This window comes from Anastrepha ludens, chromosome 5 (assembly GCF_028408465.1).
Source record: "Anastrepha ludens isolate Willacy chromosome 5, idAnaLude1.1, whole genome shotgun sequence".
Taxonomy (NCBI): domain Eukaryota; kingdom Metazoa; phylum Arthropoda; class Insecta; order Diptera; family Tephritidae; genus Anastrepha; species Anastrepha ludens.
The window spans coordinates 73702072-73979719 of NC_071501.1; the positions used below are offsets into that span (position 1 = coordinate 73702072).

Below are 277648 nucleotides of genomic sequence, written 5' to 3' on the forward strand. Positions count from 1 at the left end.
GCCCTGAACCTGTGAGCTCGTAGAACGCTTGGACTGTGGGATTTCTTGATTAACATGCCTGCCTTGGCAAATAACCGAAAATAAATCACTCTTCGTCGAGCTGATTTTTCTTGTTTTTATGCCAAAAACTTGATATGGAATTTCTTAAAATAAACCAAGCAAATTAAAGAAAGCAAAGCGGCATTTCAAAAACAAGCACTAAGTTTTATGCTGTATATTAAATTTGAACTAGGCAAGAGCATATGAGTAATATACTTTTTTTTGTAAAAATTTATTTTGCTGCTTGCCTATTTGCACACTCTTTCCACTTCACTTCATCGCTTATACAATTTGTACTTTGATTTGTTTAAAAATAGCAAAATTGATTTTCAGATTTACCCATCCCTCAGTCTAGCATTCCTCCGAGCGAACGCCCAGTCTTTTGATAGACTTGCGCCTGATTTTTTAGCAATTTCAATAATTAAGACATCGCTAAAAGCAAATGAGCAGCAAAAAATATTTTTGGAACAACAAAGAAGACGAAGGTGGAATGAAGCAGTGGTGTTGATAATGGGTTTGTTTGGGCTTTCTAAATTGATTGATGTCATTATAGGCCGTAGAGTAAAGAGGGGAAGGCCGGACAGTCGCTTGTGAGACTTTTTTAATAGCTACACAATGCAATAAATATTTATTGATCTAAGCACACAGACACCTGGTTTTTTTGCTTGGCTAGCTGTTAAATGGATCTCAAAATAGATATATGCAGTCATACACCTGCACAGCAGATTGCATTAGCAGTTAATTTTCCTTATTCGTGCAGCTCTTCTTTTCGGTTGTTTTATTCTTCCCTTCAACACGTTTACGGTTTAATATGAGAATGACACCACCTACCGGCTGCCAACTGGCTGGTGAATGTCATTAATTTGTCAGTATAGATTTTTGTGTATCCACATTAGACTCTCTTTATTTGGGTGTGTGTGTGTGCTTGTGTGGGTTATTATGAGATTGTCTCGATGCATATCTACTATAGTATTAACCCACTGAACTAATCGCGCGTGCTCTAACATTTTCTTATGGACGTTTAGTGGTGCTAGTGGCGCCAATTTCGGCACGGAGCAACACCAGCAACAGCAATGAACGCGCACGTTTCTCAGTATATATCGGTCATCTAATCGAAGTGTTCGAAGTGCGATAAACGTAGTTTATAATTAGTGCTTTTTTCTCGGTTTTTTTTTTTTACTTATTTGTTGTGCGCAATAATTTAACGCCAAATATAAACAGGCAGCACCAACACACATACATAGGTACATGTGTGCGCGTTTATAGTGGGTAAAAAAGTGCAAAAATACGAATGAATAGCAGCTAATTGTATTGAAACTCTAAGTGAAGCAGAAGCGGCTACACTTGTTGCTTAGGCCTCTACTGCTTGTTCTACAAACGGACATACATATTCGCATATATGCGTAGGTACTAGTTGTGTGTGTGTTTTGTTTTTTTTCTTGTTGAGCGTCAAAAAATCGTGTAAATAAATTTTGAGAAGCCTGGCACAGCGCATAAATAAAGTTACTCGCTCTACACCTGGTCTATATTAAAGATCCATCCATATTATGTGTATTTGTTTGTTTGTGTGTGTGTGAAATTACATCTTGTGTTGAAAACAAATTTTCTGCTTTGTTTATTATTAAGATTTTCGCTAAGCAATCGATGCTGCCGCCGCTGGTATCCCTCCGTTCACCCGCACTTAGCCAATTCCATTTGCTTTTACCATAAAAATGTTTTCGTGCACGATTTAAATATTCATGCCGAAAGTAGACAGCGAATTTTAATTTTTAGTTCGATTCTTGGCGGCGTGTAGTAGAAGACATAATTTTCTTAACAGTTTCGTTTATAATTTTCGTAATAAAATCAATCGGCTTTCATTAAGAGGAGGCAAATAATCGGTAAAATAAATATGAAAAAAATTGCATATTCCTGTATAAGATCGGAAATATTATATGAAAAAGTAAAATATGTCTATACGTATAACTACAATCTGCTAAAATAAACAAAAGTGTTAATAATTTCAATTCAAGGCAGGTCAAAATCTTAATGGCTCCAGTGTGCACAAATTATATAAAAAAGGCAAAACAAATATATGGAAAAAACACTTAAAATTCCCGCGCAGGCACTCAAGTGAAGCTTTCAATAACCAGATTCACTAAAAACAAAAAAATTGAAAAAAAATCTCATATATTGTATCTGAACAAAATTGCCACAAACTAAAGTGCCAATCTAAAAATAACTGCACTTGAACCACACAAAGTCGATTTTTATTTAGTTGGCATTGCGCGCTTATATCGGATGCCATTTTCAGCAATACTACACCTGCCGGAGTGCAAAAAAAAAAAAATACAACGATTGAAAATAACTACAATTGCCTACGAACGGCGAAAAATAGTTGGCAACAAGTGTGCACTTACAAAAATATATGTAGCCAGCAAGACAGTCACTGTAATGCGAATCTGCCTACATACCTACCACCGTGGTGGTCATTGCTTCTAATACAATCGAAACGTTCATAATAAAACATCAGACCATCAAGTTAGGTGGCAGCTGAGCAAGGAGAAAGTGGAAAGGGATATCGTCATTTCAAAAGCCCTGCAGGCAGTTGAATCAGCGGCTGCTAACTATTCATTATATTTCTATTATTGCATTACTTTTTCACTTCGTACGAGCTTTCTTCACCTGTTGTTGTGCCCCTCTATTCAACTGGCTTCGCCTCCATCCCTCCTCACCTACCGTCTCTCCAGCAATCTGTCAGCATGATGAAATATCCGCGCACCACTTCAACCACTTCGTCGGGGTTTTTCGAGGATGATGAGCCTATGATGAATTTGGCATATCAAACGCCTCCACATTCACCGGCAAACAGTACACCAGAGGTATTGCAACGTCACATGGTGCGCATGTTCAGCACTGAAGAGTGAGTGTTTCTTTTTATCAAATAATTTTATGATACGTTTTGCAGCATTTTGTTAAACTATCATCAATAGCACTTGATAACTAGTTATGTACATAAAACATTTGTAGTACTAAAAGTAGGTGTCGGTAGGTGTAACGGCATATATATGTATAGGGTGTTTTTTTTAGCTGCGTGAAAACTATCGATATCGATAACTATGGTTTAACAGCTGAGAATGACAAGCTGTGTTGACATTTCTATTCAGTAGAGTTTGGCGAGTCATCGCGAATCGTATAACGCCAGAACAACGCTTCCAAATTGTGGAAATTTAATTAAAAAAATGGTACCATCGGTCCTTATTTCCTTCGAAATAATAAAGGTAAATGTCGTTACGGTGAATGGAGAGCACTATCGAGCCATGCAGATTGATGCTTCTAAAAATTAATGCCTTCGCCTCAATTGAAATGATGTTTTTTAGGTGTTTCTTTATAAGCGTGTAAAACGGTTCAGTAGAACGGGCTATATCTGTGTCCATTGTCCATGTGAAGACAATTTTTTGAAGGCTGAAAACTTTTTGAACGAACCTCGTGCGGCCAAAAATAAATAATTTATTTTTTAACAATGAATCAGAAAATAAAATGATGAAAACAAAAATAAAAAATCTTTTTTCGTTTCCGTTTTAAACGCTTTTAAAGAAACCCGCGAAGTCACCATTTCAAATGAAGCAAGGACCTCAATGAGTGAAGCATCAGCGACATTTGGTTCCAACAAGACGACACAACTTGCCATACAGCGCTCTTAACAATCGATCTATTGCCTTTTATACTATTCAAGCCACTATTGACGTTATGCGGCCAAATTTATTACAGAAAATAGTCAAAAATAGTACTGATCGAATGTAACTCGTAGCCGCGACGGACATAAGCCGGATATCATTTTCAAAAAATAAATGTCTTGAAATTAGCTAACCGATTATGAAAAAAGAATTATTCCAACAATATTCCTGTTTTGTATTATGAATTAAGTTCGCAAGCTCTTAAAAAACACCCGATATATGGGTATGTATTATAGGTATTGCTAAGTAAAGAGTTTCTTTTTATACCCACGCGCGCGCCTATGCCCAAAGGTGTTGTAATTTTGGTGAAATCGCCCAATAACCACGCCCATCTCTAATATAACGGTAATTGAAAAAAGTTATATCTCGGTTTTAAATGATGACAAATTGTTCAAATTTTGATATATATGATGAACCCAAGAAAAGAAAAAGGACACATTTATAAATCACTTCCCAATTTCTCTTCGAATTACGTGATTCGCAATACCAAATTTTGAGAGCGAATCACATCGTGGAAAAACATAGGTGGGCACACTGCATTATAAATTTACTGCATTACAAATAGCAGTAAGCAGTAAAATTTTACTGATTACTGAAAAAAATTTGCATTACCAGTACACTTTTACTGATTACTGAAAAAAATTGCAGTAAAAATATTTTTTTACTGATTACTGAAAAAAATTGCAGTAAAAATATTTTTTTACTGATTACTGAAAAAAATTTGCAGTAAAAATATTTTTTTACTGATTACTGAAAAAATTGCAGTAAAAATATTTTTTTACTGATTACTGAAAAAAATTTGAAGTAAAAATATTTTTTTACTGATTACTGAAAAAAATTTGCAGTAAAAATATTTTTTTACTGATTACTGAAAAAAATTGCAGTAAAAATATTTTTTTACTGATTACTGAAAAAATTGCAGTAAAATTACTGATAATATCATTTGATTTGCATTATCAGTATAATATTTACTGTTTATGGGAAGTCAAAATGTAATACACTCTCATCACGAGATTCAATCATTTATGTACTCAATAATTCTCTCTTTTTTTTTGGTTTCTCTTATTTTCCTAAATAACAAAATAATAACCCCATAACTGTAACTGTCGTACAATCCAAACAAAAGAATTGGATGAAGATGCACTGAAAAAAATAGGCCAATAAATATGTATTGCACCCTACACACATCTATACAACATAGAAAGAGTAGAGGTTAAAGATATATTATTTTTACATAAATTATCAGCTTCTTTGTCAGAATCGATTAATCTACGTTCTTTCGTTTGTCAAATCAAGTTTACTTCAATATAATATAATAATAAGTACTCTTTAAGTACTCCAGATTCGATGACAAACAAAGGCAAAAAATCCTTCAATTTAATTGAAATTTTTTATATTTACATATTTTCTTACTGCACAGATGCACACAACTTTGGAATAAATGCAATAGACCGAAATCTGCAGAAGTAGTTAATGGAGTAATAAATGCGAATTTAATAACTCCATGCATAACAAGGTGGAACTCGCTTTATGATTCCGTAAATAAGTTACTGGAGCACAAAACCAATTTAGCAGAATTGTGTTTCCGTTTAAAAATTCCTACCATTCTCAGTGGTGAGCTTGAGTACTTAGAGGAATACGTAAAGCTTATGAGACCTATTGCAGAAGTAATCGATTTCCTTCAGGGTGAAAAGACCATGTATTTTGGTTATTTCATACCCACTATAGCGTCCTTAAGTATAAAAATGCGTCGTTTGGAGCCTAAAAGTTTGAAGTAATATATTTAACCGAAAGTAGCAAAAAAAATGCATGAAGCTTTGCTTAAAAGATTTGAAAAGTACTTCCTGATTCAGCCTGACGCTTGGGATGCTGTTATTGCCGCTATTTCTGTCCCTGACATTAAGTTGCGATTTGTGAAAGCTCTTTTAGAAACAGCTAAAACGCAAACAGAAGAGGAAGTTAAAAAAATGTTCAACACTTATGTGGTCAAGTATGGAAAAGTAGCCTGTGCCAAAACTCGTATTCTACCTCAACCACCTCAAAAAACATTTTTTGACTTCGGGGATGAAAGTAATGGTAAACTGTTTACACTTGGTTTTCAATTAAATATTTGTTTTATGCATATATTTACTTAAATAGATATTAGCATACAATGTGGTTCCACTGACTCGGAAAATTATCTGCAAGAAACGCTATTATACCTGGCCGAACGAGAAGAAACAACAAGTTGCCTAAATAAATATCAGGCTATTAAAAACGTATTTTTAAAATATAATACCCCATTACCGTCATCTGCACCTGTAGAACGGTTGTTTTCATTCGCTGGAATTGTAAATCAGTCTAGAAGGCAAAAACTCAGCGATGCAAATTTTGAAATGCTTGTGTTAAGAAAGGCTAATAGCTAATAGCAAATAAAATTATATTAACAGTAATTTTACTGCAATTTTTTCAGTAATCAGTAAAAAAATATTTTTACTGCAAATTTTTTTCAGTAATCAGTAAAAAAATATTTTTACTGCAATTTTTTCAGTAATCAGTAAAAAAATATTTTTACTGCAAATTTTTTTCAGTAATCAGTAAAAAAATATTTTTACTGCAATTTTTTTCAGTAATCAGTAAAAAAATATTTTTACTGCAATTTTTTTCAGTAATCAGTAAAAAAATATTTTTACTGCAAATTTTTTTCAGTAATCAGTAAAAGTGTACTGGTAATGGAAATTTTTTTCAGTAATCAGTAAAAGTTTACTGGTAATGAAAATTAAATTGCAATATCAGTAAAATATTATATTTACTGCATTCTTACTGTTACTGCAAAGTGCCCACCTATGTGGAAAAATTATTGTGTCGAGAAGGTTGCTAAACACCTCAGGTATTGTGGAAGTGACAATTGTCTTCTGAGGAACTGTTCCACCTCCATAAGAAGTAGTTACAGCTTTGAAGTAACTGCATCTTTCAGGAACTGTGAAGTGATCATTAAAATCTGAAAGCTTAACCTGCAAGAAAAGTTTATATAAATTTGCATATATTTTAGAATCTAACTCAGTCCTACTGTGAGATAATTTGCAAATCTGAGCTCGCAGATGAACTTTCTTTTAAAAATAATTTTATAAATTTTGTGAATTATAATATGAAGTAAGAGTTTAGTTTTGTCTTTTTTTATCATCGATATATATATATATATAAATAATAAAATAATAAATAATATTATAATAAGAGATCAAAAAGCCGAACTGCCAAAGTGAATTACGAATGAGCCGTGGAATCAGGAATTCGCGAAATATATATATATATATATATAATTGGCGCATACACCCTTTTTGGGTGTTTGGCCGAGCTCCTCCTCCTATTTGTGGTGTGCGACTTGATGTTGTTCCACAAATGGAGGGACCTACAGTTTTAAGCCGACTCCGAACGGCAGATATTTTTATGAGGAGCTTTTTCATGGCAGAAATACACTCGGAGGTTTGTCATTGTGTGCCGAGGGGCGACCGCTATAAGAAAAATGTTTTTCTTAATTTTGGTGTTTCTCCGAGACTCGAACCGACGTTCTCTCTGTGAATTGCGAATGGTAGTCACGCACCGACCCATTCGGCTACGGCGGCCGCGAAATACTAAGCGAATTTTTTAGAGAGCGAATTAAGTGGCATGGGAATAAAGCATAAAAGCGGGCATTTGGATAACGCCTTAAGAAAACCCAACCAAACTTGTTCCATGTATTACTTCCCTCCTCATTTAGGTTTGATCCAACTGGTTGACTTACAGTCATGTATAGAGTGGTTCGGCAAATAGCGATACCAGATGGAGTTCATGTTGTTCTGATGAAGTTTCAAGTTATGCGTTTTAAAGTAGTCCACCCTTATGGCGCCTATTTCTATTGCGAATTTAAGGAGACATTTCCAACCCACTACTGAGATATCTTCTAATCCATTAAACTGTGGTACCCTCGGATATTTCAATAGTGTTTAGAATAACGCAGAACATACGCAAAGTATATGCTCTACAGTTTCTCCTGAGCTCCTAAATTTCCGGCATTCCGCGCTGGTCCAGACTCCTATCTCATAAGCATACGCCGCTACTCCACCCATTTAGATCCGACATAAATATTATGGAGCTCGTATAAAAATACGCTCACTTTTTATATGTTAAGTCTAAATTTCCGTCGTCCATCTACCGTTACAACCTTTAACTATCATTGTCTATGATTGTTTCCAGAATTAACTAAAATGTGCCGGGTATATTAAAATTATTCTTATTCTTATTATTTCTTAACATTCTACTTTTATTCTCTTCGCTTATCTCTTATATATATTTTTTTTTCTTATTTATTTGTATTTCGTTTTAAGTATATTTAGATATTTATATTTAAATTTATTATCATCAAACCAAAAATTTGCATTTATTTGCTAATTAATTTGTTTATTTGCTCTGTTGATTCAATAAATAATTCAATGATTTTTTCAAAATAGTTTTGACATAGTAGAAGCTATGCCTAGCAGAAGTCAAAATGAATTCATTTTCCCTCGAAAATCGCATTAAATGAATAAAAATTCACTATTAACATAAAATGACGAAGCGATAAAAGTTACTTATTATAAAATTTGTAATATTTTCAGTCAACTTAATCCTTCTCCGGAGATTAACAATTAAGAATTTGATGGATGAATTTTAGTCGGTTAACTAGGTATATACAGGGTCCGGCACTCGAAGTTTAACCCACTAAAAAGGCCATAAATTTAGTTTGGAAAATTACTTTTATTCAATTTAAAGTAAAAAATGTGTGAAAATAATACAAAATTAAGAATCAATTTACATTTGCTCGATATCACCACTTTTTGCCTTGACTTTGGCCTTGAGACGGTCCAGAAACTAGTCGCGAGCTGCCCGAATGTGACTTGCAGGTATTTTGGCCCACTCGCAGACCATGACTTTTTCAGCGCATCGAGACTGGTGAATCTTTTAGTTCGGACCTTGCTCTCCACAATGGCCCAAAGAGAATAATACATTGGATTCGCGTATTCGTGAATTTCAGAGCCATTGTGTGGACGTTATGAAGTTCGGAATGTTGTTTTTTTAGCCATTCCTGGTTCACTCGAGCTTTTTGAGACAGTGCCGAGTCTTGTTGAAACGTCCATTGTCTGCCACCAAAATCTTTGACTTACCTTGACGCCAGGCTCGATGAAAACGCCCAAACCATTACCTGTGGCGGCTGCTGCCTCCTGGTGGCCAATCGATTACTCAAAATCTCGTATGAACGGTCGGTAAAATAAATGCTATCGTTTTGAGAGTTTACGAGTTGCTCAATTTGAAAAATTTTTTCGTCAGAAAACACAATGTTCGGACATTGACCGCTTTCGGCCAAGCGAAGCTACTCCTTCGGTCTCTCAAGTCTGACTTGTTGCTGCTTTCATGTGAGATCATGCGCTTTTTTGATCTTGTAAGGCTTGGCTTTGAGATCATTTTGCAGTATGCGGCGGATGCCACGGTCAGATCTTTTCAGTTTTTTTGCCATTTGATTGACACTTCGTCGGGGACTTCAAGTCATCTTCACTTTTTAAACCATTTCACGTGACATTGCAGTCTTTTGATGACCACCTCCATGACATTTCGCGATGCTACCTGTATTATTGTAAGGAGTAATGGTGCGATAAACGAAAGCTTTATTTACTTTAATTTGCTCGAGCTCACGAACAATCGCTGATTATTTTCCAGCCAAATATAATGCAATTACACTACTACGTTCGAAATCCATTACTGCTTTATTTTTTTCGCGTTTACTCGAGGCAAAATGCTTCCGCGCGCTTGTAAAAAATGCTCTGGGCTGTCATTTAGCCAACTAACAGATAGGTGATGCCCGGCCTCCAAGATCATGCGTCTCGACCTCAATAGACTCCTTTTTTATGGGGTTTGCATAAGTCACAAGCGTATGCCCATAAGTATCTTTGCGAAGACACCTTCAAAGTCAACATAGCACCTGCTTTTCCTCAATCTGAGCTGGATCTTTGTGATAGAATTATTGGAAATTGGCCTAGATCCCTCATCCACAAAGTACTGCATCAAAATGTTACTAAATGAGTTGGTTAACTAGATTCTAAGTATTCTCAATATTCTTTCTTTTGAAACTATAAGAAATGTTACATTTTCTTCATTAAAATGGCATACATAAGTAAATTATAAATTTAATTTATTTTTGATTCTGTTGTTCAGCATTAATCTGTTTTTCATTGGCTGTATGAAGTACTGTATTTTTAGATGATCAAATGAATAAATTAGACCTTTCAGATCCCTGTTGCACAAAGAGTTGAACAATATGGCATTATTCTTACACAAGATGGCGCAAAATTAGTGACCCTATCGAAAGATTTACTATTTTAGTAAAGAGCTTTTTATTCATACAAAGCTGGACAAGCAATGGAGCGCATAAAAATCCAAATATAGATTTTCATCACTCAAAATTTTTTTTTTATTTAGTAAAAAAGGTCGGTCGCCGTAGCCGAATCGTTTGTGCGTGACTGCCATTCGGAATTCTGAGAGATGCTAGGTTCGAATCTCCGTGAAACATCAGAGTGAAGAAAACGTTTTTTCTAAAAGTGGTCGCCCCTCGGCAGGCAATGGCAAATCTGCGCGTGTATAGCTGCCATGAAAAAGCTCCTCATTAAAGGACCATTTGCCGGTCGGAGTCAACTTAAAAGTGTGGGCCCTTCCATTTGTGAAACAACATCAAGACGCACACCACAGCTCGGCCAAACGCCCAAAAAGGGTGTAAGCGCCAATTATAAATATACGAGTATATAAGAAGTTACTTCTAAAATACCAATACCACAAACGGCCTCCCAAATAAATGAAGTTTCGTTTGTACCTTGCACACAGTTGTGTTATTCCTGTACAACATTTTGTTTACATTTCTAGTGAATCACTTCAAAAAACACAAGAAAAAAACTTAAATGTGTAATCTCAATGCCAAACAACACCGATAAGCGCTTGACTTAGGCAAACCTGTTCCACTATAATTGAAAATTACCATAAAACTCTAATGACAACTCTAATTTGCAACAAAAGCGCAGCTAAGAAAAAGAGAAAATAAAAGGAAGAAGTGACTTGAACTGCCCACTAAGGTACGAGTGAAACAGTTATCGCACAGTGAGCGGCGGCTTGCGAGTTTGTAATATGAGCGTTCTGAACATTGTGTGTTTTATTCCCTCTTTTGTTGGACTTATTTGTCTTTTAATCTAACACTTTTTTTCTGAAACCATTATTTTTGTTCTTTTTACTGCCTTTCTTGCACAACAGTTGGAAAAAAATGTCACAAACTTGTATTTATAATTGTTGTTATTTTTGTTAGCGTGCATTTGAGTAACGTCAAATTGAAAGGCTTCCTCTCCGCTTGTTCATTCGCTCCTCTCTACCGACCTTTTTCCTTCTTTTTACGCAGCAAAACCGCATTAACGCAGGTTAATGCACTAAACAATAATACTTTGACCTTAAGTAAACTAAAATACAATGTAAGTAGAAAGAAAACGAAATGCAAAAAAATTGTAGAGAAATGCAAGAAAATAGTGCATTTACATGCGTTTAGGTATTTGAGTGCAGAAAATTTTTAACATACCCTGCAGGAAAATCTGCTGGTGTTAAATTGATATGTATTGTATTAAATTTAGACCCTTGGTTAGTTTACGTTGCATATTTCTCTCTATAAACACCTCTCGAGTTTTGCACGTCGCAAAGTGTGACAGTAAGTAGTAAGTATACTGCGGTTTTCAGAAATTTTGTTTATGATCTAGTCTCACTTGAGAAAGAAGAATTATGAAACATGGGAGAGCAAGTGATGGAAGACTAAGTATATGCAGAGTTGATTACATAAAAAATAAAGAAAGTTTCAGCAAATACGTGCGTATACAAGGTGGCTCAAAATCAATGGAAATCTTTATTTACTATTTACTTTGCAAGTGTCAAATATGATTGGTACGACGCTATTTACGCCTTCCGATGGGTTGATACATTTGGCGCCACCTTGTATGTACATTTTACATTACATGCATACAAAAACAGTTGGGGCCGTTTTCCCAACGGAATTATAAAATTTATTATATTTTAAAACTTCCTCCAAAATATTTCGAAAAAATCTTAATATTTATGCATTTCCAAAAATCGAATTTTCATGATTAAAAATAGTTTTTAAAAATATTCTTTTTTTCGTTTTTAAACTTTTTTTTCTAAAAAATCATTTCAGAAGAGTTGAGGTTTAAAAGGTCTGCTTCATAAATAAAACAAATTTCTAAAGGCAGCTTACAAAATAACTCATTTTTTAACTTTTAGATTGAAGGGGAGAAATTGTGAAAGAGCTTCCCATTTAATTAGAGTATTTGTCATCGGTGCGTAACAAAATACTACTAGCTACTACTTTCGTTACACTGTGCTCTGCTTCCTAGAAAGTATAAATTGTCTCGCACTACATACTTACATACTCGATATTTTTCGAAATTAGTTTTAAATTCTTCAAATGAAATTTATCTGGATCTGGTCTCGAATCTCGGTGAAACACCAAAAAAGCAATGAAGAAAAAGTTTGTTTCTAATAGCGGTCGCCCCTCGGAAGGCAAACCTCCGAGTATAATTCTGCCATGAGAAAACTCTTCATAAAAAATATCTGCCGTTCGGAGTCGGCTTAAAACTGTTAGTCCCTCGATTTGTGGAACAACATCAAGACGCACGCCGTAAATAGGCGGAGGCGCTAGGCCAAACACTCAAAAAGGGTGTACGCGCCAAATATATATACATATATATTTTTTTTATTTTTTATTTTATTTTATTTTATAAACGTTTACATAACAATAAAATTATTATACAATCGAATATATATATAATTCTCTGTTTCGATGTTCTGAACCAGAGTCAACTATGACTGATTATAGTTGCTTAAAAAGGAATGGAAGTATATAATTCTAACTTACTCGGAAATTTTTTAATAGCAATTTAATTAAAGTGGCACAATAATACTGAACTACTAAATCCTCATCAATACTTCAGTCCTCTTTGAAGAGCCAATACATTTATGATCAAGATATTTTTTCACTGGTTAACGTTTTTTTACAGGGTCAATGCCACAAAGCTCACATTACACACATCCACACAAATACATATCTATTGATTAATTGCCTCGCTTGCGTTGACGTATATTTTCTTTGTCATTTCATTAGACTTTCTTTCGAAAGTAATTCGATATGAGTGGCTAATCGCGCTTTAATCGATTTGAAGGCAAATAAGCAGTTTTATAAGGTTTGCCCAAACCAATAAAAAGGTGACGTTTTTCTCGAAAGATATATATTTATTCATAAATACCAATATTCCGGGAGCCAGAGGCTAATTTTTTTTTTATTCTACTAAATGTCAACAATACACAAAAAAATTTCAGCCGGTATTAAATTAGTTGTTAAAAAAATTTTTTTTGACACGTTTCGCAGCATCCCACGCACGTACCCACCGCTACTGGACCAGCTGACGGTTGGTTTCGTCATCCATTGGATGGCGTCTGCCTTCAGTATTACAATCAGTCGGCGTGAAATGATGAGGTCAGAATGGTCCCTGGCTCCCGGACTAATATGCATCATACATATATTATGTTTGTATGGATGTACATTTTTTACAAGTTCACCTATTCAGCTGACGTGTTTTCCCCCCTCTACCGCGCAGCTGACTATTTTTTTTATTCTACTAAATGTCGTGCTAAAACTCCATTCTTTCGTGGGTATTTTGAGTTTTGAGAACAGGAATAAATTATCAAGGGGCTGAATATGATGACTGAGACCTGATTAATATGAAAGTACCTCCAAAAATTTCATATCCATATAAGAAAACAATGTCTTTTCGTTAGAAAAGGCGCAACACATTCCGGGGGGAAAATATTAAAATATACAAGTATTTTAAGCTACTTCAAATTTGCACTTTATTGTACCAGAATTCAATGTAGCTAATTCTTTTTTAATTCTGATTAAGTGTTTTGAAATTTTTATGAAAGTTCGTTAAATTTTTATAATATAAATCTTGCACAAAGTCTGAAACATAGACTATTATGGTGCTTGTTATAGAGAAAAATTACTAAAATTTAAAAATAACTAAGTAAATAGTCTGTACTTGCCAATATGTGTTGCCTTTGTAATAATTTCAGGGAGTGTAACATACCAAAAACACATATAAAAATAGAGTCGAAATTCTAGTACAATTTTTTTAGCAAGCCTCGTATATAAGTATGCACATATGTCTGTAACTCGATTCGAAAGGTGACTCTATTCGAATTTATTATTAAACTCGAATTTGCCTATGCATTGGTAAAAGTTCGAATCGAGTTATTAGTTTTGCGAACGTTGTACCACTATGTTGTAAGAGTATTGGAATGTTAAACGTCAAAATACATAAAAGTTTTTCAGCCTTCCTCAATAAATTCGGCCAAAAATCTCGATCCTTTCAAGACATCCTCCAGTTTTTCAGCCTTCCTTAATAAATTCGACCAAGAATCTTGACTTTTTGCAGATTTTTTTTTTTTATTTTTTATTTTTTTTACTACAAACATTTAACAATATATAGGTATGCAATGTTTGTTGACACTACAACTAGTTTAAAGGAAACTAACAAGCAGTATGATTTTAACAATTATGTGGGGTTTTTATGAAGAGAATTTTAAAATCTCTTCTTTACATTAACTACCGATAAGATCATATGGTTTTTTCGCTGGAGTCGTCGGGTTAGGCCTGCGGTGTTGAGAATTTTGCTGGCTTCCTCGTTAATGTGCCTCTGGAGCCTCTTAGAGTGGGCTTCTGCTTGTATTTTAATAACTTCAGCGACCGTAGGAATGCAGAGGTCACGATGAATATCTGCAGTGCGAACGTGCCAAGGTGCGTTGACAATATTTTTGATAATTTTATTTTGAAATCGTTGAATTATGTTAATATTACTTTGACTGGCACAGCCCCAAATTTGAGCGCCGTAAGACCACACGGGTTTGATAATTTGATTGTATATCATTATTTTGTTATATATGGAGAGTTTTGAATTCCGTCCAATAAGCCAGTTCATTTTTAATATTTTCAAATTAAGTTCGCTTCGTTTTATTTTTATATGCTCCTTCCAATGTAGCTTAGCATCGAGGATTATACCAAGATATTTGGCAGTATTTGCGTATGGAATTGGAGCGCCTAGTAGCATTATTGGGTGATGGTTTACTTTTTTATTGGTAAAGGTCACATGAATTGATTTGTTACTATTTAATTTTATTCGCCAAATTTTCGTCCATTTTTCTACTGCGTCTATAGCGGTTTGCGTCGGCGGTTTTTCCTGTTGCGAGGATTGCTGTGTCGTCAGCAAAGGTGGAGATCATAGTGCTTGGAGGTATTGGTATATCTTTCGTATATATAAGGTAAAGAAGGGGTCCAAGAATACTTCCTTGCGGCACGCCAGCATTTATTTTCTGCAATTTGGAATACTCATTCCCTTGTTTTACGCGAAAATACCGTTCAGTTATATACGATTTCATAAATGCACTGTATTGAAGTGGCAGGCATGACTTCAATTTGTTGATAAGGCCTTCATGCCAAACCTTGTCAAATGCTTGCGCGACGTCCAGGAAGACTGCTGAGCATATGTTTTTCTCTTCGAACGGTTTTTCTATTTCAGCTGTAATTCTGTACACCTGATCTATGGTGGAGTGTTTACAGCGGAATCCAAACTGGTGTGAAGGTATCAGGTTGCGAAATTCAATTATTGGTTTTAAGGTATTTAGAATGAGCTTTTCTAGTAGTTTTGAAATTTGTGGCAACAAGGAGATTGGGCGGTATGAAGAAACAATATCTGGATCCTTTCCTGGTTTGGCAATCATAATCATCTCTGCAATTTTCCACAGGCTTGGAACATACTGGAGTCGGATCGACGAATTGAATCGATTGGCTAATTTTACTAGACTTTTGTTGGGTAGTTGCTTTAATACTTCCGCTGTGATTAAATCAAATCCAGGTGCCTTTTTGTCTTTTAGTTGCTTGATTTCTCTTTTCAGTTCGCTCACAGTTATATGTGGGATTAGAGTTGTTTCTTGATCTAAGGAGGGATATAAGTCATCGGATTGACTCTTGTTCGGCTTTTTGCAGATATCATCCAGTTTTTCAGCCTTACTAATGAATAAATTCGACCAAAAATCTCGACCCCTTGCAGACATCCTCCAGTTTTTCAGTTCAAAGAATTTGTGGCAATCTAGGTTTTTCTTGGGCGACCGCTTTCGTTTGCGTCCATCCTCAGATGTCCAGCACACTTAAGATGCTGAAGCTTAATGTAGTCGGCAATTTGGAAGTCGATAGCTTAGCTAGGCATTCTTCACTATAACATAGGCGCTAGTTGACGTGATCTATCCACCGTTCCAAAGATGCGAAGTAGGATTTTTCGCTCAAGTATGTAAAGCTTTTTTTCATCTGCCTTACGTATCTCCCAAGCTTCAGAAATACGAACAATGCAAAGCTTAATTATAGTTTTATAGAGTTTCAGCTTTGTTCGCTTAGAAAGAAACGCGGAATCTAGTGCTTTGTATGCCGAAAAGAAGACCACGCTCCCTATTTGGAGTCTCGCATTCACTTCTTGTTGGATATTGCGTCCGCAGAGATGATAGATTCAAGATGCATGTATATGACTGGGTATAAACTTGTTATTGTTTATGCTTTCGAAGCTATAGCTTCATATAAAATTTTAGGCTTTCCGAGGAAGGCCTTAATTAACTCCTCCTCCTTAACTCCAACCGCAGTAAAACTTACTGCTACTCTAAAATTCCTTTGGAGGCTATCAACATCAAATAGGGCAAGACCGGTTTGCAGCGCTGGCATAATCGCACCAAAGGTTACCCTTTCCCATAATGTTACATCCCGCGAGGGTTCTCCATTTAACTCTTCAGTTAATCACTCCCACAAATTTGTACATGTTTGCTTAGCATTAGCGCACTTTATATAGTATTTGACCAAATTTGGATACGATTCTATAAATAACACCATAATTCCAAATTGGCTTCATGTTTAAACTTGTCATATTTAATAAAAAATGGTTAAATTACTAGCATTTTTCATATTGCTTTCCCGTTCTATAGCTAAAAGCTAAATTCGGCATAAAAATTCGAGTAGCATAGTTGCCAATTTTCGTTTTTCGAATAAACTATTCGCAATGCGAAAATAGATTTACCAAGTACAAAAATTCGGCATTCGCGTGAACTGATTTTCGAATCGAGTTACAGAATAAGTCCCCAGTTATTTTGGAAATTCGAAATGTATGCCATCTACACAAAATGAGTGCCTGGTAACGTGAAGAATATTTGCAAATTGTTAAACAAAAAAGTGCTAGACGCTGCCAAAAAATGTGTAAATATTTGACATAAAACAATTAAGCAAACGTGCTACTTGTTTTTGTGTTTGCACAACACGTCTTTCACGGTCAACTTGATTTGTATTCGCATACGAAATCGATTACCGTTTCGCCAGTTGCAAATTTCCAGCTGAAGTACACAGCTTATTTCACATGCGAGAGGTTTTAGGGCGGGATGAGCGAACGAAACAATGGATTTTAAATATTGACATAAAACACACGAGTCGACAAAGGCAAATAAGCTGCCGAAAATAATTGTTTACTGTTTTTATTAGTGTTTTTTATTTGTTTATCTTTTGGAATACCATGGCAAGACTTGATAATGAATGAGTTCATTAATCACAAATGGCTATTAACATGATTTCCCAAATTTTTTTAGGTGATTTGTGTTACAACACACGTACATATATATGTATATGTTTCTACTGTTTTTTTTTTTTTTGTTTTTTGGCGTTTTTTGTGCTGAATTTTTGACTCCCACGAAAACTTGGCAAACATTTGAAAAGCACAACGCCAACACGTGTCGCTAATCACCAGCTGGTAAAGCAAAAAAAAAAAAAAAAAACAAATATAATATTAAAATGCATAGAGTTCACATATTGCTTCGTCTTTGCATATTGAAGCTGGAAAAATCAAGCTTTCACATGCTAATACTCGCGCAAATAGTTTATTGATATAAACTGCATGCTCAGCCTCAGCCTACCAGTGTAATTGGAAACCAGTTCAAATTAATTTTGAAATATATGCAAAAGTAGCGCACAATTAAAGCAATTACGAGTATTCTGGGATATATATAGATAAATATTATTGAGAAAATTAAAACAATCTAACCTATTTGTGTTACCACAAGGAAATGTGGAAGGTTAATATTCAGAACAAGTTCAGCTTGAGCAAATACATGCGATATGTATTAAATATGTATGTGCATTAGGGTGCAGGAACTATAAAATATTTCTGCATAATATTAAAATTTTTATGAGCTGGATCGATTTGAAAGGCCCTCCAGAAATCGAGTTTGCTTTATAAATAAAATTAATTTGTCAACATATTTTTAAGCACGAAAGGTCAGCTTAAACATGTTTAAACATTTTCTCTACGGAATCTATGTAATGCTTTTTTTTTTTTGGAAAAAAATCGGGACGTAATGGGTTAATTTTCCAAAAACTTGAGGAAAGTAAGTGCTGAGGCCGAGGTATTTAAGTTTCCTTTAAATTTGTCTGCCAAAAACAGTCAAAAATAGCATAACACATGAATTATTTTGACTTGTTTGATACAATTTTTGAACATTTAAGTGCGCCTTTGGATCGGAAGCTTTGTTTTTGGAAAAAATAGTTTCAGAAACAAATTTTATTAATAAAACAACCTCGATTTTGTGGGTATTTTCAATTCATTCTAACTCTTAATATTTTCCCGAAATATTTTGGCGAAATTTTTAAAATATGTACCCCAAATTTTATAATTCTGTGAAAAAAATGCAAGGTTTTTTGATGAGGCACCCTATGTATATGCTTACGCTCTCACAAGGTGGCGTAAAATTATCACCCTCTCGGAAGATTTATAATTTTTGCAAATGGCAGTCTTATTCGAAACTTGTAAACTAGACAGATGCAATATAGCAACAGACAAGCAATGTAACAAAATAAAAGTTTCCATCATTCAAACTCTCTTTTTTTATGTAGTAAAAAAGCTACCCAAAACCAAAATTGGGTGAATAATTTTTCCAACCTTGTGTAATATCTACATTAAAGTGAACGGGTGGAAAAACGACTAATCATGCTGGCGTCAGTCGACAACTATCTTGGCGTCAGTCTTGACAAAACGCTTACTTGGAATTCCCATATTGAGTGAGTTACTTCAAAAGCCGCAAGGGCATTCTTTGCCTGCCCAAGGCTTTTTGGTAAGACATGGGGACTAAACCCTAGAATGACATTCTGGACATTCACCACAGTTGTGAAACCCATAGTCACTTATGCATCCTTAGCATGGTGGCCCAAGGTCAAGCAAAGAAAGGCAGCAAAAGAATTAAACAAACTGCATCGCCTGATATGTGTTGGTATTACAGGGGCTATGAAAACATGCCCCACGGATGCATTGGGTGTGCTCCTGAACCACCGAATGAATACCACCGCTTCCAATTCTAATTGAAAGAGAAGCTCGCTCGAGTGCCTTAAGATTAAAAGGTATATCTGAAATTAAAAGTGGGGTTATGAAAGGACATTTAAAGATATTGGAAGACTTCCTACATAGTCCCATTCTTCATAGGGATGATATACTATCACCCAAACCAATACTCTTCAGGAACTTCCAAGTTATAATTAATGAACGAACAGACTGGAGAACTAACTCTATCACTTCCAAACCTGGCTCCCAGCTATGATTTACTGATGGGTCCAAATTGGAAAATGGTAGAACAGGGGCAGGAATCAATGGGCCTAAATTCAAAAAATCGATTCCGATGGGATTCTACCCAACAATATTCCAGCCAGAAATACATGCCATCAAAATATGTGTGAGAGAATGCCTTAGCAGGAAAATGAGAGGTACTCACATCTACATACTTTCAGATAGCCAAGCGGTTCTTCTTCTTTCTGTGGACTCACAAAAGGCCACATTAATGAATTCCTTAGGAAATGGGAAGAAAGAAAGCTTGCTGCACACTGGCTAAACTGTGCCGGTCAGCGTCAAGCCAAACTATTCCTAAGTCCCAACAAAGGAATATCTGACAAACTTCTCTCACTAAACAGAGTAGATCTGCGTCTTTTAACAGGATATCTTACAGGCCCCTGCAGCCTGAGGTATCAACTAAATAATATTGGTCTATCTGAGACCAATGTCTGTCGCTTTTGCGAAATGGACATAGAAAGCTCAGAACATGTGCTTTGTGAATGTCCTGCGTTGGGCAGACAAAAACTTCATCACCTTGGTGGTATCGTAGTATCTCCATGCAATCTTTGGAACAACAAACCCAAAATTGTGCTAAAATTTTTAAAATGCCTTAAACTCTAGGGTTACAAAATAGGCCTTTCACAATAGATCAGCTCTGGTCGCAGTGCGTAATGGCCTTCTAATGATAATAATAATAATCATGCTGTGCTTTTTTAAACGTAGTATTACCGCTTGGAAACACCTTGCTTAAAAATTTGCTACATACACCTTTCCTGTGGGGTTCCGCAATAGCTATTGCCTTTTCTCATATAAAATGTGTAGGGAACTTAGGTACTAAGTGATTATACAGGTATATCCCCGATTTTCACTTGAAAAAATAAACACAGGATTATAATGACCGCCTACATACTCGTATAGTAAGCTGCATAGAAGTGATCTTGCAATCCCATGAATTTGTACTCCGCCTTCGATCAAAAAGTTCCCGGAACAAGCGCCAAGTGTCACCACAATTTTTTTTTTTAATTTATTGCACACCTTGAATTTTTGTCAGAAAATCAGACAGTTAATAAGGACTACTTTTTGGTCATTATGAGATGGAATAATTGCATTGCAGTTGATGGCGAGTACTTTGAAGCCGATAATATCACTTTTAAACAATGAAATTGTAATTTGAATTTTCTGTATATATTGCGGGAACTTTTTTATCAAGTTGATTTGTGTTTGAACAGTAAAGATCTGGCCATTATAAGTGTTATTAAGCCATATTTCTTTATAACTTAACAACCATGCTAGTGTTCATAATTACTTATAGATGCAGTAATAAAAAATGTTTATAATGAAAATAATTGATGGTTTTCATGATTTGCCAATTACACAAATAATTATATAGTTTCATTCCGAGGCAATATTGTGACATATGTATGTATATAGTATACAATTACAAATCCAATTTTAACCCCATTTTTTAATTAATAATTAAATAATAATGATATATTTCTTTCTTGACGTGTTTTCTTTCTTTTTATTGTATCATTTCAGGTAAGTCGTGGAAATACTTTAATGTGCATTTTATCATAAAAGAGAGCCAAATATCGTGAGTAAACTCTTAAAACGCATGAACGATTCCATGTCAAGTGATCCCAGTATTTTCAGCATTGTGAATTTTGTTGAAAATTTATTGGTTTACGCTGAAAAATTTTTGAAAAAAAAATATTAAATTTTCATATTTATTGAGTGTTGAAAATTTTAGAATTGGTATTTTTTAAATTGGAGAATATGTTTTTTTTTAGTTTTATTTTTTAATAAGAAAAATACTTAAAACAAATTCCTTTTGGAAAATTAAATTTTTTTGCTAAATTTGTTTTGTTTTGGAAAAAAATTGGAATATCTGGTTTATTTTTATTTGAATATTAAGTTTTCTAGGTTTCTTGGTGTGAAAAATACTTTTTTACTTTTACATTTTTTTTTTGTTTTTTTTAATGAAAATTTGATTTTTTACAAATTTTTTTTTTTTTGGAAAAAAATTAAAATTTCAATTTCGTTTTTGAAAATTAATTTTTTTTTATTTTGGAAATTTATTTTTTTTTATTTTGAAAATTTATTTTTTTTTATTTTGGTTTACGCTGAAAAATTTTTGAAAAAAAAATATTAAATTTTCATATTTATTGAGTGTTGAAAATTTTAGAATTGGTATTTTTTAAATTGGAGAATATGTTTTTTTTTAGTTTTATTTTTTAATAAGAAAAATACTTAAAACAAATTCCTTTTGGAAAATTAAATTTTTTTGCTAAATTTGTTTTGTTTTGGAAAAAAATTGGAATATCTGGTTTATTTTTATTTGAATATTAAGTTTTCTAGGTTTCTTGGTGTGAAAAATACTTTTTTACTTTTACATTTTTTTTTTGTTTTTTTTTAATGAAAATTTGATTTTTTACAAATTTTTTTTTTTTGGAAAAAAATTAAAATTTCAATTTCGTTTTTGAAAATTAATTTTTTTTTATTTTGGAAATTTATTTTTTTTTATTTTGAAAATTTATTTTTTTTTTATTTTGAAAATTTATTTTTTTTTGTAAATTTTTTTTTGTAAAATTTAATTTTTTTCGTAAATTTGTTTTTTATATCGTCTTTTTTTGTTTTGAAAAAAAATTTTATTGTTTTACAAAAAATTTTGGCGAGTAAATTTTCTATTTCTCATTTTTGAAAAGCAATAGATTTTTTTTATTATTAGCTAAGTTTATGCTAGCAATCCCTGAAAGCTTATTAGTAGGATTTGCATAACTTTTCGAGTTTTATTCAATAACGTACGTACAGTGAACCAGTGAAGAAACCGTGCAAAATGCGGCTCTAACGTAGCGCTAGCAGCCTCGTATATTACATCCATTTGCAAATCGATCGAAGCGACGATATGGGCATCAGTATAATACTTATCACACCAGACAAGCTTTATGTATTCTAGTATACAATTGGATTCAATAAATGTTCTCTATGCCACGCCGTAATATTCGAGTTTAGGACCCTTAATTCACATGTTAATGAGTTTTGCGTAAAGGGCCAGGCCTAGACTCTTACAAAATCAGATTAACTGAAGAAGTGAAACCTGTTAATTATTTGAAGCTTCGAGGCTGAGTAGGCTTCGGTAAAGCTATACAAAACTAAAATGATAATTTATTATCCGTATAGTTAAGATCCTATTGATCCAATTGAGCTACAGTAGCCCAAAACCTCCGAACTCATATTCAACAAATGCCTATATTGCTTCGGTAATTACCAACAGGTAACTCAGTTGGAGTTATCCGCGATTTTTTGTTTTTTCTTTTCTGAATAAAAATTTTATTTTTCATCCGCCAACCGAGCGCTCAGTCTAAATTTAGAAATTTACTCATTCATTATAGCTTTTGCTTGCAAAAACATGCCCGACGTGTTTGGATTTATTCTATTTTAGTATTTTTAATTATCAGTTAGTAGTCATGTAGAAATTAGTTACTGTTGTTCCTGTAATACAATGCCGTAATAATTATTTCTCAATTTTAACATACCTATGCAAATAATAGCAAAAAAATATCATTTATTTCAGCCAGAAAAACTAGCAAAACAAAATGCAACATTAAATGATTCTGATTTTATCCACTCTTATTAAATGTCAGATTCTGGTGGGGAATGATGATCAGGCGATTGTATCATCACACACACAAGTGTGTGTGTATAGTGTTAGCGCTACACAAAGTCCGCAAGCTGTGTCAAGGTCGGTTAGATTTAATGAGTTTTGCAGCAATCCGCAGCCACACCTCGTATATACTCATTGCAGTGAAATGGCTGATTTTATTGAATACCAGCTAATACTTGGCGAGCTTTGCGAAGCCTCATAAGAAAACGATTAAGTTAGTTTTTCCTTGTGCGAGTGAATAAATACTGTTAGAAGTCAAGCGTGTGAAATTTCATTAAGATTAGGGCGAAAACAAAAATTAAGTAGGCGTGTACAAAGAAGACAATATTGTCATTTTCAAGTGATTATAGAAAGTTTCATTCAAGTTGGCTTGCAAATAAAAACCATAGTTCAAAACTTCAAAATCTCATTTATGTTATCCCCATGCACTAGATGTACGTACATATATAATTAGAGATTCCATCGTTGTCTCATTATTCCTTCTTCATACATTTTAATCTCAACGTCAAATGTGAAAACAAATCAGCGGCGTTTGAGGTAATTTTATAAAGTTTTCACTCAGTCTTTCGAAATATTTCAATTCCAGCGTCGTGTTGCCGAAGTATACCTTTTCATACCAATTATTTGGTACGTACGTACACCTGTGTTCGAATAAATAGTAGTGCGACAAATGTCCACGTTTTAATAATTTTTTAATTTTTTTATTTAATTTTTGTTATGTTTTTTATAAACCAAAAATCAACGAGAAGTGTGAAATATGCACTTTGTTGCACTAATATTGAATGCATACCCGATGCAGAAATTCTGAATGAGGCTGTGGCGATCGTATCGTTGTTTATTATTGGGTAGTTACACGGGTGTCAAATGTCACCACGTCAAGTTGCACGAATGAGCAGCACCTAGAAGTGATAAGGCTTTATTATGAACGATTTGAAAAATATTGAAAACGTAGTTAATTTAGATATAGGACAGCCATTTTGAACGTCATTTTTCTTACCATATTTAAAAATCGGAGTAATTGAACCCAATTTCCCACTATCCATCGAAACTCCCGAGGGGTAGATTGATGATGCAACATAAAGGCTTAGCAGGTGATGAACTACATTTCTTAACAAAACAAAATTAGAGTCTCTCAAGATCACTTTTCAAAGATCACTTCAGGTAAGAGATACCGATTAGACATTTCATTCTGTGACATACATCGACATCAATTTTTTTTTTTTCACAGGATAAAATTAGATTGAATGAAAACTGCGCCAAATTTTTTACTGAACGATTTCATGTTGCATATACAAGGTGGCGCAAAATTAATAATCCAACTTTGTTTCTGAATAACTTGTTTTACTAAATAAAAATAAAATTATTTTGAGTGATGAAAATCTTTATTTTGAGTTTATAATAGCACACATTGGGCTTCTACAAAAACAAACCTTAATATCACACACACAGCTTTTTTATAACAATTCAACTCGTCTTTATTGGAAAGCCCTATATTTTTATGTATGGCATAAGAGATAAAAAAATGCGGCTATAGGTTCTAAAAACCCCTCCACCTAGCAATGCAAGTGCGGCCAAAATCGGTTCAACCGTTTCGGTGATTACACCAGATAAACAGAGAGACAGGCGGACAGGCAAAAACTAAAATTTGTTTTGGTTTCATTCCAGTAAGCCTATAAACCCTAAAAAAGCCTTTATTTAAAACACTGCAATTATATATATGTGAATGTATGGGTTAATTTTTCTCCTCTTTTCGACAGGCAGTCACGCGTGCTATGATACTTTTTGCCGTCAAATTATATTACATTTTTATTTTGCTATTTTTGCAAATTTTTTCCCCCAGCGGACCCGTTCGCGTTTGCTCTGATCATTTTTCTAATTGATTTAATTGCTTTCGCTATTGTTGGTAATTAAATTTATTGCAAATTCAAGCAATGTTAGCTGTGAGGAAGCAGTTTCTTTAATGCATCAATCACGTAGCGTGAAAATTTAGAAAATATATTGCAGAATAGAAATTTCTGGCATTTTTCGGAATTTAAAATACACACTGAAATGTGCAGCAAAGATCATTTTCTATTTCTTTTCTATTTTATATACCTACTATTTTAAGCTGCTAGATTTGTATCTTTTTCTGTTTGTTGGAAGTTTTTGATTTCGCTTCTTTGGCTGTGGCAGTAAATAATTTATATGCATTGTCGCTGCTCAGACTTTCTGATAATTTATTAAAGCCGACTTGATTGTTGTTGTGTCTCAAACCTGTTTTCAGCAGTTTTAAACTCCGCCTTCAAGTCATGATGCAATTTAGCTCCCGCGTCCCTCTTCATCTTTCGAATTATTGACTGTTAATTAATTTCTTTGCTACATTAAAAATGGCTCAACATCTAAGGTGAATCTCTCTGTCAATTTGGCTTCTCGCTTTTGCGCGAAACGACAAATAAAAATGATTTATTCATCTTCATTATTTTATTCAGCTTCCTTCGAGTATGTGTGCACACGTAAATTATGCATAAATTTCATTGAAACTTGTCTCCTCTGCCCACGGTGTTATGTGTGCGTTTTGTTTCTATGTCTATTTGTAATTTTCTCTCCTTGTTGAATATTTTCAACAATTAAAGCGCGAAATTTGCATACAATCGTTCGAGTAGAATCTTTGCAAACCGAAATCGCGTTGGATCGAATTTCATAAGCAGTTAAACTGTTTTCTACCGCCCTACCTCACTGGAACAGTTCTCAGATACTGATGAGCACAAAACAGATGCCGAAATGTGGTTAAATTGAAGATTTTTACTTTACTTTCTAAATCTGAAACTCTACACCAAACTGTCACTTGGCTGAATAGCCACAACATCTAGAACGCGTGATGGGACAGTTTAAGCTGAAAGCCTATTTTATATGCGCGAGCAGAATCCACTTCTCCGAATCTAAACTCACAAAAGCCACAGCACGTCAGTTTTCCAATTTAAGTGCAGAAATTAAAATTTTAGGATATATAAATAGTACTAAGTGACATCATGAGATGTTTTTGATATGTTAGCAATATCTCAAAGCATTAACCTACACCTTCTAAACTTAATTTAAAATGTAAAAAAAATGTATATGTCTCTTTGAGATATCGTCTATTGTATTTACAGTATTGAATTCGAGTAAAGAGACTGACAAAAAAAGAAATCAAGTGACAAAAAGTAAATAAGGTTAGGCTAAGTTAGTTTTTAGCGGGCACTCAGACTCATACTCCTTCATAATCCCGCATAGGAACTTGACTCGATGCCTTTAAAACTAATGTGAGCTTTTCAAAAACTTTAGAAGATCTCTGATCTCTCTGCTTAGTGATCTCTCTCTACAGCGCTGATATCTTCTAACTTGTTAAAGGATTTTCTACGTTATGTGGTGAATCTTCGTCTAGATATACCATAGCTTAGAAGGTGCGAAGGTGACCCTTACCCTTCCTCATCTAGATAACATCTGAAGAAATCATGTCACTACTAGGCTAGCCACGAGGAGTTTCTGCCTATAAGATGGTGAGGGTTATGTAATATTTTAATTGTGAACAAATCTATAGAAGTTATTTGACATAAGGCGTTCAGAGTTCAATTAAGCTAAGACAAAATATTTATAACCATCAAAACCTTACGACTTAACCATTTCAGCAATATAATGCGCTCCTCACTTTTCTATTACACATAAACAATTTAAAGAAATTTTCAGTACTTTTTTTAGTACAACAATTTTTAGCAGGTGGTGTTTTTAATGTAAAACGTATGTGTAAGTACATCCATGCCTCATAAATCCAAAAGATCGACAGTCTTACAATACTATAATCGATAGATAAATCTGTCAACTTATTGACTGTCTGAGCTTAAAAAATTCCAGATTTGATTGATTTTACGATAATGTTTTTACACTAATAGAAATTTCACCACCGCTGAAGCGTGTGCCAATCTGTTATCAGATCACTCACCACTGCAATCCAAAGTGAAATTGTGAGCGTCAAAAATTGAGCGAGTAACTCCGGCTGCTACGTCACTGGGGAGTCGCCAGCAGAACTTTCCCCGCTCATTTCACCGTATTAACACACTCGTCTAATCAGTCGTTGTTCAGACGGCAACTAAGCAACATAAGTGCTGACTGTTGATTTTTTTTTTTTGTATATCATCAGCACAATTTCAGGTTTTTATGAACAAACCGTTGTCATGAACCCGATTACATCAGCCAATCAGCTGATTCTTTCAACATTTCAGGGAGAATGGCAAACCTTCAGATCTCCTGTCGCAATGCTTGAATTAAAAAAATTATATGAGAAGAATTACATAATTTTAATGTCTACCATGAGTACAACTTCAAGTAGAATTCGCCAAACAGTCGATTCATGAATGCCTAATTATTGAGAACGTCGAGATATTGAAGTTCAAGGTTGTTCAACAACACTTTGCGGTGCTACATCAGAAATATTCCAACATCCAGTTTTTGGTCTTCCAGACCCTTTTCTGTCCTCGGAAGAACCAGTACCTAGAAATTTTTTCACCAACCTTTCAATTGTCGACTCATTCGGACGTTTATTTCCACCAAACAAAAATCACGAATTTTACGACTTGTTGCTTCTAAAAATCGACCGTTTTCACAATAAGTGTCAATAAGTTTAAAAGGAACCGATTTCCTAACATCTAGACATCAAAAGACCCTTTACTGTTTAAATAACCCAATTTCACTATTTTTCTTACCACAAAACTGTACGAAAATTTGCATATTTTCGCAAAGTATGGAAAACCGTCGTCATTTAGACCAGTCAGTTTACTGTTTTGCCCTTCGAAACTTTTTGAAAAGCTACTTCTATCTAAACTTCCTCAATAGTTATGACGTCATACCAACATATCAGTTGGATTTCGTGAGAAACCCGGAACTGTAATAAAGGTTCATCGCTTTACCAATGAGATAAGAAATACATTTGAATAAAAAGTGTACGGCTCGGCAATCTGTATTTGCCCAAGCATTAACAATGATTGTCATAAAAAGCTTTTACACAAAATTAGCAAATTACCACCTTCCAATCTCGAAAGGATCTTCAAGGCGCACCTCTGAAAACGTGTAATAACAGCACTTTGTTGTATGGACACAAATCTCGTCCACTTCAATGAAGTGCAAGTCTGGAAAATGTATGACCTTATCATCTACATAGCCCATCATAATCGTTTTAATTCAAAACCAGTTTAATGTGTAAATAATGACGCACTTTCCACTTTGTTTTTTGTTGCCACAATCAACACCCCGTTGCTAACAGTACTAATTTTTTACTCATTACTGAAACATTGCCGACAAGACCTTTAATTTGCTTTATGACTCAATGCAAATGATTTGTGTATTCCACAAACATTTATTTAAGGTTTATGTGGATATCTACTTATACATACATCGGTATGTATCTTTACAAAAATATGTTTCGCAAATATTTAACTTTACATCATCACCAGAGTTAATGTTGAAAGCTGACGTCACTGAAGTAAGAAGAAAAAAGGCACTGAAGTAAATGCTGCCATGGCATTAGTGACGTTGTCGGAGTTCAGTCACTTGCTTGTGTCTGCATTTACTCATTCGCACACACCTAATCTAATTTACAAGCGGAAGTGAAAATTTGCTTTCTTGACTGCCAATGTAATGTGCCCGTGCCTGGCTTCATTTATTAAATTAGCTATACTTTGAACTACTTAAATTATCACTGCAGATACTCGTAATAAATTGTATAGGGCAGCAAAAGTTATTGACTGTCAAGGCGATTGATGTTGGCAGACGCTGGCGCGAAGGAGGTTAGTAAAAAAAAAGCAAAATATATGACTTTTAGAGGTAATAATTTTCCAAGGGCACACCTGATCACTTTCCACGTTTTCCAACGATTTTCTGCTGCTCCTTTTGTTCGCGGTATTTCCTTGCCTACTGGTCCTGCTGCCGGCCCTCAATATCATGGCAGCAATTAAAACTGACGATTGTGCAAATACATAAAATAAACGCCTATATGGCTTGCAACAGTAAAGGGAGAAAAATACGAGCTTTTTTTGCTGATTGGCGGTTACTGTAAACAACTAAATAATGCGAGCATCTGGTAGCGCCAAGGTGGCCTACTATATAGCACGGCGCTCCTCCTTATATACCTATGTATATAACTATACATGCGCAAATACATATATTTTATTATAATCTACTTAGCAACTGGTCAGTTGTAATTTTTTTTCAATATGCTTAATAAACTTAGTAATATTTATCTCGTACCGCTCTACACTCAATCTCCTCTGCCCCATCGTCTTGCTCTGGCTGCACTGTAAATGCTTCTCAGTCTACCCCTTTGAATAGTCGGCCGATTCAAAATCCAGTTCACTGCTTGTCAGCCGTCTATCACGTGTCTACTTGACCAACACATATGAATGTGTGTCTGTATCTATGAGTATTTGTACGCATTGTCCTTCAGTTGTGTGGCTTGCAATGGCACTTCGTTGCTTATTTTTTGTAAAATTTATAGCATGTTTTTGTTTTTTTGCCCATAAAAGGAGGTTATCAATTTTATTGAAAGTTTTCCATAAGTACTCGTCTGAAGGAGTACAATGTCAGAAGCTTTCATGAGAAATGAAGTCGTTTCAATTAGTCAACCGAAATTTTTCAAACTCGAAAACAGCATTCAGATGTGTAATGACAGAATACGTAAAACAGATATATAGACGTAGATTATGCGCCTCTCATTGTTTTTGTTATTGTTTTTTGTAATTTTTAATTAGATGTTTAACGAAAATGCTATTGAAATCTCGCGTTACACAAAATCTATAGTCAGATTTCCTTGACACTTTTATGAGCTTTCTAGTATTATGGCAATCTGGCATGGGCAAGTGATAATCTTCCTTTTAACACCAATCGACACATCATCCAAGTAAGGCAATCCTATGCTCTGCCACATGACACTTTGTCAGTCTTGACTTAGCAATGTGGTTTCTGCGTTCTTCCTCTCATCTGTCTCCACGTTCTTGTTGTTATTGGGAGGCACGTAATTAGCGTCTAATGCCGTTGTTTTAGTGGTTGAGTTTTCAAGGTACCTATTTCCACTGGTACCTATGACCACTTCGTTGTGTCTAGGAAGAAAAGAAGACACCTAAATTTTAAGCCTGCGATTTCGTCCATGTTGCTGAGGAATAATTTCCCAAAAGCTTCTAATCTTGCACTTGATAAACCCGGACAATTTGCAAAGATAGTGAACAGGAGCTTACTTCTCCCCCGCTTCTCTATAACCGCGACATAAATTGGTGTGTGCTATGTTTAACATCGCCGCGAGCTTCCCTATATTTCACTGCCCTGTGAGAGCCGCGGTTAGTCATAAGCTGTTGGGTCGTTCTTACCCAACCATTTTTGTGCTCTGTAATACGTTTTTTGTCTTACGAGGTCTTGCTAGACTAGACATGATACAGATAGGTACTCCATGCCATCGTCTAGAGAGGCTCCACTTCAACCCTAGTCTGGCTGAAGGCAGTTTCTGGTGGTTCCCCTTCGGGTAATAATAAAGGGGATCCTAGTAAGCTTATCCGCTACCTTCAATGTTCCTGTAGCCTGATTCCCATTCTAGAGTGATATCGACCCATTGACTGCGCGAACTGAGTTCCTCTATACACTGCATTAGAAGTTTTGATAATATATTGTTGGAGCTTACCGCCCCTATAGCAGCCTGACTAACCGTGAAGATAGCTATCTACGCTACAACTTGCGTGGTGCCGCTGATAGCTTTGCAGCCTTCCCTGATCGTTAGCCTGGAATACACTAGCATTTTGTTAAAAGCATATCCGCCTCCATAAAGTAACTAGGCCATATAAACCTGTACATGTTTTTGGAGTTAATTCAGAAATGCTCAAAATTGCGGGCAACAATAAGCTGCAAGGAGTCTGTCAAACTTCGGGGAGCAATTTGTGGAATACTTATGCTGTCACAACAACAACAATATTTTATTATTTAAAGGAGTTCCTCAAGTCCCTCAGGCTGAGTCTAAAAAACAAAATTGCGACTTTCCAGCTCATTTGCTATCCTCCGTCTGTCGCAACACCTTTAGTCTTCTTCTTTCTTAGCATGACAGTCTTGAGTATGCCACTGCTTGCACAACACATTTCAGCTTCGTAAAATAATTCAGCTATTGCATTCAGTGGCTCATAAAGCAACTTAGAAGTATAATAACTAAAGAGTCAGGAAATATACAATAGTAACTATAAAAATTTAAAATCGTTATTAGTTTCCTCTTTAAAAGGGTTGACATTTGCGCTTTCTCAATTGCATTGGCAATTTTCTTCATGTGTTTTGCTCCGCTACCTATACTGTATTTGTTTACACGTTCTCAATCCGCTTTGCATCATACATTTGCATTATGATTTTCTATTATTGTAGAACATTTGCGATAAGACTCGCTTATTTAATTCCAATTATAATTGGAATTGCTATTGTCGTAGTTATGGTTCGTTTCAACGCAGTGACGCGTTGTTGTTCTTTGTTTGCATGGCGCCAAAGTTCCTCTTATCAGCAAATACTCACCACCAACCGAACTCCATATCAATTACAAGCCAATATTTTCATATTTCATTTCTTTTTTTTTTGCAAAAACCATTGCTATAAATTCCTTACCATTAAACAGCACTGCTCTTGGCAGAATTCTTTGTTTTTTCTGCTTTCCTTGTACGTGACTATACAAAATACGGCATATGTCACGTCCACAGAAGGAAACCCACAATGCAAAATTGCACTTACTGTGAATTTCTAGTGGGTGTTAATTTTCAAATTTTGAATTCAAAACATTATAAGAGCATGAAGAAGATTTTTAACAAGAAATTTCGTATGCTGCTTTTGCGTTTTCTCTGTTTGTTTTTTTTTTTTTGAGCGCATCAAAACACTTGAATGGATTATTATTATTTTAGTACCTTTAGAGGGATCTGAAATGACTACCCTTTTTAATATGCAGCCTAAATTCTAAATGGTTAAATTATTAAAAAATTGTACATAGACTCTATTTATAACGAGGCACACGCAGAAATTTCTGAAAAGCTCGCTTTGCTATGTTTATTGTTTTGTAAATATTGTTCAATATTTAGCCATACCCATATAAACCAGGCTTTCAACCTTTATACAAAGTTTAGAAAATTCAATAAACTTTCATCTAAATTTTGTACTCAATCGAATACGCAGTCACATGTCCCATGCAATTTTGGTAGAAAAAGCACAAGTTTTAAGCGGCTCACAAATCAGTTGGATTTTTAATACTTTTTTTTTTTTGACGGATTTTTATACTTCATTCCATATTAAAATAATTTTTTTGTTGAAGAAATGGCACAACATCGCTAAAAAAAATTAGAAAGATTCAATTCAAGTTTATGTAGATTACACCTGTTATATGAAAAAAAAACTACGGTCCCCAAAAAAAAAATTTTTATATTCACGCCACTTTTTAGCCTCAAAATCGCGCAAAGAGCAAATCTAAAGCTATTTTTTTATACGAAAATTCAACGGGCTATTCTTTTATAATACAGGGTGGCTGATGAATTTTGCTACATTAAGAAACTCAAATAACTTTTTTTTTTAGTGTATGGAATTCATTTATTTTTTTTCAAGTTGAAGGTCATTAAATTTTATTAAATGTAGCTTAACTAGTTTTAAAAATAATTGAATTTAAATGCCCCCCATGCTCGTTGACACAAGTGCGGCATCTTAGTAAAAAGTTGTTCATTGCTGCTTTGAGAGTTGCGACAGGAATAGCCGCAATTGTTGCCCGAATGGATTGTTTCATCCAAATTTGTTGGCTTTGTTTTATAAACTTCTTGTTTACATAAACCCCACACGAAAAAGTCAGGTGCAGTAAGGTCAGGCGACCTGGGGGGCCAACGAAATTCGGAGTTTCTTGAAATCAGTTTATTGGGAAATTTTCGTCGCACTCTGTCATAACAGTCTGGGCTATGTGAGACGTTGCCCCATCTTGTTGAAACCACACAGAGTTGAAAGGAATTCTCTTTCGGCGTAGTTCTGGATAGAAAAATTCTTTCAGCATTTTCAAATAACGGTCTCCAGTAACCGTAACGGTGTGACCATTTTCTTCAAAAAAATAAGGCCCGACAATACAGCGTGAAGAAACCGCACACCACACTGTCACGCGAAGAGGATGCAATTCCGTCTCGTGGAGTATCTGTGGGTTAGAAGTACTCCATATTCGACAATTTTGTTTGTTCACATTGCCGTTTAAATCGAAATGAGCATCATCAGACATGAAAAGGCAGTTTAACATGTTTTGGTCTTCTTCCACCATTTGCAGGATCTTCTGGCAAAATTCCAAGCGAATCGGCAAGTCTGCTGCATTCAGTTTGTTAACCATTTGAATTTTGTAGGGAAATAAGTCTAAATCTTTGTGCATTATTGTTTGCAAAGACTGTCGGCTGACACCAAGTTGAGCAGATAAGCTTCTTGTTGAAACCCTTGGATTGCTTTGTATAGCTGCAGCTACAGCAGCGATCGTTTCCTCCGTCCGAACTGGTGGGTTTCGATGATAAGGGCTTCTTGCGACTGTTCCTTGCTCAGAAAAATTATTCACCAGTCTCATTATGGTCCATCTGCTCGGGGAATCGCCGCCAAACATCCGCCTGTACTCTCTCTGTACCAAAACTACGGACTCCAGTGCGTGATAGCGGCGGACTATCCAAATTCTTGTTTGCGTGTCCCAGTTATCCATTTTAATAAATTTTAAAGATCAATCTGCAAATTAAAACAAAAATGGAACAGATAACTTAAAAAGAAAAAAAGTTATTCAATTTTTTTTTGGTAGCGGCTTTCATCAGCCACCCTGTATATTAATGGAAATTAAAAAAAGAAAACTAATCATAATCATCGAGATTTCTTTCTTTGGAGCTACTTGAAATCGGGGCCTTATGCCACAAAGCCTCAGACAATTGTAGTCCTTCAGGGAAATATTCGACAGGAATTTGAACAGTTATCAGCGGAAATCTTGCAGAAAGTCGTTGAAAATGCGATAAAACGGGCACAAGTGTGTATCAACACTGGCGAGACAGCGACTTGATGGATATCATTTTTTCCACTTAATAGAAAAATTGTAAAGTTTCACAAAAGGATTTCCATCACTCAAAATTACTTTCCTTTGTTTAGTCAAAAACTTATTCAACAACCGAAGTGGATGCTTAATTTTGTAATCATATCTGTGTGAGATTCTGAATTTTGTATATGTAAAGACGTTATTCTAAATGTTATGGCAATTAGCATCTCTAAAAATTTACTTTTTAGATAAATCCCATCATTTGTTCGAGTTTAGACCTTAGCATAGCTGCTAAGGTAAAAATACTTGATGCCGGCTGTGATAAAAATACTTGATGGCATAAGAATACAGATTGACCAAGGGGACCTATCTCTTCTTAGACTTCTGGATTTCTTTGAGGCTTTTGTTGCGGCAAATCATTTTTGATAACTCTGTCAAATTTATGAACAGCCATCTTTCAGGAAGAATTCAAAAGGTACTCTACCAGACTGGTACCTCCACGGCTTGTTTTGTTGAATCCAATATGCCCCAAGTTTCTGTCCCTGGTCCACTTTTGTTTAGTTTTTTTCGGAATGATATATTCTCTGTGTATCAGAATGTCAATGTCCATCGAAAATGAACTTTCTGTATTGGCATTGGCGAAAAAACTACATTCGCTTCGCCAATACCGGCAAAATTTGGCTACTGTTTATTCTGTTCGAATTGAATAAATGGAAAGGGCGTAAGTGCACTTTAATCTTATGTAAAGAATATACATAAATATACTGGATAAATGTCTGCTACTTGTTTGTTGCTCCTATTCTTCGGACATTTCTCTTGATAAGTACTGCAAATTTCGCTTTTCTCCTTTAAAATAATTGAAACTTTGAGTTGAGCATGACCCGATTGAAATTCATTCCCCACAGTTGTTCGTAACTATCATGTGCATAAAATCTTAGGGCACAACACAATTTTGACATTGGCATTATGGATGATGATTGGTGGCACTGAAACGAAAAACAAAAATTTTTGTAACAAAAAATAGAAATTCAGGGTTAACATTAAAATGGCAGCTCCAACGCATTCTAACAAAGTTTATAAAAAAATTAAATAAAAACTGCATTGACAAACTTTGCAAATAAAAAGTTGTAACTAATATTTAGTTGATTTTCCCAATTTTTGTACTACGGCAGCACATTGAGTCCACCATTTGCTCACAATTTCCCAAAGTTATTGATTGTTACTCGGTTTGGCATTGGGCACAGCTCTCTTTTGGTCCCCCAATAGATTTTCTATAGGAATGAGGTCAAGGGGATTAAGCGGGCTCTTCTATAACCTCAATTTTATTTGCGCGAAACCAATCATTGGCCTTCCGACTCGTATGTCTAGGATCATTATCTTGCTAGTAGACCCATTTTATTAGTATTTCCTCTGTGCAATACAGCAAAATAACATTCTGTATTATTTCCACATAAATATTGGTGTCCATTATGTCATCAATTTTGTGTATGGGGCCTGCGCCATAATATGAGAAACATCCCCGCACCATTATTTTTCAGCCACCAAGTTTAATGGTTTTTAGAGTGTATTGTGGCTGATTTTCAGTGCCCGGTGGACTTCTAACTTATGGTCGTGATCCTTTGCCGCCTTACAAATATATTTTAAACTCGTCAGCCCATAAAATAATACGCCACATGTTCATTGCATGTTTTCTTGCAAATTCCAAACGTCTTGCCTTATGTTTTGGTGTCAGGAGTGGCTTTTTTCGTGGACTGCGAACTGCGTGTCCAGCTTCCCGCACTCTTCTGCATGCAGACATGTCATAAACATTTAAGGTCTCCTCTTTTTTTAATTTCTATGGCTGTTTTCTTGGGATTATCATTGGAGCTACTCACAATTCTGCAATCGTCTTGCAGGGAAGTTTTTCCTCCTCTTTTTCCCAGCTTTTCCATAAATTTCATTGTATTTGAAATCATTTTTGCTAAGCATGAAAGAATATTTTGCATTTCTGTGTAGGATCTTCCATCTGCTCTCAATTTTAGAATCTGCTTTCGTTTTTTTGTGGTGCAGTGTTTCGCTCGACCCACTATAGTAAAAATATAAGAAATATATGCATAACACTCACCAAAATTTAAAAAATATATATAAATAAAAATTAGAAAAACGTAATTTCGTTTAAATCTGTGCAAAACTTAAAAAAACTGAATTTTGCAACTCTCAACCATTTGCTGTATTGAAACAGTCTAACAGATACAGCCTCATTTTTAGTAATAAAATAATATAATATAAATAAATAAACAAAGTCTTTAGTGTTTGCGTGCAATTTTTACTTGTACATATATTTTTATGTATATTTACATGTGCATGAAAAATTTTGCTGCTGTAATTTGCTACCATTTAAAATTAAATTAATTAATTAAAATGAAAAATCGTTAGTTACACTCCACTGAAAATGTCCGGGTTTGGGAGCTAGAAGACTAAGGTCACTGGGAGCTCCTTTCTTCGACAGCCTGGGGCAGTGCGCCAACCTAAATCCAATCAATCTTCTCCATTATATCAACAGCTCTGATTGCCTGTTGGAGGTCTCATAATGGGATCAAAACAGCGCTTTAGTGCTACTTAAGGGGGAAGCCTGGTTTATAAAGTCAAAAAAATCAATTTTTTTTTTCGTTCTAAGCGATTCCTAATATATTTCAGAATATTCACACAAAGTTACAGAGCCTAATTCTCAATATATCCGTAGATACAAAGCCAAAGGTAGGCGAGCGTTAGGTAGTTACGCTGTGACCGGACAGATATAGTACAAACTTTATCTTCTTTTCTCGACTTTTCATTTTTATGATTTCTTTGAATTGGCGTACATGAATGAAAAAAAGCTAATGAACCTTTTGAAATGAATCATAGCTTGTTCCCTTCAGTATTAAATTCTATTCTATTTGAACTAACAAAATATATAAAAAAAAAAATGTTGAAGATTTTTATACCAAGTTGAACTGAATTTTTGTTTTTATAGAAAGGCATTTTTTTTTCTTTAAAACCTCCAAAAAGTTGAAATTTTGGAATTTCTCTCAGTTGTCTTAGCTCATCTAGAATAAAAAATCATGATAATTAGAAATCCATTTGAATTTTTTGCTAGATAATAATTACGAGCTGTATCTTGTACGCCAGTTGGAAACTCCAGCGTTGCAGCGCTCTACTAATTTCTATGTTAAACATTTTTTTCAACTTATTTTAACCAGTACACAAATTTTGTATACCTTTTAAATGTTCACTAAAAGATAGAAAAAACTTTGCAGTGCTAAATTAATTTTTTCCTTAAAAAAAAATCGCAAAGAGATGCAATTTTTAGACCTCATAAACCAGGCTCCCCCCTTAAGGAGTGCCAGGTGTACTTCAACCATTTCACCTACCTACCTACCTACACACCATCCATGACACGACTATTAAATTGCAATAGAAAGTAAACCCACTCTCGATGAAGTTTTGTTTGTGGTTGTTTCCTTAACCCAAATCCCAAATACAAATGTGATCGCCTTTTGATTTTATTTTCTCTAATTTCCCCAATCTTTTTTTATTAGTTTCCATTATTTTTTATATTCTCTATTAATTGCACTAATGTTTATGGCCAACAACTTGACAACAAACGACGTCACCGGTTTCGTTCCACGCGCTTACATACCAAATGCGCTTACTAGCAAAGGCACAGCAGCAGCAACATCAGCTAGTCTCGAATTTGGCTCGGGCAGTTAGTGGCGGCTGATTGTGTAATACTTTTGAATAGTCGTAGAGATAAAACGACAAACAGCTCGCTTTTGGCATTTATGCATCTGCGGGTTGCTATTTTCATAACAATTTTGAATTTTTGGTTTTTTCAGTTGTATTGTGGTAAAAATTAATTCAACCACAGGTGCCATGTGTATACAGAAGTTCGCTCATAAATAGTCGAATTTGTTTGCTGCTGAATTGAAAATTGTCCAGCGCAACCTGAGGCAAATGCAACCTACTTTGTCTGCCTAACAAAGTGTAATTCTCTATTTTCTTATTATTTTTTTGTTCATTTCCCCCGCGCTGGCTGCGCTTTGACAGCTATTTCCAGGAGGGAGTACCGCCGCAATTTCGATTGTCTTACGACGCCGCACTGGCACTGGTATTGTCTTTGTTCACAAGCATTGTTCGCCGATTTGTTTCCTATTACCACAAAATATGTAAGTGGCTGGCAAATGAATGTGCATATTTTTTATTTCTTACCATTAGCAGCTGTTGCCAGTTTGTTAGCGGCAACAATATGGCAACTGAGTAGTGTGAGCAGCAGCAGGCTTGTTAATTCCGTCAGCGCGTTTATCTCTCAACAAATGGTTGTCGCGATTACTTATCTACAACATTATTTTCTGTTGCTGTTGCAATTATTTTTATTGCAGATATCAGGTGCTGCTGCTTGCTATTGGAATTGCCATTAATTGTAAATTTCAAACACTCAGTACGACGCTTTGCATCAAGCCGCGCTCGGCGATTGTGTAAACGTGCGCATATAATTGCAATGAATTATTTTTATAGCTGTTTGTTTTTTTTTTCTTTTATGCACTAACATATGTTACTGCCAATAGGTGGACTAAAAACAAAAGTCAAATGGCTGACAATACAGGTAACCTCTTTGAACCAAGTGAAATTTATTTTTTCAACTTTTCATTTTTCAAATAAAAGCAATTATTATTTTAACGCTTGAAAAATAAATTTCGTAAATTCAAATCACTTTTCTACAACGTTTCACAGTATTTCCTATCGAAAAGTGCACAAATTATTTCTTACGCGAAATTTAAAACTTTGTGATTTTTTTATACCACTTAATTGAGGTTGGATATGTGCATATGTACATGTGTTTAAAAATATATGCGACAATACTATCAATCAGGATTGCTGATGTTTTTAAACAATAATTTAATATAAAAATAGTTAAACATTTAAAGAGGGCCGTTAAATTTTAACCAGTCGTTTTGCGAAATACCGAGAAATTTGTATAGGTATGTATGCAGAATGTCCATATCAGATTACCTGTGGTGTCTCTAGACATTGCAGGCAAAGCTGCGGCTACACATGCCTCAATCAGACTGAGAGACTCAGGCTACAAGCTTGATCTCAATCGTGAAGGTTAATATCTACTCCGAAAGTCAAACGGCAATCAGAGCCCTTGCCTTGACGATAGGGCTCTCGAATTTGGTTGGGAATGCCTGACTTCACTTTCGATTGCATCCGAATTCTTCAAAATAAATCTAATTTGGGTACCTGGTCATAGTGGCATCGTAAGAAACTGCGGGGCAGATAAGTTGGCTACACAGGGGACCTGTGAGATAGTTACCACGCGAAACGAGAGGATTGGAATCCCATTAACTACCTGCGGTTTGGTCCTGTAGAAGTGGGCTTGGCGGTAACTTAGCGCGCGCTAAGCAAGTACACAAACTTGTAGGGTCGCGAAACCTTTCTGGCCATGAGTGGATTGTAGCCGCTCGAGAGATCTCTTGAGGTAACAAAATCTTAGCTCTCGACTTTCGTGGATGCTCTTACAGGACATTGGCCGTATGGTATTCATGCTGTGAGGCTCGGCACTACTTCGAGTCCTTTTTGCGTTAGTTGCATGGCGGATGAGATGGAATCATCTCAGTACTTTTTTTTAAGATTTAAGCATATTGGCTCTCATCTTCTCATCTCCTTGCCAAGCCTGTTGATATAGCAGGCATTGATATTAAAAACCTGATGTATTTCATCAGTAGTACGAAGCGGTTAACATCACCGTAAATCAGTCATCGTTCGGTTGTCTTCAACAAATACACATCCTCCCTCCTCTTCCCTACTTTCTTCCCAGCCTTCTTATGTCTTTTAGAATAATGTCTCTCACTATGGGTAACCATTTCAAGCTAATCTAACCTAACTATACCAGGTGCCGCCCGATAAGTTTACTCCCGATTATCTCAATACGGATGGAAATCTTATTTCTTAAAAGATTATCTCTCTTAAGTGACCAAAGTTTGTTGATTCCCAAACATCAACCAATGAACCGATGAAGTAACCAATATCCACACAATAAATGCTAAGGTGCCTCAAGGCTCCATCCTTCCCATATTATTCCTATTATTCACGCTTGCTCTGCCTGCCTCATCAGGTGCCCTAATCGGACCAGTTGCTGCTGATACAGCTGCCCTGGTTGTAGAAAAGTCGCGAACAAAGCGTCTCTAAAACTGCAAACATGTCTCCCAATCTATAACATTGAAGAATTAAAGCGAATGAGACTAAATCGGTTTAAGTAACATTTACAGTCCGACGTAAGCACTGCCTTTCAGTATAGCTCAATGGCAATCAAAGGAAACGTAAGTATTCAGGCATTCATATGGACTCAAAACTCACTTGGAAAACTCACATCCTCACTGAAAGAAAGTTTTTGTGTTTAAGACTTTAAAACGAAAACTATGTTTGAAATCGCTATTTTGCTGGAGAGTCAAAGAAACCGGGGATATTCTTATTTCTAATTCAGTGTTATGTTGTTTCAAAATTTCCGTATGCATAATTCCAGTAGTATTGCTTTGAATTTATGCGAGGATCCATTGAAAAGTCCGTGCAAAGCCCGAGAGATGACACTACTGACGCGTATCGAGGTTATGTTTACTTAGTAGCATCTCTTGGAAGAACACACACCAAGTTTCAGCCAGGTCGGTTTTTTCATATGTTTGGCATTCGTTTTAATCCAGGAAGTCGAGTGATTTTCCTTTTCCATCACGACAACGCACCGCCTAGCTCACGCCTCAGCAGTTGGGGTCGCAAAATTAATGGAAATAGGGTTCCAAATCTTTTCATTGATTTTCAAAGCTTAGAAATTTTATTCAAATGTTACCAGACAACAACCATTTTGCATTTCTTTTTCGTACATTTGATTTGCATCAAACTATTAACTAATCATAAAAAAAAATTTCCTGAAGTTGCCTTCGAACAGGTTGGGCCATATTTGGGCCACCATAATTTGCTTCGATTTGTGCTCTGATTTCAGTCGAGATAGAAAAATTGTCTGCCTTATTCAACCTGACCAATTTTCCGTCATCATCCGAATACAACGGCTTGCTCATACTTCGCGCTAGTACTCGAAAGTTCTGTTATTTGCAGATTTTGGAGTTAATCCCGTATGATCTGCCTTTCCTCCTGCTCTTTTCCATGGATTAATAATTAAAAAATATTACTGCATGTGCCATAAAATCGCTAAAGATAATTAATTAAAGCTAAAAATATAAGTGCAAATCACCAAATTACGGTTTTCAAATAAGATGACTTAATTATGTGAGCACAAACTTCTTGATCTTTTACGAAACAAACTGACTTAACCACAAAGCATGAAATGAACTTTGACAAAGGCGAGCCAAGAAGCACCGAGAGATTGGTAACTCCTGAAACCCGCGGCTAAAAAGCCCATTGTATTCGAAGCTATGGAAGGTAAAGGGGTATGATAGGCCAGGAGGAGAGGAGGGAAGTGCCAGAGATAGAATAGAGATAGAGACAGAGATAGCTAGCCCTTTGAGAATTCTCCATATTCTTTGGCAAATCTGAAAATCTCCTCCAGTTTGAGAGAACCAATTTTACTTATTCTCATGACATCGGAACCCAAAATTCGTAGTCTTGCTGCAGCAAAGGCAGGACACTCACAGAGAAAATGTTCAGAACTATCCGGCTCCTCTAAGCAAGACAAGCAAATCGGGCCCTGAATGATTCCAATGGTGATCCTATGCTGACTCCATGAGGTGAGTCTTGTAAAGAAGAAAGTTCGAGAGTTTTCTATTCTGGCTTGTCACAAAACTCTTTGCAGTTCTGCAGCGTTCTAGAATGAACCATCGCACTTTACGTACATTGCATAAATAATCGCTGATCCAATTCGAAATTCCTGTGGAACTGATTCTGGTTATTGGCTCACATCCCTGTGGGGGAGCCTCAGTGAGCCAATCCATTAGCAATTTCATTTCGTTGAACACCGCTGTGTGCTGGAACCCGAACAAGTATCAAACAAGCTTATTCCGTCTTGCAACAGAATTAAGCTTCTTCTTACACAAAGCATAGAAAATAGTAAATTTTTGGCGTGCAGTATTGAGCTTTGCGAATCTGTTAATAAAAGTTAATTAAAATTGTTCCTTGACGTCAAGATTACTATGCTAGTTTTGATTTTTTTTTTTCAATTTCACGTCCTCGGGCTTCCTTCGAAGCCCTGTCCGCGTATAATCGCTGTGAGTTTATGGTACAGCATTTTTAATAATTTTTAATGTTTTCTTTGCTCGTTGCACTTTTAAGAAATTATTGATTGATTAAACAGTAGAAAAAACCTCCTATTGGTTATATTTATACTCAACTTCACCGCTAAATCATTAAATTAATAAAGCACGCGTAAAGTTTAATGTTGCTCATATGCAAATACAACAAGACAACATCAAACCAATGTCTCAATTTCACTTTAATTCGCTAATAAAAAGTTGTATCAACAACTGCGAAAAATTACTAAAAATAATCGCAAACGTGTGTGTGTGTATTGCGCGTGCATGCAAGTATTTTATGTGAGCATGTGCATGTGTATGTGTGTGCTAAAAATAACATTAATGTGGATGACAATGCACAACAATTTGCTTCAATTTTATTGTTTGCCTACAATTCAATTAAATTTATTGAAACAAATTTTGCTTAGCCATTCAGCAAACAGGCCGCGCAAAGCTGCCTTGTAATTCTTCAAATCGCAAATTTTTTTACATAATATTTTTTACTATTTACCAGGGCTGCCTTTTATATTTTGCGTCCAATAATGAAAATGGATTTTATAGTTTCTTTTTTCAAAATATTCTCTTTGAAAATCAAAACAATTCTACATTTACTTGAACTAATTTTCAAAGCACTTTTGCCACTCAGAAAATCGCCAAAACTAGCTGTTTAAAGGCTTCAACAGCTTCTTCTTGTTGACCTCGAATTTTATTCTTGATGTTCGGAATCAAAAAGAAATAATTAGTTTATTAATTTTATATTTTAAGTGCTCTCTTGTGTGACCCGATACTTGAGAGCTCGCATTATCTTGATGATGGAATCATTAGGTGCCAAATCGGGGCTGTAAGACGGATGATCCATTAATTCAATATTTTGAGTGCTCAAAAACTCTTTTGTGAGCCGCTATGTGACAGCTCGCATTGTCTTGATGAAGGAATTAATGACCCTTTAATTCGATCTTTTGAGTGCTCAAAAACTCTTTTGTAAGCCGGTATGTACGAGCTCGTATTGGTTTGGTGAAAGATGATTCGTCTTCGGCAGTTGGATTTCCTTAATTCTCCGAAAGCTTATGGCAAACAAATGGCTGTTTATCCCTCAGAATTGACTGTTTTAAGTGGCGCAGTTGCGACATGACTAGATTTTCCGAAAAAAGACTTTGCCATTTGCATTGAGGCGCTTCTGCCACGCGCAACTTTTGTTGGATTAAGCTCTTCTTGGAATACTCATACAGTCGATGGCTCATTGGCTTCCGGTTCAAATGCATATAGATCCAATTTTCGTGGTTCGAACCACCGCGGCTGAAATTGGCCAACATTTCTTTACAGCAACCGGCACGAGTCCTTTTTTGGGCAATTGTCAAATAATGCGGTATGAGGAATCTTCTTGAGAACTAAATGTTCAAGCAATATTGAATGTATGCTTGGCACAATAATACACGAGAATGCCTCTGTCTTGCGATACGTCACATTACGATCTTGCGTTATTAGTAGACGTACAGCATCGATTCTCTCTGGCACAACAGCCGTTTGGGACCTTTTCGGCCTTCACGAAATGCATCGTCCGGCTTCCACCGTGTACCAACGTAGGGTTTTGCAGTAGCTAAGTTTGGTGCTTCAACACCAAAAATCGAAGTAAGTTGATCAAAGCACTGCTGTCTCGATAATCCATGTCGAAAATCGTGATAAATCATCGCATGAAAATTGTTACGAATCAATTCAATCTTTTGGGCGAGATGAATTTTTGAACTTACTGGAAAAAGAACAAATAATGCTGGCAAGTGAATGCTTTACATGTAAGTTTATGCTAAAAATATCAAACTTTTCGATAAAAAATATCAACTTACAGCTCATCACACTAGTTTTGCAAAGATGCTAAATATAAAAGGCAACCCTCGTAGCATATTTTAGCTTACATTTGAAGAGCGTATTAAAATTGAAATAATAAAAATGTTACACACGTTTTTTGACGATTGTTATATTTCTTTAAATGGTGTATGCAGAGACTCAAAAATTAAAAAAAATCAAATTCTGAGTAAAAAGTTTGAAAATTTTACGAACTTTTACGAATTTCGAAACTTTATATGGTTATTATTGTTGTATAAACTATATTTTTATAAAATAATAATTGAAATTGCAAAATAAATAAGTAGTTAAAACTTATCAGTTTGGGGTGCACACTTTCTTTTGACGTTGTCTGTACAGATATACGAACGCGTATGGGTTTTAAGCTCTCTTCGAGGTTAAGAATACATTTTCTTTAATACTAAAAACTATATTTTAATTTAGAACAAACAGAACTTCGATTTTAGCGTTTGAAACGTCTCCTTCGATTAAACGCCCTGCACTTCCTTAATTCCGTGCCGTTTATATTTGTTGCTCGCTCAGAATTTGGACACAAAATTTTAGTCTGTTCACTCACTAATTCGCTTACTCGGCTACTGGATTGGCTTCCATAGCAAAAAGTTCTTATTCCAGTTATCTAACTCTTTTGAACTGAGCCTGATTTGTTCAAATTATTCACACGTTTCCATTGTATCTTTTGAACGGTGATACATAATTTTTCAGCTCCGTGGACTTTTCATAACGTGAATGCAATTTGCAAAAATTTACTTGCCTGACATAAAGCAGGACTAGGAAAAAAAAACTTACAACTCTTTGCAATAATTATTTAATATAAATTTCTTTTTTATTATCCATACATTTATTAAAAAAAACACAGGTTTTTACTAGTTTGCCTGATAATATTTGCCATTTCATGTTGAGCAGCAGCAAAAAGTTTTTCGGTTAGTATTGCAAACCAATTTGCCTAAGTCGAGAATTTTATGTCGGACTTAGACTTGCAGCAACTACAAATTTCACGCTTTCTAGAAGTACCAAATAAATCGAATTAGAAATAGCATTATTTGAAAGGGCCACTAAGACTATGGATTTGTTCGTATTTCCGTCAGTAAGTGTAAGAAAGTACGTGTAAGAACTCCTTCTGAAGTAATCTATTCCATTTGATGATGATTGACTTAGCCGAGAAAGGTGCTAGTTGCCGCAAAACTTATCAAAATAAAACTGTAAACATCTGATATGTATATTTGCAAGATAGATTTATTACGCGTTTTGCAGTGTATCAGGCAATTAATTCATCAGCAGTGCCTACGCCTGCTAACAGAGACGAAGCATAGAAATTATAGCATATATCTTGTTGAATTGTAACAACTAAAAATTGTAAGTATTTTCTTCCATCCACTCTTTTCAGCATTTGAATTTTATTTTATTTTTTTTTTTTAATTGGGGTGTTTTTTAGTTTTTTTTATATTTTTTTTTATTCATTTCCTAAAATGTGTTTGAGTGCTTCTTCAAACACTGTTTACTTTCATTTAATATTTTGCTTATTTAATTACCAATAATGCTTTTGTTCTGTTAGTAATCGAGTTCAACAACTGCCAAACTATTTCCCCACCTTGCCTAGCGTAGTGGAATTGTCAGTCAGAGAAAAGTCAGCTGTTACAAAGCCAGTTCGTTTTCGATCATTCCTGGATAGCAACGCATAGCAGTTTACAATTGAAGTTTAGGTATCTGCTATCTGCAGGATATATGGTGCTCACCTGTTCAACTCCATCTACCACACATACATCCATAAGTATGCTGCTAAAAGTGTACCGCCATTAACGACAAGGCATTGTCGCCGACACTTTTACGATAGCACAACCAACAATCCGTAACAACAACAATTTTAATAATTCCCTTACTCCGTTTCCAACATAACGCATACTCTCGCTCTCACTTAACAGCGCTCACTTGACCACCAACCAGCAGTATGGGCATCATCTTGCACAATATTGCATTGCAGTCACTCTCATCTATGTTACAGCAGATTTCGCATTTCTTAACCTTATGTGTACATATTTCCGTCACTTGCCAGCACACATGCTGCTCAAAAGTGATTTCTAGGGTTTCTTTAGCATATTGTGTTTACAGCCTCACTTTTATGGAAGTTTGTATGTGTTTGTGCGTGCGCGCTCTTCAGCACATTGAATGGACGCTGAATTGCTGACATAGTTTTCATATCGGCCATATTGTTTTGAGTGAAATTTCATTTAACTTTACCTCCCGTGAAAGACGAAAATTACCTTTGGCTGCTATGTCAACCCATTGGAACGTGTGTTGTTGACTCGAACCGTCTCGCATGTTTATTCGTTGTTTACAGTTAAACGGCGATGATTTCCCTTTCTTCAAGTACATAAGCATAGCGAATGCGTTTCGCCTTGCCTTGATTTTATATTTTATGCGCTTGTTTACATTTTAACATTTACAATCAATAATCCCATTTTCAAGTCAGCTCTTCCGCAGAACTGACTGAAAATCGTTAATTGTTAAACTTTTCATCTCTCTGTACGTTGAAAATTTAATGCTTTCATATTTGTTAGCTTTTTGCTATGAATCTAGTAAATGTTGGGCTAATATGACGATTCTCCTTCTGAGAGTCTATGGATACATGTATGCGACTTTGATTGCTATGTTCAGATTATCATAATAATCAAAATGTATTCCGCGCATGAATTTAAATTTGTGAACTTGTTTATTTATTCTAAATATGCCTTTGATTAATTTCAAAAAATGCCAATGTCGACCAGTTGTAACACCTTTTAAACAACGTTATTTCTACGAAAATATGCATATACGTATGTATGTATGGATGTGTACATATTTATATACATATGCACTTCTTATTCCAAAATATCAAAATATCCCTTTTAAAGATTTCAATTTTCTATCGACTTTAAGTGAAAATAAATACACGTTTTCTTCTAATCAGTTGCTCATATCTCTTTGAAATTTTTAGGCAGCATAAAGTAATAAAACGGGGCAAATGTACATATGTGTGTATGTAAGAATTGGAAATATAATACATTTATGTACATATATTCATATAAATGTAATTTACTTCTAAAAGATTTAAACTTAAAGTAGCGATGTATTTGCATTTATGTTTCAAAGTGGCTAATCCAAGTATTTGTAGCTGTAAACTCTACCCCACGCAAGTGCACATACATACGCATGTGTATGTATTGTAAACCTGATGGTCTTTTAACGATCAAATATTTCTGAAGCGCTTTTATAGTAAAAAATCTGATATCCGGTGAACTAATACCACCTTGAGCTAAAAGTTCCCGGAATATATTTAGAAAATTCAAAACAATTCAAAATCCTCAAAAGTGTTATTATTGGCTTCAAAGTACTCGCCATCTACTGCAACGCACTTATGCCAGCGTTAGATCCAGTTTTTTTTTTGTCTTTGTCCATTCGGGGCTCTCCGCTCACTCTCCTGATTGCGTGTCGTACTCATAAACCCACTTTCGCCTTCAATAATGATGCGTTTGATGAAAGGTGGGTCGAATTCAGTCTTGGATCCGATGCAAATCATATCTATGGCGATATCAACGCAGTCCCTTTTTTTGCATGAAATTCAGGTGCTTTGGGACAAGCTGAGCAGCAACATGGTACGGCCCCAAATCATTAGAACCTGAATAGAACCATAAGCAATGCTTAAGTCCTCTATTAGCTCTCTGTTGGTTAATTTGCGGTTATTGAACAACTTTTCTTTCACTTTATTGGAGTTTTCATCAGTTTTCGATGTCAAGGGCCTGCCACTAATTTGGCGGGCGCATTTTAACCACAGATATGGGATCCTAACAAAAAATAGAACTCAAATCAATTAACTTAGAGCGTCACCTGCCGGTTTTTCCGGGAACTTTTTGATCAAAGTGGTATATACCAGCTTAGATTAAATGATTAAATAAATACACATGCACATGTATCTTACTGAAATCTATCGGCACTGATATAACGAACACTTGTTGAGCTGTGGAATAAATAGGTGCATATTTGTTTATTCAACTTCGAAGAGTTACACAAAATCCCCAGAATTTCAACAACAATCTTCACTGCCTCATAGACAAGGATTGCAGAGTTCTCTGCCAGAAACTTTGGCTATTATTGTCTGAAGATAGTGTTGCTATTACTTTGTTTTCGAATCGAACGATTGCTGCACAAAGAAAAATTTTCTATAATCCAAATAAGAGGCAAGGCTTCTTCTTCCTTTTCCTGATTAACACACTTTCTTTTCCGGACGCCAATGAATATAGAGAGTGTTTTTAACAGTTGACTCTCATAAGCGAAGGATTTTATTTATTTATTCGCATGAAATATAATTACAAATAATAAATAATTATATCGCAGAATTAAGCTAACTAGCAACAAAGGCTATTGGCCCGATTATATTTTCCCCCTTTTTACCTACATAGTTCCCCACTTGCCTTGACTTGAGTGAGCTTCATTCCTTCGCTCTCTTCACTGCTCAACCAACTGTAAGTGGACTATTTACATACATATGAAATCGTCATTGATGTCGCAAGTAATGACAATCAAGCTTCCAGTAAGCCACAGCAAGTGACAAGTTTTTTAAAAACAAGAATACTAAGCCAATATGGCGAGTGGTCGTAGTAAAAATTATCGCAGCTAAATTTCAACTCATTTCAGCTATGGTAAATAGCGTTTGTTAGATATAAAATGTTATTAAGCATAGTTGCAGTTTTTTCGTACATGCATACCTACCTATGTATGCACATACAAACGTAGTATACATATATTGAATTTTTGTTTAAGCAATCATAGTCCGTTACATCCATATAAACGTCATTCTAAAAAGGTAAGTTAAGCTGAACTAGTACTCCCGATGACAGGAATAGGTGATGAATAAAGTACAACCACTTGTAATTCTTGCAAAGCAAAGGTGTTGGGAACATCAAATCTCGAATATGAATATTTTAATGCTGTTTAGGCTTCATAAATCGTACCTAATCTGCTTTCAGCTGGGTGTAATGTACTTATGCCTTTGTGTATGGAGGATTGTGGGAATGGCCCGATAGTAAAGCAAATTGTAATTATTCGTACAAGTATATATATTTTTTTTTAAATAATTTTTTAATATTTTTTATTATTTTTTTTTTTACTTTCATTGTTTCTATAAGTTAATTTTTTCACCCGAGTTGGAGTTGAAATCGCAGTGCTTTAGTTGTGGTTGCAACAGTATATACCCACAACAACTATGTCTTCATGGTAGCTGGTCAATATGTCTATATGTGTATGTTCATACATATGCAGTACATAATGTATCCCCCTCAGCTCTCCTATTACTAGCTGTTGCTTCTTACATGCGATGTGTTTTTTATTGTTGTAGCTATGTTGTGCATTGCTGGTGTATGAGACGATTGGGAAGTGAGTTTTAAAATTTTTTTAACAGCACACCAAATGTCATGCATAAGCAGCGAAAAAATTCAGTTATGGTGAAGTGCTCTTGGGCTTCAAACACAGAGTCGGTTGGTTGGTTGTATGCATAAAAGGTTTTACTTTGTGGCTTCTAGTGTTTTTTGTTGTTGTTGTTTTGTGAACATTTGTGAGGTTTCGCTGAACAAAAGAAGGGAAAAAAATCCAAGTTTTCTAAGTATTTAAGGTTTGTGTTTTGTTGCAAAAAGTATAAGTTTGATGTGCTGAAATTAAAATTTGGCATATATTTTGAAAAAAAAGAAATACAAATTAAGACTACGTTTAACGTGGAACAAGCGCGCATTTAACATATTAAAAAGTGAATTTGCTTGAAACACTAATATCAAAAAAAAAAAAAAGATTTATATGTGAAAGTGTATAATATTTTGGCTAATAATTTTGTCAATAGCAACAGTGTTAAAAAATATGTATCACAGCTTCTACAAAAAATTAATATCTACATCCACATGTATATTTCGAAATCAACGCTTTAACCGTTCATTTTAGTAGCTGCTTAATTTGCCACTAGTCGAGTGGTAGTTAAACGCTCTCAGCACACACATGCAAACGCAAATAAACGTTCTTGATCAACTTAAATTATTGGGCATGCGCGCGCTCTCATCGCTGGCACTGTATTCAGCGCTGCTTGGTGTAGCTGAATCGTAAGCGCTCAACATATTTTGAGTACAACTAAATTCACTGAAAAGCACATATACAGCACACAGTTACATTTTCATAACCAATACATACTAGAAAAACGTCAAAGTGCAAATTTACGGTGTGCATTAAGAGGCAAGAGCGAGCATATCAAGAGAGGGAATTGAAAATAAGAAAACTGAAACGCGTTTTGTGCGATACAGACGAAAAAGAAGAGGAAGCACTAGCAATAGCAACAGAAAGGCAGCACCCAACCAACCAGCGGAGTTTATATAGCTCAATTTTTTTACTGACAAATATTATCTAAGAAAAAATATTTATGTTGCATTAAAAATTTCATAAAAATCAAGAAAAAGTAGAACTGCATAAAAAAGTGTAAAGTGCTAAGTTATTTTATCAGAAAACGTAAAAATAAGCTCACCAACGAGCAGACACAGTGAGAAGTATGCGTGGAAAAAGCGAGAACGTTGCGTGGCAAATTTGAGAAAAAAGAGAAAAAGTTACGAATTAATTGTGAAATCTTTGCAAATAAATTTGTTATAAATAAAATAGCAATTCTACAAACAAACGAAAGAATCAGAATTTATGTAAATAGTTAGAGTTACAAATTTTGCTCAAATAAACTTGAGGAAAGCTTCACAGTCTCACATATCAACTATTTAATAGAAATAAAAAGGCTGCAGCACATTTTTGCATCCCTTGCAATTCTAAACAAATGAAAGAAACTCTTCAAATATAAAGCCTAACATCGAAGTCGAGCGCACTTACCAAACATTTTTATACGCAAATAACGCCCGCTTTAAAACAATACCAAAAACAAAAAACTCAAAAAATCCGGAAGTAAATAAGGCAAAAAGCACGAAAAAATCAAGTGTGTATCCGAAAGCCAACACAGCCAACAGACAAATACCAAATACCACCCATTAACGAAGAAGAAGAGGTGAGAACTTTGGCGCTCGCACAAGGTAAAGTGGTGCGGAGCGTGGGCGCATCTTGAGCACCGTTAACTTTGGCGCTTTTTCACACACACGAAATCTACATTCCGAAAAGCAACACCAACATCTCCTACTGAAGCCACCAACTGTTAGCTTCGTCTGCGGCTACCATCCACCTACCCCACAAATTGCGCCACCCCAAAGTAACATTAACAAGGCAAAAGACAAATGTCCCCTTCCGTCACTTGAACAAACAGCAGTGTCATACAGTTCGGCACATTTCCTTGTCTGCAACACGACCTCCCTCAATACACATACTCCTTGTATAACCCCACCAGACGTTAGCTACGACCAAGAGTTATACATACACACAAATTTATGCTGAGTTTTTTGCGCATGCAGGAAACGTAAAAACAAGAGTCGCATAGAAATTGAAGTGAACAAGCAAAAAATAAAGTATAAAAAACAAAAGAGAAAAACAATTAAATAATTTTTTACGCTCCATTAAAAGCGATGAAATCCGAGTCAACAACCAGCAAAAAAATGGCGTTCGAAATGTATCCAAGTATTTCGGGGAAACAGGATCCCGTGCGTGAAGTGGTGATGAAATATATTGACTATTTCTTGCCAGAGTAAGTAGTGAAATTATGAATGTGATTATGAGAGGCGAGTGAGGAGGAATCGTTGAAATTCAAAAAATCGAGCACTAAAAAATAGAAAAAAAAATTTCCGGTTAACTTAAACATAAAAATTTGCGTTGTCGATTCGTGGTAGTGTCATTCAGGGTTAATCTAAATTGCTTCCCATTCCATGCACATCCATGTAAAGCTAGCCAGTTTAAATCTTTACTACTAGATTAAATCTTTACTACACTCGCTTTTTTTCAAAGGAGTTAAAGACAAGGGTGAAATCAAAAACATGTTACTTGTTTTGAAATCTTATTATTCAGGTGAAGACTTTTTAAATCTTGGGATAATTATTCCTGAAGGTTTAATATTTGTGCCAAAGCAAGCTGAATATTATTAAAAAAAAAAAGAAATTTTAATAAAAGGGGAGAGCCTTAAGAAGCTTTCATATAGCGTTGCTCTATGCTTTATATTTATTTATGTTTATATAAATCGATTTTTTTGTTTGTGTTTTGCTTTGCACACCACAAATAGAAGGAGTAGCTCGGCCAAACATCCAAAAAGGATGTAGGCTCCAATTATTTGTTTATTATTTTTTATATATAGATTTCTTCCTTTTGGCACTTAAGCTTGAAATTTACAAAAATATTTTTTTTTCTTAAAAGTTCTAACACCTTAGGAATTGCATAAAAAATGATTAAGTTAGGAAAAATATTTATCTACATTCCTATTCCCATTTTTCCTGCTACATTTTTCTCGATATTTTTTTGTAAAATGATAATTCATTGTATAACAAAACCCTAATCAATCACACTTCGAAACTTTGTACGAAATTCATGAAAATTTAGCAAATTTCAAAACATTATCGAAATTTCCAAATTTTTAATTGGGGTTTTTATTTTCAGAAAACTTCTGGGCCTGCAGTTTTATAAACCATTAAATTAGCGAATGAAAAAAATTATTGTAGTAACCATGATTTTTGATAAGTTTTTGTTTTGCATGCGATGCCGAGTATTTTCTGCCATATAAAACACTTCAAAATTTCAACCAATTTTAATCAGAACTTCTAATTTTTTAGGCAGCATTTTTAGAAATATTCCGAGTATGCAATTTTGTTGTTGTTCTGTTACAAAAATAGTAGAGCGGCATATTGCAAAGTTTTCAATATTTATTTATTTTCTGTTAATTTTTATTTTTTTACTTTTTTATAAGAAGTAACAAAACAAACAACATATGACTTAAAATTTCAAATTTTGTAAAAAAGTGAAAAGAATTTTAACAAATTTTCATCAAAACTTCTAACTATTTAGTCACAATTTTTAGAAAACTTGCGACTTCTTCAGTTCTTTGGTATAACAAAGAGAGTTTAAAGTTTCTCGAAAATTGCATGAATTTTTGAGAATTTTTTTTCATACGAGGTTGCGCATTTTCTGCAACATAAAAAAATAAAATATTCGAGACTTAAAAAACGTTTTAACGTTTTAGTCAGAATTCCGGGTACGCAGTTTTCTTGACCATTCAATTTTGGTACCATAAAATACTACTTAAGGAGTCAAAATTCGTGTTGATTTTTGATATTTTTGTGGTTTTGTACGCATTTTCTTCCACACAACGAATGCTCGAGTTTTTTTATTTATTTTTGAATACCTACACTTGATTTGAAAAAACAGTGATTAGTTGCAAGAGTGTCTAGAAGTGACTTGTAAACCGCTAATAGATGCTAGGGGCGGATATCTAAATATCAAAGTTATTCCCCTTGACATCTACAGTACACATAAATGCTCACTTCAACTCGCACACAGAACGACTTGATCAAGTTGATTATAGTTTCATAATACCCAGATGGCTATTCACTTATATATATATCTCATTATGGGTACTAAGGTAAGTAAACGGTCCATGAGTAAGCAGACAAAGTTGACGTTCATATCTTCAATTTTCTCTATTCACGAAAAGTTCTTGTAGCCCGAGGCTGGTTACTCGCGCGAGGTGTGCACGACTTAAAAATATTGCTGCATTTTTTGCCTAATTATGTCTAGATCGCGCCTGTTCTAGTAACTGAGTGTATTGCGGGGGAAGAACGCTTGCAAATTTTGCTCTGGTATATAAGAAAATTTATTTTTTAGCTCGAAGTGCCATAGGCACCCCTCTTTTTAAGCCAGGCGCGTGAATAGGGTGCTTAGTGAAATTATGATTCATATATATGTAAATATTTCTACCGAAATCGTATGAGAGTGCTACAGTTGCGACTTCTTTTGTTTTTCATTTCTACTTTTACACCGACTTGAGAAACTCATCTCTAATCGCATAGCCAACTTTGCTTAGCAGTCTGCTTACAGTCGTCTCATAAGCTCGCATTTTATTTGCACAATTAGATACTTTATCTATTTATGTAATTTGTATAAATTCGCTGGAAAGGAGCTATTGAGATATGCGCCTGTTGCTTGCTTTATGCAATACACACACACATGTACTTACGTACTAAATATTTGCCACCAATTGGCGCAATTACCAAGTTCTAAATATAGATTCCATTCCCTTGTAATGTGATAAGCGACCGTCATGCAAGCAAAGTGGGCCACACAACAGCCAACAAATCAACTTGTTGACTGACACTTTCTCGATCATTTTGCGGACTGCGAAATCAATAAAACAAAATACAAAACGCATAAAATGAAAAGTGTTTTTGTGGCGCTGCAATGTAACGCAAAGATCAAATGTCGATGAGGCGATATTATGCGATTGAAAGTGTAAACAACACTAAAGTGAGCTTTTGTTTTATTTGCTTTTAGGCTTCTTGCAACAGAAATTGGAAATTGAAATTTTTTTGAAAACTAAAACTCCAAATATTTTCCGTTAAAAAATTAACTCTTCTAAATCGCCGAATCGTATATATAATATTTGTACTTTATCAGCACTTCAACGATATGGGAAGTGCTTTAAATTGAAAGTACTAATAACTGAGCAAAAAAATATACATATACATATATATATTTCACTTGGCGCATGAGAACAAAGTAGCTATTTACTTTGTTTCGTTTGCTTGTTGCCACTTCACTTCAAGTAAAATAAATATTTTCACCACTCAACATTCCTTAGCGTTTTCCCTTCAGTTACTCACTCACTCAACCGAAGTGTCTTTATCGTTGTTGTTGCTGTTGTTGTAATTCTTTGTGTCAACAAGGTGAGCAAAAAAACAACGCTTTGTTTAATTCACAAAAGCCTCAGCAGATGGCAATGAGATAGAAATAAAGAAAGCTACAAAGGAAATGCGGCAAGCTGAAAAAAATCATAAATTGACAAAAGCGATCATTAAAATAAGTATAGCGCATTGAAGTACATACTTTTGCAATGTCTTTTACATATATTTTATTATTTATTATATTAAAAACTTTTCATGTTAAATTTTGCTTTTTTGAGGCTGTGTGTACTGTTAGGTGCTTAAGCTGGTCTTTTCGAAAAGCATCATCACAAAAGCTCTAAGTGTTCCTACATTCATTATATTATTTTATATATTTATATATGAGAAGAAGCTGCCAGTTTCTTAACAATGCACAAATTACTATTATTCGGCGTTGAACGCAGGGTTTAATTTCTAACGCCTACCAAGCAACTTAAAGCAAACCCAATGACTCCAATTATTTTAGTACGGCTTCCACTTGAAGATTTTAAACCCAATTTATTTGTTGGCTTACTATAAGATCACAATAAACCCACGAACGAGCCTTTAGTTCCTTCTCTGATTAATATTTAATTTGAAAAACTTTTTCTACCGACTGCATTATTTTTCTGCGAAGACGGGTTTACTCTAAGAACGCAGTTTGATTCGTCAAAGAGAACTTCAGTGGGTTTTGTGTTAGTAAAGATGTCAGTTTCCAGATATTACTATTCCCGTGATTTTAGGAATCCTATTATGTAGTACCGAAATCCCGGGACCATCCAGAAATGAAGAGGTTTTTGATGAGAGGAATAGCGGGGCGAAATGTTGCAAAATTTTGATAAATTATTTTTTTTTTTTTTTGATTTATTTACAGTTTTTTCTTAAATTTTTAAAATTTTTTTTTGTTTTTTTTTTATTTTTTTTATTTTTTTTTTATTTTTAATTTTTCTTTATTATTTGATATTTTTTTTATTTTTATTCATTTATTTATTTTTTTTAACTTAGTTATTCATTTAATTTATTTTTTTATGAATTTTTTTTTGTATTAAATAATACTACAACGAAAACCATATAGTTTAAAGTTGCAAACTTCGTATAAAAATTTAAAAACTTCAACAAACTCATGAAAATTTCAAAAATTTTATTTCGATGTTTTGTAAACAATTTCAAACATTCTAATTAGAATTTTTGCAAAAATTCTGGGTATGCAGTTTCATAGCACATTGAATTTTAGTGTGGATTTAGTTAACTGCAAGTTCAAAGTGAGTCAAAATCGCGTTGGTTTTTTCTTTCATTGCCTTCGATGTGACGAATGCTCGATCTCTTTTTATGATGGATAAGACCGCTAGAGCCTTATACAAAAATTTTTAGCATACCGTACAAGAAAAAAATTATTAAAAATCAACTTGAGTTCTGAGACATTTTAAACTGGCACATCACTACACCAAAATTTAATGAATTAAAAAACTGCATACAAGGAAATTTTTTGAAACTTCTGACTGCAAAATTTGAAAAATGTTGATGAAAATTTGTTGAATTTTTTAAATTTTGTACAAAGTGTGAAATTTAGAGTTACATGGTTTTTGTTGTAGTATGAATAATATTTTCATTACAAAATGAAAAAAAATAAATAGTCAAAACTATCAAACAAATTTATTGATATCGCCACTATTAGAGGATCGATCATTTTAGGTGCTATTTGTTTTCACTCTAAAAACTCAATTCTTCCAAATAATATAAACTCTGCTATAAGCTCTTACAGCTTAAAGCTCAACCAAAATTGCAAATGAAGCTTTCCTCAAAAATGGGTATATTCGTAAAGAAAATTTTCCTAAACTCGTCTGATGTAAAAAAAGTAAGCTCAACTCGCAGTCTGTGGATTTGAATTGAATTTTCCAAATTAAAAAAATGTCGGGATTGTCATCCCCAGTTGCAATGTATTTATGTATATGAATATGTACATCTACTTATGCAGGTCTCATTCAGGAAACTTTGGGTAAATTGCTAAGAATAAAGTTCGAAGACTTAAGGTATTATAAAGTTGAAATTTAATAATATTAATGATATTTTTAAGGATTTTTACATGATTTATTATTTCTCTTCTTCTTCATTGGCGCGATTTTGGCCGAGTTTAACAAAGCGCGCGCGCCAATCGTTTTATTTTTTTGAAGTACTTGTTTAGGTCGCCGCTTTAGCCATTGGCGCGTGACTAACATTGAGAAGGGCACTGGTTCGAAAACCCAAGGATAAAACTCCAATTGATACAAAAAGTGTTTTCTAATAACGGACAATGGCAAAAAAAGCCATGAAAAAACTTCTCATAAAAAATCAAGTGCCGTACGTAGCCGGGGTAAAACTGTAGGTCCCTCCATTTGTGGAAAAACATGAAGACGCACACCACAAATAGGAGAAGGAATTCAGCCAAACACCCAAAATAATTGGGTGACATGAGAATTCTATGCTCTTCTTGTCTATTATATCTCTAAAAGTCGACCCAAAGAGTTCTACAATTCACCTGATTGCTCAGGTTTTGATTCTTGTACTTGTATACGAGTATAATACGTAAGTATGTATGTATGTGCATATGTTCGTCTGGAATCAGTTCTAATTCCAAATTAAATATCACCAGTTCAGTTGCGCTGCTATTTGTGTTTTTTCTGTTTTTTATTTTTTATTTGGCCGCTAAATACTTGTGTCTGTTGCAAGTATCTATTTGGTTAGTAAAACAGTTGCAGTTTGTGGAGGAAAACCAGGTCATGAACAGCAGTGCCTTAAACAAAACAAGTTTATGTTGTGTAGTTGAACAAACTTTTACTGTGTTTTATTGCTGCAGTTGTGCGCGCAAACTAGGCAGCCGACAAGCGATAACCGACAACCGACAGCAACAGCAACAGTGCCAGCCGATAGTCGCTATGCAGTAAAAGCTTGCAATATACTGCAGGCATGCATACATACATATTTAACAGCCTTGTATTTATTTTCTCTGAGATTGTTTGTACACTCGTGCACATCCATCCATCCATAAATACATACACACATGCACAGGTATGTAGGTGCATTCAATTTGTAGTTAAAGCTGATGTTTTACGAGGCGATACTTTCTTCTTTGTTTCACCTTTTTAATTGAATGTAAAATTTATGGAAGCTGCTGCTAAGTAGAATGTTGACGTTGTTGTTGTAAGAGAAATGCGCATAAATATTTTAATTATAAAAGTGAGCTGCAAGTGTAACTCCTCTTTTAAAGGCTGTTGTTGCCTACATTCTTGAAATACTTACTCACACACACTTACATCCATATACAAATATATATACATATGCATGTATGTGTGAGTGTATTGTATATTTCCTTGTTTACAATCGTGTAAGCATTAAAATGAGCTGCTCCACACTTACTTTCAGTTCTGGCCTTCTTGTCTTGCAGCTTTGTCTGCTTTTTTTCGGAAACCAAGTGATGTGAAAAATTATTCTCACCCACGTAAAGAAGATAATTGCAAAAACGTGAATGCATAGCAACAGTTGCAATGCAAAGCAAAAATGTATGTATGTATGCATTTAATGTTGCCTTACATACTTGGAAGCATATATATGGATATGTTTTTGTGCATTTATAAATATTTGCATGTGCATGTGTGCCAATAATGTATTTTTTGGAAGAGTATAACGCCTTCCTCGGTTAATATTCGTTTTTTCTCCTAGCTGCATTTGCAATAAAATTAATTCGGCTTACATTTCGCTTAATCCCCACTTCTTGGCATTCCGCGCTTAAAGTCCTGCAAATTCTTAGTTATTCCACATATCGCTATAACAGTGAAGTTCCACCATTCTTTATTATTATTTTTTTTTTTTTTTGCTGAGTTTGCAGTTGTTGTGTGTACTCGAATGCCACCTAAGCGTCAAACCGACGCTGTTAGCTCTACTGCAGTGGCTTTTCATCATTTCACGTAACCGCCACTTTATTGCTTGCCATTGCGAAATTCTTTATATTCGACTTTTAAACAATTTTTTTTTAAGTTTTTATTTTTTATTTTTTTTTATTTTTGTGTTTTGTAAGTTTTCATTTATGTGTTTTGAATTTTATTTTTATAAATTTTTTTTTCAAGTTTTATTTTTTTTTAACATTTTTTTTTTGTTTTTCTCTGCCCCATTGCGTAATGAAGTCAGCTTAAAAATTATTACTGCTTGATTTTTCATATTATGTCGCAATGTTGCAATATTTCTGCGGCTGTTGCAGATCAACAAAGTCTTTGTTTATTTTCTTGCGCACTGTTTATTTTTTTTTTTGTCTACTTTGTCTTTCTGGTATTCGCTGATTAATGCTTTCCGCACCGGAAGCGTTCAGTTCGACGTTGGTAGCTTAAATTACCGCTTAACAATTGAAGCAGAAATGATTAATCGGAAGAATTTCTTCAGACATTGTTTAAGTGAATAATGAGGTGATTATAGTGTAGCGAACAGGCGGCGATTTTTTTTTGTTTTTTAGATGCGTTTCGCAGAATATTGCTCTGCTCGCCTGCCGTAGTTCGTAAGAAAATATATTGTAAACACTCGTCAGGTCTCGAGAGGGGAATTGGTGAAATAAAAAATCTCCACACTGGGGCTACTTTGCAGCATGTAAACTTAAAAAATGAATTTTATTTTGATATTCCAAAAAGATTTTATCAATTGATTAATGTACGAATTAGAGTCATGTGAAAATGAGCGCTTATCCTTTTAGGCAGTCAGCTAGCATAATTCTAGATTTATTTCTTCAAGTAAATTTTGTAAATTTGTCTCTTTATTATTTTTTTTTCTCAGCAAATCAGTTTAAACTGAGAAGTGTAGTATGCTACTGAATAACTTCTTGAATCTAAAACACCTATAAGAATAGGCTGGCGGCCTATATGTTATCTCTATTTCACATAATTTATGAGGAAGCCACCACACTGCATTACAAAATGGTCTTGAACTGGAATCCGCAATAGAGCAGAGGGCGTGGTTAGCCGAAAAACACCTGAATCATTTAAATTCAATCAACATTTATAGGTACTACACATATTCCGCAAATATTTGAAATATTCATTGAGTGATAATTTGAAACTATTTTTAAATATCGATAAACCAAAGCTAAAGAACTTGAAATCTGGTTAAACTCATTCAATGTTTTAAGTAAAGGTGCTTCCGGGGCATAAACCGTTTTGACCCGATCTAAAAAGAATAAATCATTACTCTGAAGAAATGAAAATGAATGCGCTCTAATAAGAGTAAAGGCGAGTCAACTGTCATAATGGCGAGTCAACCATTCATAATACAAAAACAAAGTAGAGTGAAATTATACTTCTTCCACTTTGTAACGATTTTAAATTTGGTAACGCATACCTTCTATTGTATGAAGGAATCAGATAAGTGAGGTTTAAAGATCTGAGTGCAAAACGAAGAAATTGCTTTTGATTGCGTTCAAGTCAATTGATGTGGCATTGATGATAAGGCTTCTAAATAAAGACGACATACTCCAGCTTAGGTCGTACGGGCGGCTACACTACAATCGGCTTGTTGAGATGATGTTGTAAATACACGTTGGAGATTTGGTAAAGCTGTTTCATATCAAATGCATCTCACGTTGGTATCAGACAAAAGGGTTTGCTGGGTATGTACATAAACATTTAAATACATAGGTCAGAACTTTCTATGGAAGACAACATATAGTAAAATGCGTTTTTACACTCCAGAAAAAATATGCAGCAGCTCTTGTATTTAATCCATTTCACATTTTTTGGCTTTAAATGAAACAACAATTGACAAAATTAATATTAATGTCTTCCCCAAAAACTTGGATCGATTTTAAATGTTTCCAACAACTTTTGAAATTGATATAATTGCAAGCATGCACACTATCAAATTTTCAACTTTTGTATGTATGTATGTACGAGTATGTATGTATGCATAGCTAATAATTGTCGGCTATTTTTAGCTTACTTCATTTTATGCGGCTATGCTTTTATTAGACTCCAATTAAAAGGTTCAATTGATGTGCGGGTATATACATACATACATACGTACATAAGCTCCTCAAATGCAGTAACTCGCTTGTAAGATCAAAATTTCTAATTTAAAAGTTACAGGCATTTTGACGATTGATGTTCTTTTCCAGCGCTCACCCAATTGCCCAGCTTTTAACCGATTTTTATTGTCCAATCGACCAACCGACAATCATGGAGACCCACATTTTACTCGGTTTTCCACATTTACGTACGAGTATTTGACGACTCTCAATGCGTAATTAGCACACATGTCAATTGTCAATCGATGGCTTATAATTCACTCTGGTGGCAAACACCAGGCGCCACAACAAATCGTATCCGTATGTTATGTTGTTTGCTGGTTTTGTTGTTATTGTTTTTCTTGTAAATCGATTTACTAAACACTGTCTGACTTTCAACGGTTCGTTGTGTTGCTCTCGTTTTTTTGGTTCAGTTGGTTTTAAGGCTGCATTTTCAGATTGCCTTTTTTATTGCGCCCGTCATGGTTGCAATTGAATTTTCCTTTCTTGTTTGTTTAATGAGTTTTTTTTTATATTTTTCATTTGCTTTCTTCACACAAACACGCACTGTTATTGCTAAAGTTTTACGGCCGTTGGTTGTCACTTATTTGTCAGTTTAAAACTACCTGACCGACAACGTCGTCGTGTGATTTGTTTGTTTTCATTCGCAATTTCCAATCGCTGGCGTTTGCGTGCCAAGGGGATCAGCTGGTAGTCGCCAGTGCATAGTTGAAAATAAGCACCAGTGTCAATTTATCGGGACTACTACCGGTTTATTGATAGTTTCGTGTCTGTTTGATGAGTTCAAATTTGTGCGATTATTAACGAAATGATGGATTGTGAAAGGATGACCTAAATTTATTGACAGCTGGGATGAGAATTAGCAATTGAATTTAATTTGTAAATGCTTTGAAGTAGCGGCAGTGGCGATTCATTTCGTTTTTAATATTAGAAATGCGCATAGTTTGGTGTTTGTTGACTTTACATTGGTTTTGTTTAAAGTGCAATTCCATTGAAAGGCGGGCTTGTTTAATTGGCAATGCAGCGCAAGAGGTTCTTATATATATATAATTGGCGCGTACACCCTTTTTGGGTGTTTGGCCGAGCTCCTCCTCCTATTTGTGGTGTGAGTCTTGATGTTGTTCCACAAATGGAGGGACCTACAGTTTCTAGCCGACTCCGAACGGCAGATATTTTTATGAGGAGCTTTTTCATGGCAGAAATACACTCGGAGGTTTGCCATTGCCTGCCGAGGGGCGACCGCTATTAAAAAAATGGTTTTCTTAATATTGGTGTTTCACCGAGATTCGAACCTACGTTCTATCTGTGAATTCCGAATGGTAGTCACGCACCAACCCATTCGGCTAGGGCGGCCGAATACTGTCTTAAAAAATCTACAAAATTGCAACTGCTGTTTGGTAATAACGTTTACAACAATGCCAAACTTAAAAAAAAAAATAGTTTGTTTAATATAAAGGGTCTTCCCAAAGACGCGCCTGGATGTTATTTTAAAATAAAAAATGTAAAAATTAAGATTCTTTCAGGTTTCACTATTTTTATTCAAAATACGGCTCTTAACAATTAAATGGTATATGAAAAATGACATCATTTAAATGTCCACCATGAGCCACGTCTAAAACTAATATAATATCCGCCAAAAAGTCGATTCATGAATGCCTAATTGCTGAGAACGTCGAGATATCGAATTTCGATGTTGAAGGTTGTTCAGCAACACTTTGCGCTACAGCAGAACGTCCCGTTTTTGGTCTGCCAGTCTTTTACCTATCCTCGACAGAACCAGTTTCTTGAAATTTTTGAAGTGAACCTTCTTAGGCGTCGATGGACGAGCGAGAATGGAGAGTAAAATTTCAAGGCCAGGCAACGGAGGAGAGAGGGAGCTATACCAGGAGAGAGAGCTATACCTTATATATAGCTTAGATACACTTTAGGCTATTCACGTCTTCCTTTTGTGCGGTCCTCCGTCTTTTCTCCCACTCCTACGCTAAGGCTCTAGTCTAAGTCTTACGACGTTACTCGTATTGTAGTTTGTAAATTTTGTCAATTTGTATTCTCAGCAAATGTTGTGAATTTATTTAGTAATATATTCTTTCTCTCTCTCTCTCATTCTCTCTCGGGTCTCTCCCTCTTTCTTTGTCTGCCTTGAAAGTTTCACTTCTACGCTACACGCACTTTTTTTCACAAACCTTTGAACTGTCAATTATTTCCACCAAAAAAACCACAAATCTTGCGATATGTTGTTCTTGAATATCGACTATGTTCGTAATAAGATTCAATATTTTTATCGCTTTGTTCTATCGGATGAATTGTACATCTGTCTGCTTGACAAACGTCAAAGATAATATAGAAAAAAATTAAGAAATTTTCGTTTCCTCTCTTATGACTTCATTTCCTACTCAATCTAGACGAGTTTTTCCTGCGATGGATAGTAAAATTTGCATTTCTGTACTGCGTAGGATTTGTTTTGTTTTGGCATTTTCAGCTCACGTCAGAATAGGCCTTGTCATAGATTTTACTTATTTACGTACATTAATTTTAAATATTTTTTTACTAAAGCCCCAATTTCCATCTTCGAAAACCCATATCTCGATTTTGGAAGCTAACTTCGAAAATTGGAAATAAACTTTTATGCTTATAACTCAATTTCTTGAAAATATTGGTTTGGTCTATTACCTAGAAAAAAGGTTGATTTTGCGGAAAGGATGAAAGGAAAATGAATATAGTTTTTAACTTAAATTATGTCTCCGGAAGGGAGCGGTATAATAAGTTTAAGGTTAGGTTAGATTAGGTTGAAGCGGTTGTCCACTGTCGGGACACACTCAGGCTCATGGACCATTGTGATGCCGCGTAGAGAACTTGCCCTTATCCCTCCTAAAACCATTGTGTACTTTTCAAAAAATAATTAGTTCAAACAATAACTTGATAGTCTTAAATATAGTCCTACTGCCACATACTCTTTGTTTGTATTAAGGGATAAAAATATTTTAATAATATTTTCACGCCTGGTACTGTCCTATTAACCGGTATATGTTGGGGTGTTATGCCACCCTCAAATGGCAAATGGTTGCTATTTAAGAAATGCACTAGGCAAAATATTTTTTCTAGCATAAAAAGGATTTTAGAAGGATCAGACAAGTTAGTCATATAGAGTAGGTATCACATGTTCTATTTCTTTTTATCTCGAAATTTGAAAGTTAAAGAAACACCTGTCGTTGAGGGAGTTTGGTGGTTGGTTTTCAAATTTCTCAATGATCTCATCATTTGATGAAAAACGCTTTTCACGCATAAATTTTTTTAGGTCTGAAAACAGATGGAAGTCGTTAGAAGCCAAATCTGGTGAATACAATGGATGCTCCAACAATTGGAGCTTTAATTCATGGGGTTTAGCCATTGTCGAGATGTTCCTGATGGAAAAGAATTGTTTTCTCTTGCAAACAGTATATTTTTCACGGTTTTTTTTCTTCAGCTGGTCTAAACGGTTACAATAATATTCAGATTTTATTGTTTTACTAGTTTGCAAGTAATTCACAAACAAAATTCCCTTCGCATCCCAAAAACTGATGCTAAAATTTGCTTGGCCAATTTCTGGGCATGAACTCAATTTCGGAGCCGAAGAATCAGGTTCACACCACTCTTTAGTCTCTCATCCGTAGAGATGAATCGGCGAATAAAACCCACTTTATGCAATAAATGTTGCTGAGAAAGTCGCATTCAAATATGTTTTTGTTCCATTGTTACCGAATGCGGTACCCACTGCGCACACAGCTTTTGAAACCCAACTCTGCTAAATCTCTTTTAGTCACTCGACGATTTTTCCATACGATATCCTGTATATCTTCTACGATTTCCGGTGTTGTTGCTGTTTTTGGACGTCCTTGGCATGGATTGTCTTCACGGCTTGTACGACCACATTTAAATTCAGTAACCCATCTTTCTACTGCACTAATTGAAGGCGAAAATTCCTTGTACACTTTCAATATTCGTTCATTAATTTCCTTTGCTTTTAAACCTTCCAAAAATTTAAATTCAATCACTGAACGATACTTGATTTTTTCCATTGTACGTAGAAAACAAAAAATGAATTCACAGATTGAAATGTAACTTAAAATTTAGGTTAGGAGCAACGTCCTCGCTTATCGAGCAGGAAAACTTATTGGAAAACCTACTGTATACATATAGGTACATTGACGAGCTTTGACTACTTATTTTTTGTAACATCTCTTTATACAAATATAAAAAGTACTATAATAATCCAAGTTTTCAAAAGTTTTCAAAAGTTTTCCAAACTTTATACAGGATTCATAAAAATTCGACAAATTTTAATTAAAATTGAAAAACTTCAAATCAGATTTTTTTTACTTCAGTTTGCCAGCAAAACATTATCTTCCCGTTTTCTATTAATACGAGTATTTTATGAAGTACGTGCTTGCCCATTTGGTGGATGTGCGGCTTATTGAGGTTTGCGTTCCATACTCATTTACGAGAAAGAAGCAGATGTCATGAACCCTAGCCTCCTAAACACTCCTGTCAATGTGCCTAGCATTGGTAAATATTTACCGCAAAACGAAATTCCATAAAAGGTGTGAATTAATGTAAAGGTGATAAAAACATAAACAAACTCATACATGTAAGGGAGATGTTTTTTTGAATAGACGAGCTTCCTACTTCACATCACCAGTCTCAGGTTGTTGACAAAAATTTCTAAGCCAGTCTAAAGATGTACAATTTTTTCACCATCAATTTAAAAATCTACTTGTTTATGCAATGCTACGCCAGAAAGCAGATTTATGAATTTTTGATCTTATTTTGTAAACATAATATTTTGCCTTATCTCTTGCGATCACGTCATCATCGAGTGTTGTGAAATCAGATGGTGTAGTGAAATGGCTGAACTCCCTGAAAGTTGATTCTGATAAGGGAATAGAAAACCTGTTTTAAAATATACAGACTACACAAAGTAAACACCTCGAAGCGCATTAAAAAGTAGCAAAAAAAAAAAAAACATTTCGAACGCTAGAATATTGTTTTAAGGAAGTACCAAACCTATTTGTGGTATAAATTATGCAGAACTTATATAATAGGTCTATTTATAAGTTCGTGCGGTTTTACAACAGATGGCGTAACTTGATTATTATTCCATCGATCCACATTTCCAAACATTCATTGGAGAGCTACTGTCGTAAGGCACAAACGTCAGTATAAGTTTTTTATTTGAAGCGTAAACAACAATATTTTTACCGCACTTGAAAATGTCGAATTTCGTGCCAAATAATGTGTTTTTGCGGGGAATTCTTCTTCATTATTTTAATATGAAGAAAAAAGCAGCCGAAAGTCATCGTATCTTGGTGGAAGTTTATGGTGAGCATGCTCTATCTGAGCGAACGTGCCAGAAGTGGTTTGCACGCTTTAAAAGTGGTGATTTTGGCTTGGAAGACGAAGAACGCGAGGGTGCGCCGCCAAAGTTCATGGATACCGAATTGGAGGAATTGCTCGATCAAGATCCGGCTCAAACGCAAGAAGAGGTTGCAAAAACTTTGGGAGTTGATCAATCAACCATTTCCAAACGTTTAAAAGCCATGGGAATGATCCGAAAGGTAGGCCATTGGGTGCCGTATGAATTGAAGCCAAGAGACGTTGAACGCCGTTTTATGGCATGCGAACAACTGCTTCAACGGCACAAAAGAAAGGGTTTTTTGCATCGAATTGTGACTGGCGATGAAAAGTGGGTCCATTACGACAATCCAAAACGTCGGGCAACGTATGGATACCCTGGCCATGCTTCAACATCGTCGTCGGCGCAGAATATTCATGGCCTGAAGGTTATGCTGTGTATCTGGTGGGACCAGCTGGGTGTTGTGTATTATGAGCTACTGAAACCGAATGAAACGATTACGGGGGATGTCTACCGACGACAATTGATGCGTTTGAGCCGAGCACTGCGAGAAAAACGGCCGCAATACGCCGATAGACACGACAAAGTTATTTTGCAACATGACAATGCTCGGCCACATGTTGCACAAGTGGTCAAAACATACTTAGAAACGCTCAAATGGGATGTCCTACCCCACCCGCCGTATAGTCCAGACCTTGCGCCATCCGATTACTATCTCTTCCGATCGATGCAACATGGCCTGGCTGACCAGCACTTCCGTAATTACGATGAAGTCAAAAAATGGATCGATTCGTGGATTGCGGCAAAACCGACCGAATTTTTCACAAAGGGAATCCGTGAATTGCCAGAAAGATGGGAAAAAGTAGTAGTAAGCGATGGACAATATTTTGAATATTAAATTTGTAACCATTTTACGTCAATAAAGTTTCAAATTTCGAAAAAAACCGCACGAACTTATTCATAGTCCTATTAATTATCAGCTTATATGCGCACATATAATGATTTTCACCTTTAACTTTCAAAAAATAAAATAAAATAAAATCTGAAGTAAACAAAGCGTAACATTAAAGAGAAATGAAATACACAATTCCCAAACCAAAACAAGCGTTACGCGCCGTGCTATGTTGTCTTCGTTTAGGTTTTAGGTGCTCGGCTGCTTGGCTGGGCTCTGACTGTCTGACATCATTGCTAATTTTGCCGGATTTCGTTGAACTTTAGTAAACTGAGCAGCATTCGCTCGCTTCGTGCTTTTGCTAATATACATACAAACAAGCAAATGGGCACACATACATGTCGCTTAATAACGATAATAATAATCAGCAACGTCAGTCAATTAACGCGACAGTAATTTGAGTTTTCATACAATCGTACGAGTATAGCCAAATATGGTTCGAAAGTACAGCTGTCATAGTCGTAAACAAACATTAGGGTAATAATTAACGCCACTCGAAATTTTATTGTATTTTTGGTTTTTTGTTTACGAACTACAATTTGTTAAAAAAAAGGACTATTGATGTTTGGTTTTGCTCTTTTTTGTTTTGTGCTTACTGATAGACGTTTTCTTTATTTTGACGTGAAATCTAAAGAGGGAAAACAATTAAATCATATTATTTATACTAGAGTTAATAAGTGTATGTAGATAAGAAATGAATGAGTGTTTGAGATAAGGTAATCGGAAATTAGATTAGCCTAGAATCTGCTTCTTAAATTAAGGTCGTAGACACTCCTACGTGAATTTCGCTGAGATTAATTTTATTTAATATTTTATGCTACAAAATACCTCGTCAATGTTTATTTTGGCATCTTCCAATTGATTGCAACGAATTTGGATTTTATATACTTTTTTATTATATTTTTTAGGTGCCATGCGAAACCACATTATTTATCAGGAATTTTGAAATGTATCAAATAAATAACAAAAAACAGAGAATAAACCAAAAAAAATTTAGAGCACGGTTTAGTAAGGTAGCCAACAATCGAAAGCAAAAAAAATGTTTTTTTCATTTTCGTTTTTTGTTTCATATTAAATTAAAACATTTTTTTCTTGTTTACTAAAATTTAACCCTCCGTTGGACACCTTTTTTAAAACCTTCGGTTAGGCACCCGGGCCTGGCCTTTTTTCGTCTTGTTCGAGGATCCTTTTCAAAAGTTTATATCCATAAACCGATAGAAAATTAACTTTTAGGGAGCTGGAAGCTCAAGTCGGTAGCTATAATAGAAATATGTCAAATTTACGTCCAAAGTCGCAAAAGTCTGGGCAGACCTGGGTGCCTAACGGAGGGTTAACCAAATTTTTTTTTCAGTAAAAAAAAAAATAAAAAAAATAGTAGTTAACATAAAAAATAAAACCAAACAACATTTTTTTTAAGTTTTATTTGTTTTTTTTTTTTCTTTTTTTTTGTTTACTACTGTTTTTTAATTTGTGTTTTTTTTACTCACTACTGATTTCTATTTGTTTTTTTTACTGAAGAAAAATCTCGACACATTTAAGCTAAGCAAATAGACGGACCATAGGCCAGCCAAACTGGTCAACAAGTTTTGCGATGTTTTGGTTTTTGCCGAAATCGCAGTAAAGAAATCAACAGCAGAGAACAAAAAATATAAAAAAAAGCAAAAAAATTAATAAAAAAATGTGTAGTAGTTTTTTGTTTTTGTTACTGGAAAAAAATTATTTGTTTTTGTTTTGGTTTTCTTTTTTGTTTGTTTAATCAAAAAAATTGTTATGCCTTTGTTTTTTACTGAAAAAAATTGTGTTTGTTTATTTGTTTTTGTCTGGGCTTTCTTTTTTATACTGTTTACTAAAAAAAATTGTTATGTGTTTTTTTTATTCTCATTTTTTTACCGTGTACTGCTGTTGATTACTTCACTGCGATTTTGGTAAAAACGAAAACATCGCAAAATTTGTTGACCATTTTGGCTGGCCTGTGGTCTATCTATTTGCTTAACTTAAATGCTACTTTTACGACTTCCACTTCCAATTTCGACGTAGTTTGTTTATTACACACTTGATTACTTTACGCCTTCCCTTCAATAAGCCATCCATATATTAAGTGCTTTGAAGTGATTTCCTGTAGAAAAGATAAAAGGAAGAAATATATACAAATAGTATTTACATACATACATACATAGATACACATGCAGGCATGCATATTTTTACTATAAATTAAAGAATTTGTGCCAATTAAATTTATTCTCTATTGGCATAAAGTATTTTGTTTGCTTTTATTTTGATAATCAAAATTGTCGCAACGTCATTTTATAAGGTGCCAAAAAGTTTCAACGCAAACAAACCATAAAAATTAGGAATTCCAAGAACCGTGCTTTAAAAATGCTGAAAAACAAAACTTGGAAAAATACGAACACAAACAAAAATATAATCTAAAGCAACGATGAAAGAAAAAACAAATAGTAAACAAAGAAACCAAAAAACAAATAAAAGTGGCGAGGAGAACGAAAATAAAATCAAAATTATTTAAATGAGCCAAAACAAACGCACACAAAATATGAAAACAAATTTACGTAACTTGGAATTTATAAAGTTCAAAAAGAAAGAAATTGCTAAGCTAAGCTTTTCAATATTCAAAGTGTATCACTCAGCGTTGTTTAAGCACAAACGAAGTGTAATTTATATTTTAATTTCTACAAAGACTTTTTAAGCAAAAATTAATAATTTTTCGCTATATATAGGTAGCTGATAAAGTGATTTGATGAATGGAATGAATGAATTTGATGATGGAATGGTGATGATAATGGAAAAGATATATTAATGAGTTCCTTTTAGTGCCAGGTAGACTGTGTTTTTGAACAATAAACTCGTCAGACCTAACATGGCACAGTGGAACAAATTGCAACTTGTTTTTTTTTCCTCACACATGAGCAAAATCGCTTTGCGCGCGAAACTACAAGGTGGCGCAAAAGTAATCATCCAATTTTGCATTTGAAAAACGTTTTTCCTAATTATTGTATTTTATCTGAAATCGTATAAAACTTTTATATTCATATGTTTTTAAGGGGGAACACCACTGTGATTTTTCAAAAAAAATTGATTTTTTTTTTCCTTTTTTTAAAGTAGATATATTCAAAAATATGTAAAAAATTGTAAAAAAAAAAATGTTAACTTAAAATCTTGAAAATTGACGAGTAATACCCAATGCAATAAGTGCAGGTAGTGAGTTACAACGGCCAATGAAAACTTGAAACGCGTTTTTCTCAAAACGACTTTTCTAAACACGGTGGCCTCGATTTCTCAAAGACTTATGAAGCGATTTTAATTGTGTTTTTTTTTTTTTAATTTTTGTACATGTAGGGGCTACAGTTATACATAGCCGTTTTTAAAAATTCCAAAACTTTATATTTTTTTAAGCCTTTCGAAAATAAAAAAAGGGGTAAAAACGCAAACTCATTTTTCAAACCGGCACCATTCTCTCAAAAAAAAAAAAATAAAATTTATAAAAAAACCGCCACGTACGACGATAGCCGTTGATGTATAGGTTAAGAATTTTTTTGGTTTTTTGCTTTCAGATGATTTTTCACCACCACCAGGATGCATCAGTTTTTTTTTGACGTCATTGCATTAATATTAATAACAATTGTAATTTTTATTATTTCAAAAAAAAAATTGTGTCAGTATAGTTGAATATATATTAAATAAATTATAAGTTGTCCGATCCTCAAGTAATCATCCCTACTTATAAAAAAATTTCATGAAAATCACTTAATTTTCACGCATTCACAGTGGTGTTCCCCTTAAGAATATTCACAAACACTGAGTCAAAAAAGTTGTGGCAGTAATTTTCTCTACAATATTCGCAATGTTTTCTTACGTTTGTTATTTTTGTATGCAAATATAGTTTTTATTAGAACAAAAGCAACATATTTTAAGGTTTCAAACTTTATGCAACATTAAAGAAATTGAACACAATTTCGAACTTTTTACTCCGAATTTTCAGTTTTGCTAATTTTATATCCCATTTGATTTTAGTGTAACAAAATGGATGTTTTAAGTTGCTGGAAATTCCTCTTGACATCTAATATATTTTTGTTTTGTTTTTGCTTGTACGTTTAAAGAGAAGGAAGTGAGCAGAAAAATTATCAAAAATCAACGAGAATTTTCAGTAAGTTCGAAATTCCACTTAATTCAACTAGAAATGAATGATCTCCCAAATTTATTGCCAGAAAAGAGTTTTAAAAGTCTTAGAAAAAGATTTGAAATTCTGATGAAAATTTCTTGCTTTTTCTTTTTGTTTTTAGATTCTAGGCAATGCTTTATATGTAGTGTTTCAATTTATATGACCTTTATTATACCAAAAACCGTATTCTCATTCGAAATAATGAAAAAAATGTAGCATGAAAAACATTTTAAATATTGTAAAAAATATTAGTATACCAAAACTGTGATAAACTGCTACAATAACAACATCTGTGCCAAAAATTGTTCACATAAATATCAACTCAATATATCTACATAAATATACATCTTTTTTTAAATTCCGATTTATTTTAAATTCATATTTATTTTTATCTCCAACGGAAAAACTCCTCATCGTTGCATTAATGCAAGATATCAATTCTTTCATGTAAATAATGCAATAATAAATAAAAAATTAAGGTATTTAAATAACAAACAAAAACGGCGGTGACGCCAATAATTTCCTTTCGTTACTTTATGATAAAGCGAAAGTGTCTTGGGTGGGTTTTTGTGGTCAGCTGTTGATTGACGATTTTTGACCGCACCAAAAAGAACAAAAAACAACTAAGAAACGAGGTTAAGGGAAGGGGCAGACGGCTGAGTTTAGTTTTATAGCTGCTGAAACCTGCCTTGACTTGACAATGCCGATGGCCACCCGGTCCCAAACGCGTTGATGCAGCAGATCGGGTCAGTAACCGATGCCAGCCATCATACGAACGTGCATGAAGTATGCATATGGGAATATGTATGCATAGCTGATTGTGTATTAATATGAAGGACGCGCACGTCATCGTAAAGAGAAATGCATCGAAAGCCCACAACAGATATTGTTTATATGGTTTAATTTGCATGTAATATTTTTATTATTATTATTTTTTTTTGTGTACAGCTCGCGAGATTTATAAGCGAGCGAACAGCTGTTTTCTGACATTCACTGTCACTTTCCGTTAATTGAATTGGATAATATTTTTTATTTCATTTTATTTTATTTTTTTATCTTATAGCAAAATTTTACAATTTTCCCATCTTTTTGCGGTATATGAAACATAATTTATCACTAAGCTGCAAGCATATGACATACGACAGCAGCCGTAGTCATCCCGCTTGATTACTCAGTCGCAAGTTAAAATGCGCTGTCCTTCAGCGAAAAATTTCTCTAGCATTAAGCAAAAGTTCGTTTTTAACACCAAGAACGCAAAATTGAAATATTAAAAATGTTCACTCATACACACACGCATGTAAACAATATTTGCTGGTGTAGACTTTTATGTGAGCGCATTTAAAAAATGTAAGCTTATTTTCACTTTTATCATTGCATTTATGAGTTCTGAGTTTACTTAAATTTAATTGCTTACTCGTCATTTGCTGGTTGTTCTGTTTTGTGGCGGAAGTTGTAAACTGAAAATTACGTTTTAAAATGCACCAACGCATAATAAATGTTTATAAACCTCTGGTGAGGTGGAGCATCTGCCATTTATGTACCTATGTATATTTTTGTATGTATGTATCTTTGAAGAAAGGTAGTTTTTGTCAAATTTAGTTCACACCTGAAGTAAATATTTGTTTACGTTTTAAATTTAGAATATTTTTATCATATCATTGGTGGATTTTTCGGGCGAAAATTTGTTTTATCTAACGAATAATTCGAATAATCGAAGAAATATGTACATCGTTTATGTTTGAAATCTTAATTATACAATAAATGTATATATATTTTTTTTGCTTGCGTCATCGTTCCCAGAAGGTTCAGATTCCTCATAACATTAGAAAAAGGCATAGATAGAGCTTACCTCTTAAGTCAATTTTGTGACCCCAAAATTTTAAAAGAATCTGCAGTACTGGGCTAAAGAAATCCAAATTCTTTTGGGGTAAAAGAAATCAATTATTTTTGCGTAAAATTTTTGCGCAAATGGCTGAAAACTGTTTTAATTATGGTCGATCTACGACTACCCGGTCAACTGCGATTATTTCTATGTCTATTTTAAAAGAATCTGCAGTCCTGGGCTAAAGAAATCCAAATTCTTTTAGGGTAAAAGAAATCAATTATTTTTGCGTAAAATTTTTGCGCAAATGGCTGAAAACTGTTTTAATTATGGTCGATCTACGACTACCCGGTCAACTGCGATTATTTCTATGTTTTCGGTATCGGCACCATAAACACCATTCAAAATTTCTGTGGTTTGCAATTTCGTCTCTATCAAAGAAACACTGTAAAATGTGACGAATTTTCTCTATGTTGAATTCCATTGTTCACACCTTGTAACTCACAACTGAATGAAATAAGCAAAAAGTAGCAAAAGAATTTGTTTAATATTAAATTGATATTAAATATTTCTCATTATTTTTTATAAAAAGATAGTTCATTCAATGACATGAACTATATAAATCGAAGTTTAAAAATTCTAAAATATTAAGCCGGCGGGCCAATTAGATGTCCTAAATTCAGTAGTTTTCGCCAAGTGTTGTAGGATGAGAAAAAAAAACAATTAGCCAAATGAAGTTTTGGGGATAGTTTAATATATATTTGAACTAAAAAAAAAAAGTTGAACAATCTCCAACAATATATTGTAAGCCGAGTTATCAATAGATTCCCAGAGCGCCTTGCCACTGAAGTATCCAACTTCTGTACAAGATACAACTTGCAATTTTCATCTGAAAACAAAAGAAAATTGGGAGAAACACGTAAAATTCGTATTTTTGGGGAAGGTAGAAAAAAAAGTGGTTTTTCAAGGAAAAAAAAACTCTTCAACTGGGTAAAAAAGTCGCTTAAAAAAAGTTGTTGGATGTTTTTTTTAGTTCACATAGAAGAGAAAACAATACTGAAGATAACGCATTTTGAATGAAATGGATAGCTCGTTTAGTTTTTTTGCAATCGTGTACATAAATTAGGTAAAATCGTGAAAATGAAAAGCCGAGAAAACGCGCTTCAAAGTCAACAATAAGCGCACGGTTGCTCGACGCCGCACTACGCTCGGCTCTGTAGCTCTGCAAATACTTGGAATTTAACTCTGAAAATTTGTGTCTCATGTTCTTGAATATCTAAGCTATTGATTTCAGGAAAAAAAAAAAATCGATTTTTTTGACCTTTTAATTGGCCCGCCGGCCTTAAAGAAAATTCAAAAAATGTTAATCATAATTGTAAACTTTCTAGTTAGAAATTTTTCGGGTACGCAATTTCGTAGCTCATGCAATTTCAGTACAATAAAGTGCAAATATGAACTCACTCGGAAGTCGCATTGATTTTTGGTAATTTTTCCGCATTTTCATATAAAAACCGTTGTTATATAATATAATATGATCGAAAATGCGAAAGACCATTACCAAAAAACAAAAAATATCAAAAATCAACTCAAACTTCACTTCAAACATGCACCCTATTATACTGAAATTAAATGAACTACAAAACTGCATGCCGTAAAAGTTTCTAAAAGTATGGATCAAAAAGCTTAAAATGTTGATGAAATTTTTTATAAGTTTTGTTTTGGTGTTGATCACCTCTCTCTCTCTTTATCTTTCTCCCCCACGACTTAACAGCCGAAGTTACTCTTACAATTTTGCTTCGGATGGCCAAACTTTGTAATCTAGTATCCTTGAGTTTATGCCAAAATTTTTCTTATTCTTATTCCGAATCAATCTCTGAGCTAAGAATTTTCACTTATACTTAAGAGAAGTTTGAGTATTGAACGTTGCAAACCGCAGCTCAAAATGGGAATATGATTATGCGTGAGATACGCTCTTGAACAATGGACTCAGTCGAAATTAATTTAACATTTTCAACTTTGGACTTCGAGTGACTGATTTTACATACATATACTCGTATGTATGCATGTTGTCATCGCTCCATTATCATGTAAAATTTTCATGAACAATCTTTGGTGCTTTTTAAAATGTGTGTCATGACTTAATTCTACTATACACGCTGTAAAAAGCCTTGAAATTTGTTAAGTGACGTGTTTTGTCGTTTTTTTTTTTTGGTTTAATTTGATAACGCATCACTATTTGTAGTTTTGACTATTGTTCTTTTTTTCTATGCTTATGTTGTTGCTTTTTTATTTTTTTCATATACTTATATAATGAATTTTCGTGATTGGAAGGAAGATACTCTTTATTTTCATCTAAATATATTTTTATCACGATAATTTTTGAAGATTTTAAAACGCCGCGCAATCAACGAAATCCTGTTTATATTTCACTGGTTTCTTTATATTGAGGCTTGAATATTGTATGTCTGCCTTCCATTTAAAATCCAAATTTGAGAATGCTGTGAGTTCTACGAAAAAGTGAATGTTAATGCAGACATAAAATTCTCATACATTTAAATAGCTTTTTCATATTTTTTGTGGCATTAAACGGTCGCTCAGTCAAGGTTGTCTGTACAACAGACCGACTTTTTAGAATTCAACTTGATTTGCTTCTAGTACTCGTACAGCTAGCGATTTTTAAGTATTTTCTTATTTTTGTTATCTCAGCACATTATGCTGCCATTAAAATGGTTTCATAGCTGAGCTTCTAATAAAATTATAAGTGTAGGTACTCGCTTTAAGAATGGCCAACGCTTACTCTTTGATTGTGGCAATACGAATGAATGTAGTTTCGTGTGTATGTATGCATGTAAACGATTCAGCTACACTTAGTAAAATGCACATAAATTAGCATATTTGAGTTATTGAGTTGCCGCTGCTCGGCATGCAAAGAAGAGTAATGACTTTAGCAGTCTTTGTACAACGATTGTACATATTTACCTGCATTAAGAATTTTTAGATTTTCAATTTTTTCAATTTTCTACATTCTCATTCTTCATAGGCTGTAAATAGGTAATGCTTTGCGTTTTTAAATAAAATGAATGTTTGCTATAATAGGTTTCGCATAACCGGTTTCACCGGTCAAGTTTAAAACTTATCAAATTTTAAATTTTACGTACGATTCCAAAACGAAACTTTTGCTATAAAGTATTTCATAAAACATATGAAAAATTATTGATTTTGAATGTTGTAACTTTCAGCAGTTGATGTACTTTGAAAGACTAAACAGTTTTTAATTTACATACAGCATTTTTTTCAATAAAAATACATACAATAAATGAATGCGAATAAGTAGCATTAAACCTACCAAAGGGCAAAACACGTCAAGTATATCGACCTATCATTCCTTCGATTTTAGTGAAATTTTGTGAATTCGAATTTCGAAATGTAAGTGAAATAATTATCGGAAGAGAAAGCAAAATAAAAGTATTTCTTCATAAAAAATTAAAAAAAAAAGTTGGCAAAATTTTTGATAAATTTTTTTTTAAATATTTTAAATTTTCGACATTTTCAATTACTTTTAATTAAAATCCAAACAAAAGTTTGAAATTTTTTCTTCCTATGATTGAAATTGAAATTTAGAAATGCCGATACTTAAATGCTTATGAAGAGGTAAAATATCATGGCTGAGTTTTGATCTTGACTGCGCTCGTTATTGCGAGAATGCGTGCAGAGGCTTGAACAAATAAATAAATTTGCAACACACAACTTGGTAATATCGAGTTTCAAGTCTAAAAATCTTAAGTCTACTCTCGTGAGCGAAAGTAACTTGTCAGAAATTCCTCTGTCCGTCATTAGGAATTGTTTCTCTTGTCACTGATCCATAGAATTTCGCCAGTGTTCAACGAATTTCTTCTCCTCCCAGTTTCTGAGAAATTCCTTAATGTGACCTTTGTAAGTCCACAGAAAGGTTCAGAGCCAATTCGAGACATATTTGCCCTTTTCTTAGCTTACTTACTTAACTCGAAATCGTTGCTGTGCTCCTCCACTTGTTCAATATTTTTTCGCAGATTTGCTGCAGTGCTCCATCCCTGTAATTATTCGAAAACACGTCTTCAGACTCACAGTTATTATCACGGGTCAATTGGTGAGCTCAGAAGAGTATTTCCGAGAGCTCCCTTTTTTATTTTAGAGCAGTTTTTGAAGGGGGTTTCCGCATAAAAGCTTCTGAAAAGTTCACTTCAGTTAACTAACAGATTTTCTGGTGTTGTCAAAAAAATTGTTAGCTCTCCTTTGCCTTGGAAACACGCAATGCGCGCGCGGGAGCTTCTGTGCACTTAGTAATTCTAATTACCTTTTCGACGTTTCCAGCACCAAACAAAAGGAACAAAGAATGATATCAAATTAATTTAAGATAATTTGGCAAACCTTCGCACACTTCGCCTCTCATTCCCTTGAACCAAATAATGCACCGTTAGTTAAGGTGAAATTCAAACGGTGTGCCATTTTTACTGTTATTTTTTCCCTCCTTTTATAAATTTATATATTTTTTTTATCCAATTTGCGCTCTCAATGCCACATCTCACGCTTCAGCTGCCAATTTATATTTGTATCTTAATTTCAAAAGCTATAATTTTCATAATTATAAAATCACAAGAAACTTTCGCAACAAATCACTAAGAACCGCTTGTGAATTACTCGTTTTTGACAAATTGAACATTTTGCCAAAAATTTTACGCCACTGCGAATGAGTGATGGGATGCGATTGTATCTCATTGCCATACAAACACGAAATCGCATGATTGGATTTAATGGTCGGCAATTAAAGCGATTGAAATGTGCTGCGAAATTTGTTAGTTGTCTGCTAGGAAACAAATTTAGTTGACCTTAATGCTGGATTTATCATTATTTATTTTTGTTAATTATTATATATCTGTATATTTATATTTTTTTGTTGTATTTCAATGATGAATTTATTACAATAGTTAGTGGCTAGTGGCAAGGTGTACAAATTTTTGAATTGGCAACAAGCAAAACATGCTTGAGGAAATATTGGCGAACATATGTGGAGATGAGGATTTGGGAAACTATATACATATAATGTGAGCATTAAAATGTTTAATGGATATAAATTTTCGTTGGATTAAAAAACGACTATCCTATGAAAAGGCAACAAACCAGTTAAGCAATGCCATTATTTACGTCATTCCAAACATCGACCGCTGTCAGTAAATTTTTTATAAAGGGAAATTATTTATATAAGTATATATAAAGTGGACCTTACCGAAAAAAAAGTTCGCATGGACCCATTAATCTAAAGTATATTTGCAAGGCATCGTGCAACCCGAATTTTTTTTTTAATATTTCGCCAAATCTTTGGTATTTTAATAGTCGGATCTGTGACATATCGATTTCGTTTTTTGTCTCGAGGAGAACTGTTTTTTTAGTTACAAAGTTCATTAAACCGTACTATAAACTGGTTTTGCACTTACCCATCAGATGTCAATTCCTACCACCCTAACGTACCATCCTAATGTCAGTAGATTAAAACTTGCGAAAAATCATTACATTTTTGGCTGTGGGTGTTTTCGAATCGAATGCAATTTCATTTGATTCTTTTTTATTTTGGCCGAACCAAAGATCGTCTTTGCATTTATTTATTTTTAGTTTTTAGATATTTCGTCATGTCTTCGGTATTTATAATCGGACCTTAAAGTGTGATATTTAGATTTTTTTGTCGCGAGGAGAAAATTTTTTCTGTTCCCAAGTTCATTGGCCTATAGTACCCCACTTTAGTACTAACTCTCAACCAGATCTCAATTCTCACCGCTCTGTCGTACCATTTTAACATGAATAAACTAAAGTTCGCTAAAAGTCGTTCAACTTTAAGGAAGTATTTCCTTTCAAATGCAATTTTATTTAATTCTTTTATGTGGCTGGAAGTAGGCGTTGCCTATTTATTTTTTAATTTTTTTAGATACTTCGCCATATTTTCGGCATTTATATTCGTATGTGAAAGTGTGATCGATGTTCGTGTCGCGAGGAGAATATTTTTTTTTTCCAAAGTTCATTCACCTCAACTACCTTATTCTTGTATTCACACACCCTATCTCAGTGTAACCCTTTCGCACCAGTTGCTAAACCTGTTAGCAAAAAAACTGTACATATTTTCCTTATAAATTAACCTCAAGTTTTTAGACTCCTTACGTCTAGAAAGTTGCTCCGAAGCAATTTTTATAAAAAAAAAATTATAATCTTAGCAGTGAAATATATTTAAATTTCTGTATACTCTAACAGTTTCGATATTTTTTCTTTACCCCATATCTACACTTTCTACTAAATGTGTCATAACATCCGTCAAATTTCTCTTTTGACTTTGTCCTATTTCCTCATGTAGGTACCTAATGACATCAAGCGAATCGGATCGCTGTATTGGCTCAATCATATGGCGTATTGAAATGGAAATTGAGTTGTTAAAATACAAAATGACAGCAGATGTTAAGGCACCGATGGTAAGATAGAGATGTTTTAAGGGGTTAGAGGTAGTCAGAGGGCCGAAAAAATTATGATTTTCAATAATTTTTTTTACTAGTCAATTGCTTTATTTTACAAAAATAAAAACATAGTATTAATACATCATGTGTCGACTTAACTTTAGCATAATTAAAAAAAAACTAATAATTGTAAAAGTTATCGCTGTTTAATAGAAAATCTTGTGCCTGATCGAAGCTTTTTTTTCAAAATTAACACAATAGTTTTAAGATATTATACTAAAAAAAATCCCATATTTTGAAAATTCTGACTACCCCTAAACCCTTAACAGGAACTTGCGGCCTCCGCCTGACATTTCAGATTGAACATGATCTAAGAATTTGGAGATGGGGGGTTACATAAAAATGCGCGACAACGAAAAAAAGTGTCAAAAATCAACGCGAAATTTAGACCATTTGAAATTTGCACTTTGTTATACTAGAATTGAATGAGCTATAAAACTGCGTACAAAGATTTTCTAAAACTTTGGAAAAAATTTGTATTTCTTATTGAAAATATGCCACATTTTTATAATTCGCGAATTTTGAAACTTTGCTCTGACTGGTTTTTTGTAGTATATAAAATATTTAAGAATGAAAAAAAAAGAAATAATAATAAAAAAATTAAAAGTAAAAAAATAAGTAAAAAATAAGCAAAACTTGTTAATGTGTTAAGCAATCTATTATAGCCGCTTTTTAGATTTTAAATATCATTTTTGAAATATTATATTTCAACCTCAACTAATAAAATTTTTTGATCATTTTCTATTTACAGTGCATCTGGAACAAGTGCAGTTGCGATCGATAACAAGATCGAACAAGCTATGGTAAGTGGAAATGCAAGTTTTCCTAAATAAAAAATAAGTACAATTCGATTACGATTTTTCTAAATATATAATATAAATAAAATAATATTTTGAGTGTAGCGGCCGAAAAATAGCTCTCTAATTTTGAAAAGGTTTAATTTTGACTACGCTTTTGTTTACGAATGAGGCGATATTTGAAAACAAAATTTTTGTTTAAATCCCCATACTTCCGCTTCTTCTTAAGTCCCATCTGTTTTGCTCACTACAGAATTGTTTTTCAGTTAGCCACATTTTTTTGATTAGCTACTTATAGCAATTTAGTAATTTTGTTCTTATTATTTTTTTAAATTTTTATTTCTTTTTAGAATTTCCTCATAATTTAGTATGCAAATAGTTTTAATTTTACACCTAAAGAGCCAAAACATGTTTTTGTTTTCTTTCGCATGTTGCTCTATTTTCATTTTCATTCTTCAGCCACATTAGTTTTTTTACAAAGAAATTTCCACTGAAGCAATCACAAAAGGCAAATAAAAGAAGTGCCGAAGAAATATGTCTTCCTATTAAAAATTTATTGTATACAACTTGAAAAGAATGAGTGGCCGTAAAGATTTTGCGTATTCGAATTTGACATTATGTGCCTTACTATTTCACATATCCACATGTGTATATATGTACACATTAAGCAAACGGTAAATAAGAATGAATAATACTCGAACAAAGGTGAGCTGGGCTGTGGCTGTGCCTGGTGGCCTACCTAGCATAAATTATAAAAACAAATACACGAACACATAAGCACACGTGCACGTAGTATGTGTGATCTATTGTGTAACGCAACATATATTAATTTGAGTCAAAACAACACTACGAGTACTTGTACATAGACTCACCCGACTCCCAACTGATGAGCCGCCTGCTGACAATCACACCTTCTGTGCAATATAAAATGTTGACAATGCGACATTTTGATCGTTCGATTGTCATAATAAGTGACAATGACAATAGCAACAACAACAGGTATCGTAAATATGTGCATTAAAAGTGCAGCCGGGAATAATAAATACACATACATTCATGCATACCTGTGTATGTGGCGATGCTTGTGCAGGTTCAATTTCATAGTGGCTTTAGGGATTTGTCACGTTGCAAAACGATTTGCAAATGAGTTAATTTATTGAATTTTGACATTCACTGAGAGTTGTAATTGAATAAAAAAATAAATAAATAAAATGTTGGTACGAGGGTTGATATTAACATTTCTGGCCTAAAAAAGAAAAAGTGAAAATTGGCGGTTGAATCCGATTTTTTTTTTTTTTTTTTTTTTGCAAAATATTCTCCAAGATGATCTATGCACTTGAACCAATATTCGAAGTACTTTATGCAGTCGCATTTCCAGGGCGTTTTCTAAATTGTGTAGGATCCACCGCGAACACGGATTTTTTCAAATTTTTTTATAGGTAATCATGTGCAATGCTATTGATGCTCGTCATACTGATGTCCAAGGATGCCTTAAACTCTGTTCTTGTTCAAGCATTTCGTGCACAGCATCGATATTTTCCAGCACAAATACCGATATTGGGCAACCTTAATGGAATTCGTGCACCAAAAAAAAAAAAATTACTTTGATAAAGAATGGTGCTTGCTCGCTATATAATGACTTTAGTTCATTGATGAAAATGTTTTCTTAATCCACGTCGAACATTATGAAAATTCACATTTTTACGGTTTACACGCGGTTTTTTTGCTGAGTTTAATTTTTCAAAGCCACTGTAAAACAACACTAATATGGCTAACACATTAAAATGTTCTGAGTGCGTTTATGGTAAAATGTGTCAAACTTTCCAATGAGCGCTGACAGATGGCGCTTGACAAGACTAGAAGTGCCCAGCGCCAGAAATATTATATAAATATCAACCCTCGTATTTGATTTATTTGGTTTTTACTGGTTAAATCGATCGACTGGTTAAATCCTCTGTGCAGCTGGGGTTGATGATTGCTACGCACAAATAAAGTACTGGCATTAAAATTATGTTATCGACGTGCAAACTTAAGACCATCATAAAATCCCTGTGACTTTACGAAGCGATGCAATTCTGGTATACTGTGGAAAGAAATATTTCGCGAAAAACCCAAAAAAAATGTTTACGAAATACTCCTCAAAGATTCAAATAATGGGAGATTTACACTGCGATCTATAGATTTTTGGGGCCCTCTACTCATCGGAATGTCTCATCCAAATCCAGTTTCTTGAATTAACCTGAGATAGAGCTGTATGTGCCTTTCTTCTGATCGCCCCAAAGCGGGAGTCTACTTCTTCTTCCCGCTATGGGATCGCATTCGGGAAGAAGCTGTTTGGGAGTTTCCGAGGATTGGTCGCAAAAACGGCAGCAATCGGTGAACTATATCCCTAACCTATTCCTACTTTAGATTAGGCTTTAAAGCTGGAGTCAAAAGTTTGCACCCACGGCAATCTGTTCTACGTCACCCGAAAGAGCCGAATTTTATGCGACCACTTCAGCAGCGTCCATCAAGCATTTTCGGAGAGTGTTTATGATGTCGTAATAACAACAACAACCCAGTCAACTAAGTAGCTTGATCGGCGTCTTAAATAATTACCCACTAGAGCCAATTTTTGATCAAGAATGAGATTAAATCAGAAATCGGTACAGAACGTGATGATTAACGAACCTAAAACTGATTTCGATTGCTTCTTCGTGTCCTTCTTGGATATTAAGGATCAGTATTTTGTTAAAATCTAAATGCTACGCCTACATTTCTTCCATTATCGTGGCATTACTACGAACCAGTTAGTAATCTATGTATATACTATAACAAATTAACCTAACCCACCATAACAAACTTAAGTACACTTTTTTCTTTCCTCTAACACTCTCCCTATGAAACTTCTAGAACAACTGAGCCTGAGCGGTTCTCAATCGTCCATAACTGCTGCTTTCTGCCACTTTTTCATCAATTAATACGCGCCATTTAATTTATCACTTCAGCATTTCGCATACAAATCAATTATAAACACATACTAATGCATACTTATATTATACTTACATACGAATACGAATGCGTTCAGTGTCTTTTATGAACTGAAAGCTCACAACTATACCTACATTTGTATGTACGTACGTCGTGCATACTCGTATGTGCTGACCACAAGCACCTAAAGTCCGTGATACGTTGCATTGTCAATCGAGGTTTTCCTTTCTTTTGCTGGCTGCACTTTTGGATTGCAGCCGGCGGCGTTGACTCAATTCCTCCACACAACTGCTGTTGTTGACTCGCGCGGCACTATTCATTGCTGCGGCCACAGCCGCAGAAGTTGTTATATTGGTGTGTTTGATGTGGTGTGCTTGCGGCGTTGAAAGCGTTACCGCTAAAAATAGCTGCAATGAATTCGCAATCGCAATTTAATTTAGTTCATTGGCTTAAGTTGAGTATCTGTGTCGCCAACATCAACACCGATTGCAATTCGCCAACATTGTCGACTCATGGAACATTCAACCGTCGTCCATCCATCCATCCAACCATCGGTTGGTCGATTGATTGTTGGCAGATAGGTTTGCTGCTTAGTTGGTTGGGCGGCCAGCAGGCCATTGACGGCGCTGGTGATCTCCACGTCATGGCGCATTCGACTCATTCATATCGCCTATCTTTTTTTTGTGATGTATCGCATTCTGTCTTTCATTTTCATCCAACTTGTTCTGTAAATCTTACTTTTAAATTTATGATTTCATGTTTATTAGTTGATGCGAACAAGCAGCTGCTTGCTGCTGGCTAGTTGTCTGGCTGGCTGGCTGACTGTCTTCATCGTGACATGCTGCCTAGTTTGCGCTAAATCATCTGTTAGCTACCATTCAGTTTTCCGCAATTAAATGAATGACAGCCAAGCACCACCCATGTTTATTCGTTATTGAGAAAACAAAAGCACCAAAAAGTCTAAAACGAAGAGAAAAATCGAATTGTGCGACAGAACTTTCTCAACTTGCGAGTACATACTTTAAGACACAAGCACATAGGTATAAATATGCATACATACACATATGCGCAACTTCATACGCGTATTTATATTTGCTGCTGCGAAAATAAATGATTCTAGTCATATTCGTATGTATTTCATCTGGGACTATTCAGTGCGCCGCTTCGGTAGCTTATTTTTCAAACATTTGTAGTTTTTATATGGCATACGTTTTATATGGGATATGTTTTTATATGGGCGTAAGGTTTTTATTTATTTTATTTTGTTTCTATACGAGTGCTACTATATTTTGATTTTAATTTCTGCAATTATTTGCGTCGCTTCTCAAACTTGTTGTAAGCGGACTTGAGTGTCACAAATTAATAAGAGAATTGCTGAATGCTGAAAATATTTACCAAAACGAAAGGTGTAACAGGAAAAAAATGCAAGGTATTTTTTTTGTCTATTTTATTATTATTTTTTTAGTTTCTTAAAAATCGAATTATTATTTTTAAAAATCTTAATAAGTAAAAATAATAACTCAGCATTTCGTTCATTGCTTTTGTGGTTTGTAGTTCGAAATGCACCCGTCGGAAAAAAGCGCATGCACCCCATGAGATTACGAATTTGGACATTTAATTTTTTAAATTTAATTGTAACGGATTTTCAATCAAAATATATCTCAGACTTTAACAAAACCCATATGAATCAAAATTCTAAAGTTTGTTTATATATCAGCAAAATTTCCAACCAAGTTTAGTTATAATCATTAGAAATTTTTTGTTATCGGTTTCCCTTACATTTTAGTAAAATAAAAGGAAAATTGCCTCGAAAGTTTTTTATTGATTTTTAGCAATTTTTTTTTTTTTGTTGATGGTACTACGCATTTTTTGTGTGGAGAAAAAGTTCCACTTCGTAAGCACTTCATAAAAATTTGGAAATTTGAATGAAAATTTAATGATTTTTTCTGAATTTTATACTAAAGAAAGGTGGAATATTGATGCGTTTGGCTTTTGCTAAAGAACGTACTATATTTTGATCAAAATTTAATTAAAATTAAATCAGATAAATTAAATGTCTGTGTCTGAAGTAACGCAGAAATTTGCCATAGCTCAAAAACAGCGACTTAAAAATCATGTCAAAGATGCAGCATTCAGCTTCATTTGGCAGAATCTTTCTCAAAGATGATTAACACGCACAACGTGAGGAGCCCTTATGGAGAGCGAGTAGCAATTATTTTGTAAAATGCTTCTGAAAAGAAGTTAAATTATTGTATCAAATGAGAATCACTTTTAAGTATCCTTTTAGACAAAAAAAAAATTAATAAAAATCGTTAAAAATAAAAAAAATAATAATAAAAAAAGTAAAAATAAATAAAAACAATTTAATCGCAAAGACTGCCTAGGTTGTTCAAGATTTAAAAAATTGATAGATAAGAAATAAAAAAAAAGTTGTAAATAATTTTCAATCAAGAGAGTGCCCGGGGATGTTATTTTTCTAAAAAATAGATAAGAAATTAAAAAAAATCAAAATTCTTAATCACAGATTGTCTGGCTATTCTTTTTCCAAAAAAGGATAATAAATTAAAAAAAAAAAAAAAAATTATATAAATTTTTAATCACACAGAGTGCCTGAGTTTTTTTCGACGAGTGCACATAAGCAGAAAATTAGTGCAAAATCGAATTAAAAAAAATATATATTTGTTGTCTAGTGTAATTTCATATATGTATATACCTATATATTCGACGCTAACACTCTTTATTGGATATTTGGCCGAGCTCCTTCTGCAATTTGTGGTGTGCGTCTTGATGTTGTACAAAAAAAGGAGGAACCTACAGTTAGATTTTTCAGGAGTTTTTGCATAGTATATTACAAATACACTCGAAGGTTTGGCATTGCCTGCCGAGGGACGACCGCTATTAGAAAACAGTTCTAACATTTTGTTATTCATGCAGTTGCTGGTGTTCTCAGTTTTTAACCAATGGTTTCAAATCATTGGAATAATTGCAAACTATAAAGTGGCATCGAACAAAATTGCGAATTAAAAGCCTCTAAAAGCCTTGAAGACAGGTATTTTTTTTAATTCATTTGGTTGCACACTTAAAAGTCAAACATTTTTATAGCTTTAAAGTTGCCAGTGCAAGTCCAAAATCTTTTAGGGCTTTTTCAAGTACCATAATTAATTAAAATTCTCATAGCATCTCAGCATATATATTTTTTTTTAATTTCTACATACATTTTCATAGTAAATAATGAATTTTTCGCATTTTTGCCTTTTGCATTTCATATGCGGCCTAAACCTGTTGATGCTGCATATACCTATGTTTTGCTGCTGCTCTTCTTGTAATGCTTTGAACAAGAAACAATAAATTTTTGTTTGATTCTTTCTTACATGCTTTGTTTAGTTTTCACTTCTTGTCGCACAGCTTTTGCTTTTCGAAAGTTAGCCGCAGAATTTTGATGCACCCAGCAATGCTGTTTTACCTTATTAAGTTGAAGCAGACTTGATGCTAGCATTCCTTTTTCACAATTTTCAGTTACATGCATATTTATGTGACATATAAACGTCTTCGCGAATCAGTTGTGCATCAAATGTAATTTTTTTCTTAGTGAATGTATTTTGTGTTTATTTTCATTTGTCTTTCTAACAGGATGCGCGCGGGTTGCTACTTTCACATCTACGAGTTGCTACTTTTCATACATTCCATATACTTAAGCATACGGCTCTGGCCAACTTATTGACAGCTTAAGAGTATGGGGACTTTATTTACGAATAACTCAAGATTTATATTGGATATTAATCGCATATTTTGACTTTATCCATTATCCGCACAATTCAATAGGGACTACTTTAACCTCGCCGTCGTGTAATTAACAACTTTTAGTGAAAAAAATAAATATGTTTTGTTTTATTCTTCTAGAGCAAATATTTTGTATGCTGCTCTTTGCCTATGTAAAAATGCATTCGTGCTGATCCCTACGATCATCAATTTGTGTTACCGACTCAATTCGGCACATTGAAATATCATTAAAGAGCTTAATTTTGCAGTCGTGCATCGTCGGCTGCACCATAGGAAGGCTATATTTTGTGTCCTACGCTTTCGTTGAGCGTATGGCAACAAATGTATGATTTTACTTCCGACGTAAGTCTGTTTATTTTCGTTTTATCTGAAGTAATCAGTTGAGAACTCAACGGATTTTTTGCAACTCCATTCTTAAAACAGATTCCTCTTGCGCAAAATTTTACCACATAATTCTTATCTACTTCACAATCCCCGACCTTAACTTCAAGAAAGATTTTACGGTGGGTTTTCTACCAAGAGTCGAATGGAGGAAAAGGGAGGTGATTGGTAGACTTGATGTCGAAATCTATGCTGACGGTTCTAAGATGAACTGTGGTGTCCGAGCTGATCTCTATTCGGAGCCGCTTTACTTATCCAAATCAATCCGACTTCCTGACTATGCCAGCGTGTTCCAGGCAGAACTTTTTGCTATGAAAGAAGCATGCAAATCACTAAAGCACTACAAAGAAATTAAAGCAAGAGTGGCTATCTTTTCAGGCAGTCAAGCAGCTATCAAAGCCTTTAATTCCAATTGCTTTTTATCCAAACTAGTTTTACAGTGTAGTGAGGAATTAGAATTGCTTGGCCATTGGCTTAAGCATTACTCTGATATGGGCTCCCGGTCATAGGAATATAGAGGGTAATGAAATAGTAGACGAGTTAGCAGGAACAGGTTCGGCCTAGACATAACAGAGGCGGTAGTAGTTCCTATCCCATTCTACACAATAAAAACATCCATTGTTTCACACTACGATGCTTTAGCCGAAAGAAGCTGGAAGAAATTAAGTGGATGTCTACAACAAGAAAAACAGGGCCTTCGTACAACATCCAGTGAACGTATTACCTGTTAGAATGCTCTCGCCTAAGTATCTCACGTATCACTGCAACCTTTACAGGTCACTGAAAGGTAGGGGATCGTGCAAGTCTTTTCAACTATATCCAGGTCTAACTAGAGCAAGACTCTGCTCTTTCGGTAAGCCTCTCTTACAGCAAATTAATGAAATCTCAGGCATAGAGATAAAAAGTTTGTTGCTATACGAAATGGATCTGACTCCAAAAAAAAAAGCAACAACAAGGCATCACTCAAGAACATTCCTAATCTAACATTCTTTTCCCTCTGGAATCTCCCTGTGGAAACAATATTTCTCTTGGGCCTACCATTAAATAAAATTGACCATGGCGACCATGATTTCATTTCATCATTTTTCTTCTCATTATTATTTAATTTTATTTTTGTGCAAAATTTGAAACTCTCTCTTGTATTATAAAGAGTTTTTTTATAAAAAAGTAAAAAAAAAAAAACAAAAAAAAAATGGTCATGTGGGTAATGTGAATTTGGAGTTCAAGTTTTACATATATAATATTTAGATTCTTGTTTTACTCAACAAGGCATCACTTCCTAGATATTTCTAGTTAATTCTTTTTTGTATCGCTGTGTAATTAACCAGTTACCAAAAACTACACAAATATCCGATTGGGAAGGAATAAATGCCATAATATTGCTGGTCAAGCTTTTTCTCGAATTTGGTTTTTGCAGCTTGGTTTTCGCATGCAGCAAATGGAGGCAACTATGTTTTTTTGTTCCTATGTTTTTAGAGGCCTTATGCTCCAATGAGATATAAAGGAAGCGAGGTTATGATGATGTTTTTCTGCCGCATCTGACCGTCAGATTGGGTTTATAACAACTTTTTATGGCCGATAAACAATCGAATAAGTAACAATTATTAGAAAAATAAACTCTTTTGTATATGAAGTAAGCACACACAAACCAATTCAGCTTGGGTGGCTACAGAATTATAAATAAATATTTTGGTACTTAAACTAATAAATACTTTACATAAATTGATTCCTTTGAAATGTGTAGATAATGACCGCACATCGTCTTTTAAAGTCGAAACGAACATTTTCAAGAGTCCAATAGCTTATCAGCATTTTCGCCTTGCTAGCTGGATGGAGATTTCTAAAGGTATAGAGCTATAACATGCAGCACTGAACAATTACTCACTACACACAACGCAAATGATGGCTCTCAAAACAATATTCAAAAAATTTGAAAACTAAACAAGAGAAAATTTTATAAAATTTTTGTAAAAAAAATTGTAAGAAATTTTGAGCCAAAGCTGTTTTTTTTTTTTGGCGAGCTGAACCAAAGCCGAACTAAACTCTTGTGGCCGAATATAGTCGAAGCCGAAGTTCGTTCGGTCGTTCTCTAGAAATTGGGCTGCATTATTAGTAAAACTTTACCTTATAATAACAGAGAGCTGCTATAAATGTTGTCAATTAGTTGAAGCTGCATTTATTGCCATATTTATTGCCATATGGCTCAGATTTGTGACTACTTGTGTTTTCTCAGTAAGAGTTGACACTTAGATTTTATTTTTCATTTTCGTGCTATCAAATTTGATGATCCCATTGTAAAATCGCATCAATAAACTCAGCTCTTATCGGCTCTTCACATTGAGTATTTACTGGCCTTTATCAGCAACGAAAACCTTAGCAGCCAATCAAATGACTGATTGAGCTCAACAATAAATTCTATTGTTTTGCTTTTGGCTGGTATTGAAATGAAATTTATTATTTTACAGCTTTATTTGTTGTAAATAAATTTGTATATAAAATTATTATATGTACTCGTAGTAATCAATTTGATTAGAACACTCGTTATTTTTTTTGTGTTTGTGCTCTAATCTGCTCAATTAAGGCCAAATGAATACAAATAAGTGCTATGAGTTTCTAAAGTGTTTGAAGCATTCTTAAAAAAAAAATGTGGATGCGAGGGTTGCCTAATAAAGGAAAAATTAATATTTGTAATTGAAAATAGTTTTATTGCTTTTGAAAATATTTTCCATGATGATCAATGCACTTTAACATGCGTTTCAATCAATTTTCTAGGCACTTTGTCCAGTTCGATTGCAATAAAACTAAGACATGCATTTTGGTTCTTTTGGAGACGAGAATCTTTGTGGCTTATTCTTTACATGAGGGCACAAACAGAAATCATTGGGTGCCAAATCAGTATTGTGCGGCGAATGGTCTATCAATTCGAGGTTTTCGTTTGATCAAAAATTATTTGGCAACGTCGACTTATGAGAACTCGTATTGTCTGGTCTGGGGTGAAGAATGCTTGAGAACTCTTTTTGTTCTTTTTGCGAATCTCGCCAAACACTTGTGGGAAAAAAAGGAGTTTTAAAGCTTTCAGAACTGGCCGCTTTACGTTGTTTTTATGCCATCTTAGTTACATGACAAGTAATAACGAAAATACAGGCATCCATTTGCTTTGCCGTGCTTTTGCGAGCTAATAGTTTTTGCTTGAATCTGGTTCATTTTGAAAACACTCAAATAGTTGATTGTTGTTTAGTTTCAGGCTCGTATGCATAAATCCAAGATTGGTCACCTGTGTAGATGTTATCTTCAACTTTTGGTACAGCATCATTGCGTAATTTCATATACTAATCGACACGAGCTTCTTTTTGGACGCCACCTTGCGCGATACTTTCTGGCACAGCAACTGATTATGAAGGCAAGGCCATTAATTCGTCGGTGAGCGAAGAGGGAAAACGCGATGATCCATTGTACTAGTTTTTTACGGTGCTAAAGGGTGATGCCTTTGCTCGCCGTATATTGATTTTAGTTTGTGGATGCATTTATTCTTATTAATCCACGTCGAAAATTGTGAGAAATAATCGCACGAAAATGTTTACATTTTGTTTCCATTTTTTTGCCGCGATGAATTTGCGTTTATGGTAAAATGTGTCAAACTTTCCATCAAATATCAGATGGTGCATGACATCAGATGGTGCCTGCCCAAAAGCAGAAATATAAATAGCAACTCTCGTATTACAGGAGATTACTGAACTTGTATGAAGCATTTTAAACTATAAGGAGTTGGTTTTTATTTCAATCCATTATAATCACTTCTTCTAGAAAGATCTGCGTAAGAATATTTAATTTTAACCACCTGTGAAATACTTTGTGTTTCTTCAATCATCTCTTGTGTTACAAAAAAGTTTTAAAATAACATCTTATAATTTTTTTATTATTTCTAAATAAAAATTAAAATAAGAATTTTTCCAAATCTTCAAGAAAAAAATATCAAAGTCTCCAAATATTCGGCCTAAAACTGTCAATCAAGTTGTTCTTGCCTTTTTTCGTTTTCGTTTTATCAAGGCAATGTTCTTTTACAAAATTTATATGACTTGTGTTGCCTTACAATTTGTTCAACTGTTATCGTCAACAAATTATCAACGACACGCAAATGCGTAAAAATCACCAACAACGACACCGATAAATAAGCCAAATAAGGAGGCACGACCATAACTACAAAGTATCATATGTTCGTATGTGTGCTTACTAGATTTTTTATTTACACATTGTGTATACTTTTTTTTATTTTTTTATTATTTTCATTATTTTTATTTTAATGATTTGTGTATTATATTGTATGTTTACATACATATAAGTACTTATAAGGGCTACTATTTTTACACACCCACTTTTGTGCTCGTTGCGCACTTTGTTGTAACCGTTGAGTGCCGCATGGAAACCACTAGTGTAAGTACGAGTACATACATTTATATACACATGTATGTAAATAATAGGTCTATTTATAAGTTCGTGCGGTTTTACAACAGATGGCGTAACTTGATTATTATTCCATCGATCCACATTTCCAAACATTCATTGGAGAGCTACTGTCGTAAGGCACAAACGTCAGTATAAGTTTTTTATTTGAAGCGTAAACAACAATATTTTTACCACACTTGAAAATGTCGAATTTCGTGCCAAATAATGTGTTTTTGCGGGGAATTCTTCTTCATTATTTTAATATGAAGAAAAAAGCAGCCGAAAGTCATCGTATCTTGGTGGAAGTTTATGGTGAGCATGCTCTATCTGAGCGAACGTGCCAGAAGTGGTTTGCACGCTTTAAAAGTGGTGATTTTGGCTTGGAAGACGAAGAACGCGAGGGTGCGCCGCCAAAGTTCATGGATACCGAATTGGAGGAATTGCTCGATCAAGATCCGGCTCAAACGCAAGAAGAGGTTGCAAAAACTTTGGGAGTTGATCAATCAACCATTTCCAAACGTTTAAAAGCCATGGGAATGATCCGAAAGGTAGGCCATTGGGTGCCGTATGAATTGAAGCCAAGAGACGTTGAACGCCGTTTTATGGCATGCGAACAACTGCTTCAACGGCACAAAAGAAAGGGTTTTTTGCATCGAATTGTGACTGGCGATGAAAAGTGGGTCCATTACGACAATCCAAAACGTCGGGCAACGTATGGATACCCTGGCCATGCTTCAACATCGACGTCGGCGCAGAATATTCATGGCCTGAAGGTTATGCTGTGTATCTGGTGGGACCAGCTGGGTGTTGTGTATTATGAGCTACTGAAACCGAATGAAACGATTACGGGGGATGTCTACCGACGACAATTGATGCGTTTGAGCCGAGCACTGCGAGAAAAACGGCCGCAATACGCCGATAGACACGACAAAGTTATTTTGCAACATGACAATGCTCGGCCACATGTTGCACAAGTGGTCAAAACATACTTAGAAACGCTCAAATGGGATGTCCTACCCCACCCGCCGTATAGTCCAGACCTTGCGCCATCCGATTACTATCTCTTCCGATCGATGCAACATGGCCTGGCTGACCAGCACTTCCGTAATTACGATGAAGTCAAAAAATGGATCCATTCGTGGATTGCGGCAAAACCGACCGAATTTTTCACAAAGGGAATCCGTGAATTGCCAGAAAGATGGGAAAAAGTAGTAGTAAGCGATGGACAATATTTTGAATATTAAATTTGTAACCATTTTACGTCAATAAAGTTTCAAATTTCGAAAAAAACCGCACGAACTTATTCATAGTCCTATTATTTAATAATAATCTTATTGTGGCTCAGTTATTATCTTAACGGCTGTAGGCTAAGCTCCATACTCGAATCTGCGGTTTATACCATATACGTCTTTTGCATTCCTCATACAGATATTGTGAAATTTTCTGCTTATCGCCGACTTTGAAAGATGATTTTGTATAGGACTTTTTCGTTGTAGAGATTTTGTTGATTGGCTGTTGGAAAAGCAAGGTATCTTTTACATGCTGCTACTCGTATAAAGAAACCGGATTGCGAAGATAGAATTGTGATAAGCCGTGGCGTGCACCGGAACAAATTTATATGCATGATAGATTCTTGAAAATATAATAATGCCTTGCTTTGTTTTATAAATGTTCCATTTATAAGAACACTTACATAGATATGTATTGTATTTTTAATTCAAACCTGCTAATTATGAAGGTAATTCAATAAGTCTTAAGAAAATCGTCGATAGAAAGCTGTGAAAGTTTCAGTTATTTGCAAGAAGTACTCGTATATATTGCATTCTGTGCATCGTGGTTACATCTAGAGAACAACTGAACATAGATTTTGAAGGCTGAACTGAACCGCGCCTAACTAATTTAAAATCAAGTAAAAGTTCAGTATTTTCAATAATAAAAAAGCCAAGGGCGGTGCCTGCTTTCTATCCCATTGATTCCAGTTCCTAACTTATAGTAAGCTTAGTAATCATTTAACGCCAACAGCTGAATAATTTTATATTTTAACATAAAAACAAGAGCCTATCGGCATTTTCACTTACAAGTGGCGTCAAATCTGATCTACACCACTCATTGGAGGATCAAATAAATATTTTAAAGAAATTTTTTTCAGCAAAACATCTGTGTTTTGATGCCAGTATTCAAAAATATTACAATTTCTTGACAGTAATAGATATTCATTAAGGGTCCAATTTAATATTTAATGAAAATTATTTTTTTTTTAATATTATTATTATTTTTTCAATATTATTATTTGTTTCAATAGTATTTTTTTAATATTTTTTTTAATAATATTATTATTTTTTTCAATATTATTTATTTTTTGTTTTATCAATATTATTGTTATTTTTTTAATGTTATTGTTTCTTTTCTCAATATTATGTTTTTTTTAATACTATTTTTTGTTTTTTTAAGTATTTTTTTATTTTTATTTTTTAATATAATTTTTTTGTTTGTGTATTGTTTTTTACAGTATTATTCCTTCTTTTTAATATTATTATTTTTTGTTGAAGGTTATTGTTTTTTTTTTCAATATTGTTTTTTCGTTTTTGTTTTATATATTACATATATTTTCTTTCACTATTATAATTATTTTCGTTTTGTTTTCCATATATTTTATTTTCAATATTATTATATTTTATTTGATTGATATTTTTTGAATATAATTATTTTTCTCAAAAACTATTGTTTTTTCAATCTTTTTGTTTTTATTTTTTTCAATATTATTATTATTTTTATTTATCAATATTATTATTTTTCAATTTTAAAATTTGTTGGTTTTCAATATTATTATAATATTATTTTTTTGTTGCAATATTACAATTATTGGTTTTTTTTTAATTTCAATATCTTGGGTTTTTTTCAATATTATTATTATTGCGTTTCGGCTCCACTTAATATTTTTTATTCATTATTATTATTATTATTTTTCGATTTCTTCTTTTTTCAATATTATTATTTTTATTTCTTTCAATATTTTCTTTCGCACTGCAAATCATATGGCTATATTCTAAAGCTGTTTTAAATTAATATCTTCGGCCAAGCTCGGTTTTTGTGTTTAACCGAAGTTGAATTGGAACTGAACTGAAACTGTTTTTTTTGGCCAAACATGGTCCAGGTCACAGTTCCACCATCCCCGAATTATATCCATCAATACGTTTAAGCTCATGGCACATCTGCTTTCATAGTTGGGACTCGTTAAAATTTTGTAAATGAATTTATGCGTGCCCATACATTCTCACAATAGATGAACATCGTTCCGGACGCCTAAGCCAAGTAATTACTTCCGAAATGAGTGACTAAATGCACTAAAATGTTTTCAATAATCGACAAACTAAAGTGTGCGAAACAGTTGAGGCCAGGGTCATATTTTATAGTACAGTGTTATCAGCAATAAAAAAAAATTATAAAAACCTACCTAAAAAATTTATTTTTGTAGCTTTTCCTAAAAACTTATTGAACAACCTTCGTCTTACATATGGTTCTCTCAATATATAACTTATTTGTAAATTATTCCCTCATTGGGTAAATTATACAACGGTTGTTCAAATGTCACTTTTATTTACACTAAAATTGTAGTGCTAAATCTCAAAGCTTTGTCATAAAGTATATAATCATTTTTTCATCTCTTGTCTTATCTGCAAAATATTCCGTCTGTATACCCCTTTGACATCGCTAATCTGCGCCTTTAATGAATATTTGATTAAATTGTAATTCTTTTTGTTTTATTTCCGCAAATATTTGTTATATTTCGTTTGTTGGTTGTCAGCTTGTTCGTAAATCAGCAGACTGCTTGACTAGCTAATAAAAAGGGGCATCAAAATTGCAGCCACAGTGAGCTCCAATTAGCTAATGCAGCTCTTATCGAATTTAAGCTGTCAGCTGTTAAGTGGCAAAGTGTATGACTGTTTGAGTCGTAAAAGCACTGAAACACTTGCAGTTTTAAGTAATTTAATAAATTTCTTTTATAATATGACCCTTTGCTTGATTGACTGCAAGGTTCGTTTAAAGAAATGTAAGCGAATAAATTATTTTAAGTGCGGCTTTCGTTTTCAACAATGCTTTGCTTTCAAATTTAAAAACAAAAAATAAAAATTTGTGTATGAAAAAAAAAATCATCAGAGTAACCTTGTATATTTCTGTAAGAACGATTTACCGCTTGACAATTTTTGCTGAACGAAGTTATAGTCCAGTGCGTCTGAATTTCGTTATTTGCAATCAAAATTTAAGAAGATCATAAAAGGCTTTATAACGTATGTGTAAAATCTTACTGGACCTAACATTTCAATATCTGGGAAAAAGTGATTTCTTACAAGCACTTCGACCCGCCATCCTCCCTTCACCCGTTTGTCCCTTCATCCGCTAAATTTTTTAAGATTTCCGTGAATTTTTTTAATACATTTGATGACGCCTTTGGCAATTTTTGTTCTTGCTTAAAATAGGAATGTAAGCAACATCAGAGGCTTTCGAAAAGTTCTTATCCAAACAAGAAATTAAGAAAAGCTACAACCTTTCAAAAATTTCAAATAGGCATTTTTCTTGAATTTGTTTAAAGTATCTTTTTGTTGTGATACATTTTTGTGGTGTATATACAAGGTGCTTTGTTACCGACCTCCTAGACTATGAGGCAAATATCTGTGAAATGGCGGTCAATTTATTCATATATACAGCATTTCTGAGTCAAAACAAATCATTTTTTCTGATAAAAAAAACTTGTCTCGAATACTCATGCGGCCGTCTCGGTGATAAGATATGTAAATACGGTTCTCATTGTCTTCTATTTGTTCAAGTGATTTTGCAGTTTTTGTTTTTTTTTCTGGTTTTTGAAAAACAAAGCTGGTAAGGAATTTAGAGTTAGGCAGAGAGGTGTTGAGAAAAATGGCTCACAACTGTTTATTGCACCACTTGGGTAATTCCATCATGTATTTAAATTAGTTAAACGCAAATAAAATGTGTATTGCTTTGCCAATAGATATTTTACAATGTTTGGTTCCCCTTTCCCTGTGTTTTCGCGATTATATATTAGCTCACAGTAATTATTCATTGTCTTATGCTTGTTTTTTTTTTGACATTTTTTGTCTGGGTTTTGCAGGTGACATAAATTGTAAAATTTTGTTTCTTTACTTAATTAAAAAACAAAGCCCGATTTTCAACTTGTCTTCAATTCCTGAACAATGGAATAGGTGCACACGCGCCGCTCCGACTTGACGATTTTCATAATTGTATCAAAATTTTTGGCGATTGGTCTAACTTCAATGAATTTGAGAGAATCGACAACTGTCTATAGCATTCAATACTGCGTTAGGTCCATAATCAGCATACATTTTTTATTGTTTTTCCTTCTCTTCAAATTTCGTAATTATGGACGAAAATTTTAAAGGAGAACGAGCCCACCCAAAATATCGATTTCACTAGCCCATATTTTTTACTGAAAAGCTCTTGCGTAGTATAGTGTTAATAATAATAAAAGTCAATAGTTAGGAAATACCATTGACTTAAAATTCCAGTTTTTACACCCACAAAAAAAAAATATCAACTAAATATATATTATTTTAAAAAGCAATTCAAGTCATGAACATTAAAACGTGATTTCCATACCTTTTGCTGTTGACGCATTTTAGTAGCTGAGCCATGCACTTTATGGCCTCTATGCCTTTGGAAATTTTAATAATGAATAAAATTGTAATATTTATTTAATAACAATAAATAATAATTGCTTTCAACCGAGTAAAACCCATAACTAATATTATAATTAAGTCTAAGCGTAAGCTTTAAAGAGAAAATGTTGAGAGGCAAGCAGGTGTTGAATGCCAGAGTTCAATTATCATAAATATGCACATAAAAATGCATTGGAAATGTGCTTACTTTCTGTACAGTGGCTGCATTGATTAACATTTGGTTGGTTTCGGGTTCGGTGCACACCTTAAACATGAAATATTTAGAACAAGCATTTTCTCTCGCCACGCAATGGCAGACCTCCGCGAATGCATTTCCGCAATTAAAAGTTAAGCGTAAAGCTCTTCTGTCATTCGAAGGTGGCAGAAAACTGCGAGTCCGCAAGGATAATAAATTGCAAGGTTTGTCTATTCCAAGCAAAGTTATGACAGTAAATGCGGTTGCTAGGTCATAGGGGATTCAAAAGATCATAGATTTAGCAAGTTTGACCAATAATAGCGAAAAACAAAATTGTGCGAGCAACTTTGGCTGGTGCATCACATGGGACTCTGCCAAGAATGATAGATTATCAGGTTTGCCATCGGAGTAACTTCAGCTGCCATATCATAGGGGTTTCCATGGATGATAGATTATCCCTGAACGAGTAACTTCGGCTGCCACGACATAGGGGATTAGGCATCAGAATTCTGCCCGCTCATTTCATACGTATTCACACACTCGTTCATTAGTCGTTGTTCGTATATCACCAATACAATCTCAATTTTTTCATAAATAAGACACTGTAATGACCCCTGTTAGGTCAGCCAACCTGCTGATTCTTACAAATTCGCTGAGAGTCGGTTAACGGTCTGATGCTGGCCACATCGTCTGTATAATGAACAACTTAATAACAAATCAGCAGATACGGTACAAATTACAGAGCATACATTTTTTACCACTGCTTCACCTGCTTATGTGAATTTTTTGAAACAAGAAAAAGGTTTCTTTTGTTTTCAATAATTTTAATCGTAGCAGAAAATAACAAAATAGAAAAAAAATAATAGAAAAAAAAGTTTATTAATGCAAAATGACAGTAAGCATTTCAAAGTTGTATAGCAAAAAGTCAGTACTGAAATTGATCGTGTCATTTCTGATTTGTTGCAGTTTGAAAATAATGTTTGTGATTTTCCAACACATTTTGGCTTGTACCTAGACATGGCGCTTTTGAAGGTTGGTGCAATTAATGTCGAAAACAACTTCGCAGGAGAGATAAGCTTCGTAATACAAATGAGCACATGCAAATTGGTGCAATCTGTACATCTGTTAGCGAACATACTTATTTTGTGATTTTATTCCATAAGATGTAGAAGTTCAACAGCTGTTATAGCGGCTATCTTTTTTTATAACTCTGACAATTGTCGAACCGGTTCTAACTTTTCAGATGTGAAACATCAAAATAAGACAAAATAAATTGTTTCTAATTACGGTCAACTCTCGCAGACAAGTGGAAAAGCTTTGAGCGCAATGATGCCAAGAAAAACTTCTCATAAAAACCTTCGTGGGAACATTTTACGGTTTATAGGAAAAATCAAAACTCAAACCACAGATTCGAAGAGAAAGCTCAACATAAACTTATCAAGGCTATAAGCGGCAAATGCAAACGAAGCAAAAACTATACGAGTACTTTATTTATTCGCCAACCGGGGGTTTATTTATGGTTTTTGTTTTTTTTAATTAAATCTTGCTAATAATCAATTGCCGTTTGCCAAATTTACAATGCAACGAAATCAAAAAAAAAAAAAAAAAAAAAATACGAAAATAAAAAACCATTTCTAAATTCATTTTTATGGCGTACTAAAAATGTTGGACGAGATTTTGTGCAACGATTCAAAGAGGAAAACCATGCAATGCCATTCTTAATGAAATACTTTAAAACGGAACTAGTGTTTAACATTTTCTCGTTATTTATTCTATTACTAGCACCGACGTCATTTGGCAATGTATTAGTGAATAAAATAAAAATTAAGTAAAAAGCAAAAACAGTTTCTTGTTTCTAAAGTAATCATTGGTTCGTTTTCCGCTGATTAATATTATATTTGCCCTTCCGCTTTGTTTGATGACTTTTCTCAATGCCACTCAGGTCTAAGCAGCCGCCTTGTTTTATTGTTGCTTGGCAACGACGTTTTTACAGCACGACTAATCGCGTTCTTCGTGTGGAGGGCACACGAATATAATATACATACATAAATGACAGCCACCAATTCGTCCATGCCCTTTTTTATTTGAATTAAGCAGTAAAAAGACGGCGACGAGCATGTCGATAATTAAAAAAAAAAAAAAAAACACATGTCTGCGAATTGGCGGAGGCGGTCATTTGACAGCTAGGCACTTGTCATTTGTCGTCAACATTGACGTCAATACAATTTCCTACTTGGCTGCGTGGCTAATGGCAAAGTCAAAGTCACCAAATATCAATTGCCATGCGCTGCACGTAAGATTATTTACATACAAACTTGCATACATACATATTTATGGGCACTTGTCTAAAGCTTTTAGTGTCACCGACAGCCCGCTGTGTTCAAAGGGCGTCACAAAGAGCCCAAGCCTGAGCACGCTTTTTGGTAGGCTGTCAAATCACTTGAAATCGCATTTATGGCTGATATATGCATACATACATACTTACGTGCATATGTACGGCAATTTTACTTGGTTTGTTTGTTATATTGCGTTTTTTAAAAAGCAGTTTTAGGACTTAGTCAATAATTGAGAAAAAAAAACAAAGAAAATACCGCAGCCAATCTGTACAAATATCGGTTTTTATGCCGCGAGAAAAACTGTTTTTGTTTATTAATTAGTCTACCAACATTGAATTCCAAGAAAGTAATTATAAGTACTTACTATTTTTTTAACACTTTATTTGCACAACTTAATTTCGAAAAAGTTTTACTGCTATTTGTAGAGTGGCGCAGAAAAACAACTCATTTAAAGCCATTATACCTATACATATGTATATAAAAAATAATAACACAAGGTGCCGCAAAATTAATAATTAAATTTTTGTTTTTGAATAACATTTTTACTAAAAAATAAAACCATGATTTTGAGTGATGGAAATTTTTTGTAAGTATTTAGATAAAATAAATTTAAAATGAATTGCTTAATTTAAGTTATTCAAAGATATCAGGTAATATTATAACATCATTATATAAAAGGTTGTCAAAAAAGTCTTGCGGTATTTCCGCAAGCTTGTCTTTGCAAGCGCGTAGTTCTAGTTGTATTCGTCGCATCGGTTCACGCTAGAGCTTTTTGCTCGTGCTAACGTGCTAACACGAGTTTGATTAATTGTTGTTTGCTTTTAGTCGTTCGTGAGTTATAGCGTCGCAAACATGGACCAAAATAAAGAGAAAATACGGCATATTTTACAGTACTACTACGATAAAGGCAAAAATGCATCTCATGCTGCCAATAAAATTTGTGCAGTTTATGGGCCCGATACAGTTTCCATTTCCACCGCACAACGATGGTTTCAACGTTTTCGTTCTGGTGCAGAGGTGATCGAAGATGCGCCACGGTCCGGAAGGCCTGTCGTCAAAAATTGCGATAAAATCGCTGAATTGATCGAAAGAGACCGGCATAGTAGCAGCCGTAGCATCGGCCAAGAGCTGGGCATGAGTCATCAAACCGTTATAAACCATTTGAAGAAGCTTGGATTCAAAAAGAAGCTCGATGTATGGGTGCCACACGACTTGACGCAAAAAAACATTTTTGACCGTATGGATGCATGCGAATCGCTTCTGAATCGCAACAAAATCGACCCGTTTTTGAAGCGGATGGTGACTGGCGATGAAAAGTGGGTCACTTATGACAACGTGAAGCGCAAACGGTCGTGGTCGAAAAGCGGTGAAGCTGCCCAGACGGTGGCCAAGCCTGGATTGACGGCCAGGAAAGTTCTTCTGTGTGTTTGGTGGGATTGGCAGGGAATCATCCACTATGAGCTGCTCCCCTATGGCCATACGCTCAATTCGGACCTGTACTGTCAACAACTGGACCGCTTGAATGCAGCACTCATGCAAAAGAGGCCATCTTTGATCAACAGAGGCCGAATTGTCTTCCATCAGGACAACGCCAGGCCACACACATCTTTGGTGACGCGCCAGAAGCTCCGGGAGCTCGGATGGGAGTTTCTTTTGCATCCACCATATAGTCCGGATCTCGCACCAAGTGATTACCACCTATTTCTGTCCATGGCGAACGAGCTTGGTAGTCGGAAGTTGTCCATAAGAGAGTCCTGTGAAAATTGGCTCTCCGAGTTTTTTGACAATAGGGAAGCGAGCTTCTATAAGAGGGGCATTATGAAGTTGGCATCTCGTTGGGAACTCGTCATCGAACAAAACGGCGCATATTTGACTTAAATCGCATTATTATAACCAATTTTATGAACAATTGAAAGTTCAATAAAAATACCGCAAGACTTTTTTAACAACCTTATATATATATAATAAATATATAACCATCATTATTATATTTTCATATGTGTCCAAAACTATGTAAAAAAATTTCAATCGGCATAAAGTAGTTTTACTTTTTAATTTATTTTAAAAGTTCGCCTGTTCAGCTGACGTATTTCCCCCCTCAACGGCGCAGCTGACTATTTTTTTTTATTCTACTAAATGTCAACAATACATGAAACAAATTTCAGCCGGTATAAAATGAGTTGGTAGAAATTTTTTTTCGACACGTTTCGTACCTTCCCACAATCACACCCACCGCGGGTGCACTAGCTGACGTTCACTTTCGTTATTCATGAAAGCTAAATCACAAGTATAGTCAAGAATTTAACGGTGTAAAAACGCAGTCCAAAACGACCCCTGGCTCCCGGACTATTAGGACATGCCTGTTTTTCTTTACACAATTTTTTAGATACAAAATTTTATAACTATCATATAGTGAATGTTCTATTACTTACTGAACTAAATATTTAAATACATAATTGATATTCGTTTCTATTGAAGTTCATATCCAGCTTTGCGCCCATCTTTTCGGCGATTTTCCCGCAATCTTAATTTAACGATTTCGTGATAAGGAGTAAAGATAAGATAATCCAAAAAGTATATAACTTTTAGAGGACTTTATTAAGAAAATCTATCTTTTTATCTGCTATAAAAAACATCTTTCTGCAGGTACTATCACTCCCAGTCGAAGTATAGGGCAGAGCATAAATATAAAGTATAAAAACTCAATGAGATTTTTCTACCAACTTCAAACTTGCACCGGCATCTTATTGTACTAAAATTTTCTACAAATTTTATTTAAAAACCTTTGATCTGCTATGAATAGTTTACGGAATTTTTCCAAAATTTTAAAATTTGGATGTACGCAGTTTGGTTGGCCAATGAAGCTTTACTTGTAAAGAAAAGAAAAATACTAAGCATTAAAAAAAATCTCAAAACAAATGGCTCAAAAATTAGTCAAAACATTGAGAGGCTATAGTTTTTTCGCATGCTGTATTACCCTGAAATGAGGCAAGATCAGAATTAATTCGATTTTATGCATCATTTATAAAGAATCCCAAATTTTTATATTCCTATTGTGGGCATTTCTACAAGCAGCTATTTCACATTGCCAAGTTACGTACAAAAGTATATGCATGTATGTATATATGTATGTAGTAAGCATGCTACTGGTTGAAGGCCGCCATTTCATGCGAAAATTGACACATCAAACAAAGTGGATAACTCGTAAATTTTACTTTTCTTCCGAACCTCTAAAATTACCCATCAAAGTGGCGAAATTTTTGTCATAAAACGCGCCCACACACAAACAACTGCAAATGTTGGCAGACTGAGTGGGAAATGCAACGTATTAAGTAAATGCAAACAAAGAAATTCGTCAAAATCAACAACCTTGAAGTGAAAATGAAAATTCGCCTTACACGACAATAAAATCATTCTCTTCGATTCTTTGCATTGTCTGTTTGCATTTTTGTCTTCTAGTGAATTGCAATAGAAAATCACTTTTACAACCTGAGCAAGCGGACAATTAAAATTAAAAGTTAGGCGTGCTAGAAAAAAATTAGAAAACAACAATTCTACATAGCACTATAAAAATTTGCATAAGCGCAAAAAAAGGAAAACACAAATGATGTAAGCAAAAGGTGATTGGTAAGGGTAGCGCGCATTTCGCTATTGCACAATTGCAGGCAGAGAGCAGTCACTGGCTGCCAAAGCACGCCCACATTTCGAGCTTAATTTCTACGAAATAGGTAGCATGCTATGCTCGCGTAGTTCTGACTTGGTTGTAAGCACTATTATTTAATGCTGTTGTAGGTAATATTTACTTACCGCACAGAGAACACTCACCAGCTCTTGTTATGACTACCTATGCTCGCATGTCTTGCCGTGACGTATACGCAACTTTTTTACGGTACTACCAACTGAGTCAGCCATTTGCGCACATGTATACATATTTATATGACAGACAATATTTAATAAATGGAGATACATACAAAAAATTTATATACGTATGATGTAATCCAATTGTCTTGTTATTACATAAAAGTTTTAGAAATTAATAAAAAAATCTTGATTTTTTTCCCATATTTAAAAAGGCTGAATGTATGTATTATTTAACAGAAATGTCTTCCGAACAACTTCGTCACTTAGTTTTTAGAAAAATAGCTATTGTGGCTACGTTCTGACTGACTCCACACCTTCTTGTGTGGCTCATGCATATATAACTCAATTTCATCTGCAATCTGAGACTTTGCATTGCACGCTGACTTAGTTTTACAGCACCAGCTCAAGTCATTGACTGACGTAAATCACAAGACGCCCCACGCTCTGCTACACTTCAATTTTAAGTTCTAAACACTTAAATTGCAAATGTTTTGCTAATTTTACAATTGCAATAAATTAATTAGCTTTTTATGCGGAAATATAATACGTTTTATATGGTAAGAATCTTCGAAGTATGCGTCGCAGCTCATAAATTAGAAATGAAGTATAAAGTTGTTTAATTCCAAAAGTTTGTAAAGTGACCCATTCGTGTGCATGGAATAAGCCCTAAAAAGAAAAAAACGCAAAAAAACTTAGACTGAATAGTTGTTGGCTTAAAACTTGAAATCTATTTAATAAGAGGTATTGACACTTGTGAACTAGACTGCTGCAGTTTACATCATCCACCACTTAAAATGATTTTTTTTTTTGTATTTTGTAAAAAAGCTAATCAAAAATAAAATCGAATGGTTAATTTTGTGCTACTTTTTTTACTCTTTCTAAACTCGAGTTGATAATTTTAAATTTTTTGTTGCAAAGTGCACAATTTTCTTCCACAACAAATTCGTTCTTATATGGAATAAAATACAAAACGGCGTCAGAAAAAAAACGTATTAAAAGTTCAAGTGGTTTTTTAACCCCTTGAAATTCGCACTTACCATACTTTACTAAATATTCATGAGCCATGTTAGAGCGCCTCAGAAAGTTTTTTAAAAGATGCAGAAATGCTTTAAAAGTGTAAAATTTATATCAAAACTGGTTAAATTTTTCCAAGTTTTGTATAAAGTTTGAATGTTTAATTTATATGGCTTTGGCTAGAGAATGAACAATAATACCAAAAAAAAAAAAATTAAAATAAAACAAAAAAACAAACAATTTCAAAATGTTCGATTCTTTTGGACTTTTTTTTATGACATTCAGACATACTTCGGCAATTTCTCTCCAAATATTATCTTCAAAAGCTTCTGTCTTTGTACCTAAACTCTATTTTTGAAATGGTTTGACAAAAGGTAGTAATTAGACTTCTCGTAAATTTTGTTAGTAATTGGCACATCTATTACTTTGGTTAACACAGCCATTCCCATGAGAGTCGGTTCTATGTTATAGAAATTACCCCGATTTTATATCCATCCAACGATTGTCACTCCAGCAGCATTCCCCTAACATTTATCAGGAATGCTTATATTGTTACAACAACAACCCGAATTTTTTGGGTCTAGCTTCAGGATGTCAAATTTTGGTTTCTTTTACGGTACGGGTTAACAAATACATTTTTAGATTAAAGTTTTCCTTTGTAAAAGAAGCCACAAGAATTTTTAAAATTTTTAAGAAAAATTCCTAAATTTTTTAGAATTTTTCTAGTATTAATTGGAATCGGGAAACTTTTTGCTGAAAATCAGAGGCCTTTAAATTCAAAATTCGTTATACAAGTTTTAAATAACAAAAAGTCAAGTAGAAAAAGTGAATATTCGGGTAGATAAGTTGCTTTTCGATGCCTTGCATCAGAATTTGTGCATTAAAACAGTAATTCAGCGAAATGTAAAAGATTCTCGACCTGTGTTATTGATTATTGATTATTGTTCTCGATCGGCTACAATTAAGGGGAAGATCTTTTAACTAATTATTTATGCATAACACATGGGCTGAAAAGTCCCGAGTGTAACCAGGAACACTCGTGTTGTTTCAAAATTAGCTTTATTCGTCAACGTAATTTCTACCAAGAACAACGACGCTGTAACATTTCAATACCACTTTTGTAGAACGATTTATCTTTTACCTCATAGGCCTGCATAGGCCTGCATAGGCCTCAGTTCCAGCGATAACCTCTTCATTCGAGCGAAATTATTTTACTTACCGGCGAGCATTTCTTTTATTAGGTCTGCGAACTGTCAGTAGTCGCTGGGAGCAAAATCTGGCGAATACGATGGATGTGGGAGCAATTCGAAGTTCAATTCATGTAGTTTTGTCATTGTTTTCATTGACTTACGACACCGTACGTTGGTGTCTTTTGGTCAACAGTGAGCATACGCCGCGGCACCCTCTTTGAGCAGAGCTTTTTCATAGTCAAAAGCTCATGCACTATAAAGTCAACACATTCTTTTGATATCTTTTCGATGTCAGCTAACTCACGCAGCTTCACTTTTTGCTCGTTCAAAATGATTTTGTGGATTTTTTTAATGTTTTCTGGTGTTACTGTTGCATTTGGACGTCCACTGCGTTGTGCATCATCGTCTCTACGACCACTTTTGAGGTCAGCAAACCATCGTTTTATTGCTGTTTCTGGTGGAGTGGAGTCCCCATAACACTTTTCAAGCCATTCCCACGCTTGAACGGTATTTTTTCCCATCAAAAGCAGTGTAAAATTAAAACACGAAATTCTCTTTGACCCACTGTTTTGAAAATAAAAGTAAGCGTCGCTCTTAGCGCGAACTAATGAACAGAATATCATAAAATTTTAACAGCTATCTTTTTATGGTTAGTAGTAACTGAAAAAGAGGTGAATGCAATAAAACCAGTGCCATCTTCGTGTTAGTTGCGGAACTATTCATTTTCAGTCCATGTGTTAAGTCTTTATATTTGCGCTTCTTTTCTTAGTCAGTTTCTTAAAACTATATTCAATCTTCTTCTAGTTCGTTCTAACAGACACTTCTGGACTACTGCAGCGGATTTTAAGGTTTAGAATAAGATTAGCAAAATTGTAGTTTTATGTTATATCTTTACTGAAATCAATATCAACTATCGAGAGATAAGGATTATCATTTTAATAATTTTACGAAAATGCATCTAATGAAATGAAATTCTACGGAGCTGGCCAGAGATTTTGTTTTCAACTATTATTCCAAGGTAAAAGCTCGGTGGAAGTAGAAAAGCTGAAAAATCCCGCCACTATTAACAAAATTCTGCAATTATTATTACCCACACGTTTTTTGTTTTTTGCTTCTTTGCTGATTTTGTCAGCACAGATCACCTACATTGGTCATGAAATTAGCGGGTGACCCACATTGTTGGGAATACTGTTAATACGTATAGATGTACCTACACATACATATATGCGTTTGTGAGTATAAACTCACGTACCATTTGCGCACAATATTGCTTTGTCACTTTGCTTCGCGTAACGACATTTTAAAGTCAAGTTTTCATTTCGCTTGTTGCCAAGCGCATGAATTATGGCCCACTATTGCAATTAAACTTGTTCTCATTGTAGGCATAGTGGTGCTTAAAATTTAATTTTAGTTCATAAAGATACACACACATAAGTCACTCTGCAGTTTATGCGATAGCTGAATTTACTAAAAAGCGTACAAGTTTTAAAAAATCACATTTGCAAACGCATTATAGGCCGTATTTTAATTGCTTGTGCGAACATTTACGCAACATGTTTAATAGTGCAGTAATTTACGATGGCTGCCAATACCGGGTGATGCAAATACAGGTATCTTTTACTAATCCTGTGTCATTTTAACAGTAACAGTTTATTCTCCAATTAAAATCCGTTTATGAGAAAATGAAAATAATGCAACACTCAGAAGGTTTGCACAAATAGCTCACTAGACTGGCCTAATGGTGCGTACCGATGGGGCTATGACTGTTGAGGTTGAGAGTGTGCCTTCTTAATTGAGTAACCTCCTTATTTTTTGTTGTACAAGTAACACCCTGAGGTGAAAAATGATCCCACGTTTAGGGTTATAGAAATGGGACATAAAGGTTAGGTTAAGTTAGGTTATGGTGGTTGCCACTCTCCACAGCAGTATAGAGTGGGTCACTTATTCCTGGAGAGCCATTGTGATGCCACTAGATTGAACTCAACCTCTAATTCCTCAAAGAGGGAGAAAAAACTTCGTCTCTCAGATAAGCGATAAAATACCGTGAGATGCTGCCGGTTCTAAGTCTGCTAGACATCCGAGAAAGAGTTAAAATAGCGATAGCAACAAGAGCGCTACACTGGCAGAAGAAATATTTAACGCTCACACCTCCTCCTCCTTCCTGCAACTGCGACAGAACTCATTTGAGAGAAACCCAATACGTGTCGCATGTGTGCCCATTAGGCAGTGCCCGGTGTTGATACCAACCACCGCACTGTTATGTGCTCATTCCTTCTGGATCAAACCTGTCTAGTAATCTCACAAGTCGACTCCGTTTTGCCTTACGATGTTGACCGACCTGATCCAGAGCTTCTATGAGGGTGAAGAGATGCTCACATATTGGGTAGAATTGACTGATTTAGAATCAAAAGGGATAGCTGAAGAAAGATAATAAAATTAATATTTTTAGTTCTTATGTGTCTTATTTAAAAACAAAATCAATGTTGTAATCTGCGAATCCTCTTTAGAAAAGATGCTGCTATTATGGCTTGAAGGGTATATTTAGGTTTTTGTGCCACAGAAATTGCTTAATGGTTAACAAATTGACGCAGTGGACACACAAAGATCTCAAATTATCCGCTTACATGGCTCCACTGACTCGGAAGTTGAGAACAAATGAAGTAGTCAATTTCTCCAAAAACGTAGTTGGAGGTTGTGCGAGTAGAAATGAGATATAAGCTCGCATATTCTTAGGTTTCAGCAGGATGTCGCATGAGGTCACTCTGGTGATCACATCACAAATTTAATCTTTCGCCCACTAACGTCAGTAATTGTGTTATTAACAATCTTGGTGGCCGCCTAGAACTGGGATTTGACACGGTTAAATTGTTTTGCAAGCTATCCATAAAGCGTGGTGCTATTCGTGTAATCCAGAAATGGTTCGTACCCTTAATTGAGCGAATATCTCCAAGCCGTTCGGGACATGGAGCTAGGCACTATTAAAAATGTAATTAGCAAGAACGTGGCACTTATTTTTAAAAAAAGTGTTCCGCAAGTAATGTAAACGTTTTTTTTTTTTCATTCTAATGAAAAAAGAGATATTTATATTTGAATCATCCTGTACATTCATACGTATGTATGCAGGTTGTTACCTACGTACATAAGCATATATATTTATGCTATTGGTTTTATTGTGTATCATTTATTATTTATGTTTGCTGCGTCCTTGCACTGTTCCCTCGTCTGCTGCACGCGCTCGTTTGGTCGCACACTCACTTGTTAGTTTGGGTTGTAAAAATGGCAATGACGGAGCACTGAAAACAACTTTGTTTTTAGCAAGAAAAAATGCTATGTGCCCAAGTGATACAATAACACCACAAGGCAAGCCATGCGACCGCTAGAGAGATGCTGCCAGATGTTTTTAGTAACAATTTCAACTTTTTACAATTTAGTTTCGTGATTAATGCGAAACAAATTCACTCTCCCAAAAAATGGAAAGTCTTAGTATTTTTGTTTTTGCACTTTAATTGTAAACTCATTTTGAGTTTGGATGTTCAGACTTTGGAAATTCAATATGTAGCTCGGCTCTATTGAAAGATTGTCAAAAAATTCTATTTGAAAGTTATCACAGTTGTTCTGTTCATAAATTCAATTCCTCGCTGTCCTCAGTGAGCTTAAAAAATAATATTCATTGCTTTTTTATTTTTTTTTTTTTTTTTTGTTTTTGTTTTTGTTTTTTTGTAGTTGAGTTGAGCTGGGGCTAGGTGAGGTCTGCCGTTTTAAGTTTTGCAAAAGTATATTAATAAAGTGTGCTAGTTTCGCATGACGCTCTTCTTCGCTTCTGACAGAAAAAACTACAAACAAACTGAATTTTCGGCGTTCGCCTTTGAAATTTAAACCACTAAAAAAATTCAAAATTTTCAAAAGAATTATAAAAAACGATATCTACTTGTGTTTTTTTTTTTTTTTTTCAATGTATAAATCTGCGTGTTCCGAATATAGGAACGATTGGGTTAATTTGAAATAGAAGCGTAAAAAAATATTTTGAATACAATTTTTTATTTTTATTTGTCACAATTAGTATCTGGCACACTTTATTCATACACTTTGAGTTTATCGATGTGGCAGAAAAACAAAAAAACGAAAATCAGAAAATCTATTTTTATTTCTGAGAAAAAAACTACCGCCCAAGAAATTAGTTTTGTTTTCGCTTAAAGGAATAAAACTCGTAAAATAACTCTCGAAAATAAGAAAAAATTAAAGAAAAACTAAAGCTTCTTCGAAGCGAAAATAAAACTCGCAAAATAATCGGAAAATAAATCTCGAAAAATTACTTTCATATCTGAGCGATGAATTAAAAATCGGAATGTGATTCTTAATAATAATTTTTATAGATACCGCTCAATAATTTTTAGATGATAAAAGATTCATAAAGAGCAGTGAAAATATGCTCCTAGAAGTACATATGTCACTTCTTTTTTTTACAATATTTATAATATTAATTTTTTTATATTATTATATATTTAATTTCAAAAAATTATCATCAAAATTTCGAACTTTTTAATCAGAATTTTCAAAGTATAATATAACTTCAAAGTATACAGATTTATAGTCCATTCAATTCTGATACAAGATGACGCAAAATTAATCATCCAATTTCATTTTTGAGGGAACTTTTTTTTACAAAAAAATGATTTTGAGTAATGGATAGCTTTATTTTGACTTAAGGAGAATTTTTTTTTTAATTAAGACTTTATTATAGCTGATCCGAAGCCATCATTTCAATCCAATAACAAATCGCTATGTTGGTATTGTTGTAACAGCATAAACATGCCCAATACAATTACGGAGAATGCTGCTGGAATGACAGTCTTTGGGCAGATATAAATCCGTAGGAACTTTACTCGCTATGTATTTTGCCGTTGGCAAATGGAATTGTCGAGCCCTACGCGTACTCTGATTTAGCTTCACCTAAATGCTTTTGTACGTTTCAAACGCATTTATAGACTTCAACGAGCTCAATGATATTCAGTCGTCAATTTTGTAAGAGGAAGCCAAGCCCAAGTAATTTGACCTTCGAGACGAATTGCGATCACTTAGCAACCAGAAAAACAACCAATATATAGTTTAAGAGTTACTTAGAATTACAATTATATTCTTACTGCTTATCTTTTTATGTGGTCGTATTTTACTTAGAAGTGTTGCGCTTTAGTTTGGCTTTATCTGCTGAAGGTCGTCCGATTGCTTCTAAATTGAGTTTTATTCTGGCTTGCCTTTCGCCTTTATTATGGTTTTTGTCTTTTTTTATGCTTGTTTCCTCGCATGCTAATTTGTTCAGATCGCCTACTGTTACCGTCATTACCATGAATTCAAATCCATCGAGAATCTACCAAAATGTTACATTTGTACATCTGGCAACTCTCTAGCACACAGCACCGACGTTTTTATTGTATGCAATCGCTACTATGTTCATTTCATGTACATACTATACATTGCGTGCCACACACAAATCGGGCCCGATTTTCTTTTTTATTTATGGTTTTTTTTTTTTCTTGACTGTCCATCGACCAACGACCGCGTAACCGATATTTGTAATACTTATGTCAGTCGCATGCATTCGCTGCCGTTAGTGGTGGGAGATTATGTAAAATAGGCAAATTTAACTGTTTCGTATTTGGTAGCGTGTGTATATGTGTAGTTAAAGATGTTGTTATACTTGTTGTTGTATACTTACTTATTAGTTGGTGACGTCTTGAAAAAGTATGTATGTAGGGGAAATTTTCATGGCATGCAACATGCATGGCGCTTTTCGCCGTAAGCAGATTTACTCGTACTATAAAATGTGTGTATGTAGGTACTTAAGACTCATCCATGGTTGCTGGTTTAGACTTACTTTGTACTTTTTTTGTGTTTCAGCAGCCATGAAGAATATATTTTGAAACTACTTTTCATATTTGATGACTTACGAAGTTTTTAAGACGAAAAAAGCTGGTGTTGAGTAAGCGTATTTTGGGATATATTGTATTCGCGCAATATTTAATTAGTGTAGTTGCATAATTTTATTTAAACAGCTTACTTTCTGTTTTTAAACTTAAAAGCTTACTGAGTTCAGTTTGTTTAGTTTTTCGACTTTTACATTCTTTCTGCGTGTTATTTTGGGCTGATTTCACAGAAATCATTGAACTCTCATCGTCCAACGTCGTCGTCGACAGCGTCGGTATGCCAATTGAATTAAAATTCTCGCTTTTCGCGTGTAGTTAGCGCGCCACTTCCTTGAGCAATTTTTTCAATTAAAAATAAATCACCGAAAAATTGCAACAAATACAACGAAAATCAAATTAACTAAAATCTATGCGGAACTATTTTTGCTTTTTTCATTCTTCTTTGACGAAAATGTGCAGCCTTAAATTCCTATTGTGCTTATGTTTTTTTTGTGTTTTTGAGTCTTAGTGTTTTCTGTCTTCTTGTAGTAGCTGCTAAATTAGCTTTTGAACTGAATTGATAACAAAATAACATACACCTGCGTTCAAAATAATAGGAGCGGTGAATTACCACGTTTTACGTATTTAATATGTTTTTCTCTAATTTTCTTTTTTTGTATTTATTTTTTGTTTTATTTTTGATATTCAATTTTTTCTTTTAATTCTATTTTGTATTTAATTTTTTTTTGTATTTAATTTGGTTTTTTGATTTTATATTTCATATATAATTTTTTTACTTAATTCTATTTTGTATTTAAGTTCTTTTTTTTAATTTTTTTTGTATTTAATTTTTATTTTATGCTTTTTATTTATTTGTTCTGTCTTTTTTTGTAGTTTATGTTTTGTTTTGTATAATTTTTTTGATATTTAATGTTTTTTTTTTTATTTTGTTTTTTTTGCATTTAATGTTTTTTGGTTTTTTTTTTGTATACAAGTTTAATATTTTTTTATATAAAATTATATAATGCATGCTACAACAAAAATCATGTAGCTGAAATCTCCAAACTTTGTACAAAATTCACAAAAATTTAGCAAATTTAAAAAAAGTATGCTATTAAACTGAATATATATATATAATTGGCGCGTACACCCTTTTTAGGTGTTTAGCCGAGCTACTCCTCCTATTTGTGGTGTGCGTCTTGATGTTGTTCCACAAATAGAAGGACCTACAGTTTTAAGCCGATTCCGAACGGCAGATATTTTTATGAGGAGCTTTTTCATGGCAGAAATACACTCGGAGGTTAGCCATTGCCTGCCCAGGGGCGACCGCTATTAGAAAACCTTTTTTTCTTAATTTTGGTGTTTCACCGAGATTCGAACCTACGTTCTCTCTGTGAATTCCGAATGGTAGTCACGCACAAACCCATTCGGCTGCGGCAGCCGCCAATTTAAACTGTATACCCAGAATTTTTCTAAAGGTTTTGAATAAAAAGTTGGAAATCTGTTTTTTTAAATCTATTAAATTTCTGTAATTGTAAATTGTGCGAAGTTTGGCGGATTGAGATACATTGTTTTTTTTTAATAGGATCCACAATACACTTTTATAAAAATAAAAAATTTTATAAAAAAACAAAAAAACTTAAATACCAAAGAAAAACGTAAAAAAATTATTTAAGTACCAAAAAATTAAACACAAACTAAACTTAAATACAAAAATAATTAAATAGAAAAACTCATTAAACACAAAATTATACATATATATTGTACAAAAACTAAACAACATTACATACAAAAAAACTTAAATACCAAAAAATTAAATACAAAAAAAAATTGAATCCAAAAGTGAAACATTAAATATAAAACAAATTTGCAAAAATGGTTAAAACTTGGTGGTCCGTCGCGCTTCTACTATTTTGAACCCGACTGTACATACAAATCAGTGTTTTTCTTCATACAATATTTCAAATAACAATCAAAAAAGTTTCTCGAGTTCGTTAACATGTTTTAGATTGCACGTGCTGAACATAAGAAAACATATTAATATGCTAAGCTTCTATGTTTGTAGAATTTGTTTTAAAAAATATAGTGATTTTGTTTGCTGCCTGTCTTAACGCACTTATAAAAGTTCAATGGTCTGCTAGCAGTTTATTGGATCCAGAATGGATTTATATGCTGGTTCAAGGATTTTTCATCTTATGCGAAAGCTTTGAAGCAAATAACTTATAAATCAAATATTAAAAAATGTTTTCACAGTTCTCTATTTCTGTAGGTTCGGAAAAATCTGCAAAGAGGTCACGATTCATAAGAAATCGTCTGGCCATTGAACTGTTTATGTTTTCGAAATATTAAAAATCTGTTGAATGCTGTGCTTACGCGCATATTCATTAGATAATACAATTCGCTTTCAGGCCTACAAACTTTTCTGCACAAATATCTTTAAATTCATCGCGCTTACTTTTTTATATTTTAGTTTGTTTTTCTCTTTCATTTTCAACATCTCCTACATCATGTATTCAATTTAACATACAACCCCATTTTGTCACTTTCAAAAGCCGCATATGTTTTTAATTATAACGTACATTTGCCATTTTTAATTAATTTATGCACAATGAATTAAATAAATACAAAACCAGTTTAATGCTTAACAAATTCTAATGGTGTCTGGCACAATAATTTGCCGCCTTCGTGATCACGTTAGTGCTGGAATAATAATAAAAATAGTCAATAAATCTAATTCGTGCCTAGGCATAAAATTAAACATTTTGCATATTGTGTGTTGAATGACGTCAATAAGATTATAGTGTAAATAGCAAGAAAACAAATGAAGGAAAGTAAATATTTTATTCACCATCGAATGGTAGGCGTGAGTTTATAGGGGCGCTAAGCTATCAAGAACTATCCATCATTATGGTTTATCGAATTGCAATACATAAATAATCTCATAGTCAGCAAAACTCTGCGACAAACGAAATCGAATGGCACCAGAATGAGCTTTACTCGAAGTACTATAATACGAGGGTTTTTCCATATACCTCATGGAAATAAGTATATGTGCATGACAATTTATGTGAAAAAAATATATTTCAAATGAAATAAAATTTATTGACTTATTTTTTACTTATAAATCTAATCAAAACAATTAAAAAACAATAACAAAAACTTCATTTTTTTTTTAACTTACAAAAATAAAAAATAAAATGAAAAAGTTTAATAGGAAATAATTATATGTGCATTTCACAATTTTGTCGCATTTCTTGCCGAAGTTCAATGATTTCAACTTATTTTTTTAAATTTAATAATTAATATGGTTGCCTTTGGCTGAAATAACTTTTTTTAAGCGAGTGGGCATTGAGTCGGCCAATTTTTCTAGCGTGGATTTGCTAATTTTTGCCCACTCAGCGACCACAGCATCCTTGAGGTGCACAATGGACTCAAACTGACGTCCATTTTTGTAAACCTTGGCAGAAAGTATGCCCCAAAGGTCCTCTATTGGATTAAGGTCAGGACTTAATGCTGGCCACTCTAAAACATCAATATTTCGTGATGAAAAAAACATTTTGGACAAGTTTGCAGTATGTATTGGAGCATTGTCCTGCTGAAAAGTCCACTTGTCAGGTTAAAATGTTTCTGAATAATCAATGAGCTCTTGGTCAAGAAGCTGTATGTACATTTCCGCGTTGGTTCTTGTCGGAATAAAGCATATTCGGGACTTTCCGGCATATCCAAAGGCAGCCCATACCATTAACGACCCTCCACCGAAGTTGCGTTTGTGACGGGTTTGTCGGGGCAGTCTTTTATCTTGCCAATACTTGTGGCAGCCATCTGGACCGTCTAAATTAAATTTTTTCTCGTCGGAAAAAACCACATTTCGGAACTCGTGAGTCCAAAATTTGTATTTTTCCGCGAATGCCAAGCGGGCCTTAAGGTGACGTGGAAGTAGCTTTGGTACAGGCTCTCGCAAAGCATATGACAGATTCTTATTTTCGCAAATTATTTGGTTGACTCGTCTCCTGGAAACGTTGAGGTTCAGATGGCTGCAAATTTCGCTGCAGGACATCTCTTTTTGGGCAGCAAGACGCCAAATCTCCCTTTTGGAGCGTTCTTTAAGAGACGTTGGTCGGCCGCTGCGCTTGCTTTTACCATAACTGGATGCATTTTTGCAAAAGTTTGCTATGGTGTTGATGTGACGATCTACGCGGGAAGAAATTTCTGCAATTGTTTTGCCACTTTCTCTCATTCCCAGGATCAAGCCACGCTCTTCAGCGGTCAAATGGGTCCCACGTGGCATTATACAGTTCAATTCAACAACAATATGACAATTTCTAATTGCTCACGCTTTTAATTAATTACTTACGTGATTAATAATTAAAAAAAAATTAAAAAGAATTGCCAAAATATTTTAATGTGATCGCGATCGCTGCCAAATACCCACTAATGTCATATTGCACATATACTTATTTCCTATGAAGTGTGCTATGATGACACACAAAACTATGATAACGGTACCGCGAATGGTGACGAAGAAGAATTTTACAGTAATATTCTTGCAGTAGGTTCAATTGTGTATACCAAAAATAAATAAAAAATAAATGTACCGTTAATTTTAGTAGAGATACAGAAAAAAAAATGTGTGCACATATACTTATTTCCATGAGGTATTACGCGCCTAGACAACACTAGTTGTTGCCAGGCTTCATCTGATGTCTCCACTTGAAGATTCGACATTTCGGAATATTTTGGCGCGCGAACATTTTTTCGGGTTTTTTAAAATATCTTGAAAAATCCACCTCGACTATTCACGTGAATTAACTCGAAGATGGTGCATGGCCTAACATAATCCAAATTTTTGGCGTTGAAACCCCACACATTTCAACTACATATAAAACACCAGTTGAACGAATTCGATTATGACGAAATCCACGAACGTCGCCCATAATCGGCGCGTTGTACCACTCAACTGCACTGATGATGCACTGATAATGCACTGATAAACGTACAAAATACCGTGAGATAGAGGCAACCTTGGATACTAGTGCTTGCATAAGAAGCATGAAAGCAATATATCATCATTTGGTCGTAAAAATGATTTGCTGCATCTGATTTCGGAATTCAGAGATTTTCTTTTGCTCAAACACTTGCGTTCAATATAATAGGAGAGCAACGAGTTACGAAGTTTTAAATATGCTTTTTTGTAATAAACTTTTTTTTATAAAATTTTTTTATTTATGTTTTTAAAAACTTTTTTTATTTAATTTTTTTATAAAAATGTTTTTTTATAAATTTTATTTTTATAATTTTTGTTTTCTTTTTAATATAATTTTTTTATTTCATTTTTGTATAAAAATTATTATTTATGTTTTTTTTTATAAATTTTATTTCTATAATTTTTGTTTTCTTTTTAATACAATTTTTTTATTTAATTTTTTTTTATATTTAATTATTTAATTATTATTTTAATTATTTCTTTTTATTTAATTCTTTCCTTGTATTTCAGTTATTTTTTTGTATTTTTATACTTTTTTCATATTAGTATTGTGCATTCTACCAAAAAACCATATGGCTCAAAGCTCTTAACTTTGTAAAAAATTCACAAAATTTAACAAATTTAAAAAAATGTCATCTCAACTCTCAACTGTCGACTTCAATTGTCACCATTCCAACTTTTTAATCGAAATCTTTCGAAAACTTGAAGGTTTGCAGTTTTATAGCCTATTCCTGTATATTCTGTTGACCGGAATGTGATAAAAAAAGTTCGGTGTACGGATGATCTCTGCTATTAGAAGCAGACTTAGTAGTTCAAGTAGAGCACTAACGATAACAAAGTGATGATTGAGAGTGAAAAAGAGAACAAAATTTCACAGTGCCCAACTCTGGGCAAAAGTAGTTTACGCATTTAGGACAATGTAAATAAGTAGCTACACACAGGTGGCAACCATTTATATTATTAAGATAATACAAGGATCATTTGGAACACTAATTGTTTAAAAACAAAAACGAAATTGAAATTGATATATTACGAGGGTCGTGCAAAAATACCGAGGAAACCAATAGTAGTCCGAAAGAGCCAAGCCTAGAGAATACGGGGGGATGTGAAATGCGTTAGAACCATATTCCAATTGCGTTTACGAGCACAACTGAGGCGCGAGCTGGTGTGTTGTCGTAATGGAAGCGGAAAATCACTCGACTGCCTTGATTCAAACGAATGCCAAACACAAGAACTAGGCTGATCTGTCGAAAACTTCGAGTGTGTTCCTCCAAGAAATTCTACTAACTAAACAGCCATAATCTCGACACGCGCCAGTAGTGCCATTTCTCCGAATTTGCGCGCACTTTTCAAACGACCCTCGTACTATTTTCTCAAACAAAAGATTTATTTTCGCTCATGTATTCCGCGTTTACGCCAACCTACCCGAATATTTACTCTTAAATACACAGTAGCGAGCACAACTGTGTGAGCGATGATTATTTTTTTCTTAATACTTGGAATGTTTTTCGAGCAAGAATTTTTTTGTAATTTTTTTTTTATTATATCTTTAATTTTTTGTGCAAAATTCTACAAAATTTTCTTATAAATTTTGAACTTTTATATTTGCATTTTTAGGAAATGTTCAGATATGGAGTAACAGGGCCCGTGTAATTTTAGTAAAATAAGTGCACATTTTAATTGGCTCAAAAATCACTTGTATTTTTAACAACTTTTTTCTGATAGCTTTTTTGGAAGAAAATGTGCAAACTGTTCGCATAGGCCAAGGGCCTTCAGCTGCTAGTGCTGAAAATAAAATTTTCAATTTGTAATTTATTTACTTTTTTAAATATAAAAAATAATAGAAACATTTTGTAAAAACTAGTTTAAAAAAGATTAAATAAATTCCTGTTTTTATAAATTTCTATATGAAATAAAACTGCACGAGCCGTCACCGAAAAATTATTATTTTTAAATCAAAGCACTACTTCAACCATTTAAACCTGCACTTTGTTATATCAAAATTAAACTTTAAATTAAAAATGAAATTAAATTTTTTTTTTTTTCATTTAGCTTAACAAGTTAAAAATTTTACTGAAAATTTGTTAATTTTTTCTAAATTTTGTATAAGGCTTGAAAATTTGATTTATATGGTTTTGGCTAAAGAGTGGACAATAGATATTAGAAAAACATCAACAGAAACATTCTAAATATTAAAACAAAAATCACCATGCACTCGTTTATGCTCGCTAATGTAAATACAAATATAGATCTGATATATGACGAAGATGTTCAATGCTTATTTACGAACCACTAAGACAATATGAGAACACAAATCATGAATGTGTATTTTGCTGTTTTTTTATTGTAATTTAAACAAGTATAAAAGTAAATATAATCCAGGATGAATTATTGGTTATTATAAATAGAAGAAAAAACAAAAGCTGGAAGAAAAGAAAGAAGAAAACATTTAGTAAATACAAGGTGGCGCAAAATTTGAATTTGAATTTTTTATTAATTTTTGTTTATTTTTTTTTTAATTATTATTATTATTTTTTTATTATGTATTACTTATTTTTTTAATATTTTTATTTTTTTTTTACTTATTCTGTTGTTATTTTTTATTTATTAATTGTTTGAATTATTTTTTTATTTTTTTATTTTATTTATTACTTTTTATGATTTTTCAACTATTTTTTATTTTATTATTTTTTACTTTTTTTAATTATTTTTTATTTATTTATTTTTTTTTTTTTGTTTATTTACGATTCTTAGACATTGCACCTAGTATATACATATAAAAGATGCTAATAAGCAATTTTCATTTAGTAATTTAGCTTGTTTTAAGAATTATTTTGCATTATAATGGATTCGTACGTCAAACACACATTTTTGTCACTTGTGAACTAGACAGCTGAAGTATACAATCAGAAAAGCAATGCATCCTGTTAAGGTCAAAATAAAGATGTCCATCATTCGGTGTTTTTTTGTCTTTAGCAAAAAAGTTATTCAAAAGCACATTGGGATGATTAATTTTACGCCACCTTGTATGAAGACCTAGTTAACTTTTAATATTCTGAATTTTAATACGATTTCGCAGTGAGAAGATAACTGAAGACTACAAAACGAGTATTATGGCGCCTTTGGTTAGAAATTAATTATTCGTTATTCTGTTTAAAACTTTGAATTTTATGAATTTTTAATTTAAATTATTCATTTGTTTATTTCGAAGCGAGTGTTGTGCCCCTTTCAGGCCATATACATACATATTTATTAGCGTGATTGTGTAAGTGTGGACTTCAGTGTGATTTTTGTTTTGTCTGGGTCTGGTTTGCAGTTGTTTATGTTTTTTTTTTTTTTCAATTAAAATTTTTTTTATTTATTGTTTTTTTTTTATTTGCTGTAAATTTTTTGAATTTTTAATTCAAATGACTATCAATAGGCTGCCCTGAGGGCGTGTCTGCGAGTTTTAACGTGAATATAAACCTTCCAAATATTACCAGAAAAACGCGAAGTCTACCTGCGTAAATTTTAAATGTTTAAAATAAAGTAATGTTTGATGAATCTAATTGCAATTTTGGCACGATCATCAACCTTGTCCTTATTTAGTTGCATCTACACTTCATTATGATTTCAAAGTCATAAAACCCATTGACCCTTACTTTTTACCCTCACACACTTCTTGAATTTCAACTATATGTAACTAGGCATACAGATTTCAAATATTCATAAGTACTTATTTTCTGCATAAAACATGATGCCAGTGCACGCACAGTCATACAATTGGCATTAATTGAAACATTTCGTTACGCCAACTCGCACACTTCAAAGCACAAAACTAAACGTCAATCAATTGTCAAATTTCTCTGGCAACTGAAAAATAATTCGCAAACGAAAAATAATGCGTCGGCCGCAAATTTTGCCTCACAGCAACGCGCTAATTATCCAAATTGGTAGAGAGCATAGGTATGTTAGAAATATTTACAGAAAAAATTGTACGAAAATGTCTGAAAAAATCGTTAATGCAAAACCAATTGGTGACCCACTTTTTAAAACAATCAAACCGTTAGCAAATGTAAGCGTTGACAGCCGCACTAGTACCGCGTGTACGTATGTAATTGCATTGAACCCAAACCCAATTATATACCTTTTCCTTCATACAAACTCATACATGCACACATACATACATACGCAGATATGCCATCATTTATCATTCACGATTTCTGCTAATAAGACATAAAAATATGCCTGCCATACCTGATATTATTGTTTGTTATTTACATTATTATTTTTTGTTGCTTTTGCAGCTCATTAAATTCATGTTCGTTTGCCAACAAATTGGCTAGGCCTGTGGGCTAACAGCAAACCTCCACGCACAACTGTATCAAAAAAATCCCATTTGTATGCAAATACGCGTGTGCGAACATCTATCATTTGGCCAAGGTGAAAACCGAAATAAACTTTAAATAAAAACTGAAAAGAGGTTAAAACAAATAAAACAATTGAAAAGTTCCCTGCACACATGGCGTAAATGGCAAATAAATAACTTGTCACTGTCTTCAATATCTTTTATTTTTTCGCATAAAACAAAATTCATGATTAATTGAGTTCGCAACATGCGACCTAAAAATATGAAAATGTTTTATTTTTTGCAAGTTTTTTGTCTGCAACCGAAAAATGTCATATGCGCTGTTTCAAAATCTTGTTAAAATTTTCGCGTTGCTCATACGCCATGTAGTTTGCTGTGCGCAAAAGTGATGAAAAGACAACGGCATGTGAGAAATTGCCCCAAAATTGCTTTCTGCTTAGTCAGTGTTTCAGATTATACTGCAGATATGCGGAAGCCACCACCAACCATCGCATGTGTGGCTATTCATTATTATGTTGATATTTTTAGACATTTTATTAGATACATTTTTGATGTCACCTTTTTGTTTGCCGCTAATGCACAGGAAATGGGTCACTCAAGAAAAGTGGTGCTTTTTGTTTACCTTTTGCCTTTAAGTGCGTGAGAACAAACATCCGCTTTTTGATTTTTTTTTTATTCTTCATTGACAATATTAATTTTTATTTAATTTTCTTTGTAAATCGCAAACTGCTATTTTTATCATACTCTAAGTGGTGAGTTTTATAAATACCAACAGCAAAATGCGCGAAAATCGTGTGTGAATATATACAGAATTAATAAACAAATCCACTCGCATATATATGCGCATGCAAAGCAGTCGTCGTGCCTTTGTTTATCCTTTAAATTTGTAAAGCTCTGACACTCACTGAATATCGAAATTTTCCACACGCCATACAGTATAAACAAAGGAAATTTTCGCGCATATAAACTCGGCATTTTATGCTATTATTACCTCAACCTATATATGTACATATATTTGTATAATGTCTGTATATATAATACACTTGGGAAATTCATAGTGCATATATATTTTCGTACGATTTATGTCTGTACATATGTACATATATCGCGTCCAGCAGATAAAATAGTCGTGGAAATGGCAAATAATTCGATATTTTGTGGATGATAGATTTCAGCGAGTTGCGATGTGCGTAAATTGGCCGGGCATAAAATTTGTTTTGATTCAGTCAAGGTGAAGAAAAGTAATCACAAAATTCTTCCATAACTAAAACGCAATAGTTGTATGGTGTTTATTTGGAAGCTGTCGTTTACCTGACTACTTAGCCCAGAAGTGAGAATTTTACACGCTATAAATAATTTCACATACTTGCATTTGAAAACAACCAGTGGGTTGAAAATAAATCAATTTTGTATATTGTAGAGATCATAGTCGGTATGATCTTTAGAGCAAGATAAAGCTTAAGGTCTAAAGTGGTATCAATTCCAGATCATCCTCATAAGATTTGTTAATCTAAAGTAACTACTTAGGTCAATCGAGAAAGATCACTAAGTTTTTACACGACAAAGATGAAGATAAAGATTATGATGAAAATGAAGAGCACAACCAAGCAGTAGCCTCATTTTAATGAGTGGTTAGACGCTTTGCTGGCAGATATCTCATATCACTTCAGCGTCAGCTTCACTCGACTTTCTATAACACTGATCGGAATTTACTTTTTTGCATTTATTTTTTGCTAATATTCTGGCGAACTGCTTTGTGTTTGCCTTTGAAATATTCAAAAAATCTGAAACAATATGCACGTTTTTTGTAGCTTCTTGGGTACACAGGACATTTCAACACTTCCCTAAGTCTATTGGGCATAGAGTTTACCAGTCTCTCAGTATCTCTCAGTAATCCTCTTCCACTCCTCCCACATAACAACTTTCAGGACCTCTTTGCTTGTAATTTTTTGTTTCCTTATATTTCTTTCCCAAAGCACCCATAGGATTTAAATCTGTCAAAACTTCAATAACACAACCAAATATTGACAAATTAAGACTTCTACGTCCTCATTGGGAAGGTATTTAGAAAGCAATATAATACCAGCAAGTACCCACTTTGATCTGAAGGTCTCTTGTGCACTCTATTCATCATAAAATTTTATCCAAACTCAGTTCCCTAAGTAAACTTAAGGGCTGAGTGTATGTGCCACTTTCTTTTGGCAGTTCCAGGCCGATGTGTCCACTCCTTCTTCCTACTATAGCATCATATTCAAGAAGAAGGTGGGTTAGAGCTTCCGAAATTTATAGCAGGAAAGGTATTTCAGGTGATTCAGTTGACAAAATTTTTAAACATTTTTATATCTACTATTAAGCTTAAAGTCTGGGGTGATTTGTTGGCAAACACATTTTTTAGTTTTTTTATAAAATACTCGATCTTTGAAGGTGCTTTGAAATTGTTCCAATTCACATAAATCTTAGTATTTTTACTGAATATTATATATTAACGAAGATAATAAAATAAAAAACCTTATAATTTTGTCGGCATACGGTATCCATTTCTTTTTATATCCAATAGACGTCTTCGATTCATCAAACGTTAGAAGTAGCGAATAGATGAAGCAACTGCTATAAGTAAACTTATGTTGGTAACACTGGAAAGGAGTTACCAAAAATTACATTTATTTGAAGCACTTACTGAGTATTAGTAGGCGCGCGTTCTCACGGCCAACTTTTGTTGTTTCACCTTGTTGCTTGTAATGCTCGTGTACTGCCAACACACTTTGTGCTCTCGTTCTTCTCAATGTGGTTGTTGACTATATACTAAAAACAAAAAATTGCAAGTTGTATGAATACGGCAAGAACATCATAAACAGAATTCGAAAAGTTGAAGCAACAAAATTTGTTCTGTGTGAACGCGGTGTAATGAAACTTGCCTAATAGCAGAAGAGAGATTTGGCAGCAAAAATTGCAAAATAGTGAGTTTTACCAGTTTTATGAGGTGTAACCATACTCGCTTGTCAATCATTTTATTGTTGCTTTCACATGCAAATTTTTCGTGAACCAAGTCTTGCGCCTAATAGTATGGCACCTAATACCATGTTTCTGATTTTTTTTCGAGTCGACTACTTTATATAAAACACTCTTTTAGGTTAAGTATTGTTTCGTTAATTGGTAAATTTATTCGTAAAAAGTTCAATTGCACTGGATCTGAAATTTATTTACTTTTTTATTATTGGTTCTTCAGAAGACACCAAAAATAGTTTATAGTCCATCTAAGGTATACGTAAGGTATTAGATTTGAGCACTTCAATTGTATACTAAAAAATTTTCTCTTTTATTTTTAGGTAAGCACAATTTTTCTATTTTCCTCGCTATGTCACCAAATGCTATGTAAGTCAAAGTTTCAACATTTTCATTTACAAATTCTGCTTCGCCACACAGCTGTACGAGTTTTAACTCTTTCTATTTTGTTTTGACCAGCTTACGCTGCACTTTTGCTACACTTTTGCTACTGATGTATGAACGCATAATAAAGCAAATGAAAAATCAATAAAAGTTATTAAAATAAATTGAGAAATTAAGAAATATGAGAATTTAGCCCCATCAAAGATATCAGTATAAAGTGAAGAATCAAGTGAAATATCAAAGAATATCGAGAAGAATGCAAATGCACAGCACAAGTTTTTCACAGGCAACATCAGATCTATAACTATTCCTCCGTCGAACATTAGCCAGCACATTTGATGAATGAATGAAATCAATGAATTGATAGAGACCATAGAAAATTGTGTGCGTGTGTCTCTATTTGTTCGTAAGTCTATTCATTCATTGCAATAAAGCTCCGGTAGAATACCAGTTGAATCATGCTTACATACACCCAAGACAAGAAACCTAGCAGCTAGTCCTTATTGACTATTAATTTTGGTATTTAATTTTTTTAATTTAATTTTAACAAATTTTCTATGAAAATATAGTTCATGCCTTAAAAAAAAACATGTAAATCAAAGTTACAAACTACATACGAAATTCGGAAAAATTCATTACATTTTCATATAAATCGCACAGTTTTAATCAAGATTTTTAAAAATCTTTTGAGTACACAGTTTGATAGCTTATTCAATTTTACTATAACCAAGTGAGGGTATGAAGCGTCTCTAAAATCGCGTTGATTTTAGATAATTTACAGTGTTGAACTTTTCCTTCATATGAAAAATGTGTGCAAATTCCAACCAAGTGAATTAAAAGCATTTTTTTTATTTGTAATTTTCCAAGTTTTGATGTTTAGAACCTTTTGCACACAAAATAAGGCAATTTTATTCACATAAAATGCGTGTCAACCAACTAAAATGCATTAAAAATATTAACTACACAACAACTGTGTATATAAAATACTTCCCACGTATTGATATAGTACTTTTGAGTCATATTTTAGTAAACCTTAATTTTTTTATATATATAAGCGCATACATACATATACCTACATATATATATGTATAAGAGCCTTCTTGCTGACTATTCAACTGATTAAATCGTTTCAATTTTATTTTTTGCCCTTGAAATATGTTTTTGTTCTTTTTGGTTTTATTGCTTTTGTTTTTGCAGCTTGGTCGCTATCAAATGTTTCTTTCATATTGTTATCAGTGTTTTATTATAATTTTATTTTTCTATACTCTGGCTCCTACTTTTTTATTTCATACTTTATTTTCTTACTTTATAGGGGGCAAATGCCCTGATAAAATTCACAACATCTCCATACACTCTGACTCAGCCACGGGCGTGTGGTCTGCTGCCTCTATAAATATTTTGCTATGCTTATGCTTTTCAATCAATTCATTATTTATTTAAATGTATGGCTGAAGTACTTCAGAATTCTTTAAACTTCAATCAAAAAATTATTTCCTCTATCAAGCAAATTGTATCATCGAAAAATAAATAAATAAATAAACAAAATAGGAATGTGTAGTACTTACATATGGATGTATGTATATATGTATGTATGAATATATATATGCGCTTAAATTAAAGTTTCAACACAGACTTTATCCACACAGTATTGTTGATCGCACTTTTTGGCAAATGTCGCTCAAGTCTTCGGGAGCGCTCGTGTTTCTCTCTGCGAAGCAATGTCTTTCTCCTTAATACAGTCATACTCGCTCGTGTTGCTCTCTTTTACCACATGTAATTATTTTCATTGATTGTAAACAAGGTACATATGTATGTTGAAAGCCGTTAATACTTTACAAAAAATGTTTCGAAGACAAGTGCAAAAGCCTCAATAATATTCGCCTCAAAGCCTAAGAAGTAATCGAGATACAATTTTATTGAATGCGTTTTTTAAAGGGTGTCTTATTACCGTCCTCAGAGCCATAGGTAACATTCTGCACATCCTTCGTAGCAGGCTGAAGCTGGAGGTCACTTTTTAAGTCCCATTAGTTACAGAGTACAGAATGTAGCTTTATAGTGTCAGAGATCGGTTAATAAAATACCAATTACCAAAAAAATGTATGTGCATATGTACGCATCTATCTGTACCTCGAATGTGGCCTACAACTTTCAAAAGCTTTAAAGAAGCCTCTTAAATGTATCAGTATTTTTTATGCATTTCTTTTCCGGGCTTTCTAATAGGGATGGATTGATGTTGGATGGCGCCTCGGACTCTTGGTACCGTGCGAAGTCGCGGAAAGGAGTCGTACTACATACTTAATAGGATATCCTGGTAGATTTTTCATAATTGTTTACACATTTGCTGTCAATTGCACAAAAAATGTCGTGCATTCGTTATATGAAGGAAATGCGCAACAACTCAGCGAAAAAAATATTCAAAAATCGACGCGAAAATTGAACCACTTACAAATTGAACTTTTTATACAAAATTATTTTTGATATAAAATTGAATGGGCTATAAAACGGCGTACCAAGAATTTTTCTAAGAATTCTGACTACAAATTTGCTGAGTTTTTATAAATTTTGCAAAAAGTTTAAAACTTTGCGTTATATGAGTTTTGTTGTAGTATGAACAATATTTTTATAAAAAAAAAAATGTTAAAAAAATTAAAAAAAATTTGTAAAAAAAATAGTCAAACATATATCCATGCATGTTGTTCTTCGCACTATCTTATTCGCTATATATTAAATAAATATTTCAAATAAAAACTGATGTATTAATATCTGGCACTTTCACTTTATTATACCAAAATTTAATGGATTAGAAACTTTACCGGAAAAACATGAAATGAAACTTTACTGCACAATTCAGATTTTTACTAATAATTTTATATAACTTTATCAAAACTGTTTGCTAATTTTCAATAAACTGTTATAATTTTCAATAAACTGCTTTATTTCCGAAATTTAAAATACAGTAGCATATTTTCTACCAGCGATCCAAGTAGGAAAATTAGCCGCCTATTAGTTTCAACCAACTCCATTTAGCTTTCGTCTCAAAAACTCAACGAGCTTACGCGATTTTGGCCGGGTTAAGCAAAGCGTGCCAGACGTTTATTTCTCGTGCTAGTCGGCGTTAGTCACCTGAACTTTCCAATGCATAGGAGGCCTTCCTTTTTCTTTGCTACCAGCAGCTGATATCGCATCGAATACGTTCAGAGGCGGAGCGTTTATATCCTTTCGAACGACAAAGCCCGCTACATCTATGTCGTCGTTAAGCTCATACAGCTCATTGCTCCATCGTCCAGCCTACGATACTCGCCGTAGCCAAGGGTACAAAAATCTTCTGCAGAATGATTTTCTTATGCACTCCATCGTCCAAGCTTCTGCGCTCAAAGTTAATTTCTAATCGCCACAAAACTGTTTTCTGTAAATTAAATTTCTCCCATGGTGAAGAAGTTTTTAAGCCATGTTCGAATTTGGAATTTTAAGCTTTAAGCAACTAAAACTTCAGCTAATGCTGTGTGACCCTGTCACTTATTGAATCATGCTAATTGTCGCTAAAATTAATTTCCCAACAACAAAACGCGCGTTACTATTTTTACAACGTAATCTATTTTTACACTAAAAAAGTTATGCGTGTAAAGTTAATTGTCAAGTCAAGATTCAGTTGTTTGCTTCACGTTTAGTTAATATTAGTGCAGATAGTTACAAAAATTGCTAGTGAGAATCAAAAAGTGGTGAATTACTATAAAACTTAACACAGTGTAAGTATTTTCAAATCACACACATTAATATCCTATATAAAACATACATACATACAATACATATATACATACAGCAACATTATGGCTCGCCATTAGATCATTTCACAGCGTTCTTTGTAATTCAAATACATACATTCGTGGTGATGATTGCTTTATGCGAAGAAACCGAAGAAACTTTGCTCGATTGCGTCAAGCCGAATGCTGTGGAAAGCGTTTGTATAGTAATTTATTGCTCTTTGTTGTAATTTCAACCGCTTGCTAATTAAAGACTAAATGCCGCGTGTGTGCCGACGCTAAGGCAATAAAGTAAATTACAGGAAGATGAACTGACGTCTGTCTATCATCAGCTGCAAACCACATTGATCTCCTTGTGTTATATTTTAAAGAAAGAAAGAAACTCCCCGCCAAACATACATACATATTTTCATATACTACAGCACTCACGACAAAATTTCTGAAATTTTTATGAACTTAGATACTTAATCTCTGCGATTATTATTATACGCTGCTGTTACTAATACAGCTAAAGTGAAGCTGACGCCAATTGCTGCTGCTGCTGCTACTACGTCCGTTCTCCCATCAACATCAACTTGCAGAAAAGCGTCGGCATTGCCGACTTCTCTTGCACCTACATCAAATCGTACACGTGAATGGAAAACCGTAACTAGAGCTAATAGGAAAAAGCTTAAGCAACCTTTAGTTATTGGTTCAAACCAAAATAGTGAATTAAGTGTAGTTCCTAACATGAAGTGGCTGCACATATCGTCCTTCTCAAACACTGTGACAGCTGCCGATATTGTTGATTATGTTGCGAAACATGCAGAAATTGACCGCAAATTTCTTTCCTGCTATATGCTTATCAAAAAGGATACCCTCGTAAAGGATTTCAAGAAAATCAACTTTAAGCTAGGCGTATCTGAATTTTCCTATGATAAGCTTTTAAATGCGGATATATGGCCTACGAACGTAAAAATTCGGCCATTCACTTTTTTTCAAAAAGACGTCACTCCACCTCTAATTCCGTAACTTCTGCAGCTAACTCCATCGCTAGTAATAAGTTATTAAAATTGTATTTTCAAAATATATCTGGACTTCGGACTAAATGCTCCACGGTATATATGAAAAGTTCTTTCTTAGATTTTGATATTTTTGTATTCGTTGAATCTTGGCTGAATGAAAATTTCTTCGACTGTGAAATTTTTGACCTCAATTTGTACGATGTTTTCCGTAAAGACCGTGACCCTGTCAAATCTGGATGTTCCAGAGGAGGTGGTGTTCTCATTGCTGTTCGGAGAAAATTTCGGGCATCATTGGTTACACTTACCAATTCTGACACACTCATCGATCAGCTTTGTGTACGTGTTTATGGCTCATCTGGAACAGTTTATGTGTGTGCATCCTACATTCCGCCGAATAGTCCGGATCATTTATACTTTGCACATTCTGACAATGTTGTGTCATTAGCATCAAGCATAGCTGGTGACAGTCATCTTTGTGTCCTCGGTGATTTTAATTTATGTCGCCTGAATTGGTCCCCACTTAGAAACTCGGCTGCTTTTATGGCTTCTAATGTAAATTCTTCAGCCGAAATTCATGTCATTGATAGCTTTTTAAGCATTGATTTATCACAAATCAATGGTTTTTATAATAGCCTTAATAGAATCCTAGATCTAGTGTTCATTTCAAATAACATCAACTACACATTGTCTGAAGGCATTGCTCCCATATCTTTAACTGATAAACATCATGTTCCTCTTTCTCTTGAGTTGGAATTTTATGAGTTTTCTGAGGTATCCGATGAGCCTAACATCAAATTTAACTACAACTTATGCGACTTCTCAATTTTTAACGAAATTTTATTAAGTATTGACTGGGGTAATGCCTTCCACGACAATGATGTTACCTCTTGTTTTCATTTTTTTAAGACTAAGGTTTCTGAGCTCTGTTTGAAGCACATTCCTATTTATCATAAGAAAGTATATAAGTCACCTTGGCATACCAAACGGCTTAGGCACCTAAAGAATCTAAAAAACAAATTCTCTAAACTGTATAAAAGGTCTGGAGACCCAATGCACTTCTCAAAATTTCAATGCCATTTAAAAGAGTTTAACTGTTTGAACAAGTTCTTATATAGAAATTACATCTTGAATTTCGAAAACAATATTATTTCGGATTCGAAGGCCTTTTGGCAATTCATCAAATCAAAAAAGTCTTGCTCAATGGTGCCAAACAATGTTTTTTATAATGGTAAATATGCAAATTCTGCCATAGAATCTGCCAATTTATTTGCTGACTTTTTTTGCTCTAATTTTGAACCCGACCTAGACTCCGATTCTAGTTTGCCCTCTAATAGTTTTTCACCTCTAAATTTTGGGACTTTGTACCTATCTGTTACTGATGTCGTCAAGGGTATTACGAAGCTTAAGTCTACAACGAAAACTGACTCGGATGGCCTTTCGGGCATTTTGCTGAAGAATTGCTTGTGTCTCGCTGAGCCTCTTACAATTATATTCAATAAATCGTTGTCCTCTGGTATTTTTGTTGACGACTGGAAATTTACTTCCATTACGCCTATATTTAAAAGTGGAAATAAAAACGATGTTAGCAATTACAGACCGATTTCGAAGCTTTCGTCTGTCTCAAAACTTTTTGAGATAACAGTAAATGATAAGTTATATTTTGCTGTCAAAGGCCTAATATCTACCAACCAACATGGTTTCGTTGCAAGTCGCTCCACTGTCACTAACTTGTCTATTTTCAATGATTACTGCATTTCAGCCTTCCAGAACAGATCTCAAGTTGATGCAATTTATACAGACTTCTCTAAAGCGTTTGACAAAGTATCGCACCGAATACTCTTGTCGAAGCTTGCATCATTGGGTATTCACTCCACTTTTTTGTCTTGGATCAAATCATATTTGTCCAACAGACACTGCGTTGTAGCCGTCGATAATACGACATCCCGTGCATTTATTGCATCCTCCGGTGTCCCACAGGGAAGTATTCTAGGACCCCTCCTCTTTATACTCTTTATTAACGATATTGGTTCTTGCTTTTCATTTGCAGAACACTTGTTGTATGCTGATGATCTTAAAATATTTGCGGTGATTAACAGTGTTAGGGACTCTGAAAAGTTGCAAACCGACTTGCACAATGTCCGGAACTGGTGCTATTTAAACCATCTGTCACTAAATATTAGCAAATGCTTTCACGTAAAATATGCTAAATCAAACAACACTTTGCATACTTCGTATAATATTGCTGGCTTACCCTTGCAATCCGTTGAGGAAATTAAAGACTTAGGCGTTATTTTCGACTCTAAGCTGAATTTCACCAGCCATGTTAACCACGTCATAAGACGATCATATGCGATGCTAGCATTCGTTCGCCGAAATTGTTCTGCATTTACCAACCCACACACTCTCAAAACATTGTATTGTGCTTTTGTTAGATCAAGATTAGAGTATGCCGCTATTATTTGGAGACCGTACCAAATAGGTCTGTCTAATCGGATTGAGAGAGTGCAGAAAGTCTTTCTTCGTTTTGCGCTCCGATCTTTAAACTTTTCTGAACCTGTACCATCGTACCGCTCTCGATGTTTACTAATTGACTTAAAACCACTTGATAGCAGACGGTCTATTCTATCGTGCTCATTTATTATTCGTATTATTTCTGGATCTATTGATTGTCCTTCCCTCTTAAGTAAAATTCAATTTAATATACCCAATATGAGGCTCCGACAGTACGAAACCTTTAAAATTGGCTTCTCGAGAACCAACTATGGGATGAATGCTCCGATTCCTAGGGCATGTTCAGATTTAAATATGTTTTTCAATTCTTCTGGTGCTGATTTTACATGGCCGTATGGCATCTTAGTCAATCATCTTAAATCGTTCTTTTCTTAGTAACTAATAAACTATTGTACATTAGCTTAATATAGTCTGTAAGAATGTATCCATTCAAAGACAATAAATAAATAAATAAAAAAAAAAAAAATAAAATAAAAATTCTAAAATTCATTTAACGTATCATACATTTATACCTACTATTGCGCCATACAAAATACTTCGTTGAGCCACGAGGAATTCATTTGCATTTTATGTTCTGCTCTTTTACATTTACTGTATTGCGGCGTGTACCATTTTGTTTTCTTTTCATTTTGGACGGCCGTCTATTTTGAGCGCAGAATATTTTTGCGTTGGTGGATGACGGTACCTACATATTGGTGGTTGGACTATTTTTAATATGCTAATATCTTTATAGCATACGAGTATGTCGTTTTCGAGATATCGAAAACACAGCCAGCCACCTTTCCATATTTGCACATACCGTAGAGCACATGCTGCAAATTGTGGTAATTTCAGAAATTGAAAATATTAACACTAAATATGCGTACTCGTACAGTGATGCTCAAAAGTTTTCTATATCACATCATATTAATATAAAAGTATAAAATACAAGAATAAATTGCCATTAACATTAATTACTGTAAATATTTAATTTAAATTTGAAACAAGATAGATATCAGGGTACTTCAGTTTCTGGCTGGACAAAATTATTCGGCAATTGACACCTATGCATTCGTATGGACATCTATAAAAATTATTATCACGCCGGCTTCTAGCGCTGCCGAAACCAATATTTGCCAATATTGTCTCTCGCTTTCGAGTTAAATTGAGTACGCAAGAGTACGTCATTAAGAGCATTTAGAGTGCCCCTTGTGGCGCGCTGCTTGTGAGCTCCTTTCCATTGCCTTTCTACTCTATGTCCGTCCCTCGCTTGCCCAGTGTATGGCCAATTCACTTCCATATTCGCTGTCGTATTTCAATGTTTATTAGTTTTTATCTGTTTCGGTCAAAGAGTTTTTCATTGAAAATCCAGTTGTCCAGGTCCACCAGATAAGGAGGTTGGTTCTAAGACATCGTCTGACACAAATATTTGCAACTTCACCGTCGCAGATATATAACCTCTTTGAGCCTATTTTCCGCAGATTGCACTAAGTTTTCAGTATTTTTCGCCATTCTTCTAGGACAACAGCTTTTAATTGATTATTGGAAGTTATAACAGTTTTCTTATCCTTCTCTCCAGCTCTTCTCTCTTCTCGCGATTGGGGAGTTATTTTCAGTGCACTAGGTACGTTGTAAAGTATCCAATGTCGCACTATTTTCGGCAGTTCAATTGCAATCCTTTTTAAATTTTCCTATAAAATATTCACGTAGTTTACTTTTTCCATTTTACTTTTAATGAAACCAAGTTCACCAGCCATCACAAGGCCATATCATGACGCCACCTCCCCCATGCTTCTCTGAAGTCCAGAAATGTTTTCGATGTAGCTTAGTATTTCTCTTTCTCCAGACTAGCGTTGTTGTTGTTGTAGCAGCTTATCAAGTCCTGCCAGTGTGGTGTAGTCACCGATCATCATCGTCGATCTCGGTAGACTCAGGAAACATGCAGTTTCCACGGGATCCAGAAGGAGAGTGGTGTTAGGTGAGTGCGTTTAAGAGCGCATATGAATAGTATCGTACGATGTACCTTCATATGCCGGATATATATTGAGTATGTCGGATTCGATAAAAATAAGTAGGAGTTTAACTTACTGCAATACCCAGAACATAACTGAGCCAAAGTTATGCGGATCTTATGAGACAGCTGAAGTTCTTCGACTGCGATAGGAGGTGGTAACAGACTCCCGAGTCGTTTTAAGCGACCAGCGGTGTTACGCCGCTCTCACGAGGCAATTGAAGCTCTTCGTCTACGATGAATGGCTTGTGGACTCCGATGTCGTCGTCCACGGCTCAGTAGTTTAGGAAGGTGGTAAGAGAGTCCCGATGAATGTCCCTTAAAACCAGAATTTTAAATGTTAACTTTACTTTCATTACAAAAAATAGTACGCAATCCCAAAACTGCAGTTTTCTTTATTTAATTAACTTATTAAAGAATTCAATCGGCATATTATTGCATTGCAGCCGGCCTCACTCGGGATCCTCCGTATGGTTCATGAGCTAGCCTCAATGCTATTTCCAAAAAAGTTGCAGCAATGTGTGAGAAACTGGCTTGTTCATCTTTATTACAGAACTAATAATTCTGCGCTTATGGATGCGTGAAAGCTTTGATGACCTTCCGCTTTTTGGTGCATTTTAAAAATGTTCGGCATCTTTTTACCTCTTTATTTTGTCTTGAACGGGTGTTTTCTGGCTTCAAAACACTGTTAGGTATCCCACTACGGTTTTTCCATATTTCCAAATAAATTTTCAATAATTTTCCTTTATTCTGGAGTCGTGTCTTTACCATCTGGCGACATTTTACACTCGATATATTTAGACGATGTGTTTTTTTTATTTTTTTTTTTATTTTGGTTTTGTCAAGTCACACGAAATTAAGGAGGGTTACATTTAGTTTCTTTCAACGGATTTGTCCGAAATCTCTCAATCTATCCCGTGTATTTCAAATTATCGAATATTTTTATAAAGCCAAAAACGGTAGTGACTTAATATTTTTAATTATTTCCAATTTAATTTAAATACTTTTATCAAATAAGATGCATTGATTTGTTCCGTAAAATATGGTTTTTCATTGAACTTTAAAGCAAATATATAATATTTTTGAATAATATTCCGGTATTCGATGCTATTGAGTTATTATATGATGCCATGCCGAAAACTTTTGTCTAGCACTTTATGTATTTTTCGATAATTTCGAAAATGAATGTATTTGTCGTTTGGCTTTTGACTTTTTTCTTTTCATTTTCAAATTTCTTTTTGTTTTTTTATACATTTTTTTTTTGTTTTTTTTTTTAATATTTTTGTTTGTGTTTTTAATTTTTTTTAGTTATTTAAATTTTATGTTTCTTGCTTAAAAATTTCCTCACAAAGTCTTAGTCAAATGGCTGACTTGTTCAAATTTTTCTGCCCAACGTCTGACTTCTCAACTACTTTGCAAAAGCTACTTACAAAACTTTTCTAAAAAGCAGTATTTAGCTTAATAAATTCCTGCTTGCAAAATGAAAAATTACTTGGAAAATTACATAGCACACATTTTCGAACTAATCGAATGTTAACTCAGTTTTGACGTCAGTTTTTGAAATTAATATACAAAATCCCATTTGGGTTTTTCTTATTTCGCTCCAATGCGGATTTTGTCATCTCATGGAAATTTTACCTGAAAATTGATTTTGCACACTTATTCAAAAATAAAAAAAATCATTACCTCACTGACGTATGTCTTGTAAACCAATTAGATTTTGATTTTCCCCTTCGTCAGCATAATTAAAAGTATAAACTATGTAGGAAAAAAATACAACCAACTGATATGAAAAACTGCATTTAGTGCCTCAAAATTGGCGGCATGTCCAGAAAACACCATTTTACCTTCCTTGTTCTACCATTTTTGGCTCATGACTGCCAAAACATCAACAAATATAAATTTTTTCAAGCATAATTGTGTTTTAGTAAATTTTGTTAAGCCAAAATTAGTCGGCCAAAATCGCGAAAGCGGTTAACTCGTCAATCAATAAGAAGAAGAAATTCAGTTAAGAGTTGATAAAAATATTTAATAAATATAATTTTAGAATCTGCCACCATTAGAGATTTTAAAGTAACGGTAAACACAAAAAAAAATCCTTCGTCTCGATATTTCCAATAAATTTTGTGAATTCTCAAAATTTTCTATGCATCCGCAGGTGGCAATTATTTTATTCAATAGCTTCAAAGTTCATTTTTATTGCTTTTAAATTTGTCGACAAAGCTTCTTTGCTTACAAACGTATGCACATTAATCCGAAGAAAGCTTTGAAGTTGCTTTAAATGCCACATTGAAATTGCTAAAGCGCTTTCTTGTCTGCGTTACGCCATCATTGCAACTCCAAATTAAATGCCGCAATAACTAAACTTAAGTAATATTTAAAATGGTTTTCTCTTAGAATATTTATTTTTTTTATTTGTTTTAATTTGCATCAACTTTCGCTTTGAATTCGCCAGTGCTAAAAAGTTTTCATTGATTTGGCAGCCACCTGCTTTATTGCTTTTATATTTTCTTGTTTTTGTCTTTTTTTTCAATTTTACAAATATCTCATAGACGTTTTTACTTTCGCTTTTTCTCATTCTTATATAACCTTGTAACACATAATCACCGGTAAATCTTAGATAATATTCTTAGCGCTATATTATTAATTCGTCAACGAATTTTTTTTTTTAAGTGAAATCAAGATTTTCATTCAACCATGAATGTTGCTGACAAATTTGCAATACATATTTTATGCGCATTTTTTAGGTTAAGGTTACCAAATGTTTGCGGCAAAACTCACTCACATACACACATCCATACATATCTGTCAACGCACATTTGCAATTACGCATTTGAAGGCTAGTGGGCGTGTATCCCACCTTACGACGCACGACACCTTCGTTCGTTTCCATTGGAAACAAACTATTGACCCGCTGATAATTCGTAAGTTGATTGGATAACATCATATCACGTCATAGTTTTAAAATAGTACTTCGAACAACTGAAAACATATAACTCAAATATTTTGTAGCGTTTATTTACGCGCCGAAAAATCCGGTACAATCCGTCATGCTGTCAGGTACTTTGACAGTTTTAAAAAATGTCTCACATGTTGTGTTTTAGTGAACCTTTTACTCGGTTTTTTTATAAAAAAAAAATTGTTTTTTTTTTTTTGTTATTTTTACAAAAGTCATTATGTTTGGTTTACTTATGCATATTGCCTGCCATTTTCAGCTTCTTGCTTGCCAGTGAGAGCTGACGAAAGTGAATGACGAATGTTGCTATGGCTTCAATTGGCAGTAGGATGTTTTCCTTTCACGTGTATTGGCAGCTCTCATAGGTTTCATTGAAAATTATTGCTCTAGCTAGCTAGACTAATTCAATTGTCGCTGTTTGGGCGAGGAGAAAATGGGTTGAACAACAAATCAAACAAATTGTCGATTTTGTGGTATTTTTGCACGAGTTGCTTCAAGGTGTAAATATTTTTGCAGCACCTTGTTTTACTGTATAAAATTTAAGTCTTGCATATCTTTACAGTGTATTCTTATCGCCATAAGTATGCTAAATTCATGTATTGCTATACAATAAACGGAAAGTAATTTGTAATCGAAGTGTTACATTAGAATTCAAACCTTCCGAGTACTCAAGTAGTTACTTGTAGTTACATGGAAACTTGCAATTAATTAACCTTTGCATTTCATATGCTTAAATTGACCCTTTCTGACCAATTGGTGTTTCTTATTTAGCTAGCGATTTCTAGTTAATATTACGTAGACTTTGTTCAAGAATAGGGGGTCACAACAAAGGCAACACATTCTATCCGCAACTACTTTTTTAAATTTTCTGCAAAAGCTCAGCAATATTGATTTTTTAATAAAATTTTCGATTCACTTCTTTTGGTTCTTGTACGGTCTTGTAAAGTTAATAATTTCTTCACAAATTCGCAATTAGGAAATAATGAGTGGGTTGCTAAATTATAAGAGTTCAAAATTTAGTTGTGTTTTTTTATTTTTTGTGCAAATATTTTTGCTTTGCATTATAAGTCAAATAATTATCGTTCTAAAGAAAATAATAAATAATTCTATAGAGTTTTATTCCGGGTTTAGCGATTAAACTGTTATAAAATTCAATAAAAAAAGTTTTTTTTAATTAAAAAATGTTTGTGTTTCCACAAAAAGTTAGTATCATTTGAAATGAAAAACGCTTGCATTTTGGGCAGCATTAAAAAAAAATTTTTTTTATTTATTTATTTGTTTTTATTTTTTATTTATTATTTTTATTTTAATACTGCCCAACACATAGCTCTACAGGTATATTTTCTAACAACTGTACGTTGACCGTTGGTTGGTTTAAGTGGTGATTCAGCAAGATTCCAATTAGCCCTTCCGCACCATTTTGTTGCCACATCGTCGCTATCAACAAGTTATACGAGTTACTCTTACACGACTATATCCAGTCTGTGATTGAGAACCTTATAAGGTTGTTTAAGTCTGTACCAGTCAGCTCTTCGGTGTTCTCAAAAAGCGGTCGCCTTCTATAGGGAAGGGCATTCACAGAGGAAGATAGTTTCCTTTTTCTCCGGTTGATTGCTATCATGCTATGGCAGTATGAATTGTAAGGGATGCCCATTTTAGCTGCTTGCTCACCTACTACCGTAAGTCTGCAGTCGTTTTTTTTTTACAAACTTTTTCTTTAGATTTTTTAAATTTTCTGAATTTAGATCTTGCAATTAATCAACAACGTAGATGCCACTCAACATAAAAAATTTTTAAAACATAACTTTTTTTGGAAAATTTCGAAATAAAAAAAAACAAATTGTCGAATTTAAAAAACAAAAATTCATCAGAAAGTACGAAAAGGGTACGAAGGACTCAGAAAGTCCTTCCGCACACACGCGAAAAAGCTTAGGATAACATTTAACCCGATTGCAGAAGATGTTGGGACCTTTCAGAGAAGGAGACTGTAGAGCACTTTCTCTGTAAATGTTCGGGTTTGGCAGCTAGATGACTAAGCTCACTGGGCGCTCCTTTCTTTGACAGCCTGGGGCAGTGCGCCAACCTAAGTCCAAACAATCTCCTCCATTATATCAACAGCTCTGGCTGGCAGTAGATATCTGCCTGTTCTAGGTTCCATAACGGTATCAAAGCACGGTTTAGTGCTACTTGAGGAGTGTCAAGGCGGCACTTCAAACATTTCACCTACCTACCTACGAAAAGAATTCTATAAGAAACATTTATTTTGCTTTTTTATACAAAAAAAAATCGTTTTTGTTTTTAATTCTTATCTTGCAATAGATCAACGTACACTTCAACATAAAAAATTCAGAATTGCATTAAATTAAATTGGCATTTGATAACAACTGTACATTGAGCGTAATAAAAGTTCATCTACTTCACCAAATTTCTTCGAAATCGAAGCAATAAAGTTTTTAAGCTGATACACCCGACCAGTTTTTTGCCTATAGCCGCTGAAATCAATTTCTCAATTGCTAGACCCGTTTCGAACAATTCGAATTGCCATACTTGAGTTTTGCAATTTAAATTTAAACACTCGATAATTAGCTTTATAAATAGCCGCTGCAATGTGCTTTGTTTGCGATTTTTTCTTTCAGCACCTTACATATTAATCAGTAATTTTTTTAAGAAGTACATACATATACATATATGTGTAAATATAATCTGTCGAACATAGGTATACATGCAGGAGAAGATAGCTCACGATCATTTATCTTCATGCACACCCACTCAATTGGTTTTGATTAACCCGATCTATGCCCACATGTGGGTCTAAATACATACTTACATATGTACTTATATAGATAAATGCATGCCTCTGTTCAGAGCAATTAAAAAAAAATAGACGAATACAATAATTAACCGCAAACACACGACTTTCTAGCCACAAAATAAGGTTTTTATTGCATCTCAAGATCTATCATTTCACTAACGCGTGCCTTTCGAAGTAAATAAAAATAGTGCCCGTCTTGTCTATTTCGAAAAAACTTAGTTCAATAAAAATAAAACGCTGGCAATATTTTGCCTTCAAAAATGTATGCCAAAACGTGCCACGCTGCGTCGTAAATTAATCATATCTCAATACTTTTACGGTTTGTTTGTCGTCTATGGTTTGCCGTCTACGGTTAAAGAGACTGGTAGTTTATTTGAGTTTTCATCGCTTATTTCATTTATTTATCACACCTACAAGGCGTGATATTATTGCCTTCGTATCTACCAAAGATTAGCTCTGCAAGATTGCTTCGGTGTCCACGATGGCGCCATTCTTTTCTTTGTATTTTGATTTTTTTATTTTTCGGTGGTGGCGCTAATGCCAAATAAAAATAAATATTATTTTTTTTTATGTGTTCAATGAACTGTGTGGCAGTTATAACAAATATGTATGTATGCAGATCTTTAGTTTGAAATTTCAATTTAGAGTAAATTCTACACGTATGTCTAATTGTTCAAAAGATTTGAGTTCGATGGGGATATACGAATATAAAATCAGAACTGTAAAGAATTTTCTTTCCTCTCTACCATCTTTTTACCATAATCTATGAAGCTTTACATATTTTGCGCTCATGCGCACTTACATTAGTCCAGGGGTATTACAATTTTATGCACATAGCGATTGTATGCTAAAGCATATAAAAACAAAAATTTCGAAATTTGAAAAAAAAGTTCGATTTTTTTTCATCGATCACATAACGGTTGAATGTAACAAAAAAAATTGTAAATTAAAAATTTCGAAATTTGGAAAAAAAATTCAAATTTTAAATTTGTCATATAACAAAATAAATGAAGCGTGCAATGGTGCTTCATTGGGCACAAAGGGTCAACCAAACAAAAAGAATCAATATAACACAAGTAAAATCTTGAAAAACAGGTTGAGCCACGTCCACTTTTGCGTAAACGCGTGTATGTCTACAAATACATATATAATCGACTTTTACACCCTTTATTGCGTGTTTGGCCGAGCTTCTCCTCTTATTTTTGGTGTGCATCTCTGATGTTGTTCCACAAAATGAAAGGACCTGCAGTTTTTTGTCGCCTCCAAACGGCAAATATAGGGTTTTTCAGTAAGAGCGCTTCAACTTTTGAACTTTTTTGAATAAAACACAAACGGTTTGACTTTTTTAACTAGAATAATTTTTTTTTTTATTATCGAGTTTGAACATATACATTTAAGTATGAAATTCGATTTCTTTTGCATGACGACCGCATGCACGTTTTACGAAGTCCAATCGTTGAACACAATTTTCGACCACTCTTTTGCATAAATCGGCCGAAATTCCAGCAATTTCGCGTTCAATATTGGCTCTGAGCTCACAAATCGTCGCCGGCTTGTTACTGTAGACCAATGACTTCACATAACCCCAAAGAAAATAGTCTAGAGGCGTCAAATCACACGAGCGCGGCGGCCATTCGACCGATCCATTTCTGGAAGTAATGCGCTCATCGAACTTACTCTTCAACAAATCAATTGTAGCGTGTGATGTGTGGCTTGTGGCCCCGTCCTGTTGAAACCACATTTCGCCTAAGTCCATACCATTCAATTGCGGCCAAAAATAATCGTTTATCATGTCGCAGTATCGATTTTCATTCACAGTAACGTGGCAATCGTTCTCGTCAACGAAAAAATATGGGCCAATTACGCCGCCGGCATGTAAACCGCACCAAACAGTGATTTTTTCGGGATGCAACGGTGCTTCAAGAATCACGTGTGGATTGCTTTCTGCCCAGTAACGCATATTTTGTTTGTTGACAAAGCCATTGAGCCAAAAGTGAGCTTCATCACTGAAGATGATTTTTTGGAAAAAATTTGGATCATTTTCGAATTTCAGAACGATTATTTTCATAAAAAATTTGCACGATTTGCAATCGTTGCTCAAGTGTGTAGCGTTCCATGATGAAATGTATACTAATGAAGTTTACAAATGACAAGCGAAAAATAAAAAATATTGCGTCGTTCGCCCTCCCTATCGGAAAAAAGTTGAAGCGCACCTATTGAACAACCCTATACTTTTTTATGAGAAGCTTTTTCATGGTAGAAATACACTCGAATGTTTTCCATTGCCTGCCAAAGGGCTATTACAGAAACGTTTTCTATCATTTGGTGCTTCATACCGGAGCTTTCGAACCATTGGGCACCACCACTTCAGCTACGTCGGCCATATATATCGAAAACGACTTGATAAAATTCGCCCAAAAGTGTATTTATTTATGTATTTAGAAATATCTTCATATTAAAATAATAACATAAATTCAAATAATTAAAAATAAATATATTAATAATTTCCTACGACTATGTAAACTAATAGGTACCTGGGTACTCTAAAATATATAAAAGACACAGATTATTTGTTTGGATTTTCTAGCTTTTCTGGTTACTTCTAAGCGTGTATCCTGAGTCTGACAAATAAATCAAACGACTACTTAAAAGTCTACTGAAAAACAGCAGATGCACTATTCATACATACACACATGCATATGTAGGTTCTCGTCTATCCAAAATTCCTAATTAAGAATATAAATACATTCTCATTTAAAATGTATGGTTTACTTAAATATAGATAATTGTAGTATTTACGATCGGCAGCCAATTACAGAGAAGAGAATCTTTGTTTCACCATTGAATTTCCCTGTCCAAGTTTACTATCCACTTTTATTAGTCACTATATTTAAGTTGAGCTACCCGGATGAGACCAATGGCTTCCTAAATATACTCGTATATGCCTAGTATAAATATGTCTACTACTATTGGAAATATTTTCTAGAATGGCAATTACAATTTATTTCATTTTGTTTATTTACATTAAAGCCCACATACTTTCGCAATTCAATCAAGTAGAAATAAATACTTACATGTGAGATAGGTAAATTCGAGAATTTGGCAAATCATAATTCGATTTCTATTTTAGCACTCAACAAAAGCAAACCCATAAATTTAATCTAAAATGACAAAAGAAACGCATTAAAGCAACTAATTTTGATCTTATTGAAGAAAGCTTTATGTCACAATACTTTTATGCGCTCCATTGCCTACTAATATACTATATATATACATATATATAATTGGTGCGTACACCCTTTTTGGGTGTTTGGCCGAGCTCCTCCTCCTATTTGTGGTGTGCGTCTTGATGTTGTTCCACAAACCGACTCCGAAGGGCAGATATTTTTATGAGGAGCTTTTTCATGGCAGAAATACCATTGCCTGCCGAGGGGCGACCGCTATGTTTTTCTTGATTTGGTGTTTCACCGAGATTCGAACCTATGTACGTTCTCTCTGTAAATTCCGAATGGTAGTCACGCACCAAACCATTCGTCTATGGCGTCCGCTATACTATACTATACTGCTAATATACGCCAAAGATTATAAATCCTCCGTTAGGGTGATTAATTTTGTGCCACCTTGTAGTTGCGCCTATCAGAGCTCTCAGATCTATACTTTAAACTATGGTTATGATGGATTGTTTGACGTTGAGGTACGTTTAAACCTAAGAGCAAGAGGCTGAACTAATCAAAACGAACTTCACTTGGCACTTCCTAATCTGAACTTATTTTACAATAAAAATGGCCTTGCACTCAGATCTAAAAGGTTTTTTTTTTTTCTCAATTTTATTCTTGCTTGAATGTTTGGAACTCATACAATCCCGTCTGCAAGATTCGCAGGTTCCAAAAACCATAATATTTCTTTTTAATAAATATAAAAACAGATATTTTTTGTAGTGAAATCTAAAGTTGAAACTTGAGTGGTTTGCAATCTCATCTGTCATACAGTTTCGCTTAATATCCCAATGGCACGGGATCCAAGGCGATTTATTTTTCAGTCGTCTTGAGGCAAACCCCTCAACTGCTTGAAAAATTAAGCTCGGCGTCAGTCTACATACAAATGTACAAATGAATATGTGTATATATGTACGTATGTATCTAAGAACATTTTTATTGCTTACACTTAACAAACAAATAAATCGCCCTAACAATAAAAGTATTTGTTTATTTGTTTGCTAGCAAAGTCAGTCCGTCAAGTTAGTCAACAAAATGCGCATTCATCGCCACATCGCCGACGCCACTCTATTAGTGTAACCACGAACACCACTGCCGGTATGCTACCACTTGTAATTTTCCACTGCTTTCTTGGTTGGCATTGAGACAACGGGATACACATTTTTTCTCTCAATCAACAGCTGAGACGGCCTACTCGAACACTCAATTGGCCTAGTCTGCTTAGCACAACGACTATTGAGGCGAGCGTGCTTGGCACATGACTACTATTTAGTTGGTGCCGAGTTCGATGCTCACTGAATGAACCATCATGTGAAAGAATAAGTTTTTTTCTACCAGTGATTGCTACTCCACAGTCAATGGCAAACCTGCTAGCGGATTTCTGTCATGAAAAAGCTTCTAATAAACAACTACAAATGTGTCTGCCGTTTAGAAGGGTTTATAAGGCCAATCATATGTGTTATTTCATTATATTTTTGTGTATTTATAATCGCTTGTGATTGAGACATTGCTTTTTATTCAATTTCTTAAAATAATTCATTCCGTCTTCGATTTTTAGTGTGGCTTCGAGCTGTTCTAAATCTGCGTCTTCTGTGTCTTCTTTTGGCAACTTCTGCAGTAAAGCTTGAACTACGTCATTAACCGGGTATTCTTCATTGGTTACAATACTTTCATAAATTTATTATCGCATGTTATTCAATCTTGTAAACCCCCCTTTTTTTAATTTTTCGATATTTCGATTTGTTTTAATGTAAACAAATTCTGATATTCTTCTTTACTCGCGCAGTAACCGATTTCGACAAAGTGCAATAGCCGTTTCTTTCACATGCAAGTCAAGCCAGGTTCTTCCCCTTTTGGTGTTTTCAACGCGATGGAGGTCTCCCTCTTTCTCTGATACACCTTCGGGTATCGTATCGAATACTTTCAAGGCCTATCCAGGTGGAGCTAGATAGCAAATAAGCCAATAAGCCTCCACAGAATATTGCTTTGAATTTCTCTAATTTTTTTCATATGTTTAAACTGGGATTTGAATATTAGGGACGTCATAACAGGCGAGTCCACGTTAAGCGGATATATGTCCACGTATATATATAGGTATGTATACGAGTATGTATTTAGTGCAGCGCGGAGAACTCAGAAGTGGAAGGTGTAACCAATATCAGACCGTTAAGCAGATCTTAGCGAATTTGAAGGAATCAGCTGATTGGCTGACGTAACAGAGGTCATGACGGCTATTTGTTCACGACAAACCTGAGATTGTGCGAGTGATATAAGAAATAATCAACACAGCCACTGCCCCTGTTACTTCATTGCTGTCTGAAGAATGGCTGATTGGACGAGTGTGAAATGAGCGAGGGCAATTCTGCTGCCAAGTACCCGATGACGTGGCAGCCGAATTTGCTCCTACTCTCACAATTTCGCTTCGGTTCGCCAAACCTTGTAATTTATCATCCTTGCGAAGGACCAACGCCGACAGTTGGTTATGATTTTCACATTTTGGCGCATCCACAATTTTTTTTCATTCTTATTCAACAGGCAGTTTCCTTATAGTAAGCAAATCAATATTAGCATTAGTACCACGGAAAAGCTTGTGCTTGTAATGGTTTTTGGCGGTTTCTATTTGTTTTTTTTTTTCTTTCGCAGTTTTCTTGCTTTTTTCTTGTGCATATTCAATCGACTCCGCACATAAGCCCTTTTAAGACTTTGTTTACAAACAAGATTGGCCTTTTTTCTCTGTTTCTGTGCATAGTAATTCGCAATATATATGTATGTATTTATATACCTACTCACATATCTACTTAAACGTACATATGTATGTACGTACTTATACTTATCTGCTTATACTCATTTATTATTTTTCGTATAAATATCTTTATTTACTTCGCATTGCGCATTTGCTGTGGGAGGCCGACATAGTACGATTCATGCCTACCCATACACATCTATACAAATCTACATATACATATCTACTATACATATATTCAAAGTGAGCAATCTTAGTGACGCTTCTCCAGTCTGATAAACTGGCGGAAGCTAAATGCCGACGAGCCTTTGAGCCAGCCGGCCGCCTTCTCGCTTCTAAATAGCAATACAAATGTGAGATTTTAACAATATTTGTATATGTGTATATAAGTACATGCTGTATTTGCCTGTATCTAAATTCTATGTGTGTGTGCATTTGCAAGCATATGTGTTTGCCGGTTTCCGCGTATATTGCACAGAACATGTGGCGTCTGCGTGAAAATTTCTATACATTTCACACCATGCCTCCTGACGTTGATTCGCTCAAAAACCACTTTGCTTGCGCCACTCAACTCGCCACTACGTTCACCCTGTGTACCCTGTGTACTCTCCACTCCAGCCAAGTACCACTTATTTAAACTACTCTGTCGTATCGCCGCTGCTGGCGCTTGAAAATGCGCTGTAATTTTCCATTCCTTCGTCTGTGCGCCCTATTGCTTTGCAATTTCATTTGCCGTGTGCGCCGCCCGTTATTGTTTCTGTTTTTATTTTTGGTTTGTTTTTTCCTTTATCCCCTTTATTGTTTTGTTTTGATACTGATAACTTATTCCTCATTTGCACATCTTTCTATAATTGAAAATATTTGAAGTAATAAAATCGTTAGAGAAGTGCCTTTGGACTCGCCAATGATGTATGATTTTGTTTTTTGGTCTAAGGGGGGTTGTGACTGTTGACACTGGTAATGAAGCTACGAAAAGCGCACAATAAAAAAATTATTACTGGCCCCCTCAAAATAATCGCTTTTATTTGCTGTAGTTTATTTATTTACTACATATAAATTTTGTATGTGCAAATTTATTGTTTTGCATTTTTCCGATGCTATGCCTTTGTAAACACATTTTTTGTAGTGTGTTTTTTTATTTTGTTTTGTTTAGTTACAAATGTATTGTATTTTGATCTGTTTGCTATTTTGCATTTTGCAATACATGCATTTGTTTGTTCGCCTACAACGAATGTGCCTGGTTTCGCATTTTAATCACAAATTTTATTCGCCTGTCAGCTGGCATGTGTCATTCGTGAATGCTCCAACCATATTCATACGCATATGTATGTATGTGCATAGTTAGCATACATAACAGCCGCAGATGCATGTGCCTGCCATGTGTATGTATATGTAAATGTTTCTTGGCATGCCACATTAGCTAACTGGTTGTCTGTCAAATTGCTTATCAAATTGTTGCTTGACGTGCCAATAATATGCTTATTTCATAATTACATTCATGTCCAGTTGCGGAAAATTTTCAACACAATAATAATTGCCGCTTTTGCTGCGAATACTTTCCTAAAAGTGAATGTTTATGAAACAGATATTTTGTTTTTTTTAAGTTGGAGGTGGAGGGTACTGTAATTTCTTATATTTTACCATTTGAATAAAATATTTTGGGTAGTCTCTTTTTTACTTGGCTGCTTGTTCCCGGGCAGGCCAAAAGCCCGTTATGATTACCGTGAGTCTCCAGGCATCCCGTTGTTTCATCTTTGTCAATGTTGACTATCCGCGATTCGGAGGTATTTTATATTCTTGATTGCAGCTAGTGGTGGTCATCCATCTTTGAAAAATTGAATCGAAGTATAGGGTTTTTCAGTAAGAGCGCTTCAACTTTTGAACTTTTTTGAATAAAACACAAACGGTTTGACTTTTTTAACTAATTTTTTTTTTATTATCGAGTTTGAACATATACATTTAAGTATGAAATTCGAGCAATTTCGCGTTCAATATTGGCTCTGAGCTCACAAATCGTCGCCGGCTTGTTACTGTAGACCAATGACTTCACATAACCCCAAAACGGGACGGCTTGTTAAATGGACCGTAAAATGGCCGTAATGCTCTTAAAGTAGCAGCAACAGAACGATTATTTTCATAAAAAATTTGCACGATTTGCACTCGTTGCTCAAGTGTATAGCGTTCCATGATGAAATGTATACTAATGAAGTTTACAAATGACAAGCGAAAAATAAAAAATATTGCGTCGTTCGCCCTCCCTATCGAAAAAAAGTTGAAGCGCACCTATTGAACAACCCTATATAAAAGAAATAAAGTATTAAATATTATGTAAAATATTAAAGAATTATTGATATATCCTGACTCTTCTTCTAGTGCTGGAGGAAATAAATGTACTAAGTGGAATTATTTAGGTTGCAGTTACTTCCGCACGATTATGTTAATCATTTGTTGATATGTGGATTTTAGTTTTGTTCAGAAAACTGTTAGTGATTTGGTTAAGCAAAAAAATTATAATATTTAATTTTTAATTTTAAAAATTAGTATCTATATTTAATTTTTTTTTATTCTATTTAATTTTTTTCCCCCCGAAATTCCTTCATTCGCCAGCACCACTCATAGCATCAGTATCAAATAAGAGACTGCATAAAATTGCTAAAAATTTTCCAAAATTCCTTCATTCTAGCACTACTCATAGCAGCTCCAGTCTCAAATAAAAAGCAGGATTTCTTCTTTACAAGAAATTTCAACTATTTTATCTACTAGTCTTTGTAGAGAAACTTTCACGAGCTTCGTTTGCAAAAACGAGGTTAGTTTGTAGTTAGTATGTATTAGTAGCCGTTGGTTTTCCAGCCCTAATGTACTCGTACACCTACTGCCTATGCTGCAATAAATAGTCGTAATGATTTCTTCAGCGCAATGGGACTACACCACGATTAACGTCGATACATGCAAGTCATTTAATTGCAGTTTGAATGTAGTTAATTCATTCCTATAATGCGTTTTTTTTTTGCAAGTACTTACTTAGTTGCACAAAGTTCAAACACCATTTCGCTTGACTTGTTTTTCAAAACAATAAAGTGCGATTTTTCCTTGCCATTATCATCGCCGCTGCAATTTAGCTCTTCCCGCTCGCTCGCTCGCTCGCTCACCGTTATGCCCTATCTCTGTTGAGTACTCTAAATCAACGACAATTTTTTCAAATATTTACAATCACATTTAATAATCAAAATGCATATTGCATGCAAGCTGCACTTTTTTATAGGTAATTTATTATATTATACGTTTACACACATGCAGACATATGTACGAGTATATATGTATGTGCAGGAATGAATATGCATAGACAGATAAATTTCAGTGGTCATTTAAAATTTAATATTCATATGTTTCTGTGGCGCATTTAGTTTTGTATTCATCACTTAAGTGTACATACTTTTTAGTGTGCTCATTAATGATTGATTGGTCTGGCTGGCTGTATCGGTTTGTCGGTCCCTGTTGGCCTGTGGCTATGCGCCTGTTTGTTTGCTCTAAGTTCATATTATATGCTTGCTTGGTTGGATGTGTAAATGCGGATGTTTTTCTTCCTTCATTGTGTCATATTTTTCATAGTAATTATGCCCATTAGTTTTTTTATTTACACATAATGCATACTGATTTTCAGTGCGTTTGCTTGTTTATAGGTAAAGATTGTAGGTGTGTGTGCTGAGTTCTTCTTCCTTGTTGCCAATATTATGCACCCGCTTAATTGCATTGCAAGGCGAGCGGTAGAAAATGTTTATTTTCTTCTCTTTGAAGTGTGAAAAATTGTGTGTCATTAAAAGACAATGCCACAGATAACGACTAGACTGTTACTTGCTTTGCTGAATGAAATCAGTTGGAAGGTTAAGAAGATAAGAACCAGTTTACATAGCACAGAGCCGCGGTGGCGTTAATCGGGATTACCGGCACAGTTAACTCTGATTAAAAATGTAGTGTGACAGACGGTTGTTACACAGATTAGTGAAAAGCTGATTTGCTTATTGGATAGTTTTGTCAGTAATAGATAGACTGCAGGCAAGAAATACAAGCATTAGCTGCCCTGATACTAAGAAATAACTGTTTATTTTAAAAAATATTAAATTGTAATTTCTCAAACTGCTCCGAAATATCGAAACATTTAATGTAATTTCGAACGTGTTAGTGCAAATTAGCATTGCATCGAGTCTTTCTTGTTCTTCTCTTAGAAAGTTTCATTGTTTTTTATTCACAAAAGACTGTAACTTAAATTTTTCGGCAATGTTGCCATACAAAATTCCTCTAATCTGGTTAAATGATGAGAATTAGGTCTAGTTGTCAATCCGCATTAGTTGCACTTAATTCCGAAGTAAGTCGTTAATCGGCCACCGTCTGTCTAGTCAATTACTTTCTTTCAAGCCAGAAAACTTGTTGCCATTTAACGGAAGAAAAAAGAGTATTTTGCAGCTTAGTTTTACATTTATGTCGCGCTGAATATTTTTATAGCTTTCTTTTTAATTTTTAATTAATTTGACTTGATTTAAGTTTGTTTCAATTCTATTTTTATTAGTCATCAAAATCAGATTTTCTGTTCTTTATCAAATGAAATTAAACTCGCATACAAGGCATCATAATGTCACGGCGAAAGAAAGTAGAGTAATTGTGAAAATAAAGAGTCTTTCAAAAGTGACGCCTAGATGTCAGTAGTGAATAATTCCTACACAGTACCTTTTTCATGCCATCTTTGACATTTGTCAAGTAAACAAATGCACAATTTTACAATATAGAACCAACAACATATCACAAAATTCCTGGTTGGTCTTTTTATAGAAATAATCGACAGAATGAGTCGGCAATTCAAAGGTTGGTCAAAAAATGTCAAGAAACTGGTTCTATCGAGGAAAGAAAAAGGATTGATAGTCCAAAAACAGTCCAACTCTATTGAGAATGTTGCTGCTGTAGCACAAAGTATTGCTAAACAACTTTTAGCATTGATATCTCGACGTTGTCAACAATTAGGCATTCATGAATCGGCCGCTTGGCAGATTTTACTTGTAGACGTGGCTCATGGTGAACATTCAAAGGATGTCATTTTCCACATACCATTTAATTGTTAAGAGTCGTATGTTGAATAAAAATAGTGAAACAAGAAAAAGTCTAAAACTTGAGAAGCCATTTTCGTTAATTTTGTGCTGACATCCTCATATTAAAGGCTAAAGAAACGAAATCAAATCAGCTGCTCCATTAATATCACCTCTCACCTTGTATTGATTCGCCTTGCCTACATACTGTAAGTGACTGATCAATAGTGCCGTAACTCAAAAAGCCAAAGGTCGAGCTTTTATGTTTTCATTTTACTAGGCCTCCCACATTGGATTATGACACTATTGTAGTAAATAAGCGATATGTATGCATGTATGTACATGCGAAATCAATAATATTTCAAAAGAGAAATTCGAAAAATGTGTTCATCAAACGGTAAAATATGTACTTGTATATGTATGTATTTACGTATCAGGATAAATAAAATGATAATAACACTGCATATTGCCAAATTTTGGTTATTTATTTATTTAGTTTCTAATTTCAATAATTTTTTTTTTATACAAATTTGTTTATAAAAATAAATTTATGTTTACCAAAAAAAAAAATTAATAAATAAATTAGTTTCAAATTTAAAAATAAATTTAATAAATAAATTAGTTTCAAACTTTCTCAATATTTATAAAAATTGGGCACATGCTCATTAAAAGTTCATACTTTTAAATCAGAATTAAAAAAACATTCTAGTTGATTTTTGGTAGTGATGGTGTTGCGCATTTACTCCGTATATCGTATGCATACATTTTTTTCATTTTTTAAGCCACTTCAAACTTGCAGTTTATTATACTAGAATTAAAAGGGCTATAAAACTGCATTCCCTAAACTTTTATAAAAATTCTGAAAAAATTGAAATTTAATGGAAATTGGACGAATTTTCCAAAATTGTGCATAAAGTTTTAAGCTTAAATTTATGAATAACTTTTTTACTAAATAAAAAAAATATTCTGAAATAAAGAAATTTATTACTAAATAAAAGCAATTTATTACTAAATAAAAAAAATTATTTTTGAATAAAAATTAATAATTTGAATATTATATACAAATACAAATACTATATACAAAAACATTTCATTGAGATAAAACAAAATTTATTACTAAATAAAAACAAAAATATTTTGAAATAAAAAAAATATATTACTAAGTAAAAAATATATATTACTAAGTAAAATAAAAAATTTTGGAATTCAAAAAAATGTTTTACTAAATAAAAACACTTATTTTGAAATAAAAAAAATTATTACTAAATAAAAAAAAGTATTTTGAAATAAAAAAAATGTATTACTAAATAAAAAAATATATTTTCATCTTTACGCGCTCCATTGCTGCTCCGTTTGTATGCTGTAGTTTTCTAGTTCACAAGTTTCAAATATGACGTCAATTTCAAAAATTATAAATCTTCCGATAGGGTGATTAATTTTGCGCCACCGTGCAGAATGAAGCCTCTTTTTTTAAACGAAATATAATTAATATCAATTTACAAGAAAAATATAATCAAAACTTATCAATATGTTGTGTCACTTACTTTATAAAAATATGATTTATGTAAAACTCACTGCGATGTTCTATGTTTTTACTTGGCTGTGTAAATAACTTGCAAAAAATTATCTACATATACAACTCGCATTTATTTTTATGACTAATCCAGCGTTTTTCTTTCGCCCTACTTTATAGTTCAATTTATTATATATTATCTGCATTTTAAAGACAAGAGGAAGATAGCAATGATTGTATTATTTTTTGTTCGTCTTTTTATTGATATAAAGGTGTCCAAATACTTCGTTTACTTTACCGTACATTTTGCTATATTATAATAGACAAAATTGTTATATATTTTCATGAGAAGGCAATAATTGCTACATATTTACGCGCACATGCTCCGAAAGAATAAAGAAATGTGTAATTTTTTATGACTCATTACAATGATGACTTCAGTTTACTATTCTCGATTCAATACTTAACTGTTTCAGTTATAACTAATATATGAACGCATTTTTTCCTTTACTTTGAATTTTCTTTCATTTTAAGTGAACCTTTGAACTCTCAAAGTCTAAATGCGTAGTAACGCATGTGGCATGTGGCATGTTGCATGTAGCTACTTAACTAATTACCGCCATCAAACAAGTGCGCAAAAAATGTTAACGTGCCACCCCCAACTCCGAAAAGATAAAATAAAAAAATTGAAACAAGTTTGTTCGTTACGCGTGTAAACCTTTTGCGTCGTAAAGAACAGTTCGTTACCTTTGAAGATACACATTTTTGTATGTGGTTGTTGTTGAAAGCTCTTTTGCAGGATTTGTGGGTTTATATCGTTGATAATAAAATAAAGGAAAAAATAAACCTTGATGGAATAAAAAAATACTGTAGGATTATAAAGCGCTTCTGTTTCATAGAATGATTTATATCTAGACTTAGACTTGGAATGGTTTATATCTATGTACATATGTAGGTATATACTAAGAAATTCTTCTAACAAGACTATTTGCATCCCTAAAAATATGCATTAAAAATGTATTAGAGCGATTCCATATGAAGTTATTCAATCATTTTGGGCGTTGTCATAATTTTTTCTGAATATTCATTTGTCGGCTTGACTATAATAAAATATAAAATAATAAATATTTTGAAAAAAAAAAAAAATTGCCAATTGTTCAAGGTTTAAAATTTTGCTAATTTTTTAAAGTGAAATATCTTTGTCAACATTTTTCTTTCACATTTTTCACATCTTTCGCAAATTTTTCTGAAGATTTGTTCATTCGTAGGCTTCAGAATAGTAAGAAGTTAGCCGGAAAAATTTAATAACTTTGAGATTTATTCAATGTTGAAAATTTTTATATATGTATTTTTTTAAAGTGAAATGTTTTCGGTTCTTCTTATTATTTAGATAAAATTTGAAACTAATTTTTTGGGTAAAACATATTTTTTGTTCAAATTTGTTTCAGAAATTTTTTTTTTTTTGAAAAACCCAGATTTTTTCTTATCTTTTGCATTTATACTATAGGTCAAGCTAAACCCAGTGGGACTTCAATAACTTTTCGAATATGAAAAATAATAAATGAATAAAATAAAGTTGAGTATTTTTTTAAATGACAAAGAAACATTTTTGTACAAAACTTTTTTATAAAATTTTTTAGCAAAAACACACTATTGTTTTTGTTGCAACGATGAGAAAACAATGCACAGTTTGTTTTTGTTGGATACACAATTACACTTTTTTTTTTTTTTTTGAAATATGTCGTAAAAAAAAGAATACATTTTTTATTTTTTAAAAAATATAATATAATAAAAAAAAATTTTTTTACTCAAAAAGAGCGAAAGATTTTGGGATTTCATTTAAAAAAATAAAATTTTCGGCATTGAATTTACCTAAAAATTATTAATATTTTTGCGAAACTTTTCCAATTCACTTCTAATTATGCTCAAGCCTGAACTATGAACTAATTTTCATTATTATTTCAAAATTCAATTTAATTTTTATCGCTCTTCTTACCTCACATACTGGTTTGAGTTTAGCAGTTAAAAGATTGCATCATCGGTGCTGAATTGAAATTTGTTTCGACATTTTTCAAAGTGTCCGTCATCACTTCAACTTCATCACTTATGACGCCATAATTATTTCGCAAAGGGGTTCCTTAAGAGCCAGTCGTTGTTAGTATTTATTCAGCTAATATACGACGTTTTGCTTTGCTTGGCAGAGCTACATAAATACGTATACACACACAAACTCACATTACATTTACATATAGACATACATTTATCTGTCTTTAGCGTGATTTATGATAGCTCCACTTTTATTGTTATTTTATGTATTTTAACTGGTTTCTTTTTGTGCTTTTGCATGTTTTTTTATTGTTTTTTTTTTTTTTTGCAAAACAATGACGTATATCGTTATTGTGTTAAGTAGTCAAGACAGTTTTGTGCGAGATTCGGTTGGTCTCGGATTCGAGACACAGGAAAACGGTTTTACCTATAGCGGTCGCCTCTCTACTGGTAACGAATGGCAAACAAGCGCTTTACTCATATCTGACTGCCTCAGGCCCACAAAGCTTTGCGACAATATCATGAAAGGAAAACAAATTGAAGGGAAAATATAGGGTGTATGCGCCAATTATAGAATCAAGTGGAAAAAGATGCAAAGTGTTTAGCCATGAAGATGATTTTACTGTTAAACCAAATAACAAGTTAAACACAAAAAATGTGTGCTTAACTCTAAAATCTTGAGTTTTAAAAAAATATTATGAATCTAAATATAATAAATTCACCAAATGAAAACACCTCAATATTGTGATTAGTTTTGAAAATTGTTACATTGATTTTCTTGTTTTAGAAATGTTGATTATATACGTATGTATGTATATATATAGTATATGTATAGGCAAAACTAATCACAATATTAAGAAGCTTTCATTTGGTTGTGGACTATATATCCTAATTTTTTGTTTTTATTCTAAAAATGTATTTAAATTCATAATATTTTTTTAGAACTCAAGATTTTAGAGTTAAGCCCAGATTTTTTGTGTTCAACTCGACATTTGATTTAACTATAAAAAATCATTTCCATACATATACAATATATATTTTATAAAAGTTTAGTTCATTGTTAAACAAACACCAAATAATTCCAAATTTTAAATCTTACACAAAGATTAGGCAAAATTCGCAAACTCCACAGTTTAAATTAGAATCTCTGCCATTTTGCTCTAGGAGCGATAATATGAGCAGAGAAATTAGTGTTTTTGGAAAAAAATTGGTATGCAATTTTTCAGTTCATTAATTTTTAGTGAATAAAGTACAAGTTTGAAGTTGCTAAAAGGTCCCACTGATTTTTTTAAATTTTTTTTTTTGTTTGTATTGTAGTTTTGAGTATGTAAAAACAATTTTTTTATATAGAAGAAAATCAATGAGCTATACTTATATAGAAAACAAATTACGAACATTCAGGAAAACAATTCATATAGACATCGATCAGGGAAGAATCAATCACTGGTGCCCAATCGTCCCACCCTGCAAAGCCACAAACGATGTCGCACATAATGGCATGCAAAAATGAGCCTTTCAAATAAGAGATAATAATATTTTCGATCCGTTCTTATTGGAAGACTATAGAAGCTATGCATTTATTCGACTTAGATAGCAATCGTAGCCGATTTTATTTCCTTATTTTTCATATATTTAGTTACTGCAAAACTTTTTTTTCCATTTTTATCACGCTTTGTTGCTCACAATTCTTATTATCAAATGAAAAACATCTCTGTGCGTGTATGTGTGCATAAAAAGTCACAATAAATTATTATCAAAAAGTAGCAAACAACATAAACTTAGTCAACTATTTAGACGCACATCAAATATTTGCAGATACTTTTTCATTTATTCCAATCTGTATGTATTCACCCCATTTCTGCTCGTCTGAGTACCCGCTTTCTATGCGACTCACTCAATTTTGTGCATACTCAGACGTACGCAAGTTACTAATTTGAGTGGGAAATGTGCGCATACTCTCACAAATACAAGCACAAAAATCGATTGCAGATACAAAAATGCCTGCATTATCTGCATGCACACATTCTCATCTGTAGATACGCAGAAAGTATCTACTGGTCGGTCTGCTTGGCCTGGTCGCACCGGGCTGTGTGCTGTGACATTCGTTGTTCACATGTTGCGGTAGCGATAGAAATACGAGCTACATACCATATACCAGAAACTCAAATTACTCTGACAAACATGCGCACCAACCACCAACCAACCAAATGAGTGATTGAGTGTGGCATTTGAGTCGATAATCGGGTGTTTGCCATACAATATAAAGGTGTCGACATTAACCGGCAGACGTTCAGTCGCCATATAAACTTGCTACCAAAAACAACTTACACGAAGCTAAACAAAAGTACGCTTCTACTGCAACAACAAAAAGTGAAATTAAAAAGAAAGCAATTACAGCAATTTGAATCAAATAATACAACTTTTTTAAAGTAAAATATTGTTTAAGTCAAAAGACTGAATTTAAGAATTATATTAATTCTGAAAAATCACAACATTAAATACCAAAAGTATTTTCCAAAATTTCTAAGTACAGTTTTAAGCTATACAATACCTTTTGTACATTTTGCGCATGAAAGCCAACTTCCAAGAGCAAATTCATTAGAAAGACTCAAAGTGAACAAATTTTATACTCAAAACCAAAAAGCTTACATTCGCGCACCAATACACACAAAAGTGACGCAAAAGCTCCGTCAATCGTGCATTTTTCAACTCGTTCAAGTACAACTCGTTATCGTTACGGGCGCCGACGACACATCGCGTACATTGAAAAAGGTTGCCTGCCCAGATAGCCGAGTGGCTAAAGAGAGATACAATTTATTGAACATTGAAATGAAATTCAGTTATTGCTGAACTTTTGTAAAACCAACAACACCCTTAAAAGATCTGCTGATAAAGTAACTAATAAAATATAAAAAAATTTATAACAAAGGAAGCAAAGCAAGAAAATCAATTTATAAAAAATAAATTTAAAGAAGCTAATTATAAAAGACTGTGTGCCTTTTCTAAAAAACAAAAGTAAAAGGAAATTAAGCACCAAAAATCTGCTGAGATTATATTAAATATAAAGCAAAATTAACAGAGCATAACTTGCAGCAAAACTATTTGCTAAACGTGATAAATAAAAAAAGCTCTTTTTTACGTCAAGAAAATCGTGTAATTTCTTAGAGTTCACTAAGGAAAAATTTTTTAAAGCTGTGAAATTGTTATATAATTTCGAAACTGAAACTAGCGCTCATAAAAAAGCGATAAGAGACGATACTCAAACACATATCACACACACCCAAATTAAATCATATAAAAAAGTTTAGGCGGAGAGTACCGCTACTAAGACAAAAACGAAGCATACATATAACAAGGAAAAACTTGTCAAGTAAAAAGTAAAACAAGCAACACGCGCAACTCAGAAAAAATGATGGGCACCATGTCGATGCGTCAACCTGAAAACTGGCTATACGAAATTTGGCAAAAGGGACAAGACAGCCCTTGCTATGTAATGGTACCCAATGCAAAAGTAAGTTTCTGCTTTATGAATGGAAAGAAATATGTATGTACTTAGCAGAAAAAGTGAGAAAATTATGATTTTGTGTAGTAAGAGATAAAAATCGCAGAAATATCTCAGAGTATTTAGTAAAAAGTTATAAAACGAATTTTCTGGAAGAAACTAATGTTTGTGGGCGATAAAAAAGTGGATATTAGAAATTGATGTTTTAATTTTCATAATAGAGAATAAAAAAATAAAAATTTGTTCAATATTGGAGGACATAAAAATGAACTTTTATGTTTTGCGGAATAGAGCATAAAAAATATAATTTTCTTTTTAAATAGAGCATAATTTTTTTTTTTTTTTAAATAGAGCATAGAAAATAATCAGAATAGCGCAGAAAAGTATCGTATTCATGCATAATCCGAAAATCATACGAGATATTTTCATTGTAAAGCCACCTAAATTTCTGCATGAAAATATACATTTTATATTTATGCGCACTAGAAAAAGTTCCTTACAATATTTTTGAAGCGCTTGCAATATGAATTGATTCAGCTGAAAGGAATTAACTTGCCACTAGCATAGTACATTTGTATGCATGTATGTATGCATATAAAAAAGATCGATTTATTTCGGTTAAAATGAGAGTAGATGCAGTGAAACGTGGAATTTCAGCAGCAAATACCTATTAAACAATAAACCTTAAAAAAAATTTACAAAAAATAGTTTTAAAATATCCTGAAATCATTAGTTTGGGTGTGAAAAGTCTATTAAACAACAAAAATTTTTATAAAAAAATTACATGATCTTAAAATTATTAGTTTGAGAGTAATATTTCTTAAAAAAAAAATTCAGTTGCACCGTTGATTCCAGCAGTTTTGCTTCTCTGAACGCAAAAATATCTAAAACTCGATACAGAAAACTATTTTATCTTAAAAAAAAAAATTTCTTTTGGAAATATTTTACTTCATAATTATTTTTTCATTCATCTTAATGATAATTGGCACTGCATTAAAATTTTTGAAATGGAATTACTTACACATTTTTTAATAGATTTCTAATAATCAGATTATAAAAAACACTTTGCTTTAAGAATATTTGTTCAAATTGCTTTCTCACAAATGAATTGCTGAGCTTCAACCAACTTTTTCTTTTTCCAAATTTGACACAAATACAAATTTTTTTATTATTTCCCGTGTCGTATATCGCTTCAATTGTCGTATTTTCAATCGATAGCTGAGTCACCCAAATGACTGATTGCATGCAGGGATTTAAAAGCATTCAGCTTTGACACAAACAAACGCCACTGCAGCAATGTTGCGCAAAAGTTGACAAACTCGATAAAGAGGGGACAATTTTTTGTGGAAAAAGATTGATTATTAATACTTTTTAATTTCACTTCAAAATTGAATGCTCGACTGTTTTACAATTTATAAAATTTTTTTTAAAGAGATGTAAATGTAAATTTTGCTTACAGCAACCAAATAAAAGAACAAGCCTCTAATAAGGGCAGCAAACAGTTTCGTGTATAGTACAAATCTGGGACAGCGCTTAGGCCAAAACTCTTGCAGCCCCACGCTTTCACACAAAGCCGAATGCATTCATGCATACTCGTACATAAATACGCACACAGCTGAAATACTCGCCATATTTCCTTTGTTACATTTATCTGCTAAAAGGCGACATCTTCTTCTGGGCTATTTATCTGAGAGCCAAAAACCAACCACTCCCACGTCATTGTAGTCGCCGTCGGCGTGCAAGAATTCTCGCTATACAAGCGCGTAACGCATAGAAATGCATTCGACAGATAACCAAACACTGATCGCGCCCCAACCGTATATGGGACTGGGCAATGGCGAAGCTGATGTATACCAAAGATCGGAAATACATGCATGTAATCAACCAGTTCGCGCTGGGTGAATGGCAAACACAAAAATATCACCATGGCTCTGTCCTCAATTTGCGCGCTATCGCCTCCGATGTCGATAATCTCAAGCGCTGGCGGCGTCGTCGGCGAGAATGATGGCAATGCCAAAGAAATAAAAAATAATAAAAATAAAAATGCACCCGCACGCATGCCAAGAGCTTGCGCGTTGAGACGCGGCGCGACAGATTCGCTTGCAATAAGTGTGTGTGCGAAGGTCAAAGTGAATTGTAGCAATGTTAGTGGGGGAATAGTATAGCCCGTGTGTATAGCCTATGCCATTAGGCTTATTAAGTCAGCTGTATCTAGAATTGCCTTTAGATCCACTTGTCACCTTAGCAGCTGTGTACATTTTATTACTTGAATAGACGAGTATGTGGAGAGTAAATAGGTGTGTAGCAGCAATTATTGCGCGCACGTACGCCTACAAATAAATTTGCAATTTAGAATACAGCATAGTTTAAAGCTTTTGCGCCTAACTGTCTCCAAGTCTATTAGCCATTAGCATTGACTCCATTCTCGTTCTATTTGTTGTAATTTGTTTGATCTTTTCGTCGCTATGTTGTCTAGACTGTACACATTTTTCATGCCACACAAAAACGTTAATCCAGTTAATTGTTGATCGCTGTGTAGAATAGAAAAGTGCATAATTGACTTTAAGGACTTGTGAAAGTGATTGCTGAGTTGTTGTTAGGCGGCTGTAATAGGCGCAGTTAACAGTTTCATGTAAAATAATATACATTTTTTTTATTATCCAATATAATTAGTCAAATTGAAAAAGGTAGCGATTTATTCCTTATTTTTTAGCAAATAATATAGCTATTGTGCTTTTTTTAGTTTCCTCATTAGTTGTATATGGGGCATACATTTTCATTAACTAAATTAAATAACAAAGTCCAAATTTGTTTCTTTGATAATATATACATACTTGTGGACGACATTTTTAAGAAAAACTACTTAAAAAAAATATCTCTCTGCACAAATCATTGAGCAGATAAATTACTAGTACTTCAAAAAAATTTCTTTAACTGTTCGTAAAAAATTTTGGTCTCTCGCATATATGCACTTAAATTGTGTTTGAAGCAATAATACATTTTCTGATAATATCAGTACACTTGCATATATTGATCAAATTCCAGCACTACTCAATTGTGTTGTCGTATTTCTAGATTTACTTTCAAAGAATCTCAAATAAAATGAGCCTGACCGCTTTGGAAGTATAATATTAAAATAAGGTATTTGGTTTTTCAGTATCTTAAATCGATAAAGAAACAAAGCAAAGGTATTATAAAAAAAAAAAAAAATATCCAGCACATTTAAAGTAAGAAGCCAAATAGCTATACTTACCATAAACTCAGCACTTGTTTAGCTCTTAACTTTATTAGTTGCTTACATACCTATTTTTGGCACTTCTTATGCTGCTCTTGTATATACACGTGCATAAAAGTATAGCCATGTATATCCATATCTACATTTTTATTCGCCAATTCGCTTTTTACTCGCTTTTAACTACCTGATTAACAAGTTGCGTATTGTTATGATCATATTTCCAACTATTTTTTTTTTTTTTTTGTTTTTTTTTTCTTCACTCTTTTTACTGATATTGTATTCAAAATATGTTCGACTTCTCGCGCATTTTAACATTTTTTTTTGTTTTTTTTTTTATTATTTCCTTTGCTCCTTTTATCTGGACTTGTATTTTTTCATTTATTTGAATGTTTTTTTTTCTGTCTCACATATTTTTTATACCTCAATTTTTTATTTTCTGTAGGGTTTTTTGCGCCTACTATCATCAATAAGATGTATGCGCCAATTACTCGCATGTATGTGCGTATGTATATGTCATCGTATACTATTCATTCTGTTTTATTATTATATTTGTAAACAGGTTTTTTGGTTTATTTATTTTCCTTTGAGTTGGCACGATTTTATTTTGTACGACTGCAGCTTATCAATTATATTTAAATAACTTTATTTTGTTTTGGCGATTGGCAGTTGAAAGAAAAACGATAAAAGCGCAGCACTTGTACTTCGAATTCCTCTTTCTATAGTAATTTGTGGCATATCTTGCAAAACCTGTTTTTGTATAAGTACATTTTTTGGCGCGTGCTAAATTTTTTTATAGACGCGATTTCTTCGGCTCACTGGCGCCTTGTAGCAAAATACCATAAATTTGGTAGATTTTCGAGCGAAAAAAAAGAAATAGCAGAATGCAATTTGTATTGTAGTGTCTTACGTATTTGTTTACATTTTAAAAGTTTTCCTTTGCAAATCTAAAATGCAAACTACACCTTTTCAGGTTTGAGTGCAAGGCACACGTATATACATATGTATGTATGCGAATGTGCTTTGATCTCCTTTCTGTAGTAAATAGGCAATTACTTACTCAGCTGCCTGCATAAATGCTGTTGATTAACATTTTTATGTTAGATTTTCGACTGTCTGCTGTTATCAACCGTAATCATGTCGATTTTATCTTACAAAGTCCATTTAAGTGCGCACCTATCCCACGGCCTTGCCACGTCATTCTCACTTGTCACTTGTGTTGTTTTTATCAATTTCTTTAAAACTTTTTATTATCATTTTGTTGTTCTGCGCATAACATTTGAATTTGACGAGTTCGAGATATCAAATTAAAATAAAAATTAATAACAAATAGATTACGATACTTTTAAAATTGTGTGGACTTTCGCAAATATTACATATATCATTCCACAAGCTTATTTTTATATTTATCGCAGTCTATTGCGTTTTTATAAAAATTTTCAATTCGCAATATTTTCAGCTCTCAAACGCCAACATTTTCGCTAAGAAAATTATTTGATGTTTTCAACACAAGATTAGTCATATTATATTTGTTTGTGATATGTCGCCTGACCGGGTAATAATCACGAATTCAACTGTTGCTGATTTTTTCTTGCGATGCAAAATCTTGTTTTCGAAACAAAAAATTTAGTCTCTCATCTCTCGACAGACACAATAGTGGAAGACATACTTGTATATTAGTAGGGAACTCAGGTATTAATAGTTTTGGGTGTGAGCCAAAATTTTTAAGGTTCGCTATCGAAGCATGAAATTATTAACTTTGAATTAGCGAAAAAATCTTTGAATTAAGTGCAATGAATATAAATTCCTTTAAATTGTACAACTTGATGTTATCCCGCAAAGTTTTGTTTTTGTTTGCCGTCACCTACGAAGCGTCAAGCGCTGTTGGGAAAACATTTTTAGTATGTTTTAACGCCTCTTACATCTTTACAAATTGAATGCCAAAATTATTATGCTGTTTTTTCGATATTATCTGCCACACTCGAGGTGTATACCTCATATCAATAAATACCCAAATTTTATGAATGCAGCCTAAATTTATTTTTATTTAAATAATACATGTACACATACATGTACATACAAATATCTCAACATTCCACAAAATTAAGTTTCTATTCCGTAAAGTTCGGCACGTGTTTATTTGGCTTTATGTACTCGTACATACATGTCTTTCAACAAACATTCTCAGACCTTGGCAAATAAAAAATGGACTGTCTATTAAGAGTGCAAGTATTTTGTTTATTATTCATTTTTTTGTTTTTGCAAATACCACATACATATTTATGCAAATAAAATGCGGTCATGCCAAAATTGTTCGCACAGATCATGGCAGAAGAGAATGTACCGCATTAAGCGCACATTGACTTTTAGCAGCGTTCTATTCGAGGCAAACGCAGACAGTGCAGCTTTTTGTTATTGTATGTATAAGTACATATCTGTAAGAGAAAAGAGAATTAATATGAAAAATACCTGTATTATCAGCAAGTAATATATGGTATACCGTTAACTATCAAACTTTCGGTTTTTGTAGACTTTTTTTTGTGTTATCTAGGCAATTTTTTTAAGGTTATGACGTTCTTCCTTATAGAGGAAAAATATCGTATGCGCCTGAAACTATAGGATTGCTGCTTAATCAGTTTTCTTTTTACTCAGCAATTATTTTTATTTTATTTTTCTCATAAATTAAAAACAAGTAAAATTTTCCCTAAACACTAAAAAATGGAGCTAATTATATTGTATTATCTATAACTTTTTAATTTTTTTTTAGCTACAGACATAACCAGCTGCTGTGTGTGCTAAAATTTCATAATTTTTCATTTGTCTTCTTTCTCTAGAAACATGAAAGGCCACGATGCACTTAATATCCAAGCAATAATATTTTCTTTTCTGCTAATATTGACCCACTTAAAACCAAACAAAAAACAACAAGACCATTGACACATATTTTTAGTGCTCTTTCTTTTTTATCTGCTTGTCTTGTTAGAAGACAAGTAATTGTCTTAATTAGGGCTAAGCTTTTGTTTTTCCTTCCCATAGTCATAAAGTACCACTACCAAATTGATTTTTTGTTTCTACCCACCTTCACCACTTTTTTTGCTCTGTGCTACACTAACGTCTATTACGTGTGGATTTCAAATATGCCACCCTCGTTTACCGCACAATTTTCTCATAATTATCGGCACATGTGCAAATACTATGTGCTGTAATCAAGTAGCCGCACAACTATTATATGTGCAGGAGCGCACATGCATACATGCATATATGCATGTCTCTCTTGAACAACACCCACACAGCTTTCTCTGCCCTAACTTACACGCATTTCTTGTAGCTCACTTTAGTGATTGTCATATTGCTTTAAGTGTCCCACTGGTCCGATTTTGAGTACTCACACTACCCGTCCATACCGTAAATACTACAAAAATAACAGATTGCTGTGTAGCAAAAATACAATTTCAGAAAAAGACACTATGAACTTTTCGTTCGTGTTCTAGTTTATTTGGCATGGAGCTGAGTTTAAATGATACGTGCCACGTGTTTCAATAACTTTTGCCAACATATTTACGTATTCCGAGGAAATTACATGCATACATACAAATATATTATTGACGTTGCAGTTCTGAATGTTGGCCTGTTAACAGAACGTTGTTCTGTTCTTGTCGTCGGTAGTTCGCTACTATTGCGTGATTGCATATGTATGTATATGCTAAGGTGTTGTTTTTGGTTGCCTGACAGTGAATGAACAGCGCTGATGCCTAAGCATTACGACCACAGCACAAATGAATCACTTTTTGGGTGGCGTGACGTTCATTTTTTGTTGGTATTTTTCATTTATTTTTTTGCTCCCGTATTTAGTGTGATATGCCGTTGTACGTATGAACTCTCCGTTGTTACTCACACGAAAGTGACCATATGCGCCAGTCAGACATCATTTTTATTACAACTGGTTTTTCCGCAATTTATTTGATTTTTCTTGGAAAATCATTAAACTATATTCGACCTTGGTTGGCGCTATATGAAATATAACTGAAAACCCATTTTTGATTTTTTTCTTCTTGCTCTGTAAAACTCGTCACAATAATTTTTTTTCTACGATAACCTCCTATATTGCTGTTGAACGCTTGTTTTGTGGTTGTTTATAGCTTAGAAAACATTTCATTCTGAATATTTTTAAGTAAGAATTTTGCTACTGCTCATATTTTACTTCCACTTCCTACTATTTTTCTAGCACAGGAAAATGTGCATTGTTCACTAATAAACGAAGAAATGCGATTTTCTGAAAAGATGTGGAAAAGTAGTGGTTTTGTAGGTCGCAAAAATGATTAATTATTTTATACTTAATTATATTTATTTTTATTTTATTATTTTTTATTTATTTATAATTGTTTTTGCCGCCGAATTTAATTTTGTTTAATTTTTTTATTTTATGTTCCATTTTATTTTATTTTTTTAATTTTTAATTTTTCCTTTATTTAAGTATAATTATTTTTGGTACCGAATTTAGTTTAATTAAATTTTATTTAATTTTATTTTTATTTTATGTTCCATTTTATTTTATTTTCTAATTTTTATTTACCTTTTATTTAATTATAATTATTTCCACAATCTGATTTATTTTGATTAAATTTGGTTTACATTTTTTATATTTTATACTCCACTTTATTTTATCTTATTTTTTCATTTTTTTTTATTGATTTTTTTTCGCGAGTTTTTATTTATATTTTCGATTAAGTTCTTCTGTATTCACCCTCGTGCAACACCATGCGCCCAAAGCCAGCACTCTAGCAACTAATAATAATAATGTTCACCCTCGTCATACAAACATATGCACATACATGCAGCAACATCAGATAAATATAGTTATGAAAGCGATTCTTATCTGCATCTTCTTCTATGCATTTATGAGATTCTTTTGTTTTTCATACTCAGCGCAGCTGGATTGTGATGAAAAAGTTCATTTAGCATACATACATACATATATATGTATGTGCATGCATACAGAAAAGACTGAGAAATTATGTAAAGAAAAAGCTATAAATAAGTTTTTGCAAACGCGGCAGGATAATTTTAATATTGTATGAGATTAAAATCCTTTGCGTTAAAAAATAACTGAAAAATTGTTAGTCCGTAATTTAACATTTTTTTTAGGAATTTTTTTATATTTTTGAAGAATATGCATATATATGTACATCTATCTTTGTGCTCAAGTAATTCAGGCAGCAACATTTTCACCAGTTTTACTATATTTTTTTAATAATTCAAATATAATTTAGTTTAATTTAATACAAGAACCAATTAAACCCAAGCTTTACACTTTTTGCAAATTAGGAAAAACTTTACTTTTTATAAAAATATAGTTCATTTTCCTACAAAAACCACTTAAATCCAGCCTTTTGCTTTGGAAAAAAATTTAAAATATCAAAATTTCAAACTTTTTTATCAGAATTTTAACAAAATTTAGAGTATGCAGGGTTGTAGCCCATTGAATTTTAGTGCAATAAAGTGCATATATAAAGTGGCTCACGAAATCACGAACATTTATTGGTTTTATAAAACTGCGTTTCCAAATTTTGTCTATGAATTCTGAATAAAAAGGAAATTTTGGTGAAAATGTTTGAACTTTTACAATTTTTGTATTACAAAGTTTAAAATTTGAATATCTTATACATATGTATAACGAGCTTACTTTTTTAAGAAAAAAGCGACAAAACGAAAGAAAAATAGCCAAAATTGCTCAACATTTTGCCGATTGACCACAACTGTTTTTCTACTTTCATGTTATCCAAAATTAATACTTATCTTATCATTCCTTATCGCTGAGAAAACACTAGCTGAAAAGCAAATTCCGTTCGTGGCTTCTTGGGAAAACAAAATTTAACATTTGTAGGCAAATATTTACGATAGAGTTGTGCGAAGCTTGCAAAATTCTACCACTACATCAATAGTGGTACATACATACATATATGAGCACATAAATATTGTGGCAAATATTTTTTATTTACCTCGTGGAAATGTTTGTTGTGTTGTCGCTGTGTTTACACGCGCCTCATTTGGGAAATATTGATTTTTGAAATTATGAAGCACGTGTGATTTGGGAGAAGAAGGCAAAAATACTAAAGTCAAAAAATTATGAGAAATTTGTAGGCAAACTTTTGGCTATTTATTGAGGTTATACTTACAGACATATTTAATATGTAAGCATATAAAATTATAGAAAAATTAAATATTTGTTCAACAATTGACTCGCGTATTTATTTATTTATATATATAATATTTGCATAGTATAGTAATATTTATATATATATATAGTTTCATATATAAAAATGTATGTACGAGTATATAAACGCAATTCGACACTCACTAATTTATTCTATACATTCCTTTTTCTCTCACTTTTCCACAGGATCTGGTCAAATCCCATCTTATGATAGCTGTTCGCGAGGAAGTTGAAGTACTCAAGGAGAAAATTTCCGAGCTAATGGATAAGATCAATCAACTTGAAGTTGAGAATACGATACTGAAGGCGAATATGTCGCAGGAGACATTGCAGCAATTGCAAATGCAGACTCAACTTCAGATCGCTGGTAGCAACACCACCAGCAATAGCAATGGCAGTACTGGAGCAACAGCAGCGATCACAGCAGGCAATGCAAATGCCACAACGGCGACCAATATGATTGCCGCAGCGCCACAACCGCAGCCGCAACAGCAACAGCAACCCCAGCAGGCTGGCACACCAACCACTGCTGCAGCTAACGAGAGCAACGATGCCAGTCCAGCGGCCGAGACAACAGCAACGGCAGCATCAGCAACAGCAGCGGCCAGCAATGGCACCGAAAATGCGGCGGCCACCACAAATGGTCCATTGCCTTCCTCTTAAACGCCACATGCTGAAGCGTTTATTGATGCAGCTTAGTTAAAGCGAGGCGTAGCGTTAAAAGCAAAACAAAAAACTTTCGAAGCACCAGTTTGGCTAGTTGGAGTTACATAAAATGATGATGTTGGTGGATGTTGATGGTATTAATGTGTTGTGCAGTTGCTGTGCGAGGCGGTTGGGAACTGTGCGCGCGAATGTGTGAAATGTTGGAAGCGATTGTGTTGTTTAAGCGTTGAAAAAGCGTGAAGGGGCGAGTATTAAAAATAAAAAAGCCAAAAATGGTATCGCGAATGAGAATCTTTTTTTTTTTTAAGAATTAAGGAGGGTTTGAAGTAAATGTTAAATATTGCAACAAAGAAATTCACAAATTTGAATTTTATGTTGAACAAAAAAAAAAAATAGATTTTCATTACTATGAAACAAATTAAAAAAATGTATGTAAAAGGCACTTGCTTTAAAAATGTTTGCGGCTTTTGAGAAATGAGGAATAGCGCCAGCGTTGTTATGGTTTAGAGCAGCTTTGTTAAAGTTGCATTATTTTATACACATATATATATTTTTTTACAAGAAAGATACAAGAATTTTTCGATTATATGTACATGAAGATTTTCTCAAAACTGCAAACATTACAAGCCGCGCAACTTGCGCTTTATAGTTTTATAAACTATACCAGAAAAGACAATGCAGATACTCGTTCACCTAAAACCGAAAAAACATTTATTTTCAAACGTTCGCGCTGCAAACAACAACACATCACAACACGCACACGCACACACGAAAAATCCACAACTCAACAACTTCAAAAAATAAATAAATAAATAAGTGTAAACACACACACACACTGAGCGGCTTCAAACAGTTCGGTAAATTTGTGGCTATGTTGCTGCGCCCATCGGCACTGTATGTTGCTGGCAACATGTTGTGTTATTACGGCGCAACATCAATGTTGACATACAAGTTTACACGCTGTTTGATGTACACTGCCGCATGCATGTACCAAGGGTCATTACGTTAGCGGCTTACACCCAGAGTATAAATACGTGTAAATTTCGCATGCACTCAACACTCTGCAGCGTGTTGACCCAATGCGTACAAACTGCAAACAGAAAGCTGATGAATAATCATATAAAATGTGATATAACTCAATTTTTTTATAATTTCAAACACAACAAAGAGGTATTATAAAATTGAGAGAAGAAAATAAATAAATTTTAAAACAAAAACCCACAAGTACAGCAAGAGTGCAACTAGCGGGGACAAATAGAGAAAATGCAAAAATTGGACATTTGCAAAAGAGATAATTTAGAAGAAGTAGACCAAGTAGAAGAACGGCAACAAGCAAACGGAAGTACTAACAAAACATAAACCAGAAATGTTGTAGGGCTGCGCGCATCGAAAGCAGAATATCAGCCGAACTGAAGCGTTGCATTGTTGCACACCTAACTGTGCTTGTGCGAAAGAAAAAATGTTCAAATCATTTGTAGCGTTTTTGTTTTCGCTTTGCCATAAGGTTAAATACATATATACATTTTTTTCTGTCTTTAAGATTTCTCTGTCCTTAGGTTTTAACTTTTCACTGACACTTGAATAGCGCAAAATTATATAAAAATTGTAATTTGCCAAATAATGATTACAACTCAGAGCGAATGAGAAAATGATGGGACTCATCGAAACTCAAAAGCAAAATTTTGTATTATATTATTAATAACAATAACAACAACAACAAAGCTATTGCATGTAATATATGTATTTGAGAAAATAGAAATTAGAATATGGTTTGTGAAAAGAAGGATTGAAATAAACTATAAGCGCTAAGCGAAATGTTATCTAAAGAAAATGCATCAGGAAAATGAACGATTGTAAAACATTGCAAAAAATACACATAGAAAAATACAAATTGCATGCAAAACATACTTGCAAGTGAGCGAGTAGAATTTCCGCGTAAAAAATACAAAATTTGCAAAAATGTTTGCTCTCCAAAATGCAAAAATAGAAAATGTACAACATGAAGAGCGTAAACTTGAAGTTGAAATAAAAAGAATTTCAAGTTAAAAAACAAAAGACAAAAGAATTAAATATTAGCATGGGGAGAGTAAGGAAAAACGCAAAACCAGCAGTGGGTAAAGCCGCAGATAAATAATATGATAAATTTGCAAAACAAAAAACACTAAAAAGAAGCATATGCACACACAAATGAAGCCGCGTAGCAAAATTTGTTTGATACAAAAAAAAAACAACATACTTTAGTTTGAGCTGAAACCACTTAAAATGGAATTTTTTGGTATTGCTTGTAAATACGTAGCTGAGGGGTTTGCAGGCGCAGCACAGTGTTTAAGTGCCTCACATTTTTAACTTAATTTCTTTCACTTTACAATAATAATCAATGCAAGAAGAGCTTTGAAACTAGCAAGAGATTTTTTGAAAAAAAAAAACATAAATCAGCTCAACTAAAATTGAACTTAACTTCACTCTTTTCATACCAATGCGTTAAATTTTGCCTTCAAACAAATTTCTTACATTTTTGTGTGTGCGTATTGCTGTAATTTTTGGTATGCAAATGCTTCTCAACTTGTTAATTTGGATCAAAAATTTCCCTAATTCATATTATTCACTTAAATTACAAAAGAAAAGATAAAAACTGTAATAACATTCAATATAAAAGGAAATACATATTTTTTTAAACCAAACTAAAATATTGCGCTAAGCCAACTTTATCATTATTTTGTCCAAAAAATCAAAAATTGCGCTATATACAAAAGCAAATTGTTATTGTAAATATATATCGAAATTGTCAAAGTGAAAGGGTAAAGGAGCCAACAACAAAAGCATGTAAAATATTTAAAATAATCACCCTTAAAAAACAAAACAAATACAGAACGCATTGAAAAATGTAACAAAATATAAATAAATATCCATATAAAATTGTACTAACTGTAATGCCAGCAAAACGCCGTGATTGTAATATTAATATTAACTCCACATTGCGCTGAAGGCACTGTGCCGACATTTACTTTAGCACATATCAATAATTGTATAGTATTTGCATTTCTTTCTTGCTTTTCAATGTTGGCAATTTTTTAACTTAATGCAAAGCAAATACTGTAAATCTTTTTTTATGCAACAAACATATACAAATACACATATAAACTAAAAGCCTGTCTATATGTTGCTGGCGGCAACTAATTTTAATTGTATATTTATTATAAATTTTTGCATACTTCATTGAAATTTTCACAACTTTTCCAGAACCATGTAAATTTGACAATTGCTTGTGGTCTGTTTTAATTTAATTTCACAATTTTTATTTAGATTTTTGTGTGTCATAAAAATTCTATTGTCTCTCGATTCATGCGTACATAACCTAAAATGCTTAATACTAGTAAATAATGTTGTATACAAATCTGTTGTAAGATTTTTGTATGTATTTTTTATCACACACACACACACACATACGCATGTATCTTAGGTACTCAATCGCGCTTACACCACTTACACCGCATATGCACACAATCCAACTATTATCTCTTTATAACACCAAGTTATGTTCAGCTACAGTTTATAAGTTGACTTTTAAATCATAAAATAGGTATACATACATGCATATATAACGATGAGAATGTGTAAGAAAATGCAAAAACGGCTACTAGATAACGCCCAGAATCCTGCGGAGACTCTAATTGTCTAAGGATTCGCCTGCATTTGTGTGTATTACACATACACACACATGACTGAAGCAAAATCAATTGTCCATTGATACGTACATACATATACATATATATATATAATATATGCAAACGCTAAAGCGCTGATTTTGCTAATTTCCTACAATAGAATAAACAAAAAAATGTTAAGTCCAAAAAGCTTATAAACCGTAGCTAAACGCCTATGCACCTTCTTTTTAATTTCCATTGAATGAGTTTGTGATGGAAGGTGTGAGAAAGCAGTAGATATGCACACATACGTACACAGAGTGCAAACTCTCCACTGCATATACCTTCTACAAAATACAGATACTTCATAGAAGATTGTTGTAATTTAGTATTTTTGCTTTATTTGTAATTTATAAGTTTAAATATTAATTTATTCTATAGTTAGTACGTATAAAAAATTATAAGAACAAATCAAATGAAACAATATGTAATATACGCAAATAAATGGCACTGAAAGTTATTAAATGACAACAGAAAAAGGCGCATGTTCTTCTTTTTTTAATTTTTTATAAACCTGAAGCGGACGAGATTGAGAGAGAGAAGTTGGGTTTGCACTTTTCAATTGCAAGCGTGTAAAGAATGTATGGAAATTTGAAATGGCAGTAAAAATTGCGGCAGTTGTGGCGGCGGCTGCGGCGGGTTTTTAGAGTTTTAATGCCATTTTGAGTTGAAGCAGTTTTTTAAACAAACGTTATTTCTTGTTAAATTTAATATTTTTTTTAATTTAATATTTTTTTTAATTTAATATTTTTTTTAATTTTTTTTTTTTTAATTTTTTTTTTTTATTTTTTGTATTTTTAAATTAATTCTTTTTTTAATTTAATATTTTTAAATAATTATTTGTTTAAATTTAATATTTTTTTTTCATTTAATATTTTTTTAACGTAATAATTTTTTAACTTAATATGTTTTTTGGTAACCCTTTGTTCTCGTTGCTCTTTCCGCGCGGGCTAGCCAGCAAATTGAAGCGCTTTTGGTAAATTTCTTACGTCTAACTTTAAATGAATGTGTGTAACCATAAAAAGTAACACATAAAACTTGTATACTTTAATATTTAATGTATCTGTACGAAGCACATTTCTTAAACATTAGGCTTTTGTAATTTTTCTTTGTATTATATGATAGTTGTGTGAACATAAATAGTTTACGCAACGAATTTCTTCACCAAACAAAGTTAAGTGGTGTGGTGAGCGAGAGCCATCTCTCGAGTTGCGGCATTAAAAATCATATGAGGTGCAAATCACGAATCACATATCGAGTTCAAAGGGTTCATGGTTTTTTTTTTTTTAATTTAATTTTTTTAATTAAATTTTTTTTTAATTAATATTTTTTGTAATATAAAAAATTTTTATAAATACATTTTTTTTTTTTTTTTATTTAATATTTCTTTTGACTTAATTTTCGTTATTTAAATTTTGTTTAATTTAGTATTTTTTTAAATGAAATTTTTATTTATTTATTTTTGTTTTAATTAATATTTTCTTAATTTTATTTTTTTTTAATACAATTTTGTTTTATATAACTTTTTTTTTAATTTTTTCATTTTCTTTTACTTTTTTTACTTAATTTTTTTACTTCAATTTTTTTAATTTAATATTTTTTCAAATTTATTATTTCTTTTCTTTTAATATTTTCTCTAACATAATAGTTTTTTAATGTACTGTATTTTTTTTTAATCTAATATTTTTTTTTATTTACATAATTTTTAATACATTTTGTTCTTTTAATATTTTTTCAATTTATTTTTTTTTTGAGATTTTCTTAGTAATTTTATTAAATTACTTTATTTTATTTTTTTTTAGTTTACTTTTTTTTAATACATTTTTTCTTTAATTTTTTTTCAATTTGTTTTTAGTTTAATATAATATATATTTAATAAATATATATACAATATATAAATATTTTTTTAAATTTAATATTTTTTTGGCTAAAATTTTTTTAGTTAAACTTTTTTTTAAATAAATTTTTTTTTTTTTAATATTTAATTTTTTTTTTTTTTTCAAATTATATCATTAATCGAAATAACATCCTTAATGAGTAAAATTGTTTCATTTACTGCATATGTACAACCGTTGAGCTATCCAATAAAGCGTTTGGTTGGTTGTAATTAATTAAAAGTGAAAATCAAATTTAAAGTAAATATTTAAATTTTATTCATAAAGCATTTTAAGTTAATTTTTTTTTTTTTTTTTTGAAATAAGAGCTTTAAATTTTCATTTCATTTTAGCCAACCACCTGTAATAGTAAACAAGTCAAGTTATGCGCTGAAATTATGTTTGTTTTGTTGTAATCTTTTTTCTTTGTTGCTTTGAATTTTCTTTATTTTTTCTATTTATTGATTTTTAAATTTGCCAATATTTTTCCATTTATCAATTTTCTTGCATTTATAAATTTTTTTATTTATTATTTATCAACTTTTTTCCATTTACCAATTTTTTTCGATTCATAATTTTCTTGTGTTTTTATCCACCAAATTTGTCCATTCCCCTTTTTTATCTACCAATTTTTTCTAAAACAGACCACAGCATTTTATTCGCAAAAATTTGAGATAATTATATAAATTTTGATCACCGGAATCTTTGCCACTCATCAAATGTTTATAAGCTAAATAAATGCTAACTTTAAAAAAAAAATGCTAAAAATGCCAGAAACGCCAGTAGCAGTCAAATAGAACCCAAACTCTATTTTTTTTATCTAAATACAATACAAATATTTTTTGTACATATTTTACGAATAATCAAATAAAGCAAGAAAGATGAAAGACAGTTTGCAACAACTACAATATACTATAAAATACGTCTAACAGACGACTATGAAATAAGCAAAAATGTGAATAAAACAAAAAATAGTAATTAAAATTTCAAATGAAAATCTATAGCTAACACATAAACTATACAAACGTACATACATCCATATATCCATATATGCTAAGCAGAAGATTGCAGTTGTAAAAGAATGAATAAATATTAATGTTTAAAGAAAAATGTTCCAGCACTTGTTCAACCCATGAACAATTAGTTATTTTAGTTGCATAAAAAGAAAATGCAAGCAAAATGCCTCATTGTAAATAGAAATCCTTGTATGATTAACCAAAAAAGAATAAGCCCAACAACTATTGTGAATTCAAAAACTAAGCTAAATTAAAAAATAAAAATACGAAAGCTACAGCAACGCACGTTAATAGCGTGGCATAAGTTAAATATTTACTAGTGAAGTAGTATGTGGGAGCCAATAAGCGCCTCCCACCACCCACTCAGCCAGACAACCAAGCGGAGCCAGCGTTTGTAGCAGCAGGCGGTGTTTAAAAGTATGAACGAATTTTAATAAAAAAATGCAAACAAACTCTTAACTAGTCTCTTTGTTACTTTTTTGTTTAGTTTTTGAATGTTTTCTTTTTCCTAATCGATGTCATATATGTAAATGAGTGTATTCGTTTATGAGAAAAATTTCTAAACAAAATAATATGATTTTTGTGTCATTTTAAAAATAAAGTCCAAAAGTTAATTGTAATTTTTTTTTTTTTGTTTGATAGTTTTATATAAATTTTACATATTTGTATTATCACTATGAATAAAAAGTACATATTTATATTTTATATATTATTAGAAAGCAAATATTGTATGAATGGCATGATGAATACCTTGGATCTATGTTAATATTTAATAAAATGTAATGAAACAACTTGAAAACTGATTAATCTATTAAAATGTGACTTGTAATGCTTAAATGATATTTTTAATTGTTTATTAATGAAAATAATTAGTTGTAAAATATATACATATATGTGGAAGTAGCGTACACAGCAATTTGTTGCTGTAAATCGAGATATAATAGTGATGATGATTATAATGATGATAATGATAGTGTAAAAGAGGAGAGAACAAAAATTAAATAAAAATAAAGTATGAAAATATGCTTCTTTAAAACCATAAATGTTTTTGTGTAATTATTTATTCGAATACAAGGGAATAGAATAGTAAAACAGAATAACAAGTTTTTCCTCATTTGTTTATAAAAGCGAGTTCAAATGAGAATAACCGATTTACAAGCAAAGCGTTCCACGGCCCACTGCAAGAATCGAAGGTTGCCTTTCACATTTTGGGCCCAATAATGAAAACACATTGAAATAATAATGAAAATGCACTTTATTGTTCTTCAAAATATTCTTAGTGGAAGTCGATACATTTTTAGATTTGCTTGAACCAATTTTAAAAACACTCTTGCCACTCAGAAGTGGATACCTGCAAAAACAGCTGTTTAAAGGCTCCAATAGCTTCTTTAGGCGTTGAAAAACATTGACTTCGCATTTTATTTTTCATGTTCGGGAACAAGAGGTGGCAAATCAAGAATAATTCATCGGAAGATTAATACCATCATTTACAAGATAAATTTTTCAAATCACTGAGAAAAGAACATTGTATGTAATTTTATGCTGAAAACTACCAAACTTCGTTAAAAAAAACATAATTAGCGAGTACACTTCTATTAGGAGTTTGGCCGAGATCCTTGTCTTATTTGTGACGTGCGTCTTGATGTTGTTCCACAAATGGAGGGACCTACAGTTTCAAGCCGACTCCGAACGGCAGATATTTTTTATGAGTAGCTTTTTCATGGCAGAAATACACTCGGGAGTTTGCTAATGACTGCCGAGGGGCGACCGCTATTAGAAAAAGTTGTTATTATTTTGGTATTTCATGTACGGAGACTCGATCCAACTCACTTCCCAATGGTAGTCACGCACCAACCCATTCGGCGTGATAAACGGCAGAAAAAGGAGGAAATATTGGAGGATGTTCTGTCATGGTTTGGGCAGTCATTAGTAAAAAAGGCAAAATGTCTATATTTTATATATCCAAAACAAAAAATATAGTGTCAAGTATAAAGAATTTCTAGACGAAGTACTTATTACTTTTTTAGATAATAACCTAAACCTCAGCCCCATCGACAATGTATGAGCAATACTTTTGAATCAATTTTCAAAAATTGAGCATAGTTTTATAGCGATGAAACCCTTAGAAATGCGATTATTGTCGGATGATCAAATATGTTATAAAAATGTTATAAAAAACTTCATCAAAATAAATGCCTCAATGACTTCAAGAAGTTATAATCAATGAAAATCCAAATTATAAACTAATCCCAAGAATTATATTTGTTTATTTTAAATACAGGGTCCGGCGCTCGAATTGTTACCAATTAAACAGGCCATAAATTTAGTTTGGAAATTTACTTTTATTCAATTCAAAGTAAAAAAAGTGTGAAAATATTACAAAATTAAGTATCAATTTACATTTGCTCGATATGACCACCTTTTGCCTTGATTATCGCCTTGAGACGGTCCAGAAACGAATCGCAAGCTGCCCGAATGTGACTTGTAGGTATTTTGGCCCATTCGCGGAGAATGGCTTCTTTCAGCGCCTCGAGACTGGTGAATCTTTTAGTTCGGAACTTGCTCTCCAAAATGGCCCAAAAAGAGTAATCCATCGGATTCGCGTCTGGTGAATTTGAGAGCCATTCTGTAGGCGTTATGAAGTTCGGATCGTTGTTTTTTAGCCATTCTTAGTTCACTCGAGCTTTGTGAGACGGTGCCGAGTCCTATTGAAACTTCCATGGTCTGCCAACGAAATGTTTGCCTGCCCACGGCTTCAAAGCAACCTCCAGAATACTTTCCCGATAACATTTCGTATTTACCTTGACGCCAGGCTCCATGAAAACGATTGGAGAGCGCCCATCTGCGGTTACAGCGGCCCAAACCATTACCTGTGGTGGGTGCTGCCTCCTGGTGGTCAATCGATGACTCCAATTCTCGTGTGAACGGTCGTTCAAATAAACCCTCTCGTTTTGGGAGTTTACGAGTTGCTCAATTTGAAAAATTTTCTCGCAGGAAAACACAATGTTCAGAAATTGACCGCTTTCGGCCAAGCGGAGCAACTCCTTCGCTCTCTCAAGTCTGACTTGTTGGTGATTTGGTGTGAGATCATGGGCTTTTTTGATCTAGTAAGGCTTGACTTTGAGATCATTTTGCAGTATGCGGAGGATGCTAAGGTCAGATCTTTTCAGTTCTTTTGCCATGTGATTGGCCCTTCGTAGGGGATTTCAAGTCCTCTTCACTTTTTGAACCATTTCACGTGGCATTGCAGTCTTTTGATGACCACCTCCATGACGTTTCGCGATGCTACCTGTGCTATGGTAAGGAGTAATGGTGCGATAAACGAAAACTTAATTTACTTAAGGTCCTCGAGCTCACGAATAATCGCAGATTGTGATTTTCCCGGCAAATATGATGCAATCACACTATTACGTTTGAAATCCATTACTGGCCGTTTACTCTCGGCAAAATGCTTCCGTGCGCATATAAACAATACTCTGTGCAATCATTTAGCCAACTAACAGACAGCTGATGCCCGTGCATTAGCTGCGCGAGCGGTCTGAAGTTGGTTATATTTCGAGTGCCGGACCCTGCGTTCCGTTCTGTATTTCTGATTTTACTTTCTTTAATAATTAATTTAAGTTTCGTGAAATGTGTGCTTATTTCTGGTTATTTTTGAAACATTCATCATAAAAAGTTTAAATATTAAAAACATAAATTGTTAGCCCAAAACTGATAATAAAAATATAAGAAATTTATTTGCTCTTATAATTTTTTCGAGTGGTGTAGTGTTGCAAAGGCGAGATATAAAAGCTCTGCTTTTATGCTGAGTGAAAAATTGATAACGATATCTTTTTAGATGAAAATATGTATTTTCCTTTACTTAGTTAGGTAATGTAAATTGAAAATTGTGAAGCCGTTTTTTGTTTTTTGATATTTTGGTTGTTTGAGTTATGACACTATTAAAGTAAACGAGCGATAGAGCACGAAAAACGTAATGAATTGAATATAGAAAAAACCTAAAATATGTTTTTAACCCTCCTTGCCCGGAGTATAAATTTTTCTTTATCCGTTTTTTTCGCACGAGTCAACGCAATTCAAATATAAAATTTTGTGTTCTAGCTCATGGGCAAACACATTCGAAAATCATAACGAGTATTTTTTTCGAATTTTTTACACTCACAAAGAAGAAAAATTTTTAGTATCAAAAATGATACTACATTCCATCTGTTGGAGAACGTTCACGTGGTATTTGTATTGTGAAAATGTCGCGCCCTCAAGACATGCATATTACGAAATTATTTGAGAAAACGACGACGTTTTATATGAAGCGACTGCAGAGGAAATCGCTAACGTCGAAGCAGAAGGTAACTTATCTGAAGATCAAATCAGCGTTTGGGATTTGAGTTAGACAAAAAGACGAATTGAAATTGAATTTCAAGAAAATGTAATACAATATTATGGTACCGGGATAGGCCGATCGATTCGAATTAGACCCAGAGACAAGCGCGAATCGACGGCTTTGCAGCGCATCAAATATTTATGGTATTTTGTGTTCCGACTATTTTGTTTGCTGTCCAGTTACTTTGCTTCGTTTTATTTTAGGGCCTACCATTTTCTCTTCCTCTCGTGTTTCGAATGAGGAAAGCTCATTTGATCCTTTCTTTTCAACGGTCAAGTGGCCCATATTGAAATACACGAAATTATACGGTGTGCGGAAATATAAAGAGAAATGGATCATCATAGATGCCATTAAAGTACGAGCTGATGTGGGTTTTGCTTGTCTACGGTGGAGTGTTTCGTTTGAATGGTGAAACATTACGAGAACTTTGTGATGAAAACACAACTAGAGCAACTATAAGGGGGTATGACTTTGAATTTATGGCTTTGAACTTATGACTTCATGCATTCGATGATAAAAAAACAGGAAAATAACGAAAAAACAAAGCACACACTCAACGCTGTCACGAACTTCTACACTGTCACGAACTTCTACACTGCGAAAACGCGACAGCATTCATACACGAGATGAAGAATGAAATGGATTCAACTAGTCTTAAACGTCGCGTCACAGTGCGGCCGATTCCCAAAAAGCTGGCCAAAAGTCGAAAAAAACAGTTTCTAGATAGAGTTTTTTGTCTTTGGGTTGGCTACAGTAATGCCTTGAGTAGTGAAAACCGTTCATAGCAACGTCCTGTACCCTAAGTATCCTCTGTATTTTCAGTCGCAACGTGGCCTTCGTTTGAGCATCGTATTACTGTCGATGAATAGTGAAAGTTGTACACATTTGAAAGATTTTGTAATGGAGTAAATTGAACAAAACCAAATGGAATCATCTTCGGGAGGTTAGTAAAATACGAGAAATCTTTAGTACATATCAATACCTCGACACAAAATTTTTAGCTGCAGCAAAACGTAGATACATTTTTTGCAATTTTTTTTTATAAAATTTGAGTTTTCAAACTGTATAGTAATACAACGCCGTCATTTGCTGCTTTGAAACCTATTAATGGTTACTCAAAAAAGTAATGGTTACTGAATAAAACAAGATTCAGCTGCTACCACTTGCTAATCAGCGACCCCGAAAACATAAATTAACATGCATCTTGATTATGTTCTAGAATATACGCTATTTCACGTGAGGGGGTGGCCAATAGGGGTGGAAGGGGGTGGATTTTCAAAATTTTAAGATCAAATTCGTAATCAGCGACCCCGACAACCCCCGAGTAAGAAATTTTGAATCAATTACTTAATTTTTTGAGTTTTGGCCAGCTTTTCGGGAATCGGCCGCACTGTGCGTCGCCTCAAAGTAGATGAACCGCCACTGCCGAAAAAACGAGGTGCAGCAAATGCCCCTACGACGTGAGACCAAATAAGTATAGTAACTTCTATAGCTCCTTCCGTAAAGCTTTATATTCTAAACGTTACCAAAAGTTTATGTTCAGAATTTATACTACATAAATAAATAAATATAAAAGTAAATGTAAATGCATTGAATTTTTTTATTATTTAATATTTTTTTTTGTTTACATTTATTAATGAAACTCAGATATTTAATTTGAATTAAATTACTTTTTCTTTGAATTTTCTTCAATCAAATTTAAATTTGACCCTAAAAGGAAATTAATTTAAAACAGGTAAGTAGGCCACGTGCAGACTTAAATTGCTTAAAACTGTGGCAGCAAGTTTGATTTTTACGCGATTGGTTTATTAAACATACACTTTTTACCGAAGTACTAAACCCACTTGCTCAACCAATAACTTATAAAGCTATTCAGCACTTGGTCCCTTTTATTCATTTTAGTTTGATACTCTTACTTTTAAAATATAGTTAGATTCGGCGCAGTTATCGCTATTTTCCGCCATACATCAAAAAGACTAAACCCACTGTCCCGTAGACGCGACTTTTTGTTATCTACTTCTAGGCAATTTATTGTCTCTGCATACGTACGTTGGCAGTCAACATGTATATGTACGCTAAACATGCACCGACATGAGTCAACAATTATGAAGCAACATGCTGCGGGATTGATTTCTGAAACATGTTTGGCATGCATGAAACATGATGCAGTTAGTTTTTAATTTGTTTGAAACAAGTTTTTAGATTTGCTTATTTGATTTACGATGTACTTGGCGCCCAGAAAGTGGTTGCATCTGGATGACGTTTAATACTTTGATGAATTGCTTATAATATTACAAATTCTGAACGGATTTTATTTACTTATTCATTTACATAGTTAAGTCTATGAATTCAAGTCTTTACGGACTATGACGACAAGTTCAGCGAAAGGCGTGATTTCTGGCACTACAAGGGAAGCCTATCACTATCAGCTTGAAGATTAATGGCATCCAAGGGGGCAGCAAAGTGGGTAGATGAAACACCACGAATTGTTACAACACAACGTCTATTGCACAAATAAGTGTTTAGCCCTTGCATTAAAGCAGAATGAAAGCCAAAATAAGCTTAGTTAAGAAGGCTTATGAAAAATCAGTATAAATACAGTCGACATGGAAATCAGCCGCGAAAGAATGAATGCTAACACTAAAAAGAGCCAGATTAGGTACTGTAGATCTGTAGGAAATAAAACCATGCTGATTTGGACAAATTAAAGATTTAACCGCAAAGCTCAGTTTTACATAGACCGCGTGCTCAAAAATTTTGAAAATAGTTGATTGCTGTTTACAGTTATGATTTCGAGGTTGTAAGAGACTTTGTTTATCTAGGAACTAGTATTTACATCGATAACAAAGTCAGCCTTAAAATCCAAAGGAGAATCTCTCTTGCCGCCTTGGACTAAGTAGGCAGTTGAGCAGTAAACTGCCCTCTCAACGAACCAAACTAACACTTATAAGACTCTCAGAAGCTTTGAGCAGGAGTTTGGGCCATAACAACATTCGATGGGGCGTCCTTTGCAGTGTTCGAGTGAAAAATTCTGGATTTTTGGGCCTCTGCACGTTAACGACGGTGAGTATCGTATAGGATGGATTAATCAACTGTATGAACTTTACGACAATTTATGTAGACATAGTGCAGCGAATAAAGCTCCAGCGGCTACGTTGGCTGGGTCATGTCCGAATGGATACGAACACTGAAAGTATTCGATACGGTACCAGCTGGTCGTAGGAAGAGGAAGGCCTCCTCTGCGTTGAAACCGTCAGGTGGTAATTTGGATTTGGATTCACTTGCTGCGTCTAACTGGCGCTGGTTAGCACGAGAAAGAAACGATTGGTGCGCTTTGTTCAACTCGGCCAAAATCGTTTAAGCGGTTATCGCGCCAATCAAGAAGAAGAAGAATTGCCCGATAGTAAGTACAGCAACTTAGTCTGAAAATTGTATAAACATAAAAAAAATTTGTTTTAAAGCTTAATGCTTCTATTTTAAAGCAAATTAAAAAAATTAACACTCTGTTGCTTTTAACTCTTAAATCTTAATTTTATTTGTCGATTTTCTTACAAAAAATTAATGTAAACTTAGCACTAATCGTGAAACTGTTTTGAAGATATTTTTCCTGCAGTAAATACTAATTAATGTGTAAATGGTAAGTGCATTTGTAAGTATGTAAGTTTATCTATAAATCCGTCTCCGGACTCAAAGGCCTTGCTGGCACCTCTTCAATTTTGTTCAAATCTGTTTCTATAGGCGTTGTTGCCATTTTCTTCGGCTTTGGAGCCACTGGCGGAAGTACTTTAACGCCTGCTACCGGCGTCACCGGTTCCTTCACGATAACCTCATTTGCCGCAGGAATATTTACTACCAACGGTGTTTTCTCTTCAGCACTTAGCCCCTTCTGGTTATCAGCTTGATTACTATCCACCAAAATTTCGCTGTTAAATGATTTCAGATTTCCAAGTTGCGCACGAACATCCTGCGCTGACAAATGATGTAGCGGTACATCAGCTCTTACAGCCATACGTTTGGGACTGGTGGTGCCATCATCAGCTTTATGTTTGTCTGGGGGAAAGACGACTTGCGCATAAGTAATTCCCGTGCTATTATTATTATTCTCTTGTACACTATTTTCGCCCGCTGAAGAATTGGTCAGTGAACTGGGGTTGCGGAAGACGGAGATGCCTTCATTTTTAAGTGCTGGACGTATTTGTTCTGAGTCATGGCGTCGCATTGGCGAATCACTTGTGATTGTAGTGGAAGGACTTCCACCTACGGCATACTGAACACCAGCAGTGTGAGGATCCTCACGTGGAACAGGGGAGTAAAGTGAAGGTGAATAATTCGGATCGATTGCTTTACAGTTATATACATTAAGATCTTTTGCGAAAAGGTATACAAGTATGTCGAATATAATGCCAAGTAAAATTAGACAAGCTGAGATGATATTTAAGATGTTGCCATGTTTTGGCGTTTCGCGCAACAAGCAAATTTTGTACTCGGATGTCCAGTAGAGGCAGGTGGATCCTGAAAAGGAAATAATTTATTAGAATATATTTTTTTTATATTCGAGGACTGCATGTCTCTCACTTGTGACCATATCATAAGCGACGTGCACTGGTATATAGGCGAATAAGCCGAAAAGCGTAATTTGTGTTGCCAAAGCTAAAGCTTTGTCTTGCGGCAACACGCTGCGCAAAGTTATGATTACTTTTCCAATGATGCTGGCGCCCAAAACAGCGGCGGCAGACAAGCTTAGTACTTGAAAACCGATCAACATGCGTTGACAGTTCGACAAACTACAAGCACCCTCTGTTGCACGCAGATTTCCTTGCGGCTCCGCGTTGGAGTTCGATGAGCAGGTGCAACCTTCATAAATCTGTAGAAGGATAAAAAGGGACAGGAATTATAAAAATTAGTACAATTCACACATTAGGAACTATGAAAAATTGACAGAAGCAGTAATGCGGTTTTTTGGTATGGCAAAAAACGCACATATTAAAAAAAAAAAAAAAAATAAATAGCTTGGAATAATTCATTGAAGACTTATGCGCTCGGAAACTAATTTGGCAAAGACGTCAAAGTTTCATGTGAGCTTTTACCGATGTCGGTTTTTGCTGTTGCCGAACAAAGAAGTTACTGCTACAGCTACTGTTAGTGTTACCTTCTATGCTAATAAAAACGGCATGCTGTTAACGAATACTTTTGGTGTTTTCTTTTTTCTCAATAACGGATTCATTCTGCCCTGCACCAGAGCTGTGAAATGCCCGTGTGCTTTTCGCAAGCTGTTGTGCTCTGACCAGCGCAATGTTTAACATTTCCTATCCTCTATAAATGTGAGGGCTAGCGTTGATTTTCATACGAAGCTTTAAGCCCTTAGTTACATAAATAACTAACTAATATGGTAGTTTTATGAAGGTATGCTAATAAATTCCTTGTTGTTTTTCTTTTTTTTTTTGGTTTTGAATAAAAATTATTTTGAGTGGTGGGGATCTTTATTTGCACCTTTACACATTGATTGTCTGTTTGTACACTGCAGCTACCTATTCCACAGGTGTCAAATATGATTGGGTTCCGACGCCATTTACAAAAATTACGAACCTTCCGAAAGGGAGATTAATTTTGCGCCACCTTGTGTAAACTTTTTCTAAATTTGTGAATTACATTGCACGTCGAAGATTTTATTGTTTTGTTTGCAGTATAGAAGATTGGATTAAAATTTTGGCATGAAGCAATAATCATTATTCCTCTTGCGCGACTACCATTCGGGAGTGCGTAGGTTTAATCTCCGTGCATGACACAGCAAAATGAAAACGTTTTTCCTAATAGCGGGCGCCTCGCGGCAAGCAAATGGCATACCCCCGAGTGTACTTCTGCCTTGAAAAGGTCCTCATAAAAACCATTTGCCGTTCGGCTTGAAACTGTAGGTCCCTCCATTTGTGAAACAACATCAACACGCACACCACAAATAGAAGGAGGAGCTCGGCCAAACACCTAACAGAAGTGTACTCGCCAATTATTTATTTCTGAATTGCTTTCGTTTCACTCGTCTAAGACCAAATTCTGCCTTTACATTCGATTTTATGATCCCGCCAAGTAGAAGTATCATTCTCACCTGCACATTATTGATGGTCGTAGTAAGTGAGCATCCAGCATAGCAGGCTGAAAAGTACGTGACTGTGGAGTTTTCAGGACAAATGGGTTGGAAAGTAGTCGCCTGACAGATGCCGGTACACTGCCTGGAACAAAAAGGCTGGAGCACTTTGCCTTGACTAACACCAGCGATACCACCAACATCACATTTAATGAAAATATTCCCAATAAAGATAGCTAATAAATGTATACCCAACATTACATTAACTCCAGTTATGGCCCTGTAAGAATCCAAGGAAAAAGTAATACATTTTATTGCTTAAATTATTAGCTCGCTTTAGTAAATGAAATTAATTAAAAATTTCCCTACCTGCCTGACAGCTTAAGTTTCGCAATAATTAGCCCCAGCACCACCATCCCCACTGCTGCAACTGGTGGCCGCAAGAAGTACGCTACAAATCGAGCCTCCCATTCCTGTAATAGTCCATCGTCCTCGCTGTAGGGCAAAAAGAACCTCGATTGCAAATATGACTCCTCTTGCAATTCAAAGTTAACATATGCCGACATAATGAACATTATGCCCAATAGATTGCACATCAATAATTTGTTGGTGACCAAGCGTTTCATAGAAGGCCAAAAGCCTACATCATCAATGAAGGTGGAAAATTGACTGCCAAATGTGCGTGTATGCGTTTCTTCGATGATGCGTTGAGCCGCTTGGTGTATCACCGTTTTAGGTAGTCGTTTCGGAAAGAGGCCCACCAATATGCCACTTATTAGTACCAATGGTGCCACAATAATCCAACCCAACCACCAACCAAGCGTTGTTAAACCAACGCCCATCACAAGAAATGAACCAACTTGTAAGCCGAAGATGCGTCCGGCCAATGCTGTCGCTATCACGGCGGGACTGTCAATCGACTGCGAGTTATCATCTAAATATGTGACACCGATTGTGTAGAAAGCCAAACTGCCAAACCCCAGAGCGAATTGAAGAACGAAAAGCAGGATAATTGTACTAAGCTGGGCCTGTTGCACAGTAAGGATCGTCTGCTGATATGGTGCAATGGTGCAAAGAGTTAAGCTAGTGCTGCTGGTAGTTGTTGCTGCACTATCGGAGCTAAAATTTAAGGGGAAATGAAACAGGATAGAAAAAATAGAAATAGATATTACTCACAAGCTTATTATAGCTGGTATGGCAGCTATAACACAGACGATCGATTGTGCGATAATCGTGCCTGATAACCACCTTATGGGATGCATTTTAAAAGCGAAGTGTGCGAAGCCCAAAGCAAACAAAGCTTGTATAATGCCGCTGCTAACGATAAGCCATTCTGGAAGTACAAAATTAATTGTCACCAATTTAATGTCAATGAAACAATTTAAAATAAATGCGAAAATTTAAAAAATAAAAAACAAATATCCTAAAAGAGAACATCACTATAAATCTATAGTCCACGGTGAAGTGAAATACCCGATGTGTTTCTGACGAACAGAGTAATAGTACAGGTTTACAAATAATTAAAGACTTTTATAGGGTAATAATCAAATCATAAAATTCCTTTTTAAAATCGGTCGCTGAGTCCGAAAGGCCACATGCCACATAGTTTTCGAAATATTGCAGAATAACTATTGCAGGTAAAAGAAAAAAACGTTGAAATTTCGAATACTCGAAGAATGCGATAACCAATGAAACCCCGTGATATATCAAATAAAAGGTAATTAAATTTTCTAACTTTCATTTATATATTTTTTTTTTGAATTAAGTATTTTCAAAATTTCAAAATTATTGCAAGCATTTTCAGAGAAGTTTTAAAACATACGGAAGTCTTTCCGGGGAAAGCTATCACCTTCCCAACATGCATACAGCAGAGGTAAATCAGTTGCTCTTGAGAAATCACTTCACGCCTTTCTCGACATTGAGGGTTATATGATCTTGTTGTTTAGCAGGAAACATAAAACACCTACCCTTAAACAAATACTCCTAATGGGAAAACCACTTAAAGTAACAGGAAGGGCAAAATATCTAGAACTTGTACTAGTACGCAAAGCTATGACGGCGTTGTACTCCTGCGGAAGGCTAATCGGGAAGAAATGGGAGTTGGGACCAAGAATGATACACTGGCTCTATCCTGCAGTGGTTAGAACAATTCTCTACTATGGTATTGTAATATGGTGCAATGTCCTTGAGAAGGGTACGAATATCCAAAGAATTAACGCGGTTCAAAGTCTAGCTTCTGTTCTTATAACTGGTGCGATGTCATCCACACCACAGAAAGCATTATATTAAACTTACTTCAGGTAAATCTGCAGGCAAGATATATCGAGTGCAGTGCGGCAATAAGGCTGAACACTCTAGCACTACTAATTGATGGCGAAAACTCCTTATACGCTTTAAACATTCGTTCATAAATTTCCTTGCTTTTAAACCTTCCAAAAATTAAAGTTCAATTACTGCACGATATTTGATTTTTCTCGCTGTAGAAAATGTGACAATTCGAACTAAACGGCTTGTAAACAAAGAAAGAATTGACAGATTGAAATGAAACTTCACACACGTTCATATGAGGAGGGTACAAAATAACAAATATTTTTTCCAAAATGAGGCCGGTCAGGCAGTTACTGTGAATAGTGTTCGCTATCGTGAGATGATAACGAACTTTTTATGGCCCGAATTGGAAGATATGTATGTGGACGATATGTGGTTTCCACTTGTCACACAGCTAACGAAACAATTACTCTTTTGCGCGAAAAATTTGATGGTCGAATAATTTCACGTCGCGGCGATGTGAATTGGCCGCCAAGATCATGTGATTTCACACCGTTGGACTTCTTTCATTGGGGTTATTTGAAAGAAAAGGTGTACGTTGATAAGCCAGCAACAATTCAAGAGCTAAAGGATGAGATAATTGGGCACATTAACGGCATAGGACCTCAATTATGCCTCAGCGTCATCGAAAATTTGGACCATCGGATGAAGGTGTGCCGCCGAGGCTGCGGCGGCCATTTGGCCAATATTTTGTTCTATACGTAATTGAACCATACCAATATTATCATAATAAAGAGAAATGACAATAATTTCTTAAAAAATTGTATTTTATTCAAAATCAATACAGGCCCTTGAAACTTAACCACCCTTTATATCAGGTCAGTCCATAAGTTCGTGCGTCTTTTAAAGGTGGTTTTAAAATTAATAAAAAAGATGTTTAAAGTATTTATTAATCAATAATATATTTTCCTTCATTATTTACAATATCTTCCCAACGTTTAGGCAAATTTTTTATTCCCTGCTCAAAAATTTGTTTGTCCTTGGAGCCAAAATACGCTTCGATATCCTTTTTTATAGCTTCTTTTGAGGAGTAGTTCTTACTCATATGGGATTGAAGTCCACGGAGAAGGTGATAATCACAAGGTGCAATATCCGGAGAGTATGGTGGATGCGGCATTAGCTCCCAACCGAGCTCGTTCAGCTTGCCTAATGTTTGCCTTGCGTTGTCGTGGTGAAACAAAACTTTGCGTCTATTCACTAAAGACGGTCGATTTTTTTAAGTACCTCATTCAGGTTTGATAGCTGATGGGAATAATATTCAGCAGTTATCGTCTGGTTTGGTTCCAGAAGTTCATAATAAACAATACCGGCCACATTCAACCAAATAGACAAGAGAATCTTCTTGGGGTGAAGGCCATCTCTAGGGGTCGGTTCTGGTGTTTCATCTTTATCATTGGCGTCTGCGAACAGGATTATTGTAAAGGACCCATTTTTCATCACCAGTGACTATACGGTTCAAAAAACTTTCATTTTCAAGCCGTTGCAGCAGCTGAGAACACACATTCACTCTCTGCCAAAGGTTGGCGACGGAAAGTCTATGAGGAACCCATTTCCCCAGCTTTGAAACCTTTCCCAACTGAACCAGGTGCCTGTGAACTGTTTCATGCGATGAATTTAACCTCTGGGCTATCATGTCGACTGTCAAATTTGGATCAGCTTCCACGAGTTCGAGCAAGGCTTTGGAGTTAAAGACAGTTAGCACTTCGGAATTTTCAAAACCACTTTTGCGCACTCACGGTATCCTCTCCGTGAACAGTGTTTATTTCTGCAGCAGCAGTTGTTGCATTTTTACCACTTTTATAAAAAAAACACAAAATATATTTCTTATACGCGTTCCAAGATTCCATTTTAATTTTTAACAACACGTGCTTCTATCCGTGACTAAAATCACTTGTTGAATACACAATATATCAAAGAAAATATAAGTAGTTCCGTTATATTCCGCTAATAATTTTTTGTATGCGTTATCGTACAAAAGTGAAATTATGGGTAAAATAAGCACGAACTTATGGACTGACCTGATATATGTATTTGTATACATATAATTATAATAAGTTACATAAAATAAATTAAATCTAGGTCCCTATGGTCGTATTTCTGGTCAATATTTATTTACGAGTTGCACACATAAATATGTACGTATATTAGGCCGGGTCGATTTGTGGGGAGGCAAAAAAATCGCCCATTGCTCTGTGAAAATCATATTCTAGGGATAAAAATAAGAAACTTTGCCGAAGGAACCATATCTCTAAAACGAATTCTGATGTCCCCCAATTTGGGTCTAACTTTTTAGTTTGTTTTTTATAACTCACTTAAATTAATTTTTTCATTTACATATGTTCTGACTAAATAAATTTCTTAAGAGAAAAAGTAGATATTATTATAAATAAATAAAAATAAAGAAAAAACATAGCCATTTAGCTGATTTTTTCATGTAAAGGCCAAAAATGGTGGTATTTTGAAATTGGGGGACATCAGAATTCGTTTTAGAGGTATGATTCCTTCGGCAAAGTTTCTTATTTTGATCCCTACAATACGATTTTCACAGAGCAATGAGCGATTTTTAAATCGACCCGCCCTAACGTATATACATAATATACTAAGGTTTATCGGAATACATTCTACCCCAAAGTAGTTACAGCGGAGATATAAAACATATACTAATAGATAGATAAAGTCTTTCTAATATCGGCCGTCCCTCTAGAGCCACTAAAAACGTCCTGAGTGTATTTCTGCAATGAAAAAAGATCTAACTATCTAACACGAACTACTTTCGGATCTCGAAATGTTTAAGGCATGAATTATTTCTCAATTATAAGTACCAGGCCCGTTTACTATTTCTGATGCAAAAATTATTAAATTTAAAGAAAATGGCTACTAAACGAATTTCACTAGGTGTGGCGGAAGGAAATATTAGCACTTGACCACTTAATTACGATTACGCATCGCCTATACTCGTCTACATATATTTGCACATGAATAAGTTTTTTACATTACGATCATAAAATAAATCGATGACTGTATGCTGTTCATTGATAACGAAAGCCCTGAATAGATACGATATATTCGCTTTATTATTACGACTTTTGTTTATAATTTGATAACAACGACACTAAATAAATGGGTGTGTATGTATGGCATCGAATGCGCTCCATATTGGTATTCTAAAAACTGTAAATTCCTATTATACATACAAATGTATGTATGTACAAACATATTTTTGATATCTCAAAGGGCTAAATGTAAAATGCGAGTAAAAGAAGAGGATGAATACTGTGGAAATAAATTTTGCATAGAGACTTCGAGTGGTGCTATTAAGGCACACTACAACAACTATTTTTAAAGAATTGAAGATGAAATTGTGTACAATTGTTCTTTCAAACAGGCGAATAACCACCAATAATGAAGGTTAAGAAGAGTGACGAGCACTTGACACTTTCCGCTCAAAAACACTTACCAACCAGTATAGGATTATATTCGTACTCCAGTGCCGCTTCCTTTGCCGATATGCGGAAGTAAGTTTCGCATACTCCCTGCACCACACCTGCGCAGGCCAATACAATAACAAAGGTGCGTAATCGAGCCAATTTAAGGCACTTTGGGCCATTACAGCAACCAAATAGTTTTACACCGCAGTCAACACTATCTGTAATGAGAGGAAAATACTTTTTATACCACCTTGTACTAGGTACAACTGTATACGGTATATATGTACATATGAACACATATACACTATCTGTATCGGGTGTTTTGAGCTACATGAGAACTATCAGTAACGATATCTATGGTCTGACAGCGGAAAATGGCAAACTGTGTTCAGTAATGTTTGGTAAGTCATCAAGAATCGTTTAATGCCAGTACAAAGCTTGGAAGTTGTGGAAATTTACTTTGAAAAAAATAAATTCGTTCGCGACGTTCATAGAACACTGGTGGCATCATCGGTCCTTATTTCTTTCGAAAAGAGGAAGGAGCTGCCGGCCGTTACGATGAATGGCGAGCGCTATCGAGCGATGCTGATTGAGTTTTTGTTTCGAAAAATTAATCAACTAAACATCCACAACATTTGTTTCCAACAAGACGGCGCAACTTGCCATGCAACGCGCTTTACAATCGATTGATTGCAAAATCAATTTGCCATAGTGACAACTGTATTTCGAGAAGTGGTCCTGTTCGCTGCCCACCCTCGTTTGTGCGACGTAACGCCTCTGGTTTACTTTTTTATGGGGCTGTGTTAAGTCATTGGTTTATGCTGACAAACTAGAAACTTTTGAGGCATTGGAACCCAATTTTCAAGCCACCATTGACGCCATACGCCCATACCCCCGTATAGGAAAAAGTAGTCAAAAATTGGCTGATCGAATGGCTGATCGATACATACGCCGGAGATCATATTCAAAAAATAAAAGCCATGAAACTATCTACCAGATTATAATAATAAAAAATTTCAAACTAACACCATTTATGTTTTGTCATATTTTTGTTTTATCATCTACGTGCATGAAACAGCAAAGTGATAGAAAAAGTTCTTTCTAATTGCGGTCGCCCCTCGGCCGCCAATGACAAATCTCCGAGTGTATTTCTGCCATGAATGAGCTCCTCATAAAAACTATTTGCCGTTCGGAGTCTGCTTAAAATTGTAATAGATCCCTCCATTTGTGGAACAAGATCTAGCCGCACACCACATATAGGAGGAGGAGCTTGTCGAAACACCTAACAGAAGTGTAAGCGCCAATTATTTGTTTTATTTATTTATTATCATTTTAAGTTCTCAAGCTCTTAAAAAACACCCGATGTACATACATATGTACTACACTTTTCAAACAACTTAAAACATTTTTTTTAACACGCAGCAGCCTTTTGTGACAATTTGGTAACAGCATCGCTTCATTTCTGAAAAATGCATATTTTTTTATTTTGTTTCATATTTTCATCATATTTTGATTTGTTTTCTTTAAATGCACAGGCTTCTCTTACTTTCCTGCTTAAACTTGATTTTTTAATGTGGAGTCGAATTGACCGTTTTTACGAGTAACTTATGCGTGTAGGCGCGTAAATTTCACATTTCACAACTCCATTTCGCATGTTTCATTAATCACTGGTCAACTAAAATTACTAACCATTTGGTATATTGTTGGCATTCACGGCTATTTGCGACAAGTCTGAACTACGAGTGCCCGCCGTCATTTTGAAAGCATCTACAATTGGTCGAATATAAAATAATGCATGAGGTAAATATTCTTTTTCTAATCTTTTCATTTACACTGTTTATTTTATTTTATATATTCGGTATTCGCATTTTAGACAATACTGATGCATATAGATACATATATATATTTATTTTCGATCGACACTGCAGCGCATAACTACTGATATTTAATACAAGAAATTATATTAAACCAAGGAGGCGCTGTATATTTGTTTTAAAACTTTCGTCGTTATTCGAAGCCGATCAATGACTAATGCGCCCATTTTCGTGCAAGTGGAATCACCTTGCCATTACTCTACATTCTTCATTCTTTATCGCCGCAAAGTAATTTTCAGATAAGTATTCAGCCGTATAGTTTTATCAGCATTTGATAAGCGATACCTCTTTTACACTGCTATTCCATATCTACATACAACACTTTATTGCGAAACTCATTTGTAGATATGTAATGTATAGCAATGCAACAGGTTGTGTATGAGACTTTTTCAAGCAGCGCAACAGTGTTGGAAAGTATCTGAGTTGTGCTAAACAACGAAGAAGGAATGGACACCAAAAGTTACACTGATCAACAGTCAAAATGAATTTCCAGCACACAAAACTTGATTTAAGGGATATAAGTACACACACGGACAAAATTATTCACACAACTAATCTTTCATTCGATAAGCTGTATCTATTCTAAGAAGAATATCCACAAATTTATTGTTAATATAAACTTAATAAAACTTTAGTCCATAAATAAGATTTTAACGAAAATAGTACGATTCATCATATTTTCAAGGCACACAATTTTGCACGCAAAGCATGAATTTAAAATTTCAACTGATTTAATTTTTCTAACAAAGCAAACTATGCTTTGAAAAAATTCCCGTTATGATTATGATCATTCGAAACTCAACTTGTTTGGTCATTTCGAGCCTTGCTTTCGCGTTATTAATACATCATGGGTCGGAAACAAGCAGACACAACAAAAGCTGAAAGAAATCAGCTGTGAAGAAATCAGTCAAATGCTGAATCGAAGCCGTTTTACTATTGTATTTATAGCCTAATAAAACGTTTTAAGGGGTTACATACGTTCAGAATTTTCAACAAATCGATTTTTTACAGATTATTATTCTTAACAGTTTTAAGCGTATTTCTGTGGAAGTCGATTGTAAAAATTTGCCATAGATAAAAAGTTATAGTAGAAAATATAACTGCCCGACGAAAGTTTGCTTTTTTTTAATTGCCGTAAATTGCAAAATTTTACGAAATTCAAAAATTCAGCTCGACAAACTATAATTACAACTTTATTTTACAAGATTTTTTTTCCATTTTAGAGATCCATCAACTTTTCAAGTAGAAATGATGCATACTGTGGAGCAACTTTTTTTCATTGTACTTTGAGTCACGTGATGTCTTATATACTAATTTTTGTAAAGAAAACTTAAAATAATTTTTTCATAAAGTTTAAGTACTGATAAACAATGTATAAAATTTCTTTATAATTATTTCTATTGTTATCCCTTCTAAAAACAGTTTTTCTTTTAGTGCATTTTTGGCGCTGCTGGACGTATGTATCCCCTTAAGGAGACAGATACCAGTAAAATTTCGAAAAAAAAAAATGTTACTATAATCTTTTAAGAATATGTCAAAAAAATTTTTAGAACGTAAATTCAAGTATTTCTTATATTATAGATCGTCAACCGTGACGACTCTATTCTTTGCGTTCGAGCGCTGAGAGAGGAATTTTCACGTATTCAAACTTTAGAAGCGTTTTTTTCAAAACTATTTTTTTCGAATTGGCGTACACGATACACGTACACGAAAAGTTATTGACCGATCTCCCTGATATTTTGCACACATCTTTTTTATGAAATTACTTTCAATGTGCATTTACAAGTTTTCGAAAAAATTAATTTTTTCGAAGCAAAAATAGTAGGAAAATTCGCTCCAAAATTCATTTTGTTTTTGGAAGCATTTTATTCCGCGAATATTTTTTTTTTCATTTTTTAACTCATATAGAAATTCTGACATTAATAAACAAAAAAAAATGTTTGGTTTTTTGTATTCAGGTCACTGACGCCGATGCTACAATGCCCGCCGATTGAGAAGCCCCGCTGCGACCTACCCGGAAGAATTGAGTGTACATCCGCCATTTTAAATGAGTAAAACAAAAAAATTCTTATATTATTTTAATGTATAAATAAACTGTATGCCAATTTTGAAAAAAAGTGTATTGACTATTTCAATCAGAAGTCCCTTGCGGTGATCATCTCAAGTCTTTGGAGATTCATCTAAAATCAATCGGACAAGAGAAACTAGTTTTATTAATAGATAATCTTGTGCCTGATCGTAGATTTATCTTTTTTTTCAAAATTAACAAATGGCGGCCTCAGAAAATATTTTTCAGATTTTCAAGAAAAGAACCCACAATTAATTGTTACAAAAAAATGGCATTAAAAAAAATCCTTCGATTAGGGCCGAGTGCTTATGTTTTTCAAAATCAGTATAAATTTTATTGAAATCTACCAAGCAGTTTCTAAGTTAGAGTAATCACCAGTTCATAAAACGTATTTAAAGTTTTGCTACTTGCTCTCGAATGCTCCGGAGCGCCCGAGCGCCCTTTGTTAATTGCTAAATGACTCGATAAGTTTTTGTCGGATTCACTTCAAATTTTCGCACAATATTTTTAAGATATTATACTTCAAAGCAGATAATGCAACAGGAATGGCGAAATTTGAGTCAAAATGTAATTAAAAAAGTATGCCAAATAGACTTAATGAAGTCATCAGGCAAAAATAAATGCCTCCTAAATATGAAAATTTCATTTAACTTAATATTTTATTTGTGAAATTTTTATTTGCGAAAGTAACGTTTATCGGTGGTACAAAATGTTCTCAGAAGATGTGAACGACGAAAAGCGTGCTGGACGCCCAAGCACTTCATCAACAGACGAAAAAATTGATGAAGTGAAGAAAATGGTATTGGCCAATCGCCGAATCACAGTTAGAGAAGTTACTTAAGACCTAGACATATCGATTGGCTTGTGCCATTCTATTTTTATCATTGATTTGGCATGAGACGGGTCGCCGCAAAATTCGTACTTAAAACTGCTCAATTTCGACCAAAAGCAGCATCGCATGAACATTGCTAATGAGATGTTGGACTCTGTCCGCGACGACCCAAATTTGCTCCAGAGGGTCATAACTGGTGACGAATCGTGGTCTTATGGTTATGACGTGGAAACCAAAGCTCAATCATCTCAATGGAAGCTGCCGGACGAACCAAGACCGAAAAAAGCGCGCCTAGTTCGGTCGAATGTAAAAAATTTGCTTACTGTTTTCTTCGATTGCAGGGGCGTTGTGCATCAGAAGTTCTTGCCACCAGGTAAAACGGTCAATAAGGAATATTACCTGCAAGTTATGCGCAATTTGCGCAAAGCAATCCGCCAGAAACGCCCGGATTTGTGGAAGAACAAAAATTGACTCTTGCATCACGATAACGCCACTGCTCACACATCGTTGCTTGTGCGCGACTTTTAGGCCAAAAACAACACATTATAGATGCCACAGCTACCGCATTCCCCAGATCTGGCCCCTTGTGACTTTTTCTTATTCCCGAAACTGAAGAGACCCATGAAAGGATGACGCTACGCTACGATTGACGAAATAAAGACGGCATCGAAGGAGGAGCTGAACAAGACAAAAAAACAAAAATGATTTTTTGAAGTGCTTCGAAGATTGGAAAAAACGTTGGCACAAGTGCATAATATCTCATGGATATTACAATACTTTGAAGGGGACAAAATAGATATTAATGAATAAATAAATAATTTTTGAGAAAACACAAAATTCGCGATACTTTTTTAACACACCTCGTACTTGAGGCCCTAGTGATGGCCGTTGCAGTAAATGAAACTTTATAGTACGCAAGTACAATAGAAGCACAAATGTCTGTGAGGTCTACAAATACAATACGTTCAATCGATTTCTTTTTAGTTCAATTAAAAATCGATTTCATTCAAAACGATTTTTTTCACCCACTAGACTTGTTCATTTGGCTGAATTGAAGTTTTTGACAACATTTCCTCTGTTTTTATTTTCAAATATTTTCTCATACCTATTTATACATTCTCTAAAACGCAATTGAATATTCGTTAATCTGAGCATATTCTTAGAAATGTCACGCAGTTTTACGATAATTCTTCTATTCTCAATGATATTATCTCTGGGGCATTGTACGCCAGTGTTGTTTTGGAATGCTGAGGTGTAAGTTTCTTCAATACAAGTCAGCCAATGAATATTATTTTCCCTGTATACTCGTAGCACTCCCAGATCAGTGTTTCCTAGAATAAAGTACCCGGAATTCCATGAAGAAATAAAAAAAATACTTGAAGATAAAATGCTCGTTGCCTTCACATACTATAAGGTAAACTCTTAACGTGGCTGTTTTAGACAAGATAAAAATGTTTCATAGAAAAGCATGTGAATATTATTTATGCTTTCAAAAATTACTGATTTCTTCGCGTATGAACTTCCGATTGGGGTTCCGTTCCTAGTTACTTGACTTGCAATGTAGGTATATATAATATGTATTTGCAACTAATATGCCCCAAAGAAATGTTGGCTAGCTTTGTATTTTTTTTAATCAAAATTTGTTTACCGATATCTATATATTAATACGGAGAGCAAAATTTTGTCGTACCTTTTTTTAGTATTTATAGTCAGAGAAAAAATATATACATACCAATGGATAGCATATGTGGAGACGGTTTGCACAATGTATTAAAATAGATACATAAGTGAGTAGGTGCAGGTAAAATTAATCACACTATTTTACCTGTATTATGATACAGGGTTTGATTGAAAAGTAATGAGCCTTCCCGCGCGCAGCGTCTACCAAGCGATCAACCGAACCGGCTGGTGGGGGAAAATGATCGTTGGACCTTCCCCTTCCACTAGAAACCGGTCCCAGTTCGCTGGCAACAGCGGTGCAGTCAACGTCGCTCCGCGCGGGAATGCTGTTTTAAAAGTGTGTTAGGATTTTGAAGTGGCGAAAATGCAGCGATCGTTGGAGCAACGTTACTCGATCAAATTTTGCGTAAAGCTAAACAAAACGAGTACCGAAACCATTGGGCTACTCAAGGAGGCTTACGAGGACCAATCTCTGTCCAGTTTCCGGGTAAAACGGTGGCACAAGTCGTTCAAGAAAGGCCGGGAGGACGTCGAAGACGAACAGCGAGCATCACGACAATGCCCTGGCGCACACCGCCTTCCTCTACTCCTCTGCATTGGCCAATATGGGGGTTCCGGTGCTTTTCCACCCTCCCTACAACCCAGACCTGTCCCCTCAGGACTTCTTCTTGTTACCGCGCCTGAAAAGAAAGCTGAATGGGGGGCGTTTCGACTCCATCGAGGCGATCCAAAAAACTGTGACAGCCGAATTGAACGCGATTCCGGCGGATGAGTTTACAAAATGTTTCCTGCAGTGGAAGGACCGCTACCAGCGGCGTATTGACGCTGAAGGGTCCTATTTTGAAGAATATTAGTTGTATGAGCCAAAAGGTTTAATAAAACTGCTTAAAAAAAATTAGGCTCATTACTTTTCAATCAAACCATGTACATCATGCTACAATATATATCATGATATTATATACAGGTATATGTATCGTGATATAAAAGCTTATGAAACAACTGGAAACTTATAAAATATATATTATTGTGAATCAATACTATTATAAATTTGATTCAGAAATTATGATGGTCATGGATTAATTAATGATTGTTTTTTATTATGGTTATTCAAAAAAAAAAAATTTTTTTTCCGTATACATGAAATTAAATGTTTCCAATTCATGATTAAAAAAATTATAATATTTGAAAATTATAATATTTGAATACAGGTAAAAAGGTTTCAACATAAGCTATCCATTTATATATGTTTCAAATTTTTTCTATGACTATAAATACTAAAAAAAGGTATGACTAAATTTTGCTCTCCGTATTTATATAACGTCGAATAAGGTCGAAAATTCGACGCACGGGCGATCCTAGTATGGCATAAAAAATAAGAAAGTAAAAATAATATTAACTAATTATTAACAACTTAAAATAATATTTATAATTGGAAAAAATAAAACTAGAATACCAAAGAAATAGCCTCGTGGAATCACTCAAAAATAAAAAACTTAGATTTGCTTGTGATCAAATACTTTTACTTTGTAACAGTTTCTGGTTCTGTGTTGGAGAATAAGTTCGTAGCGTTTGTACCAAACATTTTTATTTAAACAAAAAAATAAATAATAATTATATCAATAAGTTAATCGATTATATATTCGCCATTGCTGTTTACAACCTCTTCCCAACTCTCGACCAATTTGTTCATGCCGTTCCGCCAAAAATCGCCTGGTCTGGTGTCCAAGAAGTTGTTGAGCCAGTTCTTAAGGACCTCCTAGTTATCGAAGGTAACGCTCTTCATATGGCTTCACAGGGAGCAGAAAAGATGGTAATCGGTCGATGCAAGGTCTGGAGAATACGGCGGATGCTGAAGGACCTTCTATTCGAGCTTTTGGAGTGCGGATGTGACGACTTGTTCAACATGGGCCTGGCGTTGTCATGAAGGAGTAATATATAATTTGACGATATCGATCAGGTGTTTCCAGTCGAATAGCCTCATTCACGCGGTGTAGCTGGGCAATGTAGAGCTCCTTGCTCACCCTGGTATTCTTTCTGAAAATCTCGACTTTAGTGTATCTCGGGGAGTCACCCAATCCTTTTATTTCATTTTTCATCTCCGGCGACGATTCGGTACAAAAAGTGGTGTTTATGACAGAGTGTTGCTCGTTGGCGGGCGAAATACTGAGAAGCAATTTGGGGGCGACTTTCTTTGTTTTCTTCCTTGAGCTCGTGAGGCAGCCAGGCTCCTAATTTTTCATTTTTGCCTCCTGAGTATTCCATTTCTAAACTTCAAAATTAATAAAAAATTAAAAAACTTAAAAATACAATTAACATAGTTTTGCGGAGAAAGAATTCTATCGAATGAATACTTTCCCTTTGTCAAACAGCATACTAATCGTTATTAAATAAAGTAAATAAGAGAAAAAGAATACATATATAAAAACGCTATGAAGTTATTCCCCAAACCAATAATACTTATAATGTGCCTCATATGCGAAGTTCTACAAGTATCTAACATATTTACCAGCTTGTGGATTTGTCTATGATAATAGACTTATGTGTATCTAATTTGCATGGAAATCTAAGTTTGGAGTCAGCGAAAGAAAACAATATTTTTACCAGCAACATATAAAAGGTCCATCTAGCATTACTGATTTGTTTTTCATTTGGAATCTCTTTTAAAGTTATCGCTAAAACATTTCCGTTGCGAGGATTGTTTCACGTATCTGAGCCAGCAATCGCCTGCGTTTTTCTACGCCAATGTGGAGAGAGCCGATGAAGCTCTTCAATCATTAGATCCCGTAGGCGATTATAGCATGCCACCCGATGGGAGGTTCGAGGCTCCAATAGTGTGTGAAGCTGGCAAATTGTATATGATTTCGTTAGATTCATTTAGAGGAGAGGCTTCTCCAATGCGAACTTGCGGTAAGTTGAGATTTGAATTTTATTATTCTCCAAAGAAATAAACAGAAACAATTAAAACCAAACCTGTTTTTGTTTGGCATATAATGAATCGCACAAAAAAAACGTCAATTGCTTCAGAAAGTCCAAAAACAGCAAATACCAACGAGAATTGTTCACTTAATTTTGAGGAGAAAATTGTTTATGCTCACTTAAGAAATAGGTAAACTATGCTATGCAACAATATTGAAACTTACAAAATAAGTTTACTATTTATTTCAACACAAAATTTCTTCTTATATAAAATAAAAAATCTATTGTATGTACCAGGTGTGTTCAAAAAATAAGGTGAATTTTCATTTTTCTCAAAAAATATTTATTTATTCATGAATTTCTATTTCATCTCCTTCAAAGTAGTCCCCTCGGATATAATACACTTATGCCAGCATTTTTTTTTCCAATCCTCGAAGCAGTTCTGGTATGCACTTTTTGGTATGTCCTTTGGTATGTCCTCAATTGTCACAAAACGCCGGGAAAACGCAGGAAAAACTTACAGGGGGCCAAATCTAATGAATACGGTGGCCGAGGCCCTATAACGATGTTGTTTTTGGCCAAATAATCTGTCACAAGCAAAGATCAGTGAAAAGGTGCATTATCATGATGCAAAAGCCATGCATTTTTTTCCACAATTCCGGGCGTTTTTTTCGTATTGCTTGAAATCCTAATGCACTACGCCATGGTAATCGAAGAAAACTGTGAGCAAAACCTTGACATTGGATCGAACTTGGCGTCCTTTTTTTGGCTTGGTATTGTCTCTCCTGGACTATTGCATTGGGACGATTGGGCTTTGGTTTCAATGTCAAAACCATGTACCCATGATTCGCCACCAGTTATGACCCTTTTAAGCTACTCTGGATCATCGTTGTTGGCGATGTTTATGCGACGTTATTTTTGGTCAAAATTCAGCAATTTTGGAACGAACTTCGCTGCCACACGTTTCGAGCCCAAAATTTCCGAAAAGATTGCGTGGCATGAGTCAACCGAAATGTCGATACAACTTCTCTAATTGTGATTCGACGACTCTTCATAACAATTTTCTTCACTTTCTCAACATTTGTATCGGTTGTTGATATGCTGTGGCCATTTTTTACACAAATTTTGATGCAACTTCTTTGAACCATTTTTTTCGATAGCAGAAAATCGCCGAACGCGCAAAACACTTATCTTATTTATGCCTCTCACCAACAAACAGGCTATATTGCTAAAACCGTGAACATATCTTCGAGACGCGTGTACTAACATAAAAAAAATAATAATCGAAAGTCGAATGTACGTAGCCCGCGAAATTTGACAGTTCGCTTTGTTTTTTGAACACTCCTGGTATATACGAGAATTAATATTTTATTTAAAGTTATTTGGTTGAACAATAGATATTGAAATTTTCAAATGCAAGATATATAGGGTGTTTTTTAAGAGCTTGAGAACTTAAAATGATAATAAATAAATAAAATAAATAATTGGCTTTTACACTTCTGTTAGGTGTTTCCCCAAGCTCCTCTTCCTATTTGTGGTGTACATCTTGATGTTATTCCACAAATGGAGATACCTACAGTTTTAAGCCGACTCCGAACGGCAAATGGTTTTTATGACTCGCTTTTTCATGACAGAAAACACTCGGCGGCTCGCACCAACCCGATGATTAGATAAATTTTATAAATTTCAAAGGCATGCAATCTCCTTTATTATTCTTAATTACACTTACTCCTTCCAAGTGAAATTCTTTTTCCGACCCAGAATGCTTCAGAGTGGCATCATGTAACGGCGAGAGCTTAACAGTTTTACTGACACCAACGAAGAACACGTTCAGTATCACAGGATCAATAATACAGTTTGATTTCACTTTTCCATGTATGCTAAGATTTTTGATGTTGCCCCATAAATGTTTGGATGGAAGCAAAGGGTTTTATTTAGGTTTTATTTATTAAAGTATAAATGCAAACAATTCGCCTTTCTAATGATATGAGTAACTTCGTTGGTGGCTATTTCAGATTGGCAGCAATAGAAGTCAGTCTTATTTCCTCTCCACTTAGCATGCATTTTGTTTCGCTTTCCATTTGATGAGCAGACTTCCTTAACATACCACGGGCATGAAGAGTATGTGGGGACACATGTGCTAGACCAAAAAACGAAATCAAGTTACACTTTAAAAGCCAAAACTACTCTTTACACTTTAAGGAAAAGAAACCGCCGAAGACGAATCATTCTTTACCAAGCCAATGCGAGCTCCCATGTATAGGCTCAAATAAGAGAGTTGTTGGCTCTAAAAAAATTTAATTGAAGAGTCACCCACCTTACAGCCCTGATTTGGCAACTAATGGTTACGTTTTGTTCCCGAACATCAGAAATAACAGCTTGTTTTGGAGGCGTCTAAGTGGCTAAAGTGCTTAAAAAATTGGTTCAAACGAATGCAGGAGTGTATTGACTTCCAAAGAGACACAACCCTCGTAAAAAAAGCTAAAATAATAAATTTTTAACTTATTTCGAACGAATTAACTTTAAGAAACATACTGTTTTTCTAGAATATGTCATATTACATGAAGCGAGATTTACTTTTTTACCAATTCCATTGTGCTTGGTATTTTTATAGACACTATTCGCTAACATTATTTACATATGAGTTCTTGTTTTACAGATAAGGCAATTAGATCGGTAACAGCTTCAATAGAATGTGAAGAGATTGCCTATGCTTTCTTAGGAACCCATGAAGAATCAAGTGAACTAAGCGGCACCCTGTTCCAAGCCAACATGATTTCGTTTTATTTCACTCAACTCGCACTTCGAGACACAGATGGCTTACATGAAATTGAAATACAGAATATGAATGTAACAGGCGAAGACCCTAGGCTAAGAGTTGAACTTCAAACAAATGATTCAAGATTAGCATTGCGATTCAATTTATTCCTTAGCAATGGATATTTCGAGATACACTCATTCAAATATAACGATACTATTTATTACGTTTCTGATCTTAATGCACCACAAACTCATTCATTTTCATGTGGAAAAATAACACTAGAAAATGAGAAGAAAAAGCTTATACTTAGCAGAATACAAATTCAATATGATAGTGAACTTCATTCTGAGCGTACTGTGGACTTTAAATTTAAGGACGCCTGGACTTGTGAAGGATTCGTCTCGCCTGCAATAATATCAGGACTTTTTATTACTGCAATTCTCTTAGCTATTTTGTCAGTGGGTATTAGTATGTTGCTGAGCGTGCAGTCACCAACCGCATTTGAAACGGAGGGAGGACCTATGTTACAAATCAATGTAGTAAACGAGTGAAAGGAGCTTAAAAACTGTATTTCTATGTACGTACCTATGTGTGTGAATAGTTTACTTGAATAATTTAGAAACGTAATTTGAATGAATTGTTAATAATTTATGTAAAATACAATTTAAAATCACAAAAAATTAATTTTAACTTATTTAAATATTGAAAGAACTAGAAACATACCTTCTTCGTAATAGGGAAGAGAATAAGTTCGTAGCGTTTTACCGAAAACTTTTATTTAAACATATATCAATTATAATAATTGATATCAATAAGTTAATCAATTATATATTCGCGGTTGCTATTTACAACCTCCTCCCACCTCTCGATCAATTAGTTCATGCCGTTCCGCCAAAAATCGCTTGGTCTTGTGTCAAAGAAGATATAGCAAAAGACATCATTTCCCATCTCCCGTGACTATTCGGTACAAAAGGTGATTGAAAATCGTTTTAGAATCGCAGTTCATTTTTTCCGGCGATTCATGACTGGGTTGGTGACCGTTCTCCTTCAAAAGTGATTTGAGACGTTCTTCATCGAATTCAGAAGACCTTCCGCTGCGGGACGTGTCATCGACGTCAAAGTCCCCATTTTTGAGCTTTGCAAACTATTTTCGTACTGTAGACTTGCCTAAGACACCTTCTCCATACACATCGCAAATGTCCCGGGCTGCGTGGATAGTTTTTTGACCTCGATGAAAAGCAAAGAAGAGCATAAATCGAAGAGTGGAAAATGTTGATTTTTGTCTCCTGAATATTCCATTTCTAAGCTTCAAAATTAATAAAAAATTAAATAACTCAAAAATTGTTTGTAGAGCAGAAAGAGTTCTATCGAATGAATACTTACCCTTTGCCAAACAGCAAACAAATCGTTGTTCCAATGGTTCAGCGTGGCCACCATCCAACCTCCGTAATGGTTTGGTGGGAGTGACTTGTAAATGTGTTACATCTCTACATTTCTGCAAAAAAGAGTTGAAGACCGGGACAAAATGTGTACAAAAAGGATCTTTAGGAAGGCATGGTGAAGCAGTTTAGTAGTACTCTCTATGGAGAGCACTGGATCTTCCAGCAAGATTCCGCTACTGCCCAAAAGGCAGAAACCACCCAGCAGTGGTGGCCGCAAAAGATTTGCCGTCTGGAAGTCCAGATTTGAATCCATTGAACTACAGTATGTGTTCAGAATTGGAGAACATGGCCTGTCGAAAATCTCACAGAGATTTTGAGAGTCCCAAAAAATTTTTGGTTCGAGCAGCGACGTCAATATTCATGGAAACCGTGCGTGCTGCAATAGCTGAATGGCCTAATCGTTTGAAGATTTGTGTAAAAGCAAATGGTGAACATTTCAAATGAACATATACAATTTTTTTTTTTAATATTTACGTGATTAAATAAAACTAACTTCATTAAAAAAAGTACAATATTACAATTTCATATCCATAACGGATTTAACTTGTAACAGAACTTGTGGCAGGACTTAGTAAAGTAAATTTCAAATTTACTTGCATACAGGTAGGGTGTTTTTAGCTAACTATGTTTTTATAACTAACGGAAACCTATCGATATCGGTAACCATGAAGCAATAATTAAAGGTGATGTAAGTAGCCTAATTTTCACCCTGTGTTAGCCATCTCGAAGCTACTTAATAAATCCGTGTTGTCCTCTTGGAAAAGCTACTTTTTATTTCAGAGCAAATTCTAAAGAAAAAGTACTCAAAAGCGTAGAAATTAAAATTTTTGCTGAAAAAGTTAGCAGGCAATACTGTTTTACCTATTCCATTTTGCTTAGACTTTCGCATCTTTCAATTCTATTGAAAGTTCTGTGAAAACTATTTATTTTATTTATTTTTTTATTTTTTAAAAGCTTAAATAACAATACAATTGCTAAATAAACAAAAAGATAACGCAACGCTAGCAACGGAGGCTTTCAGCTGGCTGGTGAAGAATTCCTGGTTTACATACGTCGTAGAAGATCAGAGTCCTTCAGAAATTTATAGATTTTCGAAATGTTGGAATCGGAAGGGTTAATTAATAGCGTTAGTGCATCATGACCGTCAAAATTCTGCTGTCTTTGTCTATCTAGTCCAGGGCAAAAGGCTAACAAGTGCAGGATACTGACTGGAGTATTACAAAATGGACACAGGCTTGGTTGCCTCCCTTGCAGTAGATATGCATTGGTGATTACACTGTGACCAATGCGTAGGCGAGTATATGGCGTAGTATAGTTAAATGGGAGGGATGATAGATAAGTTGGTTTAGTACGATTAGGATTAGTCCTGGAGTAATGGTGGCATTCCATTTGTGGAACAACATCAAGACGCACACCACAAATAGGAGGAGGAGCTCGGCCAAACACCTAACAGAAGTGTACGCGCCAATTATTTATTTATTTTAATGGTGGCTATAGTGAAACCAGTCAGCTACTAGTTTGGTTTGCCTATGCTGCTTTATAAGTCGATAAACATCATTTTTACATAAAAGGTTTGATGTGATCGTAGGAGTAATGCTCATATGCTTGACAGTATTATCAGCGATTGTATTGCCGTTGATGCATGAATGCCCTGGTACCCACATGATTTTGATATTATGAGGGTGGGAAATCAGGATATTTCTTATGGTTCCAATAATGTGGTTGGAATTATTATAGTTCTTTATGGCCTGAAAACAGGACATACTGTCTGTGCATATAATGTATTTCCCCTTCGATTTTGATGAATACTGCATGGCGTAGAGAACTGCTGTTGCTTCTGCGGTGAAAATTGAACAAAACGGAAGTAGTAGTCAATACGATATAGGCTCTCCATTCTCTTTCACGACAGCAAAGGAAGTGTAATTCGCTTTGGAACCATCGGTGAAGATTAGCTCCCAACTAGTGCTTTTAAAGCGAGATGAAATTTCTAAAAAATGTGCGCAATACTCTACCGATGTCGTAGTAGATTTTTGCATGTAACTTAAGTCGTTTATAAAAGATGATTTTTTTAGCACCCATGGCGGGTGATGGCCATGTCTCGTCGATAATAGTCTTAAGGGCAGTCCATTGTCTTTTGGAAAAGAGGCGCATTTGGAAATTGATGAAGCTATCTTAGGAGCCCGTGCACGCACGGCTGCCGAGTGAAAGCATTTTTGTAGCAAAGCATTAGAAGTGAGAGCAAGCTTAGGATAAAGTTTCCTTATATTGTCCTCCACATTGTCGATTAGTGATGGTAGACCTGATTCTGCCAAGATGTTTTTTATTGGCGAAGTAGGAAATGCACGTAAAGATCGTCGGACAGCAGTATGGTAAGGAGACGCTAGGAGCTTGATGTTATTTTTAGCATGTTGGCCATATATTTCTACGCCATAGTTGATAGAGGATAAGAGGAGCGCCTTTGTAACGTTGACCAGCAATTCAGAGTTGATAAGCGAGATAAATAAACAATAAACTAATAAATTTGTAATTTTTTCAATTTTAACTCTTCTAACTCCAATGTTTTTCTTACGTGGAGGAATGATCGACTGAACTTCTGCTTTTGCAATGTCTTTACGGTAACAAATGGACATACATACAATATATTGTCATATATTGTTATGCTCGAAATACGAAATTAAATTTTCTGTTTTATCTCATTCCTGTCGTTAACATATCATGGCAGCCAAATCTATATCAAATTCAATGGTTTAACAAGTTACTCTCTTAATGCATATGAAGGATGCTAAAAGTCAGCATTTATTTCAGGAATAAAAGTTTGTAAAAACAGTTATGAAACGTACATTTACGTTCGTACGGTACTGAAATGAGGAAATTTGCAACACGTCGTAATACAAAGGTTACTAAACATGGCTTTATATGCATAAGAGTGAAATAATTTTCCAAAATATTTTTGTTTACTAGCTGCATTTCCATTTTAATGTAATGAAAATACTCCTTTAGAGACTCCATTTTTTTACTTTTGTCTCGTTTCCCATCTAAATAATATTTGTTTTACAACTGCGAACTAACTTAAAACACATACATAAGTAACATCACATATTTCTGAATGCTCTTGTCTTAGATAAACATCCAAAACATTCTAAGTAAATATTATATTCGCTTTAAAACAAAAACAATAATTTTTCTGTTGTTTTGTTTTAATGTAGAAGTAATAACCAATATACCAACGATTCATTAAATGAGGACGCTGACTTTGATAGCTTACACGAAGATGCCCTTGAATATATTGCCGGTTACATAATACGCAAATTAAAGTTGACCAATTGTTCATGCAATGAGCCTACATTTACTTGGGTTGACACTTTATCTAAGGGCGGATTAGTTAAACCAAGCACCGAGTTCTTGGACAAAATTAAAATGTTGGAATCAGCGTTTAACCAGTTCAACGGCAGGGAGCTTTACGGTGGGATATCATTTTTACAAAAATTGTTCAGATTAATGAGCATTCGATAAGATAATTGTAAGTAAAGTATGCAATGCTTTGGGCGTCTACTTGTGTTTCTGCGTATATATGAATTTATCTTTTTTTAACACAGATTTTATACTTGTAACTTTGCAGGTAATCTCGTTAGAAAATCAAATGTATGATTAGCGGACGTGACGAAACAAAAGTGGTTTTTCCTCGTTAAGAGTTTCCACTATTCTCAAGTTGTTTTATTATATTTATTACTTCAGTGTAGGTTTACAAATGGCACCTATAGATTCCAATCCGATGCATGGTCAAAATACATATGTATATATATGACACAAATCCATGGGAATAGTTAAGTTAAAAATATAAATAATTAAGTACCACTTATAAAATAATTCAATTCAAAATATTTCAATTTTTTACTACATTTTCAGAAAGGGGATCAACTTATGCCCTTTTTTCCCTTGCTTCCAAATTGCATCAATGGATTAAGTAGCATCCGAAATCAGTTGTCAAACTTTACTTAACCTTGTATAATTGAATCATGATCGGTAACTATGGTTTGACAGCTGAAAACGGCAAACTGTGATGACATTTCTGTTCTCTAAAGCTTTGGAAGTTTTCCTGAAAAATGTAACTCGTAGCCGCGGCGGATATTTGCCGGATATCATATTCAAAAACTAAATAATAAAATTATCTACAGATATAACAAAAAAATTAATTCCAACACTATTTAAGTTTTGTATCATCATTTTAATTTCTCAAGCTCTTAAAAAAACTGCTATATAATATTTTAACTCTTAGCTCCCACGTTGTAGAGAATATACTCGCAGATGGTTGTAGATGGCTGTATTGTAATGATATAAAGATTGCTTAGTAACAATGGCATTCCTTTTCAGTACGCAGACTTGGTAGTTACATAACATTTTTTTTCATTGTGCCTCATTCTTCAAAAACTATGTAATCCGAACAAAACCTTTAAACAAAGCGAATTTCGGAAAAAATTAATGTATTTGTACATCAATAATAATATTTTCGGGGAAAAAATCGCCTTTAAATTGCTTCTCAGCATCTCGCCCACCATCAAAAAACAGCACTTTCTGTACCAAATCGTCACGGGAGATGATAAATGATGTCTATACATCAATATGAAGCAAAGAAACGAGTAGGTGGCTCCAGAAGGTACGTCGAAGCCGATAGTCAAGTCGGATCTTCATCCAAAGAAAAACATGATATGTGTTTGATGGGACTGGGAGGGTATGGTGTACTGGGAAGGAGTTCTACACTGCCCAGCTACACCGCGTGAATGAGGCTATTGGACTGAAAAGACCTGATCGACATGGTTAAACCATACTCCTTCGCGACAACGCCAGGCCCCATGTTGCACAAGTCATCAAAGCCGCACTCAAAAAGCTCGAATGGGAGGTCCTTCAGCATCCGCCGTATTCTCCAGACCTTGCACCGACCGATTACCATCTTTTCTGCTCCCTGTGAAGCCATATGAAGAGCGATACCTTCGATAACTAGGAGGTCCTTAAAAACTGGCTCCACAACTTCTTTGACACCAGACCAGGCGATGTTTGGCGGAACGGCATGAACAAATTGGTCGAGAGTTGGGAAGAGGTTGTAAACAGCAACGGCGAATATATAATTGATTAACTTATTGATATAGTTATTGTCTATTTTTTAAATAAAAGTCTTCGGTGAAAACGCTACGAACTTATTTCAGAATCTAATACATCAAACTGGCTGACACAATTCATATTATTGCAACATATTCCTCTACACAAGGTAGTACATTGCACCATTTTTGCTTCATATTATTCATAAATGACATTGGATCCTGTTTTTTTACAGCTAATGTTTGCCACTGATTTACAAATCTACTCCGTTATTAGTAGATATTTTACTGTTTTTCATGCTGACCTTTGCAGATTGTTTTTGTGGGGACAGTCATGCATTTGTTATGGGAAGAAAAAGCGCAACAACGTTAACGAAAAAAAAAATTAAATAAAAGCAACCTCAAACTTACACTTTATTATAATAAAGTTTTATAAGCTATGAAAGTCATACTGCCATTTTTTCAGTAATTTTTCAGTAATCAGTAAAGGTTTACTGGTAATGCAATTTTTTCCAGTAATCAGTAAAAAATTAATTTTACTGCAATTTTTTTAGTAATCAGTAAAATTTTACTGGTTATTCAAATTTAATTTCTTCATCAGTAAAATTCCGCTGATCACTGCAATTTGCAATGCAGTAAATTTATAATGCATAAAAATTCATATCAACATATTTCTAAAATCTCGAATTAAAAACTGTGGATTTGGAACAAAAAGTTTGCGAAATTTTTGTAACTCTTCATAAGCAACAAAGCTTCAAGGAAGAAGGAAAGCAACTAATCCACATTAATCGACGTGTGTACTAATAGTTGAGAATTAAAACGTATTTTAATTTGTATCAATTAAAACAAAAACCACACTTATAACTGAGAACCAGATTTATAACAGTAGAATGTGCATGTGGATGCTTACAGATATAACTGTTCCCTCGACATTGAAGAACAGTTCCGTTCTCATATCACTTAACATAGTGCTTCTGTATATATCATACAAATATATTTGTGTTCCACCTACGATCACGCTTATAAGTAAATCGGTGTGTGTAATCAAAACTACTTTTGCTTTCTCTTCCGTTCAGGCTGCATGTGCAGAAAACTGTGACGTAGCTGCTAGCAGAGAAAACTGATATAAAAAAACAACAAAGCGACGATATGAATTTGAATGAATGATAGGACAACACAATCGTTCTTGGCAATGCCGCCGGCACACACATACACAAGTACACACTCATATCATTACAATGCTCATAACTTATTTCATTATTGTAATCATAATAATGGGAACAAGCTTGATTATTTTCATTTTTAACTCGATCATTACACTTGTAAATTGAGCGCGAACCAAGCCGCCAATTTGAATGATGTCCAGTTGTAGAAATCAGTGTGGTTTGGCGCGCCAAACAGACATTAACTATCTGAGCTGAAGAGAAATTTTAATAAGCAATATGTGTACATATGTAATTGGAATAACAAAAAATTACATGGCGAAAATTCTTTAAGTATTTTAAAACATTAACTAAATATTTGCTGTAAGTAATGTACATCCACATGTACATAGATGTTCACGTAAAAGTGCTCGTGCTTACTTATAAATTTCAATTGAACTCTCTATAATACGAGTAAAAGCCTAATTTGATGATAAGATTAAAAGCAGCCGATAAAAAACAATAAATATTTGATAATAAGCACAAATTATATATTGAGTAGGAATTTTACAACTTATTGTGCTATTCTGCACTTTCAATTAAAAATTCTACGCTAAAATTTTAGTTAATGAGTGAATGTGGACGGTGTAAAACGTTTTTCAATTTCGCGAAAAAAATTTACTCAATCACGAGATAGTGACACGCATAAGGCTGATTAACGAGAAGGTGCAACAAATAGTACTTGACTTAAATTATAAGTTATTTATAAAATTGAAATGAAAGCAGTGATATTAAGATATAACGCAGCATAAATTTATATAAGAATTGAAGCTACCGAAAACTGACCACATTGAAAGAAAAAAATCCAACAGTTTAGTAGGCCTTACTTAAATTAGTAACCTAATAGGAAATGGATGAAGTAAAATATGTTCGATTGAGTAAATTTAAATAAATAATTAAATAATTTAAATAAAATAAGAAGAAAATAAATAATGGAAAAGACTGAACGCTGATTAAATCAAAAAACGGAACCAATGTGCGAGTATTTCAACGCTCGATAGCAACAAAGTCAAAAACCGCGCAGTTCTGTGTGATATGTGAACAAGTGCATATTTGTACAATTACATTTATGTATGTATGTATGTACGTGGGTCACAAATGATAGAAAGAAGTCAGTCATTGCCTTAAATTACAATTAAATACAAGAGAAACAGTTATCAGTTAAAAACAAAAAACAAAAATTAAAATTCACAAATTAATATTTACATATTTTGGGATAATTGCTGCACACAATCGGATTCCCGTTACAGAAGGCAAAGCCAGTGAAGCAGTTGAAGTGTATAAGGGATATGATACACGCATACAGTGAGTCAAAAAAAAATTATCACGGTGTTTTTTTTTTGCCATATTCGCATTGGTCTTCATGCCAATTTTTTCGTTACTTTTGTATACAAATATTTATTTATTTATTAAAAACTAATGTTTTAATTAAAAAATTACAATCTAGTGCCATAGCAACGCTGGCGCTACCTTCTTCTTATTGCATAGGTAATAGAAAATAAATGCTTACAAATATATTTATGAGTATATAAAAATTTAGTTCATAGCACAACAAAGACAACATATTGTAAAGTTTTAAACTGTGTGCAACATAAAAAAAATTAAAAAATGTTCAACAAAATCATGAACACTCAGAATTTTTAATTTTTTTTCTGCTATGCAGTGTTATAGCTCATTTGAACTTAAAGTTTTCTTGATTTTTAAGAAATATTCAGTCTTGTGCAGATTCTTGTACACAACACTAGCAGAAAATGCGGAGACCACCAGAAGAAAAATTATTAAAAATCAACGGGAACTTTCGGTAATTTCTACTAGCACTTTGTTATACCAGAAGTAGATGAGCTACGAAATTGCATACCAAAAAAATATTTTGGTTATTATGCAGTTTATGGCACACATGCAAAAATTGATCAAAAAAGTTCAGTTTAACGCCCAAATGTTTTCACTTTCGTGTATTTAGTGATTGAAAATAGTAACATTATAAAAGTTTTTGTTTTTTTTTGGTAACCACTTTTGAACAGAGAAATCAAATCAGTTTACTTCTTCAGATTTTTAATTGTGTCACCAATACGCATCGATTGGTACTTGACTTGACTTTTTTGGTAAATATTTCCATGTGCTCCATAAACCGTATAATTACCAAAAGTTAACAAAATTTTAGTATTCGAATAAAAAATTCTTCTGTAAATTTCATAATTTTTTTTTTGAATTTTGATCAGATTTTGAGGCTTCAGTTAATACGGCGTTTATTAATATAATATATACTAAAAACCATATTTTTCTCCCAAAAAAAAAAAACGAAAAAATATAGCATGAAAAACACTGCGAATATTGTACAAAAAATCAATGTGCCAAAACGCTTTTTGATTCCCTGTATGCATGTGGTAGAATTTAAAAAAATTTTATTATAACGTTCCGCGAAATTTCGGCCCTATATTTATTTTACGACAGTTTTGAGATAAACACTTACGTATGTAGTAGATATATATATACCTATAATTAGCGCGTACATCCGTTTTGGGTGTTTGGCCGAGCTCCTCCTACTATTTGTGGTGTGCGTCTTGATGTTGTTCCACAAATGGAGGGACCTACAGTTTCAAGCCGACTCCGAACGGCAGATATTTTTATGAGGAGCCTTTTTTATGGCAGAAATACAATCGGAGGTTTGCCATTGCCTGTCGAGGGGCGACCGCTATTAGAAAAATGTTTTTCTTAATTTTGGTGTTTCACCGAGATTCGAACCTACGTTCCCTCTGTGAATTCCGAATGGTAGTCACGCACCAACCCATTCGGCTACGGCGGCCGCATATATGTATGTATATATTTATATATAAATTATATATGCACGAGTGTACATGTACTGTCAGCGTCAAAAGATAGTGTGCACCACATATACCTGTAGATAAATTTTGACTATTTATATATTTGTTTTGTAATTTCAATATTTTTTTTATAAAATTCTAGTTCATACTACAACAAGAACCATATAAGGCAAAGTTTCGAAATTATGATGGCATCAATGAATATTTCTTATTAAGTCAGGTTGAATAGTTGCCCGAAGAGAGAGCTTAGGTAGGTAGTATAGTGGTTGTCGGTTGACACACCTAGGCCTGCTGTAGGCCCATTGTGATACCACCAGTTCTGTCCCCTCTCCTCACTCTACATTGTCCTCATTGAACCAACCTGTGGATTCAATATATCTAACAAGACTTGTTATTTTTATATTGGCTACTTCTGCCAAGTTATTCAGGGATTTTTTTCCTAAAATATTGAACCTTCTTCTATCCAGAGCCATGCACCCGCATAGCAAGTGTTCTATTGTCTCTTCTTCTTCGATGTCGTTACAGCTTTCGCAATAGTTGGATCGGTAATGTGGTACCCAATCTCGCTAGTTCATCTGCTTTGCAGTTGCCTTCTATGTCTTTATGACCCGCCACCTAGAGCAGGTTTATTACAAAGTACTGTGATAGTTCTGTCAAAACGTCGGTACATTCTTTTACTGTATTCGAGTTAATATTAGGCGATTTTAAAGCTTTCAGGGCCGATTGGCTATCTGAATATATGTTTATGTCCCTTGTTGTCCCATCAGTATAGATGCTTCTATTGTCTATTACCCCATTGTCCCAAACTTCTCTCTTTGGGAAAGTTGTGGTAAAGGATGTGTTTTAATGCAACTCCACTGAGCTACAAAAGTCTGTCGTTTGATGTAGGATGCGGTATTCGTCTAGTATTCTCGCGTGACCTCTTCTGTTAGTGGCTGAGTTAGAAGATTCTCTTAACCTAAGTGCCGATTTCACCGCCAGCTGTTTGCTGTAGGTCTCAATCGGTAATAAGTGCAGCATGACATTCATCGCTGCCGTGGGCGTAGTCTTTAGGGCCCCGCTTATGCAGAGACTAACACCCCTTTGAATACTTTCTAGTCGTTTTACTGTTGTTCTTTTCTCGAGTGTTGGCCACCAGACTAAGACACCGTATGTCCTGATAGGCCGTACCACTGCTGTATATAGCCAGTGTACTATTTTTGGGGATAGGCCCCTTTTTGCCCCCACAATTCTTTTGCATGTATAGAGTGCTGTGGCTGCTTTTTTTACTCTATCATTAATCGTATGTTTCGACGAGAGCTCCCTATCTAATACTAGTCCTAGGTAGCTCGCCTCTTCTCCAATTGACAATGTGATTCTCTCAAGGCTAGGGGGTTTAGAACAAATATCCTGTATTTTCTGGCGAGCATGATTAGTTCTGTTTTGTTGGGATTCACCCCAAGACCACTCGATTTCTCTCTTATTAATTAGGCAACATCGTCTGCGTAGGCCACTACGTGTACTCTCTTTTCCTCTAGATTCTAAAGGGAGCTTACTTGGAACAAAAATTAAATTCAAATACAATCAAAATCAAATATATCAATGCTGTCTCAATGTATTCCTGAAAAACTTCCTCATTCTTGAAGAAATCGTTTTCTTTATAATATGCATGTAAATTTGTTTGGCTCTCCACTTCAATATGTTTTACTACAAAACACTTAAACGTATTGAGTACCACCGGTCTCCGAATGAAGATACCAGAACATGTGGAATTCTTTAGTATGCGAAAATATTAACTCACATAAACTATAGGAAGAACGAAACTAAACGTCAACCAGCATAAAATAAATATCATGTCAATCAAAAGTAGCATAACCATGTAATCTTAAGATTATTTATTGGAGCTGAACCAGTTATACTCAGGTACTCAGATATGTATACAGTAGTTAGATAAATACATACCTTATCAATAGTTACCTGCTCATACATACATATGTACACCCTTATAAAAGTGTTAGAAGAAGTTTAAGAAGTGCCGCCTATAAATAAGTATTTTCCATGATACGGCAAAAAGCAGTTAGCGTTTGAGACCAGCTAAGAAAAAAGTTATGAATCGATAAGAAGAAAACAATTATTGCTAACTTCCATTGCTATTTCTGCAACTCACCTACTGACATCGTAAAACATGGACCTAGATTGAGAATATCGTTCAGTATTGCTACACAAATATGATTATTAAATTTTTTTTTAATTTCGAATAATAAAAAAGCTTAGCAGTGATCAAGGGAATAGATTACTTATAGGTACTTGCGTCTATTTATTAAAAATGTATGATTTAGTTTTAAAACGAAGAATGTAGAATAGTTTTATTTATTTATTTATTTCAAATATATGGAGTATTATACCCTTACCGACTAAGATTACAATTCAGATAGAATATACCTAAAATTAATAATAAAAATAGGTAATTTTAAATAAAATTTCTAATGGTTTTATATGACTCTCGTTTGAGAAAATCTCCATGCAATGAAATATCCAAGAAATTATATTTTGTTAAAAGGTTATTGAATTCTAAAAGCGCTTTACTGATTCTAGTGATTCATTTAAGGCATAATTTCTGCGATGTAAATTTATAAAATACAAATTATTATGCTGCAAGTATTTAAGAGAAACATTAAAAGAAATATGCTAATGATGTTTATTTATTTACTTAAGTCTTATGTAACAATAGTTCACTTACAGACTATTGACAATTATGTGCTTAAACTACGAGAATTTAAGTAACACTAAAATAGTTCTTCAATAATTTAGCAGTAGAATGCATATAGTAGATTGAATATATCTGATTATTACAGTTCTATGATTTTGAGTTGATTAGCTTATGTTACATCTATATATATATATATATATATATATACCTCACTAACACACTAAAGGACACAAGTCGAGATACTGTATTTAATACGCATAATGTTAAATGTTTTCGAATAGGACAGTTGTAAGCACTTCGACAAGTGCAGCGAAAGTTGTGATTTCTGGCCCCACAAGTAATGTCTATCAATTAATAGCATTGAGTCTTGATCACTGAGAAGATCTTAAGGCCATCGGCACAAAGTAAAAATTTAACTGATGAAAAAAACATTTTGATATCATGAATAAATAGCACAAATAAAAGCGGAACACCAGAGGTGGAATGAAATAACATTTAATTATTACGATGCAACGTCTTTACACAAATATGAAACAAAAACAAACAAAACAAGCTAATTTTTTAATTAAGACTCTATGAAAGACTTTGTCGAAGGCCTTCAAAAAGTCAGTGTAAATACAGTCGACCTGGAAATCAGCCGAGAAAGACTCAAAGCAGTATTCACTAAAACACCCAGTTTAGATACTGTAGACTTCCTTTCAAAAAACCCATGCTAATTCGGACAAATTAAAGATTTAACCGCAAAGCTCAATTCTGCATTGACCGCGTGCTCTAAAAAGTTGGAAATAGTCGATAGCTTGGAAGCAGACCTATAATTTCCAACGCCATTCATTATTGGCACTCTTAATGCACGAGAGCTTCCATGCGTCAGTGAAGCTCCCCGACGAGTTTTGAGTATTTCTTACCCTTAGAGAATAACCGGTTTTTGTTGCACTGCAACTGCAAAATGTTATCAATATCTTCCTGTAAGCGAAGCTTGTCATTAGAATTAGCTAAGACCAAACATTGCCATATGCGTGAGGTGATCCGTACCCATAGCCGCAGCGCACTATACACTTCATGCGCTTAAGAAACTGTATTGGGCAAGGGCGTTCTTGCCAGAAAGATACCAGTTGACACCCATGGAGCTGTATCGTCTATATGGAGTGCATATAGTAAAACTAACAATAGTGGAAAAAGTCGCAGAAAAAGCGCGAACGATGGCCGAATGGCAAAGAAGATGGGAAGAGTTAACCAAAGACCGGTCGACGTACAAACTTATACCAAAGGTGGATGAATAGGAAGCATGACGATATCGCCTATCACCTAAAAGCGTTAGAGCATCCGCCGTCTCACAAAAGATTTGTCTTGGGTATATGCTCGTCCATTGCTAAATGGGACTCAGTAAAAACGTTCGCGGCTACAGTTGTTATGAGGCTCAACCACATGACTGGGAGAGAAAAGTCCTGAAACGATAGCAACAACAACAACAACAGTAGTTCAAACAGCTTGGCATTGGAGATGAACTGATCGACGGCAGATAGAGATGCTTGAGTCAAACACTCACTATAGTATCAAACTGAAGACATATAGTGCCGGACTATTGCTTATTTTCCGATGTTGCATTTCCTCCACAGTCGCTTATGAACGAAGTGGGAGGAGAGGATACTATCGATGGCGGAAAGTACCCATACACTCACAGGAGTGGAACCTGAACGAAGGAGTTTGTTGTGTCAATAGACATAAATGCGTCTCCACTTTGAAGAAATGCTAACGCGGTTGAAGGGTGGAAATCAACCAAGGAGCAATGTTATAGTGGTATTGGAAACACGCCCACATACTTCTTTGATAATGTTTCTGACATTTTGATTTAAGGAGGTTACCAAAAAAACAAAAACAATAAGGAAAAAATTGGTAACAGTAGACCGACGTGCAAAGAATCCATGTTGAAAAGGGCTAATTACACTTTTGACTGCAAAATATAATTTATCCTTGATAGCTCACTCAAATTCGAGATTGTTCTATAATTTAAAATATTGTTTTGGTTTCCACTCTTGTGTATAAGAGTATTGATATTTAAAATCTTTCGTAAATTTTTAGCAGCACTGAGCAAACTTTATCTAATCTAAGAGTAAATATCTTTCGAACCAGACTATATTTGTCTGAAAATATTTCGGCAATCTTATTAAAAGCTTGATAGAAGTAATCCACATTGGTTGCCTAATCTCATACGATAGCTGAAGGCCATAAATTTGCAAAAAATATTAATTCCAACTCATATATTAGTATTTAACACCTGCGAGAAACCTGCGTGTTTTTAACATTTTACATAAGGATAAATAAATAAGAATAGAGTAAATAAAAGGAGAAAAACATTTAAGAGCTTTCTTTGGTTTATCAAAGCGGAAAATGGGCATGACTGCCTGGTTGATATCCTCGTTCGAAAGAGCCTTCATTAGCTCTTCATTTCGTTGACATATTTGAATTTGTAACTGACGTTGAGTACGACCATAAAACGTTAGCGATTACTCAGCTGCTGCAATCCATCTACAGTGAGAACTCACTTGTGGAGGCCGCTCATCTCTAAGAATAGGCAAAAAGTAGCAGGTTAGTAAACACTAACATTTAAAAATACTGGACTTACAAGTAAATAAAGATTGTTTTTAAAAAAATGCTTAAAATCAAATATCTCGAAAACAGTTAATCTTTTTTTGTTATATAACTAAACCAATCAGAAATTACCTAAATAATAACGGCCTTAAGGGGGTAGTATGGTTAATTCAGTGTAAAACAAGCATATTTTTCGAAATTTTTTTTGTCGACACAGTTGATTTATTCAAAATTTTAAAATTACTTCATTATATAGTCATATTTAAAGAATATTGTGTGAAATTTTCATTGATTTTTATGAAGAAATGAGTTGGTGGCAGCGAATCTTCGCGGACGTCTCATAAAAAAGTTTTATTGCGGTGTCCCTCAGAGCTCATTACTGGATCAACTAAAATCAAAAACCAAATTGATTTCATCACCTAATAAAGTTTCGCAGGTAACAACGTCGAATTTTTTTTTTTTTTTTTTTTTTTAATTTTTTAAAGCGCTTTGAAGTCAAAACACCGATTTTTCATAAAAAAAACTTGAAAACTTTGTTGTTTTAAAATATGACCAAATTAAAAAAAAAAAAAAACTCGACGTCATTACCTCGTGAATAAAGTAAAGAAACAAAAAAACCAAATTTGAAAAGAATCGGTGCAGTAGATATGAATCTACAGTGGACACCGACCGTAAAAAAGGCAAGTGTGAGAAAAACGCGTTTAAAGATTTTCGGCAGCGTGAAATCCGGTTGGAGAGGTAGATACTTAATCCTTTGTGTCTTTGTCAATTTTACTCTAATGCACTTCAAACTTTCACACAATAATCTTAAGATGTTATAGAATAATTAAAAAAAAAAAAAACAAAAAATGAAAAAAAAAAAAATACCATACTACCCCCTTAAGGCCGGCGGGCCAATTAAAAGGTCAAAAAAATCGATTTTTTTTTTTTCCTGAAATCAATAGCTTAGATATTCAAGAACATGAGACACAAATTTTCAGAGTTAAATTCCAAGTATTTGCAGAGCTACAGAGCCGAGCGTAGTGCGGCGTCGAGCAACCGGGCGCTTATTGTTGTACTTTGCAGCGCGTTTTCTCGGCTTTTCATTTTCACGATTTTACCTAATTTATGTACACGATTGCAAAAAAACTAAACGAGCTATCCATTTCATTCAAAATGCGTTATCTTCAGTATTGTTTTCTCTTCTATGTGAACTAAAAAAAACATCCAAAAACTTTTTTTAAGCGACTTTTTTACCCAGTTGAAGAGTTTTTTTTTCCTTGAAAACCCACTTTTTTTTCTACCTTCCCCAAAAATACGAATTTTACGTGTTTCTCCCAATTTTCTTAGTTCACATCGAAGATAATTAGATCAAAATTAATAATCTTTTTTTTTTTGTTTTCAGATGAAAATTGCAAGTTGTATCTTGTACAAAAGTTGGATACTTCAGTGGCAGGCCCTCTGGGAATCTATTGATAACTCGGCTTACAATATATTGTTGGAGATTGTACAAATTTTTTTTTTTTAGTTCAAATATATATTAAACTATCCCCAAAACTTCATTTGGCTAATTGTTTTTTTTCTCATCCTACAACGCTTAGCGAAAACTACTGAATTTAGGACATCTAATTGGCCCGCCGGCCTTAAGTATCTAGGACAACTTTCTCGGTAAGCCTGTATACAAAGAATGATCAATTTAGAGATATCGGATTTTAAATTAAAATAAAAGAATGAAAATTCAAATTGATTGGGCAATCTTTATTTTTTTGTGTAGAACCACTCAAGACATTTATTTTTTAAAGATAAACCCTTTCAAGTGTTGGCCGTAATTGCGCTGTAATTCCGTCATCCGTAAACATCAATTTTAAATGACTGGCTGGAAGGCTTCGGTCGGTATCTCGTGAATAACTTTAGTAATGTTGGCCTCCAGTGGCTCAATCGAAGCTGGTTTACCCAGAAAGCTTTCATACTTTACATAAATGAAAATCCACTTTTCCGAGGCAAGAGATAAATTGATCACCGAAACGACGATGCAGTAAATCCATTGTTTCACGGACTGTATGGCTGTATGACAAGTAGCGCTCTTACAATGGCGTCAGCTTTGTCTTTTAAGAAATATGGGCCGATGATTCCTCCTGTGGATGTACTTGCTGTTCTTGAATGGCTTCGGGTTGCTCTTCGGCCCGAATACGGCAATTTTGCCCATTGACGTAGCCATTAAGTCAAAAAATGGGTCTCATTGCCGAACGAAATGCGGGTCCTGAGCTCCCGGTGATTAATTTGTTTAGTTAGTTAAAAAAATGGATAACATAAAGATAACATTTTTTTTATAATGTCTCTACAAATACATCAAAAAATACAACGAATTTAAGTTAATATTCTGAGAAGAATTTAAGGGAATTTCCTAAGAAGATGAAAAAAATGTTTCCTTAACTATTCACATAATGGCGAACATAAAAAAGATATTTTCTCAAAACTAACGCAAGTCAACTTCCATTCTTGCACCTTGTATATTAGATAAAGTTGTATTTTTTTAATTTTTCTTAACTTTTTATAGTTAGGTTTGACAGAAAACTTCCTGCCACAAAAAATTTAAATACTTGGATGAGCCCATTTTTACTATCTATTAACTTTATATAAATGTTACAATTTAGAAGCCTTAAAAAGTATGAAACTACGAACTAAACTGAAAGATCTTTTAAATTCTATAAATCTAGAGATTTTTCCTTAGATCGAGTTAATAAAGCGAATAAATAAATAGTGAAAAGTTCCAACGAAAAACTATTTTTACCAACATCCCACTGTGTGATACAGAAAATTATAATTATTTATTTATTTAATACCTCTTTTAACTTAAGAGAGCGCAGAAGTACTTTAGTCAATAGACTGTTTTCAATTGAAATCTTATGCGATGAAAGGTTCACGTAAAGAATATCTCACCGATAACTGTTTCGCTGGCGATGAATTTGATAGATCAGCTGCTAAGCTAGAACGCTGAAGGGAGTAACTTTGTCAAAATTGCAAAGATCCACTTCAAGCGATTTGAAATCAAATTAGGATGAGCGCTTAACTTTCATACGAATACTTCAAACTGATGTTAGAAAGTGCAATACCTGCTCTCCGTTGCGAAAGTACGATGTCGCACAGCGTACGCGATGCATCATTTATCTCACAGTCAGAACCGCCAGCGGTGAAAAAACAAAGTACCTCCGAACAACACACAAATTCATTACTCTTAAAAATTACATATACCTGCACACAGAAACAGCATAAGCATAAATTATGCTTACAATGCCGTATGTCTCACAGCAATCTCTCACGATGTAAAATAACAACAATAAGGTAATATTAGCATTCGAGAGGACTATCATTAGCAAGATCTATGGTGTTGTGCGCTCCGAGTTGTTCTGGTCACGGCTCAGACCGAAAACCGGTTTAGAAATACTTAAGAAGAATGACAATTTATAGTTAAAACATAGACAGACGACACAGGCAAGATGACTGTTAGCGCCTGCGAAATATTGGCGTCGTCGCCAAACTATGTAATCAATAAAATCTTTCGTGAAATGCCGGCGTCTGTGTGTTTCTAATATTCGAGATTTCCTTGCCAAAGACCGCTTGAATGAAATATTCAAATACAAATAGATTTCAATGATCTTCAAATACAAATAGATTTCCAAATCTTTATCAGGAAAAATGTTTGAGAAAAATGTGCATAGCGAATCAATTTGTATAGTCTGTAGGTATGTAAATATGTACATATTTTCTTAGGACGCTGGATTGTCTTAGTAATAGCAATGTATTTTACGCGCATGCGTATCTGCGCTTACATAAAAGAAAAACGTTAAATCAGAAAAAAAGCATTCAAGCATTATTTATATGTAGGAAAACACCCAAGCCGTCAGTAGAAAAAATTGTAAAAAATCAACGCACATTTTTATCCACTTGGACTTTTCCCAAAATTCAATGGACTACAAAACTGCATACTTGAAATTATTCCGGATATTTTGATTAAAAGGTTTGAAAGTTTGAAACTTTGAAACTTTGCGTTATATGGTTTTTGTTGAAGTATGAACTATATTTTTATAGAAACATAATTGAAATTAAAAAATAATCAAATAAATAGTCAGAACTTGTCAATATGTGGTGTACACTTTCTCTTGACGCTAACTGTATATTATTCTGTAAATACGCCGCACTAGAATATTAAAACCCCTATTTTGAGTGTACCTTTGGCGTAGTTACGGCAAAGAACATTAGGTAGTAGAAAAGCGGACGAGGGGCCTCTCATAGCTCATACATAAATGGCAAATAAGTGTTGTTTATATCCCTTTTACGGCTAAACTACCTGAACAATTTTGAGGTACAAAGCATTATATATAATTCGAAACAGCAATCCTCTTTGCCGGCCGATATGCCGCAAAACATAAACATCGATACCTTATATGCAGCGATTCCTTAGGAGCAATCCAAGCAATCTTAAATGCTAATTTTGCCAACCCAACAATATCACAGATAAGAGACATTCTTATTGAGTACACCGAAAAAATCAAGCTATTATGAATACCAGGCCACATCGGAATACAAGGCAATACACTTGCCGACTCTGCTGCCAAATTAGCCACTAAATCCCCGGTTAAACTCATCAATACCATCAACAAAAAGGACATTAAAAAACTAGCTTACAAAAACTGCCTAAGAAATGAAATTACTCAATGGTCTGAATATACTCATTACTATATTACAAAAAGATAAACCCAACTCGTCAGCCAAAAACACTACCAACAAAAATAACAAGAAGGCAACAGATTATATACACCCGCTTCCGTCTAGGACACACCAGGCTAACCCAACAACATCTCTTCCAAAACGTCCAACCACCACTCTGCTAATTTTGCAACGATACGAACTTAACAATACCACATATAACCGAAGGATGCCTATGTAATGCACACCAACATAAAAGAATTTATAAGATTTATAACTAAACTAAACATTTATTTTGAAGTGTGATATATATATACATAAGTCTTATTTGTACACATAGTAGAAATAAATTAATTTTAAGAAGCTAATGGCCTTAGTTGCTAACGCTTTTTCTAGATTGTTAAGGCATAATTACAATATATTATCCTTTTTCAATAATAATAAATAAATAAATAATATAATTCGAAAGGTATTTTGATGCTGAAGGGAAGAAAAGTTATCGGATTCAAATCTAGTTTAAGCGCAAAAATGAAATTCAAAACAGCAGTAAAACAATATTTAAACATGAATGCAAATGTGAATCCTAAATGTACGAGGTGTGTTCAAAAAGTATCGCGAATTTTGAATTTTCGCAGGTTACGTATATTCGAATTTCGATTTTTTTGGGCCGATATGTTGGTACTAATGTCTCTCACTCATGCCGACGAGTTCGGCCATTTTGAATGTTCAGTTAATTGTTGGCAGCTGCTTTACCTGCACGTGTTTCGACTCGTTTATCGGTGGTACAAAATGTTCTCAGAAGGCCGAGAAGATGTGAACGATGAAAAGCGTGCCGGACGCCCGAGCACTTCAATAACAGACGAAAAAATTGATGAAGTGAAGAAAATGGTATTGGCCAATCGTCGAATCACCGTTAGAGAAGTTGCTGAGGATCTAGACATATCGATTGTAAAAGTTTTGCTTACCGTTTTCTTCGATTGCAGGGGCATTGTGCATCAGAAGTTCTTGCCACCAGGTAAAACGGTCAATAAGGAATATTACTTGCAAGTTATGCGCAATTTGCGCAAAATAATCCGCCAGAAACGTCCGGATTTCTGGAAGAACAAAAATTGGCTCTTGCACGACTTTTTGGCCAAAAACATCACACTAATAATGCCACAGCTACCGCATTCTCCAGATCTGGCCCCCAGTGACTTTTTCTTGTTCCCGAAACTGAAGAGGCCCAAGAAAGGACGACGCTACGCTACAATTGACGAGATAAAGACGGCATCGAAGGAGGAGCTGAACAAGATAAAAAAATGATTTTTTGAAGTGCTTCGAAGATTGGAAAAACGTTGGCACAAGTGCATAATATCTCATGGGGATTACTTTGAAGGGGACAAAATAGATATTAATGAATAAATAAATGATTTATGAAATTACACAAAATTCTCGATACTTTTTGAACACTCCTCGTATGCTTTAATATTGATATTCCCCAACCTAAGAAAACAGTTAAGAATAAGATTAAAGCTAAATCTCAATTAATATTATTTTAGGATGCAGGTAAAAGTGAATGTGGAACCACTTTCGTATTACTTCAGAGTGGCGTTCCATCTTACTCATTACATCATCATGTGCCTGTGTCCAGATCCCGCTTTTTTATAGGGATAATTCTTTCCGCGAAACCACTGATGATCTCCCTTGTCGAGGCCCTATGCTCTCGAGTGGAGTAAACAAGCAAAAACGAAATGTAACCGACTGCATTCTCCAGCGTTCCGCGTTATTGTTCCTAACACCTGCATTGGAAAAATTTGTGTTCAGCGTCATCTTCGGCGGCATCCGCGTATATGTATGTGGGGTGTTCGCTTTTCCCTATTTTGAACAGGTATTTATTTTATAAGTCTAGCCGTTCATTTGCCGCGTGCTTTATTAATCCAGCGGTCTTGCCATAGCCTTAGCGTTTCATCCCTTAGTTCGCGCGCTGCTTCTTTAAAGCCCACAACTTGTTTCTCTCAAAAGCTAATAAGTCTATCAGTATTGAACCGTTCGTTGTACCAATGTTAGGAGCTTGCATCGGTGTCCATTTGCCCACAGTTCCGCTCCGTATAGGAGAACGGCGAACGTGGTAGCCATCATTATTTCCCGTTTCGCTTGAGTTGAACCCCCTATGCTTGCCATCAGTCTACTGAGTAGGGATGCCATATTAGCGGCTTTCTTTGCTGCGTGCTTTATTTAGGTTAGAAGGTTTAGAAGGTTAGTCTTGAGTCCACACTGCTTTGGATTGTATTTTTAGGTCACCATGACTTGCAACTGCCAAAACTATTGTCCAATTTAGTAAATACAACTAAAATATATCCATGGATCCGACCTTGTTTTCATATATGAATTCTAGTGAAAGTGATGGAGATGGAAAAATAGTGCGGAGGCTGTTAAATTTAAAAGGAAACATTTGGCACTCCCAAACACAGCGTTAATATGTACATGGTCAGTGATTCATTACAAAGTTTCCCTTGCAGATCCCTGAAACGGCCAAACAATAAGAGACCTAACAAGATATTCCTTATTGAATTTTCCTGTCTTGTAAATAGTTTTTAAAATATTTGCATTTGTTTTTTTTTTTGTCCCAAGTTTCACTTTACATGATTACATTTTACAGCTGTTTTAACTATTTTTAATAATTTTTTTTTTTGCATATTTATGGTTTTTTAGCATTTATCATACTAGATCGCTTGGTCGGGTTCTCTTTAAACACCTTTTTGCGTTTCTTTCCCTTTCAAGAAGTTTGTTGATTTCTGCATTACTGTGTGTGTGTATTTTTTCAAAGTGCCTTGTTGTTATCTTTTTGATTTCTTCGTCTACACTTGCTATATTAAAAGTCCTGTGGATGTCATCATTTTTCGTGTACCTGTCAGACATGGTCAAAATTCGAAGAATCTTAGATTGCTGTCGTTGGATTTTTTCTATATGGGGTTTTTTAGCCGTTCCCCAAACCTGTAGTCCATATAGCCAGATTGGTTTAATCATGGTTTTGTACAATAATAGCTTGTTCTGTATAGTAAGTCTGGATTTTGTGCTGACTAACCAATGAAGTCTTTTATGTGTTTGACCTTTTGCTGGAATCACCACATCCAATTTAGTTTGGAGTCCAAGTGAATTCCCAGATATTTAGTAGTTGATTCTATTGTAATTGCTTTGTCATTTATTTCAATTGGAACTGCGGTAAATTTTGTTTTGTTAGTAAATATAACCTGTACGGTTTTGTCTTCATTTATTTTTAGGCACCAGTTATCAAACCATTCCTTAACTGCGTTTGTGTATCGCTGCAGTTTTTCAGTAGCGATAATTAAGCTTTTGTCTGATGCTAATAGTATTGTACTCGTATCGTCTGCGAACGTAGCAATTAAAGAATTAGTTTCGTCAGGAGGTGGTATATCTGCGGTGAATAAAACAAGAACGCTTCCTTGCGAAACTCCAGCAGTTATTTGATGAATATCTGAACATTGATTGTCATATTTAATAAGGAAGATTCGGTCGGTTAGATAGCTTTTTATGATGAGATAGTAGTCAAAAGGTAGCATTCCTTTTATTTTGTGGAGTAAGCCTTTGTGCCACACTTTGTCAAACGCTTTAGCTACGTCCAAAAATACTGCGGCACAGTATTGATTGTTTTCAAGGTCTGATTGGATTTTATTTCTAATTCTATGGATCTGTTGAATAGTCGAATGTTTTTTTCTAAATCCAAATTGATGATCCGGTATTATACGTTTTTGGTCTAGAAGTTGGCTTATTCGATCATGCAGTAATTTTTCAGCAATTTTAGATATTGTCGGTAATAAGCTTATTGGTCTATATGATGACACGGTAGTTGGATCTTTACCCGGTTTTGGCAATGCAATAATCTCTGCCACTTTCCAGAGCTTCGGAAAGTATTGTAAGCGAAACATTGCATTAAAAACGTTTCGCAAGTATATATATGCCTTGGTTGGTAGTTCCGCTAATGCTTTTCCTGTTATCATGTCATATCCGGGTGCCTTTTTATGTTTTATTCCTTTTTTGATGCAAGCTTTTATTTCGTGTGTACTCGTCCTTTTTATTTTTGTAAAATCATAGTGAAAGTTGTTTTGGTTGTTGATTTTCTTTTCTTCGTCATTTGATAGAACTTTTTCGAAGTAATTTGCCAATGTTTTCGCTTTTTCCTCTTTTGTAACAGCCCATGAATTGTCATCTTGTTGCATTTATCACATAAAAATGTTTCCTCAGTCATAAATGCTTAAATATTTAGTAAAGAATGCAAAAGTAAATAAAACATAGTCCAAAACCACTTATAAAATCAAAAGTTCACCACTGAATAGATACTTAAAACTAAGGTTGTCGCGTAGGGCTTCTAATTGCAGTCTTTGTTGGCCATATACTCCACTATGACATATTTTTAGGGGGAGTTGAGTTTATAAAAATTCGTCCTATCATAAATTTATTACAAAAACCATATTTAATAAAATATGTTTACAATTGACTTACATCTTTGGTTGAATTTTATTGTTTACGAACAGCTGTCCGTGTTCGAATGACAGTTCGATCAAACGAGTATGTTCAGCACTCGTTCACATATGTCATGGTACGAAATAGGCATTTTTCTGGTACGAGTCGGTCGTTCGGAGATGTGATGATTCGACCCCTGTATTTTACACAACTTTCTTATATACTATGCAAAAACTACTGTATAGGTATATGTAAATAGTAAGCAAATAATTTTAATTAAGGGTAAATAAAAGCAACTACTCTGCTGACAAGTTTTGACAATTTACTTTTTTCTCATTTAGTTTTAATTAAAAAAAATAGTCAAAAATCAACACGATTTTTGCGGCACTTGAATTTCTCACTTTATTATAGCAACATTTAATGGGCTATATAAAACTGTATATCTAGAATTTTTCTAGAAATTACGATCAAAAAATGTATTTTTATATTTACTTTATATGCATACGTTTTGTATAAGGAAATCATCTGAGTTTATATAAACAATTATTAAAAATAAATGAGAACGCAGATAGCTAATACATCTTACTATCTATTGTACATATATACAAATATTATATTCACATTAAAAAAAAATTTAAAAAATCGTATTTTAATATGGTGCTATATGCAGCTCATATAATACATACGAGTACATATAACATAGTATAGTACGAGGGGTGCCTTTTATATTTCGGGAATTGGCAACCCTGGTGTTGCAATCTGGCAACTGACAGCTGTATCGCAAAGTTTGACATTTTCTGGCTTTTACGTACTCAGAACGTTTTGAAATACCAGCGATATTTGTGTTGTTTACAGTAACTTAAAAGATTCATCTCGGTCCAAAAATGGAATTAAATCGTGAACATTTTTCGTGCGATTATTTTTTACAACTTTCGACGTAGATTAACTCAGCAACATGGCATGGATGAACTTAATTCATTTTTTGGCGATGAAGCTCCATCAAGGACCACTGTTTATCGATGGTATGGTGAATTCAATCGTGGTCGTAGTTCACTCCAAGACGAATTTTGTGAAGGTCGTCCAAAATCAGTTGTTGTTCCGAAAACCATTGATGCTGTGCGCGAACTGATATTGCAAGATCGTCATGTGACCTATCGTGAGATTGAGGCAATCTTAGGCATTAGTGGGGCCAGCATACATTCAATATTGCATAAACATTTGACTGTCAAAAAAATTTGTTCGCGTTGGATCCCACACAATTTGTCAATCGCTCAAAAAAAGGCTCGTGTCGATTGGTCGAAGGAAATGCTCAAAAAATACGATCGCAGGGCTTCGAAACACGTCTATGACATCGTGACTGGTGATGAATCATGGATTTACGCGTATGAGCTCGAAAGTAAACAGCAGTCGACTGTATGGGTGTTTCAAGATGAGCCAAATCCAACAAAAGTTGTTCGCGCACGAAGCACTTCCAAGCAAATGGTCGCCTGTTTTTTCGGAAAAACTGGACATGTCGCAACCGTACCACTAGAACAACGCAAAACAGTAAATTCTGAGTGGTACACAACCATTTTTTTGCCAGTTGTCTTCCAAGAAATTAGGAAAACTAATCGCCAAAGACGGATCACTCTTCACCACGACAATGCGAGCTCTCACACATCGGCTCAAACAACTGCATTTTTGAGCACCCAAAACATCGAATTAATGGGTCATCTGCTGTATAGTCCTGACTTGGCACCGAATGACTTCTTTTTATTCCCGTACGTAAAAAACAAACTGAGAGGTCAACGTTTTTCGACACTTGAAGAAGCGGTTGCGGCATTCAGAATGCATGCTTTGGAGGTACCTCATTCAGAGTGGCAAAAGTGCTTCGACAATTGGTTCAAACGCATGCAAAAGTGTATAGATCTTCATGGAGAATATTTTGAAAAACTATAAAGTGATTTTCGATGATTAAAATTTGTGTTTGTTTTCTAATCCCGACTTATAAAAGGCACCCCTCGTAATATATAAATATTACAGTGTAAATATTTTCGTTAATCGCTATTCGTTTTATAGTTTCATTTCATTAGCATTACTCGCTTACGGTGAACGCCAATAATGCCGGAAGTGCGTATGCGTCAACGACCTGGTGACCACTTGTGTGGCTTAGCCAAATGGCATCCGGCTTGGATGCAACGTTTTGCAACAACAAAATCATTCATGGGCGTCTATGGATTATTGGGCACGATTCAAGCCATGTCCTACATGTATTTTGTCGTTTCGTTAACCACAATCGAAAAACGTTTTAAAATTCCAAGTCAGACAACAGGTAAGTAAAGAGAAATATTAAGAGGGGAATTTAAAAAAAATTAAATTTAAATTTTTGTTCGTATAATTTATATTTAATGGCGCAGCGGAAAATAATACTTTTCTATTAATGATTTGTGGTTCAATGAACCAAATCAATACGGTTGTACGGGACGTATGAGTAACTTTATTAAGTTCACCCACGTGTAATAAGATTAATTGTATAGAAAATTTTAATACATATGTACAGTTTCCACTGTTCTGTACGTTTGACTTATTTAAATTGTAAATCCGTTATATTATAAAAATTTTGAATTTTTTTAAATAATGTTAAAAAAAATTCTTTATTTTCTCACATTTGAGTTTTTAGTCGCGATGTAACTTTCTGCGGAAATGCTCATATTCGTGTGTTTTTAATTATTAACAAAAAGTAACTTACTTTTAAATGTAAATATAATACAAAACATCTAGCTAACTTAAGTTGAAAGTCCAACTGCCCCCGAATAACGTAACGTGATTGCATAAAATTGTAGACTAACTTTAATTGCCGCTACTATTTTAAGAATACAAAAAAAAACACGAAGGCAATTAAAATCTCATTTTAACATCTCTTTGTATTACACATTCTACACATCCATATTTTATTATTTTATTTGCAAACCGTTTCTGTTTACTTTCTCTCTACTCTCCTACCCCCTTTCAATAGGCATTATTTTGAGCGGCAATGAAATATCACAAATCCTACTGTCACTCATTCTCAGCTACATTGGAGGTCAACGAAATCGCCCACGTTGGATTGCTTGGGGCATTGTATTTTGCGGTCTATCCTGTTATATTTTAGCGTTGCCACATTTCATTTATGGTGCCGGTGACGATGCGCTACATCTAACCGTTGAATATTTACAAGAGCACTCGTCGACCCTAGTGGAAAATGTGACAAGTGCATTCTCATTGGTTGTAGGTGAACAAATTTAGTACATTTCATTTCATACTAATCTGACTAGTTGCATATATTTGCGTCATCATATGAGCGTGTTCTTACGTAGGTGTGTATGTAATACGCAATAATTGAGTTCAATTTAAATTGCCCAAATGATAGTAGTGCACTAAACACACATTGTTACATTTTTCTGCACATCAAATTTTTACCTATATGTAATATTTGCACACAACTTTATTTACCGACACGCCATTGTTTGCTAATTCATAAACAATTTCTATTGTAGAACTCGTCTATCTCTATTCACAATTCTCAAGAATTGTGCGGTCTAACGAAATCATCTCAAGAATGTGAGTCACTTTTGTCCATTGTGCCGCTGATCTTGATTTTCCTGTCGCAATTTGTGCTCGGTATTGGCAACACTCTGTACTATTCGCTGGGTCAAACCTATCTTGATGATAATACGAAAAAGTCAAATACGCCACTTATGTTGGCTGTGGCCATGTCGCTGAGAATGATTGGACCCATTGTTGGCTTCTTTTTGGGTAAGTTGCAATTATGATACATTACAATAAAAATTACAAACATTTTGCACGAATACATCATATCAAAATGCATTTGTACATAAATATCGGGTGTTTATTTAGCTGCATGAGATCTATCGATATCGATCGAAAATACTTTTCGTCTATGAATATAATTAAAAACCACAGCAGCAAAGTAAGAGGTCTTCGTTTTCATTGTCAAAATCTTCATACTTGTGTTAGATATGAGTTTTACTCTGGTCTATCAATCACTGAAAAGGTCAATGAAATTATGACACAAAACATCTATCGCTTAACAGCTTTGAACTATTTGAAAAAATGATGGATGTAAACTTAAGTGTGATGTGTGGATGCAAGAGCACAAAATATCTTTTAGGCCGAAGGGTCGGTCACTGGGCACACAACAGATACTAAAATTATAGTGGATGCCACCTGAATTAGCAATGAAAACATTACCGAAAACGGTTCACATACGACAATCATGCACGAAAAATAATGTGAACTAGGCACCTTCTCAAACGGAATCGAGGACGGCTGTGATTTTGGTGCGATTGGAGTCAATATATATATATATATATATATGTAATATATATCATTGGCGCGTACACCCTTTTTAGGTGTTTGGCCGAGCTCATCCTCCTATTTCAAGCTGATTCCGAACGACAGATATTTCTATGAGGAGCTTCTTCATGGCAGAAAACACTCGGAGTTTTGCAATTGCCTGCCGAGGGGCGACCGCTATTAGAAAACTGTTTTTCTTAATTTTGGTGTTTCACCGAGATTCAAACCTACGTTCGCTCTGTGAATTCCGAATGGTAGTCACGCACCCACCCATTCGGCTACGGCGGCCGCCGATAGTCAATCCGGGGCAAGCCAAATATTTGACTCTGATCTACTCTACGGTCAACAATTAATAAGACTTAAGCAAACTACTCAATTAAAATAATAAAAATTTAATGGAGTAAAATTGTCTTCAATAGAGGTCAGCGAAATGCATTCAAACGAATTCTTCGCCTAGAAAACCTAGAGATTCTTATCTCCTAGAAATTATGGGGATAAGGTGTTGGCCCAATGCAGACCTGCTTTATTGCCTTTGCTCGCTCTACTTTGAAAGCGTCTATGGCCAATTGATGACTTCGAACATTGTCAGAATAAACGGCAAAAAATAATAGTTTTGGAAGCAAAGTAAGAACCAGCACCTATAGACTCTCTTTAGATAATGTCAAAGGATCAGCTATTGAAGTGGATCATATTTGATTTAATAAAATTCATTAAAAAATATTTTAAGTAGGTAGGTAGATGAAATGGTTGAAGTATTACACTGGCACTCCCTAAGTACCATTAAAGCGCCATTTTGATACCATCATGAGACCTCCAACAGGCAGATATCTACAGCCAGCCGGAGCTGTTAATGTAATGGAGAAGGTTGTTGGGATTTAGGTTGACGCACTGCCCCAGGATGTTGAAGAAAGGAGTCCCCATTGACCTTCATCGTCTAGCTGCTAAATCTGGACATTTACAGAGAAACTTGGGCATTTACAGTATCCTTCTCTAAAAGGTCACCACAGCTTCTGAAATCGGGCTTAAATGGTAAACTTGGTTTTTGCGCTTGTTTGTCGATCGTCCAGTGACAGGTAAACAGAGCTACGGGTTTGGAAATTGAATGGCGTGGAGTTTCTAGGACTTAGGAGCACATAAAGAAATGGAGCTTCAGCTTTTCTGCGCTTTCCTAAGAAATAAGTTGTGCAATTCCCTTTTAACAACAGTCAGGGGGATGCTGATGACTGGGTAGAAGGTCTCTGAGACCAATTCAAACCCGTTCCTGGTAAGCTCATCAGCAATTTCACTTCCCTCTATGTTCCTATGTCCTTCAACCCAGATCAGGGAAATGTTACCTACACACCCAAGATATTTGATCTTCTCTTTACAGGAGTTGAATAATTTTGGCCATGGCGTCGTTGGGGCCTTGATCGCGGCTTGGCTATAGGGAAAAATGTTTTATTTCCCCCGCTCCCACATTCCCTAAGCATTTTGCATGCCTACAGGATCGCAAAGACTTTTGTTTGAAAAACACTAGCAGTATTCGGCAATTTTAGGGAAATTGTTAAATTGGCTGATTTAGAGAAACTCCTGCTTCGACTCCCAATTCCATCTTGGAACCGGCAGTGAAGACAGAGGCACCAGCTTCGGTAGAGATCTTTCCCTCGTTCCAATCCTTCCTACTTGGAAAGCTTCCCCTCAAACTTCAGTTTGCGGATAGAGAGATATGGTTGAAGTTCGGAGAAATACGGTGTTAACTGCCCAAAAATGCTAATCCCTTGAGAGATTGCCTCCAGAGGCCAACCTCCTTTAACCTGATTGCACTTTCAGCAGCGATGGAAATACTGTGAAAATCAATGGGAAGTAAGTGCAAAACGACATTCAGGGCAGCACTGGGGCAAGTTCTACATTTTTTTTTTTTTTTTTTTTTTATAACTTACTTTATTTGCAATCTATCTACTATAAGACATTCAGCAAATTAGATCTTATAAGATAATGGCAGCGGTAGTTTTGCTTTTGTGCAAATCTACATAGAAATTACAACAGCTTATTAACTTGTACAGTTCGTTATTAAATTATTAAAATTCATTAGTACTTCAAGATTGCTTAAATTCATTGTTTGTTAATATTATCACTTAAGATTAACTTACTTAATTTTACCTTAAAGTTTATAGGTTGAGTAGATTCATACTAGAGGAATGGCAAGTCTAAGATATGATTGCGTTTTAACCGTATAGTTTCATTGGTTGTGTCTAATAAACAAATAGCAGCTGGATTTATGTGATTAGATAATCGTTTCAGATATCTAGTACTATATTTTCGAATTTCATTCTTTACAAAAGGAATACCTAAGTCCTTATGGATAGATTCATTGGTAATAAACCAAGGGGCATTAACAAGGCTTCGCAATGTTTTCGATTGGTAACGTTGCAAGATCTCCACATTGGAGTTGCTAGCAGTTCCCCATAGCTGTATTCCGTAGGTCCAAATGGGCTTCAGAATAGCTTTGTAGATCCGTATTTTGTTTTCTAGGCTAAGTTGAGAGTTACGGCCAAGCAGCCAGTGCATACGTGTTGTTTTAATTTTTAGTTCTACATGAAATGAAATTTTTTGGCATACCGACAGTTATGCCAAAATTAAACAGCTCAAAGAATTTTGTGTTAAACAAAAATTTAAATGCAATCATGTTGCATGTCAATTCAGGCAGTTTTCGTAAGCAACTTCGGACGTACTTATATAAATATAGGACATACATATATTTGACAAAAGAAAATTCTAAAATCGATATCGTTTTGTTGGGCAAAAGCCAACTTTCAAATTTCTTTCTGCTTTAAAAATTAATTGTCATGGACCAAGTTTACGTTTCTCCCTTTATCGATTATTTCTTAATTCCAGGCTACATATCGTTGAATATGTACATCGATCCATCCAAAACCCCTATCATTGATAACAAGGATCCACGCTGGTTGGGCGCCTGGTGGTTTGGCTGGATGATTTTAGGCACACTGATGGTTCTATTCTCCGGTTTGATTGGACTCTTCCCCAAACAATTACCTAAAAAGAAGTCCGAACATTACAACTCACACTTGCCGCGTATGATGCGTTTAGAGGAGCTCAAAAAAGAAGACGGCATTCCGTTGGGCAGTACACTCTCTCTAAACGCTGCTTTGGATGCAAATGCCGCTGCACCAGTCGATGCTGATTTTCCACAACTCAAAGGTGCGACTTGATAATGATTCTACAATGATATCTATGATAATAAACTCTCTATTCACTCAACGTTAAGACTTTCCTAAGGCTTTGATGCGTCTCTTGCGCAATAAATTACTGATATACAATATAATATCGGGTGTGTTCTACATTCTGGGCGCTGCTGGCTACATGACATTCTTGTCTAAATATATGGAAGTCCAGTTTCATAAAACCGCACAAACCGCCACGGTAATTGTTGGTCCAATATCGATCATTGGTATGGTGATTGGTCTAATTGGATCTGGTCTTATTATATCAAAAAAACGGCCTTCACCGAGTAAGGTGCTCATGTGGAATGTGATAGTGGGCTTTGTGTACATTTTAGGACAAACATCATATATTTTCATGTATTGTGGCGATTCAATTTCCTTGGAGAGCGTTGGAAAGTAGGTTAAACAAAAATTTGTGCGCAATGATTCACTAAATTAACATTTTATTTTCCAGCTATAACTTCACCACTCAATGTAATAACAATTGTTCCTGTAATTCTGTGCCATATTCACCAGTGTGCCATGAGGCTAGTGATACAACATTTTTCTCCGCATGCCATGCGGGGTGTAAATCATGGGATCCAAAAATAAGGGTGAGTTCAAGAATAATTTTTTTCCTATAGGAGGGCAATATTGAAGCAGGACATGCGAGAGGTTAAAAGTTCTGTGAATTAAAAATCACAGGTTTCTTTGGCTAAAAAACAGATCTCACATTGTTATATAAGTACATTCATATGACATTTACACACCTAAAAATTCATTGGGTAAGTAATTAATTATCCAGTAGAACCCACGGCTCTTGCTAATTTTTTGTGTAAACAACGTATTCCATCTCTGAAGGAGTGTTTACCTTTTTACAAAGCATAATTTTGATACTTTATAAAAATTGAAACGCTCTCCAAGAAATGCTGATCGCATCGATCGAAATAACTGAATTGTTATAATATAGGATATAATATAGGACATTTATATTTATAGGTACTTTGTTACTTTTAAAGTGACATGAGGTCTGACGTTATGCTTGGTGAAAAATTAGCCTATCATTTCTATTTACTCATTTTGGTAAAAGTGTCTAAATGTATCGCTTCAAACTAGAGTTGAGTTGAGTTGGCTCCCTCTCAAAAGAATGTAATGTCCCGCTACTCTTTCTCATTTATTTCATATAACATTCTCACTCCGCCGCAGTAACTGGCATGAAAAAAGTACTCACTCTCGATAGACAGAATAATAAGGTGGTGCCGATCGTGGTACCGCTACTTTGCTCTCAGCGAACTTGACAGAACTGATGCGTGTATGACGTCGGACTTGCTCAATTTATTCATGAGTTGTTTACGTAATTTATTCTTTTTCTGGGACACTGTTGGCATTTTCACATCTCTTTCATGCAACTACACCGATGTGACGTCTTGCTCTCTCTGATGGGGGCGTTCCTGTTTCTATCACTCTTGGCTCACACTTGCATCTGAAGAGTGGACTGTTATTATTATTATCCAGATCGACTCCTATTGGCAACTCTTGCTTATAATTTTTTTCGTGGACGATTTGCTATTGATAGGGTGCGAAAGGTTACATATAGATTTGTTTCCTTCGCGCAAAGTCAATATTACACTTTCTACTTCTCTTCCAAAGAAAGCATCCACATACTCGTATCAATAGTATTTCGTAGCATCAGTAACACTTGCACATTAAAGATGTTAAATAAGTACACAAAATAATATTTGTTAATAATTTGTTGACACAATAACGAATAATTCTTTAAAATATTTACAAATTTTCGTTTACATATAGCTTAAAATTTATGGGAAGTTGTACGAAGCATGTAAAATCAGGCCTTTACCGTCCCTACTACAAACTTCATTAGTTGTCACCCAAGAATGATAGGATGCAAGATTTGACCATCCCAAGCAAAATTGTGGGAGTAGCACGTCATAGGAGACTTCACAGACTAATTGTGTCCGCTCATTTCACATGCGTTCCTACGCTCTTCCAATCAGACGGTAACGAAGTAACTTGCATGTTGGTTGCGTTGATTCCTTCGTATATCACCAACACAATCTCAGTTGTTGCCGACCTCTGTTGTATACAAACCGCGTTCATATTCGTTATTAAGTCAGCGAATCAGCTGATTCTTCAAATTTGCTGAGAGCGGATTAACGGATTGATATGGGCCACACCTTTCAATTCTGTACATTGTGATTTCCATCGATAGATATCGCCAGAGATGGTTTCAGCTGCTTTCAAACTGCTTTGACAAATTCCGTATGCCACCAGATATATAGCATTATTTTTTTAGAATACAAATTAAATTTTTTACGGCTTTCTTCTTTTCTTCTCAAAATTAATAGTTTGGTACAAAGCCTGTCCTTTTAAATCACTTAGAAATAATATTTACCTACACTTTAACAACATCCAATATATAAAGTGCGATCAGATTAGAAGTACTTTTTCCAATAGTGTTTTTCTGACAGATCACGCGGGACTATTGTCAAACTAAATACATAACTTTTTTCAGTACTCATTGACATTTCATCAACGTTTACAAATCGTACAATTGTATTACGAAAATCAATCTATGAAAAGTGTTCATCACGCGCTCAGTCCAACTTATGGGGTACATAAGGATTCAGCGATAAACCCCTTTTTGGCTTATAGTTAGATCAACAAGTAATATTTCCGTATTTAGGCTGAAGAGTAACCCGAAGCTATTCAAGAACTGCCATTATATCCACTGAAAATAACCCTTTGGTGCGGCCTCTGAGCTGGAGGAATCATTGGCCCATATTTCTTCAAAGACGAGACTGGCGCCAATCTAACAGAGAATGGCAAACGCTATCGCGCTATGACAAACAACTTTTTGATGCCCGAAATTAAAGCCCGTGATCTCCACAACTGTTCAATTTGATCCCAACAAGGCGCTTCAAAACGCTACTTGCCATACAGCCCGTGAAACAATGGTCTCTGACCAGTGGATTGGCCACCAAGATCGTGTGATGTTACGTCTTTGGACTTTTATTTGTGGGGGTATGTAAATTATAAATGTTTGTGGATATACCAGTCTCGATGTAGGCACTGGAAGCCAACATTACTAAAGTTATTCACGTGACACCGACCGAAGTCCTCCAGCGAGTCATTAAAAAATTGGTGTTTACGGATGGCCGAATTACGGCGCATTTGCGACCAACATTTGAAGAAAATTATCTTCAAAAAATAAATGCCATGAATGGTTCTACACAAAAATAATAAAGATTACCTAATCAATTTGAATTTTCGTTGTTTTATTTCAATTTAAATTCCGATCCCTCCAAATTGATCACCCTTTAGTAACGTCTGTATAAGTTGACCACTGGTAATTCAATAGACTCTGTCCAACTTTTGCGAGTATCCAAATTACAAAACACTGATTGTTTTTTGCTTTTTTATTGGCTTCATTAAACTTCGATCAGGCCTCTTTTGTAGTATTACAAATATTTATTCATTGCATTCCTCTTTACTTACCATCACAGAAATTTCTCGAGAATAGTTGTTTATACTTCTTCGACGTTTTTAAAAATAATTACATTACCACGAAGGATAGCAATAATGCGAGAAAAAAATACTGTAATTCGAGCTCCCAGTAATACGCATACATTTTTTTCCTATTAAACATTTTCTCTGCAGATTTTTTCAAATTGTTCCTGCGTTGAAGCAATCGATGATTTTACCATTACGCCCTCACACACGGCTACTACACCTAGTTTTCTTACCAGCCTAAGCACTCCAGAACGACTACTAAAACAAATGCAGTCAGAATCTACAACAGGAGCGCCACCACTTCCCACAACCATACCCTATTTTAGCAATCCGATTACATCACCAACAACCACCAATAGCAACGTTTCACGCACACGACGCTCCATAGACACGCTCTCCGAAATACTCACACCTGGAGTATGCTTAAAAGGTTGTTCTGTGGCCTTTTACAGTTTCACAATTGCCTCGATGATCGTGAATTGGTTCGGCTCATCTGGACGGATTGGAAATTTATTGGTTAATTATCGCTCTGTATCGACCCAAGATAAATCCTTCGCTCAGGGACTCTCTTTAATGATGATCAGCTTGTTAGCACTTATACCTGGTCCGATTATTTTTGGGCGTATAATTGATTCGACGTGCTTAGTTTGGACGGAAACTTGTAATGGCAGAGGAAATTGTCAGCTGTATGAACAGACAAAATTCCGCTACTACGTGAATATATTGGCTTTGTGTAAGTCCACTTACTGTATTAAGTCCACACTATATGTATTACGTTTTTATGTGTAACTGTTTTGAATTTTTCCATTCCAGCGCTTACATCAATCGGTATAGTCTTTGACATTTTGGTCTGGTACCATGGCAGACATCTCGATTTATATGGTGAAAAGGAGACCCAGCATCTTGAAGAAATGCGTCGAAAAGACAAACCACTTACTCCACTATTGGCACATAAGTCATAATCTGTATGTGCAGCAATTGAAGTCTCACATTTTGTACATTTTTAAGTCTATTGACATATTTTAAGTTAAAGTACTATGTTTTAAATTGAGGAATTCAAAGAGAAATAACGGAACTCTTAAACTCACTGAATTTAGTTTGCAAGACATGTACAGTTTGTCATATGTATTGCATACATTTCGTTACCAAAATTCACAAAGGGCTTAACCGGCAATTTTTTCAAATCAAATTTTTTCACAATTTCTATAGCTTAGACTAAATTAAAGCTCTAAAAAAACAGGAATATAGTATGTAAGCCAAATATAATGAGTTTACATATATTAGTCGACAAATGCGGGGAAAGGAGGGAGGAGGTGGGTTTTTGTGATTAGCACTACATGGGGAAAAAGAAAAAAAACACTACTCGGGAAAAAAAAACAATCCATTACTTCTTCGATAGATGGCTGTAGTGATCGATATCTCGTGAAGTATCGATCAAATAATTTAAAGTTTATGCTCGTTGTCAAGGTGACATTTCACACTAAAAACTCTTTTGCTGTTTTTTTGTTTGTTCCATACAGTTGTGAGTTACAGGGTGTTAACAATGGAAGTTAACAAAGAGAAAATTCGGTGCATTTTACAATTTTTCTTTGATAAAGGCGAAAATGCAAATCAGGCCGCTGAAATTGTGAATGGTGTTTATGGTGACGAGTCTGTAACAGCTAATTACGTGCAATTTTAGTTTCGTCGATTCCATTCAGGCATTTTTAATCTTAAAGAAACTGTCGATAAAATCACAGAAATATCGCAGTTGCCCGGCATGTTAGTAATCATAGCATCGCCCAGGATATTGATATCTTGATGTTGTTCCACAAATGAAGGGACCGACTCCGAACGGCAGATATTTTATGAGGAGCTTTTTCATGGCAGAAAAGCACTTGAAAAATTAAGATTAACATCAAACTCTGATTCCATGCCATAGGAGTATGCCGAATCTGTCAAGGCTGTGATCAGTAGGAGTAACTACAATGGGGTAAAGGAGACCTACACCATTACATTAAGTTTATTTAATGAATATTACAATTAAACTTTAACCATTTATCTGTCCCTCTAATTTCTGCTATTAATTTGTTGCATGTTTCTGACTATTCCTATATTTTTCTCAAAGTTTATTTTAATTTTAGTTACGTTGCGCTCCACTTACAGTTAAATTTAAATTGAAATACTTGAATTTCTTACAGATACAGCTTCTCAAATAAATAAACAATAGTCTACATTCAGAAAAGTTTTGTCAGGGGTGTCAGTTGCTCTGAAAATCGACTGACTACTGGAAACATTAATATTAAGAAGTGCGTGGGCAAAACAAAGATAGATACATACTCGCAGTATTTTGTGTACATTTCTGAGTAAGCAAAAAACGTGCCCTTTTACAGCATTGAGTGCAACATTGAACAATTTTTATACCGTAGAAAGGCAACATTTTTCCGTAAAAACTAAAACACTATTAGTTAATCATAAAAAAGATTTAAATGCTGCAGGGAATTAGATAAAAATGAAGCAGATATTGACCCAAAATATGTTTCTTTCTCTACACAAGGCGCCCACTTACAAGAATTTAATTACAGTAGTTGGCCCACAAAAATGTGGCCCTAAAGCACTCAACCGTCCTCCCTATAGTCTAGATTTAGCCCCTGCAGATTAACCTTTATTTCCTAAAAATAGTGCTTCAAAACCTTTTTAGCCTCCACTTCTAATACTAATATTAAAAGTGCTGTTCTGTTCGAGTTTTACATATATTTTGCTGCTCTTGTAAAATGTCAAAAAAGTTGGATCGAACCTTTCGTTAACGATGTGGATACTAAATTGAAGTTATGCCATAGGAGTATGTTCCAAAAAAATTGTCATAAATAAAGTAAACATCATCCAGATCAGTGAATATTGGATGTGCTGTGCCTTAACTACAGTACAAGGAAATATGTAATTCATGAATTTATTAAGTGTATCATTAACATTTTGCCTACTTCCTATGTGCACTCGTATATACTATTACATATATACATAAGTAGGTAGATATATACATATATGTAACCGATATTTTTTATTATCTTTGCAGTTATAAATCACAGTAATTTACCATGTAATTTTACTTTATATAATCATATTATGCAATAATATTTCGAACAATTTGTTTCAATATTAAAAAGTGTAAATTGTAAAATGTAATATAATTAAAGTATTTTATATCTTTGTATATATGTATTATACGAAAAAAATTGTAATTATCATTTTTATGCAAGACATAAGCACATAAACAACACACGCATGTATTTACATGAGAGACTTTGCCGAAGCCTGGATATCTTTTACTAAATCAAAAATAAAATATTTTAGGATAAAATTGAAGATCAGCGTTTTCTTAACCATAGCGCGTAGGTCTTACGAAGCTCGCCGTGTACGCTTCTTGATTAGTGCGTTAACCGCTAAAGCGAGTTTAACAAAGCGCGCCAGTTGTTTCTTCATCGTGCTAACCGACCTCAATCGGAATCACCAAGGGAAGTCAAGTCCGTGTCCACTTCAGAGCAGGTATTTTTTAGCATTAACTTACAAACAACGCTTTCACTTACGAGCTTGATTTGTTCTTTTTTCATTGAGTTGAAAAATTCATCTCCCCAAAAGATGGAGTTAACTTGGTGAAAATTTGCGTGCGATGAGTTGTTATGATTTTCGATGTGGGCTATTGAGACAGAAGTGCATTGAACAACTTACTTTGACTTATGCCCAAAAAAGGACTCATATCGATTGATGTAAAGATATGTTGAAGAAATTCAGCCGCGGCGGCCTAAAGCACATCTATGACAGTGTCGCGGTGACGAATCTTGGATCTATGCATATGAGCCAGAAACAAAAGAATAATCGACAGTGTGGGTGTTCCAAGACCAGCTTAATGCAATAAAAGTTACTTGCCAGAAGTTTTCGGAGAATTTACCAAGACATTGCGAGCTCTCACTAGAGTTTTTGAGCACTCAAAAGATCGAATCAATGGATCATCCGTCTAATATAGCTCATAATGATTTCTTTTTGTTCCCGAACACCAAAAATAAAGTGCGAGGTGAACAGTTTTCAACGCAAGAAGAAGCTGTTGAAGCCTTTAAACAGATGGTTTTGGAGGTTTTCTGAGAGGCAATAGTGATTTGAAAATTTGTTTAAGCGAATGAAGAAGTGGATTTATTGTGATTAAACATTGAACAACCTTTATGTAAATGCAACTCTGCTCGTAATATTATTTTTACTTCCGTTTTTGTATATATAATTCTTGCTTCTAATAAACAGATGGTTCTATTAAAAATATAATTCTAATAGTATTGACTTCTAAGGAGCATATTTTGAAAAATAAACTGCTGAATCTTTATTTGCAACACTGTGCTTATGTTACCGCAAAGCTTATCCTCATTGTTCCATCGTTGGCGATATTCGCCGTCGCCAACGTGCAAAAGTCCAAAAATCTTCTCGCGAGCAATCGCCTAGATTTCTGCCTTATAAAATAGGACGGCTCGGAGAGGTCTTTACCAATACCGACAGAACTGCTGGTACTGTTCACCGGCATTTTGCACAGTCGTTTTGGTTTGGAGCTGATGCTAAATTTAAGCAACTATTTCTCGTGCTGAGGAAAGCGGCTTTAAGATCGACGAAGAGATGATGTGTATCGATCGGCGCCCCCAGCTTTATTGCCATTTGCACTTTTTCATGCTCAGGTCGACGGAACAATAGTCCCGTCGTGAACGATTGAAGAGGCTTCTATCACCATTCAGAAGGTTTGAGAAGTATTCCCTCCGCAACTTAAGTAGGCTCAGGACGTCAGTCACTAAGACACTTTGTGCCTACAGAAAACCGCCCGGGTCTTGAAAGTTGTTGTAGTCCCTCAAACTTTCTGGTACAGTTTTCGAGCATTTTAGCTCCAGGCAAGCATCTCAAGCTCCTCGTTTTCTATTACAAGCTCTCGCTTCTTCACGCTTTTCCTTTCTAAACTCCCAAATCGCGCTGCGCTCAATCGCCGCGTAGCTCTATAGATCTTGTAGTTTCTTCGATGGCAGTTTGGCATTCCTCCTCGTACCAGTTGTATTTTCGGGCTCGCCGAAACCCGATTTATTTTCAGCGCCAGTACACGGAGAGTGGTAAATGTGGCTGAATTGCTAGCGCATGTCGGCATGTTGAGCAGGAGTAAGTCAAATCTTCTGACTGTCTATTGCGATTGCATTTCGCTATATAATTAAGAAATTTTATTAAATTTCAGTTTAACTACTTTAAAAGTAAATGAGATGTTATACAAAACTAATTGTACATTTATGTTTGTAGATGTACACATATGTATGTATATATTACATGTATATATGTACATAAACGACAATCACGTCCGGGCTTTCCAATACCGAGTCTTGGCAATTCCGTTTTAAATGAAGTGAAAATGCGCCCCGTCTAAAACTCTTTAAAATAAACGCCATTTACGACTGTGTAGCCCACTCACTCAGACTCGAAAAAAAATAAATTTATAAGACGAGACGGTCTAAGCTTTGAAATGTAAAAATACAAAATCAGTTGCGGTCGATGGTCCCATCTTTTTCTGATAGTGAAATTCGCTTTATTTTTTTTACTATTTATTCTTTTGCTACGTGTTAAAAGAAAAAAGAGCTTCCACTTACCTTGACGAAAGATATGGTATATTAACACGTTCCCTGTCCCAATACAAAAATGCAAAATTGACCGACAAGTCCAAGTTTTTTGAATAATTTGTTTTTTTGTAGTCATAGGATAGCTTTAGTAATAATAATAATAAAAAAACGGATGTAGGGTATTTCTACCTGAAACACATATGGTCCATGAGTGTAGAGGGGCATTTTTGCTTCTGCACGTTTATGAAACACATGTGGTTCATATACCCCCTGACGCACATATGGCTCAGGAACGTATCAGTGTTTATCAGGCGCACATTTACTGAACCATATGTGGCTCAGCGGACAGGGAACGTGTTAAAGGTCTTTCAAAAGACAAGGATGTGAGCACAAAATTAAATGACGAAAAGCTATTCTAAAGTACCTGATCTCTTAAAAGGCGCGCCTAGATGTTGTTTTAAAATGAATCATTTTAAACTTTAAATTCTTTCAGTTTTCACTATTTTTATTCAATATACGGCTATTATATGTAAAAAATTACGTCATTTAAATATCCACCGTGAGTACGTCTAGAGGTAAAATTCGCCAAAAACTCGAATCGTGACTGCCTAATTGTTGAGTATCGACTTCGAAAGTTGTTCAGCAACACTTTGCGCTACAGCAGCAATATTCTCAACATAACGTCCAGTTTTTGGTCTACCAGTCGTTCATCCTCGACTGAACCGGTTTCTTGAAATTTTTTCACAAACCTTTGAATTATTTCCACCAAAAAAATTACGATCATTTTCATAATAATTTTCAATAGTTTTAACGCGTTGTTCTATCGGGAAGAATTGTATCTTTGACAGATTCGCCTTGATTCAAACACTAAAAGTTAATAAGATTAGGCAAATAGAAATGGAAAAAAACGCAAAAAATGGAAATGGAAGCGAGAATTTATTTTAAAATATTCAGTTAAGGAATAAAATAAGTCAAATCTGTAAAATGTGAAGTTGATAAAGCCGCATATATTTTTTTTTTTCTTGATTGAATGCCAAAGTTCTGGCTTTTTGTTATTGCTGCTTGTGTCTTTATGTTCCCTTTGAAATTTTGGCATTCAAATCAACAAATTGCAAAACCAAAATACATGTAAATATGTAAATGTTGTTTTGCTTTTTTATTTTTTGCTCTAGTTACTTCACATGGTATGGATTCGCCCTGGAAGAAAACACTCGGATTAGACCGAATTTTTACCATTTGTTTTTTTGTATATTTTTAAAATGTTTACCCCTTTTTTTATTAAATTTTTTTTTTTTTTTTTACTTTTTATTAAATTTTAAGCTTCTATCTTCTCTATACATACTTTAAATGTGAATGTATGTACGTTGTAAGCGCATCACTACGAAACGACAACACCAAATGACGCAAAAATTTGTATACATTCATATTTTCACCCAATGAAGATGAAGAAACATGCCTATTTTTATGATGGAACTCCCTTCCCACAGCTCCCAGGCCGCGCCACCACTCTCATTCATCACTAATAATCGAATATTTGCTTAAATTTAATCTAAAAAGTCTTAGTTTTTCCTATTTCCCACTTTAATAGCACGCTCTAGACTTCATAATCCGCATAAGTTGTTCAACTATGACCCAAATGCAAAGTTCAAAAACGGTTTGAGATAGAAAATTAATAAAAATAATTTTGCTTGATATTTTTCTGATTGGTTGGTTTGATTTTATTCAACGAGGCATAGCAACAGATTCCGGGTATTGTAATATAATATTATGGTTATTAATAAAAAATTATTTTCTGTGAAATTATTGTTTGTAACTCTTTTATATACATATCCTCAATCCCTCAAAATTACTCCTACGCGAGCGGGGCCGCAGGTTAAAGCTAGTACATATTATTCTAAATAAAAATATCAGTTCGGGCTCAACCGGGATTTGAACCCGGGACCTCTCGCACCCAAAGCGAGAATCATACCCCTAGACCATTGAGCCGCTTAGTATAAACTAATTTCCACATTATTTTGTATTTGTAGTAGCGGCCAAGCAGAGAGCTTCTTCCCAGAGCGAGTTTTGTATATGAATATGAAGATTCTTTCAATTTTTTTTTCTTTTTGTAAACCTTTATTGAAATTTTGTCTATTTAATAATACATCGGTAAATTAGTGAGCGAAATGTTTACATATCAAAAAATAAAATAAAATGTTAAACATTTAATATTAAAAACTAAATAGAAAACGATCGTAAGTACTGAACCAAGCGAAAAAAATAACTAAAACTGTTTATTTATTTATATGGAATATAACAATAAATGATTCTACTTATGCAACACAATTAAAACAAGTGCCACCAAAGGCTATCGACCTGAGCAAAATTGTAAAAATTATCACCAATGAGCGAGCAATGAAGTTAAAAAAAATAAAAAATTATTTATAAAGAGACAAGGAATTTAGTAAGCCTAAATAAGCCAATTAATTCAAATTCACAGATGTTAGATTTACAATTAAATAAAAATTGTCAAAAAACAAAAAAAAATGTATATTTTGCAATCTAATTTGCCAATGTTATCCTGAATTTGCAATAAAGTTTTGTTTATATATTTAATATAAAATAAAATAGAATGTTTATTGTCTAAAATAATTAGAGAAATAAAAGTAAAACTACTAAAATCAATCTCGATTGTAAATATCGGGAATATCAAAGTAGTTGTAGTTATAGCAGTTATTGGTAATTTTTGTGTGCTATCAAATTCGCTGCCTATACTTACGCCGCCGTAGCCGAATCGGTTGGTGCGGGGCTACCATTCGGAATTCACAGAGAGAACGTAGGTTCGAATCTTGGTAAAACACCAAAATTAAGAAAAAAACATTTTTCTAATAGCGATCGCCCCTCGGCAGGCAATGGCAAACCTCCGATTGTATATCTGCCATGAAAAAGCTCCTCATAAAAATATCTGCCGTTCGGAGTCAGCTTGAAACTGTAGGTCCCTCCATTTGTGGAACAACATCAAGACGCACACCACAAATAGGAGGAGGAGCTCGGCCAAACACCCCAAAAGGGTGTTATATACATATAGGTAACATATAGAAATTCCATCAGATTTGTCTAATCTATACGCTGAGAAGGAAGCTTTTCGATAAACTTCGAGCATATAACACATGGACTGAAAAGTCCCGGGCCTAACAAAGAAAACAAGTTTTTTTTTGCTCAAAATTAGCTTTATTCATCAACGTAATTTCATTCAAAAACATCGCAATCATTCCAGCGCCTCTCTAACATTTAAATAGTACTTTTGTAGAACGATTTATCTTTTGCCTCAGAATTGGTCTCAGTTTCAGCGAGCATTTGCTTTAGGTCTGCGAACAGCCAGTAGTCACTGGGAGCCAAATCTGGCGAATACGGTGAATGTGAAAGCAACTCGAAGTTCAATTCATGTGGTTCTTGTGTCATTAATTGTGACGCGGTGCCTTGTCTTGATGAAGCAAAACAGTGAGCAAACGCGGCACGCACTTTAAACAGAGCTCTCTCATAGTCAAATGCTCATGCAATATAAAGCCATATTTTGATATCTTTACGATGTGAGTTAAATCACGCAACGCAACTTCAATTCGATCATTCAAAACGATTTTGTGAATTGTTTGATGTTTTCTGGTGTTACCGGCGGTATCGCTACCACCACGACCACGTTTGAAGTCAGTCAACCATCGTTTTATTGTTGCTTCTAGGAGTCCATAACACTTTGCAAACCACTGCTTAGCTTGAACAGTATTTTTTCCAATCAAGAAGCAATGTAAAATTAAAACACGAAATTCTTTTTGGTCCATTGTTTTGAAAATAATAAAAGAAGCGTTAATCTTAGCACAATAACTCACGAACTAATGAATAGAATATCATGAAATTTTAATTATCTGAAAACATTTCAATCCCATTTTATTGTTTCCACTCTACCCACCTTCGGCTTCGTTGCTTGGGATCGTTGGCTTCTTGTACAATCCAAGGTTGACTAGTTCTTCCAATGCATTTTGGTAAATTTTATTCATCAAAGCTGATTGCAAATTGACGGTAAACACAAATAAACGACCAAATGATTTTTCGGAGAAACATCCACAAAGATGAACCTTAACTGGATTTTTAACAGTTCATTGAAGTTGTCGAATATCAGCAGTACACCAGGACCAACGCATGCAACTATTAGCCCAAAAGGAAGATTTGTCCGTGAATACTACGTTTGTCCTATTCTACTGTGAATTTTCCTTAGCCTAAACAAGACTTTTTTCAATGCGTTATAATAAGAGCAGCGGTTTTTAGAATGTGCGTCATTTGTAATTTGGGGCCTTTTGTACGTAAATGCCCTCGAATCGTATCTTTTGATATATTAACACCACTTTTCCTTAAAACTCACAAGCAAATCAATGATTTTCAAACCTTGCTTTGAAGAAGTTGTTTTGTTTCCGTATAAAGTGCAATTCACACAAAGAATATTGCCGACAGACCATTCACGTCGCTTGGAATACGGCCAAACAGTCGCTCGAATGATTGACACTGAACCCAATTTTTGGAAGCAAGTTTTAATGACTGTCGAGGCACATTTTAACCTCTCTAGCAGGGTGAATAAACAAAATTGCTGCATTTGGGGAACTGAGAATCCCAAGAAGATTCATGAAACGCCATTGCATGACCGGAAAGTAACTGTTTGGGCCGGAATTTGCGCCAAAACCATCATTGGACCATATTTTTGCCGAGAAACGAGACGGTCGATGGAAACCGATAGCGATGGATGTTGGCTCATTATGTCTGCCCGCAAATGCGTGAGAAAGGTTTAGACGGTTACTGGTTTCAACAAAACGGTGCGCCATGCCACACTGCGAATGCAACAATTGAATTTCTGCAACGAAAATTCCCGGGACGTCTAGTGTAAAAAAAGAGGCCCCCCAGATAACCTGACTTAACCCCCCCGGACTTCTTTTTGTGTGGTTATCTGAAAAGTAAGGTTTACGCCAACAAGCCGCAGACTATTGACCAGCTTACGGCAAACGTTCGTGCCGAAATCGACGCTATAAAACCCGAAATGCTTGACAAGGTGATGACAAACGCAGAAAAAAGATCGGAGTGTGTGATTGCTAATAACTTGATTGATATTGTATTCAAAAAATAGTTTTAATAAATTGTAAATAACCCAACCAAATAAAAATACCTCACAAATCAGTTGTTTTTTTTATCAAAGTTATTCAATGTTTTCATACCGACATAAAAGATGGCGTACCCTGTGCATAGGAACACTGCCTCAAATCGTTTTTCATACGGAGAACTGATTTTGTAATGCTTACTTACTTTTGTGGCGCTACTACCGTGTGTCGGTTAAGGCCGAATCCAAAATGGCGCGCCAGCTGTATCTGTCCTGCGCTCGTTGGTGCCATTTGGAAATCTCGAGTGAAGACAGGTCCTGCAGCACTTGGTCCTTCCAACGGAGATGTGGTCTTCCTCTTCCACGCCTTCTTTATTGGGGTACTGTGTTGTAAATTCGCCTTGCTGGTACGTCTTCTTTCATATGGGTGGCATGGCCAAGCCAGCGTTACCGCTTTATTTTTGCAAGCTTAACTATGTCCATGTCTCTATACAGGAGCTCTACAGCTCGCTGTTCCACCGTACACGGTACTCCTCACCAACGCGGAGGGGGTAAAAAATCTTACGTAGAATTTTTCTCTCGAAGGCTCCCACAGCTTTTGCATCTGCTGTTGACATCGTCCTGCGCCATATGTTAAGACGGGAATGATGATAGTTTTGTAGAGTGCCAGTTTGGTCCTTCGAGAGAGAGCTCTACTTCTCAATTGCCTACTGAGCCTCAAGTAAAACCTGTTGGCTGAGTTATTATCCGTTTGATATCCACGCTAAAGTCATTTCTGTTGTTAATGATGGTCCCAAGGTAGACAAAGTCCTTCACAACTTCGAATTGTTGGTTGTCAACGCTGACATATTGTCCAAGACGCGAAGATTCCTTGTGTGTTGACAGCAGGTACTTTGTTTCGCCCTCATTCACCGCAAGACCCACATCACTCACCTTTCACTTTAAACTGGAGTATGCCGAGCATGCCAAGCATACTGCATCCTGATTTTGTAATGAGTTCTCACAAAACTTACAAATTTCACAACGCGTATTGCGGAAAGGATGTTCCAGCAGAATTTACATTTTTTTATAAAGGAACTCTAAACTTTTATAAGAAACTCTAATTTTGCCGATCACGCTTCCATTAGACAGACTGTAGAATTGAAATTGTCTAGTTTGTGAAATATGACACCAGAGTTGGGCATGATTGGTTGCTTGTTTTGCTCATTCGCAACCCTTTCAATAGGTAGATAGATAGATAGGTATATTCGGCTTGCACTTCGACCTCATGGTCTTTTGTGCCCTCTACTCATGACAGTACCTCATCCAAGCCCGATTCCCTTATTAAACTCAGGATAGAGCTGCAATTGGTTAATATGTCTCAACTTTCTCCGCGCTATAGTGCTGCATTTTAGCAGAAGGTGCATTGGAGTCTCCTGAGATTGGTCACAGAAACGGCAAGATTCCGTAGACCAAATCCCGAGTTTGCAGTTACCTGTAAGGATGCCCGTGAGCATTTTCAGATTATCCTTGGGGAGGGTTATGAGTTTTTTAAACCTCTTTTGGTTGTACCCTCCCAGTAAGGATTTCGCCTGTCTTAGAAATAGAATTGTCAAATTGATCTGCCCACCAGATTATATTAAATTATGGGATAGACAGAAAGTGGTTTTAGTCGCATTTTCATGCAATAATATACTCAAATTTTTTTCGTTTTTTTTTTGTGTTTAAAAAAGTTGTCAGCTTTTTGTGTTTAGCATTTTTACGCTTTATTGACATTTTACCGACTTTTAATATGCGTTTGTCTTTCTGTTTTGTTTTATTGTTGGTGTTCATTCTTTTATATATATTCTTTTTTGTTTTTGATTTTCCATTAAATAAGAAGAAAATGCGTAAGCAATAATTCGTTTGAGTTACACTTTTACAATGTTTAAAGCATTTTATGAAATTTTTTATTTGATTAATTTATATTTAATCTTTAGTTTTAAAAATATGATCCAAATGCATTCATACATTAATAAAGTGATTGTTAAATCAATTATTTTTAACATAAGTTTATATGATTAAATATGGAAGAAAATTAATTCTCAATATATGCCAATGGCTTACAATAAAAAAACCAAACATTTGCTTTCGTTTCTAAGAGCATTTACGTAGGTGAATAAATATACGTTATTCCTGATGCTATTTTGCTTTAGTGTTTAGCAGTATAATTGCTTTTCGTTTCTTTAACTATGTTTGTAACTTTTGATAATAGAGAAGCAGCGTAGATTTGATAAGAGAAACGAGTGTTACAATATGACGACCAAAGCCGATCATACCAAATACCAATGTATTTTTTATTGTAAAGTATCACAAATGAAAGAGTACGAAACAACAAAAAAAAAAACATTCGTTGCAATTATTTCCATAACAAAAGTAAAGTAACATTACTTTCAACTACCGAGAAGTTTGTAATTAGTTATTAATTCTTATTTTCCGGATATATTTGGATAGTAAAATACATTTTAAATGTTCCGCCGATTATATAAAGCTGGGAGCTGTAGCTTTAAAATGCCTACTTTGGACGAACGCATTTTTAACGAATTGATTTACAATCCATGCAGTCTTACGCCATCGACAACTATCCATCTTTAAAACAATGGGTTTTTTATCTACTTTGAATTCGAATTTTTGCACAAATTTTAGTTAGGCATTAACTTAGTTTAAGAGGTTACATAACGTGGCAACCTTATAAATAAACAAAAAAAAAACCTTTCAGCATATATGTTTCAAGTTAGGTAACTTTGTGTATACGTATGTAAATGTATCACGCACTCACCACTTAATCAGACTAATCGACTTCAGTCTGTACATATTTTGTTGTGTTCTTTTGCAGTCGGCGGCCAGAAGTATGCTGTGTAAATATTGCTAAAATATAGTAGTATATTTTCAGTGTCATTAGCGGGTGAATGAAACGTAATGTTGATGTGTTTGTGTATGTAGTTTGTGTACGTTCGATTAGTGTTCTGCGTCTATATGTATTAAGTGGTTGCTTGGTAATTTTGTGAACGAAGGAAACTGCTCTATGTTGTCTATTTATTTATTTATTTTTTGTTTTTAATATCTCGATATTAAAATGCTATCGACTTTTATATATATAAAAAAATCAATTCAAAATTACTTTACGCTTACTTTTAGCAGCTGTTATTTAAATGTTCATTTGCGTTAGTAATTCATTTACTGTTTCTATGACTTTGTTATAAATTCAACCGAAATAATAAAATCAATAATTTCATATAAGTTTTCTCATATTTAATTGTAGCAATAATATAATTATATATTTATGTTTACTTTTCATATTTTTTGTTTTTCGTTCGTTTTATATTATAATTGTTTTTCTTTTTTTTTAATTTTTTATCTTCATCATGTTTTGCCCAACTTCATTACTATTTTCATTTTTGTCTGACATGGCGTTAATGATTTCCGTTAAACGAGTATGACGCTGATCATTTAGGCTCCATGTTTGTTTCTTGTTTAGAAGAAAGGCGTTGAGATGAATTTAGCTTTACTCAATTTATTCGATCACTTTCAATACCTTGCCAATGGCAATAGTTTTGTCTAAAAATAATGAAAACAAAAATATTGATAATTTCAAGCATTTAAAAATACATTTTCTAGACAACTCACTCTCATCGCGAAGTGTAAATCTTCCCATTTGTGGGAATAGCTTAAATTGCTCAAGGCATATCATTCCGGAACATTCAATACGCATAATTGCCACTTGGTCTTGTTTAACAAACCTAGGACGTGTTTTTGACTTTTCTCCTGTCTTTTTGTCGACCAAACAAATTAAGGCCTATAAAAAGGGAATCATTGAAGAACAAACGCATATTAAATTAGCAAAAAACTGTTTCTTACTTTCACCGTAATCTCTTCAGCCGCACAGTGAATGTGCATAACCGCCGAATAGCCAGCGCAAATAATAGATTTGTGCTCTAAAATAACCACTTGCGCGTCGAAAACTTTGCCAGTTTTAATAGGATTGGTGGCATCGCACAAAACAAAACCAGGTGAAACATCCTCCTCTTCAATTCCCTATACCGAGAAAATAATTGAGAAAAAGATGTAAATACTTTGAAAGAACTGTGAAACTACAACAATAAAATGTTCAGCGTACCTTCAGTTTGACTTTAATGTTCTCGCCAGGACCCACAGATGTAACTTCATCGTCATCTGAGAATAGTTGATCCACAGAGACTTGTGTCTATAAAGCAAAGTAAAATAGATCGAATGTAACTTTTTTTATTACATACTGCAACAATAAGACTTACCCTATTTGGCATGACCAATAAGTTTTGTCCCTTTCGCGCAGTTCCTGACTCTACTTTCCCCATTACCACTGTACCCATATCCTTATATTTGTCAACGATAGGCATAATGAATGGGCCCTCGGCATTGCGATTAAGCGAAGGCAACTGGTCAATGAATGGTATAAACGCCGGCCCTCTATACCAGGGGCAAATATCGGCTGGTACAGGATCACGTAAGCCGGCGCCGCCCAAACCAGAGCAAGGCATAAAGGTTAAATCCTTTGAAGGGTTGAAACCCAATTTTTTGAGGTATGGTAAAATCTTGTCCCTACATTCGTTGTAACGTGTTTCATCCCAATTTACAGTCGGATCGTCCATTTTATTAACCAAAACAACCAAATGCTTAACACCAGCTGTCTTAGCCAACATAGCATGTTCACGCGTTTGTCCACCCCGATCAAACCCAGTTTCGAATTCACCTTTTCGAGCCGAAATTACCAACACTGCCAGATCAGCTTGGGCTGCACCACCAATCATGTTGGGCACAAAGCTTTTGTGCCCAGGCGCATCCAAAATTGTGAAATGTTTGCGCTCTGTTTCGAAGAAGGCTCTGCCCACTTCAACAGTTTTGCCCTTGTCACGTTCCTCCTGATTAGTATCCAATGCCCACGAAAGGTACCAACTTTCTCTTGATTTTTCTCGTGCCTCACGTTCGTATTTTTCGAGAGTACGCTTGTCAACCATACCCGTGAGATACATTATCTGGCCACCAATTGTTGATTTACCAGCATCTATAAATTATAGTGTGAAACAAATAAACTTTCTGAATGTATCTAAGTAGTCAAGTTAGCCGCATACATACCAACATGTCCAATGAAGACAACGTTCACATGTTCTTTTTTACTACGCGATTCTTCAACCTTGGGTGTTTTCTTCTTTGAGACCTTTGGCGTAATATCATTTTCAATATCATCAATAGCTTCGTCAGGTTCGTCGTCGTCTGGGGTTATGACAGGATCATCCTCAACGTCCCAACTATCAGCTGGATCGTTCTCTAAAAAAACAAAAACATTACCATGTCATTATCCATTTATGCGGGAAAAGTGTATAAACTGAGTGCCATTTATTTAAGCATAACTTTAACGCGTCGGTGGTTTTCGTTATAAATTACAATTCAACTTTGTGATTATTAAAATTATTTAACTAACTTCTTCGAGACACACGTGGCATTATTTATTTCATGTGTGAAAACAAATTAATTTAAGAAATTATTTTAATGTAATAAAATTCTTTATTATCACTAAATTAAAAATTATACGAAACAATTATTCCTTGTGCCGAGTTGTACAAATAAAATTTTCGAAAGCTTTGACTGGCCACATGCAACTATCCGCTGACTAACAAGAATAGCTCGCTGCTTCGAGTTGCTAACAGATAGACAACCAGTACTAACAGGTTAAGAGCAGTTAAAACTGCAAGCCGCAGAGTCGCGAAGTTGGTAAAAACATGCATCAAATAATTGGTATTGTATTATGCAGTAACAAGTGAAATATTTTGGGAAGCTTTTCGTACATAATTTCGCAAAAATAAAACAAAAGATGTAAATATGTATAAAAAAGAAAGTTGTCTATATTGAGAGAGCTCTGTTAAAAAGTCTGCTCACTTGGATATATCGTAGGTGCACATTGACTTGAGCAAAAATTTAAAAATTAACACGTCGGAATAGAAAATGAGATTTTTTAAGGAAATTTGTGGTAGAAAGAGCCAACTTGAACGTACATAAAAATGGTAAATAATAAAAACGAGTACGTGAAAGAAAGACAAACTCACTATTTCGTGTGAAGTTAAAAATAGATGGAGAGACTGTCTGCACATGCTTAGCTTACTAATAGTGCAATATTCTATTATTATGGTAAAAAAATTGCAAGATGCAAGACATACATTTCGCATACATTGTTGGAGGTTATGTTCGAAGTAAAATAAACTAATACATAAATGTGGTATTTTTAAGGTTGTTAAGTAAAGCAAATAACAAAATCAAAAAAAAAAAGCATGTGTAGCAAAAACTGCTTGCAGCCGGTGCGTTCCTCTAGATAACAAAAACATACATACATATACATATAAGATCTATAAGCAAGCATGTTGGCGATGTTGTGTTATTAATGTAAATATTGTATATGTTAACCTTATAAATACGTATTCTCGCGAAATTTTTATAAGCAGAATAAGGGAGGCATGAAAAAACAAATTATGGGTTCGTCCCTCGAAAAACAAATAGTACGAAAGATGTAAAAGTGAATATGTACGGTGTTTTGCTTATTCTTTTTGAGCCGATAGGGTACTTTACCATTGTTGGCAGCGATTTTGTCTGCGGTGTTAATGTTTTCCATGGGTGCTGCAGCCGAAGGTGTGGTCACAGGTGATGTTTGCATGGGAGAATCAGATGGAGTATCGGTTGCTGCTCCAGGCGGTACCGCTTGTAAGGCAGCGGCTGCGGCAGTGGCATTCAATGCATTTGTAGAACCGCCTGAACCGGCAGAATCTGGGGTTGTGGCGGGAGTGGCACTACCAGACTCCGGCAGCGATGATGCATCCATTGGTGCAACGTTCGGTGTGGGCGCAGCTGTTGTTACTGAAGCCGCCGCAACTGCTGCCGCACTAGCTGCAACGCTGCTATAACCGTAACTTGGTACAAATTCGACAGCGTTCACATTAAGCGTCGAAAATTTGGTAGCCATCTCAGTGTTTTCTTGAGCCATATTTGATATCTAGTATATTTTTGATTTGTTTAACTCTATGAAAATTATAAGTCCACTCAAATTTATCAGATTTGCTCAATGACAACTGTGTTTTTTTCACCGATACACTTTTGACTCCACCACGTTTACCACCAAATTCGAGGTACTAACATATACACAAGTGACGGAGCCGCACACGTTTTTTATATTTTCTTTTGTTTGTTTTTTTTCTTTTCTTTTTCTTTGTAAAGTAAACGCTTTCCTTGAGCTCCGGTTATTATCTCCTAGGTTCCAAAATCTCTTTACGTTCACTACTTGCAGCTCGGCAAATCACGTTTTTCTTTGTCACTTCTGCCAGCCGAGCCCTGTCTTGACGTTTTTGTCTATGACAAACTTTTCAAAAGCAGTATCTAAAACAAAGTGAAGTGAAGTAAAACTTAGTAGATACTGTACAGGCGATTATTGTGTATTATTCGCGTTACAATACAGGTATGCAAAAATCACAAACCTCTGCGGTAACACGAAATCGGTTAAAATGGCCACGCATATATGGAAAATTTACCTGTTCCGATGTAGCAACTTTAATGGAACACGGTGGTATATGGAACATTCTATTATTCAATAGGGTGATTTTAAATATTAGAAATTTTGAAATAAATATCTTTATTTAAAAAAAATATTCATATGCCTCATATTAATATGTCTTATTAAATATTAATGTTTTATGATGGATAAAATAAATAATACAATAAAAAAGCCAAAACTTGGACGCAATAGTGAAAGTAGTGAAGAACGTAAATCAGCTGGCATGTAAAGCAGTTGCCACGTACAGGGTGGCTGATGAATTTTGCTACATTAAGAAACTCAAATAACTTTTTTTTTAGTGTATGGAATTCATTTATTTTTTTTCAAGTTGAAGGTCATTAAATTTTATTAAATGTAGCTTAACTAGTTTTAAAAATAATTGAATTTAAATGCCCCCATGCTCGTTGACACAAGTGCGGCATCTTAGTAAAAAGTTGTTCATTGCTGCTTTGAGAGTTGCGACAGGAATAGCCGCAATTGTTGCCCGAATGGATTGTTTTAGTTCATCCAAATTTGTTGGCTTTGTTTTATAAACTTCTTGTTTACATAAACCCCACAAGAAAAAGTCAGATGCAGTAAGGTCAGGCGACCTGGGGGGCCAACGAAATTCGGAGTTTCTTGAAATCAGTTTATTGGGAAATTTTCGTCGCAACTTTGTCATACCAGTCTGGGCTATGTGAGACGTTGCCCCATCTTGTTGAAACCACACAGAGTTGAAAGGAATTCTCTTTCAGCGTAGTTCTGGATAGAAAAATTCTTTCAGCATTTTCAAATAACGGTCTCCATTAACCGTAACGGTGTGACCATTTTCTTCAAAAAAATAAGGCCCGACAATACAGCGTGAAGAAAGCGCACACCACACTGTCACGCGAAGAGGATGCAATTCCGTCTCGTGGAGTATCTGTGGGTTAGAAGTACTCCATATTCGACAATTTTGTTTGTTCACATTGCCGTTTAAATCGAAATGGGCCTCATCAGACATGAAAATTCAGTTTAACATGTTTTGGTCTTCTTCCACCATTTGCAGGATCTTCTGGCGAAATTCCAAGCGAATCGGCAAGTCTGCTGCATTCAGTTTGTTAACCATTTGAATTTTGTAGGGAAATAAGTCTAAATCTTTGTGCATTATTGTTTGCAAAGACTGTCGGCTGACACCAAGTTGGGCAGATAAGCTTCTTGTTGAAACCCTTGGATTGCTTTGTATAGCTGCAGCTACAGCAGCGATCGTTTCCTCCGTCTGAACTGGTGGGTTTCGATGATAAGGCCTTCTTGCGACTGTTCCTTGCTCAGCAAAATTATTCACCAGTCTCATTATGGTCCATCTGCTCGGGGGATCGCCGCCAAACATCCGCCTGTACTCTCTCTGTACCAAAACTACGGACTCCAGTGCGTGATAGCGGCGGACTATCCAAATTCTTTGTCCCAGTTATCCATTTTAATAAATTTTAAAGATCAATCTGCAAATTAAAACAAAAATGGAACAGATAACTTAAAAAGAAAAAAAAGTTATTCAATTTTTTTTTGGTAGCGGCTTTCATCAGCCGCCCTGTATTTGACAATTGAGTGACGGCAGCATAGAAAATAAACAAGCCTTGGTGTGCATTGTCATCAGATATATTAGTACAGATAAAAATATGAGTAAAAGAAATAAAGTTCGAAAGCGCCAAAGAATATAAATCAGCATGGCAAGACCATCGTTAAGAAAAATTAGCCTTTTAAATCCTCTCGAACTATTAGAAATAATCATTGGAAACATTGGAATAAATGAGGAATATAGACTGGATATATCAAGCGGACTTGTGCGAAAGCGCCATATTGAAAATAAATTGTATGGGCGTGTCTGCAGAAGAAACCCGTTACTGTAGAAAAAAATATCAAGGCGCGTTTGTCTTTCCGAAATGCCCATAGAAACAAAGAAACGAAAAGTAATAGAGTAATTCATTTGTAATTAGTTATTAATTCCTAGGTCATCCAGTATAAATGCTCACCATTTTATGTTATTGTGGGGAAGTGCACTATTTCTCTGTCTAAATTTCACCTACAAATATAAGTAGATGATCTACTTTTTCGAGCTTAACTTTCAATCCGTAATCAAAAAGCAAGTTTTCCCATACAAAATTTCTCTCCCAAAATCTGAGATTAAGAAATAATCCTAGCTAATAACCATTCGGAATTCGCAGAGAGAACGTTGGTTCAAATCTCGGTGAAACACCAAAATTAAAAAAAAACATTTTTCTAATAGCGGTCGCCCCTCGGCAGGCAATGGCAAACCTCCGAGTGTATTTCTGCCACGAAACAGCTCCTCATAAAAATATCTGCCGTTCGGAGTCGGCTTGAAACTGTAGGTCCCTCCATTTGTGGAACAACATCAAGACGCACACCACAAATAGGAGGAGGAGCTCGGCCAAGCACCCAAAAAGGGTGTACGCGCCAATTATATATTGTATATATATAATAACCATACCTTCTGACATACAACTCTGTGTTTTCTGCGTAATAGATCATTATTTTTACGAATGTTAAGTCAAAGTAAAAACTAAATAAAATGAATGCCGGCAAAGAAAAAAGTTTTGTAAACATAATTATAATAAATATAAAAATATTATTAATTTTGCATTCATAGTACAGAAAAAACGTGTGTCCTATAACGCTTTGTCCTCTTAACTTACTTATAATAAAATATAATATCAAATTTCGCATGAGTATTGCTGCCATAATTTTTTGAAACCTCAGTAAACATTGTTTACGGATTTCCTCCAACTGTTTCTTACTAACAGCCAATTACGCAATTAAATTAGCTATTCCCTTTCCTTGTCTTTTCTTCACATCGCTAATAATAAATAAACAAACCAAAAACTCCAAAATATTCCACCAAAACAATTTCTATGAAGAAAAACCTTTAAAAGAAGTATTGAAGCTGATTGTCAATTTTGGAGGTAATTTGCCATATGTGAATGGGGAAATAATTTTGTGGATTTATTGGTAATTACTGCATATGTGAACGAACTTTAAGTCTTGCCTAATGGCCTCTGGTGACGGTCAAGCATTGTTTGACAAGAACTTTATATGTGTGCGTGTCGGGTGCTTGACGCTAATATCTAAAATTTTTGATTTTTACCGACAACAAGTATGTGTGACACGACGCTACCCGACTGCACTAACACATACAAAGCTCAGTCAAGCATGCTGTATCGTCACCAGAGGCCATAAGGAAACTCTTAGGCGTGGCATATACGAGCAATATTATTGTTTCAAACTTTAGTTACAAACATCCAATGCTATGGTCAATGTTACACGTGTATGAGAATGTTTTAAACAGGAAACGTAATATCATTTATTTTGTGGATGCAGAAGAGCCATATGGCATATAGGAGTTTGAAAAAAAGAGAGTCTTTTGAAACACTTATTAAAATTTATAAGCAAATGCATCCGAAATATTTTTTAGTTCCGCAGGTGATGACAGTTTCAGTTGCTTTAGTAAATTAATATGCGAAAGTTCATCTCTTTTGAAGTAAAAATTTTTAAGGCATAGTCTCTTTCTTTTTGGTTCTTTCAAACATTCATCAATAATTAATATTTACAAGAATTTTTTACGCTCTTGATAACTATATTCAATCGATTTTCAAAAAGTATGGTTGCGTTTTTCACGTTTTTTCTAAGTGGCAATATTACGGCAGCTATCAACCATGTTTGTAACTTATGATTGAAACAATGTTCCCCGTGTTCGCCGCGCTTTACTTTATCAAAAACTTGCTTTCAATTTGCAACACACCCACACTTTTTTACAACCTGTTTAAATGATCCAACGTCCACAGGTGGTTTATTAAATTTTGAAAATTTGCCTACCCCTACGTTTACACCAGGCGACTTTTAGTTGAGTAGGAGTTTGGTGTTTAGAAAGTGTAATGAGGTTGAAACACAAATTAATATCACTTAATATAATGCTTTTCCAGCATTCCAAAAAGTTTGTAATATATTAGTACACAATTTAAACAAGCATTATTTGTTGGCGACCAACCTTGTTGAAAGGCAAACGGCTTAATCATTCTACTAAGAGCTGTAAATATAGCAGAATTTCATTTTGCGTTGGCATTTCATGGTGGCCGCCATAGCCGAATGGCTTGGTACGTGTTTACCATTCGGAATTCAGAGAGAACGTAGGTTCGAATCTTGGTGCAAAACCAAAGTGGAAGTAAAGTTTTTTTCCCCCCTGCTGAGGGGGCCATTAAGGTGTATTTCTGCCATGAAAAATCTCTTCATACAAGATATCTGCCGTTCGGAGTCGGCTTGAAAGTGTAGGTCCCTCCATTTGTGGAACAACATCAAGACGCACTCCACAAATAGGAGGAAGAGCTCGGCCAAACACCTAGCATAAGTTACGCTCCAATTATATATTATATATATGACATGGTATAACTTTTATTTGAAACAATAAACAAAATTTCGCTAACTCAATCTATAAGCTGCTTTTATGCGCCAGATGTGCTAAACAGGTTAATGGAATTAGAAGTATATTTTTTTTTAATTTTTCTTAAGTTTCGTAATGCTATGTGTGAGATGATTTGCATACGATCAGCGTACGCATGTTGGGACGTAGAGTAAAAAATCACTGGTGCCAATCGCTCAGAGCGATAAGTGGCAACGCTACAAAATCAGCGGTAGGTGGCGCCTGAGGTCACTTAGTTGATTTTTCGTCAACCGATTTGAGCGGACGTGCATTCGTAGCATTTTCGTGACGCCATTTTATAATTGTTCTTTGGAGTGCGAAGTGTGAATTAGTTTTTATTAAAACGTAATTTTTCTAAAAATTGTTCAGAAAGTAAAACATCTGAAGGAAATATACTATGAGTGGAGGTGGAAATAATTCTGCTCGACCGCCACCAAGAATTGACGGCATGATTTCCCTAAAGGTGAGTGAAGTAATAATCGAGGATTTTCCATATTTCCGGTGTAGTAATTAGCGCAGCACACTTCAAAAAATTAAAAAAAAAAATTGGGTGAGTGAAATTTTGTGTATTGTTTTTCTTTGTAGGTTGATAATTTGACATATCGTACTACTCCTGAAGATTTAAGACGTGTCTTCGAACGTTGTGGCGAGGTTGGTGACATCTATATACCTCGCGATAGATATACTCGAGAAAGTCGAGGTTTTGCCTTTGTTAGGTAAGTTCAATCGAATATGAGTAGAGATAAAACAGATAGATAGTGTCTCAACATACCACCATCATTTTTCTGGGGCAACTGCGTGGGTCGATTCTAACCTCAAATACTATTGCACTTAATATATTTCATGGTTTCTTTCACAACCAGTATGAATCCATAATTTAAAGGTGCAAAAAACAAATATTTTCACTTTGCAACTGTTGTCTACGAATTTGTCCTAGTCAACCTACGTACGAAAGTAACAAACTATTTGAAGAATTCGGCGCTGTACAGTTACGATATATGAATTTCGTGTATAAAATATTTGCTTTGCTGTTTGCGTACCAGGAATAAGCTAAATATAAAGAGTTATTCTGAGCAAAAATGCATATATGAAATGCTTTAACTTTGCAACTGCTGTCTACGAAATAATCCTAGTCAGTTTACGTACGAATGCAACATATGTAAATAATTATGTTTAATTTATTTAATATATACTTATCTATAAATTCTTTCGGAAATGTGAAATAATTATTGCATTACCATGTTAAATTAAATTTTGATTGCAGATTTTATGATAAACGGGATGCTGAGGACGCATTAGAGGCTATGGATGGCCGCATGCTCGATGGCAGGGAGTTGCGTGTTCAGATGGCCCGTTACGGTCGTCCAACTTCGCCGACACGTCGCACCAATAACCGACGTGGAGGTGGAGGGGGCAGACGGCGTTCTCGTTCGCCTGTACGTAGACGGTCTCGTAGTCCTCGCCGTCGGTCGTATTCACCTAGATCTAGATCACGTTCGGCCGGGAGCCGTTCCCCTGTTCGACGTGGGAAGTTTTCACGGAGTCCAGTTGGGCGAAAATCTTTGAGCCGTAGCCAAAGTCGGAACGGAGTAGCAGCTGGACGCAGTGTGTCACGCAGTCGAAGTCGGTCTTAAAGATTGTGACTTGACGCAATAAATAAAATGGTTGATTTAATAAATCAGGTAAATTGATTTAAAGTAATTGCCTGTGTCAATATTCATAAAATTTTTTTTTTTTAGAATTGCCTAAATAATAGTGCACAGTACGCATAGAAATATCCGCGTATAGTTGATTAGCAGCGATTTCGTTTTAAAGCACGTGATTTGGGCATAGTTCTGCTAATTCAACAGGTATAACTTTTTAATATATCAATTGTAGCACTTCAAATACAAAAACATTTAAAAAGGAGAAATCAAAGATAAAAATAACAGGAAACTCAAACTTGCCCTTTGTCTATCTTTCCATTTATAATTACCCTAATTTCAGAGTGTATTCTCGTTTACGCATAACATCATTTCATACATTTCTAACTGATGTTAAATAATCACATTATTATACCCATTTCCACTTGAAGTGTACTACAATACATATTAACGTATTACTACCCGGAATATACAAAATATGTTAATAGATCGGTAGATTTTAATGCTTTTAATTTATGATAAATATGACCTTAAATTAAATAATATTTGGAAAAGCATTCTAATTTAATTTGTTTTCCATTTATTGGAAATCAGTTCTGTGAAATTAGGCTATCAATAACCAATAATTTGATTGATGAGATGAAAATAATAGTTTTAAAATTCTCCAAAATTATTTGTATTCGTATATTTAAATCTGAAAAGTAATATGAACGTATTGTAAGTTTTATAAAAAAGAATAAATGTATTCCAAGTAATTTTATGCAATAAGCGTATAGGCTATATAATAATAGGAATTCTGAAAATCCCTACGTACTTGTTTTGACTCAATACCAAAATCAATTTGTAATTTCAACATAAGGCCTACATACGAATTACACAACACATCATCCAAATGTTTGCATCATTAAGTTGCTAAATTTTTGTGTAATTTTTATGTAGTTTACACTTTATAAAACCCAATCTAATTACATGGCTTGATATATTTTTTACACTTCTATATAATGCAGGCAAACAAAGATTGCTGTATGAGCTGCTGTAAGAGCGCGAAAGAGATAAAGGCAGAGACAGTAAAATGAAATATAAAAGAAATTTATGGGGAGAAAGAATATGCAAGGAATATATGCAGGAGGCAGAGATTCTTATATTTATTGGTGATTGCTGCGTAGAGAATTTACAATATACGTACTCCTGCTACTCTTGTTGCTGCTACAGCTGCTGTTTGCTGTAATATTTATACACCACTCGGGCCGATGCACTTACAATTTACTGCCTAATTATGCCTAACACTTGACTGGATTTCTCGTACATCGTCTAGAGAAACGCTAATCAAGTGCTAAGCTCACTATAAATTATTGTTCGAGTTCGCATCCTGTAGAGTAAAATGTTGCTGTTTACTGAGAGTGATGTTGCTGCCTCTGCTGCTGCATCAATCTAGTTATGTAACGTAGATACAAAATCCAGCCAAAGTACTTCCTTTAAATGCAGATACTTGATAGTAAATAAGTATTCCGAAGCCTGCTACGTACGACCAGCCATTTAATTTTTATATCTGGTAGGCGGTTAGCGGTTGGCGGTTTCAGTGTATATGCGCAGCAGTTGGAGCGGTATAAGGATAGAAAGTTTTGATTGATGCATGCGTAAATCTTGAAACCTGTACTTGATCCAAAAGTTCAGCGAAATCTATGATATCGGACAAATATTTGAAGGCAGTCCAGTAGTATTTATAGCGGCATGCTTAAATGCGTAGACAATGCCGTAGTACGTATAACTGGTGCAAGTAGCTGTAGCCGGTAGCTGTGTGTTGCTGCTATATGCTGTTATTCACTTCAGTACGCTTCATCGTACGTTGTTCATCTTCGTTTGGGTGGTAGTTAATGACTTTTTGATGTTGGTGGTCTGCTGTTTCGAGTTCTGAATGGTTGCTGTTTCCCCGAAAGATTTTATTTCTCCAAGTTTGCAGCACAGGTTAATCAGTGAATTTTCGACACTTCCGAAGTTAAACTGCGATTCAAGGGGTGCGATGACTGGGAAGTTCAAAACTAAAAAAATCTTGGTAAATGAGAGACGATTTTGGTACAGGTAGGTGATTGTAAATTTATGTAATAATGAGTTTTATTGCAGAACAAGATTTACCAATTTAGAAATAAAAATAAAATTGGATGTGACGTATCAAAACTGTTTTTTTATTGATAAATATATTAGGCCCAGAATGAATGATAATAAAGTTAGCACTTCAAACTCAGTCTTTTGCGCTTTTTACTCATTACAGTTTCTCGTCCGAACCCAGTTTTCTTGATAAACATACGATCTAGAGAAGGGTTGGCCATGTGTCTTTTTCTGGTCGAGATATCCTGTCCTTCACGCTATTAGCATCACGTTTGATAAAAGTGCACTGAGTTAGTAGGCACAAAAATGAAATCCAGGAAGCATAAAGCAATTCAAACTTCGGGTTCGCAACGGTAATGTGTTATGTGGCTGTTGGTGTAAGTTGCCCAATATTTTTGTGGGACTCTGCTGTACTGATGTGACCACCGGATATAAAACTACTTCGCCAATTGATAGTTTGCGCTTCACCGCCGCAATCGAATTGTTCGTTCGAGGCTGTCATTCCACAGGGTCAGCGTACAAAATCCACTGGCCCTGAAATAGTAGAAAGGTTGTGTTTTCCAATAGCCATATTCCATCACTTGCATTAAAAAAAGTCCTTAAAATACCACCTGCTGTTCGAAGGTGTCATAAAAGAGTAGATTCCTTCATTTGTGGAACAAGACCAAAACATGCACCATAAATTGGCGAAAGCTCGTGTGAATTATATGCATATTTAATATATTCCGTGCATGAAACGGCAAGGTTTTTTTTTTTACAAACCTCGAAGCACCATTAAAAAGTACCTCAAACCATTTGTCGTCTAAAACCTGTAGGCTCCTCCATTTGTGGAACAACATCGAAATGCACGCCAAAAATGGGAGAAGGAGCTCGGTGAAACATCCAAACCAGGTGTACGCGCCAATTATTTATTTTTATATATTCCAGGTGTGAAGAGTTCAAGCTATTATTTTAATTCGCAATGTGTGGTCCATGCAAACTGGAATTAAGTTCTTAAATAATAAATAAACTACTCTGTAACTTAACTTACTTATACTTCATTATGTTCTGCTTATTATGCTAGAAATTCACATTTGAAATGTATGCCATATCTAACTTGGTAACCCCTCGCTGTTGCCAATAGTGGTTTTTTCAATTACCATGGTGTTTAACGAGCAAAGATTTATTTCTTTAGTAAGCGTACGCATTTGCTCTCAACTACAATAACTAATTTCAAAAGAAAAAGCTCGGTTTTTATATTCTTTTTGTTTTATAAATTCTAATAATTTTAGTTGCGGAACTCATATGAGCCGTAATATTAACATAATGCCGAAGATGAAGATACGCATACGGAATGCCTGGTATGAACCAGACTTGAGTAGTGAGGGGATTTATCTTTGTCCAATGCCTCAACCACCTCCATCGCCAGCAGGTGCGTTATGGTCCACAAACTTGAAACCGCACGAAAGGCTCTTCTATCATCAGACATTGAATTCTGTACGACAAAGTAAACGTTTTATTGCAACACCACAAATACCTCGTGATTCGTTGGATTTTAGGCTACAAGCGCGCTACGATCACTCCCATGAAATATTTCCAGAACCCGTGGATACAGTATTACAACGAGAAACTTGTGCCTACCAAAGAATTGATGGTGATAGCCAAGATAATATTGTGGAGCTGAAATCCTTTCGTGTTTTACAGAATGTCAAGACAGTACAGTTGCCAGCAAGTGACGCCCAAGATCATCCTTTAAAAATTGGTGGTATTAAAGAGAAGATTTCGCCACATAGTGTTAAATTAATCAACAGTGGTGTGCACAGTCAATTGGTAAACAATGGATTTTCACGACAAACTGGAGATGGGAATTTTTTCCGTTATTAGACATAACTTTTATTTATAACATAAAAATTAATTGAAAAATTGCTTCAGAAAATGTCGTTCATAGTAGCTCCGAATTTTGCATATGCACATGATTCAATTAAATAATAATAATTGATTCATGATATATACCAAAACCAGAAGTTGCCCAAATTTATTAAAAATATTTATCCTTCATTACAATTCAATCATAAGAAAAATTTAAATAAAGCAAATAAGTACATCACGCTTCCCATTTTGGTTGTTTACTTTTGCTTTCATCACTTTTCTCAGAAAGTGTGCGATCCGGATGAATCCCTTTTTGTTTTTGTTTCTTGTTTTGGTTACGATGACTTTTTGCTGCTTTGTCTTGGCCAATCCTATAAAAACCGGAACATAATTTGAATTTTGTTAGCAGTTTCTTAAGGAAATTAAAAAAGAAAAATATTAATAATTGATACACATAATGCACTCACATTATGGTCGCTCTGGTGCCAGGACCCCAATACGCAGTTGGATTTGCTTGGAAGCGCGTTAGAGCATTGCGGCGACTGTAGGGATTCGCCTCGGGGTGTAGATCGTTAAAAATATAGTCTTCTCTTTGGGGTGAACGGTCCAGTATAGCTTTAAGTGCTGTACCCTCTACCAAACGATCCGTCTTTACGGGATGTATTTTAGCCCAGCAGCGCAAAATATCCCATAAAACCGCCGCTGGTGCATCTGTTTTAATAGAATTTTTACTGGCATGCGAGAATGAAACGCGATATCCTGCATGCAGAAGCGCCGAACGAAATTTGAGCACCGGAATATTCTCCAACTTAAGCACACAACAAAGTTTATCTAATACGTAGTACAATGGTACGTCGGATAACTCTTCACGCACCACCGACAGCACACCTTCCAAACGCCGTTGTGTGCCCAATTCACAGAGGGGTTTTCTCTCTATGGCATGTAGCAATTCGTTGACGAAATCAATGTCATGTATAGGATGAGACCAAATTGGACCGCCCATCTACATTGAAAATAACGTGATTAGATTTAAAAGCAACTACAGACTTAAGTGATTGCTTTGACTTACGTGATGCTTATGACCACAGTGCTCACAGTTCGCGCTAACATTTGGCCCAGTGGGAATGCCAAACTTCGTTTGAGTTTTACCATTGGTTGTGGTGGTGGTTTTAACATTGCCCAGCGGTTGTAGTGTAAACGTGTCACAACCGGTGCATTGAAAAACTACCGACTGCTTGCTGTAAAAAATAAAATGATTTGGAATGTGCAATTGGTGGAACACACAGCCGATGTGCTACTCACCTCATGCTATATTTACACTTCGCTTGACTACTGTGTACCCTCACAAAAACCCGTATATAAAAGTCGACCGAAATGCTCAAAAGTGGTTCAATATATTTGCCATAACGATTTGCATGCATCTCAATACTGTGCAGAAGTATGCGCAACGCCATTTCATGACAGCATTTTAAACGCAACGGCACAGACCCATATTTGGCATAGCAGGCTTCAGGTGTGTTGCCGGCTAGGACTGACATATCAGTCGCTGTTACAAGCAGTAAACCACCATTGGCGATAGCTTGTATAGCTCCATCTAGAAACCGATTGGGACAGCCATACGGATCTATATCTATAGCATCAAAGCGTTTATTATTGGCTGTAGAAAGATACATAAGCGTCCTAAAAGCAATAATTGAATAAAATGTTCCCAATTTTTTTTTTTTTTAACTCACATTGCATCTGATTGACTTGGAACAATTATACCTTCTACGTCATTGTGTCGTACATTTTCCCGTATAGAATCAACTGCTCCCTTTGAAAGGTCATTGGCAATAATCTCTCGCACACCAACTATTTCTTTCGCATAACGAATGCTACGCAACCCCGTTGCAGAAAGTGCCTCCAATATGCGTAGACCGTTGTCGTATTTCACTCCAGCAGTGCATACGCTATCGTCACCCTTTATAGAGTCATCTGCCACATCTTTTGTATTTTTGCATGCTGCCGTTTCCCTCTCCTTTCGTAAGCGTTGTGCAAATACATTAAGCACGGCAATACTTAGGTCACGATTAAATTCTTGCACTGGATTGTAAAAGACGCTGCCTCCAGAAACAATTTCAGCACTGCACTCTTTTATCACCCTTTCAGGTATACAAACACTTGCCGCCGAAGGATCTGTTGTGGCCTGAGAATTTATGATACATTTTTGGGTAAGAAAATAACGGAAGGTTTTCAAAACATGCAAAATACTTTATTATTTGATGTAGCTTCCAATTCCATATTTTTCCGGATTTGCTTTGCATCCACGTTTTTAAAAACAGCTGGCTGTAGGTGTAGAAAGTTGCGTTGCCATTTCAAACGGATTAGGAAATTGCAAGCTGTACAAACGATCCTGTTCGTTTGAGCATTGTATATATAATTCATAATTCAAAAGATACCGCTATTCTTCGGCATTGAGTGCGAATTAGCACCTTTGAGTTTGTAAAATTATTTGTGCGCAAGTAAAGAAAAAGTGGTGTAAGTGGCAGCCTTAGCATAGCTAAAGGGTGTTTTTTTATAGGCGGAACTCTGGAACTATTTTTATTAGATAGCTCACGTTCTGTCACATAATTTCTGCAACATTGGCAACTTCACGCGTTCAGTAGGTGAAATGTTGATAATCTGATGATAATTAGCTAATCAAGTACAGTATAAAGTTTTCATTGCGAAGTTGAAATGGAAGAAAAAAAGTAATTTATTTAAACGTATTTATTCAATAAATACTACTTTGAAGTTAAGAACTGTTTATTTATAGTGCAAAATTAAGTTCAAATTATTCATATTTTCAAACATCACGTTCGGCGCGAAATAATTTCTGAAATTTTGGGGCAGTTAATCGCCGAGTATTAGCAACAGGCCATCAAAAAAGGTCGCACTTTTGCCGTAAATAATGAGAGCGGCGAACACACCCTAGATTTCAGGCATGTGGCCGCCGCAACTGGCGAGTATATGGCATAATCTGGAGGTAAAATTTTCGTACACTCTTGGTGGTAAATCAGGTTTTATGGCGTTAATAGCGCTTCCAATGTTGAATTGCAAGTGCTTAATTGTTAATGATCCCCATAAAAAATAAACCAAAGGGATGAAATCACGCAATTGAGGTGGCCAGTGACTTCATTTACCCATATAGTGCCCCAAACGATTCCAGAAAAAGTGGAAGCAATGACTTTCGACAATGGTTTGTGATCATAGCAGTAAAATAAATCATATGTATACCTCAAACAAATATTGACGATTTACAAATTGCTTAGTCCGGCGAAATAGGCCCTTCAGAATAAATTCGTAGCGGGTTATCCATGCTGTGACTGCAACTGCCACAGAAAATACCACTGCCGTTTTAAAGTTCTTCTTTATTCTTTACCCATTAACATTTAACAATTAACATGAATTTCAAATCATTTATTTGATTTAATTAATATATAATTTTATATATTTTTTCGTTTCTATTATTTATTTATTGTGAACTAAAATAAATCGTACTGTGAATGTTTTTGTTATGTCCACACCGATGGCTCAACCTATGCAATCAGCTGTTCCCAATGAAAAAAATATAAGAATATAAGAGGCAGTAATTTAAAATTTTTCCAACTTTGGTTTTTTGAATAGGGAAAATGAATAAAATTTGTAGCAGCTTAATCTGTGTGCTGCGCCCATCCAGCATTGAAAAAGCCTACACAACCTCGGTCATTCTCGGGCGGAGGATTTCTTTTAAAAGCGAATTGTCGCTTGATAAATTATACCCCAACAGTCGCCTGAAGCTTTATACGCCCCCACCGGTAAATAATTCTTAAATTATTTACTTCATAAGTAATATTTTCAATTTCACAGCCTACAAATTCAGGGGACAAATTCTCTGGTTTCATACCAATCAATAAACTTGAAATAACATACAGCCGCAGCTCCGGACCTGGTGGGCAGCACGTGAATTGCGTAAACACAAAGGTGGACTTGCGTTTCAAATTGGCAAACGCAGAATGGATACCAGAAAAGACGAGGCTAAAGCTACTGGAAGCTGTAAGTGAAAATAACTTCAAGTTGTAAATCCAAAGTAGCTCTTACGTTTAAAGTGTGGTTATGTTCCCATTGACTTGAAACCGTTCATGGACATAGGGCAATTGCAATTACATATTTCCGAAATTTCCGGCATGTAATTAGTCTTTTTTGTTCTTACAAATCGCGTCTTCAAGAACTAGCAGTATTACACAATTTTTACTGTTGGGGGGGGAATATTTTCAGCTGTTACAACAAATGCACGGATAAGTTTTAAACGGAAATGTAGAGGGCAAATTATGAAAGCTTTAAACTCAATGCTTTTCTAAAATATTTGCGTTTCGACTTAACTCAAAAAATAAGTGATTATTTTATCTTGTTACACTTCAGTTACAGAATAAGCTCACCAAGGAAGGTTACTTTGTCATAAAAAGCGATTTGACACGATCACAGCAAATGAATTTGGCTGATGCCTTGGAGAAGCTACGTAACTTAATACGTGAATACGAAATAGAAAAACCTCCGCCGACAGAAGAAAGCTTAGAGAAGTTGCGTCGTAGGTAAGTTAGTCAAAATTAGTTTAATTTCGCACTTTCTTGCCAGTTATATCAATTTATTATCCCCACAGACTGGAAAAATCTGCGCGTGAACGTCTGTTGGTGAAACGCCAACGATCACTTACTAAATCTTCGAGGCAAGGGCCAAATATCACGGACTTGTAGAAAATGTTGAATTGTAAAAGAGATTTTTTTTTCCAAAAAGTAAACTTGTGAACGTTTTGTAAATTGTTTAATTGAAGAAGAAAAACTGCAAATAAACATTTTTAAGTTAGAACGTGTATATACACTAGCTCATGTATGTTTGTAAGAATAAGTAACGTTAATGGTTATGAACTTGCATGGAAACTACAATTGTTGACTATTAACATTGATTTAAGCTGCATCCACTAAGCATCCATTTCATCACCCAGATCATCTACGGGTGTTACGATAAATTTGCGTCGTTTGCGTTCGTCTAATGTGCTAGTAGGCGTATTAGTCATTGAAGATCGTGAAGATGGATTCGCTGTAGACGAATCTGCCTCGCCTACTGTATTCAAAACATTGGTGGTATGGCAGTTTGCCTTAGTGGGCAATGTTGTACGGCGAGGAAGCTTTAAATATATATTTTATAGTTATCAAAACGATATAAGAAAATAATTAATATTTACGCTGCCTGCAAAAATCTCGTAAGTTTTTCCATAATCTCCAGTGAGACTTGTTGGATGGCGATAAAAACTGCCTCGGTTTCTATAAAGGAGAAAACATTTACGACAGAAATATGAATATGTACATACATACCTAATTGGCTTTAAAAAATTGTAACACGGTTCATAAAAACATTTATATGATTACTTACCTCCTATAGTTAAGTGTCTGTTGTTGATTCATAGTCGAGTATAAACGCTCAATTTGATGTACAGTCAAATAATTATCATTTCTTTCATCTAGTGCAGATCGGCCAAACAATTGTCTATTTCCAATCGGAGACCAGGTGTTTTGGTAAGAGGCGTCATCCAAACGTATTGCCCTCAACCAATCATAATCAATACCCAATGCTTTTTGATCTTCTCTAGGAAGATTGGCAAACTCATCGATGAGTGCTGTATTGGTGTCGATACCGTTTTTGGGAAGACCTCTTGCGATTTTTATGTGATGCTTCCAAAATTCTCGATGATTTCTGGAAATAACAGGAGCTATTTCTTTTACTTTCAGTACCAAAACGCCCATAATATATACACAGATTATATTCGAGATGGTCACTAGCATACTAATGACACCCAAAATGACCAACTCTTTGGCCTGATTGTCGGAAAATGTGCGTGACTTCACAATGAGATTGAAACGAGAATCATCCGTTTCGAATAATATGTAAATGAGAGATAAGGCCCAGAGGACGCCCTGTTGAAATTGAAGAAAAGAAAATTTTGTAAATAAATAAATTCGAAACTGAACCATATCGGCTGAGAGAACTAGGAATGGTATTCAATTTACAGACTACTTGATTGATAACTTAAACATTTCTTTATATCTCCAAAAAATTAGTATATTTCAACTTTCGCACGTATAAGATATTAATTTCATCCAATACGAACAATTGCATTTAACTATAATTAAAAGCATAGTTTTTACGTTTATTACAAGAAAACTTACCGCATTGATGGCCGGCGGCAGGAGGGATGCCGATATTGCAACACCCACGAGTGACCCAATATTTCCCCCAAGAATAGCTACAGCAGCTGCTGCACCAGAAGGTATTGCCGTGAACAATCCAACCAGCAGTGAGTGCAATTCACTGCGTGAAAGCATTTCAGCCGTTAATCCTTCGCCATTGCCATAACGCTCATCGAGAGTGCAGATGATTAAACCGAAAATAAAGCCAACAACTGTTGCAATTAATACGCCGATTAACTCATTTCTTAGTCCCAAAGTACGCAGTGTAGGATCTTTGATAGCGGTACCGAAAATTGCCGCAATTATTGGGCCCATCAACGGGGAAACCAGCATACTTGCTGCTAGAAAAATAGTGCTATTCTCAGCCAAACCAATGGCGGCCAAAATGCTGATGAAGAAATTTGTAAAATATGTGTTTAAATAAAATCATCGCAATTTAAAATAAACCCAACTTACGTTGCTGAAATTAGCAAAATAAGAAAGTCAAATGTAATGGCTGCATCCTGGCGTACATCACGCACGATTTGCGCAACATTCAGTCGACTTCTTACCGAGTTCATGAAACGATTCCAAACGCCTTGCTTTTGTTCGTAGAAATTGCTTTAAAATTGAATGCTTCCGCATTGTAGCTGTGAAGATTTGTATAGACAAAAAGAAAATAAATACTTACACATCGTCGTTGTCTTGTGATGAATCGCCCTCGGTATCTCGTCTAAATGTTTTCGAGACCAAGCAATTCATTACCGATACAGAGGATCCGACACGATCGCCAATACCCCACTCGTAAAGTTTATGCAATAAGTTTTCATAGTTCTCATTAAACTCAACTGTAAATATTATCTTATAAGAAAATTTCATTTTAAAATAATATTTTATAACAATATCGTTAACAATAACAGTAAGATTTGTTTTATGTGCGAATAAAAAAATTTACTTAAAAAACTCGAACGTGAAAGGTACGTCTGAAAAGGAACATTGAATTCAAATAAATCACTTAAATCTCCCACGAAGGAAAAAATTTTAAATTTTACGCGTACTACATACAAACACACACACACATATGTATATATATATATATAAATGCTTACTTGATATACACGACCATCGGCATCTTTCGTCCAAAACGCATTGAATATTTGAGATTTTTTCAATATTTCACGCAGTACTGTCTCCATGCACGAATCGCTAGGAATATTTATTTGTGCTGAATCTGTTTTCCTTTGCCGGCGGCTTGAATATGAGAGAACGTCACGCAAACCTTCCCAAGATCTTCGTACAAAATCTGAGCCATCCTTGGAATTGCCAGAAAAAATTAAATGTTATATTGTAATAGCTACAATTTTGGCGATAAATTCATAAGTGCCACTAGAAAACCGTCAACTCACCGCATTCTCCAAATCAATGTCTTTTGCACTGTCTGAAGCGCTGCCTATGCTACTTTCTCTAGCGATGGTGTTCTTAAGTATTTGTCCAGCATTCCCAAATAAGAACTTTTTATTTCTTTCAGATTTCCGACGTTTCGGAAATGTACTGTATTGCTGATCCTGCGTCTGAGGCGTTAGAGGATTTTCCATTTTAGCGCCAAGGCTAACAGCGTCAATCTCTTCAGTATTTGTTGACAGTTCTTCGGGTACGTTGATGATAATTGCTGGATTGGTTAGCGTTGCAGTTGTTGCAGGTGTGGAAATTAATTTTTCACTATCTTGCATGTAGTCGTTAGCATCTGCGTCAGGTTTTTTCCTTGAAAATTCACTACGCAGCTTTAACTCTTCAGCTTCCGTGGGTATGGTAATAATAAACAAAACAACGGCCATTTGGAAAAAATAATTATGTATTTTTTTTCCGAAAAGAAAACAATAACGACATAAATATATGTAATAGTTTTGATTCAACAATTTCGAATATTTTGTTTTAGACGAAACTGTGACAAATTCACGTCAATACATAAAGATTAAGAACTAAATATAATTAAACAGTACATAGTAACTTAAGTATATAGTAACGGTACACTACTGTGGGGAATTGCAAATGATATCTCAACGTCCCCCACTTTTTGGCTCAAGTTTAACCCTACTTTTCTGTAAAACTAATTCTAAACGAACCATCGCGCATAATTGAATTTAGCTTTTAAATCCACCACTGTTAAATTCGTTTTGCTCTTAACAGAACGGTTACTTCTGAAAGAGGATCCGAAGAGTAAATTAGAGACAAATAATAGCAAAAGAGCGGCGCCGCGCACTTGTGCCCAAGGGCATTATAAAGGGTAATCACACTCTGGTGATTACTATGGCAACGCAGCAACAAATTATGTGTATTTACCATCAAATTTTGCATCAAACATAACGGTCGTATGTAGCAGCATAGTGGAACCGAGTTGGATGTAGTTCAGTTCAATAGTATCATAACTCAAAAACCAAAATGTCGAGAAAAATGGCTTCAAAGTTTTCAATTTACTATGTCTCCCTAAGTAAAGTAAACATATTTTCATATAATGAGATCTTGTTAATACATATCGCCATGCATTTTTTACACAACATACAAGAAGAGCTTGTGGTCATTTCTGCATACTTATCAAAACCTTTTTTTTGGATTATGACATTATTGAAATAAATTATATGTATGTATATACAAATCACACATATACCGAAATGAATGATAATGGCGAGAATTTAGCCATATATTGTATGTTCATTCATTGGTGCGCTCGATAATTAATAGGGGTACCCACAACAATTTCGTTACTTTGGTAGTTTGTTAGTAGGTGCCTGATTTCTCTAAACTACCTTAAATCTCTTTATGACTTCGTACCAAAACGCATTTCTGAAATAATTTTAAATAATGATGGTCGTACAGATTATTAAATAAAACCAATAACAGTTTACAACTAAAACGTATTTTTATCTTAAGATTTCGAGTTAAAAGGGGTTTTAAATTCTAACTACCACTGAGAGTTCTAACTATCATTATTTTTAGTAATCACTTTTTTAGAGTATAATTAAGTTAGGCAAAAACAATTTTTAAGAGTATAATTAAATTACTAGCAAAAACAATTTTTTTGATGACTCTGAAAGGAAATTCGACACACATAAAAAAATGAGAATATTTGCCTTACACTCTGTATTTAAGAAGTGCGATGTCACTAAATGGTAAACTGGGCAGCACATATTTGTATCTATAAAGACTCAAACTTCCACGGTGAAATAATTTTAGTGAAATTTGCTGCAAGCAAGCGACGAGTCGAAATCAACTTATCATTTTTTACTTTTTATTTTCATGTGCTTAAGCTCTTTACTTAATCCATTGTGATTTTTTTTACAAAAATGTTTTTGTTTTTGTCTCATTGAGGCGGCCATTCGGAATTACCCAGGCTCGAAACTCCGGATACGAAACATAAATTGATGGATTTTCTAATAAATACCGGCTCATTGGCAAACAGACGACAATGGCAAACCTTCGA

The 277648-nt window shown here is 34.5% G+C and overlaps 10 protein-coding genes and 1 non-coding gene across 16 annotated transcripts; 6 read left to right on the plus strand and 5 right to left on the minus strand.

The window, feature by feature from the left end:
* The first annotated feature begins 2720 nt into the window (after positions 1-2720).
* LOC128863513 (protein bunched, class 1/class 3/D/E isoforms-like) lies at positions 2721-170864 on the plus strand. Of its 3 annotated transcripts, none has more exons than XM_054102716.1 (3): positions 2721-2941; positions 80833-80884; positions 168122-170864. In XM_054102716.1, exons 1-3 carry the CDS (start codon positions 2781-2783, stop codon positions 168596-168598), a joined length of 690 nt encoding a protein of 229 aa, XP_053958691.1. In that variant the 5' UTR covers positions 2721-2780; the 3' UTR covers positions 168599-170864. The 3 variants fall into 3 exon arrangements, with proteins under 3 accessions (XP_053958691.1, XP_053958692.1, XP_053958693.1); XM_054102717.1 differs by lacking the exon at positions 2721-2941 and adding an exon at positions 49787-52017; XM_054102718.1 differs by lacking the exons at positions 2721-2941; positions 80833-80884 and adding an exon at positions 157263-158498.
* Positions 170865-183091: 12227 nt separating this feature from the next.
* Positions 183092-193557, minus strand: LOC128864301 (solute carrier organic anion transporter family member 1A5). 2 transcript variants are annotated; one of them, XM_054103901.1, is made up of 8 exons: positions 193244-193557; positions 193101-193178; positions 191441-191629; positions 186832-186988; positions 186025-186774; positions 185677-185935; positions 184152-184440; positions 183092-184088 (listed from the first exon to the last, which is right to left on the minus strand). In XM_054103901.1, exons 2-8 carry the CDS (start codon positions 193165-193167, stop codon positions 183244-183246), a joined length of 2556 nt encoding a protein of 851 aa, XP_053959876.1. In that variant the 5' UTR covers positions 193168-193178; positions 193244-193557; the 3' UTR covers positions 183092-183243. The 2 variants fall into 2 exon arrangements, with proteins under 2 accessions (XP_053959876.1, XP_053959875.1); XM_054103900.1 differs by having other exon boundaries at positions 193101-193557.
* Positions 193558-197311: 3754 nt separating this feature from the next.
* On the plus strand, positions 197312-204153 carry LOC128864552 (V-type proton ATPase subunit S1-like). Its single transcript, XM_054104269.1, has 4 exons — positions 197312-197439; positions 197497-197599; positions 200532-200772; positions 203441-204153. The coding sequence occupies exons 1-4, from the start codon at positions 197351-197353 to the stop codon at positions 204091-204093; spliced, it is 1086 nt and encodes a 361-aa protein (XP_053960244.1). The 5' UTR covers positions 197312-197350; the 3' UTR covers positions 204094-204153.
* A 7640-nt stretch (positions 204154-211793) lies between these two features.
* LOC128864219 (solute carrier organic anion transporter family member 74D) lies at positions 211794-242914 on the plus strand. 2 transcript variants are annotated; one of them, XM_054103779.1, is made up of 9 exons: positions 211794-211945; positions 230585-230837; positions 231522-231772; positions 232042-232300; positions 235736-236059; positions 236127-236478; positions 236537-236675; positions 239740-240325; positions 240406-242914. In XM_054103779.1, exons 2-9 carry the CDS (start codon positions 230627-230629, stop codon positions 240552-240554), a joined length of 2271 nt encoding a protein of 756 aa, XP_053959754.1. In that variant the 5' UTR covers positions 211794-211945; positions 230585-230626; the 3' UTR covers positions 240555-242914. The 2 variants fall into 2 exon arrangements, with proteins under 2 accessions (XP_053959754.1, XP_053959756.1); XM_054103781.1 differs by lacking the exon at positions 211794-211945 and adding an exon at positions 211974-212584.
* A 4198-nt stretch (positions 242915-247112) lies between these two features.
* Positions 247113-247184, minus strand: Trnap-ugg (transfer RNA proline (anticodon UGG)). The gene has a single exon. It is a non-coding gene; the product is annotated as a tRNA-Pro (tRNA).
* Positions 247185-253360: 6176 nt separating this feature from the next.
* LOC128863175 (eukaryotic peptide chain release factor GTP-binding subunit ERF3A) lies at positions 253361-257917 on the minus strand. Of its 2 annotated transcripts, XM_054102176.1 has the most exons (8): positions 257829-257917; positions 256930-257730; positions 255445-255636; positions 254604-255373; positions 254450-254536; positions 254191-254367; positions 253960-254128; positions 253361-253890 (listed from the first exon to the last, which is right to left on the minus strand). In XM_054102176.1, the coding sequence occupies exons 2-8, from the start codon at positions 257339-257341 to the stop codon at positions 253847-253849; spliced, it is 1851 nt and encodes a 616-aa protein (XP_053958151.1). In that variant the 5' UTR covers positions 257342-257730; positions 257829-257917; the 3' UTR covers positions 253361-253846. The 2 variants fall into 2 exon arrangements, with proteins under 2 accessions (XP_053958151.1, XP_053958150.1); XM_054102175.1 differs by having other exon boundaries at positions 256930-257876.
* A 4700-nt stretch (positions 257918-262617) lies between these two features.
* On the plus strand, positions 262618-264755 carry LOC128865220 (serine/arginine-rich splicing factor 2). Its single transcript, XM_054105345.1, has 4 exons — positions 262618-262815; positions 262938-263068; positions 263617-264034; positions 264092-264755. The coding sequence occupies exons 1-3, from the start codon at positions 262750-262752 to the stop codon at positions 263984-263986; spliced, it is 567 nt and encodes a 188-aa protein (XP_053961320.1). The 5' UTR covers positions 262618-262749; the 3' UTR covers positions 263987-264034; positions 264092-264755.
* Positions 264113-268032, plus strand: LOC128865219 (protein CFAP276). The gene is made up of 2 exons (XM_054105344.1): positions 264113-264202; positions 265003-268032. The coding sequence occupies exon 2, from the start codon at positions 267386-267388 to the stop codon at positions 267962-267964; it is 579 nt and encodes a 192-aa protein (XP_053961319.1). The 5' UTR covers positions 264113-264202; positions 265003-267385; the 3' UTR covers positions 267965-268032.
* On the minus strand, positions 268014-270530 carry LOC128865216 (tRNA (guanine(26)-N(2))-dimethyltransferase). The gene is made up of 6 exons (XM_054105342.1): positions 270200-270530; positions 269683-270134; positions 269252-269629; positions 269019-269187; positions 268417-268952; positions 268014-268320 (listed from the first exon to the last, which is right to left on the minus strand). Exons 1-6 carry the CDS (start codon positions 270371-270373, stop codon positions 268185-268187), a joined length of 1845 nt encoding a protein of 614 aa, XP_053961317.1. The 5' UTR covers positions 270374-270530; the 3' UTR covers positions 268014-268184.
* Positions 270531-271504: 974 nt separating this feature from the next.
* LOC128865218 (peptidyl-tRNA hydrolase ICT1, mitochondrial) lies at positions 271505-272818 on the plus strand. Its single transcript, XM_054105343.1, has 4 exons — positions 271505-271764; positions 271817-272002; positions 272369-272538; positions 272607-272818. The coding sequence occupies exons 1-4, from the start codon at positions 271600-271602 to the stop codon at positions 272698-272700; spliced, it is 615 nt and encodes a 204-aa protein (XP_053961318.1). The 5' UTR covers positions 271505-271599; the 3' UTR covers positions 272701-272818.
* Positions 272741-276159, minus strand: LOC128865215 (uncharacterized). The gene is made up of 8 exons (XM_054105341.1): positions 275577-276159; positions 275280-275483; positions 274862-275031; positions 274648-274791; positions 274171-274579; positions 273377-273918; positions 273189-273267; positions 272741-273131 (listed from the first exon to the last, which is right to left on the minus strand). The coding sequence occupies exons 1-8, from the start codon at positions 276003-276005 to the stop codon at positions 272925-272927; spliced, it is 2184 nt and encodes a 727-aa protein (XP_053961316.1). The 5' UTR covers positions 276006-276159; the 3' UTR covers positions 272741-272924.
* Between the last annotated feature and the right edge of the window lie 1489 nt (positions 276160-277648).

Coding starts and splice junctions, on each gene's coding strand:
- LOC128863513 (XM_054102716.1), top strand. CDS start 2,781: ATGATGAAATATCCGCGCACCACTTCAACCACTTCGTCGGGGTTTTTC. Junction 2,942..80,832: donor CGCATGTTCAGCACTGAAGA/GTGAGTGTTTCT, acceptor TTCTATTTACAG/TGCATCTGGAACAAGTGCAG. Junction 80,885..168,121: donor ACAAGATCGAACAAGCTATG/GTAAGTGGAAAT, acceptor ACTTTTCCACAG/GATCTGGTCAAATCCCATCT.
- LOC128864301 (XM_054103900.1), bottom strand. CDS start 193,239: ATGAAAAGATTAGAAAAAGAATATTTACCTCATGCATTATTTTATATT. Junction 186,775..186,831: donor ATACCAGCTATAATAAGCTT/GTGAGTAATATC, acceptor CTTAAATTTTAG/CTCCGATAGTGCAGCAACAA. Junction 185,936..186,024: donor AAACTTAAGCTGTCAGGCAG/GTAGGGAAATTT, acceptor GGATTCTTACAG/GGCCATAACTGGAGTTAATG.
- LOC128864552 (XM_054104269.1), top strand. CDS start 197,351: ATGTCACGCAGTTTTACGATAATTCTTCTATTCTCAATGATATTATCT. Junction 197,440..197,496: donor TTGTTTTGGAATGCTGAGGT/GTAAGTTTCTTC, acceptor GTATACTCGTAG/CACTCCCAGATCAGTGTTTC. Junction 197,600..200,531: donor TTGCCTTCACATACTATAAG/GTAAACTCTTAA, acceptor TCTCTTTTAAAG/TTATCGCTAAAACATTTCCG.
- LOC128864219 (XM_054103779.1), top strand. CDS start 230,627: ATGCCGGAAGTGCGTATGCGTCAACGACCTGGTGACCACTTGTGTGGC. Junction 232,301..235,735: donor CATTGTTGGCTTCTTTTTGG/GTAAGTTGCAAT, acceptor TCTTAATTCCAG/GCTACATATCGTTGAATATG. Junction 236,060..236,126: donor TGATTTTCCACAACTCAAAG/GTGCGACTTGAT, acceptor CTCAACGTTAAG/ACTTTCCTAAGGCTTTGATG.
- LOC128863175 (XM_054102176.1), bottom strand. CDS start 257,341: ATGGCTCAAGAAAACACTGAGATGGCTACCAAATTTTCGACGCTTAAT. Junction 255,637..256,929: donor CAAAATCGCTGCCAACAATG/GTAAAGTACCCT, acceptor TTGTTTTTTTAG/AGAACGATCCAGCTGATAGT. Junction 254,129..254,190: donor CTGAAGAGATTACGGTGAAA/GTAAGAAACAGT, acceptor CCCTTTTTATAG/GCCTTAATTTGTTTGGTCGA.
- LOC128865220 (XM_054105345.1), top strand. CDS start 262,750: ATGAGTGGAGGTGGAAATAATTCTGCTCGACCGCCACCAAGAATTGAC. Junction 262,816..262,937: donor ACGGCATGATTTCCCTAAAG/GTGAGTGAAGTA, acceptor TTTTCTTTGTAG/GTTGATAATTTGACATATCG. Junction 263,069..263,616: donor CGAGGTTTTGCCTTTGTTAG/GTAAGTTCAATC, acceptor TTTTGATTGCAG/ATTTTATGATAAACGGGATG.
- LOC128865219 (XM_054105344.1), top strand. CDS start 267,386: ATGAGCCGTAATATTAACATAATGCCGAAGATGAAGATACGCATACGG.
- LOC128865216 (XM_054105342.1), bottom strand. CDS start 270,373: ATGAATTATATATACAATGCTCAAACGAACAGGATCGTTTGTACAGCT. Junction 270,135..270,199: donor AAGCTACATCAAATAATAAA/GTATTTTGCATG, acceptor ATAAATTCTCAG/GCCACAACAGATCCTTCGGC. Junction 268,321..268,416: donor GGCACCAGAGCGACCATAAT/GTGAGTGCATTA, acceptor CGGTTTTTATAG/GATTGGCCAAGACAAAGCAG.
- LOC128865218 (XM_054105343.1), top strand. CDS start 271,600: ATGAATAAAATTTGTAGCAGCTTAATCTGTGTGCTGCGCCCATCCAGC. Junction 271,765..271,816: donor AGCTTTATACGCCCCCACCG/GTAAATAATTCT, acceptor TCAATTTCACAG/CCTACAAATTCAGGGGACAA. Junction 272,539..272,606: donor TTAGAGAAGTTGCGTCGTAG/GTAAGTTAGTCA, acceptor TTATCCCCACAG/ACTGGAAAAATCTGCGCGTG.
- LOC128865215 (XM_054105341.1), bottom strand. CDS start 276,005: ATGGCCGTTGTTTTGTTTATTATTACCATACCCACGGAAGCTGAAGAG. Junction 275,484..275,576: donor ACATTGATTTGGAGAATGCG/GTGAGTTGACGG, acceptor GGCAATTCCAAG/GATGGCTCAGATTTTGTACG. Junction 273,268..273,376: donor CAGACACTTAACTATAGGAG/GTAAGTAATCAT, acceptor TCTCCTTTATAG/AAACCGAGGCAGTTTTTATC.